The sequence below is a fragment of the Microtus pennsylvanicus genome, chromosome 5 (assembly GCF_037038515.1).
Source record: "Microtus pennsylvanicus isolate mMicPen1 chromosome 5, mMicPen1.hap1, whole genome shotgun sequence".
Taxonomy (NCBI): Eukaryota; Metazoa; Chordata; class Mammalia; order Rodentia; family Cricetidae; genus Microtus; species Microtus pennsylvanicus.
The window spans coordinates 105,078,582-105,339,903 of record NC_134583.1 but is presented as its reverse complement, the minus strand read 5'-3'; the positions used below and the strand labels follow the sequence as shown (position 1 = coordinate 105,339,903).

The window sequence follows — 261,322 nt, the reverse complement described above, 5'->3', positions numbered from 1 at the left end:
CCCCTACTCCTGAGGCTCAGGCGACATCATGGAAGAGGGGATGGAAAGATTGTAAGAACCATGGGACCAGGATGTCTGCTGTGAGAAGGGGTCTTCTAGATATGATGACAAGGATGCTGTACTCTCTTCCTGCACAAGATATGCATGGTGACCACACCAGTAGACATGGATGGGGAAAAGCTTCATAAGACAATGGCCACACACACACACACACACACTCCCAATAGTAATTATAGAAGAAGAGCTTGTGAATTTGAGAGAGGGTGGGAAGATGCTGGAGGAGTTGGAGAGGGAGAGGGAAGGCTTGAGATGATGTAAACGCAGTATCCCAATATAGAAAATTCTCAAAAGTTATTTTTTTTAAGTAAATAAGGGAAGTCAAGTCATAAAGAGTCCTTAATTCAGGAGTTTTCTATTCTTTGTACCACAAAAAACAATACGGTTACCAGGTAGCAGAGTAAGAAGGCTGGAAGTTGCTAATTTGAAGGAAGTTCCCTAAAGAAAGGTGATGTAATGAGGTGGAGAGAAGGAAGCGACTTGAAAAATCTATCTTGCTTCGAATTTGGAGCTGGACCACACTGAGGCGCAAGGACTGGAAGGAAATGTTAAATTAAAGGGAAGTAAACTAATCTAAGGAAAAATTCATTCATCTCTCCAGTAATATTTTGGTGACTGCTGTGTTCTGAATACATCCCCTCAATTTGTTTGTTGAAGTCTAAGCACCAAGGTGATAGAATTAAGAGGCGAAGGCTGGCTGGGCAGTGGTGTTGCATGCCTTCAAACCCAGCACTCGAGGCAGAGGCAGAGGCAGAGGCAGAGGCAGAGGCAGAGGCAGAGGCAGAGGCAGAGGCAGAGGCAGAGGCAGAGGCAGAGGCAGAGGCAGGCAGATCTCTACAAGAGCTAGTTCCAAAGCTACAGAGAAACCCTATCTCAAAAAAAAAACAAAACAAAAACAAACAAACAAACAACCAAAAAGGTGAAGGCTTTAGGGGTAAGTGACAAGGTTTGTCCTCACGGAGGGGATTGATGATCTCATAAAACAAAATATGGAAGGGAGCTTTTGATTGTTTGCCAGTCGAGGAAATAGTGCATGGCTCCTCTGGAGGGCACAGTAAACTAGGCCTTCAGCAGACAACAAACCTGTTCATGCCTTGTTCTTGGACTTCATGGTCTCTAACTGTGTGAAGTAAATTTCTCCTACAAGTTTGCCTAATCTGTGTTCTGTTTTAATAGCCTGGAGGAACTAAGACAATGGGGAACTTAAACAGAGGGAGTTGGAGGAATCCGAAGACTGGGGTCTCTAAGTCAGGTAGCACACACAGTATTTGTTAAGTAAGGATCAGGGACAGGAGCATGAGGAAGAAAGGTGGAGAGGCTTCATTCATTTCTATGTTTTTGAAATTTACGTGGAAGAAGTAGTGAGCAAGCACCTGCGTGTTTGGAGTAAACTTCCTTAAAACTGTAAATATTAGAAAGTAAGATTTGAAGCCACAAATGATAGCTTCAAATTTCTATTGCTACGCTATTGCTTAAACTAGCTCCCTAAACTGTTACAACATTAACGATTTCACTTTCTTTTTTTTGTGTTGCTCAAGGTAGCTCCTTGCTTGGGGCTCTATCTTAGAGACAATAGTGCAACACCACTCCATCTAGTCTATCGGCAGGCTTTCATTAATGTTTTGTTTTGCCTTTGAATTTGTAGGGAACTGGATTTTTGTTGTTGTTGTTTTGTTTGTTGGTTGGTTTTTCGAGACAGGGTTTCTCTATGTAGTTTTGGAGCCTGTCTTGGAACTCACTTTGTAAATCACGCTGGCCTAGAAATCACAGAGATTCACCTGCCTTCGCCTCCCTTGCTAGTGCTTAGATTAAAGGCATGCATCATCACACCCGGTTGGAAGCTGCCTTTTTAAGTGACTGGCATGTAAGATAAGCGTTATTCAGTCGCTGCAAGATTTAAAAAGTTCAAAAGTATTACCAGTAGCCGTTGAAAGTCATACCTTCTAAAATATGGAAATATGCATATTTCATCTGCCAGCCAATCTCCTAGTGAGGAGATATTTTTCCCAGCCAATTGCAATATCTAGTGAGGAGATATTTTTTCTTTAGAGTGGTTGAATATTTTAACACAAGATTATCAAGTACAGAATACCAATAGTCAGCCTTAACTAAAGCAATCACAAGAATAGCTGCCATTATTCTGAGGTCTTTCAGATATGTTCCTAACATGTTCATGTGCACTCAAAAATGTATTAAAACAAACTGGTAAACATTAACTATCTATAAAAATACTTTGTCTATTTATTTGCTAAATAAGAAGAAGTGGGCTGATTGTGAAACTCTCCGTTTCCTTTTCTCTAAGCCAGTAGCTATTGCTGGCCATGAGTGTGCCCATGCAGGAAGTTGCAAAACAGAGAGAAAAAAGAAAGGCGAGATGGCACTATTTTTCCTTTGGTTTAGACATTGCCCCCAATGCTTACCTTTGCTCCTGGCGACAGATGTAACTATTCAAGGGAGGAAAATGGGGCAATGGGATTGACAGGGAATATGCCCTAGGACTTTGGTAAAGCAGGGTGACTGTCACAGAGCTGAGCTGCTAGAATCTAGGCTCCCTGGGAGCTTCTCTGCTTTGCTCCTCACTAGTAGGGATCCTATTGTGACAAGATCACATACTATCCAACTTAGATCTCTCATCAGCCAGGCAGGAATAATATAATAATTTACATTACTTCTGAGCTCCTGTTCCTCTTCTGTCCCTCTTCTGGATGTTGCATGGACTGCTGAGAAAGAGTTTGTTGAAATGCTGAGAGATTTATAACTCAAATTTAAGACAGTGAGCTCTTGTCACTGAACTTTATTTAGCACAGTGCAAGAAAATATTACATCATATTAGATCAGGAATTGATAAACCATAGCCTCCCTTGTTTTTGTGTAGACTACAAGTGATGTCGTGCATATTTTAAATAAACTGAAATTTAAATTTTAAAGGTTGTAGAAATCTGTCTTCTCACTTATTATACTTACACATTGCCCCTGTGTTTGCTTTTGGGTCTGTTAAGTCTAAAGTGTTTACTACCTGTTGGTTTTATTTTGTTGTTTTTAAAGCTTGCAGATCCCTGGGTTGGCCGAGCATGGAATTTCTGGCCAGACACTGAGCCACAGAATTGTCTCTTACTGTTTGTACGACCTTGAGCATATTCATTTACTAAGTTGAGTTTCCCATCTATGAAGTGGGCATACAAGTAGTGTTTACCATAGAGTTAAGTCTATTTAATATGCTTAATAAAATATTCATTAGACAGTAAGGACACTACACATTGTAATTATTGTTGTTATTGTTGCTTTACCATAAATTTATTGAGATGAAATAAAAATAACAAAGCTAAGTGTTGATAGAATTTTAAGATAAATAAAACCTGTGATACATTCTACCATATTATTTGCAGGAATTGCTTTTACTTACTTTAAAGGACATTTTAAATTAAACAATGACAACAAAGATTCATTGAAAAATGGTAAATCTTCTGTTGTAATTGAAGTGATAAAGTCAGATCTAGCTACCTAAAACTGAGACTCTGAGTCTTAAGATTTGATAGATTAAAACATAGCTTTTTAGAAATTTGCTTGCTGAATTCTGCTCAGTTACTAAAGTGAGAAAAGAAAATAGATTCGTAGATTAAATGGATAATTATTTTATTAGAGGGGAATATGCAAAAAAGACTAAAGGAACAATTTTACCAAGTTGTAAGCTTTCTGTTTGTACCCGAGGTCAGAACTTTAAACTGGTAAAGTCACCAATTCTCTGTGAAACACAAAACAAACAACTTCCCAAAATTTGAGCACATAATGGTGCTTAACTAAAAAAATAGTTAAGAGATAAAATTGATTAATTAATGTGTGCAATGAAATGGTTTTCAGTGAATCCAGAGTTGTTCTACCATAATGATGATCAAGTTCAGAACATTTTTATTAGTATAGAAATCTATGGTACCCATCAGAAATGAAAAAAAACCCAGTCCTTAGCAACCACTAGCCTGTTTTCTGTCTCTCTCAATTTGCCTATTGTGGACATACTATATAAATGAACTTACACAATGTGAGGTCTCTGTCGATGGCTTTATTTTTAGCATGTTTTTGAGATTTGTTCACCTGGTAGCAGGCCACCAATACTTTGTACCTGGTTGTTGCCAATTAATTTTCCCCGTGGATATACCACTTTGTCTATCAGTTGGTGGGTGTTTGAGGTACATTGAACACCCAATGTGTATAACTCTTGCACCAGCCTTTTCTTTTGGACCACCAACCAGCTCCCAAATCATGACACTGAGACTTATTATTAGTTTTGGATGCTTGGCCTAACTTAGACCTGCTTTTTATCTAGTTCTTTTAACTTAACCTGTTTCTCTTTATCTACCTTTTGCCTTGGGGCTTTTTACCTTTTCTTACTTTCTCACTGTCTCTATGTCTGGCTTGCTGATGGCTGGCTGGTTGGCTGCCTTCTGGCCTCAGGCATCTCTGTAGAGCGAATCTAATTGGTCTTAATGATAAACTGTCTGGCCTCTATGGTTAACTAGTGGCTAGCTTCACCCTCTGATCTTCAGGGCAAACTTTATTTGTCAGAGCACAAACAAAATACCACTACATGTCTCCCTCTTGTTCTTCTGTCTCTTCTCTTGAGCCTAGATTCCTCCTTCTATTTATTTTGTCTGCCTGCCAGCCCTGCCTATGCTTTCTCCTGCCTAGCTATTGGCTGTTCAGCTTTTTATTAGACCAATCAGGTACCTCAGGCAGACAAGGTAAAACAAATGTAACACGCCTTTTCATAATTAAACCAATACAGCATAAACAAAAGTAACACACCTTTACACAGTTAAAGTAATACTCTACTCAGCAGCCTAAACAAATGTAACACATCTTTGCCTAGTTAAAATAGGATTCTATAACAAACTCTTTTTACTCTGAGTAAAGCCTCATTTTGACACAGCATTGCTTCTGGCCTGAAGTGTCCTCCTAAGGCCAGTATGAAATCTGGCCAAAACACATGCTCAGTATTGTTCATAAACCAACAAAATGCAACTGTGATCACATTGGGCTATTATTTTGTATTTAATTGGTAAAGGATTAATGTCTGCTAATACTGGCACTAGATCAATACAATCTCTTACATTGTTGGGAAAATGTATGAATGTCTCAATATAAAACAAAACAGCAACACCTGAAAACAATTGACAGGAAATTCAGTAGTGGAGCTGGAAATACAACAACCCCCAAGAGACTATCTACATTGTATGGCACTCTTTTTATAAAGTTGAAAAACAAGCAAAATTGAACCACATATTTATGTACATGTGTATAAGGACAAAACAAATACGAAAAGGGATATTCAGCAATTGCAAGCAAATTCATGATTTAGTTATCAAATTCATGATTCTAGATTGGAATAGAAGAGGTGCGATTTAATGTTTTTTGGGTTAGGGATGCTGTCAAAGAGTCCATAATAAACAAATACAAAGGACTGTTCTCCATGGATTAATAAGAATATTATGAACCAGAAATAAAATAGTGAACTTAATTTAACTGATGTCTAAGTAAATAACAAGAACAAAAAGTAAACAAAACTAATGTTATTCCATCGTAAAAGATCAGATAGCAATAATATGTAATTACAATTGTAAAAAGTTTCGCTAGTTATCCTTCCGATAGAAAAGTTACAATTCATAGCACAATTGTAATATTACATACATAATCATTTGCTTGCGAATAAAAAAATAGACTTATTGAGAGTAAAAAGATGTCAACTTGAGAAAGTCTGTCCTGTGGGAACTGCTTTGGTGAAGCCGCTCCAAGTCCTAACCTGTCTAGCCTCAGCCTTAGCAACAACAGACCATAGCTAGCTGCGGGAGCCCTCAACAGCTCGGAGGAAAGAGAACTCCTAGCGTCCTGACGGCACATTGCAGCTTGGCTCAGCCTCAGAGGACACGCCCCTAAAGCCTGCCTCACATCCGGGGGTGTGTCCCGCCCTTTGTGGGCGTGTCCAACTCGTGTGTGGGCGTGTCAACCTCTGCTTAGGGGCGTGCCTTCCAGGGAAGGCGTGTCTAGTTCTCGTAGGGGCGTGGCTAGAGGGCGGGCTGGTTACTGAGAGTCAGGCTACGCGTCGCGTTGCGGTGACGAGATCAGCTCCGCGCCGACGGAATCCCGTCGCAGCAGGGCGACTGGGGCAGATTTTTCGCTGAGGGGCGGTGTGCCGCCAGTGGCGTGTTACCGGCTATGGAAACTGTGGAGGCGGAAGAGGAGTACGCGGAGGATTGTCCTGAATTGGTCCCCATTGAGACCAACAACCAAGAAGCGGGAAATCTTGACTTCATCATTAAGATTCCAGTCACAATTATCACCGGGTATTTAGGTAATTAACGGCCGCTCCGAAAAGGCCCTGAACTGTGCTCTCGGAGGGGGGTCTGCCATGTCTCCTCAGGCACCCGGACCTCCTGTCCGGGGACGAATGTCTTCGAGTTAGGGCTGGGTCTCTTTCTCCTCGCGTTTTTCAAAGGTGGTTTTTAAACCCAGACTCACCTTATTGTCCTTGTGGCGGCGTCTTCTCTGTCTTCTCCTTGTGAAGCTCCTTCACCTCAATTTAGAATGAAAATAATCAATTTAGAATAAAAAATAATAAAATCACAAAAGTCGCCTGAGTTTGTTTTCTCATCCGAGAAAAACAACAACAAAACCCAACCGTGTATTGTTATTAAAAGATGCCCCGATCAAGAAAAGAAATGGAAGAAAAAAATAAGATGCCCTGTATGTAAAATGCCTCACACCTTGCTTAGCTCAGGCAATTGCACTTCACATGACCCAAACTCTTCCAGCCATTAGTGGGAAGTTTTTACTGCCGTAAACTGCCGCCACCCTCCTTTCGAGGGTTGCTTGCAAATCCTTGTAGGACATCGCCTTAGAATAAGATCTTTGCCTTGAAGTCTTTTTTAAGCTGGGGTGTTGGGGGTACACAGGGGTTACCCGAAAACACAGATTTGTTAACATGGTGCAGATTTCTGAAAGACAGTTTCTGTGCCTATTTTTTGTTGAAAACGTTTACAAATAGCCCTTTAAAATAGTGCAGGTAACAGGGCCACAATAAGTAAGTGACCGAAAATGCGAATCAACTGCTGCAGGGCACAAGCTGGGACTTGGCACACCTTACAGATGACTAAGAAATCACTGGTGCCGCCCGCCACCAGTTGCTTTTCCCCTTATCCAGTTAGGCCAAGTATATTCAAGATTTTACTTGGGCATAATTTTTATAAGGGAATAATGTTTTGGATTCTGAGGCTGCTTCATCGAAATCGAGCAAATTCCTCGTTAAAAGAGCATACTTCAGACTTGCCCCTTGGCCTTTCTGCCCTTTGTTTAATGCTAGGTGAAAGGAGCAATGCAGGCAAAGGTCTGAAGCTTGGGTCAGGACTAACCCCAGCAACCTCCTTGGTGCTGGCTCCTTGTGCCTCCTTTGCCACTGTTTTCTTTTTCTTTTTTCTTTTTATTTTCGAGACAGGGTTTCTCCGTTGCTTTTGGTTCCTTTCCTGGAACCAGCTCTTCTAGACCAGGCTGGCCTCCAACTCACAGAGATCCGCCTGCCTCTACCTCCCGAGTGCTGGGATTAAAGGCGTGTACCACCACCGCCTGGCTTTTGCCACTGTTTTCTTTTTGAAAACTTGGGAACACTATTGTGCTGGCCTCCTACGTTTCCTTCTTAGTTTCCCACCGATTGCTCCAGCTTCCACCCTTTCGTTTCATTTCTGTATAGTTTGTTTTGATGTCCTACAGACAGCTCCAGACTTCACATATCCAGCACTCCATATGCGAGTATCTCTTCAAACCCTGCTCCTGAGATTCCCAGTCACCTGCCGCACTGACATTATCTCCTAACTACAGTAGTCCCCAGTCTCCCTGCTCCTTAGGATAGCCATGTGCTGATCCTAGCCATACTGATCTCACAAAGTGTTGGCTTGATTGTGTCACACCCTTTAGTGGCTCCACTTGGATGAAAGTTCAGGTTCCTAAGGAGGAGTTCGAGAACCTCTGATCTGCTTCTTGCCTACCTCCCTCGTCTGTCAGATGGCCCAACATACTGAACTCATCTTACTTTCTAAAGCAGTGGTTCTCAACCTTCCTAATGCTGCATCCTTTTGCTACAGTTCATCATGTTGCGGTGACCCCCAAATAAAATTATCTTCATTGCTGTTTCACAGCTGTAATTTTGGTACTGTTATGAATCATATTGTAAATATCTGTGAAATGCAGAATGGTCTTAGGCAACCCCCTGTGGAAGGCTGACTCTCAGGCTGAGAACTGCTGTGTTAAAGGTTCTCCTTGGAATATTTCTTCCTGTAACTGCTCTGGCTAAATAGCCCTCTTAGGTCCTCTGGAGTATTTCGTATGTCTCCTGTTGAATGATAAACTTGCAACAAAATAGCTTCCTAATTCATATCTAAGTTTTCCACCCTGCCCCACTTAACATTTTTAAGATCCATGAATCTTAAATTTGGTGCACAGTGGATACTTTGAATGAATGTCAATTATATCTTGATTTTTTTTTCTTCATAGCATGGTTAATTATTAAGCTCTAATAATTCTTTGGAGGAAATATCTTACATTCATAGGTTTCTACTTTGTTATGTTCATGGCCTCTTGTTTTAAGAATTTCCTCATTGTTCTGTGTTCTTAAACCTGGCTCTCCTTACATGCCACCCATTTATGTTGAGCTTCTCATGTCAACTCTTCAAAAACTCTTACAAGGAAAATAACCTAAAATGTTGAAGCTAGTAGTACCCTGGTACTCCCTAACTTTCTCCTCGTTAGACCCTAGGAAACGGGCAAATGTGTTTTATTAGGTTTGTGCAAACTTTTTAGCATGGCTGCTTGTGACAGGCAAACGTTGGAGACTGTCAAAATGTCTACCTACAGAAAAGTGAATGATATAGTCCAATAATTGAACTACACTGCTGTGCGGTTAAAGTGTTGCTGATTTTTGAAAACAATATTCCATTATGAAATTTGGAATCTTTGGTTAACAAGATTAATGTTTTCCTTCTGCTTGAGTTGAACTAACTAGGTTTATTGTGCCACCTGCTGGATAAAGTGAGTGTAGTTTATGAATTTCTTGACTGAATAGTCTGTTGCTTGTTATCTCGGCATCCCATTTTATAAAATCAGTTTTATGGTAATAGATTGCTTATGCATGCTAAAAGTAGCTTTACAATCAACCTGAATTTATAGCTAGTTTGTGGAGGTTGAAATAGGTTGAGTAAGATTAGGGAAGTAACTAAGTATTCTTACTTGAGAAAGGAAGTATGATGTAAGAATCTACATAGTTTTTTATTTTAGAAGTGACATTTCTTAGAAACCATAATTCATTAAGTTTCTATTAAGTATAAATTTTAGATGCCCTTTATTGCTGTATTATAAGTTATGATGAAGGTATATTTTAGTCATATTAAGTTAGATCACTAACTCAACTTGTAAGATTATTTGTAATTATTTACAAAATATGCAGAAGGAATATTATGATAGTTTTTAAAGGTTGTTCTAATCTCTCCTGTAAAGTCCTCTGTACTGTTGTTAGATATGTCTTGAAAATTAGTTTTTGAGTTTTGTTGCTTTAATATATTTTATAGGTGCTGGAAAGACAACACTTCTGAACTACATTTTGACAGAACAACATAATAGAAAAATAGCAGTTATTTTAAATGAATTTGGAGAGGGTAAGTAAAGTTCAGTAACTGTAATGTTGCAATAATACTTGGGACCCTTTATTCTACTTGTGAAAATTAGATTGGATGGTATTATAATATGAGGCCACTATGAATAATTTCAGAAAATTAGGATTACTTTTTATTAAGCTAGCCTGGTGTATGCAGTGTAGTGAGAGCTAGCCTGGTGTATGCAATGTAGTGGGAGCTAGCCTGGAGTATACAGTGTAGTGGGAGCTAGCCTGGTATATGCAATGTAGTGGGAGCTAGCCTGGAGTATACACTGTAATGTGAGCTAGCCTGGAGTATGCAGTGTAGTGGGAGCTAGCCTGGAGTATACAGTGTAGTAGGAGCTAGCCTGGAGTATACAGTGTAGTAGGAGCTAGCCTGGAGTATACAGTGTAGTAGGAGCTAGCCTGGAGTATGCAGTGTAGTAGGAGCTAGCCTGGAGTATGCAGTGTAGTGGGAGCTAGCCTGGAGTGTACAGTGTAATGTGAGCTAGCCTGGAGTATGCAGTGTAGTGGGAGCTAGCCTGGAGTATGTATAGTGGGAGCTAGCCTGGAGTATACACTGTAATGTGAGCTAGCCTGGAGTATGCAGTGTAGTGGGAGCTAGCCTGGAATATACAGTGTAATGTGAGCTAGCCTGGAGTATGCAGTGTAGTGGGAGCTAGCCTGGAGTATACAGTGTAATGTGAGCTAGCCTGGAGTATACAGTGTAATGTGAGCTAGCCTGGTGTATACAGTGTAGTGGGAGCTAGCCTGGTGTATGCAGTGTAGTGGGAGCTAGCCTGGTGTATGCAGTGTAGTGGGAGCTAGCCTGGTGTATGCAGTGTAGTGGGAGCTAGCCTGGTGTATGCAGTGTAGTGGGAGCTAGCCTGGTGTATGCAGTGTAGTGGGAGCTAGCCTGGTGTATGCAGTGTAGTGGGAGCTAGCCTGGTGTATACAGTGTAGTGGGAGCTAGCCTGGTGTATGCAGTGTAGTGGGAGCTAGCCTGGTGTATGCAGTGTAGTGGGAGCTAGCCTGGTGTATGCAGTGTAGTGGGAGCTAGCCTGGTGTATGCAGTGTAGTGGGAGCTAGCCTGGTGTATGCAGTGTAGTGGGAGCTAGCCTGGAGTATACAGTGTAATGTGAGCTAGCCTGGAGTGTGCAGTGTAATGGGAGCTAGCCTGGAGTGTGCAGTGTAATGGGAGCTAGCCTGGAGTATACAGTGTAGTGGGAGCTAGCCTGGAGTATACAGTGTAGTGGGAGCTAGCCTGGTGTATGCAGTGTAGTGGGAGCTAGCCTGGTGTATGCAGTGTAGTGGGAGCTAGCCTGGTGTATGCAGTGTAGTGGGAGCTAGCCTGGTGTATGCAGTGTAATGGGAGCTAGCCTGGTGTATGCAGTGTAGTGGGAGCTAGCCTGGTGTATACAGTGTAGTGGGAGCTAGCCTGGTGTATGCAGTGTAGTGGGAGCTAGCCTGGTGTATGCAGTGTAGTGGGAGCTAGCCTGGTGTATGCAGTGTAGTGGGAGCTAGCCTGGTGTATGCAGTGTAGTGGGAGCTAGCCTGGAGTATGTATAGTGGGAGCTAGCCTGGAGTATACAGTGTAATGTGAGCTAGCCTGGAGTGTGCAGTGTAGTGGGAGCTAGCCTGGAGTATACAGTGTAGTAGGAGCTAGCCTGGTGTATGCAGTGTAGTGGGAGCTAGCCTGGTGTATGCAGTGTAGTGGGAGCTAGCCTGGAGTATACAGTGTAGTGGGAGCTAGCCTGGAGTATGCAGTGTAGTGGGAGCTAGCCTGGTGTATGCAGTGTAGTGGGAGCTAGCCTGGAGTATACAGTGTAGTGGGAGCTAGCCTGGAGTATACAGTGTAGTGGGAGCTAGCCTGGTGTATGCAGTGTAGTGGGAGCTAGCCTGGTGTATGCAGTGTAGTGGGAGCTAGCCTGGAGTATACAGTGTAGTGGGAGCTAGCCTGGTGTATGCAGTGTAGTGGGAGCTAGCCTGGAGTATGTAGTATAGTGGGAGCTAGCCTGGAGTATACAGTGTAATGTGAGCTAGCCTGGAGTGTGCAGTGTAGTGGGAGCTAGCCTGGAATATACAGTGTAATGTGAGCTAGCCTGGAGTATACAGTGTAATGTGAGCTAGCCTGGTGTATACAGTGTAGTGGGAGCTAGCCTGGAGTGTGCAGTGTAGTGGGAGCTAGCCTGGAGTATACAGTGTAATGTGAGCTAGCCTGGAGTGTGCAGTGTAGTGGGAGCTAGCCTGGAGTATGCAGTGTAGTGGGAGCTAGCCTGGAGTATACAGTGTAATGTGAGCTAGCCTGGAGTGTGCAGTGTAGTGGGAGCTAGCCTGGAGTATACAGTGTAGTGGGAGCTAGCCTGGAGTATACAGTGTAGTGGGAGCTAGCCTGGAGTATACAGTGTAATGTGAGCTAGCCTGGAGTATACAGTGTAGTGGGAGCTAGCCTGGAGTATGCAGTGTAGTGGGAGCTAGCCTGGAGTATGCAATGTAATGTGAGCTAGCCTGGAGTATACAGTGTAGTAGGAGCTAGCCTGGAGTGTGCAGTGTAGTGGGAGCTAGCCTGGAGTATGCAATGTAATGTGAGCTAGCCTGGAGTATACAGTGTAGTAGGAGCTAGCCTGGAGTGTGCAGTGTAATGTGAGCTAGCCTGGAGTGTGCAGTGTAATGTGAGCTAGCCTGGAGTATACAGTGTAATGTGAGCTAGCCTGGAGTGTGCAGTGTAATGTGAGCTAGCCTGGAGTATACAGTGTAATGTGAGCTAGCCTGGAGTGTGCAGTGTAATGGGAGCTAGCCTGGAGTATACAGTGTAGTGGGAGCTAGCCTGGTGTATGCAGTGTAGTAGGAGCTAGCCTGGAGTGTGCAGTGTAGTAGGAGCTAGCCTGGAGTGTGCAGTGTAGTGGGAGCTAGCCTGGAGTGTGCAGTGTAGTGGGAGCTAGCCTGGAGTGTGCAGTGTAATGGCAAAGGCAACAAGAGAGACTGTGGCTCAGCCAGGCGAGAATCAACTCCCAAAAGTTTGACCTCCACATGCATTCTGCCCACATCAAAAACAAGCCCTTCTCCCATACATAGTAAGTAAAATACATCTAAAGAGACTGACTGATTGTGGTGCAAGGTTTTCTGTTTTTCTCTCTCTCTCTTTCTCTTTCTGAACTAAGCTTTTAGTCATTAATAATTGGATGATTCTAATAGCCCTTTTCCAGCTTTTTATTAGTAGATAGCTCATTGTACACTGGCTTTATTTATTATTTCTTATTGTTTTTTTTCATTTTGTATAGTTTTTATGGTTTTGCCTTTTGCAACATCCTCAGTCCTTTTTAATGTTTTATATAGCCTAGTATTATGTGATTGGTAAAATGCAAGTTATTGATTCACACACCTGTCAGTTGTTGATCTGCACACTTATCTCCTCATCCTTCAGGGCTGTTCTATTATTAATTCCAAGAATATATTAAAGAGTAGTGGTGAGGGGACGCATCACTGTAATATTCCTACGATTGTCTTAAACTGATCACTTAGTTCTCCATAGACTTTGACTAATGCAAAGATATCTGTATAAGCATTTTCTAGTATTATGATTTCTCTGGGTACCTGTAGAACCTCATTGTTTCCCAAAGTCCTTTCTGCCAAATTCTATCTAATGCCTTTCTGAAGTCCATATAACAGACATAGAAGTCTTTTCTGAATTCTTCGTATTTTTCTGCCAATTGCCTCAAAGTGAAGATCTGATCACTTGTGCTTCTGTTAGCTCTGAATCCGCGTGTTGCATTTCACTGATGATGCAGCACTACTTGTGAAAGTCCAGATGAGCTGCAGGCCCTGGTAAATAGAGTGGTGGAAGCAAGTGAAAACCTTGGCATGAAAGTGAACATCGAGAAGACTGAGATACAACACATGGGAAGGGGCACAGGATATAAAGAGAATCAGAACCTTAAGCTTTGTCTTCTGGGAGGAAACCTCAGCTCAAAGAAGGGAACTATTTCAGACGTCAAGAGGTGAATAACAATAGTGAGGGCTACATTCCAGGCACCAGGAAAGGTTTGGTCAGCAAGAGACATAACGACAACAACAAAATTGCAAGTATATGAGACACTTGTCTTGAGCTGCCTTCTTTACATCTCTGAAACCTGGACAATAAAACGTTTCTCAGAACAGCAGCTGAATGTGTTTGAGATGGCGTGTCTCAGGAGGATTCTAGGCGTCAATGAAGAGACAGGCTGTGCAATGAGGACATTAAGAAACATCTCCATCTACAGAAGGAAGTAAACTACAGGATACGACAGTGGCACTTGAGATACTTTGGCCATGTTATGAGAATGAGTGATGGCAGATACCCGAAGATAGCACTGCCTGGAGGAGTGCACGGGATAAGACAAAGAGGAAGGCCCCAAAACTCTGGATAGACAGCATAAAGGAAGACTGTGGAACCTTGGGTGTGACAATAACACAAGCATCTAGGACTGCCCAGGTTGGGAACAACTGGAGAACTGCCATAAACGGGCTGCCCATGCCTGCTTAAGCATTGCTGGGGCTTAATGAGTGATGATGATGATGAATTATATGAAACTCTATCATCACCCAACTAAAATATGAACAGAAAATACATAAATGTAAAAGGAAAATCTTTTTTTTTCTATTTAAAACTTTTCTGTGACATTGGCAACACAAATAATAAAAACCCAGAGACAGATATTGGGGTTCAAGTGGAAGATAAGAAAAGCAAAACAGCCAGGCACTAGAGAAGTCTTACCTCTACCAGGGCTTGGTGACTGCAGACCGAGCCCTGAGCCTCTGTTTCCTTCCGTCTTATATTCCCTTCTAGTGCTGGGATTAAAGTCGCGGGATTCCCTAGTATTGAGATTAAAGGTGTGAGCCTCCACCACCTGGATCTATTTCTGCAATGATCTTGTGGAGCCCAGGGTGGCCTTGAACTCACAGAGATCCATCTGCCTCTGTCTCCCAAATCATGGTATTAAAGGTGAATGACACCACTGCCTATCCTCTGGTGGCTTGGTTTTGCCCTCTGATCTTCAGGCAAGCTTTATTTATTAAAACATACATAAATATCACTATAGGTACATTGTAAAACATTTAAACCTATTCTTTTGAGAAACATCTCATGTGTACTTATTTCCCAGGTAAACCTTACTAAGAGACTTCTTATTTGAATAAAAGTTAATTTTTAGATGGCTTTTTAAATGGCTTAAAAACATTTGTTAGAATGAAATAGCATTTTTAAGTATATTTAGAAACAACCTTATAACAGAAACACCAATTTAGTGAGGAATTAAAAGGAAAACAATCTCATAAGAGGTTGAAGAATTTACAAAACCCAGTATTTAAAAAGTCTATCAGTATATTTAGAAAGTTTACAATGGATGAGAAGAAAAATGTCTTCAGAGTAGCTCCTCTATTAAATGGAATCAGACAAATAAGAGTCTGAAGGAGGAAGGAGATGTGTTTATTAATTTTGGATTTGTCTTCTTAGAAACAAATTATTTAATAATTTATAAATATTTTATATGTATAAGTGTTTTACCTGCTTGTATGTTTATGTGCCACATAAATGCCTCGTGACTGGAGAAGAGGGTGTTGGATACCTTAGAACTGGAATTATAGCCAGTTGTCAGCTGCCATGTGGGTGCAGAGAATCAACTCGTATCTAGGTCTTCTGCAAGAGCAGCAAGTGTTCTTAAGCTTTGAGCCATCTCTTCAGCCCCTGTTCATTACATTTTTAAAAATTATTTTATTTGTGTGTTTGTGTGTGTGTGTGTGTGTGTGTGTATGCATTGTATGCAGGCCCTTTGGAGGCTAGACAGGGAGCTGGAGTTAGAGGTAGTTGTCAACTGTCCTATGTGCCTTCTGGATGCTAGAACCGAACTGCAGTGCTCTGCAAGAGCAGCAAATGCTTTTAACTACTAGCCAATCTGTTCAGCCATTGTTTATTTACATTTTTGAGATAAAGTCTCATTGTGTAGCCCAGGCTGATCTGTAAATTCCTTTGGAGCCCAAATGTGTCTTAAAATCCAGATCCTTCAGCCTCAGGCTCCCACGTGTTGGGATTATAGGTGTACACCATGCTTGGCTCTATTTGAGGCTTACAGAAAAAAGTTAAAATCATCTAGAGAACCATAATTTAAATATTTACTGAGTTAAACATTGACTTTAGGTTTACTTTTTATTGTTCAAAAGAAGAGAGATTCTGGTTTACATCACAGAAGAATCATCAATATACTACTTCTTGAAACTTAATCTGTTAATAGAATTTGAAGTTTTATTGGTGGATTTAGAGTTATAAAAGAATACATGTTCTAGGCTATAGTTTCTTCATTGGAATGTACTCTTATTTCTTAACATCCTTCTGTTTTTGCCTGTTCCTGTTTCTAGGGAGTGCAGTAGAGAAATCCTTATCCATCAGTCAAGGTGGAGAACTCTATGAAGAGTGGCTGGAACTTAGAAACGGTTGTCTCTGCTGTTCAGTGAAGTAAGGAGTGGGTTACTGTGTGCTTGTTGGCTGGTTTAAGATGTCTGTTGATTATATTTCTAGCTTTGATTTTCCTGTGTAATTTAACTGAATTTACTTACATAGCTTGTACCATTGTATTTTGGGGTAGGATATATATTTTTTAGGTTGTGCTTCCTTTAAGTATTTCTTGCTATTACTTTCTATTTGTTTTGTTGTTCTTATTCTTTCATTGAATTTTTAAAAATTATTTCCAGTGTCTTATTTCACATGTAGAAAAAGATTATTCTCAATTTAATATGTCATTAGTATTATTTCCAAGTATTCAACCTCTTTTTTTCTTTTTTTTTATTATTTATTTTTTTTATTGAGAAAATGAGAAAAAAAAAACAAGTTTCCACCTCCTCCCAGCCTCCCATTTCCCTCCCCCTCCTCCCACCCTTCTCCCCCTCCTCCCACCCTTCTCCCCCTCCCCCCACTCCTTTCCCCCTCCCTCTCCAGTCCAAAGAGCTGTCAGGGTTCCCTGCCCTGTGGTAAGTCCTAGGTCCTCCCCCCTCCGTCCATATCTAGGAAGGTGAACATCCAAACTGGGTAGGCTCCCACAAAGCCAGCACATTACGTAGGATCAAAACCCCTTGCCATTGTCCTTGGCGTCTCATCAGCTCTCATTGTTCGCAATGTTCAGAGAGTCCAGTTTTATCCCATGCTTTTTCAGTCACAGTCCAGCTGGCCTTGGTGAGCTCCCAATACATCAGCTCCGCTGTCTCAGTGGGTGGGTGCACCCCTCGTGGTCCCGACTTCTTTGCTCTTGTTCTCCCTCCTTCTGCTCCTCATTGGGACCTTGGGAGCTCAGTCCAGTGCTCCAGTGTGGGTCTCTGTCTCTATCTCCATCCATCACCAGATGAAGGTTCTATGATGATATGCAAGATACTCGTCAGTATTGCTATAGGATAGGGTCATTTCAGGTTCCCTTGGGAGCTGCCCAAGGAATTAACTGGGGACCTCGGCTTGGGCACCTGGGAGCCATTCTAGGTTCAAATCTCTTGCCAACCCTAAGGTGGCTCCCTTAACTAAGAATTGTATTTATTTTATGTATGCTGGTGTACCATATACATGCATGGTGCCCACAGAGTCCAGTGAGGCACTGACTGCCTGAAACTAGAGTGACAGACAGTTGTGAGCCACTATTTGGGTGCTGTGAATTGAACTCTGTTCTTCTGGAACAGCAACAGTTGTTCTTACCCACTGAGCCATCTCTCCAACCCCTAAGTGTTCAGTCTCTTTAAACTAAAAAATAAATGACTGTCATAAAAGAGAATAACCATGAGCTGGGAAATGTCTGTGGATAAAGTGCTTCCTTCACAAGCTTGAGGACCCAAGTACTGACATGGAAAGCCAGGCAGGGCAGTGTGAGCTTGTAATCCTAATGCTGGGTAGGCAGGGAGACTGATAGATTCTTGGAGCTCCCTGGCCAGGCAGTGTGAGAGACCCTGTCAGAAAAAAGTAAGGTGGGATGCCATTGAGAAAGACACCAACATGTTCTCTATATGTACACATGTGCATATACACATCATACATGCCTACACATACAAACACATAAGAAAGAGGGAAGAATCAGCCAAGCCTGGTGATACAGATTCGTAATCCTAGCTACATGAGAGGCTGATGCAAGATGATCACAAATTCAAGGCCTACCTGGGTTACCAAGTGAGTCAAAACTAGCCTGGGCAATTAATGACATCCTATCTCAAAATCAAAAGTAAAAAGAGGATTGGGAATGTCACTCATTAGTAGCATGCTTGCTTAGCACATATGTGTCTCTCTGTTCAGATCTGAGTATTAACACATAAACACACAGAAACAGAAACAGGAAAAGAACCTTATGTTAAATATGCTAAGTGGTTAGATTACTACTTAAGTTTCCATGGGCAGTGTCTTTTTAGTGTCCTAAGCTACCATTGGTCCTAGAAAAGTACCTGACACAAACAGCAACTTGGATAAATTATCTAATAAAATAAGCTCTTGGATAAATCATCATAGTTACTACTGTGCTTCTGATTTTTCTATATTATAGTGAATTGAGTTTCTCCTGAGTTATTTACAATTGTAGATGCTTGACACTGAGTCACAATTTTCTGGAAAGAGGAAGTAGTTAAAAATATTTTCTTAACCAAAAGGTATCACGTTCAATATTTACCCTAGTTTTTGGAATTAAGAATAAAAAAACAGGTAATAAAAGCCTGTAATCTCAGCATTTGGGAGGTGGAAGAGGAAGATTGACAGTTCCAGGTCAGGTTGAACTGCATAATGAGAGGTTTTTTTGTTTTGTTTTTTAAGGAAATTACACTATACCCTGATTCAGACTAGAGTTAAAAGGTTTGCAGCAACAGTGTTCCTTTAATTTCATATTGAACTACTCTAGATGATAAATTTCATCATTATTTATACTGATTTCCTTCTATAAATCTGTAAAATAAATATTGACTTTTGTTAGATAACATTCTCTTTGCTTTTAATTTTAATAAAAAATTAACACACATATCATATCTGCTGTATTTGGACTTGTTTTCTTCTTGTCATTGTTAAATATTGGACATTTTATTAGAAGCTTAAGAAGGAGTTAAATTTGTGTGTACCTGAAAATATTTTTGTGTTGTGTTGTGACTATTTTAAAATGTTCGGGTAGTCAGTTATTACTATATTTTTTGTATTCTCAGGGACAATGGCCTTAGAGCTATAGAGAATCTGATGCAGAAGAAGGGGAAATTTGATTACATACTCTTAGAGACCACTGGACTAGCAGATCCTGGTAAGAAATGATATTATCAGTAACCAGCATATAGTTCTTCGATACCTTAGAGAGATAGTTAAAAATGAGATTCAAACTTTATGTTTTGTATATGTTTATGTGGTGCACATCCATGTATGTATGCATATTCAAATGTGAATGGGCGTTTTACCTTAGGTATTGATGATGCAGGGTCTCTCAGTGAGCAAAGAGCTGAGCTTGTCACTTTTGCTGGTTTGGCTATCCAGCTTGCTTCAGAAATTCCCTATCTCCAGTCTCTTTATTTACTTCCCCATGATGGAGTGGCAGGTAGGTGGCCATGCGCACCCAGCTTCTGTGTGGACGTTTTGGGTCTAGCATTTGACTAGCAAGTGCTTTACCTGTTGAGTCATTTCATCGGCACTAACGCTTTACTCTGCATTTAATTTTTGCCATTGTTCAAAGGAAGAGAAATTCTAGCTTGTGTCACATAAGAGTTGTCAGTGTACTTCTTGAGATGGTTAAGCTGTTAATAGAAATTAAAATTGTATTAATTGACTTAGAGTTATTGGTAGGAATAAGTTATTTTTTTATAAAGATTTATTTTTATGTGTATCTATGTGTGTGTGTTTATATGAGTATGTGCCGTATGTGTATAGGTACCCAAAGAAGCCAGAAGTGGGTGTTGGATCCCCTGGAACTGGAGTTACAGGTGACTGTGAACTACCTGACATGGGTGCTCTTGAGATTGGGTAGGACATCATTGGTCATTAAGATTAGTCTCCAGGGGTTGGAAAGATGGCTTGGCAATTAAGAGCTCTAGCTGTTCTTCCAGAGGACCCAGGTTCAGTCCCAGAGCTCACCGGACAGCTCATAGCCATCTGTAACTCCAGTTTTAGAGGATTCAGTGCCCTCTTCTAGCCAATTTGCCCTCCAAAGCATGTATGTGGTGCAAATATATATGCATGTAAAGCACTCATACACATAAAAAGTTTTAAAAATAATTAGACCCCTAATGTTTGTATAATACATCAGAAGTCACTGATGTCAGGCCCCCAAACAGATGTGATCTGATAAAAATGTGGGAATTTGTTTTTATTTTCAGTTATTTTTTCCTACACTTTATTTAAGGACATTTTTACTTTTTATTGTGAATGTTTTTTCTGTCATATTATTTGGTTCTATACTAATGAGACCAATTTTCTTCATAATGAATTTTATTTTGTTCTTTTAACTAGTCTAATTTTCTTTTTTAAAGTATATTGATTCATTTATGTGTTTTTGATTGCAAGGAAAGGGGCTTGAGGGGGTGAGAGAGGGAGAGCAAATGAATAAATGAGAATGAATATGAAGGTGTATGCTGTGATACATGTATGGAGTTCAGAGGACAGACTGCAGGAGTCAGCTTTCCTCTCCACCATGTTGGTCAGTTCTCTCTTTACCATGTGGGTCCTGGGACTGGAACGCAAGTATTAGGTTTGGCAGTGTGCAGTAGGGTGCGCCCTTGCCTGCTGAGCCATCTCTCTGGCTTCTAGTTTTCTGTTTTTGAGTACCTTGCACATGTTAGGTAGGTGCTCTACCACTAAACTATACCCTTAGCCTTATTTTAATTGTTCTGATTTATCTTTTGCAGCTATGTTTACTCTGATAATCTTATGCTTTCCTTATGTCAACAATCCTCCTCATACTTGTTTCTTATCTGTTCCTCACTATTGTAAATTAATTTATTGGCCAAACAATGGTGCTATTAAATTGATTCTAAATATAGTGATACAAGGCCTCAGATTATTATTCTGCTCTTTTTTTTTTGTCTTCAAGCTTGTTTTTGTATTGTATTGCTTTCAGATTTTTTGCTATAAAGAGCTACTTCAAATTTTATTTGTTTTATTGAATTTTTTCCTTGCAGAATGAATCCTTTGCAATTTGTCATGCTAGTAAGTTACTCCTTTTTTCCCCTTCCTGACACTTATCTGTGTTTCTTTTTCTCCACTGAAATCACATGTGTACTTTTGTGTCTGGTATGGGACGGTCAGAGGACTGTCTTTTACCTGTGTACATTGATGAGGAATTCCTTTTAATATCTTAACTATATTACCCTCCCCCCAAATTTTAGAGCCCCAGTTTGAAAGCTGAGTATTATTGGGACACATGAAGAGGGAAGCTATGGAAATGGATGTCACCAGACAGACTGATGAGATGAAGTGGCCATTAGCTTCTGGCCTTGAATATCCAGTATGGCTGTCTTGGGTTTATTCCACTCACCTAATAGTACATAGGCAATCCTTGCTGCTGTGGGGCATCATTAGACCTCATAGCTCTTCTTCCTTTTGCTCTTAGTCCTACAAAACAACTTCTGACATAGAAGTGACTAACACACTTTTTAGTCTTGAAATATTTGTTGTTATCATTGACATTCCCTCCCTTACTGCTTTCCAGTTAGTCCTACATCTTGTCTTTTGGGAAGATGTTTCTGATTAGTATTAGGATTTTGTAAACTATTCTTCTGCAACCTCTTTCGGGGGTGGGAGTTGAGTTAGGAAAGGCCACAGTAGCTCTGTCTACAGTGTTCTAGTGCTGTTGAAGAGGCACCATGATCATAGCAACTCATAAAGGAAAACATTTAGCTAGGGCTTGCTCACAGCCTCACGGGTTTAGTCCATTATCCTCATTACAGGGAGCATGGCAGCACATAGGCAGACTTGGTAGCTGAGAGTTCTGCATCTGCATCTGCGGGCAGCAGGAAGAGAGCGACACTGGGCCTCGCTTGAGCATTTGAAACCCCGAAGCCCATCTCTAGTGACATAACTTCCTCCAACAAGGTGACACCTCCTAATTGTTGCCAAGTAGCACCACTCCCTAATGAAAAAGCATTCAAATATGTAAGCCCATAGGGGTCCATTCCTATTCAAACCATTATATTCATATAGAACTTTGTTTCTAACTTTGACTATTACACTTCTAAATTTTTGGTTAGGGAGCTGATCTTGTTTGTTGGTTGTTCTGACATAATTTTGATACTTGCATGAAAATTTCTTGTTTTATCAGGTTTTAAAGAAAGATTCTGTAATATAGTTCAGAATTTCTCAGGCTTTACACAAATGATGTTTTGGATGGCCAGTTATCTTCTGTGAGGAATACTATCCTGAGCATTGTAGAATGTTTAACAGCATCCCTAGTTCTGCCTACCGGTAGCATATTCCTAGAAGCAAGTAAAATTATCTCTAGACATTGCCTAATATTCTTTGGGGAGAAGAATCGCTCACTCCATTCTCTACTCTTTGCTATTCCTAAGCACCTATATCTATAGTTCAGATTATTCTTTTTTGAGCATCCTGTAAGAATTGAATTTTATTTTATTAAAATAAAAGCTGTAGACCGGGTGGTGGTGGCACATGCCTTTGATCCCAGCACTTGGGAGTCAGAGGCAGGTGGATCTTTGGATCTTTGTGAGTTCGAGTCCAGCCTGGTCTACAAGGGCTAGTTCCAGGACAGGCTCCAAAGCTACAGAGAAACCCTGTCTCGGGGTGGGGGGATAAGAGCTGTAATACACATTGACAATTCATCCTCATTAGAAGTAAGACATAAAGCTATGTATTTGAATAAAATAAAGCCATTTATTTGAATAAAAAGCAGTGAGGTTTTAAAGTTATAAAACTGTGATGCTAACATATTTGGCTGAGTAAAGAAATTAATATTTTTTTGTATCTTATTGTTTGGTATCAGGAAGCTGTAAATTTACTCTTTTTTACCTTTATTAATTAAAACCATGTTTTTAGCCAAGAAAGTGGAAATAATTCTTATTGGCAATTCAGTTGTTTCTCGCTTAGGAGACTGACACTCTCCAGTTCTTAGCTAAATAATTGTCATGGTAAAGTAATTTTCTTGAAGAGGACGGACATTGATTCTGCTCCTGTTACTCACAAATCCTATTTCAGTCAAATTGGAACACTATTAAGTTTTTGGGAAAAAATCAATAGGTATCAGGAAACCATTAGATCTTGTGGCCCTTGCTGTGTCTTGCATGAGTAATCGCTGTAAACAGCTGACAGGTGTTTCACTGTTGACACAGAGTGATGCTTAGCGGGGCCACGTCTTGTCAGACTAGGCAGACAGCTTTGGACAGTGGAATGAGTTCAGTTGTCCTTGTTTGCCCCTGTGCTCATTCTTTTAGACAGCACCATCACTAACTGGGACAGCGATGCTTTCCCTTGCTGTCAATCTCCTTTTCTTGTTTTGTGGCACACCAATCAGAATATGTGGTTTTGTGTTAAACCAGTTCCTGTCAAATACAAATTTTAATTTGTTTCTTAGAAATAATTTTTCTTCAGATGCAAATTTTATGCCCAGTACTAAGTAAATATATGGCAGTGAGTACCACCAAAGAACTTGTAATTTTTCTTGTTCTTTTTCTTCTGTAAAGATTACAAGTGAATTTACTTTGGGCAAGTGATTTTTGGAGTTAATGTGTTTTATTTGTTTTTCCTTGGGAGGAGTTTATTATTTGTGGACTGTAGGATAATTACATTCAGGAAATAAGAAAAATGTCCAGTGTATACTCAGCTATTGTGTCCAAATTGTTTCACAATATTTATTGGTAAATCATTTTGGCATCAATAGAAGCATGTTTGATGAGTGCCCAGATTTATTGTTTGTAGGGAAAGGGGGAGGAATGGGATGACTGCAGGTCTTGAAAAGTTCTGTCACTGTAATTCTTATAAAAAGATTGAAGTGTAGGTTTAGTGTGTGTGTGTGTGTGTGTGTGTTTAGCAGCTAATCCCGCTGGTGAAAAAAAGAGACTGATAAAATTGTGTTTTGCAATTTGAAGAAATACTTTATTTGATGAATATTATCATATTATGTACTTTCAGGTGCAGTGGCTTCTATGTTTTGGGTTGATGCGGAGTTAGGGAGTGATATTTATCTTGATGGTAAGTTAAAATAATTTATTTTAAAGAAAGATTTATTTTATGGTTGAGCTCATTTTGCTTATATTGCAGTTTTAATTCTTACATCATAGTTCTTTTTAAACTTGTTTAATTTTTGATGAATCAAATTTTTGATCATAGGGATTCTAAAGTTCTAGACAGTGATAAAACTGGATTGTTAGGGATTGCTCTCAACTCTGCCAGGACTTATACTAAAACTTTCCTTTCAGAATGCTCTGTAGATTGCCCGTGTCCTCTGTTGCCATGACACACTTAGTTTAATGCTAGAGCTTTGTAGGTAGTCAGGAAGACAATGGAAAGGTTATATTTCTGCTTTCATTTTTACTTGAAGAATTCAAAATGCTGTACACATACATACACTACTGATCTCTTGTCAGTCTATATAAATTTGTAAGCTTGGTACCACTTTCTTATTGTAGCAACTCTAGTTACTTTCCCCTGTCGTTTCTCCTTTATATTTCTTTAAACCAGCCATGTAGACTATCGGGTAAGAATCATTGAAGATGGGTTTTATTAGGAATGTAGCTTGTTGAATTTCATAGACATTATCACATTCTCCTGTTATATTTTTAAAAACGATTTGACATATGTTCAAAAATTGCTGAACTAATTGATCTTTTGAGAATTTAGGTACTAGCAGAGTTTAGGAATACAGTGTCTTAAGATGTCTCAGATTCTTTAAATAATAATTTAAATATTTAGAAAAGCCTCTTTTTGACTGTGAAAATAAAAATAACCTATCTCGTATAATTTGTCTTATTTCTCTATGATTATGGGATGTGCCTTAGTTTGGACTTTAAACTTTTAAATACCAAAGAAGTTTTATTTTATTGTTGACTTAATTTTTAAATTTTTATTTTCTAGTTTCTTAGAAACAGAGCTAGTCACTCAATATATATTTGAAACATATTTGCATATTCCTGAGATTGAGTTAATTTGCCACATTGGTAAGAGAAATAATACTTTATTGAATTGTATTTGTGAACTGAAGGTGTTTTAATTTTCCTTCTCAAGTATAGTTGCATAAAACTGATAACTTTAAAGAGTGACTACCATGTTATTTCTTTGTAGGTATCATAACTGTTGTAGATTCAAAATATGGATTGAAAGTAAGTTGAGCAAATATAACTTGCTAATTGTCAAATGTAGGAATGGAGGGGTTAGTTGTATTTTCTGTTTCTGTTAAACTTATCTTAAGAAAAACCTTTTTCAAAATAATAATTCAAGTAACATATACACTTTGTGTGTGTTTATATTATTATGTGGTTTTAAGCTTAGTATTTATTTTAGTCTTGTTTCATGTTGTGATAAAAATTATAGTTACTATACTATTTTATAATAAGGTTATAGAGTCAGGATAAACTTTGGATATGTGTTACTTTTCACTAGAATCCATTCCTACTATTGGCTTTTCTTTTTTATAGAAAAAAATCAGCTTAATAAAATATGTGAGTTTTTAGTTTTTGTTAACTATTTGCAAACACAAACTATAATTATTTTTCTAAACAAACTACTGATTTATTTAATTTTGAAGAAATAAAAATTAGTACATAATAAGAAGAGATTCTTCATTAAATGATACTCTGCTCTGAATGCTTTTGCTAGCTGCTGAGGTCTTTAAGTATATTTTTTATATATAAATTTATATATATAAACACACTCAAATGCTTAAAAGATTATTGCTGTATAAGATGAAATAGCACGACCAATTTTCAAGTGAACTGAGGAAAATTTTAAAGAAATAGAAATGATGCGAAAGGCATTGGAGAATGAGCTTATCTCTGTCCTAGCACCAACCCCCCCACCACACCTATCTGAGCATATGGATTGGGAACAAAGTAGTAATTTCATGGAGGTTGGGTATGGTGGCGGCCACCATTTGTCTCAGAACTTGGGAGGTAGAGACAAGTTGATGTCAGTGAGCTGAGGACAGAGTGATCCACATAGTGAGTTCCAGGCATCCAGTGCTACCTAGTGGAACCTGTTTCAGAAAGCACACAGTTTCTTGGGAGTTAAAATTCATTTAAACATTAGTTGAGTATTTTACCCGTTGATGCATCTAAACTTAATTTTTATGTTCTTTCTTTGAATTCCTCAACAAAATTTTGTTGTGGGAAAATTGATCAGGTCTGTCCAAAAGTCTACTTTTCTGGCCCTTCATACCCCCAAATCTCAGTACCCTAATTTGAGACATTTGAATCCTGTTCTAGAATTTACAATTTAAACTTATGAATAGAATAGGACTAAAAGAAAAATTGAGTTAATATTGAGAAATACTAATTTTATTCAGAAAAATTCTAATGTCTGTGTGTGTGTGTATGTGTGTGTGTGTGTGTGTGTGTGTGTGTAGGCTCTACTGTTTAGCCTAGGCAGTCTTGAACTTGGTATGTAACCCAGGCTGCCCTCAAACTCATAATCTTTCTTCTACATCTCCTGAATGCTGGAATTATAGTTGTGGGTCACTAACCTCAGTGGGTTTCTTAAAGAAAAGTTGTAATTTGTTAAAAAAAAAAGCATAGATTTAACTAGAGGCATTCAGATATAGAATTAGAGGGAGGGAGGAGAAGAGAGAGAAGCAGACTGACTTAGGAAAAGGACAGTATATACCCTTGTGTGGGTATGGGCTTTTCAATAGAAAAAAAATTATGTAATGGCTATTTTCAAATTATATTTCAAGAAAATGTGATTGGAGATAGTAAAAATCAAAAACTCACTAGAAAATTTAAAGTCTTCATTTTGAACATTTTTATAGGCATGTTTGAATTAATTTCTTCTTTAAGTTGATTCACAAATTTGGAATACATAAGATAGCAGCTAGGACATTTTATTTGCTTTTTTGTATAAATTTAACATGCTTTACCCAAAGTCAAACTCTAGTGTTTTATGTTTATAGAAATAATTTTATATCTAGTTGTATACAGAGAGGAATTAAATAAAATCTTTACTGGCATGATAAAGACCCCTAAACAAAGCAATGTTCTGAATAATGCAAACACAGTATATGTTTAACCCCTTGCCACCTTGATAAAACCTCTTAAATTATTAAATCAATATACCTACACAAAACTGACATACTGTCAAGATAATGGAAACTTTAGATTTTCCAAGTCAGATGTCAGATAAATAACTTTGCCTTTATATAAAGAATTTGCCAACTTGTCCAATTCCTCTGGTTGCAAAGCTTGACCTCAGTAGCTGCTTGTGATTCAGAGAATTCTGAGGCAGTACAAGTAATGACAGTTGGATAATGGGCAGCAATTTAAGGGTGTCATGCTTCACAGAGCCAGCCCATCACAAGTACAGCTGAGAAATGGTACCCTGTGGCCAGCCAGCCAAATTGAAACTGAAGTGGTAATTGATATCATAGGCTATCACTCTAATGGGATTGTCACCCATTGATCTGAAATATTCATTTTTTAATCATGGGCAAAGAATTGGACAACTTAAAATGACAGCTCTCTGTTTTCAAGGCTTGACATCTAGGCACTGATGTTGTTCTTTTCAGTTTTACAGATGTGACAGCATTTAATGCAATAGAATCAATGAATGAAGTTTACATAGAAAAGGTCAACTAAGAGATTTCTTTCTGAGTCTTCTGTTGTATTGCACAGGCTATTGAAACTACCCCGTCAGAAATCAGTTTGGCTTGGAAAAGTCCAGAAAAATAAATAGACTGACATTATGTGATAATTTTTTCAAAGCTGAGACCACATTAGATCTCTAACCAGTCCTCGTTAAAAAGAAGAAAAGAAAAAAAGTGCTGTTATTTCTCTCCCTTTTCTTTGTCTGATGTCTGACATCTTTGACATTGGATTTGTTTCCGCTGTGGTCAGCTCAGGTCTTTCTTAGTTAATGAATTTTTAGACCATTTTGATTTATTTTCTTTGTTTGCTCCTGCTTTTTTATTTCTGCGGGAAAGAACTTCTGTAGCTCAAGTTGTGACTATGGTAGTAATTTATTTGAATGATTTTTTTTGTCCCCCAACTTTATTGAGCCATAACCCACAAATAAACATTGTATAGATTTAAGGTATGCAATTTGCTACCCTAATCTGTGTATATGTTCTAAGAACATTGTGAAACAGTGAGATACTAATCTTATGCATCAGCTTACATAGTTACCAGTTTTTGCTAGCATATAGGGTTAGACCTGTTGTCCCGTCCTATAGTCCAAATGTTAGTTACATAGTTACCAGTTTTTGCTAGCATATAGGGTTAGATCTGTTGTTCCGTCCTATAGTCCAAATGTTAGTTACATAGTTACCAGTTTTTGCTAGCATATAGGGTTAGATCTGTTGTTCCGTCCTATAGTCCAAATGTTAGTTACATAGTTACCAGTTTTTGCTAGCATATAGGGTTAGACCTGTTGTCCCGTCCTATAGTCCAAATGTTAGTTACATAGTTACCAGTTTTTGCTAGCATATAGGGTTAGACCTGTTGTCCCGTCCTATAGTCCAAATGTTAGTTACATAGTTACCAGTTTTTGCTAGCATATAGGGTTAGACCTGTTGTCCCGTCCTATAGTCCAAATGTTAGTTACATAGTTACCAGTTTTTGCTAGCATATAGGGTTAGACCTGTTGTTCCGTCCTATAGTCCAAATGTTAGTTGCCATGCTGTAATTAGCTTTCCAGAATAAATTTCCAGAACTTACTTCTTCTGAGAAACTAGAACTTGCGTACATTGGCCACCATCTCACCTTCTTATGTTGTTTGTTGTGGTAGGCCATATTGGGAGTTTGAATGATTATTCTTTGAATATTTTGGTTTGTTGGGTTCATTAGTACTAAAATTATTATTGCCTTTTTTGAAATATAAACAAAAGCTGCAGTCTCTAGCAGAGATGAGGAATCCTTTGGAGATAGGTGCTTTTATTTTTTACTTTTATAAAACTTTGCATTGTATGCCTATATAGGTAGAATAGAACATCAAAATTTATGTTTTTGTTATTTTATAAATGGAAGTCTGACTTATGACCAAGTATCTTTTGAATAACACACAAGGTTTTGGTATTTTGTAGGCTTAACTTGGGGAAGTAGGACTTTCATAAGGGAAATATCAGGCTGATAGCCAGAAAAAAGTGCCAGTATACATTTGCTCCTTTTTATGCTTAGGAAGCTTTCATAGGTGCATAGACAGGGCATTTATCCCTTTTTCTATTATCACATGTGCTTGTAATCAAGTTGTACATATTGGCAGGCTTTTATTTGGGGAAATTTTAAGTTACTTTGTTTTTAATCTCTTTATGTGTCTAGAGGTAAGCAGATGTTAATCTGTCCCATTTAGCTCTGAGTGAAACTTTATCTTGGATAAATGACTCAAAACATTGTAAGTTGCTTTGTGAAACTGCCAAGGGTTTTTTTTTTTATTATTGCATATAAGAAAAATTTAAAGTCATTAATTTTAATATCTTTTTTACATGTTACAAAGTCACAATCAGATACATCTATTGGCATCATGTAAATGGAGCTTTTAGTAGCGCATCTTGAAAAGTATTTCAGTTTTACAGAACGTTGAAATATAAACAAAAGCTGCAGTCCCTAGCAGAGATGAGGAATCCTTTGGAGATAGGTGCATTTATTTTTTACTTTTATAAAACTTTTTATTGGAAAGGATCATCTAGATGCAAATGTATGATTTTTGACTGCTTAGTGCAAAGAGATATGTTGCTATATGTTGTGGAACATTTTTCAAATAACAGAATTTATGTGTCTATGTCAACAAATGGGAGTGTTAACTCTGAATTTGTAGACTGTTTCAGGGCCTGATGATAGCTTTATTCTCTAGATGCAGAGTATATAATGCTAAGTAGGTTTGTTGACAGTAAAAAGCCATGGGTAATTACGAAAGCATGAATATTGGTCTTTTGGCATTGAGTAATTATTGATACAGTAAACTAGGTTCTGTAAACTCTGTAACTGGGGAATGAATATGTGATTGAATTTATAAAAGTGTATTAAAAAATGAAATGACTATGTCACTGTCATGACTTTGGTTATGATCTTTAGAAGAAAAAAAGATTGCCTCTTAACAAAGTTTATTAAATAATCATCAGTGTGTCTTAAGTTCTAAGCTATAATAGTGACTTCCCCATGAATTGTGAAACTAGCCTGGCAAAATGTGATATAATTTGTACATAATTTTCTATATAGTATTATGTAATTATTAAATAGCATTCTACGTGAGACTGGTTGTATATGGCATAAAAGCTTTTAAAAAAGATTTTAAATTGTGTTTACTTCTATCAACTATGCTTTTAATTAAAAAATAGTCTAGTGGTGGTATGTAAAAACAGTATTCTGTGATGATGAGGACATTAGATTTAAGTTCTTATATATGTAAAATGAAAATATATACTTCTCATGTCATGATACCTAAATGAGTTAAAATGTTTTTAAAATGAAATAATTTAGTTTTGGTTGTGAGCCTAGCCTTTAATGGCTAAACAGTCTCTCCAGCCCAAAGTTAAATACTTTATACAATTTGATTAGAATGTAAAATGTTAATATCTAGTTGTCTGTAGTCCACAGTAGCCAGCTTTTTGTTATGATAGGGAGTCTTTGTTGAGAGGTACGGTGATGAGGTTGAAAACATGAATTTTCAGAAGACAACCCCTGGGAACCCTTATGGCAGAGATGACTTCAGGATATAAATAGTGTTGAGAGAGGGGCTGCTTTCTGGAGGTGAAAAGAACGTTGGCCTTCTAAGTTGTTACAGTAACTAACTAGATAAGTCTTTCTCCATTTATGTTTAGTAGTGGAACTTAAAGTCTCATTAAGACAAAAAAGATAGCTTTAAAGTAAAATCCTTTTTTTTGAGTTGACATTAGATTTCTGCATTGCATTATAGTAATTGTTTTAAAATTTTGTTTGTTTTGTTCAGCATTTAGCTGAAGAAAAACCTGATGGCCTTGTCAATGAAGCTACTAGGTATTCATATTTAAAGCTTATATTGATTACTAACCAGCTAGAAGGAAGACGATCAGTAACATAAAACCAAAACCAAAACAACAGACAACAAAGAACTTAAAAATATGAAGATAATTAAGGCAAACATTCTCTTCCTCTCACGCGTCATTGCTGTCTACCAGTCATGGACTCACACCAGCATGTTGTTTAAGCCGTTTATATTGTGGGATGAAGTGAATGGTGGGCACAGGACTTAGTTGATTTTGATGAACTTAGAAGATTTTTTTATTTTCTTATTTTTTGGTTTTTCAAGACAGGGTTTCTCTGTAGCTTTGGAGCCTGTCCCGGAACTAGCTCTTGTAGACCCGGCTGGCCTCGAACTCACAGAGATCCGCCTGCCTCTGCCTCCCGAGTGCTGGGATTAAAGACATGTGCCACCACTGCCCAGCTTGAATTGAAAAGATTTTTAACACTTATTATAAGCATCTTATTCTCATGCCAATTCTTTGAAATTGAAGATAGTAAGTTGCTTCCTTAGAAACTCCCTACTTTCTCACTGTACTTAATACAGAGGAACAAATACTGAAATACTTTTGACTTGGCCATTAAAACAATTTTTAAGTATTTCTATGTCTTGTTTTGTCTGTAGACTTACAAGTATTTAAATTAGTTTTCCTACCCCAAGCATATTTTCACTAATGAGATGAAGGTTTTGAAACCAAATACGCTGCTGGGCTTAAGAGCGAGGCCTTCTGGGATCCCAGCACAGGAAATAAAGACTAAGCAAATGATTCCTTGTTATCTTGGAATTTGATAATTGAATTATTTGGTAACCCTTCCTAAATATTGTGTTTTTGTGTAATTGTGATTTAAATTAAAATGAATTTTAATATGATTAACTTTTTCCTCACAAAATGGTTATTGTAGAAAATATACATAAGCCAAATAGAAATATCAGAAAGTTGTGATGTCCATGAGAGATTAAATAGAAGGTCTCCAATTTAAAGACTGTGACTGTTAGTATTTGAAAATGTGGACATTTTGTCTATAGTCACATCAGATTGCTTAAATAGAAGTAGGATTGTGATAAACAGTCTGTAGTTATTTTTTTAATTTTGCTTGTGTTCTTTGATTAGTATCTTAATAACAGACTTAGAAACTAGTAATTCAGTGATTAGAATTTCTAGAAGAATTGAGGAAAATAATCTGTTATGTAGCATTTTATCAGTTGGAGTCTTTAACTGGGATTTTTTTCTGTCTATCTATTTTACAACAATAATATTCATGGGATGAAGAAGATATTTACACACGATCTTGATATAGTTTTGATAAATAGTATTATAAAGCAAACTTTTTAATGTTAAGTAAACTTTTTCTCTTTCTTTGAAAATTATGGTAAATTTTACAATTTTTATCAAATAGGCTATCCTTATTCCCATCATAATAGATAGATATGAATTTTTTTGCTTTTCTTTAATACACACACCACAAACTGAAAATTATTCTTTATTAAAAACTCTGGAGGCTTATCTTTATAGAATCAGTAACAAATAATTTTTTGAATGAGCTTACATAGTAATGTATGAAATTATTCTGTAGAATGAGTAGATTGGGAATAAACTGAGGCCAAGCTAGTTCTTAATTGAAATGTTGACTTAAATGTTGTTTCTAAACGTTTTTGTGATTTCTTAACATTTTTCTTCTGACAATTGTTCTTTGATGTTTTAGGCAAGTTGCTTTGGCAGACATGATTCTTATCAATAAAACAGACTTGGTTTCAGAAGAGGAGCTAAACAAATTAAGAACAACTATCAGGTACAGTAGACAGCACTTGACTATTGTATTGTAAAAGCCAAAGAAAGAATGATGGAGGAGATAGATTTGTTTACCTAAGTGTGACAATCTGTACATGTATTGAGATGTCACATGGCACCCCATCTTTATGTATAGTTTTTATATGTCAATTAAAAATAGGCCTAAATAATGGAGCTAGAAAACATCATATTGAGTGAGGTAACCCAGACTCAGAAAGTACATTATCACATATACTCACTCATAAGTGGTCTTTAAACATAAAGCAAAGAAAACCAGCCTACAAATCATAATCTCAGAGAACCTAGACAACAATGAGAACCCCAAGAAAAACATACATAGATCTAATCTACATGGGGCGTAGAAAAAGACAAGCTTTCCTGAGTAAATTGGGAACATGGGGATCATGGGAGAGGGTTAAAGGGGAGAGGAGAGGCAGGGAGGAGAGCAGAGAAAAATGTATAGCTCAATAAAATAAAATTTAAAAAAGACCTAAATTCATTTTTAAAGAACAGTGAAAATTATAAGTATGTTAAATGCCTTCAGATCTAAATTTTAATATGTAAAGTATTTTCACCTTGATTATTGCTCTGTAGGAGCATAAGATAAGATTCAAGGATCATTCAGGAATCACATATATTGTTCTTGACTAATTGACTGTTAAAAATAAGTAGGAATATAAGAAATAATGCACCAGCACTTGCAAAGCAAAATTTGGAATTTTTAGGCTGATATTCTAGGTCTACCAACTCCCTTTATAAGTTTTCATTTCCTGTCTGTTCCTTGACTCTTTCCTAAGGTCAAGCCTCCTTAACTTCCTAAGACAGTTAATTTACTTTTTCATGTATATGTCTTGCCAGGTATCACCTGCTCATAATGTTTTCTCACTTGCCAGTTTCTGAGTTCATCCCCTCCTTTATAATATATAATACTATATATTTTCATCAGTAGAACCTATTTTCTCTTTTCCTCCCATTCCTTAACAAAGTCTTCCTTGGTCAAAAATTTTCTTTTCTTTTTTTTTGGTTTTTCGAGACAGGGTTTCTCTGTGGCTTTGGAGCCTGTCCTGGAACTAGCTCTGTAGACCAGGCTGGTCTCTAACTCACAGAGATCCGCCTACCTCTGCCTCCCGAGTGCTGGGATTAAAGGCGTGCGCCACCATCGCCCGGCCAAATTTTTCACTTCTGCTTGAACCCTTCTTGATTTTAATGGTTTCCTTATTTGTCAACTGTGCTTTGTCTTCCAGATTGTTTTATGTATACATTGCCTATGTGTATGGCTAATCAAAATAGAATATTATGAATGATACTGTTATTAGTAAATAATCTAACAGTCATTTTGCTGGCTATCTTGGAGATCCCATTCTTTTTTAAACCAACGATGGACTTTTCAAATGAAGTAAAGTCCAGGGACTGTATCTTGAATTATTTTGTAAGACCTAAATTAGATACAGTCATATATTTTAATAACTTTCCTTACGTTCACTTTTAGTGACTGTGGAGTTTTTTTTATAATAAATTAGCACTACCATATTTAAAATTTCTGTTGACCTTACATGTTGACTGTAGTACCACTGGTTTATATAATATATGCTATAAAACTGAATCAAAAATATATAACTCATTAAGAGGTCATTTGCAGTGATTATGATTACAAGAGAAAGAAATTTATACTTTTTTCCTCTATTTTTCTCTTATTTTAATAATAATATTCTTAGGTTTTACTATAAGAAGTAATGTTTTCTGTAGAAAGCAGATAATATTGCATAGTGTTTAGGAATATGGAGTTGAAGTCTGCCTTGGTTGCCATCACTGTTCTTATGGGGATTATTTAAGCTTCTTAAACATCATCTTCAAAACTTGAATAAAACCTGTCGTACAAGTTTGCTTTAAGTAGTACCTGAGACCTGTGAAATTGCAGATGAACCATCCCTGACACTTAGTAAGTGCTTCCTGAGCTGCTATTACAATGAAAATTTGCTTCTTTGAAGAGGAGATTGATACTCTCATTAAGTAGTCCAGAAGTGAAACTTAGGTCAGAATCACTGTACACAGAAGGCTTACCCATGAGAACATACTGAACAAGCAGCGCATATTTTGGATATGTGTCTGTACAGAAAAGAGAATTAATGCAATAAAAATGCATAGGTGTTCACAGTGTTTAAGGAAATTAAAGTATCTTGTGACATACAAGGGAAACCATTTTCCTTTATTTTGGTGTTTTGTGTTTACTGTTTCTCCAGTGCGTTTGTGTTAAAATTGGCTGTCATGCAAAAGTTTTGAGTATACAAGAACATTAGGAATCTCTGCTACTTATGAATCATCTTCCTTTTCATTTTGGCAGTGCTGGGGTCACACCCAGGAGTTGTGCATGTAGGCAAGCACTGTGCCAAGTTACATGCTATGCAAGGACTGTACACTAAGCCACATCCTTACCCTTTTCCTAAAGTGAAGGACCTTCTGTAACTCGCGGTCATAACTAGCCTTCCAGTTGTGTGGTAGGCTTTGAGTAACAAGTTTTCATAAATGTGCAACTAGATTGTGTTAGATTTATAGTTTGAAGAAAAAGAATCTAAGCCATTAAAAAATACAAATTTGTTTTCCATTTTTAGTTTTACTAATTCTGGTTACACTTGTATCTGTTTTCTTTTTTGTTTTAGGAATAATTGATTTTGTATGCTTTTTTTTTCTTAAAAAAAAGTTACCATTTACTTTTTAAACCCTTTCCTTTTGCTTTTTATTTCAGATCAATAAATGGACTGGGAAAAGTTTTAGAAACTCAAAGATCAAGGTACTTTTTAAAGTTATTACTAGGACTGGAGGTATATATCAGTTGTAAGGTTGTTACCTAACATGCATAAGACCCTGGAGTTGACTGTATCACTGCATTAACCATGCATAGTGCGCATGCCTATACACTCAGTACTTTGGATGTATAGGCAGGAGACTAGAAGTTAAGGTCATCCTTGACTGTGTAGGAAGTTCAAGGATAGGCTGGGCTACCTGAGGAGGGAGGAAGAAAAGGAAAAAGATCTATTACTAATATCAACAACAAATAACAGCCTTTGGTTGTTAAAAATTGATAAGTAACTTGATTATAATATAATAAAGACATAGATGCATTAAAGTAAGTCCTAAAAGTTGTCTGGATGCTCTTTACAAATTAGTTTGCTGTATTTAGTTAGTACTTTTGCTAAGAACTACAGAGCTATGATAAATAAATCTGGAAAAGCATATTCAGGAATTTTAACGTAAGGCCTTTAAATAGGTTTTTAATACTTTAAAATCTTAATGTTGCAAAAAACTGCAATAAGAGCTGGGCGGTGGTGGCGCACGCCTTTAATCCCAGCACTTGGGAGGCAGAGGCAGGCGGATCTCTGTGAGTTCGAGACCAGCCTGGTCTACAAGAGCTAGTTCCAGGACAGGCTCTAAAACCACAGAGAAATCCTGTCTCGAAAAACCAAAAAAAAAAAAAAAAAAAACTGCAATAAGAATACTGTAGTAGGAGCAGTGGGCCTGCTCTTCATCCCACCTGGCTCCCGGCCGCCTGGCTAGCTTATGCCCCAAAATAACAACATACAAATTATATTCATTTAAACACTGCCTGGCCCATTATATCTAGCCTCTTCTTGGCTAACTCTCACATCTCGACTAACCCATTTCTAATAATGTGTGTAGTACCACAAGGCAGTAGCTTACCTGGAAGGATTCTAGTCTATGTCCATCTTGGGCCGGAGCTTCATTGCGTCTGGCTCCATGGCATCTGACCTCACTTCCCTTCTTCCCAGCATTCTGTTCTGTCTACTCCACCCACCTAAGGGCTGGCCTATTAAATGGGCCAAGGCAGTTTCTTTATTAATCAATGAAAGTAACTCCTCCATCAGAATACATGGATTTTTGTAATGTTTAATTTCTTAATGCATCCCTTTATTTACACCTTCTATAACTTCTTCTTGTAGTTCTGTTCATAAATATGTACATAATCTTCTGAAATAGTTGTACTCTTTAAAAAAAAACCCTCTGTGAACTATACTTTTGTAGATTGAACTGTTTTCCATTGACTGCTGTCATGATTTCAGAAAACTTCAGTGTAAGGGTATTTTGTTACGCTAATACTGGGGACAAGAATGGCTTAGTAGACAGTAGACCCCTCTGAGACTCACAGCTGGCAGCCTAGAGCCACCCAGCCTGTAGCTGAGAGTCTTCTATTGTCTAATGCAGAAGAAGCCTTAGCTGAGTGGCTTGCTGCAACAGCACAGATTAGAGGTGCTGACAGACTGACAAAAGTGTGAGGCAGTAATAGCAGCAGCTGCTCTGAGCATGTGTGCAGCTGGAGATTTAATTTGGTATGCATCTGCAGGAGCCACAAATGCCTTTGGTGTGATCCCTCTACAGGCACTGTGCAAGCAAATAGGCTCCCAGATTTTTCGACTCTACTACAGAAACATGATAATCTAACACAAACTCAGAGCCGTTCCTCATATGTCTTCTTCCTATCTTAGCCTGTATTTGTTTTCTCCCTGATTTGCTTTCCTTTATAAATGGCAGACGTTTTCATAACCCTTAAATTAGCTTTAAGAATCATACTTTTTTAAAAAATTTATTTATTTATTTATTAAAGATTTCTGCCTCCTCCCCACCACCGCCTCCCATTTCCCTCCCCCTCTCCCAATCAAGTCCCCCTCCCTCGGCAGCCCAAAGAGCAATCAGAGTTCCCTGCCCTGTGGGAAGTCCAAGGACCTCCCACCTCCATCCAGGTCTAGTAAGGTGAGCATCCAAACTGCCTAGGCTCCCACAAAGCCAGTACGTGCAGTAGGATCAAAAACCCATTGCCATTGTTCTTGAGTTCTCAGTAGTCCTCATTGTCCGCTATGTTTAGCGAGTCCGGTTTTATCCCATGCTTTTTCAGACCCAGGCCAGCTGACCTTGGTGAGTTCCCGATAGAACATCCCCATTGTAAGAATCATACTTATCAGTAACTGTGTTTCTGTTGTGACAGCATGTATTCAGTTCGTATTTTCTCTATTTCCATTTCAAGATGATCCGTGTTCTAAATAAAGTTCATTCTGGATTAGCTTATTATGTAATGGTTTCATTCATCATATAGTTTTAGAATTTGCTCCCTTATAAGAATATTAATCATGTAGTGTTTATTACTTAAGAATGAGGGTGCAAGTGAAGAAAATTTTTATCCTCTCATTCTTCATGATCTGTTTATTGGCAGTAGATCTGAGACTCTGTCCTTGCTGGGAACAATGGAGTTAAGTTAGAGACCTTTTCCATGAAGATCAGCTATAAATAGGAGTCTTATTATTGGGTCATGAATCTTACATTAAGTATTTCCCCAAATTTCTTGAGACAGACAACAACTTGGGCTTACCAATTTAGAAGCTAGAGAGTTAGTTCTTACAAAATAATTGGAGTGGTTTTTTTTGTTGTTGTTGTTGTTTTTAAGCATTTTAATCCCATTAGTATTTTGAGGATGACAAAAGCAGGCAAAAGTGAAAGTGCTATAAACATGCATAAGCAAAGGCTCACCTTGACTTTGTGAAATGGAAGTAAAAATCATGTGTGGTGCTTTCTTATTAGTGTTTAAGCAGATTGGCCAGCAAATACAAGTTCTAATGACTGCGTAGACTTTTGAAGCAGGAGCAGGCATGCATTCTTATCTTTTCTGTACTTTTTAAAATTTTAGAGATTCAAGTGAATTGAACAGAGGAGCATCAAAATGCAGCTGCTCAGTAATAAGTTAACCATTTCAGCTTTCCATTGATTCCAGGAACATTAGGGTGGATTCGAGAACTAAGCCACAGAGAAGACAAACGTACTTTTAAGACACTGGGTCATTTGGGAAAAACTGAGAAGTGAACAAGCAAAAAAACAACATCTTAGATATCTTCTTACTATGTCACAATAGAAATATTGACTGCACAGAGTTCTCTTAGAATAAGAAGGCAGAGAAATGACCAAATTTTCTTGATGAAGAGTCAGGAAAACTTGTTTGGGAAAATGATTTGATTAGAGTCTTAAACAGTGAATGGATTTTTTTTTCCAGAACGCCTGGAATACAGGTGATTTTTTTCCCCCAGGGGTACAGAAGCCTTAATATTTCAGGGATGATATTTTAGAATGACTACGACACATGGCTGTATGTAGCTAAGAGGAAAGGTATGTGAGTCTTCCACAAAGACCATGAATGCCATGATACATAGGATTTTTCTCCTGGTGGCAAGAAAGAGGCTCTGAAAGATTTAAAACTAAGAGACACTTGAGGGGTGGACTCTCTATGGTCTGGTCTCTGAAGTTTAGGGCATACAGGAAGATTAGAAAAACTTGGGTGGAGTGGGATGGGTGTGGGCTTAGAAAAGTTAATGAGAACACTTGGAAACTTAGTGCTAGAGTTTACTCCAAGCTTTTGGAAATAAGCTGAACCCTTGGAGAGACTCACTGAATTTGGAAAGGTGGCCTTTAGGCAGTGTCCCTAAAGTTCTCCCACAGCTTCAGGCTGTGTAAGACAATAGAAGAATGAACTTTTGAAGATTTTTTTCCCTTTGATTTATTTTCCCATTTAATTTAAAATGATGATGGTCTTTTGATCTTACTGTTTGAATGTCTGGGAAAATATCTGATGCTTTTATTTCTGAAGGAAGAAATTAAATGAACACATTTAACACCATGAAAATTTTTCTAGACATGTTTTAAATGAGAATAGACTTTCTTCTCCAAAGCAATGCTAGTATGGGGAAAAGTTCATAAAACTTAAGTGTAGAAGCTTATGCCTTATCCCCTTATACTGACCATTAAGAATTTGCTGAGAGACTCTGATACTTTATTATTATTCTGTTGTTGGTCCTTTCATTCTTAGAAGTAAGTACCTAAAGGATCTGCTATAAAGCAGAATTCTCTAAATGGTAGTGTTTTCAAGGACACTGTTGCAGTGGGGCAGTGGTGTATTTCGAAGGTTTTTTTTTTTTTTTAAACACAGAACTGCATATTCACAGAATTGGCACATACAGACTTTCCTTGAAACTATTTGCTGCAGTGGAGATGATAATCTTGGGGTGGTTTTAACCTGTCTTTATAAATATTTGTTTAACTGTTAATGGAAAAGGAAGTATGTTTAATGCTAGGATTTTGATCCCTTGGTGTAAATTAATACTCAAAAATGTCTTCATTCTCAGAATATTTGCTTCCTTGCCTGATCATTTTTCTGGCTCAGAACATCCAGCATGTCCCATATTTGAAGTATTGATATAGTATATTAACATAGAGTAGTTTAATAAGATGGGAATTTTGTTTGTCTATGCCAAGATAAGCTTTCATAACCTTGCCGTGCACTGTCCTGAGTGTGCGGCTGTTTGTTGCTAGTGAACAAGGCCAGGCACAGCTGGCCAGTTCTGAGCTAAAGGAAGTGTTTTATCTTACATTTGTATGTTTAATCAGACATGTGGAATGTGACAAATGAACTTTGTTTTCCATGTAGAAATGTCTGACAGGCTGCTTGGGTCTAGTGTTGAAATGTAATTGTACTTTTGATTGTAGTTTTGTGTTCTTTTAAATATTCCCTTGATTTTAGTTTAATTATAAAGTCACTGTTCTCTGCTCTTCCTTGTAATAATGTTAAAACAGAAAATCAGTCATCCATTTTTGTAAATTTACTTCTATGTATTTAAACCAAACCAAGTGCTGGTTGTGGTTGATTCTTAGTGATTTGAATCACTACATTTATAATAAGGTTCAGTCATCAATAATTTTTCAGAGAAAGCGTTTGTTCTGACAGCATTGTGAACTGAGAAGCTTCACTCTACTTGAGCCCTCATTCTGAACAAGTAAAATCAAACATGTGGTTCCAGAGGGAGCTAATATTAATTCACACTCTGGTGGTTTGACTCCTTTTGGTTTTATTTATATATTTTTATTTTGTTGATACTTAAGATTGATTCCAGAGCCTTACACATGCATTGTCAAAGTGCTGTTCTTCCAGCCCCAGATTTCTAACATCCCCAACCCCACCAGACAGTCTCACAATGTAGCTGTCCTGAAACTCATTATGTAGACCAGGCTGGTATCAAAGACACAGAGATACACCTGCTTTTGCCTCCCAAATGCTGGGATTAAAGGTGTGTACCACCATGCTCAGCTTTAGAGTTCTAGTATTTTTTTTATAATTTATTTTTTATTTTATATACATTGGTGTTTCTTTTTTAAATTATTTTTATGGAACTATACCTTTTTATCCACTCCTCTCCTCTTCTAACCTCTCCTGTTACCCCCACGCTCCTAACTTACTCAGGAAATCCTGTCTTTTTCACCTTCCTTTGAAGATCCATGTATGTCTCTCTTAGGTCTTCTTTGTTGTCTAGGTTCTCTGGGGTTGTGGACTGTAGGCTGGTTTTCTTTGCTTTGTATTTTATGTACATTGATGTTTCGTCTGCATGTGTATTTGTAAGGGTATTGGATGCTCTAGAACAGGAGGTACGGATAGTTGGGAGCTGCCATGTGGGTGGTGGGAATTGAACCTATGTCCTCTAGAAGAGCAGCCAGTGCCTTTAACTGCTGAGCCTCATATTTTTATATTAACTCACCAGCCCTAGTATTTTTCTATTACATATTTAACATAGAGAAGTTGTAAAAGAATTAGGAAAATCCCAAAGGCTTTTGGAATGTGTGTAGACTATTATGCCTTTGTTACTTCTTTTATTTCACATTCGGGTTAATAGCTGCTTAGAAAGGGTTATTTAGATAATTTTTAACTCTGAAAGTATTTTAAAGCATATAGAGTTATAACTGAAGGACAATCAGAAGTGGAAAGGAAACTTTTTTTGGAGCAGTAACAAGTTTTTGTTTGTTTGTTTGTTTTGTTTTTTGCCTGATCTTTATCATTCAGCTACTTTTAGAAATTTTAGGTAGACTTCTTTTACCATCTCTCTTTTTTTCTTTCCTTTCATTTAATGTTTCTCCCTAAGTATAATATGTAGTTTTAAAAAAGATGTGTTTATTTTTATTTTGTGTGTTTGATCGTTTTGCCTGCATGTGTACCATGTTTGTGCCTAATACCCATGGAGGTCTGAAGAGGGCATTAGAACTCCTGATACTGGAGTTCCAGGCAGTTCTAAGCCACCAAGAAGGTGCTGAGATGCAAACCTAGGCCCTCTGTAAGAGCAGCAAATGCTTTTAAACATTTAGCTCTCTCCAACCCCCAAGGCTGACTAGTTTCTATGCTTACATATTTTGATTAAAAGTCCTTAGAGATTTTTCTTTTTGAGACAGGGACTCATACAGCCCAGGCCTTGAACTCACTATTGTAGCCAAGGATGTCCTTGAGCTTCTAATCCCTTTATCTAACTCCTAAATACTGTTGCCCAATTTGAAATTCTATTCTTGATGAATTGCATGTATTTTATAAAATTTTCAACTATTTAAATGCATTTTCTTCCTTTTAGAGTTCATCTCTCAAATATATTAGATCTACATGCCTATGATAGTCTCTCTGGAATAAGGTATGTTTTCAATATTTTGGTTATTTTTATGTAAACTTTTTTATTGTTTCCCATTATTTAGATGTCATTTCTTAGACATACAAGTTTGTCTTGTAAAAAGAAAGTCTTACTTTGTAGCTTAAGCTGATCTTTAACCTTGTGATCCTCTGCCTCAGCCTCCCAACTTCTAAGATACAAGCATGCACCAACACTCTTGGCTCGAAAGACCATTTCTAATTATGATCATGGAAGTTGGCTCTACATAATTATAATGTAAATGGTAATGTATCCTGGAAATCACCAGTATTTCTGTGCTGGCCATTATAATACTCTAAAAAAATTTGTAAAATACAGAAAAAAATCTAACTGAGTGCTCTCATAGACTACTTCTTTCCCTTTGGTAATAGATCAATTTTCTGTCTCCTTTTGGAGGGATCTTTATGATAAGAGATGGAAAAAGTTTATTCTTAGACATCAGTGTTTTGTTATTCTTATTTTATTTTACTTTGTTTTGAGACAGGATTTTGCTACATATAGCTTTGGCTGGCTTGGAATTGGAGGCATGTGCCAATGCATTCAACTCAGTTCTTTGTTTACTTTTCTAATTGTACTAAAAATATATAACATAAGATCTTTCATAACAGATTTTTTAAATTATAATACAGGATTATTAATTTTAGGCATGATGATATATAACACAGACTTGTAAAACTTGTTGAATGGCATGTCCTTATCTTTCCTTCCTGGAAACCAGTCTATTCAAGTGCCTGCTTCTGTGGGCTGTGCTATTTTGTCCTTCAGTGACAAGACAGGACAGGACCCCCCTCCTTTTGTGTGGGTTCAGTTTCATCATTGGAAGGTTAAATCAAAAGTATAAAATTCCCCTTGATGATTCAAGACAAAAAATGAAATCCAAGCTCATTAGAGAGACCCAAAGGCAGAGGCCTGCACGGACTCTTTTTACAGTGCACTTACATATACACAGACATGCATATACACAGACATGCACTTACATATACACAGACATGCATATACACAAAGGCAGAGGCCCGCATGGACTCTTTTTACAGTGCACTTACATATACACACATGCATATACACAAAGAGCACACATTTCTTTGTTCATCTAAAAATCAACATTTAAGTTGTTTCCACATTTTAGCTCTTGTAAACAACGTTATAGTATCTTTTTGTATCTACTCAATATCATGAAAATAGATTCTTCTCTGAGTATTTTTAATTAGTAAGGCTGTTATTTTTATGAGTAGGCATAGTGAGTGGCTCGGTACTTGTGAGCTTCAAGTAGGCATCCGGTCCTCCACATTTTTACTACTGTGCACTCTTTGAAACAGCTTCTGAAGTAACCCATGAGGAAAACATGGTGTTTTAATGGACCTCTTTATCTTATAGAGAATTTTAATTCCCATTTACTGTGATTTTTAAAAGTGGAACTACTTTAGTGCCTAGAAGTGTGGAATATGCAAGACAACTGTTTCCTCATGTTTTAAATTAAAATCCAGAGAGGTGGATTTTTCATCTCCTAAGTCAAGGGCTAGAACTAGCCATTCTAGAAGTTAAGTCATTAATAAAGAGCTGCTTTCACTCACTGCCTCTGTGTTGGACTTTCAGAGTAACTCAGTGACAAATGAAAATACTGCTGCTGTGAATACATCTGTGTTCGCTTTTCTTGGTCTAGTCCGTAGGAAGATAGGAGTGTTTGGTGCATGTGAATCATGAGTATGTGTTCATTTAAATACATTCCTGCCGGGCGGTGGTGGCGCAAGCCTTTAATCCCAGCACTTGGGAGGCAGAGGCAGGCGGATCTCTGTGAGTTCGAGACCAGCCTGGTCTACAAGAGCTAGTTCCAGGACAGGCTACAGGCTCCAAAAACCACAGAGAAACCCTGTCTCGAAAAAAACCAAAAAAAAAAAAAAAAAATACATTCCTATGGAGATGGTATGATCAGAGCACCTGATTGCTGCTTTCCACAGGGTGAAGTTTTCCTGGCCCATTTTCCTGCTGTACATTTTGAGTACTCAAGAGTTTTTTATACTTAATGATGAATGCATATGGAATATGAAAATTATTAGGAATTGCATTGATTATTTTTCACACAAAAGATTCTGATAATGAATTTCAGGTTTTAGTAGAATATGCTTGTCTGCTATACTAGAGTACAGTTTCTTTTCTTTTTTATTAAGACAGACAATTCTGGGACTTACTAGGAACTAACCCTAAAGGTTCCTTGTTAATCTTTTTGACTTTTACTTGGATGTGAAGTTGTATGTACTCACTGTCTGGCAACACTGAAACCTGATTTTCCTACAATTTTCTGATCTTATTCGACTTTTGATTAAGAGCAGTTATAATATTTTAGCAATACCAAAAGGAGTATGTATGTGATGTTGTCCTCCAATTGTAGATAGACCTTTGCCTGGCTTCTTTTTGCTTAGCTGTTTCAATAGGAGAATCCAGCCCTGGGCAACCAGCTGGGAAGGATTTAATTTGACACTTTCCCTACTAAGCCCGCCCTCCCAGTGTGAGTCATTCCTTCCACAATGGTTCCTACAGCCTAGGAATTACTAATTCACTGTTACTAATTCACCCCTCACTGTGCTTCAAGACAGAACACCTGCAAGACTTTTAAGTCCCTCCCCTCCCTCTGCCTTGTCACCATCACCGTCTAAATGTGTGCTCCAGTTGTTATGGTGGTAATTTGTTCTGCAATCTTATGGCTCTTCTCATAACAGAACAGTGCATTCTTAAGATTCTGACTGCTTTTTTTTTTTAAAGTCAGGGTCTCACTATGTAACTCTGACTGTCCTGAAACTCACTATGTAGTCCAGGCTGACTTCCAACTCTGGCTCCTGAGTGCTAGATTAACGGGTACATCACTATGCCTGGCTTCATTTTTTTCTTAACTGGTAACTGATTATATAGGAAATTTGTACTTGGATTCTTTTTGTCTTTTAATAATATATATGTATATCCAGTAGAAACCCTTAACAAAGGAAAGTTTACATTTCTAACTTTTTAAAGCTACTAACATATTTTCATATCAAGGAAACTTGGAGCACTACAGAATGGCCATGCCTGTGTTCCCAAGCCTGTTGAAATTATTGTATTAACCTACTAGAATTATAAAGAAAACTACTGACATATTTAGCAACAGAATATTGCTAAAATATTAGTTTTTCCCTTCATTGAATCATACTTATGATGTGATTGGGTGTGCATTCAAAAGATTTTTTTATATCTTAGATCTGTCAGCTTTTCTCTACATATATCTTAGATCTCTCAGTTGTTCTATACAAATATTGTATATATGTATAAATTTAGACTGTTCGAAGAGTGGGTAAATTGGAACTTTGTGATAGATTTGATTATAAAATGTTTGTTCCTTAATTAGCCTTGCGTCTCTGAGTAATGGATAATATTAAATCAGAAATATGCTGATCTTTGAATCGGTAATTGGTTGTTCTTAGTTTACAGAAAAAACTTCAGCATGTGCCAACAGCACCCCACCTTGATCAGGTAAAATTAAAATTTTATAAAATTTAAAGTGTTTCTTTCAATTTCAGTTCTACTTAGGATACTTCTTGTTAGATCTCTTTCTAAAATACTATTTATAGCTTAGGTTGGCAGTGTTGATAGTTTTACATGTCTTTAGGGGTATGTAATCTAGTTTAGCATGAGAATTTGTTCTGTGTTAGGAAACATTCTAATCCTCATGTTTGCTGATATTTTATAAAATTCTGTATTCAAACTTATTTTGAGGAGAATTTCTACCTAAATGAAACCTGGAGATTTTTTTCTGCTTTCTGTTTAAACTGTATTTAACTGATTGATTAGGAACAGTAAAGGATGGCCTATTTAAATAAAAACTTACCTTGAATTTTACTTTCAGTAGCATTGTAAATTTGAACTCTAGTTTTTGTGATTACTGAGGGTGATATTTAAGATGCTAGGGACAAAGTAAGTATGTTTTCTTTAAACCGTGTTTCTCCTAAGCAAGTCCTGGAGGGCAGAACTTTAGAGTAACTCCGGGATTTCATTTAAAGCAGTGAGAGGACTTGTGCTGAGCCGTGTGCCCGGCTCCTCTGTTGGGAAGTTGTGACTGACTTCTCAGGTCGTTATCACTTGTGATGGGGCCAGGATAGCAACAGTCACTTGTACGTTTGTCTTCATTTGGCTTATGTTCCTAGGGGGCTGTACCACCATGTGCATGGCATAGTTCTCAGAGAATATGGCTCATTACCTCTAAAATGACTAAGTGAGAGAAATAGTAAGTCCTTGGCAGTGGAATTTTAGGGGAAATTAAGTGTAGATGGCATTTAGTAGCACTCCTAGGATGAAGTTTAAGCACATATTACTGAACTTCTGGGTTCAAGATATTACATTAGGAATCTGGGATTTAAAGATGAAGAAAATGGAGTCCTCACAAAAACCTTTATGATGGCCAGTATCTATAGTCATGGTGCCCTGAATACACCCCATGATGGTATTTGTAACATCATGCTATGTGATTTGAAACACTTCCCCACTGAAAATAATTGTACATTGCATAGCATAGGATTTGATATGTAATAGCATCTCAGTGAATATTTGTCAAAGGAATGAAAAGCTGAGATGCTCCAACAGTGGTGTGATTCAGAATCACTTACGGAGCATCCTGCCTTCCTACCTTTCTGCCCTTCTTGCTGTCCGAATTCAGATACTTCATAGTTCCTCCAGAAGTGAAGCTTAGAAATAGGAATATTAATCATAGCTTAACTTTTTATTATGAATATTTTCAGTGCTATGCAAAAGGAAAGAGACTAAAATGGGTCTCTTTATACATCAGTTTAAAAGTTATCAACGTTTTGCCAATTTTAATTCATCCATCTTCCCAATATTCCTTTGCTGAAGTTCGAAACGTATATTTTTAAATAGTAAATTTCAGACATATATAACAGTAGAATGGCGTAAAGAACCTGTACAGACTTACGACTCCTGCTACAGCATGTTAAAGCAAATCCCAGACGTTACGTCATTTCTCCAGTAAATAGGGCATGTCTGTTTTTGTTAAAACTCAACGTGAGTTTCTGATATACTGCCCTGCTTTAAATGCATAAACATAGGGCAAAGGAATATTCCAGAGAAAGGGATCTAGGATTCAAGCATGAACCTTTTTGTTGGCTTAATGGATCAGAATTATAGAGAAGGAACTGCATTTCTTCTTCACTCATTGGCAAGTTCAGGGCTGAAGACTTCATCACAAGACAGATTAGCAAGAAGAAAGCATACAGTTTTTAACTTGTTAGTTTTTATGATATGGAAGCCTTCATAATGAAATCCTTAAGAATCGGTTAAACCTGAATGTTTCTGTGTTAGGTTTGATTAAAAACAAAGAGTTGTAGAGAACTAAGATAGGGAAAGAATATGGCCTAACAATACTAAATTGGAAGATTTAGCAAAAGTTTATTTGTTTAGAATCTTCTTTGTGACTTTATCTTCGGACATAAGTATAGTGTCCATTCATTGCTCCAGGGATTTGGACCTTACTGGGGTATGAGGGAATGAAGAAAAGACAGACACAGTCAGAAACACACACACACACACACACACACACACACACACACACACACACACACACAGAAAAGCTGAGATTGGGTGGTCTAGGCTCTTGACTGAAAAAACTTCAGCAGGTGAGAAGCACAGGGTTTATTTTATAGAGTTGAGCAGAATTTATGGTATATAGCATGACCAAGGAGACATGTTTAGCTAATTTTGGTAGGCATGATCTCTGTAGGGAAGCAGACTTGAGACCATAAATATCTGGTTAGTGGTATATATTCTCTGCATATACTGTCAACACCTGCATTTGATCCCCCAAAGAAGGCTTTGCCATTCATCTGAACCTAAGGCTATACCTTGACATGGCTGTATGTCAACAACACATATTCACTCAAGACTTCCTCCTTTCCCTACAATAAGGTTGCTGTTTTCTTGGTACTTCTCACATGAGTATCTTAAGATCTGTTACAGGGAAAGCACAGAAAAGCAGTCCTATGTTTATGGCCTGTTTCAGAGAAAGAGGGAAAAGGTGGGGTGGGTAGAGTGGGTGAGCTGGTTTTCCTGCTTTTGTTTTTCAAATGCCAAGTGCTACATTTTGATCTAGAATATCGTACTGGTTACTTTTCTTGTTGCTTTAACAAAACACCTGACCTGAGCAACTTAAAGAAGAAAGGATTGGTTTGGCTTACAGTTTGAGGTGTGGAAGTCTTGGCAGCAGGAGCCTGCACTAACTGGTCACATTGCATCTGCAGTCAGGAAAGGCAGAGAGATGGATGCTGGTGCTCAGTTTGTTCTATCCTTTTCCTTCCATTTAAGACCCTAGCCTGTGTAGAAGTACTGGCATATTCAGGGTGGATCTTTCACCACTTAAACCTTTCTGGAAACACGCTTAATTATTTCCATAATTTTTTAAAATTTAATTTTATTTTATGTGCATTGGTGTTTTGTCTGTATGTTTATCTGTGTGAGGGTGTCAGATCCCTGGTACTAGAGCCACAGAAAGTATTGAGCTGCCACATCAGTGCTAGGAATTGAACCCAGGTCTTTTGGGACAACAACCAGTGTTCTTAAGCACGGATCCAACTCTCCAGCCCCTCCATAGTGTTTCTAAATCTAGTCAAATGACAATGAAGGTTAACTGTTACATCTAACCTTAACCTTATCAAAAGCTTTAGGAAAGATAGTTTTTTCATATAAAGTAAACGATTCAGGTTTTAGTGTGTAATTCAGCATTATTTGTGTACACACACACATTTGTCCATGTGTACAAATCTACTCAGGTCAATATAATAAGTGTATCTAAAAATGTATAGAAGTTCTCTATGCACCTTCTGGTCAGAGAATGGACAGTTGCCATTTTGACTTGAATACTAAAGAGAATTTTGAACTAGTTAGGGTTTTGTTGACTGATTGTTTGCTTTAGTAGATACAGTGGAAGGGGAAAGCCAACAGTTTCACTGTTGGAAAGTGAGAACATAGTCCCAGAGAAGCAGGCTTTTAGTGCAGAAGTCTTTTTAGATGACTGGAACTGGAAAATTTGTTCTCAGGTATTGAGGTATAATGTGTAAGGCAAAGAAGGCTCGCACTGATGTGCTAGAGAAGCAGGACTTGCCTTTGGGATCTGGAGACCAAGCATGAAGATGCTATACCATGGAACGAATACCTGCAGTAGAAACGGGGTAAAGGGTGATCTCTCTGTGTTTGGATTGGTAAGAAGAGGAGGACTGATGGAAAATGTAAACTAGCTAGAGGAGCCTAGACAGCTCTAGGAGCATCTGGAGGACAGAGATTTGAATGAGAATGCCACGTGCTGGGGGCTGGAGAGATGGCTCAGAGGTTAAGAGCACTGGCTGCTCTTCCAGAGGTCCTGAGTTCAATTCCAAGCAACCACATGGTAGCTCACAACCTTCTGTACTGAAATCTGGTGTCCTCCTCTGGCATGCGGGCAAACATCGGGGCAGAATGTTGTATACATAATAAATAAATCTTAAAAAAAAAAAAAGAATGCCACGTGTTCTGCTGGGCATTTGGAGGCAGAAGATACCACAGAGGCAAAGAACAAGCAAAGGGCTGGAGCGTTGGAGACAGAGGTATTTGACTGCATTGCTGAGCTTGGTTTTCCAGATAAAGAAATCCTGTAAAAGTTATTTACATAGGCTATAAAACTGATAATCTAGTGAGTTAACTGGGAAAATAAGCCAAGTCAACAAACCAGAGTTACTGTTAATTTTATTTTAGAGGATTTCTTTATTAGGCTTTAGTTGTCCTGAATTATTGCCTCATTTTTCTGCTTTTGTATTACTAGTCATGAGAAGAGACAGTTTTAGATTCCAAGCAGAAATAAATTTCAAAATCTAGTCTGAGGGTGGTAATACCTAGGATATGCTATGAGTTATTGAAGTTTTATTCCTGAGAAGTATTTACTGTAATTCACCTTTTTTATTTTGCATTATTTTTTGTTTAATCCTAAAAAGGTGAGCTGGTATGGGAATATAAATGAGAATGCCCAAGTGACAGCCTATGGCTAGTTTTATTTATAGAGGCAATTTTGAATTTTGAGTTTTTACTACAATTTATAGCTTTCATCATTTTTGAGTTTTCCTTATATGAAAAGACTTTAACTAGTATGAAAAGCCACAGTTCCAAAGTAGAGGCATCCACCTTGAACCCTATTAGGTATTGTCTTAATTTCAAGACTCATTTGTGCCTATTGCTGGGGTAAATTATACCCTTTTAAAATAAGTAGGTAATAGCAAGGTGTTGTGTTACCCGTATTCCCAGTTCTGAGGAGGTAGATGCAGGAGTATCAACAGTTCAAAACCAGCCTGGGTTACTTGAGGCTGTCTCAGAAAACAACAAATAACTGAACAAAGTCTTATCACTAACTTGCAAAAGAAAAAAAATGCTGATCATACAAGACTTTAAGCTGACAATAAAGCAGAAAGTGTACTGAGTTCTGTGTTGAGACATTCTCAGTAATAAAAGCTGTTATTCAACTTGAATGAAATACACTTATATACGTTTTTGAAGACAAATTATTTTCTTTTGAATCTGACATGTGTTTCATTTGGGAATCTTTTACAATTTAGCTAGATATAAGACTTTAGACACTTAAAGTGAGTGATCTATTTAATGAAGAAAAAATCAGCATTTAATTTAAATTCATAATATTACTTTGCACGAAAAACCCAAATAGTTTTAAAGTAAGATATGTTTACTAAGATCTTAAAATAAGTCCTTTGTATTGTGGAAAAAACAACAACAAAAACTCCTTAAGTTGATCTCTGTCTTGTAAAGAAATTCTAGGTGTGCAGTGTTTGTGGTGTGTGTGCTGTACACAGAGCTTTGTGTCTTGTGGGACTCAAATGGACTCACTGGACAGCAGCTTCTCACAGCCCTCACAGCCCCAAGTAGCTGCCATTTTATTTTCTGATTTCTGTAAGTTTTAACTATTTTAAGCACTTAATGTGAGCGTCAATATTTGTTCTATTACTGGCTCATTTCGTCTAGCATAGCATCCTCCAAGTTTATTCGCATTTTACTATATGACAGGATTTCCTTCCTTCCTGAGACCAAATAATAATACATTGTACGTTCATATCACTTTTTAAAAAAATACTTACTTGTTGATGAGCACTGAAGTAATTTCTAGCTTTTGGTTTAATTATTGTAACAAAATACAGGTAGAGCCCTCACAATCTATGGTTTCCATTCTGTGTTACCAACTGCAGTCCAAAATATTAAGTGGAAAAATCCCATACATAAATAACTCACCAGTGTAAAACTGAGTAGCATTATGAATCACCTCACCATTCTGCTGCGTCCTGATTGTTGTGTGCATCATCCCATTGTCTGCTGGATCCACGCTGAATTCAGTACCTGCCCATCACTCACTGAGTTGGCACCTCTGTTGCCAGATCTACTGTAGCAATATCATAATGCTTATGTTCATGTGACCCCTGTGTTACGGAATCACATCCCAAAGCCAAGACTAATAATGTTGACAATACAGTGTGTCAAAGAGAAGCTGTAGAGTGCTTCCTTTATGTGAAAAGGTGATTTAATAAGAAAGGAGGAAAATCATATATTGAGATTGGTAAGATATCTGCTCATAATGAATTTACTATCTGTGACATTGTGGAGGAAGAAAAAGAAACTTGTGCTAATTTTACAGTTGGATTTAAACCTGGAAGTTATAACCACAGCATGTAAGCACTTAGTTAAACTGAAAAGGCATTAGCTGTGTCTCAGTATTACCTGTAGTTTCATACAAAGACTCTATTGCATGTCCCACAGATAAAGGGAAGTGCTTTAAATGCCTTACATTTTAAAGTCCAACATGCTTTTTTAAATTGACTTTACTTCTGATATTTGAGTAAGAAAGCATTCTGTTTTGCATATTGACAATATCAGAGGATTAAGTGTTAGCATATTGATTGTCGTGCACTGATCAATTCTGAAGCTGGTGGGCACGCTGATGGCACACCCGAAGCCCGAGCATGCTAAGCTTGAAACAGGGATGATGAGTTCAAAGCAAACTTGGAATACATAGCAAGACCCTATTTCAAAACCAATGAAGCAAAAATTAAAGTAAACAACTCAGCATTTTTATGTTTTCTTCTGCAGTCTTAAGTGGTCTTCTAAAATGCTTGGGGAGATGAGCATTTCTAAGATGTTACAAAGACTCACGTCCTCTGTCTTCTTGTTACAAACTTCTGAGCTTTGACTTGCGATCTCACTGTCCAGGGTGAGGGTGTTGCTTTAACAACGTGTTTAGCCTTGTGTAATTTCCATTGCTGAGATGGAGGTTTGGGGTTATGTTGTTGTCAAAGGGAGGTCTGAATTTTAATTAAGTAACCAGTTAGAGGAAACTTTAAGCTTCTTTAGAGAAGACAGATCTTTTGAGATCAGGAGGAAGCATAAACTGAATTCTGTAAGCGATTCTCCAAGGACCTAAGCCAGAAACGCCACTGCTGCCAGCCTCGCTGATAACTCCTTCTTTTCATTCATCACAGTGCTGGCTCATTTAGAGACCATGCCTTTCTAAGAGAGCAGAATCACACCGCTGTTTTGAGCAGTGCTTCTGCATCAGGGTGGTTTATTCTTCTGAGCTTCATTTGTCCAACTTATAAAGGGAAACAGTCCCCACTTCCCAGGATTGCTGTGATGAGCAGAGGAAAAGATGCGATGAGCCTGGCAGAATGCACACATTGTGTGCTACCCTCCGTTTTTGCTCAGGACACTTAAATGAAAGAGTTTTTGTTTGTTTCTGTTTTTAAATACTGTTGATCTGCTTTGTAGAATTGATAATTCCCAAAGAGGAAAATAATGATTAGTAATATTATTAGTCAGCTAAAGCTCCATAAGTACAGCTCTTTTCTCTTTTTATCTTCAAACTGGTTATAGTTTTAAAAATAGGTGGATGATTCAATAAAACTTACGGATTATTCTCTTGATTTGCAGAGTATTGTTACAGTCACATTTGAAGTACCAGGAAGTGCAAAGGAAGAGTGTCTAAATGTATTTATCCAGGTGAATGCAATTTTAACTGATTAATGATTCATGAGCTGTTTTGTTGCATAGTTGTTGCATTTGCAGTGGTTGGTCTTATGAAATTGTGTCGCCCAATACAGAATCTCCTGTGGGAAAAGAACGTGCAAAACAAGGACGGCCACTGCATGGAGGTCATACGACTGAAGGTATAGTCTGCAGTTTCCCTCAGACTTGGCGGAGAGAATCCTTTTCTTGGCTGTTATGTAAAAACCATACTTGGTTTTAAACAGAAACACTATTTTTAGTACAAATAACCTTTGTCTGCCTTCATTCTAATAATTTCCATTGCTGAAAAGGAACTTTAGAAATCACTGTTAAAACAACAATAACAAAACAGAACAACAACAACAAAGTCATGGTTTATTTGCATTGCTTCATTTAGTGCTACGCCTCAAACAACCTGTGTGCCTTGGCTCGTTAGCCCGGATCTCCTCTGCCAGGTGTTCCCAGCAGTTATCTGGCTTATAAGCTTGACACTGTCAAACCTGTTCTTCTTTGCACAGATTGGTCACTTAGAGAAATGCTTTATTTTTACAAGAGAGCTTCATTTAACAGAGAAGTAATGTTGAAAATTCTGCCACCGCCGAGTCTTCTGTTACTTGATGTATTTGGCAGACACTATAAACATTTGTCATATTTTATACAGAGGTACAAAACACTGGAATTCTTGTTCAGTTTGGAAAGCCATTCATATTCCTTGACATTTGGATGTGTGTGTTTGTGTTTGCTTGTCTGAATGTGGGTGAACATAAAACACAATGTGCAGGTGGAGATCAGAGGATAACTGTGGGAGTCAGTTCTCTCCTGTGGGTTCTGGGAATCAGACTCATTTGCCATGTTTCAGAGGTAAGGGCATTTACCCTCTGAGTCAGCTACCTTGCCACCCCCACATTGAACTACAGTTGAATATAATAGCTTTCAATTTGATCATTGCCTAAATTAATTGTAATACATTTCCAAAACAGATTCACCGACAGAATACCTTAATTTCTCAAATTTCCTTGTTACTTTGTGAAAGAAGTACGAGACCTTTAAGGCAGAGAAGTTAGTGTGATATGATGCAATAACAGATTTGGTCACTTTCAGTTTTTTGTTGTGATAAATAACATTGAAAAAATCCTAATATATTAATTTTAACAGTAGAAAAGGGAATCATTGTTAGGCATGATGTATAGTCAGGCAAATGAATTTCTGCAAGTTCGAGGCCAACCTGGCCTGCATAGCAAGTTTCAGGCCACCTAGGTCTTTAGAGCAAATTCCTATCTCAATAAAACAAGACAACAAAACAGAAAAGAGAAAGTAATTCTTTATTTTCAAGAAGTAGCCAGGTGTGGTGGTGCACACCTTTAATACCAGCACTCAAGAGGTAAAGGCCGGCAGATTTCTGTGTTTGAAGCCAGCTTGGTCTACAGAGGGTATTGCAGGAGAGCCACAACGACACAGAAAATCCTGTCTTGGGAGGGGAGGTTAGTATACTCAAATTTATTAGAAGTTTTAAAAACTTAAAATAAGCAAATAATTGAATCAGGTTTTTTCCTACCTTTATTATGAGATTGTCTTTTGAAAAACAATATTTTCAAATTTGATGTATTATTTCTGCTTGCAAATTGGAGATGGAGCTGAGTGATCATTGTTCTTTGAGCAGGGGCTGGTATCCATCAAAGACAAACCACAGCAAGTGATTGTGCAAGGCGTCCATGAGCTGTACGACCTGGAAGAGAGCCTAGTATGTTGGAAGGACGATGCTGAAAGAAGAAGTCAGCTGGTCTTTATTGGTAAGTAACAAAACATACAACTAGGTTTGTAGGAGACATAATGTGCTATTGAACCAATATTAACTCAATAAGCTTGTGTATTTGTCTGAATCACAGATAATGTAGGATTTTGCTAGAACTTTGTTCTTCAGATGACTTAGAAAAGAGGTTACTTTAAGTGCTAACTTGGATTTGAGGCTTACCTAGAAAGCTGTAGAAGGAATCATGTAGTTACTGTGGACTTGGTAGATCACTAGAGAGCACTGTGCATTTAAACACTGGAAATCAAGATGCTGTTTTCAAAAGCTTCATGTAATCACTATTTTGTTTTATTCTCAGGCAAGAATTTAGATAAGGAAGTTCTTAAGGAACTCTTCCTCACTGCTGTGGCAGAAACAGAAGAGCAGAGGACAGCATCTGGCAAAGATCAAGTTTGTCCATCACACTAGAAGCCATTTCTTACCAAAAGAACTGATAAGAAAAACAAGGATCAGTTTCCTACTGGATGTATTTCAATCCTGAATTCTTTCGTTACCTCTGTTAGGAGTTAGGAGTGTACTTTATGATAGTATTTATTTTATAAAATACATGAGGTTTTAGTAAATCATTATAAAACATTTGATATTCATATAATAAAATATATCCTCGAAGGGTTATTTTGAGACAATATTTCACAACAATTCCAGAATTTTCTTTCAAATTTAAGTATGAATACTGACAACTTATGCTTCATTATATTTGTAAAAATGTGGCAAACTTTAACATTTTCATTTTCCTTTTAAACTTCAGATAATTACAGAGATACAATGATTGTATTGATAGTAACAAAAATATTAAAACAAATGCTGTCATTGTATTTTTAAAAATATTTAATCTCTTTTGTTTGTTTTGTTTTGTTTGTTTTTTGAGACAGGGTTTCTCTGTAGCTTTGGACCCTGTCCTGGAACTTGCTCTGTAGACCAAATTAGCCTCGAAGTCACAAAGATCTGCCTGTCTCTTCTTTCTGAGTGCTGAGATAAAAGGCATATGCCACCACAAACCAGCTTACCCTCTGTTTTTATGTTATGTGTATGGGTGTTTTGCCTGCATGTGTATCTGTGCACCATGTGCATCTATTGGCTGAGGAGTCTGGAAGAGGGCACTGGATCCTCTGGGACTGGAAGGTCCTTTGGAAGAGCAGCCAGCATTAACCACTGAGCCATCTCTTCAGCCCTGTTGCTATATTTTTAATGGACTGAGTCTCTAGTGTTCCTAAAGACTTAAAGAGGAGGAAATCTGAGTCAAAGAAATTAAACTGTCTCTTAGAATCAATGCCAGACCGTACTGATAGTGTAATGATACTTCAGCTCTTTGTTCTCTGTATTATGCTTAGAAGATTATAATTGTGGAATGTTAAGCTGTAGTTTTATTGCTGGCATTAAATTCATCTTGCCTATTTTGAATTGTGTTAGTTTTCTGTATAATCTGAGAAGTAGTGAGGTGCAATACCTTTACTTACCATAACTGCAGATCACTGTGTGTGTGTGTGCTCGTGCGTGAATAAACACTTGTATGTAGATCAGAGAACAACCTTTGAGTCAGTTCTCTCCCTCCACCTTGTTTTGAGACTTCTTTCTGCTACTGGACTGTGCACACCGGCCTTTGGAACTTGTAGCCAACAACTCCCTGTCTCTGTCTCCCCTCTCACTGTGGAATTGCCAGAGCTGGGATTATAAACTCAAAAGAAGTCTGAAGTTACCAAAGGTTTATGGCATGCCCTTTTGCCTGTAGCTTAGCCATCTTGCTGGCCTCACAGATAACTTTAAAAAACGATTTCTAAAATTTATATATATATGTATGTTCACATATGTGAACATGTGTATTGGTTCTGTGGAGACCTGAAAAAAGCATCAAGACCCCCTCAAACTGGAGTAACATACAGTTGTGGGTTGCTGTGCATGCTGGCAACTGAATTCAGATATGCTGTACATGAATGGTAAGAGATTTTTTTCTAATTAGAAAAAAAAATTATTTATGCTCTTTCCATGCATCTTATTGTCCAGGAAACATTCTTGCATGTTTCTGGATTTCTTAATACCACACAGATTGTTTAAAGGTGAAGGACCACTGGAGGAACTGACCAGCTGCCCAAATTTCTCAGACCTCAGAATCTTCTCAATTTACATTAATTCTGAAAATCTAAACTACCTTGTCCAAAAATGGCTAGGGGTATGTTAGTTAAGGTTCTCTAGAGCAGGGTTCTCAACCTTCCTAACGGTGCCATTCTTTAATACAGTTCCTCATGTTGTAGTGACCCCTAACCATAAAATTATTTTCATTGCTACTTCGTAACTGTAATTTTGTTACTGTTATCAATCATAATGTAAATATCTGATTGATGTACAGTGTGGCGGACTTCTTGACCGGTGACGGAAGAACGACCACCACACCAGGATTCAACTCAAATCACGCTTTACTGGAGTGCCCTTGATTGATGGGGGCATGGAACGAGGGGGCAGGAAAACGAGGGACAGGGAGCAAAGGGGCAGGGAGCACAGGGGAGAGGCAGCAGGAAGCGAAGGGAAGGGGGTGCACTTAGGCAGCCGCTTAAATAGGGAATTGGCACACGGGTCGCCCTGTGATTGGCTGCCACCAACAGCTGACACCAGACCGCATCGGGATAGGCCCAAGAATCCACATCCACCGCGCATGCGGGAAGCGGGGACACGCAACTCTCAGTGAATAGCCAAATATGGAGTTGTTTGTAACAAACAAGACAGGGTGTCGGCGCCATCTTGTAATGGCGATCCTGTCCGGCTCACTACAGTTCCCCCTTATTGTTTGTAAGCAATGAGCGCAGGACTAACTCATCCAATCTGACCCCCACCTCATGATGTGTTGGTCGATCGAGGATGGAAGATATTTTCCATGGACACACCTTCCCCTGTGCAATGGGTATTCGAGGAACCCCGGGGGTGCAAAGGCTGTGTCGCAGGAACCTACAACCACACACCTTCCCAAGTGCAATGGATCGACAGATCCCATGGGGTGCAAAGGCTGTGCAGAAGGAGCCTACATCCGCACACCTACCCAAGTGCAATGGATCAACAGATCCCATGGGGTGCAAAGGCTGTGCAGGATGGAAGCTCTAAGCGTCTCTTAGTGCTAACAACCATATCTGGGGGAAGGAGCCACACTCCAGAGTAGCTAATGCCTGAGAGATTATAACTTTATCCCAATATAGCCTTATCCCTATTGGTCTGGGCTCGAAGGCAGCAAACCAACCACAGGCACAACACACGGCCACCCAGGCAGCTTGCCAAAAACATGCCCACGCAACTGAAAGCACAGGGACCCTTTCTCTGTAAAGTTACGTGCTTCTCCTAAAAGGTTAAAATCTGGGGAGAACTGTGGCATCATGCCGAACAGGCATCGCCTTTGGGAAGGCTGACAGGATTCCCCTTCAGTGCTCCGCCTTCCACTGGATCCACGTCATCAGGGATGTCTGCAGGAACTTTCTCCAGAGACTCAGCCTCATCCTTAGGAACTTCCTTGATCATGCGTGTCAGCCGGCTCGGAACCCAAAGCGGAGCCTCTTGGCCCTGTGGAAAAACACATACAGCTCCCCTGGATCTTGCCAACACAAGATCCGGTCCATACCATTTGTTATCCAATACATCTTTCCACTTCACATATTCCTTTTGTTCCATAGGGCCTGCTGCATGCTTTTCAGCTGCTGCAGTACCCGACTCATTCAGGTTTAAAAAATTGAGTGTGAAGAGAGCAAGGGAGATTCTTTCCCTGGGAGAAGCGGATTCAGCTATTCCCCCTTTTTGTTTTTGTAGAATTTCTTTAATATTTCTGTTGGCTCTTTCCACAATACCTTGTCCTTGTGGATTGTATGGAAGACCCGTAATGTGGGTCACTTGGAGCTGTGCACAAAAGGCACGAAATCCATGGGAGGTATATGCCGGGCCATTGTCTGTCTTCAGGCGTAGGGGTTTTCCCCAGGCGGCCCAGGCCTCCAGGCAATGTGTTTTTACATGAGTTACCTTTTCTCCCGCTAGGGGCGTGGCATGAATAATGCCCGAAAAGGTATCCACTGATACATGTAAATATTTTAATTTGCCAAAATCAGGCAGATGGGTAACATCCATTTGCCACAACGCGTTAGGTTGCAGCCCTCTAGGGTTGACCCCAACATTAGGGGGGTATAAAAAGGTCACACATGAAGAACAGGCTTTAACTATTTCTCTGGCTATCTGTCTGGAAATATGAAATTTTTTTCTAAGGGTATTGGCAGGCACATGCCAAAGCTTATGAAAATCTCGTGCTAATTCTACAGGGTCCGAGACGACCAAAGCTATGGACCGGGTAAGACAGTCAGCCAAATCATTGGCCTCAGACATGGGTCCTGGAAGCAAAGTATGAGCCCGAATATGTCCAATGAAAAAGGGATTATCTCTTTGTAAAATGCATGCTTGAATTTGACACAAAATATTGGAAACTGTACTTGAATTTCTAACAAAGGCAGCCACCTCCAATGAGGCAACAGCATTCACCACATATTTAGAATCTGAAAATAAATTGAAGGGTTCTGAAAATCTTTTAAAAACTTCCAGCACGGTCATACATTCCGTGACTTGTGGGGAATCAGGTCGAAAATCAAGCAAAATGGGATCCCTACCTTGAATTACTATGGCACCTTTGCCAGTTTTGGAGCCATCAGTAAAAACAGTCAAGGCCATATTAATGGGCTTTTTAAAGGTAACCTTAGGAAAATACACTAAGTTCCTTTCCACAAAATTTAATAGAGGATGTCTTGGATAATGATTATCAATAAGGTTAGGAAAAGCGCAAACCAAAACAGCCCATTCATTTACTGTAGCTGCCAATGTCTCCACCTGTCCCTTGGTATAGGGAATAATCAATTTATCCGGCATGGTTGCAAAAGATGTTAAACAATGTTTTATCCCCAATACCGCTTGAGAAGCAACCAACTCGGGATAATATTGAATGGTTTTGGTACCTGAAGAATTACCATGGATCCACCATAAGGGGCCATCTTGCCATAGCACCCCAGTAGGGTAATGTGCAGTTTTTAAGATGCATAAGAATATAGGCAAATCAGGATCGACTCGGCACAATTGTGCCTTAGTCATTGCTTTCTCCACCTGTTTTAAAGCCTTTTCAGCCAAGGGGGTCAAAGTTCTGTTCGAATTAACATTTGGATCACCTTCCAAAATAGAAAACAAGGGCAACAACTTTGCCCGGGGGATGTTTAAATACCCCCTAATCCAATTAATATCCCCCAATAATTGTTGAAAATCATTAAGTGTCCTCAAATGATGGGTGCGAATGGAAATCTTTTGAGGGGTCACCGTCAAAGGGGATATAACTGCCCCCAGAAATTTTATAGCAGTAGTCTGTTGGATCTTATCTGGTGCCAAGACCAGGCCCCAACGGCGTAGGGCTGAGGCCGTTTCCTGGAATGCGGCTAGGAGCATTTCCTGCGAAGAGGCAGTCAACAGGACATCATCCATGTAATGAATTATTCTCATTTTTGGGAATTGTTGTCTAACAGGTAGGAGGGCCTGAGCTACATACAGCTGGCATATTGTCGCGCTATTGGCCATCCCCTGTGGGAGCATTTTCCATTGATAACGAGTATCGGGTTGTTCATGGTTAACGGATGGCAAGGTGAATGCGAATCGCTCCCTATCATCTGGATGCAAAGGAATGGAAAAAAAGCAATCCTTGATGTCCAAGGCCATGACCGGCCAGTTACGTGGCAAGGCAGAGAGTAAGGGCAGTCCCCTCTGGACTGCACCCATAACTTGCATCTGAGCATTAACTGCACGCAAGTCATGTAATAATCTCCATTTTCCTGAGCTCTTTTTAATAACAAAGATAGGGGTGTTCCATGGTGAGACAGAAGGCTCCACATGCCCGAGCCTTAATTGTTCTAAAACCAGGTTATTTGCAGCTTCCAATTTTTCTTGAGAAAGGGGCCACTGGGGAACCCATACCGGCTTATCAGACTCCCAGGGTATGGGCACAAGATTGTTATTGGAAGCCGATTCTTCAGTGGCCCCTAGGAAAAACCCAGGCCCCTTTGATCCTGTTTTTTTATAGACTCTATAGGCCTGTGACAACCCTGAAGATTTTTTCCTAGGCCCTTAGACGGAACAAAACCTTGTCTTTTCATCATACTTTTACTAGCCTCTGAATAATCATTAGTTAGCTTAAGTTTCAATTGATGTTGAATGTCACGGCCCCACAAATTAATGGGGACTTCAACCACGAAGGGTTGAACCGTGCCTTGTTGGTCCTCCATTTTCCAGACCAGCTCTTTGGCACTCATGTATGGGGTGCGTGCGTAGCCCAGCCCTTGTAAGGATTGAGATGACTGTTGCAATGGCCAGCGCTTAGGCCAGGCTTGCAGCTGGATGATACTCCGGTCTGCCCCAGTATCCACCAATCCGGAGAATATCTTTCCCTCTATCATTAAATCCAGCATGGGCCTCTGATCTAGTTCCATAGATAGACAGGCAAGGTCTACTCCAGTGGAGCCCAACCCCTTGTCATTCCTTTCCTTAAGATGTGCAGGAAAGGTCTCATGCTTAGATGGTAGTATAAGCAGTTGGGCAATCCTGTCTCCTGGCGCAATAGAAATCACGCCACAGGAAGAATGACACAGGATCTTAATCACTCCAGTATAATCGGAATCAATGACTCCTGGATAGACAATCAAGCCTTTCATAGTGGATGAGGATCGTCCCAAGACAATCCCCACTGTTCCTTTTTCTAATGGGCCATACATGTCAGATTCAACCACCTGAATTCCCATCTCCTGGGTTAACACCAGTCCGGTGGAGGCACGGAGGTCCAACCCTGCTGAGCCTGAGGTTGCTCGGCGGATACAGTCGGGTTGGGACTGATGGTCTGCTGTAGTGCCCCATAAATTTTCGGGCCCTGGGGACGGGGGCCCCCCAACCCGTTTTTTGACTCCTGGCCATCGAGCTGTATAATGGGCTGCCCATTGATGTCCTTAAAGGACCGGCATTCACTGGACCAATGCTTTCCGTTCTTACATCTTGGGCAAAGGCCAGGTTGTCTCACCTTAGGAGTCTGAGCCGGAGAAGACAGCCCTTTCAGTAATGGGCATTGTCTCCTAAAATGCCCTTGTTGTCCACATTTGAAACATCCTCCTCCTTTTCTTGTCTTTGCGGCCTGAGTAGCAGATAAAACAGCGGCCGCTAGGCCTGCATTGGTAAGGGGCCCTCCAACCTCTCGGCAGGCTTTTAGCCAGGCCTCAATTCCCTTCTCTTTAACAGGAGTAATGGCCCCCTGACATTCCTTAGTACTCTGTTCAAAAACAATCTGCTGTACCAACGGCATCACCTGATCCACATCCCCAACAATCTTTCCAGCCATATCAAGCATCCTAGCCACAAAATCAGAGAAGGGTTCATTTGGCCCCTGAATAATCTTTGTTAGGTGGCCTTTGACTTCTCCTTTATTATTCAAAGACTTCCATGCCCTATAGCAGATATCATTAATCTGTTGGTATACCTCCTGAGGATATCCTAGCTGGTTGGCAGCCCATTGCCCTTGCCCCAAAAGCATATCCGCTGTCCATTGGGGATTATTATTCTGGGCATTCACTCTAGCTTGGACATGAGCTTTATCCGTAACAATGGATTTAAAATCCAAAAATTGTCCCATACTTAGGCAAGCCTTAGCAGTCTCAAACCAATCTGTAGGAGTCATGGCCATGGTGGCGATTCTACGCAGCAAGGCTATGGTATAATTAGCTGTAACTCCATAGGTTCGAACTGCTTCCACTAAATCCTTTAACTGTTTATAAGATACAGGCTCATAATGTCTCTCATTAGTTTGCGGGTCTTCAAAAACTGGAAATGCAGATGCTAGACGTGCCCATGTATCTCTTTTAATAAAATGGCATCCCCCTCTCCCTTGTGAATAGGATGGAGGCACAGGGGACGGGCGTGGTTCCCGTGGCGCCAATGGGCCCACACCCACCCCCGCTGACTCATTATGTGCAGGGGGCCGCCTCCACCCATATCCTTCCTCCTCATAGCCGTCGGAGGTTTCCTCCAGATCCTCCTCCTCCTGAGGGTCTAACTCCTCCTCAGACCGATCCAGGCCCGCAAATTCCTCGAGCGCTGGATAGAGGGGACCTCCCCTCTTCTCATTAGCCTCTCTTTTAGAGAGGATTGTATCAGGATCCTTTTCTTTTACTTTTTTTCTTTCAGGCCTTTCCAAGTTTCCTCCCTTTGAATCTGAAAAACCGTTCTTGTGTTTAATTCGGGCCTTTCGCCCCTCTCTCGGAACGTCCACGTTGTTCCCTGCTCTGAGGTTGCAGCCAGACTCACGGCAGTACAACCAGAGAAAGCAGGCTAGTACCAACACCACAAACGCCACGAACACGAGACCAAACATCCAAGAACCCACTCCCGCAAACAGCATACTTGGGGAGACTGAAATCAGCATACTGGGAGAAACTTACCGACGTCGCCACTCCGCGTGTTGAGTTCAGAATCCTCTTCGGCCCTTCGCCTGGCGACCGAAGTTCCCGGGTTTTCGGCACCAGTTGTGGCGGACTTCTTGACCGGTGACGGAAGAACGACCACCACACCAGGATTCAACTCAAATCACGCTTTACTGGAGTGCCCTTGATTGATGGGGGCATGGAACGAGGGGGCAGGAAAACGAGGGACAGGGAGCAAAGGGGCAGGGAGCACAGGGGAGAGGCAGCAGGAAGCGAAGGGAAGGGGGTGCACTTAGGCAGCCGCTTAAATAGGGAATTGGCACACGGGTCGCCCTGTGATTGGCTGCCACCAACAGCTGACACCAGACCGCATCGGGATAGGCCCAAGAATCCACATCCACCGCGCATGCGGGAAGCGGGGACACGCAACTCTCAGTGAATAGCCAAATATGGAGTTGTTTGTAACAAACAAGACAGGGTGTCGGCGCCATCTTGTAATGGCGATCCTGTCCGGCTCACTACAGTACAGGATATCTGATAAGCCACCTCTGTACAAGAATCATTTGACTTCTCCATTTGGCTGTAGTGCACAGGTTGAGAACCACTGCTCTAGAGGCACAGAACTGATAGAATGCCAGCAATGGTTTTCTCCTGATAGGAAGACTCCTGCAGGTGTTCAGTCCACACAGCTGGATTCTCAGTTGGTCTTTAATATATTTTGGGGACCCCAAAGAAGTTGGTTCTAATACCAGCAAAGGAATGCCTCAGCAGCCGGACAGATGAGCTTGTCAGAGAGAATGAGGCCAAGCAGGCAAGCAACAAAAGCTCCTTCCATGTCCTTTATTTGGACTGCCAAGAGAAGGGGAGGCCCAGGTTTAGGATGAATCTTCCGATCTCAAAGGATCCAATCAAAAATCCTTCACTGGCATACCCAACAGCTTGGGTTTTAGTTGACTCAGATGTAGTCATGTTAACAAACAAAATTAACCATCACAAAGGGGTTGTAAAAAAAAATCACTTTATTCAATATTATAGTTTTAGAAGTGGAGTATAGTTCCTTTAAGAAATAAAAAGCTAAGAAGAAAATGCTGTTAGTGTAGTTGATGCCATGGTAGCTGGTACAGAACAGATCATCAGGAAAAGTGCTGCAAGGAGCTCAGATACCAAGGGGTTCCCGTCCGAACTCTAATGAGCCTGCTAGGTTGTCATTCAGTGCTGCTTTTACTCTGCTGTTCATTCTTTCCCACATTGCACAGGGGAATGGTTCAGCCTTTAAAACCTCGTTAATAGGAATCAATCCAGGATCCACTCTGATTCCTTAAAAGCATTTGCCCACCAGATAATCTGGCAGTTTCGTTCTCATGAGTACAGTAGTCATGAAAAAATGTAACATGACACAGACATAGCCAACTAAGAAAAGAAAAAACCTATTGAGTTTTGGAATATTTGGTGCATTGAGATCCAGGTCCAGGATGAAGAAACCTAAGCCATCAATGTCCTTTCATAACAGATTGTCTGTTTGCTCGATGACCTCTGGTGCCTGTGTTTATCAGACACTGAGTCAGCCCTTGGAGACTCAGTAAAAAGATAATAGATTATTCTTCCTGTGACTTGTAATAAAGACCCCACCAGGGCATATACCATCATGGCCAGTGGCGCGTCCACCCCAGATGGCTTCTTTAGCTTCAGGTGGGGGGCATTTGAGGACTAAGAACTAGAATTGATAGAGTCTCCATGTCAGTGGTAGCAGGGTCAGTGCTGTGGCCCTAGCCTAACAATAAGAGTTCTTTTATTTATTTATTTTTTTTTTGGATTTTTTTGAGACAGAGTTTCTCCGTAGCTTTTTTTATTTCCTGTCCTGGAACTAGCTCTTCTAGACCAGGCTGGCCTCGAACTCACAGAGATCCGCCTGCCTCTGACTCCCGAGTGCTGGGATTAAAGGCGTGCGCCACCACCGCCCGGCACAATAAGAGTTCTTAATTGTCTAGCCAGCCCTCCAATCTCTCAGATAACTTTTGATAGTTGATGATTTGTGTGCGTGTGTGTGTGTGCACAATAGCTCAGTTTTCTCCATTAACTGCTCAGATTGTACAGGTGGAAAATAATGAAGAGCTTCCCAAACTATTCCCTGAACACTGAAAAATGAATGCTATTAAAATGAATTTGGGGTTCACCTACCCCAGAATTTAATTAATTACTTTTGAGAAGTATTGTCTAGTGGAAGGACAAACATAAATAAGAAAATAGAAGCTATGTGGTTTGAGGCAGGGGTGGCTGAATGTTACAAAGCAAGGGCATAATACAAAATGCCCAGGTTTGCTGTTCTTTGTGGGACAAAATAAACATTTGATTTTTTTTTTTGAGGTAGGGTCTCACTGTATAGACCAGGCTGGACTGAAACTTGCTATTTAGATCATGCTGGCCTCAAGTATGCTTGACTCTACCCCCAAGTGTAAAAGTGTGTCACTGTGCCCAGACTATACTTTAAAAAGTTGCTATTTGGATGGGTGGGAACCATGGCTGTGGCACACGTGTAAAGGTCTGAGGACAGTTTTATGGGATTGATCGTCTTCCTCCTTCACATGAGTTCCTGGTGTGGCACTCTGGTCATTGGCTTTATTCACTGGGTCATCTCATGGGCCCTCGGATTGCTCTGAAGACACTGGGTGCAGCTAGAGCATGGGAGCTGAGGGGTGAGTCAAGGAGCTGCCCCTGTCTTGAAAGTGGTGCTGTTGAGAACATCGTTGTGCACACCTCTGTGTGAATATTTCTCTAGAGTATGTGGAAGTCACTACTGTGTGGGATTTGCACATTCAAATTTTCAAAAAATACTGATTAGTTGCCCTACCAAATCTTTATCTTTCCCCTTCATTCACTAGTGTATGAAAATCCCCATTTTCCTAAATACAATTAAACCATATTTCAGCGTTTGTTGATCTAAGGGGACAAGCATATCACCGTTTTATTTTGTACTGCATAGTATTTTTATTCCTTGGTATATTGTCCTGCTTTTTTTTTCTTTTAATTTTTCCCAGAATGAAGGATTTCCCAGTGATGAGAGTCTTATTTTTAACTGTACCTTCTGGAGACTCTGTACCTTGCTTTAGCTATTCTAAGGAGTTGGGCTTCTGTTTGTTTTTTGTGATGCAGCAATAATGTGGTCCACCGAAGTGGTCCTATAGATCCCCACACATCACAGACTATTGGAAATGCTTTTGGTTACTCTGCACAACCTGATGGTAAAGTTCTACTGCTGAGGACACAGAACATTGGAAAACCAAGCTGGTGCTTCCCTCCTACTGGCCAGCACTTACAGTGCTGGAAGGTTCTGTGCATGCTACCAGCGAAGAAGGGGAGTTGTCAGTCTTACCCAACTATGAACCTTGATTGTTATAATGACCTGCCTTTAGGATAGACTGGTGCAATCGTGGCACAAACTTTATTGGAGGACCGGTTTTTTTATTCAAGGCCCATTTCGTGAGTGTTAGGTTGGGAGCCTAGGCCCCAGTCCCTGGCATCTATCTCAGCCCCTAGGCCTGGTCTGGACTTCAAATCCCAGCAGGCCAGGTACCCTGGGGGTGGGGTCAGGATCACTCCCCAGGGTACTTAAGTGATCCCCCAAAAGAAGAACACGTGGTCCCCCTTTCTTCCTCCCGGGGGTCGCGTTCCTGTGGTTTCCCAGTTTCCCCCTCGGGGGCCACCCGAGAGCACATCTCCCATTAAACCTGGATATTTCTTAATTTGGCTTGTTTTGATTTGGCATGATTGGGAATTTTTGCGTCGTCAGAGAGCTCGTTTAGGAAATATTCCTAACAGTGAGTTGGAACCCATACCTGACACTGTTAATGAGACCAAGAACCCGAGACTAGAGAGGTCCTGTGCCCTAGGGGAAACATGCTACTACTTCTATTCTCCTAAAGAAACATAACAATAACTCCTGGAGTCATCTGCTATATGCATAGATAGTATATCACTCAACCCTCACCAGAGAAGTTTCTCGCAGTAGATGATAATTGACACAGACAATTGGATGAACAACACGTAGAGAGTAAGAGACTTTGGAGGCTCAGCCATAAATGGGATGTCTGTCACACCCCTCCCCTCAAGGCTCAGGGGTCTATGCAGAAGAGGGCTTTATTCTTAATAAACTGTTTATTCTTTGGGGGAGGGTTGAGACAGGGTTTCTCTGTAACTGTGGAGCCTGTCCTGGAACTCCTCCGGTAGTGTTTATTTATTATTAATAAACTAAGAAATGCCTACATATAAAAATAATGTGGGCCACTCTTTGCTGTGGGAGACCTGCAGGGTATTCTGATAATGGTGATCAAGGTTTAGATATGGTTTACCTAAGACATAAAATAAATTATTATTTATGAAAGACTTATAAATATTTTTATTATTTAATGTATATTTATACATGAAACAAATATAATACTTATTGCATATTTATATATTTAATGTTATATAATATTATGTAATAGATCAATATAGATTAAATATATAATCTATAAATAAATCAATAACACATTAATATATGTATATTATATGATGGCATATATTACTATCTATTTATAACATAAGTACATATTTATAATATAGAATATATATGAAATATAAAAAGGTTTTAAAATCTTTTTGGGGTTGAGGATATAGCTCCATAGTAAAGTATATGCAGTTCAATCTCCAGTACCAAAACTTATTTAAACAAAAAATAAGAAACTTTATGTCTTTAATCCCTAGACTGAATTGAAGGTAATTAACAAACTCAAGGTTTCTAAAGCAATGATGACCAATAGTCAATGATAGTAGGGGCTGGGGGCTATCTGTGAACTGGGTAATTACTACCTTTAGCTTGCCAGTCTAGGTGGAAGAGTTGTATATTTAGACTGCTTTGAAAGGACTTTTCCATATTTAGAAATGCCTTATATCTGTGGGCATGGTGTTGAAAACAGTGAAGTCTGCCTTAGAATGCTGTTGTTTTCTCTGAATGAGACTTTTTTAAACTAGTATTTGTTCTGGCAAAAACAATGACTGCAAAACTGTTTAATCTTTGAAGAGTTGATCACCAAGAGATGATCACTGTTGAATTCCCACTGCTCTGGGGTAGCTTCAAATGCCCAGGAGAGTTGATCCCCAAGCACTGTTGGATACCCATTCTTCTGGGATCACTTCAGATGTCCAGGAGCTAAGAAAAGGGAAAAGAAAGGAAGACTCTAAGCTTAAGCAACACCAATGAGGTGGAACAGTGAGAGTCTTTAGTTTTGTTCTTCAGAATGAGGAACCACAGTGGACTTTCCCCAGGATATTCATCTTAGTTTTCATTGCTATAGCTCTTTGTTTTATTCAATTCCAGAGTCCCATACAATTGACACCTTTACTAAAGTAAACAGTCCACAGTTACCTATTGCTGATATCTAATTGCAGAACATTATAATTAACAACCAAAGAAGCCCATGTCCCTTAGCAAGTATCTCCCATATCCGTTACACTAATCTCTGAAGAGTTGTGTATTCAAACTCCTTTAACTAATCATGTTTCTTCGAGACCCACTTGGATGAATAGGTAGGAGTACTTCATTCCGTATTGCTGAACAATTCCATTGTATGGTTACATCATACTCTGTATGATCAGCTGACAGATACTTGGGTCTTTAGGCTCTTCTGTTTATAGGCCCTTGCTTGATGTTCTAGTTTGATGTGTTAAATCATTGACCAGAAGTGACTTAGGGGAGGAAGTGGTTTATTTCAATTTACCTTCCATGTAATCATCCATCAGTGAGTGAAGACAGGGCAGGAAGTCCGTACAGGAGCTTGAAGCAGAAACTACAGTGGAGCAAAGCTGGCTAGCTTATGCTTACGTTTGCTTTCTTGAGCAGTCCAGGCCCACCTACCTGCTACAGTGAGTGACCAGTAGAGACAGTCTCTCACAGATGTGACCACTGGACATCCCCTGACTGAGGTTTGATTAGATTTCTCCACAAGAAAGGCCACCCCTTCCTTCTTTCTATTGTACTTTTTTTTGGGGGGGGGGAGGGAATCACATGGGCAGTCCACACATAAAAGTAGTTGGGGATTAGGCTCCATCTTGAAAAGCTACGCAAGTCATTAGAAATTCTGCAAGAGAGATTTCTTTTATTGATTTGATCATTTATTTTAGCAATATGGACGCACAAACATATTTTAGACATTGAGTTATAACCCAGCTGCTGTGTTTGGTTGCACAGATTCCACCCCCCCTCCCCGCTTTGGCTCTTGGGTCACCTTTGAGATCCACCCATTTTGTGGGGGTCTTGTTTTGTTTTCGCATTTACACCCTTTCATTTGTAAATCACCCAATTTCCCACAGAAGCTGACTTGAGGAAAACCAACAATACTCTTTCTCTCAGGTAATCAGGGAGAGGGCACTGCATTCCTCCAGCAGGGGTGAGGGCACCTTCTGGGGGAGTCAGATTGAATGAGACACCTGCCCTGCCCTTCTGCAGTTTAGAATCACACAAATAGTCGTTGGTCAGTTTTGAATTCAAAAGCAAATCTGTCAAGCTCAAATCTGTTTGTTCTAGCACAAAATAGAGAGCTCGGAGGGTAAAAACCTCCACAGAGCAGAAAGCTTAACTCAAAGGCTTGAAAGGGAGCTGTTCTCCAAAAAAAGAAACATCTTTTCATACTGTGTTTTGTTAGGTTTCCCCTCAGGAATTCCCCATGTTGGTGTGTTTTGCCCTCAGTCTCTATTTACTTAACAAAACATTCTATCACATTGCTACTTTAGTTGCTAGGTTAATTTACATGAAACTAATCTAAAAGTTTGGGTACTCCAAAAGCCTTCAGGGCGGGGCGAGCGGGGGGGGGGGGGGGGGGGGGGGGGGGTGAAGAGGTCCTGGGGTTGCTGTCCTGCCCTGCATGTGTCGATGGTCTCAGGTGTATCTAGTAGCAGGGATGCTGACGTCCAGCCCTTCCCCAGTTTAGTTTCAAGCTCTATTACTACAATAAAAGCCCGTCCTGTTTCTGGATGGATGTTGGGGGTCGTAGGTCGTAAGGACCGGCAGGCAGGCAAACACACCCTTACACTGAGGGCATTCCTTTATTTATAGGACTAGTAAAACAGTATTTAAGTGGTGAAACCAGTGTAGATGGTCAAAACTATTAGGAAAAAGAAAATTATCAGCTGTCACTGGGGTGCAAGTATGTTGCTTTCTGAAGCCTCTTCTAGGCTGATCTGTTTGTATGCACCTTTGTTTCTCTGGGTAAATATTAAAAGAACTTGGAGAATTGGGTCTGTAAAGAAACTAAAGAAATATCTTTTTTGTTTGTTTTTGACCTTTTAAAATCCACTCTGAACTTACACAGCTTAATGCTAGGGTGTTTTTACCTTTAGGGAAATCGAGTTAGGGAGAACATTTGGAGACATTTGCGTGGAGGCCAGGGGCCATTTCTCTTGAACAGGGCATATAGCATTAAATCGGTGAGCCATTCTGTTTGAAATACATTCCTTTACCCTCTCCGGCGCCAAAGCCAGTATCTGAATGTCGATGTGGTGACAGGTCTTTGGGTTTCATGTTTTCCTCCCTGAAGCTTACTTGTGCAGTTTTAGAGCAAAATTGACCGAGCCCAGACAACGCCAGAACACTCTGGCTGGTTAAACCAAGACCAGAGCATCTTTCCTTGGTAGTGGGTGGGTATGAAGGGTGACCCTCATCATTGGACCGCGTCAGGAGGAAGCAGCCCTATTCTGAGGAACGGGAAGAGGGATATATAGCGGGGAGTCCACCGCACACGTCTCAGAAACTTAGAACACTAAATGCACCTTGCCACGCCGTGTTGGAAAGAAGGAACAGAAAAGTCTAACCCAGGAGGACTCCAGCTTCTTGGCAGACGCATCCCAGTTAGCCCACCCACCCCAAACCAGGTGAGCAGCCACCACGTCCATCCCTCCTCCCCCTCTCATCCTCCATGAACTTGGCAAGAGCTGGGCCCCTTTGCTCCACTCCGCAGCCCAGTCCCCTAAGCTCCGACCGGGATGAGGTTGAGATCGACGTGCTGGCAGAGGAGGAAGATGGAGACCAGACGGAGGATGAGGAAGAGAAGGGGGAGATAAGCCAGATGTGCCTGGAGCCACAGTTGCCGGGGTCCGGGGCCCGCTCGCTTCCCCGAAGGAGCACGGGGGACCGCGGCGACCTGAGCAACTCCTCCGGGCTCGTCCGCAAGTTCCGAGCGCCGCGGACAACCGCGACCGCCGCCACGGACGGTCCACAGCCCGCCAAGCCCCCGTACTCCTACATCGCGCTCATCACCATGGCCATCCTGCAGAGCCCGCACAAGCGCCTGACACTCAGTGGCATCTGCGCCTTCATCAGCGGTCGCTTTCCCTATTACCGCCGCAAGTTCCCCGCCTGGCAGAATAGCATCCGCCACAACCTGTCGCTCAACGACTGCTTTGTCAAGATCCCCCGCGAGCCGGGCCACCCGGGCAAGGGGAACTACTGGAGCCTGGACCCCGCTTCCCAGGACATGTTCGACAATGGTAGCTTCCTCCGGCGCAGAAAGCGCTTCAAGCGCCACCACCCGCCCCCGGGAGGCCACCCGCACTGTCCCTTCCCTCCATCCGCTGTGCCCGCAACCCTGCACGTCTCCCACCCAAGGCTCCTGCTCCGCTACTCTGCCCCGCCGCAGCCCGGCCTCGGAACCCGTCCCACCGCCCCGCCCGGGAGTCGCCCCTGCATGCCGCTGCACCCGCATCCTCTCCGCTACCTGCTACTCTCCACCCCCGCCTACGCCGAAGCGCCTAGAAAAGCCGAAGATGCGGACCCGGCCGCACCCTGTGCCATCCCCGCACTGTCACCTGTACTGAGTTCCCAGCCTTGGGGCGGGAACGAGGACGCGAAATCTCGGCCCGGTCGAGGGTGTACCTCGTTCACCATTGAGAGCATCATGCAGGGGGTCAGAGGAGGAGGAACTGGGGCTGTGCAGAGTCCGCCCTTGGTTCCGTGGAGCTACTGCCACCTGCTGCAGCACCCAGCGTGCCTGCTGCACCCCCAGGCCGTTTCCCCTTTGCTGCAAGTGTCCGCAGCCGCCCGGACAGTGTTGCAGCCGCAGCCTCAGCAGGAAGAGCAGCAGCACTGTTCCAGGAGCTGCGCTCCAGGTAAAGGCGCGAGGCTGGGCCAGCATCTGTCGGCCGTTGCTGCGCTGCTGAAGCATCAACCTGCCGCCGAGGACTGCAGACTGACAACTCTGGCCGCCTTTTCGGGCAGAGAGGGGACCTTGCCAGCATTTTAAACAATGTCCAAGCCCAGTCTCCGGGCTGATTCACCCTGGCACACCTGGAGTCAAGAGGTAGGGCGGAACCACTCGCTGTCTAGGTTTGCATCACTTGCCTGCTAGACTTGTGCGTGGAAAACCAGCAGCGGAGCATGCAGTAAGTCCCGCCAAACTTTTACTACTGTGTTCTGCTCTCTTGATAACCTGAACGCAGGGCAATCTGGGAGCTTCAGGTCTCGCCTTGTCTTGTCCTCTTCAGTTGTGGCTTCCACGGCGTTTCCGATTTGCATACTTCCCGGGGACCTATGAACTATGAACATGAGTGCGATGTTTTGTTGTTAATAAAACACAGAACAGCTGGCAACACAAAACACTCCCATCTCCATTCCCTAGGGACTGCAATTGATCCCCAGTCAAATGCAGAATGCATACACGCTGTGATCCCCAAAATCCGTAATCCCCCAAAAATGTAATATAAATAGAATAATTCCGGAACAATTAAGCCTAGTCATGTAGATTGAATAAAATACTAAATCAGGATGCTACATCGCTTGTTTCCTCTTATGTCTCATTATTCCTTTTCATAAATGGAATGTCTTTTAGAATTTACATTTTTATCTCACAATTCGTTTTTATGCTTTATATCCATTATAGATTCCAAGAATGACATTTTAAGTATGGGTTTTAAAAATTCCAAATATTTGTGGTTGGAAAGTTTATCTTATAAAATACTTTGATACGAGACTTCTAGAAGGAAAATAATTAAGAGGAATTAATCCAAGCTCCATTCTCTCACCCCCACTCACCCATCCATTTTTATTCTCTCTCTCTCTCTCTCTCTCTCTCTCTCTCTCTCTCTCTCTCTCTCTCTCTCTCTCTCTCTGTGGGGTAGCTCTTCGTGGCCTGGAACCAGCGATCTTCCTATTTCCGCCTCCAGAATTCCTAGCATGCCGCATTATGCCTAGTTATTCGCTATTTTTCTGAAGTTTATAGTTTTCTTAGGTAAACAGGAGGGCGAGTGGAGAGCAATTTGAAACAAAGAGCGTCTACGTCTACTCTTGGAAAATAAACGGCTATCAGGTATATTTAAAATACTAGTGTTTCCATGGTCTTTTCTTGAAAAACCATTTCCGAGAGGACTTTGCAACAGTGATTCAGCTTCAGGGTGCAAAGAAAACAAGAGGTTGCCCATGGCCTACGACTGCCAGAAAAGGCGGGATTTTAGAGGTTGGGTCAATGGTTAAGTGGGTTCTGTAATTAGAGGCTTTGGGGGAAAGCGACTCTGAGTGGAGGAAACGTCTGTACTCCCCACCCTTTGGAACAAAGTCCACATCACATTGCTTACACTCCACAGCCCAGAACTCCCACGGATCATCCACCCTTTCCGACTTGAGTGCTTTGTGGGAACATTCCTAAACTCAGACTTTGGTAGTTTTGAACATTCAAGCAGGCTGCCCTCCTCCACTTGGCCTCTGGCCCCTGGCCCCTCGGTCCTCATAATACCACACCTTCAGTGGCCAGCTGCAGTCTGAGAGTTTAGAAGCAGATCAAAAAGATTAGGGTCCTTCTTTCCACTTCTCCGATGTCCTGCTTTGCTCTTTGTTGGAAAGATGTCTTCAGTCTGGTCACCTTCAGGTATTCAGTTAACACTGTCCCCAACCCCCCCGCCCCCCCCTCCCCACCGCTCGTGCTATCCCTGGACAGGGGGACAGGGATGATTCCTGGCTGGGCTCCAGCGCGCCGAATTCCCATTGCTTCAGTGCCCGAACCCGGCCCAACACGAGGACGAGCCGCCAGAGCCTGGCCGGGCGGGTCCCTAAATTGTAATGCTTCTCTATTGAAATCATAGCGTTGAGACCGAGGCTGGGGTTGCAGGTACGATGAAGGTCGCACTAGGAGTCCATTAGGCCAGAGCGCCCTGAGGACTGGGACAGCTTGGACCTCCTCTGGGTGCGACTTGCACCGCGCTCGGCCAGTTGGCAGAGGGGACCGTGCTGCCGCGGTGGCCTCTCCTGAGAACCCACAGGAACCCCGCGAACACGCGAGAAGCCCCGCGCGCCAGCAGCCGACTCCGGAAGACCGGGCGTCCCCGCCACGCCAAATCCTTGGAACACTTGGGGGCGCGTGGCTGGGACGCAGCGTGCTCAGTTTGATCACCGGCACCGCACCACCTCCTCCGGGCCCACGCGGAGCCTCAGCCGGCGTTTCTGGCCACGCGGAGCCCCAGCAGGCGGTTCTGGGTTAACGCGTAGCACTGGTGGGCGTCTTGGGCTGGGCTTTAAAAACCATGTGGCTTCTGAGAACGCGAAAGTTGGAGGGTCTCCTGGGGACAGACTGACTGGATGTGCCCAGAGTCAAGTGCGGACCATTCCCACCAGCCACAGGGAGCTGGGGGGGGGGGGGGGGACTGTCACAGTCTCTGCCTTCTAGGAATGAATGATATATACCACTGGTTGCTCTTGGCCCCCTACACCTAGTGCACCAGGCCCTGAACTCACGGTGGTGCCTCTAACATGCACTGAGGAACACTCACCATAGAACACACCCTTTGCAGAGGAGAAACTTTTCAACTAGGAGAAATAGTCTCCTAAGGAGACAGGCAGAGTCAGGGTCCCAGGCCTCCCGGGGCGGGGGAGGGGTTGGGGGGGGTTAGGTATGGGGTGGGGGGGTGGGGGGTGGTTCAAGGTCAAGACCACCAGGTCACTAGAACCAAAATGACTAGGAAGGAACCAGGAAAGAAGTCCTGAAAGATTTTTGTTCTGGTTCCTCCTAAGAAGCAGGCGCCCTGGAGTAGGAGAGGTTCCCCCCACACCCAACCCTCATGCCCAGAGTCATCTCCCGTCTTGGGCCCTGGAAGCAGTCCCCAAAGTCATCTGCTCTCCCAGTCTTCCTAAGCCTGGATGGAGGGGGGGTTGAACTCTCCACAGGGCAGGGTGCCTTGACCTCTCTTAGGACTGGAGGTGGGGGGTGAGGGTGTGGGGGAGTGGGAGCGAAGTGGGAGGAGGAGAGTAAGTGGGAATTTTGATTGGTATTATTTATAAAGTAATAAAAAGATTTTAAAAAGTGCCAGGAATAAAGTTTGAAGCCGGGGAACAGCGGGCCCAACTACCTGCATATCTACTGAACCAAGAGCTTTGGATCCAGACACAGAACTCAGACACCAATACTCCTTTGGTTCTGTGACAGATAATAGACAGTCTACAACCGCACCAAAAACGAGGGACAAACATTGGCCTCAACAGTGTTAAGGCTGGCTGTGAGGTGAAAGGAATGGCGTCTTCTAAAATGGGACCTGGGGGAGACTGTTCAGCATTTACAGAGAATATTCAGAAAATTTTTCTGACGTCAACATATGATTACAATCTACACAGAAATGTTTGAGTTGCTTATGTTAAGCTTGGTTGACTTCATATGTTCAGGCACTAACTGAAAAGAATCCCTGCAGGTGAGAGTTAATCCTACCAAATCTGACTTCCCACGAAAGAAAATCTTCCAGGTAGGAAAAGAGCAAGCATTTGAGACCACAGTGTGAAGTTGAAGGTCACCTTAGTTCCCTCTTCTAAACTCCCTTAACAAACTGAGGGTATCAGGACTCGGGACAAGGGATGTAAACCCCAGCTCCTTTCCCACAGGGTCCAGGCACGTGTCTACTGCAGTCAGTAACTAAGAATGTTTTAGGACAGTTGTTAACTTCCTTACAGTGACTCAGTTTCTCTTCCTGAGTCAGGTAAAGAAAACAATAAGATTAAAAGAAGCCTAAAGCTATACACTTTCTGTGCATAGCTGTGAGTCTATTTAAGGCGGTACTTATTTCCCACGGGATATGAATTATGGTGACTGCCATTGTCCTTTTTGCTTTCTCTCTTTTCCTTTTCTTTCTCTCCTTTCTGTCTTCCTTTTCCCCTCCCTCCTTCCCTCTCTCCCTCCCTCCCTCCCCCCCTCCCCCCCTCTCTTTTAGACAGGTTCTCACTATGCAGTTCAGACTGTCCAGGAACTTGATGTATAGAATAGGCCAGCCTGGAACTCACAGAAATCCTCCTGCCTCTAACTCCTGAGTGCTGGGATTAAAGGTGTATGCCACCACACCGAGGAGTGCGCCATTTTTCAAATGCTAATTTATTCCATTTCATAGAGAGAACATTGGAACTTGCCTCTGTGGTGATTATTTGTAGTAATTCTGTCATAACTAACTCATTTCATCTTTACCATGTTATTGTTCTTGCCCCTCTTAGAGCCTATCCTTTCATCCATAAATATTTTTTGAATATTTCTGAAAAGGCAAGAATTTCATCACTGTAACCTTATTATTATCCTCACACCAGGATAATTCACTGACCATCCATTTATCTAGGTAATATTAAATATCCTAAGAAAGCTTTAAAGAGTTTGTTAGTTTGAACAGAATATGGTGGTGCAGACATCAGGGAGGCAGAGCGGGGAAGAACTCTGTAAGATCCAGGCCAGCCAAGGTGCAATAGTGACACCCTGTATCACAAAACAAGAAATAGAGGAAAACACCAAATGGGACAAAAAAGCTTGTTAGTCTGAACAGTGATGATCAGGTGCTAACATCTGATTGATTAGTCTCTTAGCTTTCTTGTAGGGTGTCCCATCAGCTTCCATTGCCCCCAGGGACTTAGGAGCAGCGGGAGAAAGTAACTGAGACATCATCTAGCATTCCAGACGTTTTTGCCCATAGATGATATTTCCATGGCAAAATATACCCAGTGACAATGCTGTTCCTACAGACCTTACAATAGCAACAACAAAATGAAACAAACAAACAAAAACACCTACTACAGTCTCCCTACATGCCCCTGACTAACCTGGAACTCTGTGTAGATCAGGCTGGTCTTGAAATCACAGAGTTGTGGCTCCTGAGTGCTGGAAGTCAAAGCTTACACCTACACTCCCTGGCCTCTTCTGCAGACCTCTGGATATTTCCAAGCACAGGGCTTGAAAAACTTACATTAGGGCTGGAGAGGTGGCTCAGTGGTTAAGAGGATTGCCTGCTCTTCCAAAAGTCCTGAGTTCAATTCCCAGCAACCACATGGTGGCTCACAACCATCTGTAATGAGGTCTGGTGCCCTCTTCTGACCTTCAGGCATATACACAGACAGAACATTGTGTACATAATAAATGAATATTTTAAAAAAACAAAAAAACTTACATTAATCCTTCTTATATGTTTCTTATATTTTTAAAAATTGATTGTCATTTGGGGTACATTTACAGACAAATAAAAGTATTAATCAAATACATCATCTACAATTTAAATTGAGTTTTATTTGTGAGAATAAAGACCTTCATTTCTTTGCTTTTTTTGTTTTAACATTTTTATTTTATATTGTGTTGTGTTGTAGGAGGTAAATGCCAAAATCTCAGTGAGTGTCATGAAAAGTTAAGAACACGAATTCTGGATTTGTAGAAAGATTCATTTTCAAGTAACCCCAAATAAAAAAGTATCAGGATAAAAAGGAAAGCAGATTGCACGGAAAAGGAATCACTTGCATGTAAGGAGCAAGTTTAATGAAATCTGAAGGTAGCTAACTACTTTCGCTTCTTATGAATGAGTTTGCAAACTAAATCAAACTTCCGTTTCCATTCTTCAGTAGACACTGGCTTCTGTGATTCACTTACACACATTCTGCAGTTGTTTGCACAGGTTTCGGTGCCCACAGAGTCTCCGGGAAGGAAGGAATCAAAACATGTTTTACTTATTTCAAAAGACCCCTGGCACATTGTTGAAAATGCATTTGCTGACTAATTGAAATCTATTGCGCTTGTAAAAACGGCAAGCGTGTAAATGAGTGATGTAAAATTTAAATTTAATTGGATATAAGTATTGTTCAAATGTCCAATATTTTTGTTTAAAAGATATTATTCACCCCAGGAGATATTGACTGAGCAACTACTCTGTGCCGGGAGGAGCAAGGGATACAGTGAGGAGCAAGACAAAGCAAGTCCTCACGTCTAGGCCCTGAAGTCCAGCCCTGGACTCAGTGTCAGAAATGGACAGCTATAAAGCTATAAATGTGTGCTGTGCAAACCCACGCTGGAGCCTTTTGCTTGTTTAGGTCTTACTTTTTTATTTGTAGTTGTGTGCATGCACGTCGATATACAGATGTGTGCATATGTGCACAGACTCACACATATGGAGCATATATGGAAGAACTTCTTGAAGGAGGAGACACTTACAAAGAGTCCTAAAGGTCGGGGAGGAGCTGCCAGGAAAAAGAGAGGGTCTGTGCGCGGATGTGTGACCAGCCAGTTTAACGGTTGTGACACTACAGTTTTGCAAGGATATATTTCTCACAGACACAAAGTAAGTTTAAGCAAGAAAGCTGTGTGCTTTTGCTTATTCCATGATCAAGAGAGCCACCTGGAAATGCAAGGGGGCCTCAGGAAAAAGAGATATTAGGGCTGTGGGTGGAGGGATAAAAGGCCAGCCAGGGTAGAAATTCATCTGCCCACTCTGGTGAGAACCACAGGTTATTCTTTCCTGGCAATCAAAGAGGTATTTAAAGAGTCACAGATGTATCTGTGGGAGAGGGGTGGTGGTGGCAGGAGGAGAAGAATGGAGAAGGGAGGGGAGGGGAATAAAAGGGAGGATGGTAGAGGAGAGAAAAAAGAGACTCTGCTTTACTATGTGCCAGATGCAGGAGCATGGATGCTATAGCCACAGTAGGTAGGACCAGGGTGTCACTCACTATCCAGGGCTTGCCTAGCATGCATGAGAACAAGATAGTTGGTCCTCTCAGAAACCTAATTCTGGAAGGCATTAGAACATCCCTTTGTGTGGTGATATCTTGTTTGTACACTAACAAATAAAGCTTGCCTAAAGATCAGAGGGCAGAGCTATCCACTAGTTAACCATAGAGGTCTGGAAATCTGTACAGATAGACAGGAAGTGATATGGCTGGGCGGAGAGAGGAATGTAAGTCAGGAGACAGGTGGTCAGCCTCTTTACAGTCTGAGGATTTCGCAAAGGTAAGAACTCTAGTGGCTGGCTGCTCTGCTTCTCTGATCTTTCAGCTTTCACCCCCTAATATCTGCCTCTGGGTTTTTATTTTTAAGACCAATTAGAGCTTTTGCTACACCTTAGCTAGCTGTAGGAGAACTAGGGAACAGAAACAGAAGCCCTGCATCTCAGGGGCAAGTCTGGCCGCTGGCTAAAGAGCAAAGATTTGGTAATCACCAAGGCTGACATTTTCAATTTCCTGACTTGAGGTTGTGTTGTATGACACGGACTCTCCAGAGGATTGCGTTTGTGCTTTTGCCACAAAGTGTGCACCGTGGACAATTTACCATCCTAAGCTTTTTTGGGTGTGCATCTGAATAGTGCTAAGTACACCCACACTGCCTTGCAGAAGAATGGAGAATTTCCTCGTCTTAAACGAGTGGAATTCTGAGCACATGGAACGGCTTGTTTGTTGGGAGCAGTGAGACCCCGATCCTGAATTTCCTGATCTGAGTGCCTACAGCTGCTCTGAGCACAAGACCTTCAGGAGTTCCTGATGGCAGGAGAGTGGTTTCTGGTGGGTTTGGCTGGGGCGTGGCTATCTCTATATAATCTGCCCCTGAACACAATAAAAGGGGACATTCTTGGGGAATTCAAGGATGACCAGTGTCGCTGTCTCTCTGTCTGTGTGTGTCTGTGTATTTTAACCTCCAGCCCCTTGCCCGAAGTTCGGTAACTGGGTGCCAGCGCACAGAGCGCGGACACGGGGGGGGGGGGGGGGGGGGCTGTGCGCGGCGCTTGTTTGTTTCAGACCTCACCTCAGCCTGAATCCTGACATGATGCTTAACACTGGCTGTCAACTCAAAAGCAATTTCCACTCCTTCACTGATAGTAGGTAACAGGCCCCCAGACTTCAGAACAACTGACTCTAAAAGTACCATTGAGGCCATGAAACAGCATGCAGCATGCTGAAATGAAAACAAGGACCTAATTCATCAAAGTCCTAGTTCTGGGAAAGTCTCAAAATGCACTAACCTTGCGTTTCGGCTTTCGTAGCTGTATTTCTGGTTGACTGTTCTTGTGAACTGAAGTATGTCAACCCGAGATACGGTTTTTGTGCTTAAAAGCTCACCCTGAGAAAGGCTCAGCGCTACCCTGGGGTCCCGAACACCCATTGTAGTTGCAGCTGGCTGAAAAAGACTTTCTATTGACTTAAAATATGTCTGAGCAATATTCTCTAATGGTTACCCCACAACATTAGGACCAGTTTTGGGGCTTCCAACACAGACTGGAGACCTGTTGCTCTCTAGGAATTCCTTAGGCCTTCAACACCAGATTGGAACTGCTGAAGCACCCAGGCTGTGAACTGAGAAACTATTGCAGAATATTTGTTTAACTATGCAAAGATGTGTTGCTGTTTTACCTTGCCTGCTTAAGGCACCTGCCTGGTCTAATAAAAAGCTAAGTGGCCAATAGCAAGGGAGGACTTATAGGCGGAACTTCCAGGCAGGGAGATTAAGTAGGAGGAGGAATTTGGGCTCAACGAAGAAAGAAATGGGATGACAGGGAGACACAGGGACCAACCAGCCAGACACAGAGGAAGCAGGAAAGTAGGGCATACAGGATGAAAGAAAGGTTAAAAGCCCTAAGGCAAAATGCAGATGAACAGAAACAGGTCATATTAAGTTGAAAGAGCTAGTGGGACAAGCCTCAGCCAAGGTCAAACATTTATAATCAATAATAAATCTCCGTGTCCTTATTTGGGAGTGGTTGGAGGCCCAAAGAAAAGTTTCAACTAACTTTTCCAAGTGCGAGACAGACATTGTTGGACTTCTCAGACTCTATCATGGAAACAAAGCTAACAACCCCCCCCCTTTAGTTACCTGGAAACCTATATTCTGTCCCCAAAGATCTTATCCTGTTTTTTAGAGTGATAAGGGAAGCATGGATTGAGAGAGAGAGGGGTGACTCTCTCTCCTGAGCACATAAATTAAGGGACAGGGAGAGACTAGAGAATTTACTCCAAGTACAGTTGGCTGCTACACCTGTTTGCAGATTTCTGCCATCCCCTGGGAAACGCCATCTTGACTCTTGGTATTTTAGTGCCTGGCGTAGTGCTCATCACAAACCTGTGATCTATGACCTGAATGAATAGTTGTGTAAAAAGAAAGTTCTGGAAGAACACCTGGGATCAGTACAGCTCAAAGGCACCTGGACTGCGAGAGAAGATGAGGTTTGAAGAGTGTGAAACAATGAGAAGAAAAGCAAATTGTGGTCCCTGCTGCTCGCTGCCACCTCTTTCTGCCCTTCATGTCCTTGCTCCCTTTCATTCTGCTAACCAGCTCTTCCCACATAGGCATTTTCTGCCCCCCACCCCATGCTAACTGGGCAGGCTGTCGATGTGCCTTCTCCTGTGGTATCCTGGGACTGGAACCACCCATTTCTGTGGCTGGTGGACTGTTGTCCTCCCAGCCAGTGACACTAGTGTATAGCATCCTCAGCTGCCTGTTGCTCTCCACTGCTCTCCCTCCTTTCTTCTGTTCTGTAGCTCCCTGGGTTTGTTGGGGTCTAGACCAAAGGGCAGACATTTTTTTTTTTAATTTCCTATTTTATCAAGAGGTTTCAAAACCAAAATCAAAACCGAAAATCCCTATCCCATTGGATTTATCATGAACCATAAACACACGCACACACACATACACACACCTCTGTGGTGGTTGCTTGGCTCTAGGTTCTCAGAAGTTACTCAGACTGCACATGCTCAAGACCCTTCTATGAAATGGTGTCATATAACAAATTATGCATGTCCTCCCACATACTTTAAATGGTGTCTGAATATAGTATGCTGCTCCATAAATTTTTGATGTACTGTTTTGCTTAGGGAATAACAACATCAACAGAAATCCCATGTGTTTATTATAGTGCACACCCCTCCCATCCTGAGTAATTTCTACCCATACTGAGCCAAATCCACAGATTTGGAACCCGAAGGGATGGAGAGCCGTCTGTGTTAATTTTTACCTTCTTCATTTTTGGGCACAGCCTCTTCCTTGCTTTTCTTCAAGCAGCCAGACGCACAGTGTTCATCACCCTAACTTTCAGTAACACTCTGTGTTTCACAGCACAGCCTTTCGTTCTGTTTCTGGTCGGGCCAGTCCTCTCACTGGTGGTCCCAGCACTGCCTTACCGATCCCCCTCCTACAGTACCAAGTGCCAAACTATTCCATCTCTGCCAAATCCTACACACCCTTCCCAGCCTTGCTCATATTTCATTAGACAGCTTCCTGCCCCCACCCCAGTGTTACTTTCCTCCAGAGTGCTGGAGCCTCAGATGGGAGCTCTCCAGCATGTTACTCGTGTTTTATTTGTATTATTTTATCCCTATTTCTCCCAGTTCCCAGCCTTGTCTCTCTCGGATGACTTCATATTATCTCAGTACAGCTAAGCCAGAACCACGTTCCCCAGAATCTCTCTCCAGTTGGCTCCAGGTTAAGCTTCGCCACAAAAGAAATTTGTGGAAGAACTGGAAAATGCACTCACAGACAGCCTCTGTGATGTCTAAACGCTGGGGGACAGCACAGTGCACCGGGGACAGGTTGTTGTGGATGTTTATAGACGTGCCTTCATGGCCGAGTCCACGGCTCCATCTGATGTCACTCCTTGCTATTAAGTTCCAGCTGGGCGTGCCTGTGTGCGCCTCTGTGGCTGGGGTGCTGCTGCCTGGCATCTTTCATCGTCAGAGTCTAGGCATCATGGTGATATTCATGGTCAGCGTGCCTCTAGATCATTGCTTCCGTTTCATCCATGCAGTATTTGAGATGGGAACAAGTTTTAGGTACTTTCTGGAAGACGGGGGGTGGGGGTTAGAACCAGATTTTTGGAGTCTGGGGTGTAGCTAGCAGGGGAGCCGATGGTGAGATGAGATCACAGCCCCACAGCAAGAAGAAGCAGTGATGGACTGAGGATCGTTGAAACTTAGGAGGGAGCTGGGAGTTGAGATCTGGGAGAAGCAGGGAGACTGAGAAAGATGAGGAAGAAGAGCATCAGTGAGGGCTAAGAAAGAACCAGTGGCCTCTCCCCCTGGGCACTGGACAGCTATGAATCTGTTAAATGGGGCTGGAGAGAGATGGCTCAGTGGTTAAGAATGTTACTGTGCTGGCAGAGAAGCTGAATTTGGTTCCCAGCATCCACTGTTTATAGCTCACACCTGCTTGTAACTGCAGTTCCTGGGGACCTGGTGCCCTCTTCTGGCCTCGGCAGGCACTGCCATGCACAAGCACATACCTCCCCATCCACATATACACAATGAAAAAAATTCTTTTATAAGTCAGTTAGTGTTTGGGCAATGACTTTATGTCTCTGTGGTAAGCCCTCCCAATGTTCATCTTCCTGTAAATAAAAAAAGATGGTGGGAGTTGGAGAAACTGACTCAATTTGCATGTGGACTCTTTCGTGCTATCCTGACTCTCTTGAGCAAAAGGGTTATCTAACAGCTGGCTGAACTACCCTTATACCAGGACCAGCTGTCTTGAGTACTCCACAGACACCCTGAGATAACGATGCCAAAACTACGTGTAGCTGCTTTGCCGTGGGCCCTGGAGGCATTTCCACCTTTGCCAGAGTAGGGTGCTTCTTGCGGTCTTTTAGAGGGCTGTGTGGTTGGTTCAAAAACGTAAGCCTCAATGACTCTGATTGGTGCTCAAGAGGCAAGGCCCAGACAACTGACTGTGACTGGGTCTATACAGCCCTTCTGCGGCTGACCGCGAACCCCGAGGGCTCAGAGGTGAAGAGGTATAAAACACGGTCCCGTGCTGCTGCCTGCCCTGGTGTTGGAACCTGAGTTTTTCTTGTTTTGCGGACTGAGCTGGGAGCACGAAGAGGCAGGAGAGACAGCAGAGCGATGGGAATAGGTGCGGCGCCGGCAGATGGAGAAGAAAGTCAGAGCTATACCTACGCAATCCGTAGGCCAGGTTGTGAAATCCGCAAAGCATCTGGCTGTTCACAGCTGAGCCGTCCTGGAGCGGCCAGGCAGGAGATGACAAGGGAGGCTCTCTAGGATAGGATAGGAAGGAGTCAGACGAGAGCACCTGTAAGCCCTGGTTGCTAAACCAGAGAACTGTCAAGTCCTTAGGGTCCAAGGTCTCAGACCCCAGACCTTGAGCTGATTGCAAGGGCCGAGTATCCCTGCCTGTGGCCTGTACCAGGATTCTACCACTAGAGGGCACCATTTACATTGCTTCCTCCTGCCTAGTGCGGGTGGTGTCTGCATCTAAACCTAAGAGAGCCGTCTGCATTTGAGGCGTTTCTCCTTGCCTACCCACGAGAACTCTCAAGCAGCTCTTTAGAGACACAGTGTGACTCAGAGGGTCACACAGAATGCAGGCTGGATTTGCTGCGGCAGTTTATATGTAAAGGAATCTTAGATCCAGGAGGAAGATTGAAATGACCTAAGGGGCGTATCCATTTCATGGCTATGTCAAAACAAAGCATCAGAAACTGGGTGGCTTAAAACAATTGTCTCCAAATTTAAGAAAAAAAAAAAACCCAATTGTCTCATAGTTCTGGAAGCTAGAAATCCAAAATGTTGATAGCGCCACGTATTCTCTGAAGGCTGCGAGGAAGGGTCTGTCGCATGTCTCTTGGTTTCTAGTGTGGCTTGCCAGGATGGGCAGGCTTCCGTCCCTCCATCCTTGGACCACTGTACCTGAAAGCTGCTCCATGGCTATCTTCAACTATCATGGCTGTTGCTTTGCTCCTATCTCTGCCTCCGTCAAGGAGTTTTCCGGGCATCCAGGTCTGTGTCTCTTTTCTTATGGCATTAATCTCAGCAGATTAAGTGCTTATACTTAACTGACTGTATCCATAATGCCTCTATTTACCAATAAAGGGGTTTCTTTTTTTTTCTTTTGATTTTCGAGACAGGGTTTCTCCGTAGCTTTTGGTTCCTGTCCTGGAACTAGCTCTTGTAGACCAGGCTGGCCTCGAACTCACAGAGATCCGCCTACCTCTGCCTCCCAAGTGCTGGGATTAAAGGCGTGCGCCACCACCGCCCGGGTAGGGGTTTCTTTTTTTATAGATTTTTATTTATTATGTATACAGGGTTCTTCCTGCATGTATTCTGCAATACAGAAGAGGACACCAGATCTTGTTACAGATGGTTGTGAGCCACTATGTGGTTTCTGGGAATTGAACTCAGGACCTCTGGAAGAGCAGCCAGTGCTCTTTGCCTCTGAGCCATCTCTCCAGCCCCCATAAAGGGGTTTCTTGAAGGGATGTAGATTTGTATGAGCAGGGGCGCTGTTCAAACTGATACGTGAGTCAAATAAAGGCAAGAAAGATTACAGACTGAAGAAGCTGCAAAGGAAGACAGGGTTAAAGGCAGTTTTTGTTTTCAAGGTGGAAGAGGTTTGAGCCTCTTTCTGTGCTGAATATGTTGAAGAGCCCTGGGGATGGGGAAGTCAAAGAGTCCAGGCAGAAAGCGAATGATTGATGGTGCCGGCTCCCAAGGGACTGGGGGGATCTGAGTGCAGGTGGATAGGTCGGTCATGGATCTAGAGGTAGGGAGTGGGAGGGACGTGTGCAGGTGCAGATGTGGATGGGGAAGGAGGAAGCAATTGGTCTAGCTGGGTGGATCGTGACGGCACAGCTCTGGGAATGCCAAAGGCAGTCAGCAAGTAAATCAAAAGCAGTTGTCGGTGCGGTGCGAGCAGCTGCAACAACAGTTTGTGGAATGAACTGTGGGTAGAAGATTAGGTAAGGGCTCTGACCATGGGAACCGGGAGGGGGCAACCTACCCATGCTGACAGATGACACCTCGGGGGCACCGTTTCATCAACCTGAAAACTGTTCTGGAAGGCCAGAGGGAAGCCACATATTCCTTTCCCTGCCACCCCCGGGCTGCAAATACAAGCACGTCATTCTGTCACACTCTTTTTTTTTTCTCGGTGTGTGGGCACATTCACCTGGATATGTGGGAGACCATCTATTGCTTTCCATCTTACGCCTTTAAGACAAGTTCTCTCACCGAGAGTAAAGCTTGCTGTTTCAGCTAGGCTGGCTGGAAAGCCAACTTCTGGGATCCTCCTGTCTCCACTCCCCAATAGTGAGGTGAGGGACCCGTGCAGGCATGTCCTCTTTTTAATATGGGTGCCGGGGATTCGAACTCGGGTCCTATGTGTACATAACAACTGACCTTACCCACTAAGCCATTTTTCAGCCACACCCCTTTCCCCCATGGATTTTGGGGATCACACTCAGGTCCTTGTGTTTTCAAGGCCAGCATTTTGTTGACTGAGTTGTTTCTGCAGTCCTTGTCCCATTCTTTTCTTAACACTTTCTTCTTTAGAAGCTGTTGAAGTGACACGGTCTCATCAGAGTCCTTGTACCGAATGGTTTTGCTTGAGTAGTGGAGAAAGGGTCACACATCACAGCTCTGAAGTTTTGAGACTCTCCAGCCGTTCAAGCATCCCCTGTGGAGTCGGGAAGGGTCCAGCTGGAAGGGCAGGCTTGAAGAATATCAGGTTGAATTCCCTGTAGGCTGAGGAAGTGGCTAGCGACAACCCGAGTTTGTATCCCCAGAACTCAGGTAAAAACCTGACATGGTAGCAGATATGGTTGTAATCCCAGCGCCCCCCACCCCCAGGGTAGCTGAGACAGGAGATTACCCGGGAGTTCATGGACCAGTTATCCTGGCTCAGTGCAGTATCGAAGACACCTTTCTTCAAGCGAGGTGGGAAACCGAGGACTGACACCTTAGGGTTGCCTCTGATCGCTGCATGCCCACCACAGCACTCACATGCCCGTATGCTAGAACACGCACACACTCATACACTCACATAACACACCCACACATGTGCGTACACACCCAACTTTAATGCTCTCAGCTCCCTGTCTTACAAAGCAGACAAAGTTACCGAGTCCAGGCGTGTTAGCTGCTGTACATATTGTCACTAGGATAAGTATAAATTTATTTATAATATATTTATAAATTTAAATCCCACACCCTCCACCATATCCAGGCACGTGTATGTACACACACACACACCCCACAGAGAGAGAGGAAGCGAGCAGTGAACTTTTGTTTCCTTAACAAGATCTATAAGAAATCACCCAAGAAGCTGGGTGGTGGTGGCCATGCCTTTAATCCCAGCACTCCGGAGGCAGAGGCAGGCGGATCTCTGTGAGTTCGAGACCAGCCTGGTCTACAAGAGCTAGTTCCAGGACAGGCTCCAAAGCTACAGAGAAACCCTGTCTCGAAAAACCAAAAAAAAATAAAAACATAAATAAAAAAAATAAATTACCCAAGGAGAAGGATGGGGACGTAAATTCTGAAACGCAGAGAGGTCCAGGTAGAGGTGCTGATACTAGTGTGGTAGGAGGAGGGTAAGGGGAAAAAAGAGAGAAGCAGAAAATTAGGGACAAGCAGTCTGGCTTTGTAAGAAAAGCGAGGAAAGTGGAGACCAGGGTGTGGTGACATGTTCAGCTTTGTGGGGACGTCAGGACGCTGGCTTTCACATGTGTCACAGCAGAATTGGTAGGGAGAGTGAACACATAACCCGTGCTACAAAGAAGGACCAATAAAAAAAAATACTGCCTTCATCTTGAGGTCATGCTTATTCATGACCTTGAAGAGGGCCACCGGCTGGCCCCTGGTTTTCCTGTTCTCTTCTAGCCTTGGGATGCAGCGATGGAGCTACACACGGTGGACAGGGAGATGATTCCGTAGACAACTGCTGGATAATCTGTTCATCCATCTGCAAACTTCAGGGCCATGCATCTATTTACTGCTTATGGATTTTTGCTTTTGCTTTAGCATCAACATCATTATGGATTGAATCACTTTGTGCCTATGATTTTTACCTACAGTGATTACTGATGCCCAAATTAATGCTACTTTAAGAACTCATGTACAAAGGGTTTTAAGACATTAATTTATTATCTGTGTATGTATGTGAGCGTGTGTGTGTCCCAGCAGGCATGTCACTGTGTGTGTGTGTGTGTGTGTGTGTGTGTGTAGGTCAGAGGACAAATGGCAGGAGTTAACCCTTTCTTTCCAACATGTAAGTCCTAGGCATATAGCTCAGGTTACCAGGCTTGGCGGCAAGTGTCTTTATCTGCCAAGGCACCTTGAAAGCTCCCATGAACAGTTTTCTATATAAACTAGTTGTCTATATCCTCCATTTTATCCTGATCCCACTTGGTCCCCTAAAATTAAGCTCTCCAGCTACTATACCAGTGCCTGCTCCCCCCACCCTACTGATCTGGAACTGTGAACCCTAAAAAACCCTTTTATGAGCTGTTTTGGTCGTGGTGTCTGCACAGCGGCAGAAAAGGGACTACAATAGCTTCTCTGATTACCCGCCCAAGACCTGCATAAGAGCAGGCCTGCTAACACCCTGTCCTGGAGGCGGGAAGGGCTCACGAGGTCCCACCCATCCCTGGGGATTTCTATGTAGCTAATGATTCGTGGAGAGGAGGAGACATTTTTCGTCTGTGTTGAGCCACTGGTGAGGAGCCTATGCTACTGCAAATAACCTCTCACTTGTATTCTTATAAGCAGCCCTAATAACTCATGGCGTCATTAGAAAGCGACATGGAAGTAGAATGGCTGAGAAGAGGTTGGAGCAGCACAGCGAGGGCTGGAGGGGGACAAGAGAGAGTAGCAGGAGATGACACATTATATCCATACATGAAAATATAATGAAACCTAATACCATGTGTAATTAAAACATGCCAATAAAATATTTTTATTAAGAGAATGATACACCGAGAAAGGATGCTATATAGATGAATGCTTTGTAAAGAAAGACACTGAGGTTGGTTGCTCAGGCTAACAACGGCCACTAAGGGCAGTCATGTAGCAGGCAGGGCACCCGTGACAACCCCACTAGTGAGGGCTAGGGTGCCACGCTGTGGGAGGCGACCAGCTCCATGTGTGGGAGCTCTGGGGCTGGAGGGCTCAGGGGACACTGGTTAGAGCTAAGGGAGAGGCTGAGGCAGATAGATGGTGGGCTCTTTGCAGCCGAATGCCCCAGCAGTCTTTGGGAGGGAAGGAAAAGAGTGAGTGTTTGCTGCAGAGAACTTTTGAGAGGTTTCCAGAGACTGTCTGAAGGGGAGGAGGGGGCAGTCCAGGAACTAGAGCCTTTGCCACCTGGGCTGGCTGAGGCAATGGTTTTCCGTTTCACTGCCCTCAGACTGGGAGGGCTGAGGGCAGAAGGGAGGAGAGGGAAAAGTAGGAGTGATGGCGGATGGAGCCTTTCAGCTGTCTGAAGACCAGCTAGGGAGGGAAGAAAAGGGAGGGTTGGCGCTTGGGAGGAAACAGCTGGAGGAGGGTGGTAATGCAAACCTCTTCGCTGTCTGGGGTGGGGAACAGGCTGATCTTGAAGAAGGAGATTACAGTTGCCCCTTTGTTTTATCTCGGTTTCAAGCTTTCGTCTCTGAAACAGAGAGGACCCATGTTAAGGGCTTCTGAGGGTTAAACGGGAGAGCGTACCTGGTGATGTGGTTCACGGCCTGGTACACCTAGTGGGTGCTGATTGCTCTAATGTTTTGTTCCTGCAAATCTATGACGAACTCATCCAGAACTCCCAAGCCAAAGAGGGCATCACTTACATGTGATCTCTTGGTACCTTCTATATAAGGTGAAGAAGCGTTCTTTCTACGAAAAGAAATGTCATTTAACATTTGAAAGACAGGCGGGGTAATGTGCTCAATGATGCATTCTTTTTTATCTCTCCTGTACGTACGAACAGCAAACATTTCAATTAAGGATTACTACGCGAGCCAAGCTCCCTCTTCGTGGGCTGTGGCTTTGATTTATTACCCACATCTGTGTAGAAGGATTAAGACCAGCATGCTTTCTGATAAGGGAATGAGCTATGTTTTCCCCATTTTGTTAAGAAACCTCTAGTCCGAGACTGAGATAACTGTATTTTTAAAAATTACTCTTCCATGGGCCAAAATGTTTCTAAGCAACAACAGGTCTCAGAGGAGATTCCCTGGAGGAGTCTGACCCGGTTCTTTTGGTAAGAACTCCATGGTAAAAACAAAATCCAGAAGGAGGAGAGAAGGTAGGGTGCTGAGTGAGGAGGGAGAGAATAGGAGAAGAAGGAAGAGAAAAAGGAGAAGGAGGAGGAAGAGGAAGAGACTTTTTCTTCTCAAAGATACCGGTGCTGCCCAAACACAGCAGAAAGGACTCAGTCACAGTTTTAGCAGGGACCCAGCACCTGGTGTCAGACACAAGCAGCCGATTTCAGCATGAGGGCCAGATGGACTCCCACGACTTTCGTTTGTTTGTTTGTTTTTTCGAGACAGGGTTTCTCTGTAGCTTTGGTGCCTGTCCTGGAAACTCCCACCACTTCTAAATTAGAAACCCCTGCACAGTTCAGTTGATGCTGAGTGCCGCAGGTAGAGGGGACAGTAACTATGTGGCGCCATTATGTGATGTAAGGCCCCACACCCACGTGAACAGCCCTCTGCATGTCTACAGAGATGTGAACACGCTTGAGGACATAGATGGAGTGAGTTGGAGAGGTAGCCTGTGGGTCAGTGTATGGAGAAGAAGGATAGAGCCGTAGAGGGCTTTGTACAGAAAACAAACATGCCGTGATATAAGGAGTGAGTTTTAAGAAGAGAAAATGCACAGGCTGTTTTTTTTTCTATATAAAAATTTTCTGCCTAAATTCCTTTTTGGATATTGTGTGTGTGGTGGGGTAGTGCAAGGGTGTTGAGGGCAGGGAGAACTTGTGGGCGCCAGTTCTCTCCTTCCATGATGTGGGGCTTGAGGACCTAAGTCAGGAGGTCAGGCTTGGCCGCAAGTGTCTTTACTCACTGAGCTGCCCCACCAGCCCCAGGTTCTTTAGGGTTCTGTAAAATCAGGCTGGCACTGAGGGCACTGTCCCCATGTGACCGTGGTTTTGGGGAACCACGGAGGGAAGTCTAGGATGGCTTCCTGAGGGAGCAGGAGCTGTGCTTCAGTCAAATAGCAGAACTAGATCCCTGCCTGTAGCAGAGCTTGGGGACCCAGGTGGGGAAACGGGGCCGAGGGTTTGTCCTAGAAACAGTGCTCACTTGAGGTGGGTCCCAATTCCACCTGAGCCCTGTTTGAGGGCTACACTCCAGGTTATTTTTATAATCAACAGTTCACCCCTTGCAATCTTTCATTTTCAGTCTTCACAAACTATCATCTATCTACCTACCTAGATGCTCATATCTCACTCTTGGGGGTAGAATCTGGGTATCAGCATCTAGAAATTCCCCCTAAATGGTCTACCCTGCTGCCAAGTCAGAGATCATGCCTCTGGAGTAGGACTTGATAACCTCATGCAAAGGAATAAGTTGTATCTTGCTTAAATGAAGAGGCAGGGCCGAAGAGATGGCTCAACAGTTAAGAGCACTATTCTTCCAGAGTACCTGGCTTTGGAGTCTCCCTACTGTCTGTAACTCTAGTTCCAAAGGATCTGACACCCTCTTCTGGCCTCTGAGAGCATTGCACACATGTGCACAGACATACATGCACATATAAAAATAAATAAAATCTTAAAAAAGCCAAGGCAGACGGAGTGGGCCTGGATGGGGCCTGAGCAGCTGTGCTTTTAAACAAACTTCTGGAACCTGCTCATTGTCTGGACTTCCAGCCTCGTATGGAGACACTGGCATGTAGGGAACATGATCTCAGGGGTCACTAGTCCTGTTTCCCTGGTTAGGGCTTTTCTGGCCATTTTGCATGGCCTGCTGCATTTGCTATCTGCCCCAGCATGGATCTTGCTTCAGGGATACCGAGAGGGTGGAGTGTGCCATGCAGGACAATTTCCTAAAATGTGTACACACACCCAATATGAACATACATTTAAAAAAATTAATAGTAGCTGTGAGTTTATTGTTGTGAGTATTTAGAATGATGATATTGCCTTCCAGTATGTACTTCCATAGTGCTAGCTCGTTTAGAATTTTTTTTGTGTGTGTATGTGTGTGTGTTGTAGTTGGACTTCCCTTTGGGCCACCAGCTCACAAAAAAAATGGCAAAGAGACTTATTACTAATTATAAAAGCCTGGCCTTAGCTTTTATAATTAGTAATAATACTAATTATCCTTCTTCTTGCTTCTAGTGGTTTCTTATAACTTAACCCATTTCTATTCATCTATGTGCTTGTGGCTTTTACCTCTCCTTCTGCATGACCTGCGTCCTCTGCATCTGGCTGGGGACTCTGCCTTTCTTCTTCCTCAAGACTTTTCTGTCCCCAGAAGTCTCGCCTAACCTCTTCTTGCCTATCTATTGGAAATTCAGCTCTTTATTAGACCAATCACAATGACACATCTTCACAGAGTGTAAAGGAATATTCTGCCACCGTGTGTGTTGTATGTATATGATTTGTGTGGTGTATGTATGTGAGTGCATGTTCCTGCCTGTCTGTGTGTTTCCATCTGGAGGCTGAAGGATGACATTGTCTGCCTCTAACCGTTCTGCCTTTTTACCTTGAGACAGGATCTGTCTCACATGCACCCCACCTAACTGGAGGCTTATAGTTTGGACTGAGCTGGCTGGCCAGAGAGCTCCCGGGATCTGCCTGTGTCTGCCCCAGCAATGCTGGGTTTATAGGCAAGTACAGCCGTGCTCTACTTCTTATGTGAGTGCTGGGGATTCGAACTCAGGTTCTCATGCTTGCATAGCAAGTGCTCTTACCCACTGAGCCATCTCCAGAGCCCTAAAAGATGTACTTAAAACATGCACGTGTGTGTGTGTGTGTCACGGTGTGCACGAGAAGGTCAGAGGACACCCTTTGCATCAGAATCTGTGACTCCCTTCCCAGCTCACTGAGCTTATTCACCGTCACAGGGCATCCTGGCATATCAACCACACAACAACTATTTTGCTAATTCCTCTGTTTCTTTGTGAACCATCACGAGACAGACAGGCTTCTCTGCCACATGCTCTGACCATGGTAGACTGGCCTGCCATTGAACCAAAGCAACAAGGCCAAGAGGACGTGGGTTGAGACTTCTAGAACTGTGAGCTAAAACAACATTTCTTTCGTAGGTTACATCAGACATCTAGTTATAGCGGCAGGGAGCTGCTGATGTCAGCCATCCGGTAGAGAGCACACGAGAAGGATGTAGGGCTGCTGATGGCGCCGCAAGATTCTGACATCTAAGACCCGAATTTCATGGCAATTTCTTTGCACGGTCAGGACTTATGACCTTATCAGAAGAAGATGATACTTGGGAGAATGGCTGCATTAAAGTGAACAGTAAAATCAATTTTATTCGAACTTAGCAAGAATGTCAATTCTTCTCTTCAATGTGAGCTGTGTGAAAGGCCCCTCCCAGGGAAAATGAAACCAGAATCGGTATGGGATATCAATGAGGAATCTGTTAAAGGAAGGGTTTAAATTCCCACCCTTCACACATTTACCAAAGGACTAAGACTTCTGTTGTTAATTGTGGGTCCAGGCATTGGAAGGTGATGGTGACTGCGTGAATGTGCTCACTTTGGCTGGCTGAGAAGCAGGTCCTGGGGTGGGCAGGCAGCTTAAAGGAAGGATGACATGAAGGGTCCAGAGAGAAGCTGGGGAGGCCAAGGGCAGTGCTGCCCCCCATGGGAGAGATTCAGCCCATAAAGTTGTGTCTTTGTGTTGTGTTTCCTTTTAATGGGAAGACGCTGAAAAGAAGCTAGTTATGAATAAAAAGAGGCAGCCTAAAGACTGGGTTTGGGTTTTGTTGGGAACCTTGATTACAAAGAAGAAATGCTTCATTTATTGCTCCAGATGTAAGGCAGAATTTCCTAGGCTATCATTTCAGATATCAGGAATCTTGAATGGGAGAAAAATTACTTTTTCAACATGGAGTTTCTTCCCGTTGTTTAGTAGAGTAATATTTCCTTCCTAATACATGCTAGAATCTGTATTCCTCTCAAGTGATGACAAGCGAATCACACAGCCTTCCTGTCGACATCACACTTTCAGCTGTTACTGGGGGCGAGGGGCATGCATGGTACCAGCTGATTTCTTTTTGAGGGCAGATTGCTCTGTTGCACTTCTTGACTTCTGCTCTAGGTGGCGCTGTTTGACCATTTTCTCCATTGCCCGGCGTGCCTTCGGTCTGATATTGACAGAATCCACTTTTTCATACCATGCTCTCATTGCACTGAGTACAGACAGCTGGTGCTCTTCCTGGGTTTCAAGCCTGAGACAGCTCTCAGATGCAAAACAAATAAAGCCTTCTGAATGATGTAGAGCCACCTGTGACGTTGCTGATCTGTTTGAAGTTGGTGGGTCTGTGGGTGCCAGGCAGCAGTGGCAGCAACTGACAGGAACCAAATTTTTAATTTGTATGGAATCCTTAGAGCTAAAGATAGTGTTTACATTTCGGTTTTTATAAGTCGTTATGGTTGATCTAATGATTGTCTTTTACTTTTTATTAAAACTAACGATAGCATCAATAAAAAAGCATAGTAGGATAGTGAAGGGGTAGTTTGGTGTTGTGGGATAGTTGTACACTCTGTGAAAATGTATTATTGTGAAAAGCCGATAGCTAGGCAGGAGGTATAGGCGGGATTTCTGGTCACAGAAGGAGGAGGAGGAGGAGGAGATAATTGAGGTTCAGGGAGACACCAATGAGACATGGAGGGAGTGGGCCATACAGAAAGGTAAAGAGCTATGAGCAAAATATAGATTAATTTAAATAGGTTAATTAGGTTATAAGAGCAGAGGGACAAGACTAAGCTAAGGCCAAGCTTTCAAAATTAATAAGTGTCTGTGTAGTTATGTGGGAGCTGGCTGGTGGGACAGAGAAAGCCTCGCTACAGTATGGGGAGATCTACAAACACACGGTGTGGGCTGATTATTTACATATAATATAAGCTTGAAGGAGGGGCCTGGCTTTTGCCTTGAGGAGTTATCAGGAGACATTATCATGGGCTGTTACATGCACGATGATAGCCATAAACCAAAATTAAATTCAAATTAAGTTTTAATTTAATTTTAAATTCACATGTACGTATATGTGTATTATGTATGTATGCATTCACAGTTCCATGTAGTTGTTCAGCTTTTTCTTTTACAGTCAGCAAAATGATCTATTTCTTCTCATGGTCTTCTTCCTAAAGCCGTCAGCCTTTTGGAAGGCTCTTTTATTTGTTGTTTAAAATATATATATCACATATATAAAATATTAATATATATTTAACTATCATTTAATTCCAGAATACTAAAGGACAGTTGAACTTCAGGACCCTGGCTCTAGGTGGGTGTGGTAGTTTGAATGTAATTGGCCCCTGTAATCTCATAGGGCGTGGCACCATTAGGAGGTGTGGCTTTGTTGGTGTGGGTGTGGCCTTGGAAGAAGTGTGTTACTGTGGGGGCGGGCTCTGAGGTTTCCTGTGTTCAGGATACTGCTGAGTATCTCAGTTGACTTCCTGTTGCCTGCAAGATGTGGGACTCTCAGCTACCATGCTCCTGCCATGATGATAGTAATCTGAACCTCTGAGACTGTCAGCGAGCCACCCCAATTAAATGTTTTCTTTATTGGAGTTGCCATGGTCATGATGTCTCTTCACACGGCAAAAACCCTAAGACAGTGGGGTTGGCAACAGAAATATAGCACCTCTCAGAGCTCACTGCTGAGGGAAGGGATGTCACTCTTGAAGTTGTGACTTCTGTCAGGCATAGTGGCAATATAGCTGCAGTTCCAGCCCTTGGGAAGCTAAAGCAGAATCGATCGCCTGAACTCCAGTGACACCCTGTCTCAAAACAGCACAGCACAAAACTAAACTCAAGTGTGACTCTCTTTAATTTTGCACTGCTGATTTCAAAGCAGTCGGTGACATTGGGCTTGTCATTACTGTCTTTCACAGAGGGGTGAGATGAGGGGACCATGTAACTGACAAACTTGCTCCCCTCACCCCTGGTGCCAGTGGCCAACAAACATCCTGAGGCACTAGTGAGAGGCTGAACTGATCCGGCACCTCTTGAAGGCTTATTTGAGCTAGTATCTTTTCAGAATAAAGACTCGGTAGCTTTTGTGTGATGGGGAAGCTTCCTCAACATCCATGTCTGGTGAAATGAATTAGACTTTTAAATTAGGAGATTCAGTAATTAGAGTTTGATATGTGTTATACCAGAGAAGAGGAAGATATTTGCAGCTGTTTCAGGGAAGGACAGGAAAATGTCTTGTCCCCAGAGGATGGTGGAGCATTGCTCTCCCTGAAGACTTCCATTTCTCAGCAAGCAACCTGTGGGTCGCGTAGAAAACCCAGGGAGCTTGAAGACTCTTGCTTACGGGGAGGCCTGCTGGTTCAGAGTTAGCCATTAGGACCCGGGTGTGAGATTTTTCAAGTTACACTGAAGCAGCTCTGGGAGGAAGGCCTCCGATCTGTGCCTTCTGTCTCTGGGTAGTCTTCTCTGGAAAACCAGATTCCAGCAGAGCTTCATGCAGCTGAAATCCTTTGGGAAATATGGGGGTAGGCGTGGGTATGTCTTTCCCTTCAACACTATTGAGAGGCTGTGGACTTCATAATAATAAGCCAAGACAAACAACAGTCCTTATGTGCGTTGAAAATATTACCTTCTCTTGTTGGCTAGCCGAGCCCCAGCACAGCCGCACATTTTCTCCACTGGTGACAGATTTCTCTGGTTGTGTATGGAATATTCAAGTCATTAGACAAGCCTTTGGCTCAGGAACCGATAATGAATACTGCATCGAGCTAATCACCAGCCTTTTCTAAGGTAAGGCTTCACCCTTGTTTTCCCTCCAGACTGTCAGTTTTTAAGTTTTGAGTAAACACCCCGTTGGCTCTCCAGATGGACTCCAGGGAATGACACAGCATGTTCGGACCCCGGCAGAGTTGGGCTTGTAGCTCCTGACTAAATTATGTGCAGGTTTCCTCTGGATCCCTCCTGCCTCTGGGACAGTCGTGTAAAACAGCTGAATGCCGTTATTGTGAAGGTTTTGTGTATTGATTTTGTAGCCTGTAAATTTACTGATTTGATCAAATCTAACAGTGTGTGTGTGTGTGTGTACAGCTTTTGTGTTTTCTATGTGTAACAAAACCATGACACTACTAGGGTTATAGAGATGGCTCAAAGAGCACTGGTTGTTTTTCTAGAGAACCCCAGTTCAATTCCTAGCACCCACATGACAGTTTGTAACCCTCTTTACTACTAGTCCTAGAGGATCTGACGCCCTCTTCTGGCTTCCTTGGGGCACTGCACAAACGTGGTGCACAGACATACATTCAAGTAAAACAATCATACAATAGCTATGTCATCAACAGAGACAATTTCACTTTTCCCATATGGATTCCCTTTCTTTCTTTCTTTCTTTCTTTCTTTCTTTCTTTCTTTCTTTCTTTCTTTCTTTCTTTCTTCCTTCCTTCCTTCCTTCCTTCTTTCCTTCCTCTCCTTCCATCCTCTTTCCCTTTCCACTAGTTGCTCAGGTGAGGTAGTCTGTTGAGTAAAATGGCAAGAGCAGTCATCCTTGTCTTAATCAAGTTGAGGAAAAACTGCCAATTTTCCATCATTGACTATGATGCTAACTCTGTGTTTTAAATTATTTTTTTTTTGTTGAGGTATATTTCTTTTATACTTAAAATCTGTTGAGAGTTTTCATCACAAGGGGATACTAAATGCTTTTTCTGCATGTGTCAAAGTGGTCATATGATTTTCATCTTTCATTTTATTGATGTGGTATATCAAGTTTATTGCTTTGTATATGTTGAGCTGTCCTTGCATTCCAGGGATAAATCCCACTTGATTGTAGTGATTCTTTTTACGTGTTGTTAAACTTGATTTGTGAGTGTTTGGTTAGGACTTTTTTTAAGTCTGTGTTTGTCTATAATACCGTCCTGTCATTTTCATTTCTTGTGAGTGTCTTCATTTGGCCTCCAGGCTATTTTTAGAAGTTTGAGAAATATTATTTTAAATTTTTGGTAGAATTTAATCATGGAACTCTCAGGTCCTGCTCTTTTCTTAGATGTGGGGGGCATTCTATTACTGAATTGATCTCCTCACCCATTTATTGGTCTGTTCAGACTTGTTATTTATTAACAATTAAGTCCCAGTCAGTTCTTTTTAAGATTAAAAAAAATATTTATGTGTATGGGTGTTTTGCCTGCACATCTACATATGTGCACCATATGCATATAGCAATTCAGGAGGCCAGAAAAGGGCATCCAATCCTCTGGAACTGTAGGTACAGATGGCGGTGACCCTCCATATGGGTGCTAGAAGTTTTAGTCTGGTCCTCTAGAAGAGCAGGCCGTGCTCTTAAGTGCCGAGTCATCTCTCCAGTCCCCTTGGTAGACTTTAAGTGTCTAGGAATACATCATCCCTTTTTTAGTATGAGGACATGTGTGTGTGTGTATGCAAACTTTGGGTGCTTTTGATAAATATGTGGGATAACAAACTTAAACCAGGCTGCACAGTCCCCTAGAATTAGGTAGTGTTGTGACTGGTGAGTCTCCCCATACCTCTTTCTAGGCTATGTTTCCTCTTCCCAGCAAGGCATCACAATTTAGAGATGAATGCTCATTACATCAAGGCAACCATGGCAACCACGCTCTTGGTACACTTTCTGTGACTGCCGCCCACACGGCACATGTGTGCGCGAGAAGCCATACAGAGTATTCTTTTGTGTGTTTCTGCATATTTACATAAATGGTCTCACATGCCACTTTTAGAAGCCAGTAAGGCATTTTCTGTTCTTCTGGAAAATGAAAGGAACCAGGGGCATGGCATAATGAGCATTGACTAGGGTTCTTTTGATTGAAAACAACAGAAGGTAATTCTGCTGGTTTAAACTACAGAGGGATTCAGTGGAACATTACTTAAACACTTCATGACTAGGGAAGGCAGCTGAGGGCTGCTCCAGGGACATGAAAAGCAGGTAGCTGAGATTTAATTCTCTTGTCCTCATTGTTGGCATGAACAAACCACAATGGTCCCAGCTTCTGCATACCTGGGTTCCAGTCTTCAAATTCCTGAGATAGTGAAAAATCCAATTCAGCCAGGAATTCTTCCCTGAGTTATCCCTGTATATGGTCAGGTATGTAGGATGGCGTAGCAGGGTTACCTTAATCAGAGCCTTCTCCAGTGAACTGGGGATATTGCTGAGGAGGTCTGTGAACTGGGTTTCTGAGCAGGTGAGGACTCTGTGGGAACAGAGAAGAACTAGAGACGAGAAGGAAAACAAAGTTCTTTTTTAAAAGAACAAAAGGAAAAGTGTCACTATTTGGGAGTTCCTACCTGGCATTTTAATTTATTTGGGATGCTGAATTTTGAGGAAAATCAATTGAGACAAAGGAAAATGATTTATCGCTTATTAATACGAGCCTTACTGTTTGCGAGAATTAAGGAACACCCAGTAGCCAGTTTAGAGGGTGCTCTTGATTTGAAGACTTACCTCCACTGACTCCATTTACAGGTGGAGCTGAAGGGTGAGGTCCATGTGGCTGGGAACCAGGGTGGGTGTAGAAGAGTAATTAGCTCCTGAGATCAGAATTAGGGTTCACCCCTGCACACTGGGGACAGGAGAGGAAGAGTTACCAGCCTTGGTCACAAAGCTAGCCTGACTCTTTTCCTAAGCAAACTAGATACGTTTAACTTAAAAAAAAAAAAGTGAAGCTGGTGTCTTCTGTCTGGGGGAGGGGGATACCCCTGGGATATAATTCTATGGTAGGATTTGCCTAGCAAAGCTTATATAAGAGACCCTGGTATGAGCTAGCTCAGATAGGGGTTGGGTTTGTGGTTAGGTGGGGAGGGCATGCATACATATATACATAATACATAACCATGTGGGGTTTTAGAGTTTACATTCGTTTTTCCCATGCTGCCCTTCGTGCTCCCCTGGCTCAGGGAAACCCAGATGCATTTGGCCCATAGGAGTTAGATATTCCCACTGAGCCACTGTCCTCTTCTGTACACCCAGGGAGCGCTAAAAACATGCCGCTGACGCACTGACCCTGAGGACAGAGGAATGCCAAGAGCACAGGGCAAGAGGAGGCAGAAAAGTGAGCGGAAAATGCCACAGGGCAGTCCTCCAAGGAAGTCCGCGTTCCTTTCCTAGCCTGCCTCAACGCTTTTTGGGGGGAACATTGTATATACATATATTTCAAGCAACATCTAAGTTACCACCTTCCACTAAGCCTTCTTTTCCCCAGTGAATGAAACAGCCTAGGGAGGTTCCAATAGAACGCACAGCTTCCTCAAGCCCTTCATGGTGAGGTGGCAAGGTGAGTGCTAAGAAATAAAAAGGCAAGCTTCATACATGTACCTGAAAACGCTGGCGCACCTGGCTTAGCGTCCTTACATTCTGGGCTTCATTTCTTCATCCACAACATGTGGCCTTGAACGAGCTGGTCATCTCAGATGCTCAGTTTCTATGTCGTTCAAGTACACACAGTGTTTCCTACCTGTTAGGGTTGGTGGTCTGATTTAAAGAGCCTGAACAGCGCCTGGTTTGCTGTTCTTACTGTTATAAAAGAAGTCTGATTACTACTGTGATCGTTACCATCGCTCGGTTAGTATCACCAAAATAATAGTGGTTAACAGACCTCTCCCATTGCCATAAGAAAGATTCTTGCTCTTTGTATCAAAGAGTTATGATTTTGGGTGGTCATCAGTTTAACTTTTTAGCCTGGTATCAAGGACAATAACATAAATTAGAGAATTAGTGTTAATGATGGGAAAAGCATTTTTACTGATTCATATATGGTCTCTAAATAAATATACATGAGGAACCACCAGCCCAAAGTATTTAAAGAAATTCAGGGGGTTAGCAAGACGGTTTAGCAGGTAAAGATGCTTGTTGCTAAGCCTGGACACCAAAGTTGATCTCCAAATACACATGGTGGAAGGAGTGACTAGATTCTGGCAAACTGTCCTCTGAGCTCCACATGTGTGCTGTGGCACATGCATGCAACACATGCACAATGCAATAAATAAACTTGTATTATTCAATATATTCTCTAGCAGTCATTTTTGGAGATAGCCAAAGATACATAGGCTATGTTTTCATAAGTCTTTAGAGCCCAGCACAAGAAGTCAATGAGGAAAGTTACTGTAGGTATGATTTCCCACTTCTGTCTGCTCTCAGCCCAATGTGAAAAGCCTTTAGTGTTAATTAACTGTGTTGAGAAAATTATGATCTGTGTAAAGCAAATAGTTTCATTTTAATTCAATTGTTCATAAAGAGATGAGGCTTTCATCCTCCTAAGGACAAAGACTGATTATCACACTGTCCTAGACAGAAACATCACTAACACAGAGTAAGATGATTTTAGAATTTCAGAAATAGTCTCATCGAATTCTTCATACATAAGAGAATTCATGTTCTAATTCAAGGGAATCTGTTCCCTGCTGTGGAATAATCCTTCTGTACACTGTGAAGATGTGCTGCTCTCGTTGCTAATAAAAGCTGGTTGACCGATAGCTAGGCAGGACTTTTGGGGCAAAGAGAATGCTGGGGAGAAGACAGGGCAGAGGCGGAGAATCACCAGAGTCAAGTTAGATATGGAAAAGCAACATGGGAAGTTCATAGGTGAGGTAAACGAGCCTTGGGGCAGCACTAGATTGATAGAAATGGGTTAATTTGCCGGGCGGTGGTGGCGCACGCCTTTAATCCCAGCACTCGGGAGGCAGAGGCAGGCGGATCTCTGTGAGTTCGAGACCAGCCTGGTCTACAAGAGCTAGTTCCAGGACAGGCTCCAAAACCACAGAGAAACCCTGTCTCGAAAAACCAAAAAAAAAAAAAAAAAAAAGAAATGGGTTAATTTAAGTTGTAAGAGCTGGACACAAGCCTAAGCTATTGGCCGAGCATTTATACTTAATAATATGTCTCTGTTTGGTTATTTGGGGGAGCAGCTGATGGGACAGAGCTGATTGACAGTCTAGATGGAAAACTCAGCCTGTAGTTCTTCTTCAAACTGTTTCCTCACCGAGATCCACCTGCCCCTGTGTCTTGAGTGCTGGGGTTAAAGGTGTGTGTCGCCATGGCCAGGCTTCCCCAAGGGCTTCCAAAGTCTTGGAATTTCACTGTGCAGTGTTGGTCTTTCCTTTGAATTCAGAAAATGAGAATCATTTCCCAGAAAAGTGGTTACTTTTTGTCACAAGACTGATTCTTGCAACCACCTGTAGGACATTCTTAACAACAGTGAAAAATGCTTTGTGATTCTCAGATCCTCTCAGCACAGGTGGCTTCTGTGGTCCTTAGAACCGCTCAGCGTTCACCACACTGGTCCTTAGTGAGACTCACCCTGCTTCTTTGTTAATTCTGCCTGTTAATCCAGCTGTTCGTAGAAGATGTTCCCAGTCTTAAGGATATTTCTTATCCCTTTGGTTTCAGACATTCACTAATAGGGCCTCTCACTTTCTGAGAATTCTTAGGAATTCCTGAATTTGTCTGGTAACCTAGGGTCTTTTTTTGTAATACATGTTTTTTGTTTGTTTTTTTGTTTTTCGAGATAGGGTTTAACTGTATAACCTTGGCTGTCCTGGAACTTGCTCTGTAGACCATGCTGTCCTTGAACTCACAAAGATCTGCCTGCCTCTGCCTCCTGAGTGCTGGGATAAAAGGTGTGCACCACACTGCCTGGTACTATAATACATATTTTTGAAAGGTAATAAATGATCAAAACAATCGGTAAGGAATCAACTTTCCTATAGGAAGATTATAAGAAAAGTCTTGATGTTTTTGTTGTTATTGTCATTGTTGTTGTTCAAAAATATATAATAACAAATATATAACTCACTATATCATTATCATATCAGATACATCACAAGATTTATAAAATCCAATCATGTGTAAAAATATCTTCATGTCATCCAAACATAAGACAATAGAAAACATTGGCAGAAATAAAACATTTGTTCAAAATAAGTGTTGAATGAACATTAAAGCATGCCAGGGGCCTAGAGGAACGGCTCAGTGGTTAAGAGCACTGGCTGCTCTTCCAGAGGACCCGGGGTTGATTCTCAGCACCCACATAGCAGCTCACAACCATTTGTAACCACAGTTCCAGGGGATCTGGTGCCTTTTTGTGGTCTCTGCTGGCACCAGGTATGCAAATGGTACACAGACATACATGGAGGCAAAACACCCATACAGAAATGTGTATACACACACACACACACACACACACACACACACACACACATTTCTGTGTGCTCCTTCTTAAGGTGACTCTATTTTCAGGAGTAAGTCACTGTTACCAGACAACAGGGCCATGGACACACAGTAACAGCTGTTACCAAGGACTGAACCCCTGCCTCCCATCCCCCTGCCTTCATCTGCGATTATAGGCATGCAAAACCACAGCTAGACTCTGGTTTTAACCTGGCAGTTTTACATGCTGCCTTTCCTATAATTTGACAAGTTCTTAATTGGAATACAGATAAGAGTAATGTCTTAACGCTTCAGAAAAGAAAAAAAGAAAGAAATCAGAACGATGTAACTGGGAAGGACCTGGAGATGTCAAGAACCTTGTGGAACCCTCTTGCCTTTGATCTGCTCACCGGTGTTTTAGGAAAGGACCTCATGGTTAAGCAAAAATTGGAAGTTAAAGCAACCTCTTTTCTGCAGAGCCTCCCATGTCTTCACCACACTGACATGCTCTCTGGACCTGTGAGGCTGTCAGCACTCACTGGGGAAATGCAGGTCTTGCTGAGTTAGTGTCTGCTGTGTGTGAAGATGGTGGTTGGTGCTGTCTGATGGCAAAGGGATATTGCGGAAGAAAGGTGACACCAGGTGCTCCAGTTTCACACCAGGTCTTCTGTGTGGTGCTAACCTCTGGGGACTTGGAAAAGGCTGAGAGACATCTCTAGGCCTGCGAGCCTCACACTTAGGGTGACTCTCCTTGCAGAGTGGCTCTGAGCTCAGCATAGAGGAACAACCAGCCTTGAGGATGAGATCAGGTTTTGTCCCTGATCTGTCCTAGATGGGAGGAGGTGTCACCCACTGTACTCACAAAGCTAGCCTGGCTCCCTTTCCCTGCTCTCACATGGGGTGCAGTGGATCTTAGAAAACACACGTGTCCCACGTAGCTGAAGCTTTCTGTGCTTCGACCTGCCTCTCCACCCACTCTAGAACGTTCCTTACTGCTTCAGAAATGCAGAGATCAAAGGACAAATAGCAGGAATCAGTTCTCTCCTTCCACCACGAGGATTTTGGGAACTGGACTCAGGGATGTCAGCGTTAACATCAACTGTCATCCATACCTTTATCATCCACACCTCTCAGCATTGCTTTGGGGATATTTTAAAGGTAATATTGCTTTAAGTCTATGAAAGTTCTTTGTACATAAATGTGTTGATGCATTTATCAAACATGTATCCAGTTGTCCTTGGACTTCAAAAGGTGTGCCTTAACATTAGTGGACCCATACATACATACAGACATACATACATACACCACAAAAACAACTCTAACCATAGAAAACCCAAATGAACATAATTTCATAGTCTAATAAATCTGTTAGCATTAAATAAAAATTAAGAGAAAAAGGTTAAAAAAGGCATGTAGGGTGAAAGATTATTACTGTGAGGTGTGTCTTTTCTATGTTGGTCCTACCTATCCAAGAGCATGGGAGATCTTTCCATTTTCTGATATCTTCTTCAATTTCTTTCTTCAAAGACTTAACGTTCTTGCCATACAGGTCTTTCCTTTATTTGGTTAGAGTTACTCCAAGAGATTTTGTGTTATTTGTGGCTATTGTAAAGGGTGATGTTTCTCTGATAGGAGGGCTACTGATTTTGTTTTGGAGTTAATCTTATATCCTGCCACATTACTGAAGGTTATCAGTTGTAGGAGTTCCCTGGTAGAATTTTTGTGGTCACTTATGTATATTATATCTGAAGTGTGTATTTTCATAAAAATGTTTTGTTTATGTGTATATATTGATTGTTTACCCATTCTTCCACAATCCGTAATCTTGCTGCCTATAATTTGTCTCCATTTACTTTGTTTATTTAGAAGAGCATGTCCTTAATACCTTGTTTTATAAATTCCTTGAATAAATAGTCATCACATAGAAAAAAAAAGAGAAGAAGTGGAGAGGTCTTTGCAGGTTTCAGGTGATAGTTCCATTCGCTTCTCTATCACAGTACAAGGATACCAGTGACAAGGAGGGGCATTAGGAGAATTTGGGCTGACTGCAAGGGACATCTTGGCCGTTTCCTTGACTTCACAAAAGGTTCTTTTTTTCCTCATTTATAAGGTGGGCCAGTATGAACATCATTACTACTTCTTTTGGTTGTTTTTAGCCTTGGGGTGGGGTGGAAGCCTTTAGGTTGTGTGGGAACCACCGCTTAGTTACACCACTAAAATCAAACACTGTACACTCCGGGCAGAGAGTCAGTTGTACTCCCAAAAAGTGGCTAATATTTTGGGAAGGGAAGCAGTAACCGAAGCTGGCTTTGACTCTGTCTCCACCTCCTGGGCTCTGGGGTTACAGCTGTGCTGCCAAGATCAGTCTTTTTCTCCTTTTAATTCCCTCTTTCTTCACTCCTCTCCATAGTGAGGATTTTCCTGGTTTGGGATTTGAGGCAGATTTTATAGAGAGAAGGCAGAACACCTCTAGGTTCTGCGGAAGGAAAGGGTTCGCGCAAACATACTCAGCACAGAAGGTTGCACCTCATGTTTGTTTCCCTTGGCTTTGTCCATCCGTTTCTGGATGACATTAAACGCGCTTTAATCTCCTATTGGAGGTGCTTTGTCCAGAGAAAAGTTCAATAATGTGGACAGAGGCAGAGCAGAGGGAGCCGGTTCCTAAGCAGATGTGTAGGAAGGACAAGCAAGACAAGAATAAGAAAACATGTGTTTGTTTCAATTACAACAATGAAAAGAAAAGCTGCAAAAGTGGCTGCTGGGGTAAGTCCTGAGGACTGAAGGGCCTGACATGTTGTGATTTCCCACAACAAATGTTTCTGCTGAGTGCGGGTGCACGCAGAAACACACACACACACACACACACACACACACACACACACACACACACACACACACACACACACACACACACACAGCCCAGCCTCCAGTTTCACCTCTGGCAGAGCCTAACAATTCTCAGCTCTCCTTTCCAGGGTTATTTTTGGCGAGGACTGTTCTGATGGCAAAAGGTTTCAGCCCCCTCCCACCTCCCGCTCTGTCCTTACTAGGGAGAGAAACTGGTGCTTGAGTTAAGCTGCCGCTCAGGGTGTGGGGAGAGAGGGCTGCGGGCAGGAGGGGACCTGGGGTAGACCCGACTCCAGTCTTAGGCTATCTTCTAGAGAGTGTGCTTAGATGGGGAGCAGCTGGAGGGCTAAGTCTGGAGCTGGACTGAAGGTGTAGTTGGGGACGCAGTAGCTGGCCTTGGAGTCCAGCTTTTGGGACACTAGGAAAGTTAGGCCAGTTGGGGAAAGAAACCGAGGACAGCTGGGCGATCCTCTGGGAAGAAGCTGGGCCGCGGAAAACTTTATCTGAAAGTGGAGGCAGACTCCATTCCGGGGCATTGAGGGGACCCGCAGGGAGCAGCGGTGGGAGGGCGGGGAGGGGCGGGGAGGGCGCAAGGCGGAGCCCAGAGTGAGTCTAGGCGGTGGGGGCCGGGCGGGCAGCAGATCCCCGAGGCTCCCGCAGCCGCCGCAGGACCGGCCAGCGGCGCCATGGAGGGGAGCCCCATCCCGGTGCTGACAGTGCCCACGGCACCCTACGAGGACCAGCGGCCAACCGGCGGTGGCGGGCTGCGGCGACCCACGGTGCTTTTCGAGGGTCAGCGCAACTACCTGCCCAACTTCATCCAAAGTGTGCTGTCGTCCATCGACCTGCGCGACCGCCAGGGTTGTACTATGGTGGTGGGCAGCGACGGCAGGTACTTCAGCAGGACGGCCACCGAGATCGTGGTGCAGATGGCTGCCGCCAACGGGGTGAGTGACTCTCACGCCCCGTTTTGCGGTCCCCGCGCCCGGGCCACCTCCCTAGTGCTCTATTCAGCTTCCTACACCAGCACACTGGCAGCCACTAGGCACACTTGGGACACTGACCTTAAAGGGGGCTGTTCGGAAAGCCCTGGGACTGAAACCTTGGATTTCTCCCGCACCTGTTCCACTTTCTTCTGTATTTCCTTCCTCGCCCATTTTCCACTCCATCCCAGCTCTGGGTTTCCAGTATTCTCCCAACCAGTTAGTAGCTTTCCTCCCTTCACAGACATGAGTACTTCCCACCCAGGTGTTTATTATTATTATTATTAATAATTATTATTATTATTATTCACGATCCTCTTCCAAATCTTAGCTGTCAAACTTAACAAATACCTGCACGCACATTGAACTGGTGAGCTATTTGCTTGGAGATGGCTAAATTACTTTAGCTCCATGGTCCTTTAGTGACTACTTTGGGACAGGAATGGGGTGAATGGCTTGGGAGCATTGCAGCCTGGCCTCTCAGTTCCCAGGAGGCATATCTCCAAAGCGTATCACAATTCCCAACTTCTCTCGGAAGATGCTTTTGGCGTGTGACAAGGCAGGCCTCTTCCAACTCGTCCGCACCTTCACTTCCTCTTCCTTCTCCCAAGACCTCTGCCGTTTTCTTCTGCAACTTGATTTCTCAGACTTTGAGTTTCTTGCCTTCTGCTCCCTCTTCCTTATCCTACAGACAGAAGCACATTGCGGTGAATCCTCCCTGCTCTCCCCACTTTCCCTTGAGTGGAATCCCTTGCAGATGTACAGAGTTAAACATCTTTAAAAGTGAAACTAGATAATTACCTGTCATGTGGATTCTGGCCATCCCACAGCTCCCTGTGCCCTCAGTTCTTCTTACTGTTTCTTTAGAGATGCCCATGTTTCAGGTTTTCTACTGTGACTGTCTCTTCTCAGCGTTTTAGCCTTGGAATAGGGAGGAAAAAGATGCTTTGTGAGATTTTTGTTGTTGTTGTTGCTCTGTGCGTGTGTAATATCCAAAAACCATTTGGGGGAAGCGGGACCCGATGAATTCCAGACTGGCATTTGTCTTTGGCTCTTCACCTACGATTGATGACTCTTGGCTGGAGGCTGGGGTTGGCGAGAGGTTGACAAATGCTCGTTCCCTCTTGTCTGACAGAGTTATTCCTGGGAATGATGGGAGGATAATGAGCCCCGAGAGAACCCTGACAGCGTTCACCCCCTCCCTCCACGCCCCGAGAGAACTCTGACAGCGTTCACCCCCTCCCTCCACGCCCCGAGAGAACCCTGACAGCGTTCACCCCCTCCCTCCACGCCCTAGTTTGTCAGGGGGTAGGAGAAGCCTATCCAGGATTTACTGCGGGCCAGAATATTTGTTAAGAGAGTTGTTGATTTGCGTTTCAAGCACTGACTTGGAGCAGCCTTCTCTTCATCTTCTCATCTTCTGGGAGACTTGTTCTGAAGTGAATAGTCAGATGGTTGACTCAGGAAGAGATGTAGTTTGGCAGGGGTAGAAAATCACAAGCACTATAAGTCCTTGTGTGGTTGGGGATGTGATTGGGGAGCTCGCTTGTCTTCTAACCCACATGCTGCGTTAGGCTGAGAGGGTGACCAACCTGGAGTCCTAAAACCTTTAAACAGATTCCTGACTGGACATTCATAAACAGGATACAAAAATAACAGAAGTTAGCATTTATTCTTGCCAAATAGGGGAATCTGATTATCAAGTGGCCTGTCGTTCCTTCATCTGAAAATGTCTGGTTTTGATTAAAAAGTTAATGTGGTGGTTTGAATAAGAATGGTCCCCATAGGCTCATGTATTTGAATGCCCAGTCATCTGGAAGTGGCACTGTTTGAGAAGGATTAGAAGGCGTGGCCTTGTTGGAGTAGGTGTGGTTTTGTTGGAGGGAGTGTGTCACTGGGGGTGGGATTTGAGGTTTCAAAAGCCTAGGCTAGGTCTAGTCTCTCTCTCCCTGCTCCCTGTATTAGGATGTAGAACGCTCACTACTATTCCAGCACCATGTCTGCCTGTATACTTCCATGCTCCCCGCTATGCTGACAAGGGACTAAGCCTCTGAAACTGTAAGCAAGCACCCAATTAAATACTTTCTTTGATAAGAGTTGCCACGGTCATGGTGTCTCTTCACAGCAGTAGAAGACTGACTGAGACAGTTAAGTTTATAAGGAACTTTTCTGAGAAAAGCTGTACTTGGTATTTGGTAATATACTTGCTGGAGAAGAACAGAACTATGAAATTTCTAAATGGTGAACAAATTGCATCTATTTTACTAGTTCATCAAGCTTCAAACTGACGTATTTCACACTACTAAGTGTATAATTTGAGATTTGAACATTTCTTGGATAAAATTATGAGTGTGGAGTCAGAAAGATGGCGTAGCGGGTAAAGGTTCTTGCCTCTGATAACTGGAACTCACATGGCAGAAGAGAACAGATTACTGCAAATTGTCCTCTGACTTCCACATGTGAATTGTGATATATGTATGCACATGTGTGCATACACATATATGATAAATAAGTGTAAAAATTAAAAATTATGGTTGGGATAGTGCATGCCTGTACTCTCACACATCCACATTGCACACATACATATATGTACATAAAATAAACTTTAAAAAATTTTAAAATTTACGAAAATCTCCAGCTTTCAGAAAAGCTAAGACAGAATAGGTCCTTGTTGTGTCTGTGTCGTTCTTTCTGGCTTTAGTATTTACATTTTCTTAAGAAAACTAGCATTTGTATGCATGGATCTTAAGTATGGATCTCTTTTAAAAAAAAAAAGAGGAGCCTTTCCCACATACTTATAACTCTGCATTTGGGTTGAGTTAACTCTGTTGTTTTGAAATTCTTTTATGGGAGATTTATTCAAACCAAGTTCTCCTAATCAAGGAATAAACATTGCATTTGGTAACTTAGGTCAATTTTTAACCCTACAAAATACTGTCTCCAGCCTGCCTGTCTATGAAACTGATTTGCCAAAGACTCAGACCAGTTGCCTTGTAGACTGTTTCTTCTGGGCTCTTAAAATGTATTTTTAGGGTGCCATGTCACTTTTTGTTCTGCCCTGTGTTGACTGGAAGTTGGTTCTGAAGACCTAGCTTAGTCCGTGTGCATTGCTGTCAAGAAATGTCATGAAATGTCTATTGCGTACACAACAGAAACTCATTGAAAGCAATTCTAGAGGCTGAAAGTCCAAGGTCAAAGCTCTGGTTATCTTGGTGTCTGGCTCACAGAATTGTGCTTTCTTACTGTGGCTTCATGCAGTGGGAGGGCCTAGCTATTTCTTGAGCTTTTATTAAGGGCACTAAATGCCAATCATGATGACTCCATCCTCACCACCTAAACCCTTCCTGGATGCCTTACCTCCAACTGTCACCTTGGGCTTAGGATTTTGATGCATGAATTTTGGGGACTATGAGCATCCAGTCCTTTTGAAAGCTTAATCGATTCAGTTTTAACTTATTTTTTAATAAGAGTATTTCGAAGCTTGGTGTGGCCATGCATGCCTCTGATGCCATCTCTGGTAAGAGGATTCTGAGTTTGATGTCCACTTGGTAAAGCAAGAAAAGCCATAGTTAATTCAGTGTCTTCATTTTTCCAAACTCTAGATTTTTCCTCTGCTCCTTCTTCCATGCCCTACAGGTTTGGGTCTATTTACTCAGTCTTCCCACTCTCACCCCTCACCCCAACCCAGCAGCACATCAAATGCAACAATCAACACTTGGTGGGTGGGGGGGCTCTGAATTATATGCATCTTGTGAAGTACAAGCTGCGTGGTCTCAGTATTAGTGACAGTTGAAGGACAGCAGAGTCCCGGTGGTCACTGTTTCTGTGCCACACCGGTCCTTCCTCGGTTCTGGTCAGCTGCGGGCTCAACTTTAGACTATGTGCATGTTTGGTTTCCTATCAACCTTTACCCAGTGGCTTTGCGATCACTAATGATGGTCTCTTAAACTAGTTTGTTGGCGGTTTCAAAATAGTGTTAACGTGCATGTGTGTGATGTATGCCATAGCATGTGTTAAAATATAAATAGTGTTAACGTGCATGTGTGTGATGTATGCCATAGCATGTGTTAGGTCAGAGGACAACTTTTGGGAGTTGGTTTTCTGCTGTCATGTGGGTCCTGGTGATGGAATTCAAGATGTCAGGTTTGGCAGCAGATGCCTTTACCTGTTTAGCCATTTCCTCAGCCTCGTGTCTTGCTTTTCACATGGGTACTCGGATTGAGCTCAGGTGTTCATGTTTGCAGTGCAAGCACTTACCTTGTGTCCTCTCCCCAGCCTTTGGGGCATTCTTTTATAAACTGGATATTGTCCTCACGACTGGGTTTCTTAGTTACTGCTCCTGGAAAGGAGACACTTTGTTTCTTTCTTTTTCCCACCTCCAACTTTGGAGTAGGGATTTGAGGAAATAGCCCATCTCCGCAAAGGAACTTCATGACAACTGAACAAGTTAGTTTTCTGCTTGGTCTGGCTTAGGCATGTCTCTGGCTAGCTCCCTTAACTTAAGTTACCCTGTCTCAGGGCCTTGTACTTTCTTTCCATATGTCATACTTTCATTGCTTCTCCTGTCTCTCTGGCTGACAGTCTGTCCTTTCTCCTGCCCAGCTGTTGGCCATTCAGATGCCATAGGCAGGCAAGGTGAAAAAAATGCAGCCCATCTTTTCCTAATTAAACAAATGCAGCATCAATGTAAGGCACACACCTTTACACAGCTAAAGGGCTTAATCCCAAGAAGGTGGACACCCCAGGACTGGAACATTTCTCCCAAAGCCCATCAACCCACAGCTCGTTCTCTCTGCATCTGTGCCTTTGGGAGACATTGCAGCTTCAGACTGTAACATGCTTTAGCAAAAAAGAAAGAAGTATTGTTGTGGCCAACTGGATGTAGATAATTATAATGTAACCATATGTACTGACAAAGCCTGTCATGGGTCCCTTGACAAAAGCTGCACAGCTCTGTTGTGCATTGTAGCCAAGAGGAAATCCATCTGCCGGTGAGGTATGAGCTGTACCGACAACAGGGTGGCCAGCCATGATGAACAAAGGGCGCAGAATATTCATGATGCTGCAAGCCTTAGTCCGTGCCAGCGAGACCTTTTGGAGGTGGAAGTGGAATTGCAGTCACCTGAGAAAAGTCGGGTCAGCTGGAGATTTGAGACTGTCCTCCAGACAGGTGCTCCCAGACAAGTTGCATGATCCCCATTGTCCATGAGAAGCTGGTTGTTCCCTAAAATGAGAACATACTTGTTTTGGTGTTGATTACAACTGTCTGGGGAGTGGATCTTGGTATGGTTCCAAAGAGGACCAACACAGACTAGAAGTTGAAACAAAGTAGGCTCTGCTGGTAGTGGGTGGGCATGCAGAGAAGGAAGCAAGACCCTCCCCTGTGCTTCAACATCTAGGGCCTCTTCTCTGCGTTAGAGTTGAAAATGGGTTGGGTGGCTCAGGATCCTGCCTCTAGCGGAAGAGTGATTGCTTCATATTTGTAGCTGGTGTTCATTGTAGAACTGGTGGACAGTTCAGACGTTAGGAAAAGCAGGCTCACGGTACACTCAGGAGACACCTGAAGGGGCCTCCCATCACGTTGCCTCACTGAACTTTTTGGATCTTTACACCTGAGCACGGAACAGGCAAGTTTCCTGGGAGCAACACCACACTCAAGAGCCCGCGGCTGCCTCCATCTCCCTGTGTGACCAGTGTTTGGTTGACACTTTTAGCCTCTGGTCTTCATTCACTTTTTATGGGGACGCTGAAGGAGTGGGAGAGTCTTGAGAACAGCTGGGCCCTCCCAGCTGCTGGGAGGTTATTTTAAGCTTTGGTTAATGTGTCCAGAGGCCCAGATGGCATCTTGAACTAAGCTGCTTTGCTAAATCTTGTGATAAAATAGAATGATGTTTATTGAAAAGGCAGACACACATCCGTAGTATTATATGTAAAACTTGCCCAAGGAATCATTTTTGATGAAAAGTCTGCTTTGATAGACCCTCTGTGAACTCTGGAAGTGTGTGACTTTCTTCAAAGACTTGAGGACCAGAATTTAGGGTCAACTTTTGGAGCAGCCCAAACACAGGTATTGAATCCATCAATCTTAGCTCTCATTTTAGGGTCCCGCCTATTGTTAGAGAACAGCAATATAAATAAGCCTTGAATAGAATTTTAGCAAGATTACTTGGGAATAATACACAGAAGAAAATGGATCTGGTTATCCCAGGAATATAACAATCAAGGTAGAGAGAGCTAGGGCTTCAAGGTCAGGCATGCAATGCTAGCCCTGTAAGTAGATCTAAAACGTTCGAGACTGGCCAGTATGTGTTCGCACAGCCGAAGGGGCATTTTCAATCCTCTCATCTGGTTTCACCGTGCTAGTTATGAATAAAAGCATATCTATAATATGCACAAGACTTTTAAAAGTGAAGATTCCCCATCTTCTGAGTCATTAAATATCATATACCTTGTATGGTTTTAGTGACACCAACTTTTGGAGCAATGTCTGTATTTGTATAAAGGAAAAATAATTCAGGGACAATCAACCATCAAGGAAGATCTTTTCCTTGATCTGGAATCTTTTTTACTTTTCCCATTCCAAGTCTTTACTGAGAAGCATTTTGTATAAACATTAAGTTATTACTTTTCTATTGTTTTCCTTTAATAAGATTCCTGGTTTCTAGCTAGTGCTATCTAGTTTTATATTTAGGATTTCCATCGTGGGGAGGGCACAACTGAAATCAGAGGTACAGAGTTTAGTTTATCCAATAAAAGATCTCAAAAAATACTGAGAGGAGAGTTTTAAAACTAACAGTTCATATCTTCAATACAGAATACACCCTTCCAAATCAAGAAGATAACCCGAACAATTTAAAACAAAAGTTGTCACCGACAAAACATACGAAAAGATAAACAACCTCATTGTAACTAGATAAATCTAAATAAAAATAGTATGTCAAAAAATTGAAAATACTCAAGAGTTGGTGTGGCTATGGGAAAGTTTATATTACATATTTATATTACACATATATACATGTTTATATTACATATTTTTGATGATAAATATTATATGTCATATTACATTTGTTACATTACATATGCTATATTACACTATGTTATGGCACATACTGTTAATAGACACAGCTTTTGTCAGTATATATCTTAACTAATAGAGTCTTTATACAACAACCCAGGAGTGTGGTAATCTACGAATGAGTTCCGTAGATGTTTTAGTATAAATGTGCAAGCCTGTATTCCAGAATGCTCACTGTAGCACTCTGCTAAAAGAATATCAGAAAACAATCTATATCCATAGCCAAGAAGAGGCCCTTACGACACGGTTACACAATGAAACTATTAAAATCTGAAAACGGAGGAAGTGGGAATATGGTCTGAGAAATATGTGAATGGCAGTTTGCTAACTATAGAAAAGTAGCCCCTGGGCTTGCGTGATCCCAGCTTTTGTATATAAGGTCAGCAAATAGGACTGAACTTCCAAGGTTACACTGGGCACATCTTTGTGTGTCTGTGGTGGGGTGGGAGGAGAACCCCTTTCCTTCCTACTTTATTCTAATTAAAACAGTTATACATACGCATATTCATTGATTTCATAATTAAAGACATTAATAACCAGGTACATGGAAGTTGAACTAGAGGATTGTATAAACTTACAGGGCCAGCCTGGGCAACACAAACTGCCCTCTCTCTCAGTAACCAACTAACCAGCCAAACAAACACATCACCACCACCAAGTAGCATTTAATAAACAAAGCAAAACCAGGGAAAGGTCTGGAGTTTATCTATGGTGTCGCTTACAACCTGCATGATCAGCGGAAATCCCACAGCCTTGGGCTTGGTTTATAACAATGGAGAGAGCAGTGAGACTTGCCTCCACATTTTCTAGGTTGCTCAGCGGCTTAAAACTAATGAATTATTAAGAATTATTTTTGTGTACTCGTATGACACAATTATTACAGAAACGCTTTGATGAAAAGGAAGTAGAGTGTGTTCATTTGTTAACCCTGGCTTTTCTAACCAGAGGCTCCTGTTAGTCTGGTGACCACAGTTGCTCCCTATGGCTCCCTCTTGACTTTTGGCATTTCTCCATGCTGCCGGCCAAGCTGGGTGGCAACTGCTGAAGACACCATCCCCTCCCTTCCCAGCTGTGCCTGCACACACATGCACTCCTCTGAATGGCCCTTGAGGTGGTGGCAGTTGGTCCCACAGAGTGACTCAACCCAAAGGCCTTTTCCTGGGACAGTCTGAGTGTTGTCTCCTGAGGGGAGCTAGTTGGGGCAACACCATGTTTTACCGTATTTAACCTTTCTGCTCCTCAGTCTTTGAGGAGACACCAAGCCTGGCCTCCAGGCTTACCCCACTACCCTTTCCTGAAGCCAGCCCTTAATCTGCTCATTTCACGAAGCTTTTCTGACCTAACGGGCTAGGTCATGTGAGAGCTCACTGGGAGGAACAGGCCCAGCAGAAGCTGGGAGACTCCACGCTAATCTCGCTAATCGGCCAGGAGTCTGAAAATCCACAGCTGTGGAGGTTCGCCTCACTTTCGGGCACTTGGGGAGGATGTTTGTCAGGCGCCTGTGCCTGCAGCTTTGCTCAGTGTTTGGTTAGGAGGCGTGCGATTCTTTTTTTGGGAGGATCTCTCAAATGTACAGTGACAGATGCAGACACGAAAGGCCTAGAATGGCTGTCATAAATAATAGTAAACGGTTTAATCCTACCGAGTTGTAAATCTGGCTGCAGAGGTCTTCAGTTCACCAGCTCACGGGAACATAGGATAAAGGGTGGGGGCCGCTTAGAAAATGGGCAGTTATTATTTCCCAGTCAGGCAGAAGTTGGTCTGCGGAGATTCACTTAAAAACACGCAAAAATGAATTTTAAAATTGATGGTGATAACTACTCAGAGAAAATATGTAAGTTTAAAGAGATCTTTAAAATCTTACGTGCAATTCTTCATGTGAACGCTGGCCAACTGGTGGGTGTGGATACATATGTGTGTATTCTGTAGCATATGCCCAGGGCCCCATTCTCCTTACCCGTCCCCCAGAGCTGTATTTTTCCCTTGAGTGTGTTTAAGAGGAGTCTTTATTCCTTTTTCTGTTGCTGTATAAGCAGCGATGACTGAAACATTTTTTTTTTGTTTTTTGTTTTTCGAGACAGGGTTTCTCTGTGGTTTTGGAACCTGTCCTGGAACTAGCTCTTGTAGACCAGGCTGGTCTCGAACTCACAGAGATCCGCCTGCCTCTGCCTCCTGAGTGCTGGGATTAAAGGCATGCCCCACCACCGCCTGGCTTGACTGAAACATTTTAAAGGCGAAAGGGTTCATTGTATCTCAGAGGTCAAGGTGCAGTCCGTCATGGCAGGGAAGTCATGGCAGGAGCTTGAAGTATGTGGTCATATTGCAACAGGCAACAGACAGGGCTGAACGCATGCAAGGTAGAGCATCTCTCTCTCTCTCCGCTTTATACAGGCCAGGATTCCCTGCCCAAGGAATGACCTGATCCACAAGTAAGATGAGTCTTATTGTAAATAAGACAATCTTTCCTCCCCCCAGGTGAGCCCTCTCCAAATGATTTTAGAGTCAAGTTGACAAGTAACACTATCACAGAGGGTAGAATAAGATTCCAAATGTCAGAAATGTTTGACAACATGCCCAAATCTTCCTACTGATCTGTGTTTCTAGAACATTCAGTAGACCTGGTGATGGAGTGAGAGCATGAATATAAGGTGTATGAATCTGATGGATCTAGACAGGCCTCTCTCTCACGAGGATGACTTTGGACCTGAGCTCAATGTCTGTGATGAACAAGCAGCCCAGTCTGGTACATGCAAGTGGACAGGGTCAGTGAGACGCTTAGACAGGCCAATATAAGAAGAGTTGGTTGATGTACGGCTGTCATTCCCTCCCACAGACTTTGGCAGCTTCTTAGTGGGCAGGTTTGGTGGCTTAAAAGACACTAGCTAGCTATGGACACATTCTGTGGTCTGAAGTGCTTTGTAATTATTGGCAAATCATGTCCAGTTTAAGTTACAACTTGAGGTGGTTTCAGTCTTCAGACATGTAATAGAAACTTGAGGTAAAACACTTTGATATTCACCAGTCAATAATAGTTCATTTAAATAATGAAAATTATACATCCTTTAAAATTATGTTGAGAAACTTCTTCAGTGTCATAAAAAGATAGACAAGCTAGACTTGCCCAGAAAGACACATGGCGCATGTCCTCTCCTATATGTATGTCCTAGCTCCAAGGCTTTAGATTTGAGGGGTTCACTTGGAGTATTTGTAGAAGTTGGTAAACTAAAACGGGTAGGGGATGGGGGAAAGATTTTCAGGACGTGGTGGCATGAAGGGGGAAAAGGGAGAAATGGGTGGGATTCAGTGAGTGGGGGATGAAGGAGAAAACAGATGGGGAAGGACAATTGACACTAAGGATGTTTGACAAAGCCGTATGGAAACCAACTATTTTATAAGCTGTAAGCTTACACACACACACACACGAGAGAGAAAGAGAGACAGACAGACAAACAGAGACAGAGAGACAGAGAGGAGAGACTAAGTGAATAATGTAGGCCACACACACAGCAATCTCTTTTGTAACAATGAGTGAAGACAACTGAAACCCACAGACCAAGGCTGTGCCTGGAAATGTTGACAGTCCTTGTAGGTGGAAGGATGACAGATGATTTTTATTTTGTTATTATGTACTTTATAGATGTTTGACAAAAGTAAACATAGGAGAAAAAGATTTCAAGTTAGTGCCTGATGACACTGACACCTTCATTCATTGTTAAGAAACATTACCAGCTAGGGAAAGGCGGTGGGATGTGCCCAGGGATTGCTGGGTCCTAGGCACCATGACCTGGAGCTTTGTTCGTTTGCCTTCTAGGCTTTCATCATGCAATTGTTTAGATCTTTTAGATAACAAAACCGAGGTGCAGAGGGGCCAAAGATCTTGCCCAGAGCCACAGAGGCAAGGAGCAAGATCTGTTTTAATAGAATTTTCCGTTGGGTACCAGCTTGTCTCAGCTTGCCAACTCCCTTCCACCTTCTTCCCTCAGGGAGATGCAGCGGACATGGGCAGTTTTTATCCTTGGTGTACTGTGGTGATGATACCCCACAGAATGTGAGCAGTTTCCTGAGTCCGGTTCAAGGACAAGGTTGCAGAACGTTCTCCAAGAACTTAATACCTGATTGCGAGGAGGGGCATGACTTCCAGGTTTTACTCCATTTTGCAGCTGAAGACAATTAGATTTCCCATCTCAGTGAGATTTTCATAATGGGATGATTGAACAGCGTAACTGGGGCCAGCCTTCTATATGCCTGTGAACCTTCTTCACATGCTCAGACACGGGGAATTGCATGAGAAATCCATGTTGGTTTGCTTCAGATGCACCCTCGTTTCTCCTTCCAGCTCCGGAGTGTATATAATGCCTTCCAAGGGTCCAGGAAGCTGGGGATGTATCCGGTTGTTCCCATCTGGTCCCCATGTAAGAAAGCACATAGCTGACAATTATCCATGTGCAAATGGAGAAGTCCCTTGATGTTTGGGTAACCACATCCATGCCTGGCTGCGAGTCTGTTATTTCTCTAAATTCCACTGCCCATCCATCTCCTTACCCACACAGCGCTCCTTAAGGACTGGCATCTCTCTTGACAGCTGGGACTTAAAATCTGAAGGCTTAGTGTTCATTTTCATGGCAGCTTGGCTTTGGGCTTCGTGTGTGTGTGTGTGTGTGTGTGTGTGTGTGTGTGTGTGTGTGTGAACAAAGAGGACAGGAAACAGGTCTTTTATATATTACACTTCATGGGTGGACATGGTGACATCCGTGTGGTCCTGTAGAACACTCTGTGGACCATGAAGGAAGTGTTCGTCTATTGTTCTCTCGGCTTTCCTTGATTCATTCTGGGATGTGATCCCATTAAAATGATGTGATTGCATTTTAGGGCCGTGACCCAGGTTGTGGGAGACACTCAGGGATGTCATACTTAACCTTTCTTTTCCCCTTTAATAAATGACTTACTAAAAGCTAAAAGGGAGAGAGTTCACACGTGAGACCAATGTGCTCTTGTTAGTGTTACGTTACTGGAGAACTCAGTCGGCATTGAGGCTCTGTATCCACTCTCAGATTGCAGCCTCAGGGTGAAAATTGTACATCTCTGCTCTCAAGGACTTTAATTGGAACTGATTAGAAAATGAACTCACACTAAATCTAATTTAGAAGAACAGTTAGCTTTCTGAAAGAAAAGGAAAAGATGAATAAAAGAATCAGTATATACACGATGTAAAGGAATGGAAGTGGTGAGGAGAAAGCCTTTGGGTCATACTGTTTCCATCTTAGACACTGGTCTGGGGCATTTTACTTTCCTCAGTACTAGCCATGGACCTTCTTGGGTGAAGACAAGCAGGTGAGGCTTAAGGGTTGGTGGGGGGCCTTGGTGTCCTTAGGAGAACAAGCATGGAGCAGCATTAGGCGCCTTCACAATGCCCCTTTGCTCCAGTGTTTAAAGTTCCAGCTGACTGGGAGCCAGCTGAGCCATCTCCCTATGTAGCTCTGAATCTGGGAAGACACGTGCCCTACTTATATATCTGTAGAGACCTGTGTGATAATGTCTCCCTCGCGCGGGATTGCCTCTTCCTGGCTTCCTTCTGTGATGTGAAGTGTCGGGGAACTAGGGTTTGTCTCACCTTCTTTCTGAGCTGGAGCTGAAGTATTTTGTAGTGGCAATAACGACCCTCCTGTGGGGTCTGGTTCTGCAGGACTGGGTGGGAGTCACCCTTAGATCCAGCCAAAGCCATGTAGTGGGAGGTTCATGGTAGGGACTTCAGAATACCAGCATACCCCAGAAACACAAGACAGATGTCCTTCAGGGCTGTACTCAAAATCAAAGCCAGTTAGGTAAGCAGACCATGGTTTCCTTGCAAGGCAACTGTCTGCTACTTTGGCAGAGGTTGGTATTTTTAGGACTTTCCCAGAAAGTGGAACAATAGATTAAAGGAGAATCTTCTAGAAAAACATCATTTTTTAAGAAGTGCAGGGTTTGGGAAAGACATTTGTATTATATTGGGTCATGTCTAACTTGAAAAGATTTCTTTAAAGGGCCTTAAGGTTTTTTGGCTTTGCAGTTAAGGACATTAAGCTCAGAGGGGTTCAATGGTATGTCCTGTTTTGTTTTCCACCCCCAACTTGACATAAATCAGATATAGCTGGAAAGTGGAGTAGTTGCCTTCATCCTATTTCCCTGTGGGCACATGTGAGAGGGCCCACCCCACTGTGGGTGGAACCAGCTCTGGGCAGGTGGTCCTGGGAGGTGTAAGAACAAGTCATGAGGAGACAGCTAGTAAGCCATGCTCCTCCATGGTTTCTGCTTCAGTTCCTGCATCTGCAGAGACATTTCCCTGGTTGCTAATTGATGTAGGAGGGGCCCAGCCCTCTAATGTAGCGCCATCCCTTGACAGGTGGGCCTGGGCTGTGTAGCAAAGGCAGTGGAACGAGTGAAGAGGAACAGCTTGTAAGCAGCATTTGCTTCAGCCCCTAACTCCAGGATCCTGCCTTGAGTCCCTGCCCTGACTTTCCTCAATGATGAACTATAACTCAAGCTGACATAAATATTTTAACCTCCCCCCCAAGTTGCTTTTGTTCATGGGTGTTTTATCATAGACTAGAAACAAAACCAGGACATGGCACAAGATTCATATGTAGTTTCAAATTGGGTGCCTTCCTTTACTTGGTAAGTCTCAAATGTGCCTTCATCTTAATAATTGCTAGATTTTGAAAACTGTGACTTTTCGGACAACATTTGTCTTGGGTTAATTGAGAAAGGGCAGGTTATCAGAAAAGAGAATAATAGAGACATGCAGAGGCGAAGAAGATGGGAGGGCCGAGACCAGAATAATGGGTAGATATGAGAAATCAGAGCGGTGCTGGAGGCCCCTCTCCCGGGAACATCTGAGGATGTGTGGTCTTGCTGGCCCCTTGGTTGTGTACTTCAGGTCTTCAGAGCTACAAGAAGCCAACATGTTCTTGTTTTAGCCACTTCGCTGTTGACAGTTCGTTGTGGCAGCCGTAGGAAAGGGTACTGGTTTTATATTAGTTTGCAGATTTTGTATTAATTTGTTAAGTCTACCATAACAAATGAACCCACTTTGCTTAAAACAACAGCAGTTCATTTTCTCACAGATCTGGAGCCCAGAAGTTGAAACGAAGGCCTTGGCAGGGCCAGGCTCCCTGGAGACTCTCTGGAAGGATCTGTTCCATGGCTCATCTAGCTTCTGGTGGTAGTTGGCATTCCTTGGCTTTCTGGGCTTGTGGCCACATTGCTCAGCCACGGTCATCTTGGCCTCTGTCTTCACCTTCTCTCTGGGTGTCTTCCCCTCTGTGTGTCCATGCTAGTAATATACCGACCTTCCATCCCGGAACTGCCTCAGATGAGTGAGTCCGCTGTCTGGATGACCACCCCATCTTAGCAATCTTTCCTTTCCTTAGTAGGTAGCTTTGTTTACTCCTAGCCTTTTAACTTAGGGTTTTTGTTTTTCAAGACAGGGTTTCTTTGTGTAGCTTTGGAGCCTGTCCTGGCATTTGCTCTGTAGACCAGGCTGGCCTCAAACTCATAGAGATCTGCCTGCCTCTGCCTCCCAAGCACCGGGACTAAAGGCATGCGCCACCACTGCCCAGCTTAACTCAGTTTTCTGAAGCTCTTGTAAAATGGATTGAATTACTGATTTTTTTCTCGGTGTGAATGTTCCTAAGATTTAATTTGGGCTTTTTTGGTTTGTTTGTTTGTTTCTGTCTCTGTTGGTCTGTCTACCTGTCTGTCTCAGTTTACTTAGGAGTTTAGCAACTATATTTATCTCATCAGAGAATCAACTCTTTGTTTCTTCAATTCTTTGTATAGTTTGTTAATCATTTATTTTCTACTGTTATCTTAAGATTTCTTTTCATCTACTGATTTTGTCTTGTTTCTATTTTTCTAGGACTTTGGAGTTCATCATTAAGATATTTTTGATTATTTTCTGATCTTTTTATTGATTTTTTAAAAAAGTAGATATTTATAGCTCTAAACTTCTTTTAGATCACATACCATATGCTCTGGTATGTTGTGTTCTTTTGGTTCTAAGAATTTTAAAAATCTGCTCATAATTTTCTTGATGACCTGCTCATCATTCAGTACCATGTCATTTGATCTTCATGGCCTTGTACATTCTATGATCTCTTATTTTTGATATCTAGTATATGACATTGTGATTCGGTAGAGGAAATTACTTCAGATTTCTTATATTTGTTAATATTTGTGTCCTAAAATATTGTCTTCTCTGGAGAAGTCTCCATGGCTTGCTGAGAAGAATGTCTTCTGCAGTATTTGGGTGGGAATCATCTGTAGATGTCTATTAAACCCTTTTGAACTCTACAGAGTTACTTAACTCTGATGTTTCCTGGAGGTCTGGGTGCCCTGTCAGTGACATTAAACAGTGACATTAAAGTCACCCCCATAATTGTATTGAGGTCACTCTGTACTATTACATCAAGTATTATTTATCCTTGTGTTATAGAATTGGGTATGTCAATTTTTCATCTATATCATTTTGTAATTGTGACTTGTTCCAATCATCATCACGCAGTGAATTAAATTTTTGTTGTTTTGGCAGTATCTAGTATGTTCTTGGTCTTCATTCACTTCCTACTCTACTATGGTTTATTCTTTCCTGGGGCCTCATGGACATGTTTGTCTGTGTCCTTAGTGTGTAAGATTGCTTTAAGTATCCTATGTTTCCCTGAATTTCCAGAGTGAGTATGCACAGTGGGGGGCTTTTAATTTTCATTTCAAAGTAGATTAGTATGGTTTGATAGATATTATTTTTATCTAATTTATGAATAATTAAATTTATTAATTTAATATATTTAATTATGGCATTTCTACACAAGTATATAATATATTTTGATTATATGTACCCTTTCCCATTACCTTCATAATAACTTCTTGCCACTGCCCTGGTCCAGTGTTGGGAAGAGAAGATTTCCCAGCATCCTCTGCCAGTGCAGCTGCCTTTGGTGTGGCTTTTATCATCCGTCCTCAGTGCTCTTAAATGTTCTATTGCTGAAAATCGAGTGTGAGTTTTTATGGGACTCACTCCTTGTCTGAAACTGTGCTTCAAAATCCTGCTGTTGCCCTGACTAGCACTGGGAGGAGAGCGCTCATAGGCAGGGCTGAGCCCTTTAGAGTGCGCCCTGGACTTTTGCACCTCCTCGGCTTTCCTAAGTCTCCTTTCTTTGCTACTTGGATTAGTTTTTCTTCTTCCATTCTTCTTCTATTAGGATCGCTTATGTCCGAGTATCCCTGCCCCCCACCCCACGGGGCAGTCTAGCAGTCCGTGTGTCCTAGTTTCTTTTCTGTGGCTGTGGTAAAACACCCCCAACAAAAGCCATGGACAGTTCCAGCGACAGCCCATCGTTGTGAGGAAGTCAAGCCAGAAACTTCAAACAGACAGTCACATCTTACCCACAGTCAAGAACAGAGAGAAATGAATACATACATGTGTGTTTGCTTCTGTTCACCTTGGTTTCTCCCCTCTTACACAGTTCAGGATCTTGTCTAGGGAATGGTGCTGCCCACAGTGGGCTGAGCCTTCCCTTATCTGTTAATTAAGACAGTCCCTGCACAAGGATGCCCATAGGTCACTTCAATGTAGTCAATACCCTAATGAGACTTTCTAGGTAGTTCTAGATTGTGTCAAGTTGACAGAGGTAACCATTATACCATTATGGGTATCATCTGCCATCTTCCCCTTTCTCAATGTATCTTTCTTTTCTTTCTTTCTTTCTTTCTTTCTTTCTTTCTTTCTTTCTTTCTTTCTTTCTTTCTTTCTTTCTTTCTTTCTTTCTGTATACAGTGTTCTGCCTGCATGTCAAAAGAGGGCACCAAATCTCATTATAGATGGTTGTGAGCCATCATGTGAGCGCTAGGAGTTGAACCCAGGTCCTCTGGAAGAAGTGTCAGTGCTCTTAACCTCTGAGCCATCTTTCCTGGTGTATTATTCATTAGTTTTAATGCTAACCCATTCACAGATATTGACTGCTATTCACAGATATTTGCTACACACTTTCTGTCTGGCAGGTTTGTTCTGGGTTATTTAGAAACAGTGAAACACGTAGTCCTTGGGGGCTATACACAGTGGGCAGATAAATAATATGGAAACTATTAGCTGATAATATATGAGACAGAAAATGCTTTCAAGATAAATAGAAAACAATTCGAGGTAGGGACTGTGAGTACTGCCTTTCATAGGGCTATCATGGTTTGTCTCTCACACATTTGAGAAGAAACCCAAAGGCACGGCCTCAAGAGTGGGATGTGACTGGTCACACAGAGTGTGCAATTAGGACGCAGAGAGTTATGTATGCTGTTCCTCTTCTTTTTATCTGATACAAGACCACAGCCCATAGAATGGTGCAGACATTTAAGGCAGGTCTTCCTCCCTCAGCTAACATAATTTAGATCATCCCTCAAGAAGCGCCTGGAGATTTGTTTCCATGGTGACTCTAAGTCGCATCAATGTGGCAATCAAGATTCAAGTATCACACAGGAAAAGTGAGAGAAGTAGGAAGCAGTCTCTTTCTTTCTTTCTTCCTTCCTTCCTTCCTTCCTTCCTTCCTTCCTTCCTTCCTTTCTTTCTTTCTTTCTTTCTTTCTTTCTTTCTTTCTTTTCCTTTCTAACACCTTCACCATTATAGTTTCTGAGTCAGAAACAAACTGAGAATTTATGTGGGCTCAGCAAACCTGTTTGATCATCAAAAGTATATATCTCAAACTACCAGAGATCAGTGGTCCGTGGTCCTTAAGTACTTATCGGTTACTAGTGGGAAACTAGACATGAGCAGCTCAAACATACTTGGAGACTTTGGGTAGGGGAGACAATGCTGGAACTCCTTTTATTCAACTTTCCTAACATAAAACCTGTTCAGTTCATTTGGATAGGAGATTGGGTACCCCTTAAAAGAGCCTGGTTGAAATGCCTTCAGTTCCATGAACCTTGGGCTGATTTATTTTTTCCCCTGGATGGTTTAGATTGGACGGCTGATTATTGGGCAGAATGGCATCTTGTCAACACCTGCAGTCTCCTGCATTATCAGGAAGATCAAGGCAGCTGGTGGAATCATCCTCACGGCCAGCCACTGTCCTGGAGGACCAGGGGGAGAGTTTGGAGTGAAGTTTAATGTTGCTAATGGAGGTATGTGGCTATGAATATGCCTTACCTGATTTCTTTCCTCATGCATTATCATACTCTATGGTGGTAAGCAGGCAAAGTGGAGAGGAATCAGCTCAGAAAAAATTCAGTGAGGTACCCAAGGTGATGTGCTCTCAAGGAAGTAACATATGGTCTCTTGGATGCTCAGGGCTATCTATGGGTCTCCTGTGTGTGTCAGCCAGGTGAAAGACTGATACTTAACTGATACAGGAGGACTCTAAATTTTAAAGTTAGAACATATATATTTATATTTTCTCTCACTACATACATAGAGTTATTTAATTTAGTTTTAAATTTATAGAAATGTACAGTCTGGAGTCCTAGTGAGCCTTGGTGAGGTGAACTCCTTTAAAAACAGAATTGCCAAAAAGTAGGGAGAATAATAAATGGACTCCAGGTACCCATTACTGTGCTTTTCTCATTTCAGTAATCATTTTAACCCCTGAGGTATTCTAAGGCAAAATTTAGCATGAAGACATTCTGTACCTAAATACTTTTGTGTTCATTTTTTAAAAGAAAAACACATTTCCATACAACTAGAGTAACATGTTGGGCTATTTGCTTTCCTTGTGATGAACTCCTGATGTGGAGCAACTTGAGGAAGGAAGCAAGGGTTGGTTTTGGCTCACGGTTTGAGGGATACAGTCCATCATGGAAGGGAAGGTGTGCAGGGGAGGAAAGCAAGGCTGCTGATGTGGGAAGAGAAAAAGTGGGGGGAAGGGAGAAAAAGCTGGTGCCTCCATTGTGAAGCCTCAGCCCACAGAATGGTGCCACCCACACTCAGGGTGAACCTTCCCTCCTCAATTAAACCTCTGTGGAAACAACCTCAATAGGTGTGTCTCCTAGTTGACTCCAAATCCAGTGGAGTAGGCAATAAAGATTAGTCATCACACATACCTAACAAAAGTAGCACTAATCTTATAACACCATTTGAAATCAAATCTCCAGTCGCCTTTCCTCCCAGTGACTATCAAAATGTTATTTACAGCTATTTCATTAAAAAAAGATGCATCTCAGAACTATACATTTGTTTACTAAGACTCTTTAGTCTCTTTTAATCTAGAATATCAAATATGTTTGCATATGGGAGCATAAGCTACATTGCAAAGAAGAATTTATTATTTTTCTTTCCTTGTAGCCATTTTGCACATTATTTAAAGAGTAAACTATTCATAAACAATTCATGTTGTATGTTAAACACACACATACACATTACAAAGAAAAGCTAGAACATGTCTATACCTTAGGAAGTAATCAAAACTTAATAGTATAGAAAATCACCAAGTCACAAAAGTAGACACAAAAAGTGGAAGACAATAACAAAGAGCCTAGGAAAGAAGCAGAGAACAGTCAACTAAGTGTGGGGTTTGGTGCGTATGAGTAATTCCCTAGAATGTAAATGGATTGACATCTTCAGTTAAAATATGTTGAGTGACTAAGTAGAGAATACAGTCACCTCCTTGTTGCCTGTAACTGACTCTTTGAAGCTTTATGAAAAGGAAGGGGCAGAAGAAGATATTTCTGGAAGATAGACTCCAGAAGAAATCAACATTGGCAACACTTAGGTAAAATAGAACTCTAGTCAAATAAGTATTACAAGGTAAAAAGAAGGTCACTGTGCAATGATAAAGGGATTGATTCACTAAGAGACCATAGGAATTATAAATCTATATGTGCTCAGTGCTGAGGCTCTTGAATATGTAAAGCAAATCTTGATAGATATGAAGGAAGAAATGGGCATCAGAAGAACAATAGCAGGGAACTTCAATATCCCATCTACCAATAGGTAGACCAACAAGACAAAGTTTTTAAGAAAATATGGGATTTGAATGGCACCTTGCACCAAATGAACTTCGCAGGCATGAATAGAATTTGCTCTCTTGTGGTAGCAGGGTATATGTTCTTCCCTAGGACATGTGAAACATTTTTTTAGGTAGAACACATGTTAGACCATAAAATAACAAATTCAAGAGTTATGTGGACTGTTGCTTTATACTTGCTAGAATGGCTACTATGAGATAGTAAGAGATGAATGTCTGAGAGGCTATGGAGCAAGAAAAGCCTAGCACAGCTACCTAGACCATAGATTGCTACAATCATTAAGGAAGAGTATGGAGGAAAAAATGGAAATTCCTATGAGCAAGTCATGCCTCTAAAAACAATGGTGGATCTCTATATTGTAAGGAAATCTGCCCTTCCATCTTCTGTGTAGCATTATCCACAATAGCTAGGATATGGAAACAACCCGAGTACCTGTTAATAAATGAATGGATGAAGAGCATGATGCACACATGATGGGATATCATTGAGCTAAGGAAAAGGATGCCATTTGTCATGACATGGATGGAGCGGGAGGATGTGCTGCTAAATGAAATAAGTGTGAGTTTACTTACAGGTGGAGAATAAAAGAGCACTTTTCATTGTTGGTGAAATAGAGGTCAGGGGTCAGAAAGAAACAGATATGTTGAATGAACAGCTCTAGGAACGTAATGTACAGGATGAGTGTTATGGATGACTGAATTGCAGTATATTCATAATTGTGTTCCGTTTTCTCTTACTTGCTTTGCGACAAAAAATTACTTGTGTGATGATAGATAAGTTAATTTGTTCTACCATAGTAACCATTGTATTCAGTATGTGTGTGTGTGTGTGTGTGTGTGTGTGTGCATGTAAGTGTGTATATAGATTCCAGAAGTCTCCTTTCAGAGTAATTCTTTAGTGTGTGCATATGTTATGTGTATAGATACCAGAGGTAATCTTTAGGGTCATTCCTTTTTTTTTTTTAAAAAAAAGAGACACAATGTTTTACTAACTTGGAACTTGCCATGTAGGCTAGGCTGGCTGGCCAGGAGCCCAGTGATCCACCTGTCTCTGTCCCTCAGTGCTAGGATTACAAATTCATGCCACAACATCCTCTTCCTCCCCCCACCCCGAGGTCTTCATGCTTAGAAGGCAAATCATTTACCAGGCCTCAATATATATATATATATATATATATATATATATATATATATATATATATATATATATATATATATATATATATATATATCACTATGTAGACTAGTTGGCCTGGAACTCACTCTGTAGACTAGGCTGACATCTGCCTCCTGAGTGCTGAGATTAAATATGTGCATTAGCACATCCAACAAATGCCCTGCCTCTGAAAGCCCCCTGGCCTCTGTGGACATTTGCACTCATGTGCATACACCTACACACACACACACACACACACACACACACACACACACACAATTAAAAATAATAAAAAAAATCCTTTAAAAAACATTTTTACATGACAAAGAAAAAGGTTTTGCATTTCCTTGTGTGTGTGTATGTATGTATGTACCTACGTACGTATGTATGCATAGTTATACGCATATGTGAAGACCAGAGGTTGACATCAGGTGACTTCCTCTGTCATTGTCCCTTGTCTTTTGAGACAAGGTCTCTCTCACTGAACTAGGAGTTCACTGATTGGCTAGACTAGCTTGCCAGTGAGCTCCTAGAATTCTATTTTCCTACTTTTGTCCCCTAGCACTAGAGTTATAGGCATGTATTGTCGTGCCTGCCTTTTTTACTTTAAGTGAGTGCTGAGGATCCAAGCTCGGGTCCTCATGGTTGTATGGAAAGCACATTACTGACTGATCCATTTCCCAGGCCCTTCTGTGAGTTTGCGATTTTCACTCATCCCATGTAAGATAACTATTGAAATAACCAATGAGGCTGCCTTCTACCCTACCTGCTGGAGTGGGGCTATTGCCTTTTCTTCTTATAGACATTGCTTCTTATTCTAAGAAGGTAGCTTTGTTCAATACAAATGTATTATGAGCCATATATATTATTTTATTTAAAATTTTTCTTATAGCTGTATTAAAAGTGTGAAAGAGAATGTCTAGGTAATATAATTTATTTAATATACTATGTTCAAATATTTCAATATATAAATATAAAATGTTAATATCACCTGCTATATGGTTGTTTATATTAACTTAAAATTTTGATATACACTTTTCAGTTGTAGTAATTTATAATTTAGGCTTGACTAGTGATGTTTCAGGTACTCAGTAGCTAAATATAGTGTCTGGTCATTGTATTGGGTAGGACAGTTCTATGGAGCAGCAAATGAGATGAATTTAGAAACAACCTCTGTTCAGTAGGAAGTTATAATGTAGCCAGCAGCTATGATGCACACTCAGAACTACCTAGATCACTTTTATATTTAAGACTATTCAGTGTATTTATTTATCTGATCCCTAACATTTTCCAACACCAAACAAAACCCAATGAAGCCTTGTGTGAAGACACACATGTTTTGAAAGAGGAGGAAACCAACAACTGATTTCATAGCCAACTCATTTTAAAATCTCTCTCTACCACTGTTGCCAACTTGACATTCTGAGGAAATATATCAAGTATTTCTAGTTACCCCTCATTTTAAAGCTTAGTTGTGCTGGAGAAAATAATTGACTTATCTGGAAAAACTCACATGTGAACGAGACAATAGTGAGAGGCAGAAATGATTCTCTTCAGGTGCAGTTGGGAAGCGGTGGCTGAGATCCGGAAGCCTTCACTGCTGAGGAAGGCATGTCCGGTTTGTGTGTCACAGCCCGAAGAAAGCTGATTACGTAATCGGGTCTCCCCAGCAGGTGCAAAACTCTTTTTAGACTCTATGTGTCATTGCTTAGAAGTAGATTAAAACAAACAGGCAGGACTGATCAAATATCCTCCACTGTGAATGAACGCAACCTGGGAAATACCTGGTCTAATTGAGCTGTGGGTCTTTGTTCATTGTGTAGAGACCAGATGAGTCTACACTTCTCTCTGGTGTAGGAGGCCGGTAATGTTTCTCTGATTGAAATTCCAAGGGCTTTAAAATAAACACACTTTGGATGTCACATTTTAGGTCCTGCACCAGATGTTGTCTCGGACAAAATCTACCAGATCAGCAAAACAATTGAGGAATATGCCATATGTCCTGACCTTCGAATCGACCTGTCTCGACTAGGAAGACAAGAGTTTGACCTGGAGAACAAGTTCAAACCATTCAGAGGTAATAAATAGTTTGAAGAAGTCAGAAAAATTCCACGCATGGGGCAGCTTTCCAGGAGGGGCACATATGGTGGAGTCTAGGTGTGCATGAGGCTGGGGCGGTCCTTGCTGGTGATCAGTGGTTTCTGTAGGAAGAATTCTCATGAGAAGTACTGAATTAGTCATCCGAGAGAGGCCCTGGTGAGTGGTTAGAAAGTGGATGCAATGTAGAAAGAGATTGGAGAAATCTGTCTTTATATTTCGATACTTTTAAAAGCCGCTATCCAAACTATCATTTTCCACATAGGAAAAGGTTTGTAGCTGGCTCTATCATAGTGTACGAGAAGTAAACTGTGGATCTCCAAACTTGTCTTTGAATAAGTTCTAAGCAATTAAGGTGAAGATGTGGGAAACTTTAAGTTAAGAGCTAAAAAGTCAGTGAGTCATTAAACTTCCTATGGAAGGGTGGAGTTTCTTTGCCAGGCCAAAGCCATGCAGTTCTGCTTAACTTTACACCTCATGGTTGACTACCTGTTCTATACCAAGCACTGTGTCTAGAGACTTTTCAAAGGAATTCGGTAATTACCAAATGTATTTAGGTAAGTGGTTCAAGAATTAAATACCCAAGCCTGGCACAGTGGCACACAATATAACCACAGAACTTGGGAGAACTTGGGAAGGAGGATCATGGTCATAAGTTGGAAGCCAGCTTATTGTCTCAAATAGAAAGAAAGAAAGAAAGAAAGAAAGAAAGAAAGAAAGAAAGAAGGAAGGAAGGAAGGAAGGAAGGAAGGAAGGAAGGAAAGAAAGAAAGAAGGAAGGAAAGATAACCAGAATGAGTGAAACGTTTGAAGAACTAAGAGCACAATTTGTTGTTTTACCCATACATTATGAATACTATAGCAACATTCACGCCATGAATATGCTTACCTTACCCTTGTATCAGTTGTAATTGTATAGAAGGTGCGTAGGAAGCAATAAAACCACCAGATGCTGTCCTTCTAGGGCCTCTACAAGACTGGGTGCAGTTTGTGTCACAGTGGTGTCCTCATCTTCCAAGAAATTCAACTAGACTGAAGAGATGAACTATCATAAGCATGCGATTTTTAAAAACATAATATTATTAATTCTTTAAGAATTTCATACTTCATACAATGCACTTTGATCATATTCATCCACCCCACCCTCCTCTTCATCAATTCTCCTGGATTTACCCTCCCAACCCAGGAACATGATTTTTAAAGTCATAGAAACCTTAAACTAGACAGGGTGGTGGTAATAGCACTGGGCTACTGATCCCAAGACTTTCTTGGAGAGTTTTGAGTTGATCATTTGCTCAGATAGTGATAGTCACTAGAAGAAAACAGTGCCCACTTTAAAAATATAGTATCATTTATTTATTTTTCAATATTTTCATACATGTAAACAACTTATCTTGATCGTAACACTTCCGACCACTCCCACATGCTTCACCCTTTACCCCAGCATATCTGCTCTCCTTTGGCCTTTATGTTCTCTTCTCTTTTGATTTGGTTTTGTTGGTCTTGTTTATTTTTCAACCATTGAGGCTACTTTGTGCTTCACTGTGGGAACGTTGATTGATCTTGTTTGTTTGATCTTGTATGGGTAACTATAGATGCAGTGAATTCTTAAGTACTGTGGGACAGTGGTCTTGTACTCTGTAAAGATTTGTCACTTGTATTGGTTTAATAAAACACCAATTGGCCAGTAGCCAGGCAAGAAGCATAGGTGGGGTGACCAAAATAGAAGAATTCTGGGGAAAAGGAAAGGCTCAGTCTGCAGTCATTACCCAGATGCAGAGGAAGCAAGAGAATTCCTTACTCTTAAAAGGTACCAAGCTATGTGGCTAACAAAGACAAGAATTATGGGTTAATTTAAGATGTAAGAATTAGTAATAAGCCTGAACTAATAGGCCACCAGTTTATAATTAACGTAGGCCTCTATGTGTTTCTTTGGGACTGAACGGCTGCGGGAATGGGTGAGACAGAAACCTCTGTTGACAGTTACGTACAATGGCAATGCTATAAATAGAAGACAGTATTCAACAACTCTCTTCTACTTCCTCTAACTCTTATATTCTTTATGTTCCCTCTTCTGTGGAGTTCTCTGTACCTTGAGAGGGAAGAGGATTGATAAAGATGTCCTATTTAGGGCTAAGCACTCAACAATCACTTATCAGCAGTTGTACCAGTTATGAGTACATAGTTAATAGTACATTAACTATTTTCCACTTCAGAAGAAGCTTCTGGAGCCAACACTGAAAGCAGCACTAATCTGTGGGTATAAATATAAATATTTGTCAGTTTGGTAGCATTTCAATTTAGCAAATAACAGTAGTAGATTTTCCCCTAGAGCCTATGATCTCCTAGATTATGGGCTTTTGACTAGGTGTATAGTATCAGATATTAATTCTGTCCTACATTGAGAGCAGACCTCAAATCCAATGCAAAAGCAATTGATTATCACTAAAACCTTCATGCCACTATTGCACCAGTGGAAAGTGTCTACCTTTTTCTTTTTTCAAGACAGGATTTCTCTGTGTAGTTTAGAGCTCAATCTGTAAACCAGGCTGGCCTCTACCTGCCTCTACCTCCCAAGTGCTGGGAGTAAAGGTGTGCACTACTACCACCTGACTGAAAAGTATATTTTTATTGATCTAGTTGGAGGTGGACACATAAAAAATGTATTGGTGGATTTTCTAGGTAATTACAATTATGTTATATCTAACAAAATAATTTAAATATGTCTGACTTTATATGATTAGAAAGACTGGGGCTATAAGAGAGATGAGAACTATCAAACATTAACATCAGGAAGAAATCATATGAATTTTAATTGTTTAGGGCATATTTATGATTTTCTAGTTTCTGAGACTTGAGTCTTTGGGGGAACTCATTACTGCAGCCACATTGTTCCTTGGGTGGTTTCTGTAAAGTGCTGGTGAAGGTCTAGAAGTAGGTGGATGCTTCTCTGTTTCCCCCAAAATAATTTGGAGATAATCCTTTGAGGTAATTTACGTGCTATATTCTTACTGTTTTAAGTGATCAGCAAAGCTTGAATTAATTGAAAGCAAATTGTCCTTGGTGTCTCATCTACGGGTGTCAAAAGCATGTATTGATAATGAGAGTATTTGATTGTTTCTGAATGCCTTGCTTCCTTGAACTGTCCCTTGTGAATATCAAATATTTTTAGGTAAATGTTTCAAAAGTTAAAGAACCAGAATGAAATTTCCAAAAGTATCTTATGTTATAGAATAAATAAAATGTCTGAAGCATTTGAAGCAAAACATTAAACATTTTCAGATGTATAGTTTACAGACAGTGGTTTTTAATTATTTTCTGAATTAATATTCTCCTCATTTCAGAGGTTGATTAAATATAGTCTGTGCTCCTTAAGAAGTAATTAAATTTGAGTGGATATTCATATGTCAGTTTAAATGTAAGGGAAATATTTTGAGACATGCATTTATAGGCAGATGAAAGAGTAATTTATATCACATATTAAATATTGAACCTGGATGTACTGAAAAAATTATTGAAAAATTATTCATTGATAACATCTTTAATGTAGGCCGAAGTATTTCAGCTCCATAGTAGTATGACATTGAAAGGTAATAGGTGTGTAACTTTAAAAATTTAATTATAGGGGGCTGGAAAAATGGCTTACTAGCTATGAGCATCTACTGTTCTCCCAAAGTACCAAGCTTAGTTTCCAGCACCCAGGCAGTTCATAACTACCCACAACTCCAGCTTCAAGGGATCCAATGCCTCTGGCATCTGCAGGTACCTGCACTCATGCACATAACCAAAGGTGTGTCTACACTCCCCCCCCCCATACTCAGGCACACGTGTGTGAGCACAGACACACAAAGAGATAAAAAGATGTAACTACAAATCTAAAACGTTTTTTTTTCCTAGACAAAATTTTAATTCCCCAAATCTCAAGTATTTGCTTTTCCTAGGAAAAGTACTTTCTGAGCACTAATTATGAACAGGTAGATGTTTGAAAACGGTGCCAAGTTCTGTGTAATGGGTTTCACTAATTAAATAAAAAGGTTTGTGGGGATTCCCAGTAACATACTGGAGAGCTCTTGTGTTTCCCGAGGAGCTGCAGATGTTTGGCATCCCCCTGGAAGTGAGGTTGTGAGCTGGGTGTGAGAAAGGGTTTCTGCAAAGTCAGAATCCATCCCACACCCCCAGCTCTGTGCTTGGATCCAGTGTGTATATCAGCGTTTGGAAAATGAGGGCCACGGCTGAGGCCACAGCTCCTTTATGTGTTTCCCACCAGCTGAGTCATTCTTGGGCAAACCCACGGGAAAGACCACCTCCCATGTGGGATGCTTGTTAGCAATGGTGTGTGCGCAGCTGGGGTAGGGAGGCGCTGGGAAGGTGTGACCAGGGATGGCCATATTTGTATCCTCAATTCTTCTAGTGGTTAATTTTCCCTTGCAAGAAGAAAGGAGAATAGTCTTTGTATCATTACTTATCTGGAGTTTGTCACATTTTGGCTGTGCTGTGATTTGAGTCTTTGTTTGCAAATGGACTCTTTCCTGCCCATGTAGCATACAGTTAGATGGGATTTTGATTAGAATTTTGCACCAGTAGGGTAGTAAATTTTTTGTGCCCCTAAAGATGATTTCCAGACATGCCCACTGACTTTCCCTCCATTCTTCCCGGCATCAGTGGAGATCGTGGACCCTGTTGACATCTATCTCAACCTTCTTCGGAACATCTTTGACTTTAACGCCATCAAGAGTTTGCTGACTGGGCCTAGCCAGCTGAAGATCCGAGTTGATGCCATGCATGGAGGTGAGCTTGTGCCTTTCTAAAAGCAGAAGCAGAGAACTGTTAAAGAGACTGCTATGTGTCCAGCTATATGGAATGTTCTAGAAAATTTCAGGACTCCAGTTACTTTCTTTTGATGTAAATGAAAACAAAAATTGAACAAGTAGATTTGGGACTGTACCATGTGAGTGTGAAGTAAATCAAGACTACCTATTTATTGACTTTAAAATGTTATATTCTGTAATTCAAAGAGCTGAATAAATTATGAAAAACATGGGTGCCCAACTTCTTTCTGCAGTCAATGCCCTACTTTCCAGTGTCAAACTTTTTCAGTTCCTCTAGAGAATTTTAAAAAGTATTCATTGCCTTGGTTTGAATAGCACGAACACACAACTCTTTATTAATTGTTCATTTTTGAAGACTATGGGCATCATACTGATCTTCTATGGTCAACTCTCTATCGCTCTCAGCAGCCCCGGCAGCCAGTTATCTTTCTTCTGCTTTCCTTGTTTTGCCTTTTCTAGAAGGGGATATTAACGGAAGAATAAATTCCGGAGTCTTTTGTTTCATGTTGCATTCAGCACCATTCTTTAAAATGATGCTCACGGCGCGTGTGGCTCTTCTTGCTCTTTGTTCCCGCTATCTTGATGTATCACGGTTTGTCTACCACCCTTCTCAAGTCCGTATTCTTCCTTCAAGTCCTACTCCAAACACTGCTTTCTCTGGGAAGCCTCACTTTGGGTATCGCTTTTATAAGTCGTGGAGCCCCACTAGATGGCTCCCCCTTTTGTCTCACCTCTTCACTCAGCTGCAGATTTGGCTTGTCTCACTATTAGATAAGGGCCCAGGAATGTAAGACTCGTGCACCTCACCCTCTTTAATCAGATCCTTTCAGTTCTTAACATAGGGGTTCAATGCTAGGTCCCCTGCTCCACACAATGGCTCTTATTGCATTGTTTTCGTTGTTGTGCAAGGGGTCCTCTGTTTTATACGAAGCTTCTGGGATTTGGATGCTTAACTGGGCAATGTTACACCAGTTGTACAAAGAGAATTAACTGTACACTTTAGTTGCTTTGATATACTCAGTTGAAGTGCTTACTACATGAAAACCAGCAGGTAAGAAATTATTATTATAGAGTTGATATCCTTAAGGCAGTGTTTTAGAAAACCACAAGGAAAAAAAATTCACCTCATTGGATGATTGACATTCTTTATCTGCTTAGCAGCGTCCCTGACACATGGTAGATGATCAATAAGTGATAATTGATAGGATTTTTATTCTACGTTGTGTCCTAAAGAATGACAGTACAGTTTCTTTTATTCTTCCGGGCTATTAAGTTAGTTGTTCATGTCTTTTTCTAACCAGAAGAAAATACCTTGGGAAGAGCATTCCTCCAAGTGTTTTTACATTCTCATGTATCTTTTTTTAGTTATGGGACCCTATGTGAGAAAAGTTCTGTGTGATGAACTGGGGGCCCCAGCCAACTCTGCTATAAACTGTGTCCCACTAGAAGACTTTGGAGGGCAGCACCCAGACCCAAACCTGACATATGCAACCACCCTTCTGGAAGCCATGAAAGGAGGAGAGTATGGATTTGGAGCTGCATTTGATGCTGATGGGGTAAGTCTGTGACCTGCTCCCCATGTGATGGAAGACATACCAGAGGCCAGAGAATCTCGAGTGCATGTGTATGGGACACGCCTCTGCTCTGCTGTTTAGGGCTAGAGAGCACCACGAAACGGCCACAACTTTTTCTCAGTTTCAGATTGATGTATGTTCTTGAGAAATTATTTCTTTAAAAAATAGTCAGGCAATCAATTTCCATTCATTGCTAGCTTTGTTGAAAGCACCACATTGAAAGAAGCAGCTATTCACCAGTTGCTATAGTTCTCAAGCCTGTGTGGGGGAAGAGAGGGGCTAAGGCTGTGGAGGCCACAGACACCTGGAGTAGCTGTGCCCACATCTCAGCAGGTGGAACACATTCCAGCTCTACCGAGATTCTGGGGCCCTGAGGAATTTTATATGGTTTCCCATGCATCCTTTGGTCTATTAGATTGTTTTAGGTTGTTTAAATGGCAGGAAAGTGGCTTGCACTGGTGATGGGAACTGGGTATGAAGAACAGATGCTTCTCCCTAATAATTTTCACACATTCCTTCCCACAGGACCGTTATATGATTCTTGGCCAAAATGGTTTCTTTGTGAGTCCCTCGGACTCCCTTGCTGTCATCGCCGCCAACCTCTCTTGCATTCCGTATTTCCGTCAGATTGGGGTTCGAGGGTTCGGGAGGAGTATGCCAACCAGCATGGCTCTGGACAGGTAAGCAAGGATGCAGCTGTGACACCGTGTGATAGACCTTTGTTGGTAGCTGGCACTCATTCTCCCTGCTCCACTGCAAGCTGGGTGACAGCCTGGGGACTCAGGGATATGGTGTGGTGTAACAGTGTGAGAAGCAGGTGGCCTGAGCTGGATTCTTCTTTCTTGTTTGATCTCTATGTCTTACTTTTCTTATCTGTAATATGGGGATGCTAACAGTCCCATCCTCACATAGATTGTGGGGAGGTACGGATGAGGTCATGCTTCTTGCCACCATAGGCGCTTGCTTGTTCCAACAGTCACATAAGTAGAATCCTCTACTATGGGCTTCTTTGTTGTTGACTAGTATCATTTAATCTTGTTTTGTTCATCCATATGCATTTAATTGAAGCAGAGTGAATAGCTCATGATTGTGTAGTCTTCCCCAATCTGAGGGTATATGTGAGTAAAATGAGCATGGAGCTTGAGGTCAGATTATGTTATACACAAGACTTATGAACTTTCACGTTCATAAGTGAGTAAAAGCAGGGATGCCACACCACAGGTTGTTGTCAGAATGAAGTAATGGTGGGCAGAGAGCATCCAACAGGAGGCCTACTCTGGAGGCCCTTGTTAGTGGGACCTGGATTTAGTCAAACCCCAAGCCTTAGACATGCCCGATGCACTCTGCCAGTGAGCTACATTCTTGTTCCTGCATCTGATGTTTTCAGTATTAAAGGAGCAGAGCATGTACTGTAGAAGTTAGAAACACTGACAAATGAGAAGACAGACGTATCATACCATTCCCAGAGTTACCCGTGGCGATAGGTGGATTTCTAACTGTCCCGAGTCTTATTCTGTGTATGTATTGTACATATATAATTAAAATGTGTAAGATAATATACACAATATCTGTCCATGACACATAGTACTGAAAAGACCAGAAAGTGCATACTGCTGTGCTTTTTTTCTTATCCATTTATAATCTTCAATTTTCTTTTATTAAAGTTTTTCTTAATCATTTGAAACCAACTTGATATTTAGATTCTCCCTGAAATCCCCAAAATATTTTGAAGGTTTGTTTTCCTGCAGTAAGACCACATCCCATGAAAATTATCACATGTGCTCACTCATAAGTGGTTTTTAAACATAAAGCAAAGAAAACCAGCCTACAAACCACAATCCCAGAGAACTTAGACAGCAATGAGGACTCTAAGAAAGACTTACATAGATCTAATCTACATGGGAAGTAGAAAAAGACAAGATCCCCTGAGTAAGTTGGGAGCATGGGTACCTTGGGGGAGGGTTGAGGTGGGGAGGGGAGAGGCAGGAAGGGGAGCAGAGAAAAATGTAGAGCTCAATAAAAATCAACACTAAAAGATACTAAAAGAATAATATGCTAAAATATTATCTGGTTATGTCCTGCAGTCTTTCTTTATCTAGTAAAACCCTTGCCCTTTGGCAGTGACTTTAGAGAGATCGGGTCAGTTGTCCTATAGAATTCCACCTTCCAGATTATTTTCTTGAGGTGTTATTTATTCAACCATTCCTAAAGTAAAAGTTGTATACTGTGAAGTTTATACGTTTGAGAGTTTAAATCAATGAGTTTGGAGAGTGTAAGCATGCGCTTAACCAACACTCGCATAAAGGTGTGGGTTATTTCCATAACTCTCCCAATTTCCCCAGCTCTTCCGGTCCCTACAGCCTTGTCGTAATTTATATCACCACGGAGCCCTGCCTGTTTCAAATAGACCCAGTGGGATCCTCTGCCGCGTCACCCTCCTTGTTTTTGATTTATCCTTATCGTTGCCTATGCCAGAGGCACGTCCCTCCCTGTCGTGCAGTGTATTAATAAGTGGGGCTCTCGCCATTTCTTTTCTCCAGTTTCTCATTGATAGACATCTGGGCTCTTTGCTGGTAGCTATTTAAAGGTTTCATTGTTGACACATTTCAATTACTCCTGGGTAAATGTCTAAGAATAAATGTTGATTTTAAGGTAGCTGTACATCCAGAGAGCCAACAAACTGTTTTCTCTCGTACATGTTTCTCAGCAGTGTGGGAGTTTGTGATTGCTTCATATCCTCTCCAGTATTTGGGGGTCGGGATAGACTTTGGACTTCAGACATGCTATTGTGTGCTAGATACCATTTTATCATAGTTTAAATTTTCACCATCCAATAATCGATGATTTTGAATTATTTCATATGCTCATCAGCTACTTGTTGCCTTCTTTCATTATATATTCACGAAAGGGTATTTGCATGTACTTAAAGTAGGGTTACTGTGGTTTTTGTTACTGATTTTTTTCTCATATTTGTTGGATCAGTCTTTTGTCAAATATAGTATTGCCTGTATTTTCCCTGCCTGTAGCTTGCCTCCACCGTGTGTGTGTGTGTGTGTGTGTGTGTGTGTGTGTGTGTGTGCGTGTGTGCGTGTGTGCTCGTGCGTGTACATATGGAGGCTGGGAGTCAACCGCACATCATTCCTCAGATGTTGTTCACATTTCAGTTATGAGATAGACTTGGGAGGCAGAGGCGGGCGGATCTCTGTGAGTTCGAGACCAGCCTGGTCTACAAGAGCTAGTTCCAGGACAGGCTCCAAAACCACAGAGAAACCCTGTCTCGAAAAACCAAAAAAAAAAAAAAAAGAGAGAGAGAGATAGGGTCTCTCACTGGCCTGGAAATCATCACATGGTCTAGGGATCTCTGTGTCTCTGCCTCCCCAGGTCTGGGATCACCAGTCTGCCACTATACCCAGCTATCTAGTATGGATTTTGGGAATTAAATCCAAGGCAAACGCTGTACTGACTGAACTGTTTCCATTTTTCATTTTCTAATTAGTGTCGTTGGATGGGCAAAGATTCTAAATTTTTGTGAAATCCAGTTCGCTAATTTTTTTCTTATGCTCCACTAATTACATTGTTACTATAAATGCTTTTGACTTCTATGAGGAATACTTGTTTACTCTTGTTGTGTGACACTCTTCCTGGGAGACACGAGCCAGCATCTACTCCCCCCAGATAAGGAACTGAAGACAGACCACGGTAAGGATACCACCAAATTCCAACTTGGTGAACCAAGTTTTCTTGGCGTTTCTTAAAGGAATTTGGGGAAACGGGTTACTCCCAGGAGCGGAAGTGACTCCAAGACAGTTGCATCACCAAACCCTCCCTTCAGCAGAGTTGCAGCTCTGGAGCACTGCACAGCCTGCAGGCAGCTTGAAAGGTCGTCAAGTGTCCTTTCCAGCTCCTGAGGTGGTCTGAGCCTCTTCGGGTAGCTGGCTGGTCTGAGCTTCACCTAAGGAGTCCGCCTCATCTCAGTCTCTCAACAGTCTTTATGGCTTAGGTATGTGTGGGGAAAGAGGACCCTAGTGTACCCGGCCAGTTTCGGGGGCTTCCTGAAGCCCTTCAGTTGTTTACTTCCTTGGGTCAGGCAGCCTCAAACTCAGAGATCCCCCTGCCTCTGCCTCCCAAAGGCTGGGATTAAAGACGTGTGCCACCACTGCCTGACTTACTTCCTGTTCGTAATGAGATTCCATCCAGGATGGACGGTTCTCAGAGGAAATTGCTACACAACATTCTTTAGAGCAGAAAGATATCTCCCCTGTGTTTTTCTTGTGGATAATTATTGCAGTCCTAACATTTACATTTGTGCTTTCAATTTCTAGTTCATTTTAATGTGTGCTGTGTGGTAACAATTGAGGATCATTTTCCTCCATATTCAGTCCCCCCGCCTCTATTTATTGGAGAAATTTTTCTTTCCACTGAATAGGATTGATTTCTTTGTTAAAATCAGCTGATCATATGTATATGTAGATCTACCTGGACTCTTTATCCTATCCCATTTATTTTACTGGCTATTCCAAAGCTGCTACACTGATATCAACCATACAATCATTTTCATTCTTTGTCTAGCTAGTACACATATATTTACTAGGCTTTTTCCATTACTACAAACATTTTAGAATTGATGTGTCAGTTCACACCAGAGCCATTTGGGACCTTGACTGAGATTCTGTTGAGCCATTTGAGGAGGAATACATTTTAATAATGTTGGATCTTCCAATATGTGGATGAATTTCTAAATAGGTTTTCTTCGATTTCTCTTCCATACAAACTTGAATTTTTTATGCAGATGTTTCATAGTTTTTGTTAAATTTGTTTGTTTCCATATTTTGATCCTGTTGTATGTGGAATAGTTTTTTTTAAAGAATTTTATTATTTTTTATTTCTATTTATGTGTACATGTGAATGCCATATGGCACAGGTAGCCAAGGAAAGGATCCTGGGCACTATGCAACTTATTTGATATTACAGGATTCTACTTAAACCCGATTTTATCATTTAGGCAGATTTTTTTATATAGCTTACTAAAATTGGCAATAATTTTGTGAGGAAATTGTGCCAGTCATTCCTCTTTTCATATTATCCAGTCACCAGGAAAGTTAAGAGCCTTGTACTGGGTCCCACAGCTAACTGGAAACTGGCAGGATTCGACCCCATGTCTTTTGACGCAGGTTACTGTTGCAGATTCTCAGGGATCCAGAGAGTCCCAGCCAACATCCCTGGAAACGTTGCCCAGCTCTCCTGTGAGGTAGCCATGGCCAGAAGTGGGAAGTTTCATTCTGACAACAGAAACTGTTTGTCCTCTTTTCTTGTAGAAATGTCCCAGTAGCTCTTGATTGCCCTTCATCCACTTTCCCAAGAAAACCCCCGTTCAGTCAGAAACCAGAGGCCTTGCCTAAAGATGCACAAAGAGCCTGTTCTGATATGTGAGTGGCCGTTTCAAAGGATTATTCATGCTTGCTGGTTGGGATTCAGAATTCTGTGAGGCTCTGACGTTCTAATTTGTTTTGGCTATTTGATCTGCTGGGTCGCTCCCTCTGGATCCCCATGATAGACACTTTATATGCCTCTTTCTTCCTGGTGAACAAATGCAGCTTCAAAAGTCTGTCTTCTTGTGGTTTCCCAAATGACTTATTAATATTATTTTAAATGAACAGAACCGTGGGATTGTATCCACAAATGCCAGGGTAACCATTGAATGCTTGAGCTATATCCGAAGGCCTGCATAACTGCCGGTACTTCAGAATGGATGGGCATCTTTGAAACCGATGAATTATCCAAACTTTCATTATTCACAGATAAAACTGGTGCTTCCCAAAAAGAGACTTTTGTTGTCCCTGATTTCTATTCTCACAGTGTCACTAAAGCAAAGATTGCATTTACTCCTGGATAATAAAGTTTCCGTTTTGAAAGTGGCATTCTTTGGGGACTCTGTCATCTCAATGTGTCTGATTTGTGGCACAGATGAGTTACGTTGTTGAAAACACTCTGGTACAGATGATTTGAGAAGCAATGCACATTCAGAATATATTTGTGGCCCAAGGTCCGTCTCCACCCACATGGAGGTATTAAATAATCCTTGGTGTCATCATCATTCAGTAATATTTATGAAGCTCCCATCTGTGCTTGGGACTGTGCCGAAGGCTGCATAAAGCAAGTCAAACATGCAGCTTTAAGCTCTACTCACTAGAGTGGAATTCTCCTTGAAGACATCCAAAGGACCCAGCTATGAGAATCATGTTCTGACTGCAAAAGAGGCCACAAATGTCCAGACGGGCTAGTGACCCATTAGTGCCCTTCAACTTCTTCTTTACTTTGGGTGCCACCTGTGTATTTAGTATTTATTCACTAGAGAATATTTTCTAAGCACTTTCTATGCCCTAGATTATGTGGTCCCCTGCTATGGCAGAACTCACTATCTAATGGGAAAGGGCGAAAAGAACATGTAAAGAAAAAACATAGACACCCAAATTGTAATGTAAGGTATGGGGATGTGAAATTGGTACAATAAAAAACTTGGTGAGGAGGGGCAGTCTTGCTTAGAGAGGGTTGTTACAGAAAGACTCTCTGAGGTCACCGATAGGTTGTGGGCCATCAAACACATTCAGCGGGGCCTGGCTGCAGGCTAGGATGAGAAGTCCCATACAACGCATATGAAACCACTTACCCCCGAGTCTGTGGTTTACCGTGGTTTGCTGCCAATCCCCAGTCTAAAATACGGGCTGTAGCTTATCTTGATCACGCTCAGCTGGTTCCTGGAATTCAGACAGTGTTAATCCTGCAAGTATGCAAGTTTCTACTGATGTATGGTGACCTTGACCCCTGTCACGTCCACAGCTCTGTGCTCTTTCATCTCCTGCATCAGTCCTGATGTACATGGCAACGAGAAACACAGTGAAGAGTTAGGGTCTGATCCACTCAGCTGCCGTACATTGCCTTTGCAACAGAATGATGGAAGCATTTTGCCTCAGCAGATAAATATGGCATTGTCTTCTGTACTGAGACATCAGAGAGAAGAATTGAGAAAGCCTTTATCATAGGTTGCCGTGAAACGCTTCTCGCCCAATAGTTTGAAGGAAAGAAAGAGACAGTGCTCTCAAATGCAGAGGTCCCCGAGTTCAGTTCCTAGCAACCACATTGGTCAGTTCTCAACTGCCTATAACTCGAACTCCAGGGAATCTAATGCCTCCTTCTGACCTTCACTCGTGTGCACATATACCCACACAAACATATTTGCATACACACTATTAAAAATTCAGCTAAAAACCAAGAGGCTTACCAAAGAATCTAATAGTCTAGGGAGGCATAAATGAAGTCAAGGAAACGCCCCCAAGGCCAGAAAAGAATAGGAAGGCCAATGTGAGTAGCAATGAGGATCCCTTAGGACCTCATTAGGGGGAGGGGTCAAGGGCAAGGATCAGTGAACCCTACGCTTGGGCTCTGGAGCTGTGAAGCCATCTGTCGGGGGGGGGGGGCTGAACTCCAGGGAGGGAGGAATAAAGATCTCTGCCCTCTGACCCCCCAGTCCTCTGCTGGTGCCTCCCATCGACTAACCCAGAAGGGAACTGGGGGTTCCTGTGAGGAAGAAGAACAGGACACTAAGTGAAGTGGGGATCAAGGAATGGGAGGGGGCAACCAAAGTATCATCAAGGCAGCCGACACACCAGCCCTTCTGGATCTCTCAACTTGCTCTAATACTTCCAGTCTCTTGCCTTTGGGGGACCTGAGACTCAGACAGAGAAGTTGGTCATTCCCATCTTCATAATTGGTCCAGTGAGAAAACCTTTCCTTTTTTAAAAATTGGTTTCTTGCGTAAACTAGTTTTGGTGTTGGTGCTCAAACGTAGGGCCTTGCACATGCCAGACAAAGTGCTGGTCTAGCCTGTAGGGCTTATTTTTTATCACTTAAACAAATCCATTATTTGTGCTTTCTCTAACTGACTGTTCTACTGCAGACCACAGTGGGAAGCCTGAGTGTCCCATTGTGTTTCTCATTCTCTCCTTTCCAGTCTTGCCTTTATTGCTTCTGGTTCCCAAGTGCCTTCTTCCTTCTGCCGTTGAGATAATTGATAAACTGGTCTCCTGCTCACCTTCATCTCCTAGTCTGATTCTCCCAAGGACCTTGTCCTAAAGCACAAAATCACGCCTCTCTCCTTTCTGAAAATGGAGTTGCGGCCTCTCGTGCCTTTATAAGAGAATCTCGCCCACACCCTGTTATGACATCTTCAGCCTTCTAGACATGTGGTGCTTACAGTTGCCCTCGTTCATGGCCTCTTCGGTGCCCGTCCAGGGGCTTCTCTGTGAGAAGTTGTGCTGCCTTTGCCTGTTGCTCAGCTTGTCCTTTTCCTTTTAAGTCTGGAATCTAGCTTTCCCTTCACCGCGAGTCTTCAGTGTTGTAATCTCTCCGCCTTATAGCAAAGAATGAGACTTAACTTCATGGATCTTACTTTGCTGTAGTAACTGGAACTACAAACTGTCTTTTTCTTCATAAATTGGCACAGTACATGTTTTTGGTATATACTTATTAAACAAATGAGTGACATTTCTTCACTTTTTGGTATTTAACATTTTGCAAAAATGGTTTGCAGAACACCACAAATTGATACACACAATTCTGAAAGATTTCTGTGCTCTGCCAACAGGCCTCCTTTGATTTTTGTATCAAGATAAATGTAGCGATGCTACTACTCAGATACGAGGGAAAATAGCCCAAGTGATAAGAAGAAAATGAGGGATTCTGGAGGACCCTATCTTATTTGGGTGTAATAAACTGTGCTTGATTTGTGGTTTTTATGTTCATTAGTTGGTATTTAATAATGGCAGGTGAGTACTGAAGTTCATGTCATGTGCGACTTCATGTGAGAAGAGATGAAAACAATCACTTTCTAGTTAATAATTCAAATCTGCCCCAAGCTGGACTTCAGCCAGGATGGTCTGCTGCATGGCTTGGTAAATGAGAGGAGTGGTGGGCTCACTATTAGGATATTTAGAGCAGTGGTCCTCAGCCTTCCTAATGCTGTGATCCTTGAACACAACTCCTCATATTGCGGTGACCCCCAATCATAAAATTATTTTCCTTGCTATTTTATAAATAATTTGTCAAAATTTTGAAATTTTGCTACTCTTATGAATCATAATTTAAATATCTGCTATGTGACCCCTATGAAAGGGTTGTTTGACCTCCCCAAAGGGGTTGTAACCCACAGGTTGAGAACTGCTGGTTTAGAGAATGCCTAACACCCCCCTCCTGTGTGTATTTTGTGTTTGCCTCCTGAGAAGGATGGTGAGATGGTGTGTACCTGATATCCAGTATTTCTGCGTGTAGGTATCAGGAGAGACAGTGGTTGAGTGGAGGGCGTTTGTGTACGTGGCTATGGGAAGAGGAGTAAGTGACTATTTCTGAAAGAAGGTTCCCGGCTTTGAAGACATTGGGTAAACCATCTTCCTTCAAGTGTTAAGAGTCGTCTTAGGTTTCTGCTCCGTGAGATTGTCAGAAAACCATTGTCGCTGTTGACTATCCATCAGGCAACCTATATTCCAAACTCTGTAGTCCCTTCCTTTCCACGGGAGTGGAAAGATGAATGACTTTTGAAGTCCCCTCTCTCTCTGGTCTGCTGTATTGTTGAGGTTTCTTTGTCATTCCTGATCCTGTCCTGGATGGGCACTGAGATCAGTGAAGGTATCCAAAACTCCATCTTTTACTGACTTGGTCTCCTTGGCCTTTGGCAAATCATATTGACCACCGACAGATTTAGCCATACCGAGTGAATCCCCTTCGCATCATCATGATATTGACTGGGTTTAAGACTAAAGCAGGGTTTCAGAGATAGCCAGTAAATGAGGGGAATGTCATTATTTGTAGCTTCATTATGGTTTGTGGGAGGGGGTGCTTGCTTCAATAATCCCTTTCCATTCTTCATGACTTAAAGTATTTATCTATTGTGGAAAGCAATCTAAGGGCTGTAGAGATGGCTTCACAATTTAGAAAGCAATCCTATTGGTTATTGTGAAGAGCAATGAGGTAACCAGGCAGATAAGGATACTTGGTATCTTGATGATGGTGGCAGTTATACAAATTTTATACAACCTATACATAATTAAAATGTAAGTAATACTTTAATAAGAGCAACAAAAGAATCAAACCCTTTTATGTAAAAGACAATAGAGTATTTCTTTTGAGCCTTCCTCTATGGCCAGTATCAGGAACTGTCACTTCCTGTGGGTGTCTCCCCTTATAACTATGAAGGATTTCATACGGAGACCTGAAAATGTTGGTTGGAGTCAGGAGACAGGAGAGACCTCTGATTTTTTTTTCTCTTTATGCCATGCCAGAACACATATGTGTTCTGAGCAATCTGGTCTTCTTTGAAAAAGACTTTCCTTTTATTTAGGGCTAGAAGTTTTTAAGATTTGAAGATCAGAGATCAGTCATCAAATTTATTGACCTCAAAAAAGATACAGAGAAGCCCGAGAGTGCTGTGTAACTCTGATGCAGGCACTGGCGTGTAGCACTGCTTTTATATAAGAGAGAGTGGGGAAGCTATCTCAGGTCCTCTGCATTTTCCAGGACAGGAGAATGTTGTGATTTTTGCATGTGCTTCTATTTTGAAATGCTTTTTGTAGCTTTAACTAACAACAAAAAATTAATGACTTGTAAGTGCTAACCTCCTAGGATCAGGATAAACTGGGTTTGTCACAGGGCTCAAAATGCTTGAGGGCAGAATGGGTTGTGAGGGAGGCATGCAGGGGGATTCAGAAGCTCCCTGAGTGGTTGCATTTCATGAGCTCTGGTGTCAGTGTGCCATCTGTCACACAACCCCCAGAAATATTCGGAGCAGGCTGTAGGGCGGACATGGCATTTATAGAAAATATATGATGCCAAGAGACTGTATAACTGGTCCAAGGTCATATGACAAAAATGCCATCAAGGCTGTAACCATCAGATTGTCTGCGTCTTGTCTTGTTTCTTTACTATTCCTGATGTTGGGAACAACCAAAGTTCTGCCTGCCTGTAATATGAATGGATGTCACTGTGTTGGTTGGCTTGGAGACCACGGTGGCAGGAGAGACATATTGCCCAAATGGTGGTGGGTGACCCCAGATACACATAAATAATTTTAACACAAAATGCCTTGTAATTTTGATTCTGGTTTTTGTCTGTTTGTTTGTTTTATGAGCATGCCCCTCTTGTTAGTCAAGCCTGAGAGGAAGCTGTTTCTGGCTTTAACTTGAGACTTCCAGGAAAATACTGACAGGAGTTCAAGGTAAAGTTTGAACGGACACCCAAACCCCAGCTGCAATATCAGCATGAGCGGCTGCGCCGAAGGTGTTGATCTGGTTTCAAGAGCTTTGCCAGGTTGCCTTCAGTGCAAGTAGGGTAAGCAGATAAGATTTCTTCTGTCTGAGAGTTTAAATCCAAGACAAACAACACTGGTGACCCAAAACATAGTGGCATTGATTAAGCATGATGAGTTTCTTCAGGTAGGGAATGTGCAAGCAGTTGCGTGTCAGATACCCGTGCCTTTAATAAAAACAACCTAGGCAGTTTCTGCTTGTCTAACTCTGCACAGGTGAGGGTGGAGGCCACGCCTGAGCATCCTTCATCGCATCTCAGATTTGGTGTCTACCTGAGATGTGACTGTGTCATTTGGATTTATGGATTCTTCTAGAGTCCCCGTCTTTAAGTCTGATTACATCCGTGGTTTCTATCCTAGCATTGAGGACAACTCTTTGGTGAGTTCAGGCCTAAATTTGAGACAGCAAGATCTCGATCCAGGACTCAGATGGTATCTGTCATAGTCTTTGTACACAACAGAAGAGAAACTTCTTTGTATGGACTTCAAGCTTTTAGTTAGGGACCCAGGACTAGGTCTATTGCCCTTTGGTCCATCTTTTAATTAACATTGTATGAAGTTATGACAAATGAGAAATTCCGTGTTCTTTGTACTCTCATAGAGACATGTTGGACGCCACAAGCCTAGCTCTTTGGAAAATTTAGTTGGTGGGAGGATTTTTGTTGTTGTTTTGTTTTTCTTCTAAGACACATCTGTGTCTGTCTGTATGCCGGCCAAAATCCATTAAATCCCCTGAACATTTATCTCTCCCATTAATTGTGATGATAGGGTTTTGACTGTATCTTACAGACATCCCACTAAAACATATGCGAACTGTGTACATATTGTAAGCATTTGCCCATTTCCTAATCTGGTCAGTAGTTCAGCCAAAAGCTACAAAAGTAAAATACAAGAAACACCATAATGAACTGTTTTGCGATAAACTTGTTCACAGAGAGATTTGGGAGAATGGATTTCTTTGTTGCTCTGTAATTTCTAAGCAGCAGTCACCCTCAATTTATGGCTATAATAGTGTTTGCTTTCTGACTTTACCCCTTTCTATGTGAAGCCACAGTTGAGTCTCCTGATGCATTAGAGACACACTTGGGATATGGAAGAGGCAGTATTGAGCCTCTCGTACAGAAATTCTTTAAGGGCATCTTATCCAGTCAGGTGGGGCCAGAAGCACTAGGAACTTGAAGGGTAAGTCAGACAAGGTCTTAGCAATTTCTAGAGAAACCTCTCATCTACTGACATTTTGGGGGGCACAGACTGGATTGGACCTCTGACTGGACATGACTAAGTTGAGGTCACTGCATTATTGCTACAACAAAATCCCTGAGGCATCTAATGTTAGGAAAAGAAAAGGTTTGTTTGAATCATAGTCTTGAGGGCTCAAGGGTATAGCATGGCTTCAGTCCTGCTGAAGATTCTTCCGGTGATAGTCACATCATGGCAGAGGCGCATGTGTGAAAGTGTTTAATCTTGGCAGGCAGGTTGTTGGAAAGACAGAGATACATGGGGACCTATCCCCCTTTATGAGTGTACCCTGAGTAGTCCAAATACCCCCGACTAGGCCCTATATTCCAATGGTTCTACCATCTCAGAATCCAGGCTTTTCACCACATGGGCCCTCAAGGGACACAGTTCAACGTTGAAACTACACTCAAACTCGGCCAGGAGAAATAGCTGTGCCGCCTCGGCCACCTCCCCCACCCTTCTTCCTTCTCAGGGCTCAGGGCAGTAGAAACTGCGAGTACCATATTCATGTCTTAGGAACAGGGGAGGATAAAGAAGGGCCCGGGATACACAGCTTTTCAGATGGCTCACAGACATGGACAGACACACAGGATCCAGGGCCGAGAACTTTTGGGGCTGAGAAATGAAGTCATCATACTGAGTGTTCATGTGCACACAGCTGAAGTTGGGTGTTCTTGTGACGAAAGTGGGGGAGATAGTCAGAGGGGACACAGGGCAGTCTCTGCTGTAGGTTTCAACAATGCCTTCAACATTCTCTATAGGAAAGTGTGGTTGGCAGAGATAAAGAAAGAGCTGGTTTTCGCTTAGAGGTTCCCTTTAAAGTACTCCAGAGGATGACATCAGCTATGATGTTGGCAGTACTAATAAAGATAATGACGGGAAGAAGAGGGAGGAACGAGGAGGAACATCTTCCAGAGAAGAGATTTCAGGCTGTGAGGATGTAGTAACTCAGAGTCCAGCGGATAAAGGAATAAATTCCTTCTTTCAGAAATAAGTAAGTTGCTCCGCATGGGAAAAGCACACCAAGAGCAAATGAGCCTGGCAGTGCCATGGCATTGGGAGCTAAAGGCTTTCAATCCAAAGCAACAGACACTGCCAGCCACTGACCTAGCAGTGAGGGAGAGTTGCATTCTGTCTATTAAGACATCTAGAAGGCGCAGCCCCAGAAGGGCAGTTGATTCTCTGCCAATACAATGTCTTGGTGGAGCCAGCTCTGTCGTGCTCAGATACGGTCTTTGCGCAGGCAAGTTATCCCTTCAATAAAGTATCTGAGGCATCCGATGTTAGAAAGAGAACATGGCTTGTTTAACTCATAGTTTTGGAGATTCAAAGGCATGGCAGAGGCCCCAGTAGTGCTGGCCATTACCCTGACAGAGGACCTGGTTTTAGATCCTATGTCACACCCAACCCCAACTGATGCATCTCCAGGGATGCCCTAAACCTAAGGCTCAGGGAGAATTACAGAAGAGAGGGTAGAAAGATTATAAGAATCAGAGAACCGGGATGGATTTCTGTGAGAGATGGTGTCCTCTTTACACCACAGGGAGGTTGTACTCATGAAATCTTAACAATGTGGATACCCGAATAAGATTAACATAGTGACAATACCAGTTGATGGGCTAATATGGACAGGGAGAATTCTATATTATCCCATCCCTAGATAAGAACTTTAGGTGGTCAGTGCCTGGGAGGGAGGGAGGGAGGGAGGGAGGGAGGGAGGGAGGGAGGGAGGGAGGGAGGGAGAGAGGGAGGGAGGATCAGTCTCCTTCAGGAAGAAGCTACTCCATAGGTTGTCCAGCCCCAAGTGGTCAGCCTGGACACATGTACATACAAGCAAAGCTAAATGGGCCCAGTAGGTTATATAGCCATGCATGTATATATACACACATGTGCAAATGTATGTACCTGTAACAATAACTAAAAAAGGGATCATGAACTTGGGAGGGGAAGTTGGGGAGGTGAGGGAGTGCCAGGAATGAGGAAGATGAAATGCTTGTGTATGAAGCAAAAAGAATAAAAGCAGAAGTCACAAAAATACATTCTGTGAAATTCTCAAAACAATTAGTAAGATTATTGTATTAAAGAAAAAAAAATCAGGAAAATGAAAAACATCTCCAAAGCCCCCCCTGTGAGGAGCTGACCCTGCTCTTCCCCAGGTGGTGACATCTTGTTAAAGTGCCAGATATTTGCTTATCATTAAAGAATATTCTAGAATTATGACCACTTCCCTCCAAACGCCATCACTTTTGGTGTCTCTTGCTAATTGTGAGTAATTCAGTTGCTCATCAATAAATAGTTATTGGCTTTCTTTCCCTGCATGCCCTACTTTGCTCTGTGTTGCTCCCATAAACACCACAATCAATAGCAACTGGCGGAGGAAAGGGTTTATTTCAGCTTTCAGCTTCCAGGTCACCATCCATCGCTGAGGGAAGTCAGGGCGGGAACTCAGGACAGGACACTAGAAGCAGGAGCTGGATCAGGGGCCGTGGAGGAACACTGTTTGCTGGCTTGCTCAGCTACCATTCTTAACACAGCCCGGGCACACCTGCCAAGGGATGGCATTGCCTGCAATGGGCTGGACCTTCCCACATCGGTTACCAATCAAGAAAATGCCCTGCGGGTCAATCTGATTGAGGCCGTTCTCTTCCCAGGTGTGTTAAAGTGGACGAGATTAGCGTCACACTTGGTCTGGTGGTGTAGCAAACAGACTCATAGTTATGGTTTAGTGAGAGAGCCATCTATACAATAGAAGGAATTCCTTCTACAAAGGCCATAAGGAGTGGATAAAAGTCCTGCTGTTGGGCCCCAGTGATCCGGCCTTGGTGTACCAGTTCTTTCTCCTTTTACACTAGGAATGCTGTTCACGGGAAACCTTGACTAAGCGCCTTAAGAATGGACCACATCTTCTTTGCTTTTTGTGTCCCTTTGAGTTGCGAGCTCTGATTGTAGCAGTGCCCCATGTGGTGAGAGGGGATGAGCTAGCTCAGGAAGACAGGATGCATTCTGGAACAAAACACCCATTGAAGTCACAAAGTACAGGAGTGCAGTGGGCAAAACCTAGGCTTGAGTTTCACAATGATTCCAGCTTGAGCCTGAGACCCATGTTCCTGGTCGTCATGTAGATGTGCCCCTAGCTAACCTTTCACCCCTACCTAACCTTTCACCCCATCTAATCTTTCATCCCAACTAACCTTTCACCCCTACCTAACCTTTCACCACTATCTAACTTTTTTTTTCTCATTTGTCAAGCGAAAGTCGACTTTGTTGGGTTGTCATGAACTCAGATGGGATTATTAATGTCAGTGCTTGCCTGCCATGCAGGAAGCCCTGGATTCATCCCCATCTCTTGGAGAGGGGAGTGGTAAAGTAATGAGGTCCATATGGAATAAGAACTCAGTGAATGCTATCTGTCTTTTTTAATCATTAGTAAAACCTCTGCCTTGTTATTTTCTCCCTCACTTAAGAATTTTGTATTATCAAACTATTTATTGAAGACAATCCTGTCTCTAAATCATAATCATAACATTATGACAACTGGAAGCTAACCTAAATGAGATAGGTTTCGTGACTCCTGAGCTGAGAGCCATGGTGTTTACATTTCTGGTCTGGTTCTCATGACTACCATGTACTAAATTTCCTACCTTCTCTACTTCCTGAAAGATGAAAGGGTCAAGGGTCAAGCATTCCAAATTCCCTCCTCTTGGGCTTGATGGCCCCACCCTTTGTCAACAGATCAATTTCCACCAGAATTTCTAGATCTTGGGGACCATGCTCAGACCCCACCCTTCCTCCACCAAAACTGTTCAGTGTTTTTGAACGACTGTGCACAGCTGGCCATGGCAGTCCCTCCCATGGGACTACAGGATACTTTTCTTAATTGAGTTTTCCTTTGTTGAACTAGGAACCATCTTCCATTTTATGAGGATTCCAGAGCGTGGAGCTGCTGGCTATGGGGTGGGGGATGACATGAATCGATGGACATATTGGATAGTGAGGGTAAGGGAAAACCCAGTGGCCCGAGGCTCTTGCCGAAACAGAGGAGGCTGCTATGCTCTTGGGAAGAGAGTCACAGTCCGACAGGAAACATCTGCTTTAATCTGCTCCAACATCAACAGAATAGATGTGGTAGGAACCTGTTGTTACTGCGCAGGTTCCATTTCTCCAGCCAGGTCTTGGCCAGGATCAGCACAGTTAGGACAGGCAGCACCACGTGGTCTCCTTTGTCAAACTGTGGATGAAACAAGCGGCGGTATTTGGGAATATCCTGTGGCTATTTTTCTATTTAAAGGAACTGTTTTCTTCTAGACCTGCTCAGCTATCTTTGTTTCCATCTTTTTCCTTTTATGTTTTCTCTTTTTCCCCTCTCGGCATATTTCCATCCTGGGCTTCAAATAAGTCTATGCTTCTCATGCTGGGTTCTACCGCCATGCAAGTAACAAAGGCTCCCTGGGGTGCTGTGGGTTTGCGTGCAAGAGTATCAAAACACCTGGAATCACTGTATGAACTCACGGGCACACTCATACAGCCAATAACTGTGGAGGTTGTCAACTGCACCTAGGACAGATGCATTACCTCCTTTTGCCCTAGGAGTCACTGTGCTGGGAAGAGGACTTGCAGGATAAAGGTGCCTGCCAACAAGGCCTGGAGACATGAGTTTGATCCACACAGTGGAATGAGAGAACCGACTCCTGCGAGTTGTCCTTGATTTCCACATGTATATTGCGTAATGTGTACCCCACCCATATGCTCATGTACATAAAGAAATCAAATATAATTAGACGTAAATGTGCGGATGAGGTGGCGAAGTAGGTGAAGGTGTTTGGCATGCAACCTAGTTACATGGATTGGATCCTAAAACTCATGTAAAGGTGGAAGGGAAAACTGAATTCCCCCAAAGGTTTTCTCTGATCACCCCCTTACAAAACAGAGAGAGAGAGAAAGAGAGAAAGAGAGAGAGAGGTGTACCCATACATACATATCATTTGCACATAGACACATATACAATAATAATTGGGGAAAAACCAATCAGGTATCTAGAATTAACCAATGATGTTACTTTTGGGAAAAGTACTTTATTTCTATTTGAAAAAGTAGTGCTGGCACCTGATGCTTCACTTTTGCCCCTGTAAAGAATTCTAAGCATTATGTGTGTGTGTGTGTGTGTGTGTGTGTGTGCATATGTGTATATGTATGTGTATATGGAGGACAGAGGTTGGTGTCAGGTGTCTTCCTCAATCACTTTCCACTTTGTTGTTATTGTTGAGATTTTCATTGAACTTGTTCTCGCTGATTTCCTAGACTGACTGGCCCTTAAGCCCCAGAGGTCCTCCTTGTCTCTGCCTTTCCAGAGTTAGGACTGTAGGCAGCGCTGGTGTACTCAGCTGTTTATGTGGTTACTAAGGATCTGAACTCAGGTCCTCATGCATGTGTGGCAGATACTCTACTGCCCGAGCCAGCCCCACCAGACCTCTAAACGATTTAGATCAGCATCCCTGTGATACCACTATGACATGGTTGTGGTATAATCTTTTTGTTCACTGTGAAAATGTGTCTTTGCCATGGCACCTTCTTATTGATGGGTTTAATAAAGAACTGAAGGGTCAGTAGTTAGGCAGGAAGAGGTTAGGCAGGACTTCCGGGCAGAAAGCAAAGAAGAGATGACACTAGGCGTGGGGGACACAGAGAGGAAGCAGGACATGTAGGAGGAGAGGTAAAAGCGATGAGCCATGCTGCAGCATATAGATGAATAGAAATGTGTTGCAAGGAACTGCTTGTTCCACCCAGAACTGAAATAATCACACAGAAACTCTATTAATTAAATCACTGCTTGGCCCATTAGCTCTAGCTTCTTATTAGCTAACTCTTATATCTTAATTTAACCCATTTCTATTAATCTATATGTCACCACAAAATTGTAGCCTACCAGCAAAGTTTCAGCACATCTATCTCCAATGGTAGATCCATGACGTCTCCCTGACTCTGCCCTTCTTTCTCCCAGCATTCTGTCTAGTACTCCCCGCCTACCTAAGTTCTGCCCTAGCAACAGGCCAAGGCAGTTTCTTTATTCATTAATAGTAATCACAATATGCAGAGGTGACTCCCACATCAGAAATGGGTTAGTTTAAATTATAAGAGCTAGTTAGAATAAGCCTAAACTAAGGCCTAGCTTTCATAATCAATAATAAGTCTCTGTGCCATATTTGTGAGGTGGCAACCCCCCCTCCAAAAAAATCTGTCTACATGACATGGTTGATAAGGGTGGGAAATGTAGGCTCACAGTCCTGACCTCACTTTCCCACTTCTGTTATTTATTTCTGAAATATTATTGCCCATTGTGTCCTAGACATCATAAACAACTAATAGATGTGGGAGCAGCTATCCCAGACAAAAAGCCCCAGTCGTAGTAAGCTTACAAGGTCCCTTTTCAGATGGTCACTGATCATTAAAAATCAAGTGTCTAGTTGCTCCTCACGTACAGATGGAAAACCTGGCTAGATCAAACCATGAAGATCAGGGCTGAGCCCTGTGCCCATAAGGAGGGAATAGTCTGAGAGGCAGCATCTGGGAGATCCTGAAACTGAAGCCTGGGGGGAGGGCATCAAACAAGGCAAAAGTCACCAGGAGAACTAAGTTAGAGATCAGGATTTGGAACTGCGGATGCCTGATCACGGTCAGAGCATTCAAAACACAACCCGGAGCCTGGTGGGGAGGGCATGGTCTCTGTGCCACAGAAGATGGGCTCTGAGCATGGGCGGAAATTTTATGGACCAGAACAGGGATTGATTTGGCTTAGGCACATCCCTAATCATTTTGTTTCTTAATATTTCCTTCATTTTTTACCTCATAGCATTATAATAGATTTATACTTCATTTCTTCTCTCTGTGTGTGAAGACATGCTTGTGTGTATGCACACGTGTGTGTTACGTGTGATGTGTCTGTGAATGCAGTGTATGTAAGTCAGAGGACAGTTTTCAGAAGGTTCTTGCCTTCTGTCTTGTGTAGGGTCTTTCTCATTTCTGCTGCTGTGTTCTGTACTCCTAGCTGGACTAGCTGGCCAGCAAGCCTCTGAGGGAGTCTCCAGCCTTTGCCTCCTCACTGTAGGCATGCTGGGATTACAGACGCCACTGCACCTTGACTTACATACGACTGCTGGGATCTCAACTCAGGTCATCAGGGTTGCACAGCAAGTGCTTTTACCAACAGAGCCATCTCCCTGGTCCTTTTGCTTCAATTCTGAAGGCAGAAGATACCTTAATATTATGTACTATGCTTTAATATTACATATTGATTTGAATAGTTTCTAGACATAGTAGGTATGTCTATATAGACATATGCTATATGCATTTGTTTTTGTTGGGTTAAATTTATTCTCTTTCAGAAAATATTTCCTAGGACCCAGAAATGATTGCAGAAGAAACCAATGTTGTTATTGAGATTTAGCAATCAGTTCCAATCAATACACATGGCTTCTGTGTATTGAAGGATGCCCAAATCCTTTGAGAGTATAGTGCATTGGCTGAAGACCTGAGAGATAAGTTAGCCATGCAAAGGAAGATGGAGGAGAAGAGAAGCTCCTTCCATAAGTGTCTTGGCTGGTTACTGGGGGAAGCAATGACTGTATGCCATATAATAACCTGGAATAGTCAGAGAAAAACAGATATTGGGGGAAGTACTTTTAGTCCAAAGGAGGCCATCCAGGAAGTCATGTGTGGTTCTGATGGCACTCCTTCTATCCGCTCATGATGAGAATGCTGTAAAAACATCCCAACTCCTCTGCATCTTGTGAGGGATCTCATGATGGGCCTTTTTTTTCCCCCAGCTCCTAGAGAGCCCATGTGGGAATAAATTCTTGTCACCCAGAGAGATAACCGGCCTGAGATTCTAGTTTGTGTACATTTTCTTCCTTTGCATGTTTATCTGTGTTCTCATTGTTTCCCTCTCGATCAAAACAAGCTATGTGTAGTTGAATCTCTGCAGGATTCAAGTCTCTCCCCAGAGAAGGCAAGCAAAGACACGAGGATGTTTCTTCTTTTTCTCTCATTTGGGGTTGAGATGTTTTAAAGCCTTGCCGAGTTTCACTCTGCATACAGACCCGAGCTTGGCTTTTGAAAAGTAGGCTTGAAAAAGTTCACACCTGCAGACAAACATCCCACAATTATAATAGGTCACTTAGAAAGGGCCCTGGCTCTGGGAAATTATCTTGGGCCCCTTTGAATGGGTAATCCCAAAGGGACATGTCTACCTTTGATGATTATCTTTAATTTTATTATTTTATGGGATTAGCTGCTGCGAACTAGTTTATGGAAAGAGATTTAAGAAAGCCAACTAGATATACATCTGCCACACGGGAAGTCTTATCTTAAAAGTGGGATTTTCCCTTCAGCTCACAATACTGACATTTTTGTTTTCTTCTCTAATGGGGTTCAGTGGGTTGACAAAATCCAGGACGAAAGACAGATGGAAGTGAGGAGACTGGCTAGCTCAGGTCCCAGGGATCCCCATCTTTTGCTCGGCTCCCCTCCTGCTAAAATCATCTCCTTCCAGGCAGACACAGGTCTGTCACTCTGCCTGTCGTTAGCACAGCTAGGAGAAGTTGGTGTGGCTTCTAAGCTGAGTCAGCAGAAATTCACACAGAATGGATTTTCTTATCAAAACACCCAGAGACTCAATGTATCTGTAGAGACTGTGTATGGAGACCCCTTCTTTGACAGGGGTTAATACAACCGAAGCACTTCAGTCCCATCCAGATCCCTGCCCAGCCCAGGAGGCCTCAGGAAGGAAGCAGTCAGCCAGAAGCGGAAATTCTGTCCTGGCTCTGGGCTCCCTTCTTGTGTCTCTATTAGTGGGAAATGTTGATGTCACCCTGGATGATCTACTTCATGCAACACTGTTCTCTTGTCCCCCCTATTCGGGTCAGTATCTAGGATACAGGATAGGCATTTTTAGCTTCAAAATTAGCCTAAGATGCAAAAGTAGTGTTGGGAATTATTTCATTACAGGCGTAAGTCAGGAAAGGCTAGGGATGTGCAAATCATGCTAGGTTCTGGGTCAACACCTCTGCCTTGTAAACCTGTTCCAAACAAGTTCTCAGTCTGTCAGGGTCACAACCCCTCTGGGAGTCACTGACCCTTTCACGGGGGCTGCCTAAGACCATCAGAAAACACAGATGTTTACATTAAGATTCTTAACAGTAGCAACATTGCAGTTATGAAGTAGCAACAAAAATAATTCTAAGGTTGGGGCTCACCACAACATGACGAACTGTGTTAAAGGGTCGCGGAGTTAGGAAGGTTGAGAACCAGGGCTGTGCATACCCTTTTGCTCCTGGCTGTCATCCTTCTATATTGCACCCCAGATTTCCTAGAATTTGATGATATAAACCAAAACTTAGGGAGAGCCTGAGGAGACTTCTTAGCTCTGCCTCAGTTTGGAGCATATTGGCCTTGCCGCTGCTTCTTGAGTGGCTTTAATTGTCCCTTCTGTGGTATCAGACCCTCTGATAGTATCTGCTCTCAGCCTGGCTTCACTTCTCAGGAGACATACAGTTGCCAAAGCCCTCCCCAATGCCTCCAGGGAGCAGGGAACTTGACTCTCTGCCTTTGGTCTCTCTGTCTCTTACCCTGTTTCAGGCCTGACAAAGGCCAGAGCTGTTTTTGAAGGCTCATCTAAGGCCTGTCTCAGTCTTACAGCGTGCTGCTTGCCTGGTTCCATTTGAGTTTGCTGAGCTTGGGCAAAGGGTCTCGAGTTTATCTGAGCTCCAGGGGGCACCTGCTTACCAACACAACCCAATCCCATGTCCCTGGGCAGGGCAGCACAGGCATTTTCCTTTACAGGAGGAAGGGATCGGCTGGGAACTTCCCTTCTGAACTTCCTGACATCTCCCACTCTGCTTGGCTCCCCTGTGTTGCAGAATATTTGTACACCGTGTGAAGATGTGTTGCTGTGATTAGTGGTAATAAAAAGTTGAACAGCCAATAGCTAGGCAGGAGAGATAGGTGGGACTTCCAGGCAGAGAGAGGAAGAGGAGATAATCGAGGCATGCAGAACAAATCAGGCATTTGGGACAGAGGAAAAGTAACTGAGCCACATGATAGAATGTAGATTAATAAAAGCAGGTTAATTAAGTCATAAGCATAAGAGCTAGTTAGACAATAGCCTACACTAAGGCTAAATTCCTATAATTAATAATCAGTCTCTGAGCCGGGCGGTGGTGGCGCACGCCTTTAATCCCAGCACTCGGGAGGCAGAGACAGGCGGATCTCTGGGAGTTCGAGGCCAGCCTGGTCTACAAGAGGTAGTTCCGGGACAGTCACCAAAGCTACAGAGAAACCCTGTCTCGGAAAACAAAACAAAAAAAAATCAGTCTCTGTGCTGTTATTTGGGAGCTGGTAGCCCAAAAGAATGGTCGACCACACCTTTGGGTTCAGACTGTCTTGTGCTACTCAGCTTTAGAGAGAAGCAGAGCTGTTTTTAGCTCAGCCCTTCCAGCCAACATCTTTGCAGTGTTGGGTGGGTGAGAGAGAAGTGCTTGGGAATAATGCTCCGTCACTGATAGCTTGTCCTCCACTGAGGAGAAAGGATGGCTTGTGTCATGAGCCAGGCCGTTTCTAAAGCAGCTCTCTGCCTCTCTCGCCTTGCTCTGCCTGCTGCTTGGCAGGATGGCTCCCTGCTCTTGGCCCACAGCCCTGCAAGACTTGTAGTGGTCCCTCACTGGAACCTGGTGGAGCGGGAGTGTGTGTGGGGGTCTTGCTTGCTGGCTGAGATAGCACTGTAGATGGGTCTCTCTCTTTCCCTCAGTGCTCCTCTGCCTGTTTGCCAAAACTACCTTGGTAGCCTGCTCCCAGTTTCTAGTTTTCGGTGTCAGAGCTGGAGGGAAGGAGGAGAAAGTGTTGGGAAATGAAAGTCTGAGGGTAAAATGATACCCTATGAGGAACCTGGCAGGATCAGGAAGCCTGTTTCACAGCGATAGTGACTTCACCAAGTGTCCTGCCCCTGTGCCAGTGTACATACAGAAGTAAACGACCACCTTAGGTCTGTTTAGTTAAACACAGATTCGTTTGGTTCAATCTAAGACAATTGACTGCAATTCCTCAGCTTCCTGTTTTGGGTTAATTAGGAGTTAGGTATCAGCTTTGGTGTAGACACTGAGTTGCCTGCGGTAGAACAGAAGGTTAAATGTTTTTAGATAGGGTACCACGAGTCTAAAAATCACATCATGAAGGATGACTGTGTGCAATCCTTATTTCTGGGCACCTTATAGGGCACCAATAGCTGGGATGGCTAGCACTCAGCCCAGCTTTTCTCCCTCCCTGTCTACATCCAGGCAAGTATGACAGGAAGGACAGCCTGCCCAGGAAGACTGGCTTGTGGGGGAAGATTTGGTTAGAGTAAGCTTCACGTCAGGAGTACTGGGACATTTTGAAGCTGCAGTGGAACAAGCCCTCCTCGGTGGAAGCAGGAGCAGAGACCCGGACTAGAAGGCCCCACAGGTTCTCTGAAGATCAGCCCTGCTAATGGGTTTCGCACAAAGGCTTTTTAGGGACCTAGTGTTGTTTGCTCTTTTTATATAGCATTTAAGTTTTAGCCTAAGTGTCAGTCAACTGTATGGAACCTCACCTTGCTCCCTGTATTCTCAGTCTCAGACAGAACATCTTGCGTGGAAACAAAGGATGTAGGGCAGGTTCAAGTCTCTTGTTCATTTCAATTGTATGGTTGTGTGTGTGTGTGTGTGTGTGTGTGTGTGTGTGTGTATCAGGTACCAGAGTGTTAAGTTTCAAGCCCAGGACAAATGGCTGAGGTGCCTATTTACTATATCAAAGTGGACCTGGCACCAGGTTCTCCCAGCATCCCTTAGTTCCTACCTGTTCCTGAGTGTGTGTAGCATCCCCTGCCCTCTACCCTGAACTCTCCAGCCCAGGTCCTTTGCTCATATGTCTGTCCAGTTCTTCCTAAGTCCCACCTGCCACCAGTTTCCGCTCACAGGGGGCATCCTCTCCTCATGTTGTGATAGGCTCCTGATGTTGCTAACGCCTGGTGGGCTCTTTCTCTTTGGTTGAGCTTCTTTGTTCTTCCATCTCCCAGGGAACAGATTCTCTAAAGTAAACTCCTGTTTGAAATACCTAGAGTTGATGCTGCTTTCTTGCCAGACTCTGAATGATAAGGATGCCTTCTCCATAGATGGATGTTAGAATAAGATACAGTATTATCAGTTTGCAGGATTTAGTTTTATCCTGTTTATAAAAGATGCGGCAAAAACAAAAAATGATGGGAAAGAAAAAAAATTAGGATATACATAGATATATATATGAACATATAAATAAATAAAATCATGAGCAAATGATGCAAGAATCCAGGTAATACAATATTAAATAAAGCCAAGGTGATTCTCTATTCATGTTAAATAGCTATCATGAAATTTTAAAATTAAATACCAAAATATATAAAGAAATGATTATTTAATGTTAAAAAAAATCAGAACTCTGTTCGAGTAAGAAATGTCACTGCAATTCTAACTTTGACAGGTCTAGAGAGTGGCAGGGTTGGGGAGTGGGAGAAATCCCAGCAACAATAAGATAATGAGTTGGCCTAAAAACAGAATTATTTACTAGAGTTAGTTGGGTCTAGAATGTGTCTGTAGGGGGTTTGGGGCTCCTCCCTCTTTGAGGAAGTGGGTGGTATGGTTTGGCTAGAAGCTGCCTGTTCTTAAAAAGGCTGTTTTCATCCAGGGCAGGGGATGAGTTTCTGGGGCAGAGCTGAAGTCAGAGGACCTAGATCAAGATTCCCCAGCATGGAGCCCCCTACACACACACACACACACACACACACACACACACACACACACACACAGTCCATTTATGGAGTGAAAGGGTAAACACTGTGGTGAGACAAAAGAAATAAATTAGCACACCAATAGGAAAATAAGTAAGGTGAGATTCTCAGTCTGCAGGGACAGAGCTGAGTTTGAAAGGACTTGCTGGGAGCTGGAGGCCTGGGGTGGGGTGGATCGGGCAATGGGCAGAAGCTGGACAGAAAGGTTTTGTTCCGTTAAGATTTCTATCCTGGGCAGCAATTTGTGTGTGTGTGGGGGGGGGGGGCGAGGTAGGGGATGTGGTTGTTCAGAAAGGTCGTTTCTTTTCCCACGTGGAGAAAATCCCTCCTTCTCCCTCCCCACCTTTCTTTCTCTCTCTCTCTCTTTAGCTTTTAAGGGCTAAGCACCCTGAAAACTCTTGACAACTCCACAAACAATGAGAGACATCCCTTAAATATTAGACCCCATTATCTCATGTGGGGCCACTGTGGCTTTACCAATGTCCGACTCCACTGCCTTCCTCTTGGTCCCTCCTCACTATAGAGAAAGGAGTCACCAGGGCCAGGGCAATAATTGGGAGGCAGTCCCTACCTAGATGAGGAAGCCTGGATGAGTTTCTAAGTCTTCTGAATCCATTTTGGCATCACTACCGCTATGTCCCTCAGCAAAGTAAGATGCAGACATCCTTGTGATCACGTCTCTTCTAATTGCAGTTCATAGCTCCCTTTCCTTCTCCCAACCCACGTCTGCCCTGCAGACACCTCGGACCTCGAGTTAACAAGGTTGGAGTGTCTGGAAAGTTTTTCTAGGACAAGCTAAGGATAAAACAAAACCCAAGACGAGAAGCCATGTGCTACTTGTCTTGGTCCGTTTGGACTGCCGTAAACACAAACGTATGAGCAACAGAAATAGATTTCTTAGGCTGTGGGGGTGGCTCAGTGGGCAAAAGTAATGGTCATGCAAGTGTAAGGATCTGAGTTCAAGTCCCTAGAACCCATGGAAATGATAGACATGTTGCTTAAACCTCTGTAATCCTAGCATTCTTAAGGGAGTGGGGAGTGGGGGCGGGGTGGAGACAGGAGATCCCCAGGAACCTCCTGAGCTACCCTGGTTTATTCAATGGGAAAATGTCTCAAACTAGGTTGCATGGGGAGACGAAGCTTCGAGGCTGTTCCCTGGCTTCCACATACATACTCGCATTCACATACATGAGCACACGGGTACACATACATGCTGTTCGCCCCCCCCCACGACTTATTAAAAAAAGAAATATGTTTTTCACACTTGTGGAGGATGGGAGGTCTGAATAAGGAACTGGAAGACTCAGGAGCCTGCTTCCTGGTTCAAATATGGCTCTGTCTTACTGGATCCGTACCTGAAAGAACTTCAGGCAGCTTTCTGCAGCATCTTTTGTGAGGACACTAATGCCATTCAGAAGGGCCTGGCATCAATATGTAGATGGGGAAGGGTGTTATGGTAAAAGTAGAATGCTGCAGATACCGGAGTGGCCCGCAGGTCACGAGGGCCAGTGGGTCCTGGAGAGGGAGCCATGTGGCGGGTGAGAGACAGAGATGCGCCATGCAGAGATAGTGTGCTGCTATGTCAACTTGACACAAGCTAGAGTCGTCTGAGAGGAGGGGGTCTCAATCGAGAAAATGCCCCCCTTAAGATCAGGCTGCAGACCTGTAGGCATTTTCTTAATTAGTGATAAATGGGAGAGGGCCCAGCCCATTGTGGGTGGAGCCCGCAGTGGGCTGGTGATCTGGGTTCTATAAGAAAGCAGGCTGAGCAAGTCATGAAGAGTCCACCAATAAGCAGCTCCCCTCCATGGTCTCTGCACTAGTGCCTGCAGTGATACAAGTCTTTGTTGTATGAGGAGAGGCGACTTGTTTATCCCGCCTATCCAGCTAGCTTACACCCAAAATAACCACACAGAAACTGTATTAATTAAATTACTGCTTGACCCATCATCTCTAACTTCTTTTTTTTTAAGATTTATTTATTTATTATGTATACAACATTCTGCCTCCATGTATGCCCACATGCCAGAGGAGGGCGCCAGATCTCATTACAGATGGTTGTGAGCCACCATGTGGTTGCTGGGAATTGAACTCATGACCTCTGGAAGAGCAGACGGCGCTCCAAACCACTGAGCCATCTCTCCAGCTCCATTTTTTTAAAAATATTTATTTATTTACTATGTATACAATAGTCTGTCTACATGTATGCCTTCAAGCCAGAAGAGGGCACCAGACCTCATTACAGATGGTTGTGAGCCACCATGTGGTTGCTGGGAATTGAACTCAGGACCTTTGGAAGAGCAGGCAATGCTCTTAACCACTGAGCCATCTCTCCAGCCCCCCATCTCTAACTTCTTATTGGCTAACTCTCACATCTTTATTTAACCCATTTCTATTAATCTGTGTATCACCACATGGCAGTGGCCTACGGGGAAAGATTCGGCATGTCTGTCTCTGGCAGCTTCATGGCGGCTCTCCCTGACTCTGCTTTATTCTTCCCAGAATTCAGTTCTGTCTTCTCTGCCTACCTAAGCTCTGCCCTATCAGGCCAAAGCAGTTTCTTTATTCATTGACCAATGAAAGTAACACACAAACAGAAAGACCTCCTTCACCAAGTCTTTGCACACTTAGGCATTTCTTTCTATTTATTACTATTCATTTACTTTGGGAACTAGTTTCTCTGGGATGGGGTTATGGAGTCAGGGAGAATGAGCATATTTAAAATCTTTTGAGCTTTCCTTCATTCAGATCTGCTTCCCTTTGGTGGTAGCTTTTCTAGAATGTTCCTAAGTATGTCAATGCCTGTTTGAAGACAGCCAGAGAGATGTGGAATCAACATTTGGTGGCCGTATTTCTGCCTTTAGGCTCTTAGAACCACACAGCTGTGGGGCCTCCTACTGGAGCGTAAGTTTCCCTGGACAAACCTGTAGTTTAATCATCCTTATACCCTATCCTGGCCAGGCTGGCCATAAGAGCTCAGTGACTGGTGAATAAATGGCAATAAATTCCACAGATGGTTAGCATGTGATAGGTTCCTTCCTGTCACCCAACTCGCCAAGTTGTTCATTCATTGAAGAGTTACTGAAGATGCCAGGCTGGGCACAGGTGCTAGGAACTGGCAGGGGCAAATGTGACACAGGTGGTCTCATCACTCTAACGAGGCCAGCCCCCCCCCCCCCCAAGCTGCAACAGAAGATCTTGGTCTCGCCTCTGTGAACGCCTGAGAAGGGGTTTGGGATGAAGCTGACCTGACCTTTGTACTGTAACTACGGGGGATGTCCTTGCTTCATTCAAATATTCCTGTCACTGCCTGCTTCTCTGATGGCTAGCATTCTGAGGCACAGATCTTGTTTCAGAGTTGGAGATGATAATTCAAGATGACATACGGCCTCTGCCATGTTGTTAGATAACCGTATCCCATGTCAAAGAATCCCAAGATGGGTTGTGAAAGCCAGGATGTGAGAACAGAATTCTTTGACGCAACAGGATGGGGAGGGTTTCCAAATCTCCTCTTAAGCAGAAAATCCCTATGTGATCCTATTGAGAATCATAAAGCCACCTGCTGGGGGCATGGATGCTAGGGGCAGGGCATCTGGCCAATTCAGGCAAGATCTAGTTCCGAGCTTTCATCTTGTATCTGAGAAGGTGTTCCTGGACATCCTATGTTCCCCACTTGGCTGTTGCTGAAAAACTTGAAAAAGGGAATAGAAATTGGGCAGATAGTTCTGAAAGGGGTGAAGAAAAGTTTGTTTGTTGGTTGGTTGGTTTGGCCTTGGACTCTGGGTTGTTTTGCAACCAGTTCCTTGGGAATCTGTGTAATTTATGGAAGGCTGGCTGAAAACCAAGGGCAGGTCTACCATGAAGCCTCCTGTAGTGCTGGCTTAGCTTGTATTCCTCTAAGGGCAACGACTGTTAAGCGTAGTCCTCTTGCAGACTTCCAGTGACTGCTTTGTGTGAAAACCCTCAGAACACCCGCATGTTTCTGAGAATCCACACTGAACGCCCGAGCAATGACTCAGGGTTCTTTGTGAGCAAGAAGGCAGTGGCTTTCCTTTCCTAGTGCTGCTATGAGCTCTCCAAATTTGGTTCAACAATTAGACGCTTCTTTTATTGTGCATTCTGGTCCAGTCATCTGTCCAGTTCAGTTAAAACAAATGCACTTGAATCTGCAAACAGATGTCAGTCTGGAAATTTTTATTACAGGGCTTGTTCTGGTAAGACTAGGAAGATATCATCTGCCTCAAACTCTCAACCAATGATCATCCCTGGGTTTGAGGATGCTATGTTTCAGAGAATGCTAATTACCCAGGGTTAAGTATCACTTGGGAGATTGTTCTACAATAGCTGTGGTACATGGGATGCTGACCATTCTTTCACAAATACACATGTATTAGTTTGGGACATGTTTATTTTTAGCCCCTCATAGATGGCACCATTTATCTGTATTTTATACTAATGAGCAAATTGCTTCAAACATTTACATGTTGTCTTCTATTTCTAACGTGGCTGTCTCTTTTCCGTGGCCTCTGTTGACTAGCTTTCCCGCAGACACATCAACGTTTGTTTCCCCTGAGCCAAGGTCGCATATCGTGTTTCAGCTGCAAACGAACAGCCTTTCAGGATGAGTGTGGAAATCTGTATCGGCATGGGCTTTGCGATTCTGCATGGAATCAGGATGGCGAGGGGGCCCCGCTAGAGGAAACTCTGCTTTGTGTGTCTCCTGCCTTAATGCTAATTCAGAGCAGCTGCAGGAGGCTGGGTTGTCCTGGAAGCGTCTGTCTCCATCTTCCCCATCCTGTGAGTTCATATGTGCATACATTCAACAACACTTAGGGAATTTCTATGAGTATCTAGTTTTATAGAATGTCCCCTATAACTTGGATTTCACGCATTGAGTCATCTCACGCATAACTGGGGACAGCTTCTTTTTGTGCTGTTCTTCCACTTTTATGCTTAGAAACAGAGTCATATATGAGCTTACCATGGGGCAGAGTTACAGCGAGTGAAGCTGTATTGAATGATGTTTTCGTCTGTAATTTACTAGTTAGGACAAACTCATCGATCTTTCAGTCCTGTGCTTTCTTTACCTGCAGAATTGAGGAAGGAACATCCTAGCTTTGGCATCTTCCAGTCCGGGGGTATGTCGGTAGAACACCCAGTGTCTGCTCCATCAAATGCGCCAAGTTAGAAGGATTACACCATTATTGCTTTAAAGATTAGATAAAGTAATATCAGAAAGCATTTAGAGTGTCCCCGAACACAGAATGAACTATTAGTACCAGAACCAACATTGTTGGTACTCAGGCATTACGCTGGCCTGCACTCAGGGTCCTCAGCTGCAACCAGTAAGAGCACTCCTTGTGCGCATGTGCGTGTTAGGATTCAGGCCCACAGGAACTGGCAGGATGCGATCATCAGCCATAGCCACTCTCCGAGCATGTGCTAAATCCCCTCATAAAAGGCGACCCTCCTCATCCTCACTCTTTTTCTCCCTCCGCTCCCGTCGCCAGAGGCTGGTCTCCCTGACCCCTTTCCCCTTGCCTTCTTCAATAAACCTCCCACGTGAGTTCTGTTGTACCGTGCAACTTTCCTTCCCGCAGCTGCCACAGCCAAACAGCAACCACTAAAAGAGGAATTATTTTTGTATATCATGTGATGTGTGTTTTGCTTGCATGTATGTATTTGCAACACACGTGTGTCTGGTGCCTGTGGAGGCCATAAGGGGCCACCAGACCCCCCTGGGATGAGTTATAGATGATTGTAAGTCACCAAGTGGATGCTCGGGATTGAACTCAGGTCCTCTGGAACAATGACCACTGCTCTTAACCTCTGAGTTGTCTAGCCCCTTCTACAGAGATTTGGGGAAAAGATTGATTTCCCATTTCTGTCATGGGTCAGAGTTCAAGTGAAGCCAGAGGGATGCCTAATGAGGAAGGCTAACTTTTTTGGGTACAGCTTCCCAACTGTAAGCATAGCCATTCCTTTTCTGTACTTCCCAGTATGTGGACGTTAGATCTAAAGACCACTGTCTTTTATAATCAAAAGTGAAGCTCAACAGAGGCTAAAAAAACTTTACGTGATTATTCTTGTCTAGTTTGAAGGTTCTTTCCTTTGAATCAAAGTTGTCTCTTGAGATTGGAATAATCCTCATAATATGTATCACTTATTTAGAGTCTTCAGTAAAGAGCCCTCATCCAACAGCAACCAAGCTCCTTTCAAAGGCGTCAGCCCTGACCTTCCCCCCCTAGATGACAGCATAACCAAGGTGAATCCTGGCCCTGTGTGACCAAGCCTTGGGGCAGTGTGGTATTCAGACAAGCTAAGTAAACTTCCGGTTCCAAGAGCGTACCGTTCGCAGATCCCAGCCATGTTGTGTAAGATTCACCGTGCCTTCTCCATTTCTTTGCATCTTGAGGCCCGGCATGGTTTGTGTTTTCCACTTTCTTTCTCCTTCCTGACACATCATTTCCTACTTTATTTTATTGGTGTCTGGTTTTACCCTGTCTCCCCTTTTCCTGATTCTGAAGCCTGGGAACCAACTAGTCAGGTACCCCAGGGATCAAATTAGTAAGATGAGGTCTCCTGAGAGGGGAGGCAGAGGGGGAAGCTGAACAGGCAAAGAAAAAGCATCTGTATTAGGAAGTGGAGGCTTTAAGGACTTTGGAGTGAGGCTGGGAATGTTCAAATAATAATAAATTTTGTCTCTGTCACACAAGCATTTTTGCAAAGAGCATGGGATTTGATGAAGCTCTTAAAGTTCTTGCATTACTTAGCAGGGGTCAAATTTTCTAAAAGAGGCCACCTGTCCCCAGTTCTCAAGCCACTAGCAGTGGCGTGTGCTGTATGCTCAGAGAAAGCTCAATACATTTAGAATCTTCTAGAATTACAGTCTGGCAGCTAGAAGGAAAAAGTCTACCCTTAAGGATCTGTGTCTGTCCCATCGGAGGATGTTGGCCTGGTTGCCTGGATCCTATGCTACCCTTTTTCAGAATTTCCTTCTGCAAGCGGCTGGTGAGGCAGCTGGCAGGAAGGACATTGCTGGGGAAAGTGCAGCTTGCAGTCGATGAGTGCTAGATGCAGAGCGCAGCACTTTCTGCAATGGAGATGAGACTGATGGAGGCCATGGCCACGTTAAAACCTGCCCTGTATGCTCCACGGCTTGGCGCTGCCGGAGCTTCCGTGAGTCATGTGCAGATCATGCTGGATGCCTCTGGAAACTTAGCTAATTTTATCGTCTGTGGAGTTTTGACTGGGTTGCCCTTTTCTTTTAAAAAGAAAATCCCCTCCCTGTCTTTGTACCGAACCCGTGACTGCATATGCACATCTGTGTGAACACGTGGATGTACACACTCAGGCACATGTGTGGCGTTTTAATTTGTCTTCTAAACAAACAAGAACGAGGTCGTAGTCACTCTCTGCTCTGTAGCTCGCCAGTACACTTTGCAGTCCGTCATGGAGGTGCATGTCCAAACGTGAAAATACTCAGCAATCTCTTTAGCAGCTGTTTGACTGCCCTGCACTGGGGTGGCGTCCTGTACTCCATAATTCCTCTATTGTTGGACACGAGGCAGCTCATGGTGCCTTCATTCTACCCACAGCAGTGCAGTGATCGTTCGGTGGATGTACGTTATTTTTACCCATGTACTATTTGATTTCTAAAGTTGCAATTTCTGGATCAAAGAGTGTGCTTTTGTTACATGCGTGTATTCTAAAAACAAAACAAAAACACAGAGGGTGTGAGTCCTAAATGAAATTTAGCTGTCAACCCCCTTTGCTCTTTGGGAAGGTGACTTTATTGGGGTGATTGCTCAACTCCAACATTCCCCGAATCTCACTACATACATATGGATGCTGCCCAGTTTCTGAGACTTACATAGGGCTGTTCCAAACAAGACTGCTGGGAGCAGAGAGAATTTAAGCTGCTCCCAATGTCGCTTTGATTAGTACACAGATCCATTAACCTCCCTGGAAGGTTCTTTTGAGACTTTCAAGCTGTGAATTTTTCTTTCAGAGCCTTTTCAAAGCTGAGAACCGCCGCTGAGCAATGCGCCCTCTAGACCAGATTGTGTTTATTTTGTCCGATTCAAATCAGTTTGATGACTGTGTGTTTATACATACTCTCAAGTACTCTGCAGTGCTTGGATGGAGGGGGGCACGTTTGACCTGTTGGCTGGGGAACAGATTTGGTTTGAATCAAGTTCCAAGTCAGCTGGAACATCACTCACGTGCTAGTGATCTTTCAGCTGAAGGCCATGTTTTGCTCACCAATCCTTGTAAAAAATCAGATCCATAAATAAAATGAAGAGTCTGGGAAAGATGCTGGGCTGGTTTATTTCAACCTTCTGCTTATTGAGGGATCAGGGCCCAAAGGAGGGGGCAGTAGGAGCCACAGGTGTCTTGTTAGTGTACTCAGCAGGGTAAGGCTGCAGAATGGCTGGGACCTCCCTATGTACAATACAATAGTCGGCCCCCATTCTTTGAGGCAAAGAGCTAAGACCCTAAGTGGATGCTTGAAACTGCAGATAGTACTGACCCCTAAATCAACTGTTTTCTTTTTATACACATACACCTATGATAAAGTTTGGCTTATAAATTTGGCACAGTGAGAAATGAACAATTCAGTACAATAATGGAATATAATAATGAAAGCAAATAGTATCACTCAAACTCTTTGGGGATCATTATTAATAAGTATCAGGCACTTGCTCTGAGCTACTGCAATAGTAGGCTGAAGCCAACAGGGCTATATAGCAGCCATGAGCGAATAGTGTGTACAGTGTGGGTATGCTAGGCAAAAGGGATGGTTCACATTCTGGGTGCAGCGTAAGTGGAACAGCCCAAGGCTCCATGCTACTCGAAGTGTCATATGTTTTATTTTATTTTTATTATTGAGAAAAAAAATTCCGCCTCCTCCCAGCCTCCCCCTCCCCCCTCCCCCCACTCCTCCCTCTCCCCCCACTCCTCCCCCCTCCCCCCACTCCTCTCCCCCTCCCTCTCCAGTCTGAAGAGCAGTCAGGGTTACCTGCCCTGTGGAAAGTCCAAAGTCCTCCCCGCTCCACCCTGGTCTAGGAAGGAGAACATCCAAACTGGCTAGGCTCCCACAAAGCCAGGACATGAAGTAGGATACCACTCTTGGGAATATACCCAAGAGATGCCCAATCATATGACAAGGGCATTTGTTCAACTATGTTCATAGCAGCATTATTTGTAATAGCCAGAACCTGGAAACAACCTAGGTGTCATATGTTTTAAAATGTCTGAATTACTTCATGTGTTTTTTGCACTACATATGTGTGTAATGGATTAATTGAAAATGCTGCAGGATCCCCGACAGTTGCAGCGGTAGAAACGCTGCAATTCTCAGCGCGGCCTCGGGCAGTGGGCCATGGGACCATGCCTCAGGTCCTTCCAGTAGGGGCAGGTAGTGGGCCCCAGAGCAGTCAGTCCCAGGTAGGGATGGTGCATGAGACCACACCACAGGTCTCCGAAGGTGGCTGGTCCCGGGCAGGGAACCACGTGGCAGCAGACAAGAAACAGAGACATGGATAGGCACACCATGCAGAGTGAGCTTGGATATTTATTTAGTGGGTTATGGAGGGGGAAGGGAGAAGGGGAGAAGAACAGAGAGGCAGAGAGAGAGAGAGAGAGAGAGAGAGAGAGAGAGAGAGAGAGAGAGAGAGAGAAGGGAGAGACAGAAGCTGCCTCTTTGAGAGGGAGATTGAAAAGAAAGAGACTCAGGCTACAAGCAGGAAGGAAGATCTGCCTGCCTCAGCAGACAGGGGGAGGGACTGGGCAGGGCTTGTCTCTTAAAGAGACAGGACAGATCATTACCATGTGACTGTGGTTGACCCTGGGTAACTGGAACAGTGAGGGAGGGTTGAGGGCAACTGTGTACTGCTTAGGAGTCCCTAAGACAGTGTTTCTCAATTTGTGGGCTGTGACCCCTTTGGCAAATATCTAGCTCCAAAAATATTCACATTACGATTCATAACAGTAGCAAAATTATAGTTATGAAGTAGCAACAAAAATAATTTTATGGTTGGGGTCACCACAACATGAGTTAATGGGTTGCAGCATTGGGAAGGCTGAGGACCATGGTCCTAAGAGATCCTTAAGGAAACATTTCTCACTTAGCTCAGCTGTCAAAGATCACATCTAAAATCTATTTAAGCCAATACAAGTAAGATTTTGGCTTTTACATGAATAGGCTACTTTCTGGCCCAGGATATGAGATCCAGTCAATAATCCCTGTGTGCAAATTCAGCCAACAGTTATGAAGTCTGGTTTTAGAATTTGTATATCCCTGACAAGGTGACTATAACTTACAAATGATTTCTTTTAGTACTTAGAGCCGAGGTGCCAGAGGGTGGTATTAATACAGTTTTAAAAACAAACTGGAACTAATGGAAACCATCTCTGCTGGGTATGGTGGCATACAGCAGCTGTCTTAGCATTTGTGAGGCCTAAGCTGGAGAGTCATGAGAATGAGGCCATCTTGGGCTATACAGCTAGACTCATCTCAGAGAAAAGAAGAGGAGGAATAATGAGAAAAATTTGTCTCGATACCTCTCTTAGTCACCTGTTGGGGAATAGCCTCGACAAAAGTACCTCTCGCCAGGGTAAGGGCGTGGGGATTAGAAATAAAGAATATGAAGACATGAATGAAATAATAAAATGGAGAAACATATAGGATAGTATGGGAGGGAATTTCTCAATGAGTACTGAAAATTTGCCCACATTTAATTTCCAACTGCTTAAAATACCCTTGACCCCAAAAGTTAAGAGTAAGACAAAAGACTGCATTAATCTGATACTAGGAAGTGAACCTACGAATTGAAAGTCACAAGCTACAATCAGTCGCCAAGTCTTGCTCACACCTTAAACCAAACACTCCGTAGGCAAACCACTCCCTGGGTGGAATCCAAAGTTATCTCCATAAAGGGAACTGGAACTTGTTCACTTGTCGTGTCCTTAGACTTTTGTTTGCGGTAGGAACAAACTACTTCCCTATTCCAGGAGCACAAGGTCAGGCAGTCAGCCACACCTGTTGATAGCCTTGAGGGAGCCGAACTCTCTGATTTACTACTAGGTGGGAACTTTGTCTGAGGTAGAAGCACAGTAACCTTGAAGGAGCTAGAAGCTAGTCCAACTTTCTGACCTTTGGCCTTTTGGGGCCTCCACAGTCGTCTCAAGTGGGAGAGGAGAATGCTCACCGTGCTGCTGAGTCCTTTTCTGCTTCTGGCTTTTGGGTGGCTGCTCCTGCACTGCTCCTCTCAAAGCATTCCTGTCACCTCCTTAGAGTGCCCTTCCTTGGCCACTCTCCCTAATAGAGCCTCTAAGTTACTCTTTATGTCAGTCTCTTGGAAATTCTAAAATAATTTTAACAGCTTGCGATATCGCTCGCGCACCATTTAATTCACACACATGGAGTTCTTTGTCCATATGCACAGACTTGGGCAATCGTTGCCATTATTTTAGGCATCATGAGTGTGCAAAGGCATCCTGTTCCCATTGACCATCACTGCCACATTGCCCATTGCCCATTGCTTCTCCATCCCTAAGACACGAGTCTCTTCTCTTTCTAGTTCTCCTGATTGATTGAAGGATTTCATATGAATGAACTCGTGTAGTATGAGGCCTTTTGAATCTGTCTTCTTTAATGTTCACTGGGTTATGGCATGCATCAATATTTGATGGCATTGCATGTGTATGTATGTGTGTGCATGCACAATCCACATTTGGCTTCTCTCTACTAATGAATATTTGGGTTATTATTGTGCACAATAATGACAAGTTTGTACATGGAAATATGTTTTCTTCTCTCTTGATGATACACCTGAGTAGACTCACTGGGTTTCTCGTAAATTTTTTGACTCGTGTAGTGCCTCCTCCATTAGATTATAAACTTGATAAAGGTGAGAATCACATCTGACTAGTCACTGTCACAGTTTCTGTGCCTGTATATAGTAGGTTTTCAGGTAGGTAGTACTTGATGACTTTGCTGTTTAGCTAATATACATTGAATCGGTCAGGCACCCGACACGTGTTAATTGTGCTTTGAAGAGGACAGTGTCAAGCAATGACAACCCCAGTGCCAGCATCTACACATTTTGAAGGCTTTAATCCTGCCACATGCCTGTCAGTGTCATCCCTAAGTGACTTACTTCCCTCACAGGACACTAGCTTTGATCATAATGATTAGTCTAGAATGGGTCTCTAGACCTATAGTATCTTTTGAGACAGAGAATAAAAATTCTGCCCAAGCCAAGAATTCAAACTCCGTAAAGGTCTTATTTTTAATTACCTTGAATTTAGTAATTGTAGTGATACTTTGTTTGTATGTAATCTAACAAATAAAGCTTGCCTGAAGATCAGAGTGAGAGCTAAGCCGCTAGTTAGCCATAGAGGCCAGTGAGTAGTGGTTCAGGCCTTTAATCCCAGCACTCAGGAGATAGAGGCAGGTGTATCTTTGTGAGTTCAAGGCCACCCTGGGCTACGTGGGGTTGAATCTGTCTGAAAGAGAAACGAGTTCACACAAAGGTAATCCTAGCACTTGGGATCACATGCCTTTAATCCTAGCATTAGGAAGGTACAGACGGGAGCAATATGGCTGGGTTGAAAGAGGAATATAAAAGATGAAGAGACAGGAGCTCAGATGCAATCTGGGCATTCAGTCTGTGGATTCGAAGAGACAGGCTCACCCATTTTGTTTGAGCATTGGTAGAGGTAAGAACTCCCCCGTGGCCGACTGCTCTGCTTCTCTGATCCTTCAGCTTTTGCCTCTGATAGCTGACTCTGGGTTTTTATTATTAAGACCAATTAGAATTTGTGCTACAAGTAACCTGACTGTTTTTGTTATTGTCCTGTTGCTGTCGTGAAACACCATGACCAAGACAATTTATAGAAGGAAGTTTTAACTGGAGGCTTGCTTACACTTTCAGAAAGCAAGTCTGTAATCATCCTGGGGGAGAGCGTGGTGCCAGGCAAGTAGGCATGGTCTGAACTGGATGTTGTGGGGGGCGGGGGAGGGAGGGAGGGAGAGGGAGAACACTAGTTGGGAATGGCCTGGGCTTTTGACACCTCAAAGCCTACCCCCAGTGACACACCTCCTCTGAAAACACCATACTTCCTAAATTGTCCAGCAGCTGGGAAACAAACATTCAAACAGATGAGCCCATGGGAGCCATTCTCGTTCAAATCACTAACTATTAATAACTAGCAAGAAAAACTCTAGCTTTTTAAAGTCTGTGGTGTATAGAGAAACTGGTGGAGTGATGGTGGTTATGAGTGAAGCTGTGGGAAGAGAAAGCAGAACCTGGAGGATCAAAAACATCTACATTTATAACGCAAGACTCTAAGCCAATGGGAAACAATGTCCGGGTCAAAGCCCAATGGAGCTGCGTATACCCCTGAGGTCCTGAGAAGCAGAAAGTGTTCTTCGTGAGGCTTGGTTGTGCAGCATTCCCTAGGTGTCTGTGATGGTGTGATTTTATGATTGAATTGTCATTGTCCTGGTTCTTCTGAGTATTCCTGAGAGCTAGTTGCCCTACCAAGTCCTGCTTACTTGTAGTAAGTTCTGCATTGTAGATGAAACATTTGTAGGACAAACCTAGCCTCACTGTCCCCTCTTTTCTGTGACTTGCAAATTAAAATCCCTTTGCAGCATAGGTTAATTGAGATTCATTTTTCTCCTTTTACCAGTTTTCTCCTCTTGTTTCATTTCCTCCGGGTTTGTACTGAAGGAAGAGGTTCTGATAAAGGGCATTGTTAGTCCAGAAAAGGAAGCCAAGTAACTTCCATGAAATGATATGCCTTAAAGAGAAAGGGTTTCCCAGCCTTGCACAGGGACTTCAGTGCAAAGACAACAGTCTGCCGAGCTGCTGAGTGTCTTTCTGAATGTGTTATTCTTGATACACATGCCTTCACTAAATTTCTGAAGAATAATGTTACTCTTAATCTATATGAGAGATCTGCAGGCATCTCAACATTAGAGATATTTTTAAAGGAACACACACATTATATGCATATACACATTATATATATATATATATACACACACACACACACACACATTAAAATTATCTTACAGAAATTCTAAGTTTCTTTCAAGATACAAAATTTTCAGCCTGGAAAATTTGCTTCTGAATTATGTTACTAATGTTTAAAAAGTTGGGAATTTCATATGAAAGTTCCAATTGGCGTATTATTAAAAAATTGTAGTCCTAATGTTACCGGGATCTCACTTTTTCCCATAATGCAGCAATATTTGTTTTAGACTTTGGAAAAATAAAAAAGAGAGTACTACAAATACTTCTTCAGGAAAAATTATCCAACAACTTAGATGAAATGAGCCAATTCCTTGAGGACCACAAGTTACCAACACTAACCCAAGGAGAGATTGATACCTGGGATTGTTGTATGCCTATTAAAAACTGTCTTGATTGAGAAAGAACAGGATTGAAGAAGGAGCTCCGTGTTAGTATGCTGGTTTAGCATGTATGAGGCAGAGCCTGTGTTTGATCTTCAGTGTCTTTAAGGGAAAAAAAAAATCACAGAAAATGAAGAAAAAGGAAAGAAGGGAGAGGAGAGGAAGAAGAGGAAGAAGAAGGTCACCTGTAATGGAGAAGGGAAGGGGAGGGAGAGGGAGGCTGCTAGAACCATATTTTTGTTTTTGTTTTGTTTTTCCTGAGGCAGGGTTTCTCTATAGCTTTGGAGCCACTACCCGGCCTAGAGCCATGTGTTTGATGGATAAAAAGCAATATGGAGCTTGATGGTGATGGCGCACGCCTTTAATCCCAGCACTCGGGAGGCAGAGGCAGGCGGATCTCTGTGAATTCGAGCCCAGCCTGTTCTACGAGAGCTAGTTCCAGGACAGGCTCCAAAGCTACAGAGAAACCCTGTCTCGAAAAAACTAAACTAAAAAAAAAAGCCATATAGTGACGGTGAAAGGAAGGCTCAGCTAAACAAGACAAAGACCCAGAAACAAACCTCAATCAATGTGACTAGGTGATTTTTGAAAACGGCGCTGCAGTAATTCATAGGACAAAGCACAATGTTTCTAGGATAATGGAAGAGTTAACACAGCTATTCACATTAAATTCTATGGGTAATTTGAACAGACACTTCACCGCAGAGGATACTTGGATCGCAAATAAACGCCCAGAAAGATATTCAACTCTGTTAGTCTGTAGGGGACACAAATTAAAACGCCGACAGAACAATTAGAATATCAAAAAATAAAAATTAGTGCTGATACCAAGCCAAGGACTGGTGAATCTTCACATCACTGGGATTTGTATATAGTGTGGTGTTTGCAGGCGTGCAGATAGAACAGAAAGTCACTCTGGGAAACAGTTTGCCAAATGCATATGAAGTTAAACAGATGCTTGCCATATGACCCCGTAATCCCACTCCCATGTATAGACCCTGGAGAATTAGATCTTCTCTCCACATAAAACCTGTGTACAAATATTTATAACAGCTCATCCATAATAGCTCTGCGCTGGAAAGAGCCAAAAGCCATTTAATAGGTGAAGGAGTAAACACACTGATGTGTTCCTACAGTGTTCCACAATAGAACTGAGCTAATACTTTGCCCAAGTTGGTAGACTCTTAAGGGATTTTGCTCAGTGAAAAAGGACCTGACTCAAATGTCCCCTGCTGTATGAGTTCATTTATTTTGTGACAAAGCCCTAAGGGCCTGCATAGAGCAGTCCTGGAGAAGGGGTTGGGGGAGGGGGGGTGGGGGGGTGGGAAGGTGTGGGGGAAGGGAATGGGAGGGGAAGGGGGGTGGGAGAGAGGGCGGCTGTGACTCAGCAAAGACCCTCCCTGGGTGGCAGAGATGCTCTGTGCCCCGATTGTGGTGCTGAATGGGCGAATCTACTCACCTCTAAAACTGATAAGAACTAAACACACCAAAAAGGCAATTTCACTGCAGGTAATTTAAGAAAAATAAACAGCAAACAAACTCAGGGCTGGCAAATGAGTTAGTAGAGAAAGGAGCTTGCTGCCAAGCCCGAAGACCTGGTTTGGATCCTAAGAAGAGAGAACCGATTCCCATCAGTCATCCTCTGACCTCCAGCTGCGTCACGGAATGTGCGTGCACACGCGCACACACTAAATGTAAAAAGTACATTAAAAAGTGCAATATATTTTAAAGTCTTTTCTCAGAATGCTAGTGTGCTGTCCAGGTTGTGTCCCTACTTCTCTGGACGAATACTAAGGATGGCCGCCTTGAACAGCAGTTTCAGAAAATTTCTTAAAAGATGAACCTGTTCTGAAATATCACCGTTTATAGTAAGAAACCTGCAGCAAGAAACAGGCAGTTAGTTGTTTCAAAGCAAGAGCAGTAGGGAATTTGAAAGCACCCCATGCTGCCAAGTTAAACAGAAAACACAAATATTTGTATAGCTTTGTAACAAAGGAGAAATATGGGTTTTGGCAGAGAGGCCTTAAGGGTACTTGTGGCTTTAAAATAACTGAGCCTTGCTCCCATTATGTGGAAATCACATGCAGATGTACGTATGTCAGAGACCATGGTGCTATCCCAGGGAGAGAAGCCCAGACTGACAAGCGGGGCAATCCATCTCCTTGTGAAGATGTGGCGAAGCCCGATGGCTTCTCGGTTTTGGCTTGCCAAGGGCTGTGTGCTCTGCCTAGAAGAGTCAGGCGGATCACTGTGCTGTGTGGGTTCGTGAATATTTCTATTTCCAGCTGCAAAGATAGACTCTTAAGGTTTTAGTTTGGAGCTGAGGTGTTTGGGTATCAAAGGCAGAAATACTGGGCAATTTGGGGCGACTGGATGTACTGAGGGGGCAGTGGTTTCTAGCACCCCCCTCATCCAAATGCAAAGTCCTAGCCATTCTCTGTACTTCGAACGGGAGCCGTCTAAAACCAGCTTCCCCTTTGCAGTGGATTGGATTAAATACTTCATAGACATTCATGGCTATGGGGTCAGGAAAAAGAGGTCAGGCAGGGTTCTTAGGTGCAAGTAATAAGATCAATTTTAGGTGACTTAAAAATGTGATAAAAGTATAAAGAGTCATCATCAATGGAATGAGCTAAAAAATAAAATAAAATGCCAGAACCCTGATGGGTAGCCTTCCAGACCAGAAAAGGGAGATTATACATTGCCTTCATTTTCACCCCAATGCATCATCTTCTCAGAGTAGGTCAAGTTAGATGCCCACTCTTTTCATGATAAGGGAGATTGTGTTGAGGGACAGGTAGCAGTCAAGGGAAAGGCTACAGAAGTAACCCAGGTGTCTTTATTTCTCAGACAGAGGTTGGGATTGCTCAGGAAGAATCAACAGCCTCTAGATTCCATTGCACACTTTAGACATTCCTATGAAGTGTTTGGATAGGTATGGGTTGGGAACGGGGAGAGTGTTGGGTGTCATGGGAGAAAAAGCGTTGTCCTAGGAACTATATGTGGATGAGATCTCCCTGCTGGAAGCTGATGAGAAGATTTCAAGGGAGGTTGCTCCTTCCTGGCCTTTCTGTTTTTCTCATTTAGTGATGGAAGGTCCTCGAGAGCCTTGCTCTGTTTTGGATATGGCTAAAGTTGTCCCTCAAAGTTCATGTGTTGGAAGCTTGGTCACCAGCATGGCAGGATTGAGGTGGTCCAGCCTTTAAGAGCTGAGGCCTGGTGGACTATAATTAACCCACCAGGTCACCATCCTTGGAAGGAATTATTAAAGAGCTTGCAGACAAGAATGATTATTATGGGAGTGAGTCACTGTCGGGAACACACCATTTCCCATGAACCTCTCTTCTACATGTTCTACCACTTTTGCACAAGAATTTGACCTTTTGGCCCAGAGTGTACATCAATCAGGTCAATTTGGAGTCTTGACCAACTAAAAGTGAATGATCACTATGGGGAATATAGGTTAAATGAGAACATAATTTATGCTTGGTTTCATTCAAGGATCCCATTGTGAGAATTACAGATCAAAGCACTCCCATACCTTTGCATTGTGTTTGTGCCCCCTATCCTTATTAGCTTCAATTTTGGGACAGAATTTGGATAGAAAATTTTGGTACCTAACTTCAAACATGACTAAGGCCTTTTAGATATAAAGAATTCTTTGTAGTGTCATGATCCTTTGTCCCATTTCTGTATTCTATTTAAGATGAAATTGACCCTTTGTCAGATGTTCAATTGGCTCTGTCTGTATTGACATGTCTACCTTCATGTGTCTGTGTGTCTACGTGTCTGCATATCTGTGTGTGTGCGCGTGTGTGTGTCTGTGAATGTATTTCTGTGTGCGTGTTCAACAGAGAAACAAAGCATGGGTAGGGGAAAAGCTCTTTTATGAAGGCCAACGCCTAGAAATGTTTGTTCTTGCTTTGCTTTACACTTTCCCAGTATGTGGGAGGAGCCCTGCTTAGTCTTTGGCTTCACAAAATGTTGACATTCAAGAGATGGATGTGTTTACTCTTCAGAGTTAAAAGGAAACAACTGAGGAAGATGCATTCTGTCCCACTTGGTCTTGCGAGACCTTTGCCAGCGGGATGAGCTTTCTCTCTTCTCTGGTGAACCAACCCCACAGCCCTGATCAGCATTCCTCTGTCCCTTCTCTTCGTAAGTTAGAAGGAGAAAGTCATTGTGATGCTTGACCATATAAGGGGGGGAGAGAGGCCCAGCTATGATTCAGTTCTTCCCTCGTGTCAGAACTGTACATACACTGGAGGCCTTTTAAGGAAACGTGGTGCGTGTAGAGAAACCATCTCAAGGCAGTCCATCCATTTTCTATGTTCCTGTGAAGTTGGTGCCTGCAGGCTCTGTGTGGCTCTGGAGTATAAATCACGGGAGCCTGTTGGCATCAGGCTTTGGGAGGACAATTCAGAGATCATGTTCTCTACTGAGTGCAGTCAGCATCACACTCTCTAGTAAGGGCCCAACTCACACCTGAATTTCTGACTTTTAGTGACTTTTACCAGTGTCACATCCTGCCCTTCACTGGGGTGCTCCCCTGTCTATTGTGAATGATGATGATGGCCATAATGATACATTCTCTTCTTCCCACCTCCTTTAAGCTTCTGATAGGTGTGTCTGTGCTGTTGTGCTCACTTCTGGAGACGGATAGAGAAAGATAGAGATAAATAGACAGACAGACAGATAGATATAGATAAATGATAGATAGACAGACAGAGATAGATATAGATGATAGATGATGGATAGATAGATAGATAATAGATAGACAGAGATAGATATAGATGATAGATGATGGATAGATAGATGATAGATAGATAGATAGATAGATAGATAGATAGATAGATAGATAGATAGATAGATAGATAGATATGGATGAATGGATAGAATTGCTTTAATTCATAGACAGTTCCCTTAGTGGCTCCAAGATCTTAGATAAGTCATGTAACTCTCCGAGACTCAATGTTCTCAACTAAAAATAGAGAAAACGAATGTGATAGAATGCATTCAAAGTGTTTAGTGTTGGAAACATAACGAAAGCTTGATGAATGGTGGCCATTGTTATTGTTGTTACTGTTGGCATTACTGTCTTAGCTGGACAAGAGCTATAGATTTGGTGTCTGTGGATAATATTTTCTGATCTAGCAGGATTTTGACAAAGTGATTTTTCTTTAAGGGCCAAACACATTCATAAATAGTCTTAGAATCCCTAAGAATGTCTTGGCAGGGTTCTGCATAGCAAACGAGGTGAGGTGGGCCAGGGACTGGCTCTCTACCCAGCCACCCCTCAGTTTATGGCGTTGGACAAACTATCTAATCTCCTGGCACCTTCATTTTGTAGCCTGTGGTCTGGTGTTGAGGGTTGTTTAAATCCAGGCATTTTGGTTGCCAGGGGCAGAAACAAATAAAATCAGAGCAAGGACAAAAAGAAATGATTCACTGAAAAACTGTAGGGTTTTTTTTTTTTTTTTGAAATAAACTATGTGTTCTTTCACAAGATGAGGAAGGTGGAAGACAAAGAGGCATCTCAGAATGCATCTTCTTGTAGGCAAATAGATGACCTCCCTCCCTGCCCAAGGTGGTATCTAATCCTAGACTCATTTCTATCTTGAAATCCACCTTCTTGAGTTCTATTCTGCAGCAAACAAAAGGTCAGGTTGGTTTGATGGGCCCAAAGGACAGTGTCTTAGGGTTTTTATTTCTGTGAAGAGATACCATAATCATGGCAACTATTTTTTTCCTGTGCTTTGAGACAGAGTTTCTTTGTGTAGCCCTGGCTATCCTGGAACTTGCTCTCTAGACCAGGCTGGCCTCAAACTCACAGAGATCCACCTGCCTCTGTTTCCTGAGCACAGAAATTAAAGACATATTCCTCCACCTCCTGGCTTTATAGCAACTCTTATATAGGAAAGAGTTTTTTAATTATTATTATATTTATTTATTTATTTATTTATTAAAGATTTCTGTCTCTTCCCCACCACCGCCTCCCATATACCCCCCTCCCCCAATCAACTTCCCCTCTCTCATCAGCCCGAAGACCAGACCGGGTTCCCTGCCCTGTGGGGAGTCCAAGGACCTCCCACCTCCTTCCAGGTCTAGTAAGGTGAACATCCAAACAGCCTAGGCTCCCACAAAGCCAGTACGTGCAGTAGGATCAAAAACCCATTGCCATTGTTCTTGACTTCTCAGCAGTCCTCATTGTTCGCTATGTTCAGCGAGTCTGGTTTTATCCCATGCTTTTTCAGACCCAGTCCAATTGGCCTTGGTGAGTTCCCGAAAGAACATCCCGTTGTCTCAGTGTGTGGGTGCACCCCTCGCGGTCCTGAGTTCCTTGCTCGTGCTCTCTCTAGGAAAGAGTTTAATTGTGGTGGCTCACTTACAGTTCAGAGGTTCAGTCCATTGTTGTCATGACAGGAAGCAAGGCAGTATGCAAGCAGACATGGTTCTAGAGCAGGAGCTAATAGTCCTTATATCTTGACTCACAGGAAGTGGTCTGAAATACTGGGTATGACTTGAGCATATGTGAGACCTCAAAACCTGCTTCCCCAGTGACACACTTCCTCCAACAAGGCATACTCAGAAAAAGCCACACCTCCACTCCCTTTGGGGGCTATTTTCTTTCAAACCACCTCAAACAGAAAGGTGTAGTATATATTTTTAAATGCCCATACTCCCCTGTTCTGGGACAATCACAGTGGTCAAGATGTTGCCCTCAGAGCAACCAGCATCAAAGTTATCCAGGTCCAGGTCTGTGCAGAGATCTGTCCTACCTGAGGCTTCCACCTAGCACCCGAGAGCCCCACGGCAACCTCTTCAACAATGGCACTGCTCAGCTGAGAGCCTTTTCTGCCTGAAGCTACTAGAGATGCCTAGAACTATCCAGAATAAGGGGATTTGTAGCACAATATTATGAGAGAGAGCTAAAAGGGTACCCATGGCACAGTGCTGTGTCATCTTGGGGGTGATTTTCCACTCTGGATGCCTTAGTCTAGTTGGACTATGGTAACAAAGTTTCATAGACTGGGCTATGGAGTCCAAGATTAAGGTGCCAGCAGATTCAATGTACAGCGAGGGCCTGCTTCCTGTCTCTTAGGTGGCACTTTTCTTTCTGTATTGTGTCTGGAAAAGGAATAAAAAACCTTCTGGCCCTTTTAAATGAGCACGAGTCCCTTCCACAAGGGCTGCATTCCTTCTCCATCTCCTTCCAAAGGCCCCGCCTCCGTCCTGTGAGGGTGGGACTTAACTGCGAATTCTAGTTGAGGCACAGTTAGCTCCATAGCCCTGGATGCCAGAGTGTCCCAGAAGGCAGAGTTAAAGTGTAGTTAGGAATCATCTGGCTGATATGACGAAGATGGCACCACCAGGCCCTAGAGGGGCAAGGCTTGGGGCCTTGAAGATCCAGGTGAGGTTGTGTTTTTCCAGGGAGGACACTCTTTTCATTAATTGCAGGCATAGGGAGGGTACCCGCTGCTGGGGCTCTCCTGTTACAACCCTGGGACTCCTGTGCAGCATTCTGGGAAGCAATGGGGTGCGGTACCATGGCTGGTGAGGATAGGGTGGGGGCCAATCCTGAGCCCACACAGTCATGTCTTACACGCCCTCCTGTCAGATCTTAGTGAGATGTCATCCAAGTGTGGACGCTTTTTTTTCTGTGTTCTGAAGCCATGACTCATCCTGGCTTCAGAACACAGAGGCACATTGGAGACCACAGACGCATGAAATGGGGGGTGGTGGTCAGAATTTGTGACCAGGCTTCGGTAACTAAGAAGCCCAGTCAGTGCATGGGAAGTCAGCAAGGAAGGAAACCCAGCCCCTTTCATGGGCATAGATGTTGAATCTAACTCTTCATATGCACAGTCCTGGTTATCCCATGGTGGGCTTTCTGGGCAGTACCTGTGTCTGAACCCCTAACCAGCTAATATTGCCTAATGACTTATTGTACGTTTGTAACGTGCATTGGAACTGTTACTGGGAATAGATATGTTCTTTTCCATAGGTTACTCAGTCACTGTCATTTGTGTGGAGGTTGTAGTTTCAGTTATCTATGACCAACATGAAAACATTAAAGGAAAATCTCATAAATAAACTGATCATAAGTTTTCAACTCTATGTTTTTCTGATTAGTGAGATTAAAATCTCATGCTGGTATATGAATCATCCCTTTGTCTAGTGTGTGCACACTGTATATACTACCTGCCCCTTAGTCTAGTGTGTGCACACTGTATATACTACCTGCCCCTTTGTCTAGTGTGTGCACACTGTATATACTGTCTACCCCTTTGTCTAGTGTGTGCACACTGTCTATATTGTCTACCCCTTTGTCTAGTGTGTGCACACTGTATATACTGTCTACCCCTTTGTCTAGTGTGTGCACACTGTATATACTGTCTACCCCTTTGTCTAGTGTGTGCACACTGTCTATATTGTCTACCCCTTTGTCTAGTGTGTGCACACTGTATATACTGTCTACCCCATTGTCTAGTGTGTGCACACTGTATATACTGTCTACCCCTTTGTCTAGTGTGTGCACACTGTATATACTGTCTACCCCTTTGTCTAGTGTGTGCACACTGTCTATATTGTCTACCCCTTTGTCTAGTGTGTGCACACTGTATATACTGTCTACCCCTTTGTCTAGTGTGTGCACACTGTCTATATTGTCTACCCCATTGTCTAGTGTGTGCACACTGTATATACTGTCTACCCCATTGTCTAGTGTGTGCACACTGTCTATATTGTCTACCCCATTGTCTAGTGTGTGCACACTGTATATACTGTCTACCCCATTGTCTAGTGTGTGCACACTGTCTATATTGTCTACCCCATTGTCTAGTGTGTGCACACTGTATATACTGTCTACCCCATTGTCTAGTGTGTGCACACTGTATATACTGTCTACCCCTTTGTCTAGTGTGTGCACACTGTCTATATTGTCTACCCCATTGTCTAGTGTGTGCACACTGTATATACTGTCTACCCCTTTGTCTAGTGTGTGCACACTGTCTATATTGTCTACCCCATTGTCTAGTGTGTGCACACTGTAAATGCTGTCTACCCCATTGTCTAGTGTGTGCACACTGTCTATATTGTCTACCCCATTGTCTAGTGTGTGCACACTGTAAATACTGTCTACCCCTTTGTCTAGTGTGTCTGCACTGTATATGCTACCTCTAGAGAAGCAAAAGACAACCATTTTCCTTAACTCAGGGTTTACACCTGTTCTAGAAGAATCTCTAAGCATAAGGAATGCTACCTGATAGAAGTACAGACTCCTGGGATCTAACAAAGCTAAGTAATTCAGAGTTATTCAGGACAGAGGCCTTGACATTTACATTTTTAAAAAACTTCTTGGATAACTCCAGAAAGTGTGTGAAGGATTAGCTTCCAAGAAGTCAAGTGGTTAAGCGCACCCCTACCCTTTCTCTCCCACCTCCATCCCCATCCCCCAACTACCCACCCCCACCTCCACCCACCCACCCACACCCCTGGCTAAGAGTGTTTTCCAACCTGACAATGGTGAAGGAAACCTTGTCTTTGCTGGTGTCCTGGGTTGGTCCTAAAAGGCCACCATCTGGGATAGTATACAATTTGCCTTAAAGTTTAAAACCAGCTACATTCTGTGATGTCAGCCTCCTGTCTTGTTTGGCTTGGATATACACATTTGCTTTCATGATTGGAAATAAAGCCAATTGTCCTATTTCATTCCTCTGGACAATCTGTTACACATCAATTAGTTGCTTGGGTTACTGTGTCAAAGTACTGGGCAAAAGAAGCTGCAAGAAGCAAGGGTTTCTGTTGGCTCACAGTTGGAAGGTTCAGTCCATCATGGTGGGGAAGTATTGGCGGCAGGGGCAGGAGGCAGCTGGTCACATTGCTTCTACTATCAGGAGAGAGATGAACGCTGATGCTTAGTTCATGGTCTCATTTTCATTCAGTCTGGGCCCCCAGCCCCGGGGTGGTGCTGCCTACAATGAGGGCAGGTCTTTCCACCTATATTAACCCACTCTAGAAAAGCACCTACAGACATGCCAGAAGTGTGTTCCCAGGTGATTCTGTCAAGTTAACTATCCTCATGAACCATCATAAGGGATCGACAGTATTTTTCATTCCATTTGTTTAACTTTGCTTGTTTATTTTGGAGGTGTGTTTGTATGTGATATGAGTGTGTATATGTATGTCTGTGTGTGTTTGTGTGTGATATGAGTGTCTGTGTTTGTGTGTCTGTGTGTGTGTTTGTGTGTGATATGAGTGTCTGTGTGTGTTTGTGTGTCTCTGTGTGTGTTTGTGTGTGATATGAGTGTGTATGTTTGTGTGTGGTGTGTATGTGTGAATGTATGTGTGTATGACTATGTGTGTGCGCGCGCATGCATGCACACCATGCATAAGCATGCCGAGGCCAGAAGAGGATGTTGGTCATCTTGCCTTATTAGTCCCTGCCTTATTCCTTTGAGGCAGGGTTCTCATGAAGCCTGGAGCTGTGCTGGCAGCCATCAAGCTGACTTGTGGGTACTGGGGACTTGAATTTGGTTCTTTTTCTTATACAGAAAGCATTTATACTCACTGGAAAATCCTCCTACCTCATGAGACTGGCTGCCTTTTGTTCTAACTGTTTTGAACTTTTCTAGAAATGTGGTCAGTATGTCAGCAGTAGGCTGAGGTTCTGGGGATGCTTGCACATGGGTCTAGTATTCCTAATGGGGCATCTTTAATCTCACTGGATGTTAGCAGAGACTGAGCGGACTGTGGAATGCAATGATCAGAAGTAAGTTTCTGAAGCAAGTATAATGTATGGTATTGCAGACTGTGGTGGGGACAGGACACAGCCTTGTCCTTCCAGCTTGGCACAGAGGTGATAGCCTGAGGTTCTGAGGAGAGTCACACCCTTCTCTGTTGCCCCACATATGACTACCCACCTGTGCACATGCTTACATACACCAGGGCCACTTATTTATTTCTCGTTGCCATAGTTAGTCTCTTGCCTCAGGCTTTTGCTATCCATACGCCTGTAAGTGACCTAAATAAATCCCACTATGAGCTCCAAAATGAAGAAAACTGCAACTCTCCCATGATTAGCTGCCTAACTGAATATGTGAAAAATGCAACATGTCACTTTATTATTAAATTTAGGACTCGAGAGCTCATTATAACACTTGAGAATAATTTATAGGCTGTGTTTTCTCATTCTGAAAGGATTCTTGAGTGTGCACAAGGGATGAGAGATCATTGCCAAAAGTTAATTAGATGAGTGACTTGGAGGTTCATTATTTCAAATGCAGAATTGCAGAAATCCTTTCAAGATGCTTGTGGAGCAAAAAGTAAAGATTTGTATGTGAAATGTGGATTTGTTTTAATGTTTGACATGAAATGGGGTGGGGCTTCTCTCTCTCTCTCTCTCTCTCTCTCTCTCTCTCTCTCTCTCCCTCTCTCTCTCTCTCTCTCTCACACACACACACACACACACACACACACACACACACACTTAAAGACATATTCACAGAGTTTCCCATAATGCAATGCTATTGAACCAGCCACAGGGTTGCAGGAAAATGAAATGCTTTAGCCTTAATGGTTTTGAAGATAGCAAAATACATTTAGGGATACCTTCAGCGATGTGACCGTCTTGGGAGTGTATGATCCCCTTTCTACTTCAAATATGTCCTGAAGGGACTGAAAGGTCATATGTACTCTGCCTGAACTCGGGTGAGCCAGTGAAGAGCTGCGGCATGCAGGGCGGTCAGATGCACCCTTTAGAAGGGCACCACAGAGTGAAGAGGCAGTCACAGGGAGAGCCCCCTGCATTTGCTTGCTAACTATTGTGAAGTTTTAGCAGACAATTTTCATGTGTTCTGGTCTAAGGAACTCAGTGCAATCCACTTGGATAGTTGGAAATGAGGTCTGGAAGAAAGATGCTCTTCATCCTTCACTATATTGCATGCCTGAGATGTAGGGAGGACCACTTCGTTGCTGAGGTTTCAGTATGTGTGGTCAGTTGACCTCCCTGCTTTGGGCCTGTGGTGGCCACAGTGCATCATGGTTGCGGTGCATAGTGGAGGTGTCCCGGTCCCTTTGTGGTAGTTGGAAAGCAAGATTGGGGGACCTGGGCTGGGGGAGGAGAAGGAGAGTCCAAGGTCTGAATACTCCCTAGTAACCTAACTTTTTTCTCCCAGGCCCCAACTCTTAAAGACTCCACCACTTCTCAGTAGGGTTTGGGCTGCAGACCAAGCCTTCAGTGCAGAGGCCTGCTGGGCACCAATATTGAAGCTGTAACAGAGGCGTTTGAAGGAAGGCACTGTGTAGGCCCTAGCTCTGGCCTGCTGGGGTACTGCCCTGTTCTCTCATTTCCATCTCTCCTCTAGGTGTGGGATCTTGTCTCGAAGGGAACTATTCATCCCTGGACATAGTTGCTCTCACAGTCAGAGGCCTGCTGTTTCTACATGCTTTTTCACCTGCAGGCTGGCTTGCCTCCTGGCAGTAAGTCCTTGAAGTAAAGTCTCTCTGCTCTTGCCCTGTTCTGGAGTTTTCCCTAAGCTCCCAAGGGGCTCCACCTGGAATGAAACCTCACCAATACAAACTCTCCCACGAGGTCCCCAGAGAGGAACCATGGGACAGTGGATGGCCTACTTATTTTCCTGGGAGCATCTGCTTCTCCCATTAATGTCAGGAACTCTGTATTCTTGCCAGCCTATTTTGGTTTCTGTCCCTTAGCGACAGCTAGGCCCACAGAGAGGATCTTTCTCAGTTGTAGCTGGCACAGTCGCCCTGTCTGTGAGCAGCTGCTTTGCCAACCTCCTTCCTCACCCTACCCCCAACTCCCTAGGGATTTCAACTCAGGGCTAGACTGATCAGGTCACTCATACTAGAGAGCCTTGCCGTCGCATGTGTTGGCCATGGGTATCCCCACTGGCTTGGCCGAGGGTAGACTCTCCTATTGTCTGTTTTCTCTGCTGAGCTCAGAGTATTTTACAAGTCAGGATTAAAGTGGGTAGGCTTGCTACTCCCTGGAATTCTCTTCAACCTTTTCTTCTAAGCCTCTTTGGAAAAAGCAAATTGCTCACGATCTGATCTCTGAGGTGAATGAATAGAATTTGACATGTTCTTTCTTCTTGGTTCTGGCAAGTGTTCAGCGGAAGTAAAAACCTTTGGACCACATCTGTGAATATCCATAGAACGGGGCCTCTGGACCACACTGGTGTCATCTTTATAGAACGGGGCCTCTGGACCACACTGGTGTCATCTTTATAGAACGGGGCCTCTGGACCACACCGGTGTCATCTTTATAGAACGGGGCCTCTGGACCACACCGGTGTCATCTTTATAGAACGGGGCCTCTGGACCACACCGGTGTCATAGCCACAGAACGGGGCCTCTGGACCACACTGGTGTCATCTTTATAGAACGGGGCCTCTGGACCACACTGGTGTCATCTTTATAGAACGGGGCCTCTGGACCACACTGGTGTCATCTTTATAGAACGGGGCCTCTGGACCACACTGGTGTCATCTCCATATAACGGGGCCTCTGGACCACACCGGTGTCATCTTTATAGAACGGGGCCTCTGGACCACACTGGTGTCATCTTTATAGAACGGGGCCTCTGGACCACACTGGTGTCATCTTTATAGAACGGGGCCTCTGGACCACACTGGTGTCATCTCCATATAACGGGGCCTCTGGACCACACTGGTGTCATCTTTATAGAACGGGGCCTCTGGACCACACCGGTGTCATAGCCACAGAACGGGGCCTCTGGACCACACTGGTGTCATCTTTATAGAACGGGGCCTCTGGACCACACTGGTGTCATCTTTATAGAACGGGGCCTCTGGACCACACCGGTGTCATCTCCATTCAACAGGTAGCTGCTTCATTCATTTGAGCCAGTGGTTTCCAACCTGTGCCAAACAAAACTGTCAATCCCAGAGGTCTGTGAGAAGGATGTGCTCTTCCTCTAAGCGGTTCAGTGAGATGAGTAGTCCTTGCTCTATACAGGGAGAAAGGCTTCAGCAGGCTTCTGGGCTGTTTCACACTGAACTACAGTTCTGGCTTTGGTAAACCGACAGACACACTGCACATGAAAACAGTGTGATTGTGAACATTTTCAGCTGAATTTTGTGCTCTTTGAGAGAGTTGTCCACCATGGCTTATATCTACTGTCGACTTCTAGTCTCGTTCTGTGTATCTCTTCACGCTTGTCTTTTAAGGAGTTCTGGCAGAAGAGAGAGTGGTCAGGCATCTATATCTCTCCTGAAAGGTTTCCATGAGCTGGCAGCATGCCTTCCGGAAGGTCCTGGCCTGTGCCAGGCAGAACCTTTGGATTCCAGTTATAGCTATTTGGGTGAGAGGATCTAGCTTATCTGGTACCTGCCCAGGGGGGATGGGCTCTCCACTGTGCTTTTCCTCACCTTGCCTGTGTGGGCAGTTCCTGTACAACTCCTAATATCTCAAATGGAGTGTCTCCTCTCTTCCTGATGGGACCTTCATCAAGACACAGCATAAACGACACGTACAAGAATCTGAAGCTGCAGGATTGAAGGAGGCCCCATCAGAAAGGCAGATTTCTACGTTAGGGGAAAGAGTCTGGGGTCAGAAGTGGCAGAGAGGGCGGCAGAGGAGCTCTTCACTCTATCTAAAGGTCCCAGAATCCAGGACTTCCCAGGAATCCCTCCACTCAGTCACCGACCACTTGTCGTTCTGTTTCACAGGTAGAAAAGTTGAGTTTACGGAGTACAAATGTCCTAGCCAAGTTCATAAAACCAGGAAGAGGTGGAGTTGGAAGAGGACTGGGGTCCTGCCTATCCTCGCCAAGGCGTTTGGACGTGGCTGAGCATGAGTTGCTTGCTTGCTCTTTTTGCCCACGCCACGGTCCTTTCCTTTTTAGTGTCTAGCTTTATTTCTCACAAAAAGTTGTTGGCTTTTCCATCTGTTGCTTTCCTTATCATGCTGACTCGTAAAACAAAGTCTTTTTAAAGATAATATTAGAGCAGAACTAATGTGGGCTGACCTTTCCTGATCCTTGCTGGCGAAACTGAGTCCAGTCCCAAGAGACAGAAGAAACCATGAAAGGTAGGCACAGCCTCAAACAGTCCCTTGATGGACGTTTATTTTCCCAGAGTCCACGTGGAGATGGTGGCCTGGTAACTTGGTCTGGCTTCAAGAGAAACACTGACTTGAGCCACCTGATAGGACACAGGTCAGAGTCATGTGGTAGAGAAAATATTCAGGTAGGAAGTATTGTTTAGTCCTCGGCCTTCCAAACTTGGCATGGCAGCTGCTTCTCACTCCCAGAGGGACCTGCTGGGACCCTGAAGGTTTGGGGCCCTGAAGTTCGGCATATGGCCCTGCTCAGGGAACCAACTCATAAAAATTGGAGCATTTGGGCCCTAAAGCATTTTGGGTCTTCGTGTATAAGGAGCAGGACTCCGACAGAGAGCTGAACATGAGCCCAGTTTGGGACCGGATACAGACATGGTGCGTTTCTTTCATGAAGTCATTGGTCTGATGGACAGGAGGAAAGGAGGGAACTGCTTGATTCTAGTACAGTACACAGGAAAAACAAAAACAAAAAGCCTTTTGATTTAAAGTAGGAAGAGGCTTGTGTTCCATCCATGCAAGTGAAAGGCACGAGGACTCTCAGGAAACACCCAGGCTAACTAGCTACAGCTGGCCACATCTAGCATGCTTGGACCTGCCTTCCGACCAGAGAGACACAGCCACGGGACAGGTAAATCTTAAGTTCCCGTGTGGCTGTGGTGGCACTGGGAGGTCCTGGCTGCTAAACGGAGCCAGAGGATGTTGGATCTCTTTCTGTAGTTCTTCTTCTTCTTCTTCTTCTTCTTCTTCTTCTTCTTCTTCTTCTTCTTCTTCTTCTTCTTCTTCTTCTTCTTCTTCTTCTTCTTTTAATAATTCTTCAGAGTTGCAAATATCTGAAACTCTTTACTAGAGAGTTAGAGCTCTATCCTGCTAGGCTCTGCTAGGGCTGTTGAGGAGAGGCAGTAATTGGAAGATAAAAGTCTGTAGTGAGGCTAAGAAACAGACGGTGCAATTTCTTCTCTGAACTCTCTTGCCCTGTGAACTTGAGTGCCCCTGGATCACACCATCTATGAGCTCTGGCATGAGTAAAATGTCGAGTTCCTGTTTGATGGGTAGTAAGGTTGCCTGGGACTTGGCTTTGTTTCTCTCGCAGGATAGTGCTGGAATAGACACACGCCTTTAAGTTTCTCTGGAGAGTTACCTAGTGGTGGGCTTGCTGGAGGATAGAACATGATCAATTCTAGTAAAAACTCTCCTCAAATAACTGTATACTCCTGCTGACAGTGTCTGGAGTCTGTTTTCCTCCCTCCCCTCTTCTCTCTCCACTCTTCTCTCTCTCTCTCTCTCTCTCTCTCTCTCTCTCTCTCTCTCTCTCTCTCTCCTTAGCTTTCTTTCTCCTCTCATCTCCATCCCCTCCATCCCCCTCTCCCCACCCCTCAATTTTGCTATTTTCTTCATGGGTATAAAATGTTATCTGACCACTGTCCTACGATTTACTGTATGCTTTCATATCGGCCAGTCAGTCTTTTTCCTGTGAACTGTAGGGGTTGTTTCAGCTGTTCTTACTGATTTACAGGATTTTACTGAGGTTGCTGAACCCTTCAATGAGCATTGCAAGTATTTTTCTAAACCTCCAGCTTCCCCTCTTTTCAGGTACCTTCAGCAGAAATGGAAATATTTTGTAATTTTTAAAGCAACTATATCTGTCACAGACTTTCTCCGCGTTCCCTAAAAGTCTTTCTGTAGTCATCCACGGGCGTCAACTGTAGATGCTGTTCTGTCAAACGAGGCATCACATGGATGGGTTTAGGTAAGAGGCGGGTTCATAGCACATGGGGGACAGACATTCAGGTCTCTGTGGCCCCACTGAAGCTGAGCCTAGTAAGAACCGTGAGAATCAGGCGCAGATGTTTGCTTTGGGAAAACTGAACAGCCGTGACATTTCAGTGACTGCTGCCTCCCAGGACCACTGTGTCCTCAGATTGGCGGCACAGCCTTATACAGATGCTAATTTTCTCTGGTCTCTGTTCTTTCCTTAGAGGCAGCACCTGTGTACAGTCTCTTTGTGTTCATCTTACCCAGCGCCTAGGTGTCTCTGTTCTCTCTAACCCCCCCCCCCTACAATGTCAGCTCCATAGATCTCCAGGGTACCATTTAGGCAAAGATGCTAAAAGACTCCAGAAGAGGAGAAAAGCGACTTTTCTACAAACCTGGGAGGTTTCATTGTACTGAAATATTTTTTCTCCTGGGTGGGGGCTGTCTTGTCAGTTCTCAATACTTTTGGACTCTAGAAGCAAATGAACTGGTTCTAAGTCTCCCGAAGGCATTAAATATGCTTTTTGTTTGTTTGTTTGCTTGCTTGTTGTTGTTTTGTTGTTCGAGACAGGGTTTCTCTGTGTAACAGTACTAGCTGTCCTGGAACTCTCTTTGTAGACCAGGCTGGCCTCGAACTCACAGAGATCCACCTGCCTCTGCCTCCTGCGTGCTGGGATTAAAGGGGTGTCCAGGATCGCCCGGCTCTCAACATGCTTTTTAATAGCTTCAATCAGAAGTCCCTGCAAATCAGAAAATAAAGCAAAATGAAACCAAATAAGATGATACATTTTTTTTTCTGTATTCTTAGAATACAGAAGTCTGAAGGACCCAGGACAACTGTCTCGTGGCCACCCCTTGCTTGGTTGGAGAACTCAGAGTTTAAGTTTGCTTGATTTCAGCTCCTGGACAGTTTTTTAAATTGTTATTTGAAGATAATCAGAGCCAGGTGGTTATACCAAAGTGCTCTGGCACTGGGCTGCGAATATCAACCTGGTGGCCCGCACAGAGGCTGCTTGCTCTCTTCATAGTCAAGGTGGCTTCAGGTCTGCAGACTTATTTCCTTGGCTCTCTGGTCAGCTTTCTGTAGCCAAGATTATTTTTCTCTTTCAAGCTAAGTCAGGATCTTCAGAAATCTGCGTGCCTTATGTTGTCAGACACTTGACAATGTGACAGGGAAGGGTCCTCTACTTTCTCCCGCGGCACAGACGTGAAATGAATATGCAGAAGTGTGAAGGCATCAAAGGCTCCTGGGCTGGGAATTCTCCTGCGCTTTATAGTTGGCTGACACCTACAAGTCGGAGGAACAAGAGACTCACGGTTATCTTAATCTTTGCCTTTTAAATATTCTCAGGCGATAAGCCTGTTTCCTTTGGGCTCACTGAAGATCCCGTACTGAGAAGGGAGATAATGTTGTATCTCGGGAGGCCTTTCTACAGCTGCGAGAGGATTTTCTTTCCATTTGTGGGCCCTGCCTCATCTGATCCTTACAGCCCATCTGAGAAGACAAGCAGAAAGGTGCCGTTTCACATGTGGGGTTTGAGGTTTAGACAATGCTGAGAAGGGATGGGCCCCAGGTCACACAACACTGCTCAAGTTTATATATGCATGACAAACAAAACAAAACAAAACAAAACAAAACAAAACAAAAAAGCAGTCATGCTAGTGTGGCGCTCAACATTTTGTGTCTGTTTTAACTGCGAGTGTAGGTCGTTCCATCCAAACAAAAACGGTTTAAGAATAGACTTACGATTACTATGAGAAGACTTGGGAGTGTAGCTCAGTGCTGGAGCTCTTGCCTGCTGCATGCAAGGTCCTGAATTTAAGCTTTATCACTGGAAGAAGAAAGAAGGAAAGTCGGGGGAGACCGCTATTAGGGAGCCAGCTTTAGATGAACTCCACCTCATTCATATTTATGATCTGGGCAGGCTTCATTTAAAGGGGATTTTAAAGTACAAGCTCATATCAGCCTTTTATTAGAGAGCATCCCCAGACAGCGGAGCCAGACATCAAAGGGCCCTGTGAGCGAACACAAACCTGTAAAGATGCTGGAGAGCTAACCTGAAGACCGCTCCTTGTCTGCTGGACATTACCAACACATGGGGGCTCACTTCTTTTTTAGGAGTATGAAAATCCAGCTAATTCAAACATGCATTTATTCTTAAAGACTCCAGAGGAATTTTTCATACAAATAAACTTTTAAAAATAGTTAAATAGTTGTAACCCCCCCCAGCCCACCCCCATAGTACCTTACTCTTTGAAGTCAGGATGGTTCCAAATTCCTGGTCCTCCTATTTCATACTCCTGAGCGCTGTGCCACCAGGCCTAGCTTTAAAATAAACGATTAATATAAAATAAACTATTAATATTAATGACGCATAATGTGCCTGTAAAAAAGGTTCAGTGCATAAGAGTACATAGCCTAAGCGATTTTCACATAATAAACACGCACATGCAGCAGCCACTGCTATGAAGAAGTAAGCCTGCCTCATCACTGTTCTCCATCCATCTCCAGATAACCAGCACCCTGATTTCTGCCTCCAGTGATTTCCCTCTCCTAGTTTGCACCGTGTCTGAATGGAATTCTGCAATATCCCTCTGTCTGGCTTCTTTGCTTACGTTATTTTACATTGTGCCGGTTTGCTCATTTTTGCTGTCCTGTGGTATGGCACTGTACTGTCTTGAATAAATATACTGTAGTCAGTATGACTCTGTATTCTTCCGTGCTGAGATTCCATATCTTCTCCAGCATTGGTAGTTCCGTTCTTTTCCTACAGGATTGTGGGCAGCGGGATACTTCACTGTGGTTTTAGCATCCGGTTCCAAGTATTTTTCAGATGCTAATTGGTCCTTTGGGTATTATCTTGTATAAAGTGTGTGCTTGCTACATTTTGCTTTTTCTTTCTTTGTGGAATTTTAATTTTTAAAAGTGATTCATAGGAATTTAAAATATGGAAAGCCCGTGAGAATGTCATTGGGTCTGTGGAATGTGCAGGTATCTTCTCCCAGACTGGAGGGTGAGGGCTTTTAAAGGAGGGCCGAGGATTCAGGACACAGAATGTAAAAAGAGACATTTGGATATAGGCAAAGGGACCCAGATCTTGTCATCTTTAAGTATGTTAAAACTTTCTTGCTGTAGGCTTTATACAATCAACTTGATGTGCCGGAAAAACTTAGATCCCTTCCAGAATTCATGTTGAAAGTTAATCCCCTCCAGAGCCCAGATGCTGAAATGGTGAAAGGATTTAAAAGGGGGGGGAGGTGCTTTGAAGAGATGATGAGGTCAGTAGGGTTCCTTCCTTCCTTGTTAATGAGTTCATAGTTCTTATGAAAGATGCTTCATGGAGCAGGTGGCAAGGTTGCTCTTCCATAGTTTGCTTTGTGAGGACATAGCAAGAAGTCCCTCACTAGGCCAAATATGGGCACTGCACTCTGGGACATCCCCAGCCTCCAGAACTCTAAGAAATAACTTTCTGTTCTCTATAAATCACGCAGTCTCAGGCATTTTGTTCTCAGCATGACAAAATGTACCTAGACAGACTTTCCGATGGCAGATCATTTAAGATAGATTTAGACAGAAATTGGAAACAGAGGCCTAATCTGAGTTAAATGAATGGCACAGAAGGACTCACGGTATACAGCAATAACAGAAGGCAGGCAGGGGCATCTTTGGGAAACAGAGAAGAGCTTTAAGAGTGCAGAATACAAGGGGGAGTGAGGAAGAAGCTCTTGCAAAATGAGACTAAGACCTTGCCCAACTAGGAGCCCCTTTTGTGGAGGTCTGCAAGCCTCAGCTGAGGAGAGGGCTTAATGCAAATGTTCCGTTAGCCACCAGGGCTTATTCTTCCTGGCAAGGAGGGTTGCAGCCTCCACGGCCCTCCTCTCTCCTTCCTTGGCAGAGCTTGCCATTTGCTCCTGGCATAGGGTGGCAGGGCTGGGGGAGCGGCTGCTTCACTTTCAGCTTTTGTATTAGGGGACTGTAGCCACGGGAGGCTTCCTGCCAGCAGGAGGTCTAACTCATAGAGTCTGCTGAGTGCTGTGCTTGGGATGACTCCCAAGTTCAGGGTAGGAGCGGGGAATTCCTTTCCGACCCCAGGGCACAATCAGTTTATACACACAGGGTCCTGGAATTTAATTACCCATCTTATCTCAGCTCGCATAGCTGCAACTGCGGCTCATGGTTATAAAAGTATCTGGTTCTTTACGATCCAGCCGGCAGTCACAGCCTGGTGCCCTCCAGACAGTGATTAATTGGTGAGGGTGGGACCTGGGGAAATCCTTTCTCCTCCCTTCAGTTCTGCCAAGTTGGCTTTGAACTCACAAGAGTATTTCGGACAAAGATTATGTGTGCTCCCGCCCGCTCCCCGCTCTCTCTCATCGGCACCTTTTCCCTGTGAGTTTACCACTCTCGTGAGTTTACGTCTGTTCGGTTAACCATGACCCATGTTTTCCTATCTGCTCCACTGGGCTTCGGTGTGATTTATTCTTCCTTCAGCTCTTGACGATGAAATTAGCAGCTCGGAACACTCTCCTTTGTTCTAAAGTTTGTGGAAAGGCTCTTCCATTGTTCTTCCCAGGGTATAAGTGCAATTGTATATTTTTCTTAAGATGTCAAAAAGGAGATAAGCTAAAACCTTTGAGATGAATGAACGTCTAAGCATCTAAGTATTACAACACCACACACATTCCTTTGTCTACTCCACTCATTCAGGGTGGTGCCTCACAAAATCGTTTATTTAATGACGTCTATGCATCCTTGTTAGTAAGCTTTTCATTATCAAGACGAAATACCAGAGAAAGTAATTGGAAATGAGGAAATATTTATTTTAGGTCATAGTTACAAGTTTTGGTTCAAGTTAACTAGAGCTATTGTTTTAGGCCTGAGGTGAGGAAGAATATCATGGTTGCAGGAATATATGGCAGTGGTTACACACCTTATGGTGGCCAGGACACAAAGTAATGATATGGTCCCCAAGGGCGTGGCCCAAGTGACCTATGATTCCATCTAGGATTCATATTGCGTAGTTCTGCTCGCTCTGAGCAGTCTACTCAAACTGTGAATCTGTCAGTGCTTTGAACCGTTAGGTCACAACCCTTATGACATCATCATCTTTGGAAACACCCCCACAAGTTACCCAAAGACATGCTTCATTAATTTTCTAGGTGTCTCTTAACTTAATCAAATAAACAACTAAGATTAACCTTCTTGATATCATAAGTTATTTGTCTATTCTCCCAGAATTTATATTGTTTCAGTTATTGTAAATGGTTATTGATCAGTCTTGTCCAATTTCATCCTATACTCTGTTGAGTAATATCACACCCTAGGCTCTCCAGGAAATGGTTCTAAAAGAAATTTGCCTTTAGGGAGTTGATTCCTTTCTGCTTTAAAGATCAAATTTGCCTCCCTGATCAGCACTCTGTCAGTCAAGTTTCCGTGACTGTAACAAAAATGCCTGTGGCAGTCAACATAGAAAGAAGAGATGTTTGTTCTGGTTTAGAGGTTTATTCCATAGCCACTGGACCATGTTGCCTTTGGCCCTAGGGTGACGCTGATGCAGCTACATTAATGGGAGCCCATGTTTCAGGAAACTGATCTCCTCATGAGAAGTCAGAAAAAGAAAGAAGGTGAGACCAACATCGTGCAGTCCTTTTGAGGGAGGGCGTGTCTCCAATTCCCTAAACCCCCCACTGAGTGTTACTAAAGGGTTTTCATAATCTTTAATAGTGCTAAGCTGAGGACCAGGCTTTAACATGTGGGCAATTAGGAAATATGCCATATCAAGTTCTAGGAAAGGGACAGTGAAGACAATCAGTATTATTCTTTTTTAAAAAATGCTCCAAGATCCCCGGTGGCAGTAGGCAGCAGAAATGCTGTAGGTCCCAAATGGTGGTAGCGGGCCATGTGGTGGCAGGCAGTGGGCTCTGGGAGCAGCCAGTCCCAGGCAGAAATGGCTGCCGGTCCCAGAGCAGTGGTGGTGGGCCATGTGGCAGCAGGCAGTGGGCCCCAGGCAGAGATGGCTGCTGGTCCCTGAGCAATGGTTGGTTCCAGGCAGGGAGACACATGACGGGCGGGCAGAAGACAGAAACATGGATAGACAGGACATGCAGGGTGAGGTTGAATGTTTATTCAGGGGGTTATGGAGGAGAAAGGGTAAAGGGGGGGACAGAGAGAGGGGGGGGAGAGAGAGAGAGAGAGAGAGAGAAGAGGAGAAAGAGACAGAGAAGGGGGGAAGCAGAGAAGTGGGGAGAGAGGCAGAAGCGAGGCTGCCTCTCTGAGAGGAAGATGGAAAAAGAACGAGCTCAGGCCGGAAGCTGAAGATCAGCCTGGGTGTGGCTTGTCTCTTAAAGAGACAGGAAAGCACAACAATCAGACAGACAGACACCTGACTACTGAAAACTCATAAAAGGCCTGAGCCAGCACATGAGGAGCCCTGGAACTGAAATAGCTTCAGAGTTGTACTAAAATGAGGAGGAATGGCAGGCCTTTGACGATTCCACATGGATCAGTCGCTAACTGGGTTGACGTAGCAGCGACTCTCTGACTTTGAGACATCGATTTTAAAAGATTTGTTTATTTGCTTGTTTATTTATTTATTTATTGAAGGTATGAATGCTCTGTCTGCACGCATGCTTACATTCCAGAAGAGGTCATCAGGTCCCATTATAGAAGGCTGTAAGCTACTATGTGGTTGCTGGGAATGAACACAGGACCTCTGGAAGAGCAGCCAGTGCTCTTAACCACTGAGCCGTCTCTCCAGCCTGAGTGGAGACATCTCTTATTGAAAGAGAGCCATATTTGTGATCTGGAAGCCACCAGCATTCTTAGAATGAATGAAGATTCCAGTCATAAAATATCGTGTGTGTGTGTGTGTGTGTGTGTGTGTGTGTGTGTGTGTGTGTGTTATAGGCTGAATTCACCAGGAGCAGTAAATACATACAGAGTGTCCACTACATATCATTTCTAGAGGTGAATTCCTGTTTCATAAGGTTTAGCCAGATTCATAGAGTAGTTATTGTCAACAATACTCCTAAGTGTTTGTGGTCAAATGCCATCTTAATTTAGATTCTCGTATCTTAAGCAGACTCTTAGCAAAATGACAAAGAGAATTTATTGGAGCACTGATACTAAAATCATTCATCCATTTATTCAGTATATATTGTATTATAGAGAAAGTAGAGTTGAGAACACTGAAGGATGCTGCTCATTTTGTACCTTCCAACTGTTAACAACTACTCAAATTGTTCTGAAGTGTACTTATGGAACAAATAGATCATAAGACTTCCTACGGAGCTGAGAAAATAAAGGAAACCAGGCATGTGAATTGATGGTTGCCTCAAATTGCGTTTTTTTTCAGAGTTGCTAAATCAATGAAGGTCCCTGTGTATGAGACCCCTGCTGGATGGAGATTCTTCTCGAACCTGATGGACTCTGGACGATGCTCTCTGTGTGGAGAAGAGAGCTTTGGCACTGGTAGGCTGGGTGGGGCTATGTGTTAGCTGCAGTTCTGCAAACCCATTGGAGACTTGTAAATCTTTCTGTGCATCAAAGGCTGGGGAAGAATTACTTAGAGACCAAAGAAACAAACAAAACCAACCAAACAAAACTCAGAGAAACCCATTAGGATGTGTATATGGACACATTCATCACTTTGGATATCACTAAAAAAAAGTTCCTTTTTTAAAAAAAAGAAGTTCTGTTATGAGAATTTAAAAGTAAGTGTAGCAGAATATTATATTAATCATACCTCCCAATTTCCAGTATTATTAACTCATGGTCAGTCCAGTCTCTCTCTCTCTGCCTCTTTTTTTTTTTTTTTGAGACTGTTTCTTTGGGTAACCCTGTAGATCAGACTGGCCTCAAACTCACAAAGATCTGCCTGCCTTTGCCTCTTGAGAGCTGGAATTAAAGGCGTACACCACCACTGCCCAGCCATGGTCAGTCTTTTTATCATTATTTGATAATAATTGTACTTTGTAGTACTGAAGACTGATCTTTGCTCTTTTCATTTGCTAGACAAGTGCTCTGTCACTACTAAACTATACCTTTTAAATTTGGAGTTAGGGCCTTACTACACAAACTAGCTTTGAACATGAGATCTTGGCTCCCAGAATAGATTACAGGTGAGCTTCATTGTGTTGTTTTGTTTGTTTGTTTTTAGACAAGGTCTTTCTGTGTATCTGAAGCTAGTTTAGAATTCACTATATAAATCAGGCTGGCCTCAAATTTGAACTTTTTATCTTCCTGCCTTTGCCTCCTGAATGTGTGGCAAGTGCTCCCATGCCCCTCCTTCCCTGTTTTGGTAAATTAATCATCAACATGGCTTTCTCTACTCTCGCCACAAAGTTACCTTTCGTTATGAAGTAACCTCCTGCCCCCCCCCAATATCTCCATCAGATTGCCTGAAGGCAAATATCTGGGCATTTTCTTGATTTAATGACTGACATAAGAGGGTCTAGCCAACAAGAGGTGGTTTCATTCCTGGAAACGTAGTCCTGGCTTGTTAAGAAAGTAGGCCTGGCAAGCCATGGGGAGCAAGCTAGTGAGCACCCTTAGCAGCATTCCTCCAGAGCATCTACTGCAGTTCCTGCCCCCGGCTTCCTGCCTTGAGCCCCCGCCTTGACTTCACTCATGGTGGACTATAAGCTGTAAAAGGAAATAAACTTTTCTCCCCAGTTGCTTTTTCTCATGGTCTCTATCAAAGTAACAGAAACCTAAGACATGTGTCAACAGGGATCATCTAAACTTAAGCACAAAATGAAAAGAATAAACCAAATTAGGTGAGTGCACATGAAATCTTCAAGTCAACATCTTTGGTCATGGGGGGTCTAACAGTGTATCTGGAGTTGCATAAGAAAAAGAGACTGTGAAGGATAAATGTTTGAAAAGGTAGTGATTATTTTCCAAAATTAACTACAAATATAGACTCAGAAACATGAGAGTTAAAAAGCAAGAGTTCAGAGTTTGCCTAAGGGCTGGCATTTGCTACCTCTGAACACAGGGCCGGGTAGAGGAGAGAGTATCAAAAAATAGAACTGGAAATATCATGAGAAGGGCGTTTCTGATGCCTATTGCCTTAGATATTGAGTCCCAAGGAGACGCAGCTTAGACTCTCAGCTAGCTGGGCAGTGGGAACGCCACGCCCCCACATGTGGGAAGTGAGCCTGCAGGTGCTTTCAGCAAGTTTTGCTTTGGGCTTGTGATGCTGACTGCAACACAAAGGATGGACTGGATAGGGATTTAAAAAACTTACACTTTGGGAGTTGTCTGTCATTTTCCTTTCAAAGAACACAAGAGATTTTTTTTTCTCATGTCAAGGGCTTTAAAATTGTTGCATCCTCTGCCATTTTTCCGGGTTAAAATGTTAGCCTACTTTGATAGATGGAATCTCTGAGCCCAAGGAAGAGTGAAATGGCTTTCCCAGGGTGCCAGAGCCTGGAAGAAGTCTGCATTTTTGTTAAATCCAGCAGAACTAAAACAGTTCTCTGTCTCTTCGGTGTAGACTGCTTCTACCGTGCTTGTCAATCTTCCCGTGAAAATAATGACTTCTTCTGCCTCTGAAGGAGCTGAAAGTTTGTGCAGTGCCTGCAGAAGCATGGCGCTGAATCTAAAAAAGAGAAATGGCTTCCTTCAGCTTTTGTATCAGGCTTCCATAATACCAGGTTTTTGGAAGGCTCTGAGCTGGCTGTATCAGAATCACAGGGAAGCTTGGTTTTATATATATATGTTTCTGTCCTATACCAACCTCAAATTCCTGAGAGTGATTCAAAATTGTGCCATAGGTCTTTGCTTTTTAAAGAAGAATGTTTAAGTAGTTCTGGTGCACATTCAAGGAATAAGGATGAGGTATCGGTGTTTTTGCTTTGCATCAGGACCAGGAGAGTGTGTCTGAGTTTCCACAGTGAGGTGAATTAAGCAGTCAGTACAAGGACACAGACACAGGCTTGTGACTCACATCCAAGGCTCTTGTTTGACACTGAAGCCAACCACGTGGCTTCTATGTCTCTCATTTCCAACTTATAGATATTGGTTCATCCTAAGAGCTATCTGTCTATGTTAAAACATGGCTTTCAGAATCAACAGCTAAGCATATGAAGAGCAATGGAGAGATGATAGAGTCAGAGAAGCTTCTAAAGTGTACTTCAGCTTTCGAAAGTAGCGGCTTTTGCCAGATTCCCTGGGGCATGGAAGTGAGTACCAACCAAGAATGTCCAATGCAGTGCCAAGAAAGCTTGGAAATAAGACTTGACCTCAGCTCAAGGATGCCAAGACATTGCCCAGGGGTTAGATCCACAAGGAGCAAGATATATCCTGAATAGAAATGTCCCTGCTGACGTCTCTGGTTCACAGGATGTGCCAAAGTAGCAGGCTGGTAGACTGATCTGTGTTCAGGCTTCTCTTGTGTGAGAAGATCCAGGCTCCAGACAGTAGGCACCACATTCATTGCTATATCAAAGAAACTGGATAATAGAGACCAAGTCATCACCAAGTGTTAGGACCAGGTGTCCACCATGTCCCAGGAAGGATCTAGAAAGCTGTTTCACTGGGGGTGAGACATTTTGCACATACTCAGTCAAACAGAGGATTATTCATCTAAGTGGCATTTGGACTTCTTCTTCCAATTTTAAAGGAATCTGGACTTATTCCAAACACAAAGAGAATGTACTAATATACTAAAATAAGGATTTTTTTTAAAAAAGCCAAAACTTGGGACTTTTTTTTTTCACTGTTGAGTGTTCCTCTGTTCTTTCATCATTAGCATCGGTTTTCTAAGAGGCCATGTTGTTTTCAGAGCATCTGGGTTGTCCTAACCCAGAGTTTCTGAGTTCGCCGCAGCACAGGCAATGCTGAAGAATTGCCGTCTATGTGGAAGATCTTCAGGCTTGACCTCCAGCTTTAGTTGCATAGCAACAAAGGCCCTCATACCTGCCAAAGAAAACCTGCAGTTCCACAATGTTGATCATTTCTAAGCAAGAATGCTACGTTGAATTTTCTAGAATAATAGTCTTGTTTGTTTGTTTAAGTGAGTCAAGGCATTCCTAAGTTATTTATACATCCACTTCTTTATGGAAATTTGGAATTACATACAGAACTCCTGACAATAATACCCCGATCAAATTGTCTCACCAGATTTTTGCCCTGTGTATTCCTGAGTACAGCGCCATGTTCTTGAATCAGTAATTTTCATGTCTTGGATTTTAGCATAACAGAAAGAGGCTTGTGGTTTACCTTGCCACAGAGAGTCTTCAGCACCTTTCTGATTGTCTTAGGTCTGCTGGATTTCTCTGTTTGTCTTGTGGGCACTGTAAATAGCTGAGGATAGGGGCCGTGTCTGTCTTCTTCAGACCTCATTCTTTGATATAGAGTAGTCTCGAGAAAATGCTTCCAGGACCCATGGAAGAGCCAAAAGATGGAGGGAAAGAGGGAAGGCAAGGAGAGGCAATTTCAACTTTTGCCATTTCTTTCTCTCATCCATAATTGTATTTTTATCATTCTTAAGGTCTGGGAATATGGATATCTTAACATTTTGGAGGATTTACAGGAACAATTTAAATGCACACACAAACCATACGAAGACAGCCCAGTTGCAAGAGGTTGTAGTAAAGAATGATAACAAGAAAATTACAAAAAATTATAAAACTAAGTTTTGATTTCTTTTGGTTGTCTTATCATTACCAGCACAAATTCATAGCTAATAAAACCCTTCGAGAAAGATCTCCCCTTCCAAAACCCAAACTAATGGTCAGATTGTAAAGTACTGGCAGTTTGTGCCACTAACTTGTCCCTTTCCCATGTGGGTGCTGACGCTCACTTGGATGTGACCAGCTTGACAGGGCCTGGCTCCAGCCTTTGTACTTCAGGCCTTGATGTCACTAAATCTCAGAGTCTTTAGCACAGTCATTCTGTGATCCGCTCTTTCGTCCTTTGCATTGTTGACTTATTCTCCAGTTCCTTTCCACAAGGAAATTTTATTTCCCAGAGTAGTTGTCCAGTTCGTAGAGCACTCAGGTCATTCTCTTTGTTTCTACTCTCACTACCTATGAGCTACATACATCCTACCTCAAGACCGGGTTCCCAAGAGCGCCAAGGCACAGATATTGAGTAGGCTTAGGTCTTCCACATTCGTCCAACTATTTTATGTTTCTCCAAGTCCCATAAAGGAAAGCTTATGTCTGCTTCCTTCCAAGGGGTCTTAACTTCACATTTGTCTGGTTTCAATTCTGCCCCGTCAGCAGGAGAAAGAAAGAGGCCACTGTATCTCCAAGTTTCAGATGATCAAGTAGAGTGACTTTTTTTTTTTTCTCTGTGGCCAGTGCTTCTAAACTTGGCTAGATGGCAGAAGGGGTGAGCCGTTGCGATGACAGCATTATCAGGGCTGGGAGAATGGTTTCTCTGCAGGCCTGTTAGGAATGGGCTGTGTGCCATTCAATCTAGCGTAGGCAGAGTGTAGAGGCCCTGTGATTGACATCTCCAAGAGCCTCCTGGTGAAGTTAGAAAGCTGAAACTCTGGAGTCTCTGCAAGCCATCACCCGCTGTGTTGGGGTCCAAACTCCCATTGGAGTGTGAGGAATGTCTCCATCACATGATCCCCTTCCATGGGGTTTTCATGGGATGTGTTCCATTGACTGCTTAGTGAATCCCGCATGCTGCTGAAAAAAAAATGGCAAGAATTGCTGTGTAAATGGAACCATGGGATTGGTGCCTTTGAGCTACCTCCACATTTTCCAGGGCTTTCTGGGACCCAGAGCCTAGGAGAGCATGGCCAGTGGGCCACAGGCTTAAGACTTCCAAATAGAAGGAGCATTGCTTTGCACAGTGTCTATCAAAGGGCTTTTAAAAAAGGTTTCTTGCCCTTTGGGATTTAGATGCAATCCCTAAAATTGTGCTTTGAGCCTCCCTAATGGATTTTTGGGAGATTACTTGTCACCAAGAGACCTTACTGAGGAGGGAGTGCAATAACTGAGTGTAAGGTCTTGAGCCTGAAAGCCACTGGGGAGATTCCTGGTTTAGTATATGACTTGTTGGGAACAATTCTTAGGGAGTTCCGTTGTTCCGATGAGCCTTGTTAACGCAGGAATAATGTGGGCTATATAAGTTCACCAATCTCTGTTCCTGTGAGAGGAATACATCCACTGCTGGCCATGAAACTGCTAGCATGCTCCAGTCTCTGTTCTGGAGAGTCAATTGAATGAGTAAATAAAATAATGCTAATATAGGTTACTCATAGAAGCCTCGTAAGCAATAGACACAATGCCTAGCACTCTCCCCCACCACGTCCCATGCTTTATTCTCCCCCCTGAAATGAAGAAGGGATCATAAATAGCTCCTGTTTTATAGATGAAGTCACTGTGGTTTAGGGAGGCTCAAGTCACTGGCTAAAGGCACCTTGACCAAGCAAGGATTCAAACTCATTCTTGCTGGTTCTCCAACACCTGCTGCTGCCCTTTCCCCAAGGTCCTTGTGACTCTTTTGTATGGGGATGGAATCAATTCCACTTAACTTGTAGGATGGTGTCCTGTAACTGGCCCGGCACCAGGACTTGGCAGAGCTAGCTCTGGTCTTGACACCCCTACTCTCCAGTTCTGTTGGCTCTGATGGACAGCTCTGCTTCTCTGCTCCTCCACCTTCTCACCTGTGAGATGGATCTGCTCAGGCAGATGACCTGTGGAGTTTCCCTCAGTGTAGTAAGTGGGCTCTCTCTGCCCAGCCTCCCTTTTAGGAGGGAGTCAGAGACTCATGCTGTCCTTCATATCTTTTGGGAGCCAGGACAGGAATCCAGTGAAGAGGAGGTTTAGATGCAAGCCCTTCCCCTGGAGAGTTTGCAAAGCAGTGCTGAAAGGACGGTGAGCCTGGTCATGTTGGACCTCTTTATAGCAATGGATTTTTCACGTGCTTCATCTATTACAACTCTGACTTATAAGATTCATGAAGCCTACAGTGCAGAGGCCATGAAGGCAGTGGTTGCTGCCACATGCCCTTTCTGACCTCCCAGCAGACTCTGGCCCTATTCCGAGCAGGTCACCTTTCCTCTCCTACTGATGAGCATCTGTGCATTTCAGAAAGTGTATTTTCTAGAACAGAAAGGAGACTTTTTTTCAGTGAGCCTTCCTTTCTGCCGGCTGTGAGAGGGTTGAATGTAATTGGTTCAAGAAATGGACGAAACAACTTGTGCCCTGATTCTTTAGCACATTTTGGAGTCTATTCGGAAAAATATTGATCCCTGGTTTTACTTCATGGTCCTGCTGTGTAAAGAAAATAAATCCCTATGTTGGGCAGATGACCTGAAGATGGAGAGAACTTTGCAGTTGAATGAGAATTAGAAGTGAGCGGTTAGGAGCTCCTGAGATGTGGAGCATGGAAAGAGAGAGTCACAAGTCCATTCCCCAGATCCTTAGATGGATGGCCTCAGCTCTTGCCACATGGTCACTTCCCTACTTTCTTCTGGGACTGCTGTCATCACCGTAGGGTGCCAGTAGTCAGGAAGTCCATAGGTTTTCAGAGTCAAGCTGTGCAGATTCAAATCTTCTTTCTGTTACTTAATAACTGTGCGACCTCATATGGATGACGTCTTGACTCTGTTCCCTTGTCTGTAAGAAAGGGTTGTCCAATTGTGAACCTTAGAAAAGAAATGTATAAACTAGCTGAGCATGGGGCCTGGTGCCTCACTGTTATCATAGAGGGGAATAATTTACTCTGCTAGGATTTCTGCTTTCATAGCCAGCGAGATGTTTACATATATAGTGTGGGCGTATATGCCATGTGTCACTTCAGGTTCCAGGGAATGTACTATGCAGAGGCACATGCTAAATGTGCACGTTTCCTTACTTACCCAGCACCTCTTTGGACAAGTGGTCCATTCTATCGGATGGCCACTGCTCTGCTTTGCCGGGGACTTCGAAGCTTCTTAGGAGATGGGACTTCTCACGCCCAACCTGGGAAAGTCCTGGAATGAATTGGTCACTCCAAATCTGGCCAAGTTCTCACTTTTCCCCATACAAAGGACAGAAAGAAACCGTAAGACTGGAGTGAGGATCACCCGCATGACAAGGGCAGTGGTGTCTCTTGAACTGGAAAGCAGTAGCTATTATCTTTGTCTCAACTTAGAGCAAAAGGAGGCAGACAGGGACCCCTAGGCCAGCATGAGACTGCACTTCCTTTCCAAGGAGCCTCTCCCAGCCCTGGCCACCTGTGACACTCACTCAGGGAGCTATTTGAAAGGATTCCCAATATCTGATGTGACCTGCCCTATGGGGTTCTGAACATGGATGTTTTTATAAAGTTCTCCGGTGATGTTAATTTGACATCCAGGCTTGAGAACTGCTGACTTGGGGCTAGAGTTCAGTTACAGTCTTGACAGCCCTGCCATGTTAGATGTGAGTCCAGGATGCCCTGGATGTCCTAGCTGTACCAGGCGTGGGTGCAGGATGCCCTGGATTGTAGGGGGAGACTGCTCTTTCATTTCCCAGCCACCCAGACCCGAATAATCACACAGAAACTATATTAATTACAACACTATTTGATCTATTAGCTCATATTTATTATTAAATAACTCTTACATCTTAAGTAAACCCAATTCTATTAATCTGTGAATTGCCACAAGGCTGTGGCTTACTGGGTAAGGTTCTGTTCTGGTGTCTTCGTCCTCCGGTAGCTACATGGCGTCTCCTTGACTCTACCTATTCTCTCTCTATATCTCTTCCAGCCTGGCTATATTCTGCCCTGGAATAGCTCAAGTCAACTTTATTCATTAAGTAATAAGAGCAACACATATACAGAAGGACATCCCACATCTTTTCCGCTTTTATGTCTAAATAAAAAGGAAGGTTTTAACTTTAACATAGTAAAATTACATATACAAAACTTATCAAGCAAGAATTATAGTTATAATATTTAGTCAATTTACATTTGACAAATTAAGGAAAATACTCTATTATCTAGCCTATCTTTGTGAGTCGAAAGTTTTATATCTAATTTTTCCTTTATCATAGCTAAGGAAAACTGTAACTGTATGTCTTCAACTCTTCAAAGACCCCAGAAGGATATAATATTACCTAAGTAAACAGGAAGTACATTGTAAGCAACTTCCAAAACTCTAGAATTGACAGAGACATCTCATTGCCCGGACAGTCACCCAGAGTTCTTCTGTAATGTTGGGGCATCCATCTTTAGCCTACAGGCCCATAGTATCTGGCAGATTTTTCCATGAAGCAGGAAATTTGAAAAACTGTTTCACCTATATTGGCAGTTTGTCAGTCACTTTCTTCTACGTCTTGCCGAGTGTCTGGCAGTTTCTTCTGTGAAGCAGGAATCCTGAAGGACCATTCCATCTTTTGGAAAGTTCAGCAGTCATTTTTCTGTGGGCCTGCATGTCCAGTTCATACAGCATACCATCAAGCAGTCTAGGCAAGAGCAGTTTCTTGCCCAAATGGCTAGCCTTGTCACACTGAAGACAAATTCCATGAGTTTCTTCAATGCCCATCAATGCCCTCTCTGAAGTAATTGGTGCTGCCTCACTGTCAAGAAAAGTCTAAGTTCTTAAAATATTTTCAATGCCTTAGTCTTTGGGTCTTTGAAAGATCTAAAGAATACCTGTCCTACATCTAATTAACATGACTACAAGTTTGACTATTAAAGATGACTATCTATTAATCCATAATCTTTAATTATACATTACATTTTAAATGAGCTGCACAAAAACAAGAGCAGAAATATACATACACAATGTAACAAATCGACCTTTAATTTGTATCAATCTATACCAATGTTCACCTCCTCTGCAAGTTATGCTCACTGCCCCAGCTCCAGGGACCCAGTGTGTTCATGTTGCCATTAAGCAATTTGTAACAGGCTGCTCACAGACCCCATCTAAATGTGGGACCCCCGAAAGATCTGGAGTTATTGCTCCCAGCATGAACAAGGAAGCTGTCTCTTAAAGAAGCCTTGAAGTCTTTGGTGCTAATGCTGAGTCAGGAAGCTTTTTCTTAAAGGAATCACACCTCTGCTTGCCTCTAGCAAACAGAGCCCACCCGAGAAAATGCTGCTACCAAGAAGCCATGTTTGACTCTGTTCTTTTGTGTCTAGAATTCCTTCTCAAGCTCTCTCAGATTTTATGTGGATGTAGTTGCTTCAGGTGGGTGCCATTATGTAAACAGTGATAGAACATGAGCCTCTTAATCTCAGGATCATGGGTTCATACCTCACATTGGGCGCCACTGGACTTCCTAGCTGTGCATGGTTTGAGTGCTGGATGCCCCTTGCTATGCCAGTGTGAGTAATGATGCCCTGGATCTCCTAGCTGTGCCAAGTGTGAGTACAGGATGCACTGGATCTCCTAGCTGTACCACATGCAGAATGTCATGGATTTCCCAACTGACAGATTTAGTTTTCATGAGGTTTAGCTGTGTTGATTTGACCTGGTAGCAGTGTGTGTGTGCATGTGTGTGTGATTTTTTTATTGATTTGCTCACTTAAAGAAAGTCCTTCTACTTTTCCTTTATTGCCATCTTTCTTTTTTTTTTCTATCTATTATCTCCTCTGGGGAGAACAATACATGCATTGGTAACTGCTGACTCTAAGGAACTGATGATGATGATGGTGGTGGTGGTGGTGATGGTGGTGGTGATGGTGATGGTGGTGGTGATGGTGATGGTGGTGTGTGTGTGTGCATGTATGATGTGACGGGCATTATGTGGATGTCAAAGAACAACTTTTGGGCATTGGTTCTCCCCTTCCTCTGTGAGTTCTAGGGATCATGTTTAGGTCACTAGGCTTGTGTGGTAGATACTTAAACCCACGGAGACATCACACAGGCCCAAGGAATGTGGTTTTAAAGCTTGCAAATGTTCCAGGTCTGATTTGAGTGGAGAGGGATCAGTGATATTTCTGACAAGAAAATAGATCCTTTTTGTGCTGCCTTTGCTGAAGTTTGGCAGTAAAGAACTGTGGCCCATTCAGGCACGTGGGTTCTGGCTTGATGGCTGTAGTACAGGCTGGGCAGATGACGGTGAGGTGGCCTTGGGATAGGCTGGCTTGGATTGAGGAAGCAAAGCTGAGTCGTACTTCTAGATATTTGAAATTGGGGATAAATTCTCCTTGCTTCATCCCAACTGAATGGCAGACTTTGGCTGTATGGACAGTCAGAAACTAGAGGAACCAAGTTTCAAAAATTATATTGGTTTTACTCATTACCCAAAGGGGAGCCCCACCCCCACCCCAGCCCAAACCACGAAAAGGCAGGAAGGACATGAACAAGCATATTACAGAGTGAAAAAAGTCCACCTCCAAAATCTGCATACTGGCTGAATCTAATCATGCAACATTCTGGAACACACATGTTTCACATCTAGATATCTATGTACCACTGACAAATTTAAAAGTTGAAGTTTTCTTTTGAAAGTAAAATGTACATGTTTATTGCAGAAATAAAACAAGAGGCAGAGAAGAAAAACAACCAGAGCTCTGACATTTCAGACTTATATAACCATTGTTAGTGGTTCAGTTATCTGCCCATATGTGTTCATGCATTTCCCACAAGAATACCCTTGATATTACCTTTGTTAAACTGTTTCCATTTGTTAAAATTGCATGAACATCATTCTATGTTACTGAAGATTCTTGTTTAATATTTTTGTCTATACAAGACATTTCCCTTCGGCTTTTTCAAAATTACTCTGTGGTTCAACAACGATTAGTTATTTTTCCAAGTTTTCCCTGTAAGTTATTTCTGAGTGAAGATCTGTAAGAGTCAAGGCTAAGAAAGAGAGCAGCAGAGTCCAAAAGTCCTTAGCATGTAAAGGCTTTTGATCATTGCCATCTAACTGCTGGACCAAAACTGCCCTCATCCACATCGGTGCTTTACTCTTGCTGGAAAAGTTCCCTTTTAAGTCAGCCCTGGCTGGTGTGGCAGCCTCCAAATGCTGTACCACTCTGACCACAGTGAGACTGGACGTGTGTCCAGATGTTCGCTGGCCATTGTTATGTTCCTCTTGACAGTTGCTAGTTTGGGATGTGGCTTATAATGCACGGGCCTCAAAAAATAAAAAGGGTTACTTGTGCCTTTCCCACGACTGACTCTTAGGGTTCCCCTCTTATTGAAAACATGTTACAGTATTCAGTTTAATTATTTATGTCATATAGCTCTATCTATCTCTTTCTATGTATCTATCATCTGTCTGTCTGTCTGTCTGTCATCTAGTGTGTGTGTGTGTGTGTGTGTGTGTGTGTGTACGTACATTTCCCCCTGTTGATAGTAGGCTTTTAGAAAACCACTTGCTTCTCTGTGTGTTCACATTCCTTACATAATTTACCTGGCACTGCTAGGACATTGGAGTTCGTGACCTTAAGGATGCGTTAAAGGACTGCACCTCACCAAGTGCTGTGAGCCTCCAATGGCGACATCTAAGCAACTGCAGCATCCTTTCTTGTCTCCCTCACTTCCTCAGTGGACTAGAGAGCACAGCTAACTGCACTTGATCATCGCCCCTTAAGATTCTTGGCAAATGCTACCCCTGTTGGCAAAGATGTCCAGGCCAGTTCACAATTTACTACATGTTATCTGTAGATGACCAGGGTGGGTTTTTATCCATCTCAAAGAACTCTGTGTCTCCATGCCACTAAATTCTGACATCTTTCTTAAGGACTTAACAGCATCTAATGGTTCTCTCTCTGGTAATGTGATCCAGCTGGAGATCCAAGGTATGCAAAGCCCTTGTTTTAGACAAAGGCGTATTTTTCTCCAGCCAGTAAGTAAAAGTGACTTTTTTTTCAGCTATAAAAGGACAAGAGGGGTTGAGATGATTGTACTGGGCAGGGTTTCCTAGGCTTGTTATTTTGGCAGCGGGCCATATTGCTATGCCTGAGTCTTCCAAATTTCTTCCATTTCTTGTAGCAGCATGAAGAGCTCACTGGCTGGGACAAGTCTCTTTACGGTGTGATGATTAATGCCCAGGGTCTTCTTAACCTGGAGCCAGCCACAGAGGGACATCCAACAGTGTCATTGGCAGACCATCGATCAGCGTGTGCTAAGAACTAAAGACGCATTTCTTTTTCCTATTGATTTAAGTGACTTTGCTGCCCTCTCTGGCTAACATGTTTTTCTCCCCTAGAGAAAATATTTAACATTCAGTATTGTAGGTCGAACAACAATGGTAAACAGTCTGAAGTTTCAGCTTCAGTCTTCACAGATGTTTGACGTAGCTCAAAACAGTTTGTCTATTTACAAGGTTTTAAGAGCTCCGAGACATGAATCTGCTTTGCTGATTTTCTGTGTCTATTTCATCACCTTAAAAGCAAGTGTGAGCGTGTCCATTCTGGCCGCCTGATTGCAGTAGGAAATGGTCCACTTCTGGTCCCAGTCTCATTTCCTAAGATGTTGCCATTGCTAGAGTCAGAAGAAGAAGAAAGAGGCTCTTGTCAGTAACAGAATGATTTGTTTTAAAACAAGTTTTGTGGCATCAGCGTTGTTGGCAACTTATGAGAATGACCCTAAGTCACAAGCCTCTGTGACATCTTAGTCCCTTCTAAACGCTTATGGCTATTTAGTTGATGAATCCCAGGAGACGCCATAGGTAGGGGCTGTTACTATTCTTGTAGTACAAACAAGTATAGCAAGCAGAAGTAGGTGGCTAAGACAGGATCTGAACATGAAAAATTGGTCTCTAGAATGTGCCTCCCTTTGCTGCCTTTTAAAAGACATGGCCTTCCGGGCGATGGTGGCGCATGCCTTTAATCCCAGCACTCGGGAGGCAGAGGCAGATGGATCTCTGTGAGTTCGAGACCAGCCTGGTCTACAAGAGCTAGTTCCAGGACAGGCTCCAAAACCACAGAGAAACCCTGTCTCGAAAAACCAGAAAAAAAATAAAAAAAAATAAAAGACATGGCCTTACTATGTTACCTGGGCTGGCTTCGAACTTCCAACACTGCCTCCCCTTATTGAGTATCTAAGAATACAGACAAGCACCACCATCATAGTGCCTGCCCTTTGAACTTTATTAAATTGTTACAGGATCACAGGATTGGTGATAGTATTACAGATCTCATATTACAGATGAGAAATTGAGGCTTGGAAGGGTTATTTTATTTTTTATTGTTTTGTAAAATCTTTTTTATTTATTTATTTATTTTAAATAATTTTTTGTTGTTTTGTTTTTTGAGGCAGGATTTCTATTACAGATGAGAAATTGAGGCTTGGAAGGATTATTTTATTTTACTGTTTTTTATCTTTTAAAAAATTTAACTTTAATTTTTTATTATTTTTGTTTTTATGGTTTTATTGTCTTTTATATTTTTTTATTTTTGTTGCTTTGGTTTGGTTTTTTTGAGACAGGGTTTCTCTGTGTAGCCCTGGCCATCCTGGAACTCACTCTACAGACCAGAGATTCACTTGCCTTTGCCTTCTGAGTGCTGAGGTTATAGGTGTGCAGCACCACCACCTGACAGGGTCTAGTAACTTCCAAATGGCATTTCACACCGAGCAAGCAGCAGAGGTTTGCTGGGCTCCTCGTTCCAAAGCTTTTCTCACACTGCAACACCTTTTAGAGTCAGAGCTTTGTCTACTTCAGAGAACACTTGCAGCTGGCCAAGAGACAGATGTTCAGTGCTTCTGCAACACAAACCCCTGGGGCCACGTGGCACAGTGAACTCCCCATCCAGCTGTGTGAGTGGTTTGTATGAGGGCCACAGTGAGAAGTGGTTCTCTTTTCTACATCAATAGCTCCAGGACTCATTTTCAATCATCCCTGCTTCTGGGACTTTGAGTTTGCTGTCCCATGGCTTGGCTGCCTTCTCCTCTAGATGCCCATGTCCATTTTATCTTCCTGATGAAATTCTCAGGTGTGACCAGCTCACTGAACCTGACCCTCACAGCTGCATAAGTCTGGATGGTTACCATAATGGTTCAGCATGAGCTGGGTGGTTTGAAGGGCATAAATGGGCTCTCTTTAGTTCCAGAGCACCGAAGGCGTCCAGCAGAAAGGTGCTGCCAGAGCTGTGCACCCACTGAGGACTATGGTGTGGCGTCCCTTCTTGCTTCTTCCGTTTCAAGTGCCTCTGTGTGCTTCTGAGCTCACAGCAGTGTAATTCCAGGCTCGGTGTCTATGTAGCCTGTGGCTCCTCTTCTCCTTTTCCATGTCTTTGGTTTTAAGAACACTGTCGTTGTGTTATTCAACGGGATGTTCCGGGATGACTTTATTTCAAGATCCCCAATTCAATTACACCTGCAAGGACCATTTCCCCCAAATAAATCCCTATTTGTAGGTTACAGAAGAAGGTGTCTTTTGTGCTGACTGCAGTCTTTATTCCTGCCCTGTGACGCCAGCACCTACTCTAATTTCTTCAAAGCATTTGTCCTGATTTGATGCATCATATTCTTCTGTCTGCTTTTGTCTTGCCTGCTTCCATATAGTTGAATTCAGACTTTAAGTAAAGGACTTTCTTGCCCCCCCCCCCTTTATTTGCCATGATCTAGAAAAATGCTTAGGTGGTTGTAGGAGCTGTCAAGTATTTACTGAGGAAAAGCATGACTATGTGATGATATTATGTCATTTGGGGTCTTCAATTCCTTCAACAATCTTTAGGATTTTATTACACGTTTGTTGTTATATTATAACATTCCAACTCTGCGCAGTGGGTGAAAATATCCAGCCATTCCAATACAACTCCCAGCTGCTAAATGGTTTTGTCACCTTTGCTTTTCCCCAGGAGAGAACCCTCAACAGAATCTCTCTTTTTGCCTTAGGATCTGACCACCTCCGAGAGAAAGATGGCCTCTGGGCTGTCTTAGTCTGGCTGTCCATTATCGCTGCCCGGAAGCAGAGTGTGGAGGAAATTGTTAGGGATCATTGGGCCAAATATGGCCGCCACTACTACTGCAGGTGAGAATGGGCAGGGTCTCTGCATGTGTCTTGAGAACTACTCTTAGAGATGTTTTCTAAAACTGACGGGCTAGAACTGAAGAAGAAAGCATCTTGTAGAAACATCTGAGGAACTGGAAGGCTGGGGTTGGCTCTTTGGGAGTAGTGTCAAGGGCTACTACACCGGAAGGACAGACTTTACTTGCCCTGGTGACATTCCTCCCAATCTTTTCTTCAAACGAGAAGGTGGCAAGTAGGTAGTCATGCCAAGAGAGTATCAAAATGCACAGTTTTGAGAAATTCCTTCTGATCCTTGGGAGCTGTGAGCCCATAGTCAAAGCAGACACATTTCTTATTTGTTCTATATGGATTTTTTTTTAAAGGAGTGGGCAGACACAAAAGCCCACAATTTGATGTTTTTGGAATCTTCTCCCACCCTGGATCTAACCTCCATGCTAATGGTCAGAAGGGCTCTGACATGGCTGAACCGGGACTCTTTGCATGGCCCACGTGGCTCAGCAGCCCCAGGTTTTTGCTCAAGGCTTATCTTGATGAAAAGAGACACAGGGAAGGGAAATATTATTATCTCTGAAGGAGGCAGATGAAAGATGGGTGGGCTGGAACTCAGGGTTGTTGGTCTGTCCCTTTCCTGTTGTCAAAATAAGAAAGAACATTCCAAGGTTATGGCACCTAGGTGTGTGCCAAGTGCGTGTACCTACTACCGTGCCAGGCTTAGGGGATGGGGGATAGAAACAGTTATTGACTATGGGTAACCATGTGTGGGAAGAGGAGACTTTTGAGAGCCACAGACTCTGTGTTAAAGACACTGTTTTGCTTGTGTGTCATTACCAGCTTTGGGTATTTAGCTGAGTTTCGAGAGCTGGAGGGACAGCTTTTCCCTTATATGGCGACTGTTTCTTCTTTTAAGAAGCATCTACTTAGATAAATATCAGAGAATAAGCAAGGCTGCAAGGGTGCTTATTAAACTCTAAGGGACTGTAATGTTCTGGGAAATAGAGACAACAGCCATAATAGCCTTGATTCCTGGTTAGTTAAGAAGACTGGGAATGTGAAAAATAAATAAACCAGCATATTATACATTGAGCCATAAAACAAATTCTCAAGGCAGGTGGGATCTTGTTTTGCTCATCAATATTTCTAACATGGCTCACACCCCCCTAATTCCTAGGGGGTTTTGATTTATATATTTGCTTAATTTATATCCAAAAATTAATTGGCACATGAATTTCTTCTGTTGCATGAGAATCTTATAAAGATTCCAACCTGATAAAAATATTTTGTTCTCGCTAGCTAGCTGAGCGGTTACTCTGAGTCAGAGATGTGCGCCTTATAATTTGTGGAATGGCTGTTTAGGTTCCTGCCAGTGTTGTGAAGAAATGGTGTGATGATGAGTGTATTTATAATATACTTCAAGTTTTGTGGCCAAGAGCTTGTAATGTTAACTGCTTTTTTCATAACAATACCATATTAGAGAATACTATGCAATGGAGATTTAATTTCTTGCAGGACATTCAACTGTATTACAAATTTCTGTTCAGAAAAATCACAGAGAAGAGGGGATGGGGGCAGGTACAGTGAAGACCAGACTCTTGCAATCTCAGCAAATGGTCGATTGGGGGAGGGGCTTTGGAAATGAGGGATTTCTAGCAGACAGCTTTCTTGGCATGGAGGAAACAAAACAGTTTCAGTGTCACTGATACTGAGACTAGCATTGCAGCTAAGGGAAGTCTCTCAATTTTCTTTGTCTGGGTAAACCCCAGAAGCAATTCTCCACTTAGAGGTTATAGCCCTTGCAAAGGTGGTGCTCACAGTGGAGGCTGGAGGGGCCATCTAGCTGTAGAGGGGAGAAAGGAGAAGGGGAGGGGGTGGCTCCAGGAGTTGCTTGTGTGAGAAAATGAACCCACTAAGTCTGGCACTTGTACGTGATCTCAGCTTTAGACTCAGCATGGTCTTTTTCAGTAAATGTTTTCAAGTCTTGAATTTTGCTTTCTACGTTATCCTGTCTTGTCTTTCTGTCCCTTTCTGCTTGTCTTTGTCTTATCTATCTATCTATCTATCTATCTATCTATCTATCTATCTATCTATCTATTGAATCTTACTATGGAGCTAGGCTGATCTTGAACTCACTTTTAATTCTATTGCCTGAGCCTCCTGAGTGCTGGGATTATAAACAAGAGCCTCCATGCCTGGCTCATAGCTCTCCCCTCCCCTCTCCTCCCCTCCCCAGCTCCCACTTTCACCCAGAGTATCTGTCTCTAAAAAGAATCTAATGTCTGAACACATTTACTGACAGTGTTCTAAGGACTTTCCTGTTATCTTGGTTCTAAAGTAGGAGGAAGAAAAGGATGCGCAGGATGTGGTGTGGTCTTTCTGCCTCTCCAATTGATAGAGTCGTCGTAGCGACTGTTCAGGGCTTCCATCTTGCAGCTCGCCCTGAGCATTCTCTGAAAGCCCAGATGTGAAGTCCTTCTGAGGCCTCCTGGGCTCAGAGCTCCTTCTCTAACTCCCTTTGTAAATAACCATCCCCTCCATGGTGTGCCAGTCGAATTTGGAGATGATTATCTGATGTTTGGAGAGACAATCTCTTTACGTTAGTGACTAAGGAGAAAAAACAAACAAAACAAAACAAAAAAAAGCTCTGATGTCTGGCATTTTGCCAACTGTGTGGTATGCATCATCTTATTTCAAACTTCAAAATAAACAGGGCAGGGATAATTTTTAGCATCCTCCCCCCTTTTGATCAGCATCCCTGCCCTACTATTATATTTGATGTTTGTGGACAGGAAGCCTTTCTAAATGGAACAATTATGACGTTTCTTTCAAGGTTCCAGGGATTTTTTTTAATAGCTCAATTCACTTTCTTCCTCTTTGATCCCCCACCCCCGCATTGTTTCCTCGTCCCAGACTACTTATAGAGTGTGTCCTGTGCTCCAGAGTGTCCTGTGCTCCAGAAACAGCAGAGACTAGGAGAACTAAGGTCTGTGCCATAGGGCAAGGGCAGACTTGAAGTATGCAAATACAAAACATGCCTGAGGGAATCCGTAAGACAGGGCAAAAGAAAATACACAGGTGTGACAGGCAGGGGGATCAGGGGAAACTACTCAGATGGATGAATACTCGAGAATTCGGGAGACCTGAAGATTGGAAGAAAAGGACAAGTCTGCGCTTTGAGTATACCAGACACAAAGAGATCTAAGAATGTCCGAGATGGAGGGGACAAGTAGCAACAACAGAGTGGCAGGAGTGGCTGAGGGGTCACCAGGGACTGAAGTGGAGGCCATGGTGGCCCAAGCAAGTGAGCTAAAGTGCAAAGAGGGACTAAGTTAGTTTAGATCAAGCCAAGTAGGGCAGGCGGGCTTGGAGCACATAGTGTGTGATTATCTGTGCTTGGGGTTTTGTTGCCAACATGACAGGAGTTTGGGGAGGGGCTTGTAAGGAAGGAGCAACATAATTGGAGTTTGCCCTGGCCCCCGTGCGGAGTCTGCTTTGTAAGGCTGCGAGGAGAAAGTGAGACTCCTCACACATGCTTTTGTCTATTTCCTCTCCTGGAAGCAGGACCATGAGGAGCCCGCCCAGCTGTTGCTTCTCTGATTGGGTTTTGTGATTTCTGTGTTCTGCTTTCTTCCCCTAACAGGTTTGACTATGAAGGACTGGAGCCCAAGGCAACATACTACATCATGAGGGACCTGGAGGCCTTGGTTACAGACAAGTCCTTCATTGGCCAACAGTTTGCTGTGGGGAGCCACATTTACAGCGTCGCCAAGACGGACAGCTTCGAGTATGTGGACCCTGTGGATGGCACCGTGACCAAGAAACAGGTACTTGCTGGGCAATGACAGACATAGATGGATCAGGCAAAGCTGGTCAGCAAAGTATGCAGAGATGGAGAAATCTTTAGGGCTCATCTTCTCTGTGCTCTTCACTTTGAAAGAAGAGTTCTCCATCTAGGAAGAGGAAGCCCTCAAGGATTAGACTAGAACTTGGGCCTCTTGGTCCCATATTGTTTACACCTGTATACCTTCTAACTGACGAACCAAGACTTCAAACTGGAATAGGCCCCGCATTTCCTTCTTTAATGGTAGCAGCCTACAGATGCTTTATGTGGTGGCTGTTCTTGGTGATAAATTCATTGCTAGAGCAAAACATCCCTTTGGTTGGGATCTCCCAGCGTATGGAAAACTTCATCTTCTATTGCCTTATGTCATCAAGGAACCATAAGGGCTTAGATAAGTTCAGTGTCTCTGGGAGGGAGAGTATAGTTGGAAAGTTTGCCCAGAAATCTCCAGAAGATTCATGGATGGATGCTAATCTCCAGCAAGTAGCGAAGCCAACTACAGCTTCCATTATGTTCTTGTGGTTGTGAGTTGTGTGGGAAACATTGGATATCTCTGTAATGATTCTTTCTCCTCCTCAGTCTTGTGTATTTATTGGTGAAGGCAGGTATTGACCCCCTGGGAGTACACCCCAGACATTTACATTTACAGAGGATGTAATACAACCCGAGTAATGTTGAGAGCAGTTCAGTTCATCACCCTCCAAGTTCTTATCTCTTTATGCATCCTTTATAAGTGAAAACAGTAAGGCAGGTGCTGCAGGGACTAGATAAGATGCGCCGTCCAAATTTAATTAGTATTTCCCCTGTCATCTTAGATGTGAAAGTCCCAGCACTGTGGGTACTCCAAACCCTGGTGCATTCTTTATTCTCTTGGGATTCCCTCCAGTTGGCTTAGTTTTATAGTTATTTTTTAACTCTCCCTCAAAATATCAATCCTTTGGGCTGGAGAGATGTCTCAGCAGTTAAGAGTATTTGCTAGTACAGAGGATCAGGTTCAGTAACTAGCACACATATATGCTAGTTTCAATGGCTCTGATGCTTTTTCTGGCTTCTGTGGGCACCAGACATACATGTGATACACAGACATACAGGTAGGCAAAACACTCACATGCATTACAAATGAAAACAAGCACCAGGCAGTGGTGGAATATGCCTTTAATCCCAGCACCTGAGAGAGGGGGGCGGAGGGGGCGGGGCAGGTGGATCTCTGAGTGTGAGGCCAGCCTGGTTTACAGAGTGAGTTCCAGGACAGCCAGGGCTACAAAGAGAAACCCTGTCTCAATATTTTTTAAATAAACAAACAAACAAATAGTGAAAACAAGCAGTCGTTCATTCTAGAAGTCCTTAAGGTCAGCTGAGAAAGGCAAAAGTAAGCAAGCAAGCAGTCAGGATCTAGAAGGCAGAATGGAATCATGCCACTTGCTGTGTGGAACTGCAGGGAAGTTTCTTCATTTCTTAGGCCCATACTTTCTTCTCCATCCATAGAATACTCATTGCACACAACTGCTTCAGAAATGGAACAAAATAAGATAGAAAAAAGTATAAGCTTTCTTCTAAGATAGGCAAACACTTATTATTTGAGATCAGACAGACACAGATTTAAAGACTGTCTTTGACACTAGCCAGATCTTTGACTTTGGGTTGAACCTCGACTTGAGAGGCAGTGATGCTGATAGTCAGAATGTGTGGTAATAGAGGGTGTTTGAGGGAAAAATTTCTATAGAGCTCTGGTGCATAGGATGGTAGCTAATCCACATTCATGAAATATTAGTTCTCTTTCTTTATCCAGAATATGCATGCATGATCCCATGGTAGTGGGCAGTTTCTAGTTACCTCTTGTTTGGTCTAAATTCAACTTACTAGAAGAAAAAAGTAGATACCATACATGGCTTCCAAAAATACCTTTTATACAAAAGTTATACTATTTGTTTAATATAGAAAATGTCTGGCTTGTTTGTTTTTATTTTTCAAAATTTATTAGATTTTTTTAAAAATACCAATCCAAGTTCCCACTCCTTCCCCTCCTCCCATTCCTTCCACATACCATCCCACCCCACCCCCATCCCTTACTTTGGGGAAGGTCCAAGGCCCTCCCTATTATGTCTAGGCTGAACAAGGTATCCCTCCCTCCAAAGAGTATAGGTTTCCAAAAAGCCAGTACGTCCAGTAGGGATAAATTCTGGTGCCACTGCCAGTGGCCCCTCAGTCTGCCCCAGCCATGCAACTGTCAACCACACTCAGAGGGACTAGTTTGGTCCTATGCTTGTTCCTTCCCAGTCTGGCTGGGGTTTGTGAGCTCCCATTAGCTCAGGTAGACTATTCCAGAGGGTGATCATGGTCTTGACCTCTTTGATTGTATTCTCATTCCTCCCACTTTTCAGCTGGACTTTGGAAGCTTAGTCCAGTGCTTGGATGCTGGTCTCTGCCTCTGTTTCTATCAGCTGCTAGATGAAGGTTCTATGGTGATATTTAAGAAATACATCAGTCTGACTGCACGACAAGTCAAGATTGGCTTCCCTCTCCTCTATTGCTTAGGGTCTTAGCTGGCATCACCTTTGAGGATTCCTGGGAATTTCTCTAGAGCCAAGTTTCTGCTAACCCTATATTGGTCCCTCAATCAAGATATCTCTTTCCTTGCTCTCATCTCTGTCCTTCTTCCTTCTTGACTATCCCATTTCCTCAAGTTCTCCTCACCCCTCCCCTTTTCCCCTCTTCTTCCTCTTTTACTCTCCATTCTCCCCCCCCCCCATGCTCCCAATTTTGTCAAACGATCTTGTCTGTTTCCAATTTCTAGGTGGATCTATATATGCTTTTCTTAGGGTTCACATTATCACTTAGCTTCTCTGGGATCATGAACTATAGGCTCAATATTCTTTGTTCATAGCTAGTATCCACTTACGAGTGAGTACATACCATATTCATCTTTTTGGGTCTGGGTTACCTCATTCAGGATAGGGTTTTCTAATTTCATCCATTTGCATGCAAAATTCAAGATGTTCTTTACAGCTGAATAGTACTCTAACGTGTAAATGTGCCACATTTTCCTCCATTCTTTCGTTGAGGGGCATCTAGGTTGTTTCCAGGTTCTGGCTATTATAAATAATGCTGCTATGAACATAGTTGAACAAATGTCTTTGTAGTATGATTGAGCATCTTTTGGGTATATGCCCAAGAGTGGTATTGCTGGATCCTGAGGTAGGTTGATTCCCAATTTTCTGAGAAACCACCATACTGATTCCAAAGTGGTTGTGCAAGTTTGCATTCCCACTAGCAATGGAGGAGTGTTCTCCTTACTCCACATCCTCTCCAGCATAAGCTATCATTGGTGTTTTTGATCTTAGCTATTCTGACAGGTGTCAGATGGTATCTCAGAGTTGTTTTGATTTGCACTTCCCTGATGGCTAAGGATATTGAACATGTCCTTAAGTATCTTTTGGTATCTTGTTCTTACGTATCATAAGAATCTTTGAGATTCTCCTGTTGAGAATTCTCTGCTTAGTTCTGTACCCCATTTTTTAATTGGGTAATTTAGAATTTTAATGTCTAATTTCTTGAGTTCTTTATATATTTTGGAGATAAGTCCTTTGTCTGATGTGGGGTTGATGAAGATCTTTTCCCATCCAGTAGGCTGCCTTTTTGTCTTATTGAATGTGTCCTTTGCTTTACAGAAGCTTCTCAGTTTAAGGAGGCTCCATTTATTTATTGTTGCTCTCAGTGTCTGTGATACTGGGGTTATATTTAGAAAGTGGTCTCCTGTGCCCATGCATTGAAGACTACATACCACTTTCTCTTCTATCAGGTTCAGTATGCTTGGATTTATATTGAGGTCCTTAATACATTCGGACTTGAGTTTTGTGCATGGGGATAGATATGGATCTATTTTCATTCTTCTACAGGTTGACATCCAGTTATGCCAGCACCATTTGTTGAAGATACTTTCTTTTTTTCCATTGTATAATTTTAGCTTCTTTCTCAAAAATCAGGTGTTTATAGGTGTGTGGATTAATATCCGGATCTTCAATTTGATTCCATTGACTCAACCTCTCTGTTTTTATGCCAATACCAAGCTGTTTTCATTACTGTAGCTCTGTAATAGAGCTTGATGTCAGGGATGGTGATGCCTCTGGAAGTTTCTTTATTGTACAGGATCGTTTTGGCTATCCTGGGTTTTTTTGTTTTTCCATATGAAGTTGATTATTGTTCTTTCAAGGTCTGTGAAGAATTGTGTTGGGATTTTGTTGGGGATTCCATTGAATCTATAGATTTAGATTGCTTTTGGTAGGATTGCCATTTTTACTATGTTGATTGTACCTATCCAAGATCATGGGAGGTCCTTCCATTTTCTGGTATCTTCTTCAATTTCTTTCTACAAATACTTAAAGTTCTTGTCAAATATGTCTTTCACTTCTTTGGTTAGTGTTACCCCAAGATATTTTATGTTATTTGTGGCTATTATGAAAGGTGATATTTCTCTGATTTCCCTCTCAGCTTCTTTATCATTTGTGTATAAGAAAGCTACTGATTCTTTTGAGTTGATCTTGTATCCTGCCACATCACTGAAGGTATTTATCAGCTGTAGGAGTTTTTTGTTAGAGTTTTTGGGGTCACTTATATATACTACCATATCATCTGCAAATAATGAAAGTTTGATTTCTTCCTTTCCAGTTTGAATCCCTTTGATCTCCTTTTGTTGTCTTATTGTTTTTGCCAAAACTTCAAGAACTATGCTGAAGAGATATGGAGAGAGTGGACAGCCTTGTCTTTTTCCTGATTTTAGTGGAATTGCTTTGAGTTTTTCTCCATTTAAATTGATGTTGGCTGTCAGCTTGCTGTATATTGCTTTTATTATATTTGATATGTTCCTTGTATATCCCTGATTTCTCCAAGACCTTTATCATGAAAAGGTGTTGGATTTTGTCGAATGCCTTTTCAGCATCTAATGAAATGATCAAATGTTTTTTTTCTTTCAGTTTATTTATATGATGGATTATATTGATAGATTTGCGTATGTTGAACCAGCCCTGCATCTCTGGGATGAAGCCTCTTAGCACTGCTTTCATAGTGTCCCATAGATTTGGATACATTGTACTTTCATTTTTGTTGAATACAAGGAAGTCTTTAATTTCTTTTTTTATTTCTTCCTTGACCCAGGGGTGTTTCAGTAGTTCACTGTTCAATTTCTATGAGTTTGTAGGCCTTCTGAGAGTAGTGTTGTTAAATTCTAACTTTAATCCTTGGTGATCTGACAAGACACAGGTGGTTACTCCATTTTTTTGTATCTGTGGAGGTTTGCTTTGTTACCAATTATGTGATCAATTTTAGAGAAAGTTCCATGAGGTGCTGAGAAAAAGGTATATATTCTTTTGTATTTGGGTGGAATGTTCTATAGATGTCTGTTAAGTCCATCATGATATCTGTTAGTTCTGTTATTTCTATGTTAAGTTTCTGTCTGATTGACCTGTCCATTGGCAAGAGTGGAGTGTTGAAGTTTCCTATTATTAGTGTGTGGGGTTTGATGTGCTATTTAAGTTTTAAATCTTTTTTACATATGTGGATACTCTTGTATTAGGGGCATAGATATTCAGGATTGAGACTACATCTTGATGGATTGTTCCTGTTATGAGCATAAAGTGTCCTTCTCCATCTCTTCTGATTGATTTGAGTTTGAAATCTATTTTGTTAGATATTAGGATAGCTACACCCACTTGTTTCTTGGGTCCATTTGTTTGGAAAACCTTTTCCCAATCCTTTACTCTAAGGTAGTGTCTGTCTTTGAGATTGAGCTGTGTTTCTTGTATACAGCAGAAGGCTGGATCCTGTTTTTGTATCCATTCTCTTAGCCTGTGTCTTTTTATAGGTGAATTGAGTCCATTGATATTAAGAGATATTAATGACCAGTGGTTGTTAATTCCAGTTATTTTTTGGTAGTAGTGATTGTATGTTTCCCTTCTTTTGGTTATGCTGGTGGGGGTTATCTGTTGCCTGTGTTTTGTGGGTGCAGTTAGCTTCCTTGGGTTGAGGTTTTCCTTCTAGTACCTTCTGTAAGGCTGGGTTTGTGGATATGTATTGTTTAAATCTGTTTTTGTCATGGAATATCTTGTTTTCTCCCTTGATGGTGATTGAAAGCTTTGCTAGGTACAGTAGTCTGGGCTTGCATCAATGATCTCTTAGTGTCTGTAGCACATCTGTCTAGGATCTCTGGCTTTTATGGTTTCCACTGAGAAGTTGGGTGTAATTCTGCTAGATCTACTTTTATATGTAACTTGACCTTTTTTTCCTTTGCAGGTCTTAATATTATTTCTTTATTCTGTATGTTTTGCATTTTGATTATTATATGATGAGGGGAGGCTTTTTTCCAGTCTATTGGTGTTCGGTAAACTTCTTGTACCTTCATAAGGATATCTTCCTTTAGGTTGGGAAAGTTTTCTTCTATGATTTTGTTGAATATATTTTCTGTGCCTTTGAGTTGGAGTTCTTCTTCTTCTTCTATCCCTGTTATTTTTAGGTTTGGTCTTCATAGTGTCCCAGATTTCCTGGATGTTTTGTGTTAAGAATTAGTTGGATTTAATGTTTTATTTGACCATAGTGCATGTTCCAACTTATACTCTTTCTCCACAGTCTCACCAAAATCAATCAATAAAAATTTGTTTTGAAACAGAGTCTCACACTGTAGCTCAGGCTGTCCTGGAACTCACTTTATATTTTAGGGATGACCTTGAACTTGCTGAGTCAACTGCCTAACTTTCTGTCTCCTTTTTTAAAACTTTTTTTTTTTAGAATTTCATGCTTGAGTATTGTATATCATTTCCCAATTCTTTTCCCCTCTCCAACTCCACCCATGTCTCATGTCTCCCCATTCCCCAAATTCATGACCTCCTTTTTAAAAGTATTATTGTTGCATATGTTTGTATGTGTGTAACATAATAAGCATGATGAGTCCACTTAGTTTTGCTCATATGTACATTATTTAGGGCTGACCATTTGGGATTGGATAACCTTTCAGAGTCTGGGCCCTGGAGAAGACTGAGTATTCTTTTAATAGCCATCAGTGATCTGTAGCTCTTCATCCCAAGATGGGACCTTGTAGGATTTTTCTATCTACTTTCAGAAGTTGACTGATGTTGTTATTGTAGAGATCTTGTCAAGGTGACCACATTGTTAAGATTCCATGGGTACAACCTTGTGACGTACAGAAGACGCTTATCGATCCTACATGTTGATCTCACAGTCTTTCCATCCCTCTTTGTGATATTTTCTGAGTCTTAGGTGTAGGGATTGTGCTCTCGAGGTATCAGCTGGGGATGGGTACCCCACAGTCAGTTGTTCTCTTCATTTCAACCAGCTGTGGATTCCTGTAATGGTTTCTGTCTATTGCAAACAGAAGTGTCTTTAATTCGGGGTGAAGGCTACACTCCCTTGTGGGTGTAAGGATAAGTGTTTAGAATGCAGTTGGGCATTAACCTGTCTTAGGAAACTGGCAGTCGTGGGCTCTCCTTTAAGGTCCTGGAGACCTTACCAGTCACAGTTAGTTGGCTAGGTTTACATTACCAGGCATTGACTCTGTTGTAGTGAGTGGACCTTAAATCCAATTAGATGAACTTCCACCTTCTTGATGAATTATCTTATTTACTCTCCCTACAGTATCCTATCTGAGAAAATAAGAATAATAAATGGCTATATCACATAGTCACTGGGAAAATTAAATACTGCCTGTGAATTCAGGAATTCAGAGGTATAAAAGGAATGTTAGTATATGATTAACTAAGCTTACTTAAGCAACCTCAAGACCACCAGGGATGTATCAGTGGTTAGTTGAGCATTTTTCTGCCTTGACTCCTAACACTGTAACAAAGGAAACAAAAAGAAGACCCTGTGATGGAGAGATCGGGGCTTTTGATGAGAGCCACATAAAGCAGGAAAAACAAAGGAAAGGTAGACTTGTCAGGATGTCTTGTGAGGATCTGAGCGGGCCTCTGGTGTCTGAATCATCTCTCAGTGATTCAACTCACATACTCTCTCCCCTCCTCTCCCCCCCCCCCACAGCCATTCTGATTCAGGAAGGGAACCTGTGCTTTAGGGCAGCTTACTCCTCCCTTTTTGTCCTTAATTCGAGGTCAGAGTCAGGAAACAGACAACAGGAAAATAACCATTCCACGGGCATCTCTAGAGATAAAGTAGACATGCTTTTCCAACCAAACTGAAGCTAAACTCCTATTGCAGTGATAAGTCCCAGCCAGCCCCTTGGCTGTGGAAATATCTAAGGGAAGTCTGCCCTGCCTGAAATCCTGCAAGGGTCACTCCAGAGGCAAGAAGGAAGCCCTGAAGCTTTCCACCCCATCCTGAATTCCAAGGGCCTCCTGGATCCTGTGTGTCTCCAGGCTCTGTGGGATTTGCTGTGGCTGATTTTAAGGTGCCAGCTGTTTACTCCAGTCGGAACCAAGAGTCTCTTGGATTTAGAAACCACAGCTTGATAAGGCGTGGTACCGCTGCAGCTCTTCCACGTTCTTCTTGGGGGGGGGGATCTGTCACTGTTTATTCTCAGGTAGAATTGAGTCACATGGGTGACGAATGTTGCTTTCTTCAAATATGAATGGGAAAAACAAGCCAGTGTTTTGTAGGGGAGCACTTTGATCACATCGCTGAGTAGTTTAAGATGTTCCCAGTCTGAGTATTGCTTCAAGGGTGCAGTTATCCAGGGCACTGTTGGTGCTGGGTCTCTCCCCCTTTTACCACCAGCATCCCAAGGAATGGTTTAGTACCAAGACAGCCTCTTACCATTGCCTCATCCCATCTGCCTGTAGCTTCAGTCCTGTCTACTCAGTGCTCACAGCTATGAGACGCTGCCTGTGATAACCGTAGGAAAACGGGAGTCTTGGTCCTGTGAATGAAGGGCCGTTGGGAAAGCCACTGAGAGCTGGCATATTGACACTTCAACCCAGAACTATAACCTATATCAGAAAATTTGCTTTTAAACGAGAAAACGCGATACTTCAGGAACAAAATTTAAGCAACTGAGACTGCTTTTTTTTCTGCTTATCTACACAAATCGTCTGTATTTCCATTTAGCTGGCTCAAAAATCAGAAAATCCTACCAGTGATGAAATAATTTGCAAGTTATCAGTTCAGCTGATATTTAAGACTTGGCATAAATAAATGTGTACCGGTTAGCTAATAAGGAAAGTCAAATTCAGTCTGCTCACGTGTGACTCTGAGCTTGCTGCAGCATGATAGTGCTCCGAGTTATACAGGCTGCATGAAACAGTTGACTGTTCTCCTCAACCTGAGAGAAAGAAGTCTGCTCAGCAGAAGGCTTACTGTGAAGGGCATTTGTTTTCAGATTTGTTATTTACCACGTAAGGACTAGGTCTGTCCTTTTTAATTTCAATATTTAGACACAATAAAGAAAATACATTGGCAGTCTGGAATACGCACTTCAGTTCTGGGATGTGGTGCTGGACTTTGTCCCTAGGTGCCATCATCCTCTCTACCCCCTATCCAGAGACATTTACTGAGCCACCAGCATCTACTGCATCAACACAAAGGCCACTGAATGGTGTTCACTGAGGATGCTGGAACTCCAAGGCCAAGGGCTTCTCTCTCCAGGAATAACTGGTCCATCTTCAGCTTCATCTGTCAGCTTCAATCACATCATTACCAATGCATCATCTAGGAGACTCTGACAGTGACAGCCAGCCTTTGCTCTCTCATGTGCCATTTACTGGAGTGAGGTTTGCGCATCTAGAAGCGGAGCACTGGAAATGAATCAGTTGGACTTGTGAGGCACCAATAAAGTTTATTTAAGTCTGAAAGTTGGCACTCGGGTGTAGTAATCCTTCTGTGTGGAGTAACAGAAGTGTGTAGTTACCATAATAGGTCTCTAGTGTGGTGTTGAAAAACAATCCCTGTGATAAATATGAATTCCTGTCCTAACTTAGGAAAATATGAAGAGGGTAGTTGAATTGATTTTTTTTTTCATGCACACAGTTGCTGCATGCCGCTCAGAATCCAACAGGGCAGTTGAGATTCCTGCCCTCTGCTTAATTATAGTTTAGCTGGAGAGGTAACTTGATGTTGAACTTGTAATTATTGCAGAATTGACTGAGCAGTGTTATGTAGAAAGAACTTAGTTGGGCGTACATATCGGAGGAACAAATGCAGAATGCAGATCAGGATTATAGAAAGCTCTTCAGAGGGAGATGGTGGTGAATCCACACCCAGGAGAGTAAGCAGGAGCTAGCTCAGGTGAGATCATTGCATCACACTCTGTGACTTTCTTCAGCTGGATGTAACTACATGACTGTTTAGTTTTCCTGACACAGGATTCATTCTAGACAATCTTGGGTATTATGACACCTACAGTTATAATTCTAGACTTCAACACTTCTGCAACACTGTAGTCATGGCAAAGGAAGACAACTTAGCTATCTGCTATGCTAAGTGTGCCTCTTAGTAGGACATCTTGGAAACTATTAGAAAAATATTTTCTAGTATCCAGTTTCCCTGAAATTTTCCTATTTGTCCTTCAAGGATGAAACACATAGTCAGTTCTTAAAAATTACCTACTTGTCACTGCTAGGAAAATAGAGTGATGGGAATATAAGGTTTCTTGTTAGCTGGGAGGCCCCCATTATGCTTCTAGAGAGTTCAGTTATAACAAATTAACTTCTCCTGGAAAAAGTTGGTAGGTTTAGGGTTGTCTTCTAAACTGTGAGGAGCATCTAAGTGTTCATCAGTAACAGGAACTTCTTACTGAAATGTTAGTATCTCTTTATGTTCAGGAGGGTCACCCAAACCAGAAAACAGTACAGAAGGAAAGGCCAAATATTCTCCCAGGAACTGAAGGAGAGGGCATGTTGTGACTGGGGGAAGTATTTATGAATCCAAAGTCTCCCAGACCCAGGGCCAGTGTGGTGTGGAGTGAACAGGGACGAGCAATAATTCGAGGAAAGAAATGGATAAATGTATGTGATCTGTTTCCACTGGCCCACATTTGATGGTCAGGATTTTGATGAGGAAAACCCAAGCAGCTTCTCATGGCTTAAGGTGGCATTTGCTAGACAGGTGCTTAACCCATCTAAGGCCTATTTGGCTTTGATTTTCCCCAGATAATTCTTTAACTTGTTCTAATTGTTGGACCCAAAGGGGCCTGTTCGTTCTTTAAAAACAAAATCCTGAATGAGCATGGCCCCTATAGGCTCATATATTTGAATGCTTGGTCTGGAGTGATGGAACTGCTTGGGAGGGACTAGAAGGCATGGCTTTGTTGGAGGTGTGTCACTGGAGATGGGCTTTGGGTTTCAGAAGCCCACATTGTTCCCTGTTACTGACCACTCTCTCCCTCCCTCACTCTTCCTCCATCTCTGTCTCTCCCATCTCTCTGTCTCTGTCTCTCTCTGCTTCATGCTTGTGGACCAGATACAAACACTCAGGTACTGTTCCAGTTCCAAACCTTCTTGCCTGCTGCCATGATTCCTGACATGATTGTCATATACTCTAACCCTCTGGAGCCTTGAGTCCCCCACCTAAAGCTTTCCTTTTCCTAAGTTGCCTGGGCCATAATATATTGTCACAGCAATAGAGAAGTAACTAAGACAAAGCCTACGTGAGACTGTGTCTCTGGGCATAGGTGTGTGGTCGGCACACTGTACAAAGACCCCTAGCCTAATCAGGAAGATGAAGCCAAAGTCCAAAGTTAGCCGAGAGGAGAGATGCTTTTGTGTCCCATTTCCACCCAGAGGGGGTCTCATTTTGTTACTCATGCAAAGGCCCTGTATGGACTAGCCTGACTCAATCATTCTTGAACTCATGTTTCCAATTAATGCTGTGACTTAAATAAAGGAAAATAGGCGATCCATGTAGCTTTGTGTATGTTCCATCCAAATCCCCTGCTCTATGGGCCGCATGTTTTCTCCTACAAAATATGGTTCAGATGTTACATGGCAATGTTTTCACCTTGACGCTTTCCAGATAAATGGCCGGGATTTCCTGGGGGAGATAACATTAGCGTTAGGCTCAGAGTATCTTCCAAGGTTGTTCTGCCTCCAGGTTCGCATGCCTCATGCGGCCAACCACATGAGACTGTACATGTGACGCTGTACCAGAACCAGATTTCAGGGCCATATGCTGTTTTCCCCTGGAATTCAGCCTACATCAGCATTTGAGCAAGTCAGATGCTGCCAGCAGTTGCTGGTAATACACAGTTCCTCCTCCTGCCTGGCTGCAACATGTCCTACAATCTCCAAGCTAACATCTGGCGGCTCTGCATGGATTTAGCAACTAGCAGATCTCTCTGCCTTGATTTACATGTGGGTTAAAAAAAAAACCCAAACAACAACCCCTCCAACATTCATTTGTCAAACATTTATCAGATACTTACTCTGCATAAGGCTCTGAGCCAGCTTAGAGGAGCATACAGAACAGGAGGACCTGGTCAGATGTTTGCATGAGAAGTGATCCGTGAACATGAGCACTTTCATGTGGGGTAGCATCTGATGGTTTGCCTGTAGTCAAAAGACCTAGAGGCTCTTACTGTCTTACAACACTGTGCCAGTTTTGACAAGTTCCTTTCTTCTGCATAAGCAGAGGAAATGGCCAGGATGGCACCCGAGGGCTTTCAGGTCTGTAAGTGTCTGGTGACTCTTAACGAAGGGGTATTTTATTGCTAAAGGACCCATTTCAGCAGCAAACATGGTGAAGATAATTGGCAGGAGATTGAAAAGACCAACAGTGATTTCAGAGGAAGGCAGCATTCTGAAAACTAATCTTAATATGCCTAATGTTTACAAAGGCCCAGGAGATGGCTTAGCAGGCCAAGGACTTGCCAACTAGCCTGATGATTTAAGTTCAATCCCCAGCACCCACATGGAGAAGAAGAGAAAAGACTCCTAAAAGTTGTCCTCTGGCCTCTAGGCATGCTGTGTGGCATGTGCTACCCCCACCACAACACCTACAATATTAAGAAAATATAATAAAAGATAAACAAGTATGCACTATTGCATCATAAGGTACCAGCATGAAGGCTTTATTTGGAAATCATGTTCAGAATCATTCAACTTGAACATAGGAAGGATCACAGGTCTTTTATGATGAATGATACTTTCCAAAGCCCCTTTCACAATGTTTCTGAAAGGATGCTCCCAGCCACCCTATAACCAAGGCTGCTCTATTTTTCATCCAAGTTAGGAAACTAAGGCTTAGAGAGCTTAAAGGACTTACTCAAGACCACCAGCTTGAGTGAGTGGCCAAGCCAGAATTTTAGCCTGGGTGTATCTGGTTGCTATTCCTGAACCATCTCCAAACTGTCTGTGCACAGTAAATCAAAGAGGGGGTAAATCTGGATTTGAGAGAAAAAGGAGAAAGAAAGAAAGAAAGAAAGAAAGAAAGAAAGAAAGAAAGAAAGAAAGAGAGAGAGGGAGAAAGAAAGAAGAAGAAGGAAGGAAGGAAGGAAGGAAGGAAGGAAGGAAGGAAGGAAAGAAAGAAAAGGAAGGAAGGCTATGGTGGTGTCTGGATTTGTGAGGAAAGAGCTCTATGCAGTAGGTGATATTGCAACAGATCTAGGGTGGGTTCAGCTCTGCTTTCAGCACTGAGCTGGGCACTGCAGGCAGGTTTAAGGCAACAACTCTTGTACCACCCAGCCCCATAATTTACTCTATCTGCTACAGGAGACAAGCACGCTCTCCTATGCACGTTTGCCTTTTATCATGGCTGTGTCATTCCGATGTTCTAGCTACGAAAATTACAGAGGAGTCATAGATTCCTTCATGATTATTCTGGGACTTCCTTAGAATACTGTGCTAAAATCTGAAAACTAACACGTAGCACAATCCAGCCATCTGCAGCATGAGGAAGGGAACTCACTGAAAATACAGTTGCAGTGGCCCTGATCGTTGGCAACATCCAGTTCACCCAGAGAGCCACTAAATCCCAGTGCCCAAGGGACTCCCCATACAAATTCAGTCACCCTGTCTAGACCAAGGGCCTGGCCCTATTGTCTTGTATGGACAATTCCCCTTCCAGCTGATTCCAGTGCGCAGCAAAGTTTGCAATCTGCTCACAATTGTGTAGCCAGAAAGACACAGTTCACCCCAAAGAGCATGCTTTTGTTTTTCTTTAGCTAAAGGGCCCAAGATCCTCCTGGGACTGCCTGGTGAGGTCCCTAGCATTGCTCACTCCGGGTGTTGAACATGCAGTGACATTAACTAACTAGTGTTTCTGGAGGGCCTACTCTGTGCCTGGCGTTGTCCTGGCTCTGCAGCTAAAGTGGAGGTGGAACAAGGTGTGTGCGGCTCTTCCTCTCGAGCCAATGAATGACCTAAAGACAAAACACAGTGGATCAGACACTTCAGTGTCAAGTTGCCATGGGAACTTGTTTTATCCATTTGCTCTGGGCCTTGTCTGTGCGAGAGGATTTATGGCAGCAGAAACGCATAATGAAACTGTTAGAATGTAAATACGAAACAGAAATCGAGGCTGGAGAATGTATAAATTAGAGCGCCAAGGACAGGAGAAGAAAAACTCATAGCTTCACGAGTCATGGAGATCCACTTGGACTCAGCTTCAAGATGAATGTTAAGTGTCCTGGCAGCCATATTGAGAAGGGAAATATGGTTAGTTACAAAGTGTTTATTGTCAGAAAGCAAAAGACGACCAGTTCCTCCGGGAAGGAAAGGCTTTCAAAACACTTGGCTTGTGAGAGAATGCCTCGCTTCTAGCTTCATACCGTCTTTGACAGTATTCCTACAGGACTGGGAACGTGGACAGTAGAAGACAGTGTGGTGCAGCAGCATGCACTAAGAGCGAGAATGGCCAAGTAAAAGTTCCATTCGTTACATCTACTTACGGCAGGAATAGGTGGTCAGAAGTCAACAGATTCGGGTCAAGTACAGTCCAGATACATCTATAGCTGGAACTGGAAACCCCTGGGAAATGAAGAGGTTGAATCTCTTGATGATAATCTTCATCATCGTCATTTCTCCTTATTGAAATTTTGATATGGCGCTAGCCACATTTTCTGTTTTCTACTATTAGGTTAAAGGGTAAATATTCCAGGCTGCGCATGATGTAATTGTTTATACCCAAGGCCAACAAACACTCTTGTAGAGAACTATATAATAAATATTTTAGGTCTTATGCACTAGATGATCTCTGCCATGATTATTAATCTCTAAAACTATAGTACAAAAATAGCTAGAGGCAATCCCTAACTAAATAGGCATAATTGTATCCCAATAAAACTTGAGTTAAAAACAAACAAACAAAAAAAAACAGAGGGCCTGAAAAATTTCACCTATAGGTAACTTAGTCTATTGCCAACCTCTAAAACTGCCTAAAAACCACAAAAATAAAGGGAAAGGGTATTATTGTTGTTCTTTTGGTGAAATTAAGGAATGATAAGCTTGGAAAGTCTGGTTTGATAGTGACTTTGGCCTTACTGTTTTATTCATAGTAATAATGATTCATGCTGGAAAGAACATGGCTCATGTATGGGCTGCAAAGTTGTTATGCTCACTGAAGGAACATGCAGATCTCAGAGAAATCCAATCCAACTCTTCACACGTACAAGTGGTCCTCATCAGACATGATATATTAGTTCTGTTTCTTGTCCCCGAGACCAAAGACCTGAGAAGAAATGACTGAAGAGGGGGAGGATTAATTTTGTAGTGCAGTTGCTATAGATACAGTCCATCGTAGTAGAGAAAGCATGGCAATAGGCATGCAAGGCTACTTGCTGGGGAATGATGCTGCTCCAATGTCTTCCTCCTTTTGCATTTTAATTAGTTGGGATCAAAGCCATAGGATGGTGCCCCCCCCCCCACACAAACATGTAGAGTGGCTCTTTCCTCCTCGGAGAATCATCTCTGGAACCACTCTTACAGATGCACACTCAGAAGTGTGTCTCCTAGGTAATTCTAAATGAAGTCAACAATGGACATTAACCTTCCACATGGATGTGAAATTGCAGTGTGGAGATGGAGAGGGTCTGGAAAAGCATGCAGCAGAGAACTCTGATGTTGTTCATCTGTAATGGCTTCTCAAACCACATTGATTCTCAGTTAAGCTCTTAGGGTTGGCGTTCTAGAAAAGAGAAATGATGGTAAGCTATTCTCAGTAGGCAGATGGGTGCCATTCACTCCAATACCACCTCTTCAAGTCCAACTCTCCTCCTTCCTACTAATTGCTAATGGTCCTCTCTGTGTGTAGCATGCAGTACAACCAGTGGCCTGTGATTGGTGTGAACATCATTTGCAGTAGGCATTTTCTGGACCGCAGGAAATTAATTCTTTAGCTCCATGTTCACCGTTCAGTTCGTTTGCTCCGTTTGTGATTTGTTGACTGTTCAGCTCTCTGGTGGCAAAAGGTAGCTAGCTAAGAAATGAGTTTCGGATGGTTGTAAGAGGTGACCCCAGGTTGATGAAGGACAAACATTGCACCTTTACCTTCATATACCTAGGACATAGCCCAGTGCTTTACTCCATAGGCCACTTTCATATGTTAACCCAGTGAAAAACTGGTAGCTGGTTTCCAGTAAGGGAGCAGATTCCCATTGCTTTGTGTTGAACAACTCTAAAAGAAGCAAAAGCTTTGTGTTTGGGAATTGGGACAAACCTTTAAAAAGTAAACAACCATGCAGATGGGATCAGACACCCTCCTGTATCAGACGTGGTCAGGTCTGGGATGGGGTAAGGAACTGGCATTCAGATTCACATAGCAGGAACGGTGTGATTTTAGTGACGGTTGCTTCATAGCCAGCAGGACTGGAGGCCGGGGACATTTCCATGATAAATTCGTAGGGAAAATGTCTGACACTGAGGTCACCCAAGACACCTACTTTTTATGAAACAGTGACTGGTAGACACTCTGTGGCTTCTTTTTTCTCCCTCTGGTATCTCTAATGCTTTACTGATCAGACTTTGTTAGCTGCCCTACAGTGTATTTCCATCAGAAGTCCAAATACGGTCTTGTGGTCATAAAAGTCTGGTCATATTTTGACTATTCCTGTCACTAAAGAGAAACAATACATAAAACAGGGATGTTCTAAGCTAAAAACAAATTTAACATTGGGTAGCACTTAATTCGCCTGGCCCCAGCTCTGTCCTGACCCCAAGCTGGTGCCCAGCATTTCTAGGTGAGAGAGAAACGGTCATCTAAGATGGTGAGAATGTTCTCAGTAACACTCACAGCCTGGATGAGGGGGTAACCCTGAGCATTTCGTCATGGAGTTCTACTACTGTGATAAGGGGGAAGGGGTAAATCTAAGCTTAAAATTATACGGGGGTTACCTGAGCCTTAAAACAAGGGCGGTTACTTAGCATGTTGGTGCACACATGTGATACCAGCTCTTGTAAGGTGAGAATAGGGCCTTGAGGTCAGCTTGGGTGTCATGGCAAGACTTAGTCTGCAAAAAAAAAAAAGGGTAGGGTGGGGAAGGATGGAGCAGATATCTCTTATTGCAATAGATAATTTGCTTAATGCCTGTTATGTTCAGATTTATAAGGATTACACCATGAATTTGAGAACATTTATTGAATGCTATCCTATTTCTATTGTATGCACTGTTTTTTCCAATTCTCATATCACTAGACGAAGAAAATCTGAGCATGTGGTCATAGTTTGGCTCTTCAACATCTGCCCACATCTGCCCACATTAGCCACAAAGCAGCAGACATAGAATCAAGAAACAAATGGGTAACCTCAGGTAGCTTTTGGGTTTACCGCAGTGTTGCGCTCGAGTGAACATCCAGTGCCAACGAGAAATTGGCTTGGCCCTGATGGGCTCTGGTGTATGGGACTATTCTGATTTCTGCAACATGCATTGATTATCACTGCCTGTGTATTCTCTTGCTCACTGAGCCATTTGGGATGTTCTTGGTCGCAGGGCCTGAGGATCATTTTCTCGGATGCATCACGGCTCATATTCCGGCTCAGTTCCTCCAGTGGTGTGCGGGCCACCATCAGGCTGTATGCGGAGAGCTACGAGAGGGATCCCAGCGGTCACGATCAGGAACCACAGGTACACCCTCAGAGCTCTGCTCCTGGCACTGTGTGTTTTCCCTTAGAGCTCCCATGGGCTTTTGACGGAAAGAGATAGTTAGAACTTCATTGGGAGGCGAGTTGTGTGTGACCTCAAACAATTTTAATTCACTCCTTGAAGTGTTTGAAGCAGAACTTCTCTCCAGGGTCCAGGATGATACAGGCCAGGCTGATACCCAGATAACTCACCTTTCTTCAGTGTCCTGTGGCTTAACGTAGGTTCTAATAAGAAAAGGAATATTGTACACATAAGAAAGACAAATTTCTTAGACCCTTGATTGTGCTCATGTAAATTATTAACCTTTAGGGATTAGGAAAACCCTGAATTGAACCATGACATTGAGGTAACCATACAAATACCACTCTGGGCTTCCTCTGCCAGACTGAGGAAGTACTCACAAATGTTTTAGCCATAAACCACTGTACCTCTGTATTCACTAACATGGCAGGCAGACAGACAGACAGAGTAGACGGAAAAGAACCCACTATACTGACTCTATACTGTCAGGTGTTCTTGTGACTTTCCTTTGTTCTGATTTTGTGGGTGCTTCCCTGGGCTGAAACATTAGCTATGTATCTTTTGGGGAAAGTGGAGGAGCAGAAATCCAGGCTGTTTCTCACTGGACAGCTATTCAGTGTTTCCAGCTCTGTTCTGTCGACTGGGACAATCCCTTTGTCTGTCGATAGTAGAGTTTCTTCAAGCTGTTTTTCTCTGGAGACTCTCAATGAACTTGGTCATCACCATGATGTAGATTCTTCTACCTGCTTCCATAACTCAAAGGTCTGTGAGAACAAGATCATCCCACATGGGGAAAGAGAGGCCTGAGGGTCATTCTCAGGATCACCAGGGCATGAGTAGACAGAGTCCATGACCAACACTTAGTCCTGGCCCTTCCTCTCAGGATTATGAGCTTTCCATGCAGAGATGGGCCAAGCTCTGCCAAAATAACTTGTTAGTGAGGACATTTCACCCGAGATAGGACCAAACCCTGCAAAAACTAGATGGAGACTTACATTCTCTTTCCAAATAAAACTGTCTTCTAAGACTCGTGTTGAGACCCGAGATGAAAGGCAGGAGCTCCGCGCTAGGCGAGGAATGATATTCCTGGCCTCCCCAGCTCTGAGTCACTCTGACTTGAGACTGTTTTTTTCTTAGCATTCTTTTCCCTATTTGCACAGGACAAGTGGTTAAGACACTTGCTTATTTTTATTTACCTCCCTTGCTGGACTTCATCTGGGCCATTAGGCCTTCTGTATACAAATGTGTCTCCAAGGTGGTCCATGAAAGCAAATGGGACTTTTGGAAATGGTTTTCCTTGAAGCCAAAAGTTCTCCACGGGCCTGCTTTTAGACGGTTGTGTGGGTAAATAAGTCATAAAGAGTGCTTGTTTTAGTCCCTATTACTGCATTTTTTCCACCCTGTTTGTGTACTAGCTTGCCAGTTTGAATGGCTGAGGAGTCCCTTCCTTAGTGTTTCTCTTAAGATCATGGTCATTTTCTCCTTCTCTAATACAAGTAAGTCCTTCCCTAAACCCAACTAGATGAGGCCCAGAACATTTATTTTAGCATACGATCTAGCTAAAAGTTCTGTATCAAAAATAGAGTTTCTGGTTAAAATAGCACATATCTTTGACTCACTAACTGAAGCCCTATTGCATAATACATTGCAATCATGATATAATAGTCCAAATTTCGAAGAATTCTAGCCCCATAAGGAAAAGGGAAGGGAGGGGGAGAGAGGAAAAAGGAGGAGGAGCGGGGAGAGGGGAGGGAGGCATAGGCAGCTTACCCACATTAATCACTGCTCAGCTCCATTTTGGCTCTTCCACTGGAGGTTTTGGGCAATACTGCTTTCCGCCACAATCTGGTTTTTGCTCCTGAGAGCCCCGAGAGGATGAAGCTTTGGTTAGCCATTAACAGAGATAAAGATGTGACATTCAAGCTAAGGGTCACTACTGATGAGCAGCCCAACAGGCAAGGGCTGGTTTGTACTTCCTTAGATTGTTCTTTGGTTTTGCCATCACCTAGATTGCAGAGAATACCCTCATGCATATGTGCACGTGCACGCGCGCGCGTGCGCGCACACACACACACACCTGTTAAAGTACTCTCTAGTCTACAGCTTTATTAATTTTATATGTTTTACCCACCCCAATGCTTGTAGTCACCTATATTCTAGTTATTTTGCATGAGGACAGAGTTCCCTTCAAATACCACACTGATATCTGGCTATTTTACTTTGCACATGGATTGTGTCTTCCTCAGACATTTAAAGCACACAAGGAAGGCAGCTTTAAGCATTAGACTTGTTACCTCGAGGAGGAAGTGTTCAAATTAGCCTAGAGATCAACCAGGACACCTGCGTACTCACTTGCTACTCTCAACCCCTATAGCTAGGGTCTGGGCTGTGCCCTTTTGCAGAGGTGATCGTGCCATTTCGTTTAAGTTGATGTCAAGTAACCACTTCACCAACACAAACTGCTTTTAAAATATTCTCTCCATACTTACAGATGAGTTGGTGGTGAGTGGAGGAAGGACATGGGGAAGGCCGCAGGAGGGAAGGCGTTTGCCCAACCATGGTCCCTGGCGTTTGAGGAAAGGAAGCTTTCCTTCCCAAAGGCAGATGCTGAGAATTCACATCGTTTTTTCAAACACTGTTACTTTCATTTTACTGGCAACCAGGACCCCAGTGAGCTCTCAAGCCAGCTGGTAGAAATTTGTAAAAAGGGTCAAACCGAGATGGATTAAACTCACAGGCAACTTGTAAAGAGTTGCCTGTGAATTTAATAGCTACCTACAGGTAACAGTAAGGTTGTTTCCATATTCTTTCCATCCCACTTCTCCGCAGGGTTGCTAAATTAATGTTGTGTTCATTGTGTTCACTTTGGACACTCCCTGTCCATAGGAGCACACGGGTGGAGTAGCTAATGCACAAAATACAGCCAAAGGGAAAAGGAAGAAAGTTTTATTAAGGGCTCCATTATCAGAGAATGAAGGTCAGCTTGGGACTAATCAAGATGTAACCACACCCCAGCCTACTCCAGTCTTGGGAAGGAGCCAATACTCTTGAAACTGATGAACTGATGTGTTTTTGATGAGTTGCATCTAGCAGATGAGTGACTAAAATGCCAGGAGTCTTTTTATGTTTAATTCATGCATCACTCAAGCCCACCGGCCATTTCATTCTGAGTTCTTATAATAATTTATAGTTAAGAAATAGACACTATAGAGACCCTTTGTTGTCTATGGAGAGACTGGACAGGCCAGGGCACTTTTGAGAGTGAAGGTATCTATTAATCCTTGCAGTGTGATTGGCACCTCTTAGCTGGCCATGTGGTTACACCAGCTATATACTTCCATCCTGGTCTAGAACTGTATGGCTTTTCAGATGGGGACTTCTGAGGAAGAGGGCAGGAGTGAAAAGATTCAGTTGACCTGATGTAAGTGTCAAGATGCTCACAGTTTGATGTTTAATGTTATCTGCAGTGTGCCAGGCTCAATTCTAGATACTTTATATACACTATTGCCCCCCCCACCCCTGTTTCATTGCCCCCACAGTGGGATTATCATCTAGTTTTGCAAAAGAGAAAACTGAGATAAGGAGTTGTTCGGATCAATGGAACAGGTCATTTCTGGATTGGTTTTGTTTGAAGAAAGACTCCCAATCACACTAATGGTTAATTCCAAAGGGGCGAGGACTCCTCACCTGAGCTTGAATTCAATGCTGTGTCTGGAAGTTTACTTCGATTTTATTAAAAGATTTGCCTTTGGGGCCTGGAAGGATGGCTCAGTAGTTAAGAGGTTTGTCTTTCCACATTTATCAATTCTTTGAGCTTCTAACATCAACTGGGTCCCAAGAACTCAGTAAAATTCAATTCAATTCCATTTTGCCTGACCTCAGGAAAGGGCTCCACGTGACTGTTACTGATTTGTTCTAGAAGGTACAGCTCAGGCATGGCCAAGGAAGAAATAGGCAAGGCCAGGTATGGGGATGGGTGAGGAGCTTCTGTACCTTTTCAACATCCTCCACTTCCACCTCCCACACCATATTTCTCTGTGCTCACCTTCCCATGAGTTCTCCAAGCCCTCTTTAGAGGATTTAATGAAAGCTTCATTACTTAAACTTGATTGATTGATAAAGCCATTGTCCTTGGTTGTTGAACTTACCCATAGGGGTCAGGGAGTCACCACAAGTTCAAACTGTCTAACCATGTGGGTGTGTCCTTGTCATGCAGTGCCCAGCCTAAAGACACCTTGTGAGTATGAATTTGGGTGTGGTTGGAATATAATCAACACAGACACTCATTACCTATGAAGCCCCAATAGAGTTAGATCTATGCCAGGAACTGGGAACAAAAACCAAATATGGGTTTCACCATTTCAGACATACAAACACGGGGACATGTCAAGTTTTCTCCCCATTGCTTTTATTAGCAATGAGTAGCTTTTTACAACCTTATTGAAAGGATAATATTCTCAATACATGCTGGTTGTGTTTTATAGCTAATAAAGAGCCTGGAATTATTAGTCAAAGGCTTGAAGAACAGAATTAAAAACTGAATTAGAAATTGAAGTATTTATGATGTGAGAGTCAGAAACATAACAGACTTCAAAGTGACACAAATAGGCATTCCTTAGCCAGTTCGTTTTCATGATACAATGAAAACATGTGTGGCTATGAACGTGTATGCATGCGTATTTATACGTCTGTGAGGGAAAGTGAGCATGATTTTTGAGTCATACTATAAACATACAGTTTTTACCATTTTGTTATTTAGAAAGAAAATCTGTATAGGAATGTCTTAACAGCCACTGGTCTGAAGAAATCCGTGAGGAAATACTTTATTTTCCTTTTCTCTGCAGAGTTTAGTAGGTGTTGCTGTGATAGGGCACAGAACTGGAGGGGGAAGTGAGCCGGGTTGAGTTTAGAGAAGGAAGATGTGGCGGGAGAGTTGGGCTATAAACGCCATGGCTGAGTTAAGGAGCTGGCTCGTTTCCGTGGAAGAGATGGATGACCCAGGCATCTTCAGAAATTTAAAAATAATGTGAGGTGCTGAAAGATGACCAGCTGTTCGCCATAGCTAATGAATATGTAATTTGAGGAAATAAACTCAAGCTGAAGGAGGAGAGATTCAGATCTGCTGTCAGGCCCCGTTCCCAATAGTGATGTTCCCACTAGCCCCGCTAGGACGGCTGGTTTGTACGTTTCTGAAGTCTCTATAACCATGGAGATTCAAATAATAATTTTAAAATATGAACAAGAATGCAGAGGATTGATTAAGATAATGTCTCAAAGTATTTTTCAGCCTTAAAATGCCAATACTGGAGAGAGAGAGAGAGAGAGAGAGAGAGAGAGAGAGAGAGAGAGAGAGAGAGAGAGAGAGAGAGAGAGAGGAGAGAGGTCATGTTCTAGTGGGTGGGTTAGATTTCCCTCTAGTGGTGCAGAAAGAAACTGTCTTTCACAAATCTGCCACTTGGAGAATTAATCTTCAACAAAGAAAAAGTTATCTAGGTTCTATTGTTTTTGTTACTGTCTTGTTCCTCCCTTCCTCCTCCCCTTCCCTCCCTCACCACCGTGTGTGCGTGTGTGTGCGCACGCGCACACACCTGCCCCATACATGTGTGTATAGTCGATGTGGGTGGTGGGCAATGGAGATCTGAACTTAGGTTCTTGTGTTGGCCCAGCAAGTGCTTATCCCACAGAGCCACGTCCCCGGCCCTGCTTTACAGGCTTTCTTACGTTTCTATTGGTTTAGCTGAATTATGTCCTGAGGAAAACCAAAACCCAAAACAAAAGCAATTTAAAAACAAACAAACAAACAAAAAACACCAGACCCACAGTCCTTCTCTTTCTGGCCTTAATGTTGAAATCCAGACTCCAACTCAGCCATTTCTGTGTTATTTCTCTGGAACTGCGAGTCTCTGTGAAAACCTCCTTCAGACTGAGTTCGGGCTGACGTCTTCCAGGGTGTCACACACGAGAGCTGTTTAGAGTTTTGATGACAATGGACTCTTTCCTCAACCAGCCTTTGTGATCGGAACTCTCTCCAAGGTTCCGAGTGTGTGACGAGCCTGTCCACCCACACTGTCCCCTGCCCAGAACCTGTGAGAAACAGACACCGCTTATGCTTATCCCTCATGCCAATCCTGTGACAGATAGATATCTTACGTCTCAGATAGAGCAGCAGAAACAGAAGAGGCTCTCTTTCCAAAGCTCATGACAGACTCTCAAGCTGACAACCTGTCCAAAAAACCTAGTGGCCTTAAGAAAAGATCACGGAGGAGTAGAGAGAGTATTGTACCTGGACCTTGGACTCAGGTTGGGTTTAGCTTAAGGTTTAGAAATCCTAATGAATTGTCCCATTTTTACTTGATACACATAGTTCAAAACAAAACTAACTTTTAAACAAATATAAGGAAATATAACTTTTAAGATCTGATCCTTCTGCTGCTCAACTGATTTTCTAAAATTCAGATACAATGTCAACTCTCACCAGCCAGTTTGCGCTGAGCCTCAGCATGGCTGTGTCCAAAGCACACGGGCTGTTAAGCAGCCATTGGTTAAACCCACGCGGTCTATGTCCACACATCATCAAATCTTGCCAGATCTTATTTACTCGGTGTCAGAAGAAAGCATGAATGAAAATTGTGCTGGCCACGCAAGTACAGAAGGTCACTAGTCACAACTCCTGGCCAAGATGAATGGGTTTGACAAGCTGTGGCCGGTCCTGTCTGGCTTTTCTAGCGTCATTCGTTCCAGTCCCACTGCACAGCAAAGCAGCATTTCCACACCTGCCTTTTCATAGAAAGCTGCCCAAGTCTCACGGCTGGTGGTGATCCAGGACTTCTTTCAGGCAGCACCTTTTGGTGCGGCTAGTAGATCATTGCCTTTGCCCAGAAGCGGAGTGCATCCCAGCGCATGAATGTCCACAGAGATCCTGGTCAGGGCCTGAGGTCTTTGGCAGAAAGCCCGGACTCAGTGTCTTCAACTGGCACCCGGAGAGGGCACTGCCACACTTCACCACAACGGTGCACCGGCATGGGAGATGGCATTTCCGCCAGAGAGGCGGTCAGCTGGCTCAGCTCGTTCGAAGTCCGCTATCCTACTGCCATATTGAGAAATAATTCTGTGCAGGATACTCAACGGGGGAGTCCCTTGTCCCTGTTTTTGCCTCCCAGGAATGCTGGGATCTAAAGGGAGCTTGGGGTGAGGGTGGGGGTATTTTGATGGCAGAATATTTGGTCTTGGGATGGAGGAAAATACCAAAAGGGGTAATGAAGTCCTGGTTCTAAGTAGCTTGGGACGGGAGGGAGCTCATCTTTGAGCGTTTCTGTTGGTAGAAATTGTCCTGTGCGGTGCTGTTTGGTTGGCTGAGGCCTCTGTACTCTGCAGTTTAGGAACAGAGAGACTACGAGAGTGGCTTCAAGTCATGGTTCCATTATTGTCAGATATAAAAGGGCCAGCAGATCAGGAGATAACTGCCAGTTGACAAAATGATTTATCACTCACAGTCCTAAAGCGGGGGGCACACCCACCAGATCACACAGAGTGTATTAGCGGCAGCTGGGAGGCAGAAGAAACAAGGGGAAGCCTTGGGCTGAAGCCACTATTATTTTTCTGGGATAAAAGTAGGCTAGGCCAGGCAAGCAAGTTTAGGATTGACTAGTTTGACTAATTCCAGGAGGCTCCATTCCAGAGCACAGGGCCTGTTCCTAACTGCTTTGTGTATGGCTTTGGGAGATGCAGGGCAGGAAAACAGTGGCTTCAGTATGAACCTAATGAAGCGAGCCACTGGCCTGCAGGAGGGCACTCTAGTGTAAGCTGTTGGGTATCTCTAAGACTTAGCTAGCTCCAGGAGGGCAGTCTCTTCCATAGCAGTGAGGCCCTGGCATACCAATGCATCACATTAAACAGACAGGCTAAACGCAGAGATAAAATGGTAGAGCCAGCTGGTTCTTCAGGTAGCTAAAATTTGGGAAGATGCTCCAGCAAGGTCCTGTTTTTTGTTTGTTTGTCTTTTACATATAGTTAGTGTCATAGTGATGGTATCTGGGTCGGAGGTCAAGTTTCAGAGCCAAGAATGTGGTTTTTCAGCCCTGTTTCTTCCATTTCCCAGTTCCACGGGAGTGCATAGCTTGTTTGGATATCGGTCATTTGATCAGAGCATTCCAAATGGACTACTCAGACGCCTTTTATTTTATGGGATTTTTATAACCACCTGTAAATCGGATTATTGCTGTAAAAAGTTTGTCCCATGCATGCCTCATGAATTTGCTTAATAAATCCCAGCTTTGGTTATTGCTTCCTCCCCTGCACCTCCTCTTTAAAGTCAATAATGTGGGCAGGATTCTGGGGAGGCTTCCCTTGGAGCTGACAGTGTCTGGAAACCTGACTCTTAGAAGAAGCTGCCAGGGCCTGTGCCCTTCTGCTCATTCTGTGCTGTGGGGAAGGTTGGAGATGAGTCTCTGCTAGTGCACCTTCATCCACAGAGAGTGTGGAGTAAATTCAAGGTCTTCCTGACTCAAAGCAGGGCACACGGAGCGGGACTTGCTCGGTGACCCAATTTATCCAAGCAGATGCACCATTTGTGGGCCATTTCTACCACGTGGACATAATAAACTCCCGAGTTGGGGGGGGAGATAATGGAAGGTGGGTAGGTTCATCGAAGGAAGGGTTTCTGAAGTCTCTGCTGCTGGTCAGCAGGCATGTTCTTGTTAAATTTACCGACTTGACCAGAATGATTAGCATCAGAGAGCAGGTGCCGGCAAGCTTCCCTCAAAGGGTCTGTTAGTAAAGTGTGGGGTCTTGGCCAGCGGCACTAGTTTGCGAGAACTGATGTCACAGAGCAAAAGAAACTCACCACGTCACAAGTCTGGAGAGAAGTTTAAGGTCCAGGTATTCAAAGGGTTGGTTCCTTCCGGGGCAGTGGTTCTCAACCTGTGGGTCGTGACCCTCTTTGGGTCGAATGATCCTTTCACAGGGGTTGAAGGTCAGATATCCAGCACATCAGATATTTACATTACGATTCATAACAACAGCAAAATTACAGTTACAAAATGGCAATGAAGTAAGTTTATGGTTGGGGTCACCACAGCATAAAGCACCCTGTTAAAGGGTCACAGCGTTAGGAAGGTTGAGGAGCACTGTTCTAGGGGCTCTGAGGAATGGGCTGTTCTAGGCCTTCCTTCCCAGGGAGAACACAGTTGCCTTCTCTGTCTCTGACGTTTCTGTGTCCTAATCCCACCTTTGTCTAAGAACACCAGTGACGTCAGTGCTCCATCACCTTGGCAAAACACTCGGGGCAGTCAGCTGAGAAGGAGGAGAGACTTTTGGTTCCAGAGGCTTTAGTCTATGCTTGGCTGACTCTTCTACCTTCCAGTAGGGGCAGCATGTCAGGGTGGGAAATGCATGACAGAGCAAAGCTGCTTCCTCCGTGATGGTAGGAAAGCAACAGCAGAGACCATTGTCGCAAAAGTCCCTTTCATGGCAAGTGCCTGGTGGCCTAACTTTCCTTTACTAAACTCTAATTCCTAATAGTGCCCCAGACTGGAGACTGAGAGTTTGACAGATGGGCCTTTGGCAGACATTTAAAATTCAAAAAATAGCATATGTCATAATGTAATTAGTGACCTTGGTTTAACTTAATGACTTCTGTCCCCAAATAAGGTAGCATTGGGACTGCAATGTAGGGATGTTATGGGGAGGTGGGCACAATTCCCCTGGTCTATGTACAACTTCTTGACTGCTAAAAAAAAGCAGTCCACATGGTCAAATCAGTGAGGCTAGCATCCCAACGGAACTACATTTATGGGTACCAAAACTTGAGTTTCAGATTTTAACAGGTCATAATATCTTTGGGTATTTTTGTAAAAAAAAAATCAGTTAGTAGCATAAAAGCTGTTTTTATTTCATAGGCTATACAGGAACTGAGAGAAGGCCAGCTTTAGACTAAAGGCTATCCCATGTGAGCCTTTTCTTTCCAGCTTCTGAAAATGACAGCTGGTCACAGTTTCAGGTTACAGTAGTGATGCATGCATCCGAATGTCTTCGTCTAAAGATTTTTATTTTTAAAAAGGCAAAATTACAGGACCAGAAAGATGAATCCATGGTAAAGAACACTGGCTGCTCTTCCAGGGGACCTGTGTTTAAATCTCAGCATCTACATGATAATTCACAGCCAGCTGTGACTCTAATCCCAGGGGATCCTACCCCGTCTTCTGCCCTCTGTGGGCACTGCATGTACATCCAGGCAAATATTAATGCACATAAAATAAAAACCAACTATTTTTTAAAAAGACAAAATTATACTAGCATTTATGTGTATTTGTGAATCTGGATGAATGTCGAGATTTTATAAAAATCTGCACACTGGACCCTCATGAGATTGAACTTCTTAACTTTTGAGTATAACCAAACATGGAAATGTTTTAAAATATATTTAGCTTTTGAAGTCTAATTTTTTCAGGTATTTCGCTTCCTATTGGAAAGTTTCTTCTCCTCCTCCTCTTACTTTTCACTTTAAGCAGTTGCTTTGACATGGTTTACAGACGAATACTATTTTACCTATGCCGGACGAAACAGTTAAATGGGACAGAGAAAGAAAAGTCTGAATATGAACCATGCCAAACTGTTAGCAGCTGCCCAAGCTACACCAGTGTGAACAAGCTACACTAGTGTGAACAAGCTTCCCTTGGAGGGTCACCAGGGACAGATGCCTTAATGGTAACTCCCAGATTCACTTCCAAAGTCAGCATCCCCGCCAAGCAATGGGTCTGTTCTGGTGTTCTGTTCTTTGCTTTAGGCCCATGTTCAGGAGCTACAGTCAGGATGGCCAGTGTAGTGTTCCCAGAATGTTAAGACACTTTGATGATGTAGTCCTGAGATTCTACAGCTGTATGTATGTGTCACACTGTCCTTGACTCTGTGAGTGTTTGTCTATAGATGAAGAAACTGGTCCCCCCCCCACTTGTGTTAACATTGTCTAATTCATAACAGGGTTCAGAATTGGCAGTTATTACAAATTCACTTTTAACAAGTAAAACAATGATAAGGAATTACAAAACAAGTATATTTTTATGTTTATCAAGCTTCTGCCCAATGGATCCCAGTGGAGCCTTCACTTCCCAATGGATCCTTGATCCACGGCAGCAGGCTGCTTCTTAGAATTGCAGGCTAAGGTTTGGAGAGATGGCTCAGCCATTAAAAGCTAGGCTCACAACCAAAAATCTAAGAATTGCAGGCTCGAGCCCCTTCTCAGACTCACTGAGCAGATTCTGTACTGTCACAAGCTCGCAGGTGACTCATGTGTACCTTACAGTCAGAGAAGTCTTCTGGAGGTGACCTTTGAGGTGCTTATTTCTTCCGCCTCTGCCTAGCAGATAAGTCTTCAAATGCCAGCCCAACTTCCATGTAGTTGTGAGGGTAATGACCTCTGCCATGCCTTCCTACACCTGGAAAATTACCAGGAGTGTAGAAAACAACCCAAGGAAAGAAATTTCTGAGAGTCTGGGAAGATTTCTTCCTGTTTTTCAGGCCAATTCACAAAAAGGGAAACAAGATCAGTTTCATTTTGGGTCTCCATGGAAACCTTACCTCAGTGTCAATCCACACGTGAGCTTGTTTTCTTTCATGGTTATCTTAGCTAAGCTGAGAGAGTCAAAATAAGCCCTGGATGAAGTAAGGAAACTTCTAATTTGAAATTTTTCCAAGACACGGAAGTCTTGCTAAATTTGTTGGTAGACAGTCTAGCACAGCACGAATTACTCTGGAAAAGGCAATTGTTTAAAACACTTAAGGTTTGTTTGACAGCTGAGTCTTAAAGGCACAGAATGTAAGGAGAAAAAAGGAAGGAAAGAAGGAAGGAAGGAAGAAAATAAGGGGAAAAAAGCCATGCTCCTATGACTAAGTATACTCATAAAATGTATAGTGGCCATCCATGAACCCCTCTAATGACTTTGTACTGCAAGGAAAACTCCTCTGCTATGGTGGGCTCCTTTCCATCCTTGGTCTGTGGCATGCACGAGTGCCCCGCTGAGCTGTCTGCTTTGTGAGACTCAAGCAACCTTCATGGTAAACCTTTTCCTTTTTCTATGCCCCTGCAGCTCAACCAATGTTGGGCTATCCAATCTTCAACATAGCGATCCTTGCTGTTGCCCTAGGAAGCTAATACCCATAAGGAACACCTTGTCAATGGCTGGGACAGTCTGTCCCCACTGTTTTCATCATTGTCTGCTCCAGTTGCAATCTGATGGGTGTTCCCTCTAGTTGGCTACAGGGATCAGGGCAGGGAACAGAAAGTAGGCTGGGCCCCTCACTGGCCTAGGGTGCAGCAAAGTTAAGTGGCCTTTGTTCAAAGAACTGAGAACTCTCTCACGTTTTTGATCTCTTTTTAATCTTATCTTTCATTAGAAAAGATAAATGAACTTTATTTTGTTGATAAAGGGAGATAAAGGAAGAGGTTTGCTGTCTCTGTTCTAAAGGTCAGCCTGTCAGGATAAAAGAAAATGTTCTTGGTCCTACCTACTATTATGGCATGTACGCTTCCTTCTTCAAGAAAAACAAAAATAGTCGTCATCAGCATATAGCATGTTTTTACTACATAGAATGGCCTTACCAAGGGTTGGCCTGAAAAGACATGGTGGTGCTGGGCCTCCAACATCGAACCTATTGAAGTCCTTGCCTAGGCCTTGGCAGTTCCTGGGATGAAAGAGAAAGAGGAGAAAAGAGCTGACACTCAGGGCTCCGCTCAGTGACAACTGTCCTTGTCACCATAGACCCAGGACCTGGGTATCTCTGTTCAGCCCATTCATCTCACCCTAGTTTTCTTTCTTTCTTTTTCTTTTGTTTACAAATATTTATTTAGCAAAATAATATGTCTGTTTTCTGTCTGAGTTGTCTTTGTCTTCCAGTTTAAGTATCAGTAGTCAATTAAAATACATATATTCCAAAGGAAATGATTGACCTACCGAGTGATATCCAAATATCACTTTGTGGTCTAGTCACTCTTTATTTTGACCTATCCCTCTATTTCTCCCCTTGCCTTGCACAATTTCTTTCTTCCTATTCTATGGTCTATCCATACTAAATGCCTATCTTCTAATATTACTATGCGCCAATGATTAGAGCCTTGATACTGTAATGCTTTGATTTGTAGGGAACTTTTCTATTACCTTATCTACATTATTATGAGTTATCGACATGTAGAAATGGGGTGTTTGACAGGAAAGTAAATATGTTTTTTTTTCTTGCTTACAAAATTCTCAAATAAATAAATAAAAGTATTATTCCTAAGAGAAGAATCAGAGCATCTTACTGTTGTTTGTCAGGCTGCTGTGTACCCTGGGGAAGGACCCGGTGCTTGGGGACAGTTGTAGATTACAGATCTGTGCCTGAGCCATGGTCAGTTCAGAGGAGTCCCTGCTGAGAGTTTGCATCCTTGGGACCAGTGCCGGTGACGGGGACCTCAGTTCCTTCTTCCTCTAAAGGTTTCTGGGCTCCGTGTTAATCTGTCAGCCTTCCCAAATGGTCTTCAAGTTTATAGCAAGAATCTATGTCAGAAAAAGGGAAAAATAAATAAATGAGAATGTCCTAGATCTTTGGGTGTGTGTTATCGAGGTATAATCCATGCTCTCTCGCTCATGCTCTCTCAGCATTATTTTATTGTCTCTGTTCCATTGTTGATTTTCATGGTAAAAAAACTCAGAAAACCACCAACACAGGCCCTGAGTGTCTACTGGGGTATTTAAGACAGTAGGGTGGGGTAAAAATTTGGGAAACACCAACCCCTCTCCAGTTATATTAATATATAACATCAAGGTTGCTAGATTTTCTGGTTTTTAAGATAAAGTATTTTAATTTTCATATATATTATATTTTAATTGGCAGGAATATAATTAGAAAATAGAATAAACCTTGTGCGAAAGGTTGCTAGCTTCTGGTAGCAATGGTCTAGGTAATTCAAACCATCTGGAAATCAGACGATGAAAACAAACAGAAAGACAACCATAAAAACATATTTTTAGAGATATCCATCACCATAAAGCAGTAGCAGAAACAAGGAGATGGAGTTTGGGAGATGAGCCAGGACCCTTTCTGTCTAGGACATTTGCCTATCTACACGGGGTCTAGGTGACAGACAAGGGGGCCAGGTGGACAGCCTGCTCCATTACCACCAGCTCTGCTATGAAAAGGATTAGCCAAAGAGACCTCAGTGAGGCAGACCGGTGGCAGCTTCCTGTGGCTGAAGGAAAAATAAGTAGAGCTCCCACCAAAGGCAGGAGATCCTCATGGCAACCCTGTGCTAGGGGGTAACACGAAGAGAACATGATAAAGGTGGGAATCAAAGAGCCTTAAGTTCAATAACCACTGGGTCCCCCAGAAATCTCCCAGAAGGAAATGGAGGAAGCTGACAGGGTCTGATACCTCATGGTATGTGTATAACCTCTTTTCAAACAAGATGGACCGCAAGTGAAGGCTTGCAGGTCACCTGGAAAGACAAAGCGTATGTACCAGAATCAACAAACCTCTCTACAGTCAAAAGAGACCAGCTATATGGGATTGCATCTGACCAGCTATAAAACAATTATTTTCACCATACTCATGGATTTCAAACATTAGACATAAAGTTATCAGCAAATAACTAGAAATTAATTATTTTTTAAAATCAGGATGTTGGGGACTAGAGAGATGGCCCTCTGCAGCTAAAAGTACTTGCTGCTTTCGCGAGAGACCCAGGTTCACTTCCCACAAAGCACAAAGTGGCTCCTAACTGTCTGTTACTCCAGTTCCAAAGTATCTAACACTCTCTTTTGGGCTCCTTGGGCGCCAGGAACACACGTGGTGCACACCCAGAAACACATAGACAAAAACGTTCATACACATAAATAAAACTTAATCTTCAAAATGAAAAAGCAAGATGTTAAAATTAAAGAACTAAAAATGATAGTCAAAATTAAGACATTATGGTTTTATTCACAGCGGAAGAGATTGTTAGCAAACTTAGGCTATGTTTGCAGAAACCAGATGTAACACAACTGGAGAGATGAAGGGGGGGAATAGAAGAGAGGGTGCGAGACGTGAAAGTTACGTGAGCAGTTCCAGCATGATTCATTAGTCTCAAAAGGAGAGGAGAAGGCCCTGGGGTACAGGCAAAATCTGAAAAAGCGTCAGTGCAATGGAACTTGAAGGCCAAACAGAAGATATAATTAATTATTAACTCATGTCTAGATAAACCAGACCGGAATAACAGAAAATGAAAGTCAAAGAAGTAATTGTTTTGTTGACAAACAAGTTTTAGAAGGTCAAAGGACCAGAGTCAAAGCACTTAGAGTCTAGAGTTCCCAATGCAGTGACACCCTTCTTGTAAAACGCAAGCAAGCGGAAGAGCGTTTCCAGCAGCCAACACAGGAAAGTAGTGCCGCAGCTGGCCCGCACATGAGGAAATCCCCCAAGATCATGTCGGGGCAGGGGACATCATCCCAGATGGATTGTGAAATAAAGTGTGACAGGAATGGAAACAAAGAGCGTGCTGTCCTGCAAACTTGACTGAAGAGAGGATAGACACACAGACAGACAGAAAAGCTGGAACGGGACGGACTGTGCTCCCTGTGATAGCGGCACCAACTGCAGCAGCAGCCCAGAACCTCAGCGTGTTTATTTTATAATCTGCATCAAGAAGGCATACTTGTTGTACACAGATGAACAAGGTGTGTGTGGGGGGGGCTTTATGGTCCGTGGCTGAACAAGGAAGCAGGGTTAGCTAATCTGGGCAGGAGGTCTCTAGGGAGCAGTCTCAGGCTGCAGCCATCACTGAAGAGGAAAATGTGCTTGACAGTTTCTGCAAACACCGTCAACACTCACACTTGGACCAGAGGAGGGCTTTGGCATCCCTATGAATCTTACCAGGGAAGACTTTGTTATTTCCATAGGTCTGAGGCATTGGGGCCCTTGATTGGGGTTGTGTCATTGTAAGACACATTCACTCAAGATTCCTTACATCCCCCACAAAAGAGATTTTAAAAGGATGAGATCTTTAAAAAAATCAGAATCTGAGTGTTTTAAAACTGAGGTGTGTGTGTGTGCGCGAGCGAGTGTGAGAGCGCGCGTGCACACACACGCCTGTGCACACGTACAGCCTTACAACAATAACAAAAACAGCATTCGTCATTTCAGATAAGATAGGCTTTAAGGTCAAACTCATTGTGAAAGATAAAGAGGAACTCTTCAAAATGGTTTAATTTCTCCCAGGAAATACAAATGTAAATCTCTAAACCAAAAGACTAGAGAAAGTATAAGAAAAAAAAAAGGTAAAGAAATCCTTTGTAATCCTAGGATATTCTTAACCCTGCTTCAGTAATTATTAGACCAAGCAAACATACTATTAGTGCTACTATAGATTAGTTAACACACCCAACTTAATGGGCATAAATCGATACCTCTCCAATTGACATAAACATAAAGTTCCCTGCACAACACAGAGACAGCTGTAAACATTAACTATGGCTAGATGGGAGTGAAAGGCTTCTGCCACTATCACAAAGGCAATTAGCTTAGAAATCAAAGCAATAAAAAAAAGCAAAGAATGCATTTGATAAAATGTGTCATTCATTTATGGCCAAAATTCTTCTGAAGGGAGCCAGAGAAGCCTTTAATCTCAGAGAATGGCGCTGCTGGAACCTCTCGGTGCAGGCAGTATGCGCTGCTGACTGGACAGCTAAGGAGAACCAGGTGACATCACTCAGGCTGTCCTCAGAGTGCGGACATCAATTTCACATATAATTCAAGTAGATTAAATTCAACAAATCCTCTGTGGTTATAAAAGTTTACCATTCTTTTATGTGTATGGGTGCTTTGCCTGCATGTATGTCTGATCACCACAAGAGCGCAATGCCCTCAGAAGCCCTGAGGGGATGTTGGATTCCCCTGGAACTGGAGTTACAATGGTTCACATTCTTTTCAAAGGGCAGATTTCAAATGCCAGCCCTGAAACAGAACGTTTTTACACTACAGGCGTTCAGACAACTCTAATAATAATAACAACAACAGAAAAAAACAAAAACAAAGCATAAAAGACACTCCCCCCCCCTCCAGCACACACACACATACACACACACACACCACTTTCAGGAACGTTTCCCTGTGGATGAGGGGTCATCTCTGCTAATAATAGCCCAACTGGGAGGCTCAGATCAGAGCATTATCCAGTCCGGCCTCCAGGCCTCAATGTCTTCATCGAAAAAGTGACATAATCGATATGTGGATTGAGAGTAGTGTTGGAGTCATAGCAGGCGCTCGGTGTCCTCTACTGAAAACTGTTGAAGAAGAAGAAAAACCCAATACTTCAGTCCACTGCCTTGTGTAGGCTATTGTGTTCCTTGTGAGTGGCAAGGTGTCCCTAATCCGAATTTACATATGTACTTGGGTGAGGCCTTCTGGTCACCCTTGACAGCCCTGACTTGCAGGGTCGGATGCTGCTGGGAACGCAGCTGTGTATACATCTGGCTGCCTGGTAACCATGGTGCCAGCCTGTTTTGTAATGCTGCTGTCAGATGTGGAGTGTGTTGACCGAGAGGACCCCTGCCATGTTGATTAAAGGTTCTTTTGCCCATGCTCTTTAGGATCAATTTGCAAGAACAGCTCTGAAATGTGGCTTGGTGTCACTTTAAAGGCAGACCGGGTACGGCTTTCAGGTGTGGATTTTAAAAATTGCTGGTCCATAGAGAAAAGAGCCAGCCAAACATTCTGTTCTCTGAGAGCCCCTTAACACTCGCAAAAGTATCCTGACTTAAAACTGCCCGGGAGCCTTTGCTAATGATATTATAATGTGTAAATATCTACTATTAATTGAATGTTGACTATGTGACAGGCACTTTGCTAAGTGCTGTCATACATCATCCGGTTCCATGCTCATGACTCTGTGGTAGGAACTATTATTAGAGTCCAATTTGAAAAGTAAGACACAGGAGATTAAATGCCTTGTCTAGTTTGTGCTAGAGGCGGAAATAAAGCCAGCCCATGCCCACCTCATCCTATAGAGGCAGTCAACCCCCTCTCCTGTATAATCCAGCACTTAACCCTTTCCTTGCCTAAGGAAGCCCTGTGACCTTGGCTGCCGTCATCAGTGGGTGTTACTTAACAAGCTTCCTCACAGCTTAGCAGCACATCGCAAGGACACATTCTGTGTGCCCGCGGATCCTGACAGCCAGGAATTTGAACATGGCTCTGGAATAGCTTGCCCTACCCACCTCTACGATGTCAGTGTCTGGTGGGGAAACTGATGGTGAGTGACCCCAGTGGCTGGCGCTGGGATGCTCTGGAGGAATCTTCATAGTTGTGTTGTAGGCCTGAGTCAGGTTTCATGACATGACTGCTCAGGGCTTGGTGGGATGCTCCAGGGCCTCCTTGGAACTCAGTCTGTAAAGTCACATAGCGTCATTTCTGAACTGTATGCCTGGAATGCGAAAGCTTGCTATATTTCAAGGCTGGGTAAAGAAAACCTGCCCCTTTTATTTTATGTGTATGAGTGTTTTTCCTGTATGTATGGTTGTGCAGCACTTGAATGCTTGGTGCCTGTGGAAGTCAGAAGAGGTCATTAAATCCCTGGGAATGGAAGTTGTAAGCTTCCATATGGGTGCTGGGTACCAAACTCAAGTCCTCTGCAAGGCAGCAAGGACCCTTGACTACTAAACCATCTCTCTGGCTCCAAACCCACCACCTAGTGTGAGACATAGCCATGTAAACTATTATTAGTTGTACCCTTTATTCAGTGTACTAATAAACTTTGCATCATTATGATGAAATTTCCCAGTTAATTTTCTTATAAGGAGACATGGTTTCTTTGGGCTCACAGTTTTAGAGAGGCCCACTGTCTCCCAACCTTGCCACCCAAGGATAAGCTTTTAACACACAAGAGGGTAAACCCAAACCATATCTAAACCATAGCCCAGCCAGGGAGGTTGCTTCTGGCCAACAACTTTCAAGGATATGCTTACTGTGAAGCTGCATTGAGGACTAGCACAGTGCATGTACACGCCACACCACTGACACAACCACCGTATCGCTGCAGAGGCCAGCTTTCCAGAAAGCCGTGATGAATGCAGTGCATGGTCTTCTTAGCGATCCCTGGGGCCAGAGATCCAAATGGCAGGCTGATAACTCACCAGAGCAAAAAGGATAGTAAGACCTCACCAAGGAAAGGTGCTGCTTTCAACTGGGGTGCATACCGGAGGCATACATTTGACAGCTGAGAAAGTATAGGTTGATTTTATAATAAAAGATCACAGAGTCTACCAAGCAGCCTTTTGACTGCCAGTTTGCATCCTACAGTTCCTCTCCTAGTTTCTAGTGTGATTGTGAAGCTGAAGGATTTTTTTCATTTTTTCGATTTCTCTTTGATATTTTACCATATTTCGTGCATATCTAGTTCGACAGATAATCACCATTCTCTATTGTCTCTAAAATACTAAATTTCATTTTTAAAGAAAAACCTGTCTATATGTGTACTCATATCTTACTATTTATTGGGGCAATTAAATTGAAATTATTTCAATATAATTATTTGAACAAAGTGAAATTATTTTGTGGCTGTTCGTTATTGAAGTTACACAGTTTAATTATATAAAATAGCCCCTCAAGTAATACCTTACCCCACATGCGCCTAGATTAATATTTCCGCCGCTCGGATTATGATAGCCGTGGATTCTAGCCTTCCCGAATTCACAGCCTTGTTTAGCAGGAGGCTCATGCTTGTCCCACCATGAATTAATTTCTCTGGGGTTGAGTGAGACCTCACAGAGCAGTTTTCTGTGTCCTGCCCATTCCAGCCACTGCCTGCAGGCTGTAAAAGACACTCTGAATCCATGCCCCTGAGGTAGAATTCCGTCCCAAAGCCCGTGCTATAGCTGATTGCCAGCTGGTGATTGTCCTCCTCTCTTTTGCAGGCAGTGTTGAGCCCTCTCATAGCCATCGCGCTGAAAATCTCCCAGATTCACGAGAGAACTGGCCGGAGGGGGCCCACCGTCATCACCTGAGCACAGGGCAGAAGAGCGCCCGAGAGATGAGAGAGGAGAGACGCTTCACCGTGCCTTCTTGCTTCCTGTTTGTGCCTCTTAGGACTTTGGGGAAACAAAAGCTATTTTGCTGTTGGGGGAGGGGGTAAGATGAAATGAGGGTGGGGAGGGAGGGTAAACACTCCTCTTGGTTTGGTTTGTTCAGTTCCTCCAAGTGCAGCAGGGTCTTTAGCTGTCTGTCAAAGCTTCACTATTGTTTGGTATCTGTATTTCACCACGTCCATGAGCTCCCCTTTGGAGAGAGATAGCTGCACTAGGAAACTATTAATCAGCCCCTGTGTATGTCTTGTGAGAAAAGATTCAGGGACAGAGAGAGAGAGAGAGAGAGAGAGAGAGAGAGAGAGAGAGAGAGAGAGAGAGAGACTGAGAGACTCTTATGTTTGAAAGACTTTGGGTAAGCAGAAGACCTCACCAACGTGGAGGACTCAACTTTGCACTCCTAATCAGATCTACCAAGGTGAAAGGGTTGGAACGTCTAGGATGCGCCTCTCCCACCAGCCACCCAATGGTCCATTCTCCCCCAGCCTCCCACCATCTATACACTGCCTCCCTCGCATCTTCTGGAGTTTTCTATGACTCGCAATGGCACGCCCCCAACAAGACGTATAAAAGGGTGTTTTCTTCTCTTATTTTGCGTCTAGTATTAATTTAGCTACCAAGCTGGCTGCATCCTTCTGAATGTTGCCATTTCCTGTGCAGGTGGGGAAGGATTTTCTGGAAAAGACTGAACATGATGGGAAAAGCTTTCTTGATTATGTCATGCAAGCCAGTACGTGGGTTTGTATAAATCCTCCGAGGAAGAGTACTACTGTGCGGTCTGGTCTTGTTCACGGTGGCTGGATGAAGGAGACCAGGAGGGGCTGAGATAATTAGTGGGAGAGTTGTGGGCCCTAGGAGACAGAGAGGTGGATTGTCACAACCAGCTTTCTTTGCCTGTGAGGAAAGGGGACCTGGCAGCTCCAGCAGGCACGTGGACTGGGGCAGAGTCCTCAGTCAGACACGGGATTTGTTTGCTTATGTTTGGCTTCCTTGGGAACTGTAGGTTCACTCATCACGGCTTTTGTGGAGATGACCTAGTGCCCTTTGGCTGTTAAGCCTGGCGCGGTTGCTGCAGTCAAGGTCAGTGCGGCAAGGAAACATTCCCTGAAAGGTGTTTGTTTCCATTTTCTCTCTGTGCTTCTGTGGAAAAACTTGCTAGGACATTTAGTAGTCAATAAAACCGAACTTCATTATTTTAACCTCCATACAAGATTGTGGGCTTCAGCTTCTTTGGGCCCCCTGCCACTTTGCAGTTCTAGGTGTGGTCACCTGTACTGATAAGTCAGCCTTGCAGAGCAAAGACTGTGGGTCACTCTAATGACTTGGGGGTTGGATTTTTAAAAATAGGACAGAAAAAAACAAATGGCTTAAAATTGGTTTGGGGAATCAGCAAAAATTAAAATGGCATCTAGTTCTTTCAGTGTTACAGTCTTTATTTCAGAAAGTAGGAAGATGGCTTTGAGCTGAGATTATGAAAGAACAATTATAGAAAATAGAACAGGAATAGAAAACGTTTGCCTCATAGCGGCTGTCATTCTCACTATCTCTAGAGTAAAGGTCCCTGATAACATCCATCCATTCATCCACTGTGGCCATTGTCAATGCAATGCGAGAACTCCTTTGGCATGTCAGCTCTGTCTGGGTAAGCAATTACTTTTGCCTCAAATTCCTGAACTTAAATCATCACTGATTTTTAAGTTCAAGCTATTCAACTTAAACAGTCTGGTTCCCTTTTTTATATATGTGTAGTAGCCCAATGTATAGTCACCTATCAATTCATTTGCTCATTCATTATCCATTCATCCATCCATCCATCCATCTGTTCTCCCATTGAGCAAACACTGGTTGAGTATCTATTCTAGGCACATTCTTTTTTCAGATGTAACAAGAAGATGTATGGAGTTATCTCTGCTCTTAGGAACTTACTATATGGGAAGAGGTGGCTGTGACCAACACTTACAAGTTGTTGGGAGGCGTCAGTATTGCATTAGAAGTGCAAGCATGAGCTATGGGAACACGTGTAAAATAATTGACTCCGGAATGGTAGGACACTGGGAACAGGAGACACCTCCTAAAGAATAGGGTGTCTTGGGAATTAGTGTTTGTTTAATTTACCAGAGCTGAATGGAAGCAGCAGAACAGAATAGTCAAGGGCTTACAGAAGAGGCTGACCTTGAGGGCCAGAGGTTGGTGATGGTTGGAATTTGTGCAGACATAGGATATAGTATCAAGTAGAACAAAAACTCCATGGCTTTCATCTTTTCTCAGCTGTGTTAACAAAGAGCAGGTCTCTCCATGATTCTAGGACACGACCTGGGTCCAAACCCTCTCAAGTTCATACTGTAGGGGTATTATTTCTGCTTTAAACCAAGATTGCATACATGAATTCTTGCGTTACTCTGATGAGGGATGAAAGTTAGCAAACCTCACTATATGATACTCCTCTTGTTAAAGATGGAGGGCCAGAACC

At 42.8% G+C, this 261,322-nt stretch overlaps 3 protein-coding genes and 1 pseudogene across 3 annotated transcripts; 3 read left to right on the top strand and 1 right to left on the bottom strand.

The window, feature by feature from the left end:
* The first annotated feature begins 6,171 nt into the window (after positions 1–6,171).
* LOC142850334 (zinc-regulated GTPase metalloprotein activator 1) lies at positions 6,172–56,406 on the top strand. Its single transcript, XM_075973746.1, has 15 exons — positions 6,172–6,400; positions 9,663–9,749; positions 16,118–16,214; positions 18,911–19,002; positions 23,829–23,888; positions 24,978–25,015; positions 30,786–30,832; positions 32,540–32,626; positions 35,369–35,413; positions 42,066–42,122; positions 45,587–45,635; positions 53,121–53,189; positions 53,291–53,356; positions 54,856–54,985; positions 55,304–56,406. Exons 1-15 carry the CDS (start codon positions 6,265–6,267, stop codon positions 55,411–55,413), a joined length of 1,170 nt encoding a protein of 389 aa, XP_075829861.1. The 5' UTR covers positions 6,172–6,264; the 3' UTR covers positions 55,414–56,406.
* An 8,370-nt stretch (positions 56,407–64,776) lies between these two features.
* On the bottom strand, positions 64,777–67,532 carry LOC142851404 (oligosaccharyltransferase complex subunit OSTC pseudogene; annotated as a pseudogene).
* Positions 67,533–71,263: 3,731 nt separating this feature from the next.
* LOC142851153 (forkhead box protein D4-like) lies at positions 71,264–73,220 on the top strand. Its single transcript, XM_075975051.1, has one exon. It carries the CDS (start codon positions 71,405–71,407, stop codon positions 72,725–72,727), a length of 1,323 nt encoding a protein of 440 aa, XP_075831166.1. The 5' UTR covers positions 71,264–71,404; the 3' UTR covers positions 72,728–73,220.
* Positions 73,221–107,224: 34,004 nt separating this feature from the next.
* On the top strand, positions 107,225–260,062 carry Pgm5 (phosphoglucomutase 5). The gene is made up of 11 exons (XM_075973744.1): positions 107,225–107,557; positions 125,654–125,816; positions 130,741–130,887; positions 135,569–135,694; positions 137,101–137,291; positions 137,835–137,989; positions 201,368–201,483; positions 216,746–216,881; positions 220,516–220,699; positions 238,592–238,726; positions 258,685–260,062. Exons 1-11 carry the CDS (start codon positions 107,297–107,299, stop codon positions 258,772–258,774), a joined length of 1,704 nt encoding a protein of 567 aa, XP_075829859.1. The 5' UTR covers positions 107,225–107,296; the 3' UTR covers positions 258,775–260,062.
* Positions 260,063–261,322: the final 1,260 nt, after the last annotated feature.

Excerpts from the sequence above, each read along its gene's own strand:
- LOC142850334 (XM_075973746.1), top strand. The coding sequence starts at position 6,265 with ATGGAAACTGTGGAGGCGGAAGAGGAGTACGCGGAGGATTGTCCTGAA. Across the intron at positions 6,401-9,662 it reads AATTATCACCGGGTATTTAG|GTGCTGGAAAGACAACACTT; the intron begins GTAATTAACGGC and ends TATATTTTATAG. Across the intron at positions 53,190-53,290 it reads GTCTAAATGTATTTATCCAG|AATCTCCTGTGGGAAAAGAA; the intron begins GTGAATGCAATT and ends CGCCCAATACAG.
- LOC142851153 (XM_075975051.1), top strand. The coding sequence starts at position 71,405 with ATGAACTTGGCAAGAGCTGGGCCCCTTTGCTCCACTCCGCAGCCCAGT.
- Pgm5 (XM_075973744.1), top strand. The coding sequence starts at position 107,297 with ATGGAGGGGAGCCCCATCCCGGTGCTGACAGTGCCCACGGCACCCTAC. Across the intron at positions 137,990-201,367 it reads ACCAGCATGGCTCTGGACAG|AGTTGCTAAATCAATGAAGG; the intron begins GTAAGCAAGGAT and ends GTTTTTTTTCAG. Across the intron at positions 216,882-220,515 it reads GGCCGCCACTACTACTGCAG|GTTTGACTATGAAGGACTGG; the intron begins GTGAGAATGGGC and ends TTCCCCTAACAG.